We start from the raw sequence: 229,089 nt of genomic DNA, 5'->3' as shown, positions 1-229,089 counted from the left end.
TTGTTTCCTTTTCCTATTTGTCTAGTTTTCTTAATTACTTAGGCTTTTGTCTATAGGGATTCTTTAATACTTTTTATTTGATTCCTTTTCCTATGTAAGTTTGTTTTCTGGCTGACCTGATGTTCCCCTTCGGCTTTTCCTGTTTCTTTTTTTTGTGACACTACTGCCTTTGTGAAATTCCCTGTCCACATAAGTTACTGTCTCTCCTTGAAGCAGACCCTTCTAGACTCAATGTTAGTAATTTGTTCTTATATTGTCTAGGGGATGGCTCCTCGTATATCACTTCTCAGGTCTCCAATTTTTTTTAAGAGCTGTAACCAGCAGAGGAGAACGCTGTAACTCCCCTTAGTCAAGTTCTTGGTGACCAATTGTTCATGATTAATTTTCCCATGTTCTTCTTTTGTTGTACTTGTGTTTTGGTCTGTGACCGCAAATAAAGTATTATTATTATCTGAAAAATGCCAAGTTGCAAGAATGAAAGTTAATACCTCAGAGGTGGTATTCGGCAGGTTCAGCAGGTTCTGGAGAACTTGGTGATTATTAAATTAATTAAAAATGTTTTCCCTGTGCACCCAAAAGCATCAAGAAATGTCCTCTCATGTGTCATCTGTGTGACGTACATTGTGTCAATCTCGTAGTGTTGCAGGCAGGCCCCCTTACAAATGCCCCCTTGTGGAGTACTGTGAAGCCATTACCATGGCAACTCCACTGCGCTGTAGGATGTATCTTAACAGAACACATACCCAAAGGGATGTTATTGCCTTACTATTGGGATTTGTAGAGGCAAATCTTCTTAACGGTTTTTGTGCCTGAGGACTGTATCTGGTTTCTGAAGGGGATCCTTTAAAACGCCACAAGTGAAGTTACTGAAGCGTATAAAACCTGGAGATACAAATGGTGTTAAGAACCTTATGTTTTAATCCTTATGGGATATATAATTTTACACACAATTATTCAATATTTTTCTGCAATTTCTTACCAGTTTGCATTACACTGCAATACATTTTAAATTGGGGGTGGGTGGGTTGCAGTTTATTTTAAATAATCAACCTCCTTCAGCTTCCTGGAGCAATCCAAACTAAAAGGAATAACAGAACAACAAAAGGAATATCCAGTATGAAACAAACACTTGGCTTTCCTCAGAAAATCTCCTTAGCAGAACTATTTCCATTGCACTTTAACTTTCTTCAATTTTCTTGCATTATGACTAAAAATGTTGTCTGAATTCATTTTTCTCTTCCCTCCCTTTACCCCATTGTTTATGTTTTGTGTTTTCTTAGACTTAAAATTATCCAATGCATCTGAAAGAGGAATCTTGGGACAGACTTCATTTGCATAGGATGGGGTTATACTTCAGTGGCTGCTTCCCTTGGGTGTGGAAATGGCTAGCAACCCAAATAGCTTTGGAAGGAATTTGACAAGTGTATAGAGCTGTGGTGGCAAACCTAGGGCATGCATGCCGGAAGTGGCACGCAGAGCCATTACTGCTGGCAAGCGAGCACTCGCCCAGAAAAGGTCTACTGTGCATGCACACATACCGCCCACCTGCCAGCTGACTGTCAGGTATCTGGTGCGCATGCGCAGGGGCACAGTGGTGCTCAGGAGACACTTGCACATGTGCAAAAGTGTGTGGCGTGTGCAGGGGGTCACGTGCGCATGGGGAGAAGCATGCAGCACGGGTCACACAGGTTGCACACGCATGCACAGGAGGCATGGGAGGGCCCACGCACATTGCCTTCTGGGTGATGGCACGCGAGCACAAGCAGGCAAGCACGTGCACAATTATCGGCACATCAGCCCAGAAAGGTTAGCCACCACTGGTATAGAGGATAAAGTATTGAATTTTTATTATGGCTAAAACCTGCCATTTGAGATCACAAGTTACAGAGTGAATATAAGTTATATATTTAGTCCTCAACTGATAATCCTTCAAAGTTATGATGGAAAAAGTAACTTATGACCAATCATCACACAACCATCACAGCATCTGTGTGCTGGCTACTGGCATGTGTATGGCATATAACAGTTGCAATGTGCAAGAATCACATGATCCCCATTTGTGGCCTTCTCAGAGGGCTTCTGACAAGCAAAGTCAATGGGGGGGGGACCACATTTGCTTAACTCAGTGCGTGTAGAAGCCAAACTTAGGAGGTTTCCACATGGTTTACTTGGCTGCTCTGTGTCTGCAAAAATCATGAGCCATCTGATCATACTACATGTGCTTTTCTTCTCAGCCTAAAGACCTTTTTCTCCATTTTCTGTCATTTCTCTGTTCACCGATTAGAATAGAAAAATCATTCCAAACTACAGAGGGATTACCGCAAAGACTACAGTTGTTCTGACCAAGGCTTCCAAACCGTAATTACGCACACACATCTTTTCAAAACAAGACTTAGTTTATTGCAATGCTGGGAATTGTTTTCATTCCCAGCCAGAATTAATCTTTTTTTTTTTTTGAAAATTTTATTTGGGTTTTCACAAAAACATAATACAAATAAAACATCTTTTTTTGAAAATAGCACGGTCCCGGGTTACACTTCTTCATACAGACACATATTCAATTTCATGCTCATTCTTGTGTTCTATTCCATATCTTATTACCGTTTTATATTTTCTACATAGTTTTTCCCCTCTTTTAATTTTCTCAACTTTATTTTAATTATCTCATCTCAATTCAAATCATTATATTTATACTTTTGTCTGTCCTGGTTCAATTTCCTATTATCTTTTCTTATTAAACAAATTTTTCCCTGTAGTTACCAATTGGAGTATGACACCTTTATATCTTTTAATTTTATCCATTCAAACTCTTATTTAAGCTTCAATGTATACCTTTAAGATTATAGCATTCAATATAATACATAACTTCCAGTCGAATTCTGCTTGGTACATTCTTAAAATACACACTATATTCTTAAAAAGAAAAAATTATATATATATATATATGTAAATAAAGCACACATTCCATTCCAATTCAATTCTATCATAAATATGCATTAAAATCTTAACATCTTTAACATTTCTTTTCAATTATATATCATACTTCCTTGGGAACACTTATAAACTTTCCATAGTTAATTCTCCCCCCCCCCCCCATATTTCTCACTTATATTTTTATAAATCATTACTAATAATTTAAAATGTTCCCGTTTAATTCTTTCAATCATTTTAATTCATTTATTTATTACCAAACATTCAACTACCTTACAGTAAATATTTTATCCATCATTTTAATCATATTTTCTAAAATTATTTCTGTTTGTAATATAACAATGCTATCTTATTTACCTTTGCAGAATCCCTTTTGCAATTAAATTTTCACCCATTATCTCTAAACAAGCTTATGGTTACAATCCTTATATCTTTTTCCTGTTTCTCCATTTCTTGTTTCTGACTTTTACAACTTCTTTTCCTTGCCTTCTTCCCCCTCTTCTTCTCCCTCCCCTTTTTACCCCCTCGACTCTGTACTTCTAACTCTCTCATCTGTAATCCCCTCTTCTGTTGCTTTCTAATATTATACTTATCTTTCAAATTATTCTTCTTTTTGGTTGTTTTTTCTAGTCTTAAACCTTTCACTCTCTTTCCCCCCTTTTCCTTCCCCCCCAACTTAAAATTATTTGATCATTAAAGATGGCTTCTTCTTTGTCCCAATCTTCTTGTTCTGCAAGCGTTTCTTGTTGTTTCTCATAGTTCCAGATCTCCATTTCTAACAATTGAAATACGAAGCCAAAAGAACCTCTCCCTTCTTGTGCATCTTCTTTCCATTTTTTAAGTTCCATTTTCAGTTCTTCTAAGAGTGATACCATTTTAAAGACTTTTAAACAACCACCCGGTTAATTTTAGTCATCCGGATGCAAAAACTAAAAATCACCAAGTAATCGAAATAATCCAAGGCTGTTTCTTCTTGCTTCCTTTTTCCACTTTCTCTTCCTGGGGTTCTATTATTTTGTTACAAAGTTTCAGTTAAAATGTATCTTTGAGGAATCTTGTTAAAATTTCATTGTAAGTTCCTTTTAGTTACAGTTCCATTCCATAGTTCCAGGCAGTCTCCTCCATTTTTCCAGATCCTGCCCTTTTATTCTTTTTTTTTTCTCCTTTCCTGCTTTTTAAAAACTTTTAAATATCCAGAAATCTTTATTATCCCTTTGACTTTTATTTTCAGCTTAGATGCCTATTAATGTCAAAGTGGATTTTTTTCAATTTCTTGCTTAAGTCTCTTAGCTGTCAGTATCAGGAAGGGAAGAAAAAAAAAACCTAATCCTTTCCCTTCTCTCTCTCCTTCGCAGCTTCAAAATCTTCTTTGGGAACAATGTTATTAAATTTAAATTCCAGGGTACCTTATTTGTTGCTTTTGCTGTTTGACCCGGTCAACCAAAACTTTCTCTTCTTATCTTCCTCCTGCACATTCTTTTCCGGTCGAGTTCTTCTTTGTGGTGGCCATTTCTGACCACTGCTACAACCGCCTTCGGGAAAGGGAGTAATGGCCACCTGGGGAGGAGAGATGCGGCTCTCCTCAACCCTGCAGGCAGTCTCCCACTTCCTCACCACCTCTACGGGGTGGCTTAGTCCCGAAACCAGCTGGCTCGGGGCGCTCCAGCAGCGAGCACGGATCGAAGCCTTGCAGAGACGAGGTTTTGGTCTGTCACCGAAGAAGCTCAAACCGTAAGTCCCCCAGCCAGAATTAATCTTAAAGTGTCCCCCGAGATAAGCGCACACCTTTCAGTTCTGTGAAGCAGTGCCAAAAACAGAAGTATCAAATGAACTGGAAAAGAAACCAACCGAAGTATCAAATGAACTGGAAAAGAAACCAACCGAAGTACAAAGAGCTTTCAGAATGACTTTGAACCAATCGAACTACTTTGCTTCCTGAAAATATATTGTCATCTTGGTCTGACCTTTATACCTTATGGGAGGGGTAATCACCTTCCAGCCTTACTTCCAAGTTGCCCCTTTTGTTTCAGCTGCTCTTGCCTTCTAGCAGTTCTGCACACACACGCACTGGGAACAGGCTCCCCGGGGTCATCTGCCTCGCTGTTGCCAGACTTTAAAGGCTCCGAAGGCAGCACCCTACTCCCAGATGGTCCTGGCCCCATCTCTGCATTGGACACAGGACCTTCATCCGAGTCCTCTCCAGACTCCTTGACTGGTCTCTGTTCTTCCCCACTGTCCGATTCTGCTGCCATCTGCACCGGCTGCCCGCGAACCACAACAACAGTGAAGGAAATGATGTTAGGATAATTTTTAATATCTTTGGTTTTTTTATAATTCAAGAAAGAATTGATCTTGAACTATACCTTTCACATGACAGTCATCTGTCTTATAACTTTTAGGTGACATTTTGCTCATGTAGAACATACTGTATATTAGATCAGGTTTTGATTTCTACAAAACATGGATTAAATCTGGAAGCTACAATGGTTCAAAATGGAATAGCACAAGCAATAACCAGCACATCTCAATGTGCCTATATGTGACCACTGTTATGAGAGTTGCATTGGTTGCCAGTTGGCTTCTGGGTGCAATTCAGAGTATTCAGAGTATTCGTTATTCCCTTTAAACTCTTGCAAGGCATAGGACCTGGTTGCCTGAGGCACAGCCTTTCTTCCATTGTGTCTGTCCACCCACTATGTTCTGACAGAGTGGATCCTTTCTATTAAATGTTCTGCTCTAACAGTTACCTGGGAAGCATGACTTCTCTGTCATGGCCCCTTCCATCTGGAACAACATATGGGCCACTCAGGAACCATTGGAATAGAAAACTGTGATTGAATGTGTGGATGACCTTGTGGGATAATAAGAAGAGATGCTGCCTTCAAAAAATAAGTCAAGAGACAGGTGCCCCCAGTGGCTAAAAGTGGGAGGGAAATGCCAAATCCATTCTAAATATCTGGCCGACTGGGCAACAAATTATAATAAGAACACTTATATAAAAATACTTGAAAAGTGATGAAAAACGTGGTAAGATCTTGGTAAACATTTTGAAGTGAAAATAATGTTAAAGTGTTGCAGCCCTGAAAGATGGGAATAATGGCTTTCTAAAAGATATGTGTCTTCAAGTTTTAAATTTCACTAAGAGTCATATATCTATGATGAGAAAGGAAAGACTCTGTAGCAGCCAAATTAAGAATGGGTTTTGGACTAGTACAAACTCAACCACAGGCTGAAGATCACTGTCATATATGTTGTTTGCATGTGTCAACATTCCCCGGTGACACTCAAACTCCCACCATGATCTTCCAGCAAGCCCAATAGTTCCAAAGATGGTTGGACACTATGGTTGTCCTTTCCCCCTGGAATTATCATGCTTTCTTTATGTAATCACTTTTTACTGGAGATCTCAGTGAGTTCATTGCATTACAACAAGCGTAACATATTCCTACAACAGAGATTATGGTGATTTCACACTGGGGGGTGGTCCTTCACAAAGGTCAACATCAGTCCCAGACATATATTTTGAGAGCAGAGTTTGCCTGAACTGACCCATTCAACCATCCCTATTCTTCCTCTAGAGACAGAAGCCAGAAACTGCAATGACCTCCTGGAACATGGGGAGACCCTGAGTGGCTGGTACACAATCTACCCAACCAAGGGGAACCCAATGCAGGTTTTTTGTGACATGGAGACAGATGGAGGAGGCTGGTTGGTAAGCTGGAGCCCTCCAGAGGAGGAGGAGGAGGTGGTAGAAGAGATGATTATCTATTTGAATGTAACAGGAGAGCAAGAAGCCCAATATTTTTGAACAAGTTATCTCCATTCTGCCGTTTTTGTTACAAAATAATAACAACTGTTGAGGGGGGCTCCTGTCAAGAGACAAATGGTGGACAATTTGCTGCCTGGGGCTTAATAAAACCTTCTTGAGCCCAAGGCAGCAGAACACTTTCCTGTTATTGTGAGATTGAACAAACGGGAAGCCCTAAAATAGAGCTATCACAGCTCCAAATGCTGCCCATTTATGGGATGGATATTTCCCACTTTGTGGCCCTCATCTCTTATCATTGGGATCCCTCCCTCAGGAAGCCAACAAGGGAGAAGAGCAGCCAGGCCTATATGTGCTTGCACTTTCCCTTCTCTTGATAACAAGAAAATGTATAGAAGAGGCCATTATTGGTAGTTACAGGGTCATCCAGACACTGACCACCATCTCCATTCCTTGTAGGGGAAGTTCCTGTTCATCTATTATTCCAATCTGAGTAGGGAATCTTCGGGGAAGGACAAAAAGTTAAGTTGGTATCTTCCCCTGCAGACATCTCTGACTCTGATTTTTTTCATGTTGCTTGGAAATGTGTATATTTGCATCTCCTGCATTCCTCCAAAGGTCTGCCAGGATTCTCATCTCTAGCAATAAATTTATCACAGCATCTTTATAATAAATAAATTAGGCTGATTGGGTCATCTCTCTAAACCTTCATACTGAGTTTTATGGATCTATGAAGGATCTATCCATTTGTTCTTCGCCATAATTTGCTCTAATCCAAGGGTCTTCAAAGTTGACAGCTTTAAGACTTGTGGACTTCAACTCCCAGAATTCCTGGGCTAACATGACTGGAGAAGGAATTCTGGGAGTTGAAGTCCACAAGTCTTAAAGCTGTCAAGTTTGAAGACCCCTATGTCTAATAGCCACACCAAACTAGGCATGTTCTTCATGGGTCTTTCCAGCATGGGGGACAAACTTTGGATTTGTTTAGTGATTTGTTGATTTAAAACATTTAATTGAGAACACCTTTTCTTTAACACAATGGGAAGTAGGATTTTTTTCTCTATGGGTTTTTTTTGCCATTTTGCATTGAGATGATATAAAATATATTATACCAATTCCAAGACTTGAGAAATTAAAATAGCTTTTTAAGCAGCAAAATACAGTGACATCCAGTCTCAGTTGCTCCCTACTGTAATTATGACAGACTCAATCTTATTTCTTTTGCACAACAAGGCTGAAAGACAATGCTCCGCTTCAGAAATGACCTAAGATTAGGAAAGTAGCTTCTCCATCAAACAAATGTTGAGGTAGCATTCCCTCTCTTTCCACCAGCTCTTCCAGAGGCGGCAGGATGGGTCTATCGATTTCTACCATGACTGGAAATCATACAAGAAAGGATTTGGAAGTCAAGGATCAGAATTCTGTTTGGGCAACGATAAGATCCATCTTCTCACCAGTTCGGGTAAGCCCAAAATCTCCTCTTCTACTTGATACTCAGTTTGATATACATTAAGTCCATTTCCACAGATAATGCTTATTTTATCAGAATGAATTATGTAAGGAAAGATGAGGATCATTCCAGATTCAGCCTATAAATATTACCACAGGCTCTTTTTGCACCACAGGAACACAGTATGCAGAACAGAAACGCTGTGATCTGTTTGCGTTCATCCATAAGACTTAACTTCCATTTCTTTCCATAGAGATGAATGGTATATTCCAAATTTATAAATCAAATCTGGGAAAAACAGATGTTCTTTCCTATAATTTGGAAATTGTCTTACAGCTTTATGCAGCCTGATTCCCCAAGAGGGTTAATCATTAATCGAAGAAATAAAATGTTAGAATCAGGAAAAAAGTTGTCTTCTTTCTCTGGAGGACCATAAATTTTCCTGTTTTCAAAAAAGTATATGGAACCAGGACACCGGGCACCAATCTATACCCCTCCTTACTGCCTTACCCATCACGTGTAGATAGAAAGTTATTAAAAGATAAAAGTTCACTTTTGGATTATTGTGCACAAAGTCCAGAAATGTCTAATGCTTGTGATTCTGTCCTTCCATATTAGTTAATTAGCACTGCTTTTGAATAGACATGGCTCATAATCTCACATGTCTTTATGGAATGAAAGTCTACTACAATCATCAATATGCTTCCCTTATGGACTTCTGCATCTCTAGTATTCATTCTCTAATAACATCTATCCTTTGGGATTCAGGAACACAGCAGTTGCGGATTGATCTGGAAGATTTCAACAGTTCCACAACCTTTGCAACATATTCCAGTTTCAGAATTGCAAATGAATGTGAAAATTACAGACTAAGCGTGAGTTCCTATTTAGGTGGCAACATGCGTGAGTAATACAGAGAATGCCTCTTCATTTGAGTACCTTCTGACAACGAATGTAACAAATATAAATGTCACATGACCTGATGCAGAATGCAGAAACCTTTTAAGCCAGGATCTGCTTAATTCCTTTGTGGCCTATCACTGGGACAATGATTTGGCCACATATCCTCTGCAAACTGCAAATATGAACCAAGAACATCATTCCAACTCATTCCCTGAGTGGAATGTTGCGGAGGGATGAGTCCACAGGTTGTCCACCCCATTTTGACTTTAATAAGTTCAAAATATATGATCCAATTTTCATGGGGTATCTACCTAAGGCAGAAACCTTCAGAAGCTGTCAGGCAGCATATGAAGGTGTGAACCACTTTTGGTAGTTTGTTCCAACACCTGAGCATCACTGGGTTTGAATAAGGGTTTTACTGTAGCTGTCATTGCTGATGTTGTTTGAAGAGACTCACAAGTTTAATATGGCTGTATTTCACAATTGCCAGTGAAAATAATTTTCTATAGTTTGGTTTGGAGAGAAATATGTAAGAGGTTGTGCCCATTCTCCTTCCCACATTGTATAATGAATGCTGAGTACATTGTGATTTTGGTAAAGGAACATTTCTTCTACTCCTTCCAGAACAAACCCAAAGCTAATTTCATTAGGAAACCCCAAAATTCTCTTTCTAAAAGGTGGCAATTGACACATCATTTTATGATTTCACCTTGACTTTGATGAAGTCTGAATCATTTGGATGATACTTGGTTTAAAATGTGGGATAGAAATTGATTTATTAATGCATGTTCTTAACCCATATGATAAGAAAAATATTTTTACTTCCTTGGATTAGTGAATGGCTGGTGCACCACTGAAACTCAGCAGTAAATGCCATTTTTTCCAGTGACATTATTTCTTAAATATTCCCCAAAAATCAGAGTGAACAAAACTTCCATCCTGCTCCTTCTGGTTCTGATAGCATATCAAGGGAAAGCTTATAACCCTTCAATTGATCAAGGAAACAAAATGTGATCCTGGACTCAGCCAAGTTGTCCATATTTTGGCTTAATGTATTAACAGGTTTCAATCATTCTGGTTTATCAATCATGATCACAGTGGTATATTCAGCCACTCAGGTTAAGTTGACCATGACTTCAAGAAACATCAATCACTATACCACACATGGAATAATCTTGATTGGGCTGGCTAGTGATGCCAACATTCAAATCAAGGAGATAGTGCAAACAAACCACATTAATATTCAATCTCTTTCTAATTCTTGGTAGTGGAGGTGCATTTTTCATTTGTAAAACCTCCTGCAGGTTTGCATTCCTGGAATATATGAACTTAGTGCTTCCTCTGTGATTTCCTTCTTTTAGGTGATTCTTTCTCAAGGCACAATGACCATGCATTCTCTACCAAAAACAGAGACAATGATATCTATGATGGAAATTGTGCTGAAAGTTTCAAAGGAGGCTGGTAGTACATCAAATGCCACTCTTCCAACCTGAATGGCCTGTATCACAAAGGGGAACATACCTCTTATGCTGATGGCATCAACTGGGCTGCTGGAAAAGGGTATTATTATTCTTACAAGTATGCGGATATGAAAATTAGACCACAATAAATGAAACCCCAGCTGGTCAGATTCTTCAACAGACATCACCTCAAAAGTACTAGCAGATTAATATCCTCCTCTATTTTCTAGCTGAAAAAAGCAAATTAAATGCAATCAATTTTAAAACTGTTCCTTTGTGTGTTCACTGGATTGTACTCTCTTAAAGTACTCCCCTTTTTAGTTACATAGGGATAGCAATAGCACTTAGACTTATATACCTCTTCACATAGTGGTAAAATCAGAGGTGGTATTCAGCAGGTTCTGACCAGTTCTGGAGAACCGGTAGCGGAAATTTTGAGTTGTTTGGAAAACTGACAAATATCACCTCTGACTGGAAATTTTACAGTATCCTTCCCCTGCCCCGCCCACCAAGCCCCGCCCAGAGAACCGGTAGTAAAAAAAATTGAATCCCACCACTGAGTAAAATGCTACTGGTTAGGCCCGGTTCAGCCAAATCAGTAGTAAAAAGAAACCCTACCAGTTTGGCAGAACTGGTAGCTCTGATGATCAGCTGAGAGGATAAAGAAGAGAAAAGCTCAGGAGCGGCCCTCCCACCCTCCCCTGCGCTTTTCTTTATCCTCTCAGATGATCAGCACGGCAGAACCTCAGCTGGTGTTTGGAAAGCTGGGCACGCACGTTAGGTGCGCACACACACGCACAAAATGCGCAATCACCGAACCAGTAGGGAAACTAGTAGAATCCCACCACTGGCTCCCCAGTGTTTTTACAGCCCTCTTTAAGCGATTTACAGAGTCAACATATTGCCCCCAACAGTCTTGGTTCTCATTTTACCCACTTTGGAAGGATGAAAGGCTGAGTCAACCTTGAGCCTGATGAGATTCTATCTGTCAAATGCTGGCAGCCAGCAGTAAGCAGAAGTAGCCTGCAGTATTGCATTCAAACTACTGAGCCATGATGGCTCATGGGGATGGGGTTTAAAAGAATCTTTATTTTGCAAACTTTTTGGAAGAGAAAGAGAAAGGTGCTCCTGAAAATTGTGCAGCTGATATTTACCTATATTGATCTGTAATCTATAAGTAGGTAAAGTAACACAACAGTTCCTACTCATTTGTCTGTCTGTGCTTTATGAATCAACTTCAACATGATTCACTTGAACCTCTTAGTAAAGCACCCTTTAAAGCTTTTCATAAACCGATTGACTATATCTGAGAATGCCATGTCAGTGTTTTTCATAGTCAAGGAAATCTGAAGAATATAACTCAGGTCAAATCTTTAGAACCAACTTGTAAGGGGAAAAATTTGCTTCCTTTTAGCTACTGATTCAGCCACATAATTCACACTGAACAGGAAGTCTAACTCACTAAATAAATTGGTTTAATTGGTTTTTGGGACCTGGTGCTTTACAAAAGTTACAACCTTTGGGAAAGTGTTTTCAACACACACACAATGTAATTTACTACTGAGAGGAAATGCCTCCTAAAGGGAAACAAATCTGTCTCTCATCCCTAATCTGTCTGGCAACAGAGTCTTTGAATCTCCAAAGTATGACTATAATTCCTTGAAGGTTAGTCAGATGTGATGTTTTATCCTACACAATGAAGACCCCTTTCTCCATAATTGATCCTGAGATTACACAACCCCAGAGTGCTCTTTCTGTACCCCCTGTGTGAACTTCTGCAGAATTCTTCTTCAAGACTGTTTTGGAAGAGAGTTTGTTGGATACATAGGGTGAGCCAGGGAGGGGGCAGAGTGAAACAAAAGTAAATTGGAGATTAAATGGTCCAAGCCCAAAATGGCCATGCAGGATGATGCTGTATCAATTATCGAAAGATGCAGAGATGCTGGAGCACCTTGTTCCAAAATAGCATGAATAGGGCTTTCCTTGAGCAAGCTGAATAGATTTGTGTGGACTTGGCAGCTGGGTCAGGCTTGACTAACACTGCTGAGTTAAAGCAGAAAAACAAGCTACAAGGAACATCGATTTCTTGTGACTGGCTGTCCTGGTTGTTTGAACCTTCCCTTGACAGAGTCTGTGATGACCCAGAGCACAGTACAAAGATCACACAAACAGCTGGCAGTTCAAACTGCCCCTTTATTGCTCCAAAGATCCCCAAATGCTCCCATGTTTCTGGCAAGTCTCGAGCAGAATGATAACAAAACCCCACACAAACCTCAAGCAGTTTCTGACTGCAATTAGTCCAGTCCAGCTCTGTTTTCACCAAGGCTGCTCAGCAATAAATCCAAAGGTATTTGGCAAATCAAGGGCAAATCAAAGGAGTTCAAGAAACAAAAGATCCAGGTAATTAGTCCAGAATGCCCACAGAACTGCAAGGACTCTTGGCCAGTTCAAAAGTTGGCATGCACACTTCAGAAACTCAGCTTTTGTTCCCGACAAATGTGCCTCCCCACAGCATCTCCTTAAATCTCATCCCCCCCCCCCCCGTGCCTTGTGAAGATGGGCGGGGCACTCTCCTCGCATGTAGACTGCTCTGTTTGCCCTGATCATGCCTCTTCACTCCGCGGAGCCCTTGGATCAGGAAGGGGTGGTCCTAACTCCTCACCTAACCTCTTTCCCTCATGTTCCTCCTGCCTCTGTTCCTTCCTGCCTGCAAGCCTTACTACTTCAGAAAAACCTTGCCTGGACTGACTCTGCCCTTCCCCAGTTTCCTCCAGGGCCAACGGAGCTGCCCTCTCCGTGTCTGTCAATTCTTGTTCTAACTCATCTTCCCCTGTAGATTCAAACTCCAACGGGAGCATTGCAGAGTCTCTGGTACAGTAAGTTTTCACAGACTGGATCCTGGTTGCTGTCTTCCTTTGGGCTCTGTGTTGGTTTGGCTGTTCTCCTCTTCTGAGTTGAGTGTAGCTCATTTTTACTTCAAAGTCAGGCTGTCCAACAATCCCTGACCCAGACAAAACGGAACAAACCATTATTAATAAAATATTTGGCACATTTCAGTCTGTCCCATGTCCCCAATGGGGGATCAAAATGTCAACTTGGCAACTATGACTGCACAATAAAGGATTCTCTGACTATTAGAAATAGCTTCTTATAATCACATGCTCTTGTCCTCAGGAATAGGACCTTACCTTCCATTAGCCTCTTCTTTGACTTGTATTTTTTTCAAACTGCAAAGCCTTCTGCAGTGACTTTGGCCTGCGCATTATGTGTAAAAATGATGAGTTTCAGCTTCACTGTTAATAGTTTCAGTGAGTAATCTGATTTTACTTTACTATCATTGGATGATTGATTTCTCTTGCAATTCAAGATGCTATTAAAAATTTACTCCAATCTCCAGAGGCTAAGGGCATTGTTTTATGGCTGTTATTATTAACCCAGGAACCTAGCAAACTTGTAATTCTGTAATTATAATTACTGCAAGTGTGGCACACAAAAGATGCCTTTTTTCTTTTAGGAAAAAAATAATTGTATAAAATCAGTGATTTACTGTTGGTCAAGTAGGAATATGGTCAACTTATCATCAATGAGGGATCTCTTGCAGGATAAGATTGGCTCACAAGGTATGAATGTGCTGCTGTGTGCTTCAGAACCAACCCAAGAGCAAATATCTTACCCTTAAAACAACAGTATCAGTTGCTTAGTGAATGTGGGAACTTGTCCAATCAGGAAAAGTGTAAGGATTTATAGGATTATTGGTTAAGCCAATATGTTTTTTGGTTTGGTTTGATTTTTTCTGATACAATGGGGCTACAATATGTACATTGTTCAATATAAGGAAAGGTTGGGTAATATGACGAACATTGCAAAATTCAAGAGTACTCTTTTTTCTTAATAAACTCTGCTGAAGTTGCACAAACAGGCATTGCAAAACAGATATGGGCATATTTATCCTTATTCAAAAAATGTAAGCACTTCCTGATTTCTCTGTTGGTGCAATCATTAAAAGACATATATATATATCAGAGACAAGATACCACACATCTCTCACTCAGAGAGAAAGCTGGCAAGGCAAGATGAAGCCTTGGGCTGGTTTCCACCTGATTTTCCTGGTTGCTAGTTCAAATTATGGCACTGGAGGAGCCCAGGACACTGAAGCCACTTGCTGTGCACGTGAGTTCCAGCTGTCTGATCTTTCAGTTTGTTTCTTAGCCTCTGTGGGGGTCCCTATATGCAGGAGCTGAATGTTGATATTTGGTTTCCCAATGAAGCCAGTTCATAAGAAAAGGAATACTTGCCTCACATTCTACTGCCCGCAACTACTGGGAGCATGAGGACCCAGATTGTTGGAGGCAATATACTGACTATGTAAACTGCTTAGAGAGTTCTGTAAAGCACTATAAAGTGGTATATAAGTCTAAGTGCTGTCGCTATCTAGGCAATGCTGACTAGCAGTCTTGCAGGTAAAGAGATGGCTCAGGAACAGATGAGGGATGAATTCTGGCCACAGTGAAGTTCTGCCTTAAGATTGAGCATTTCCTGAGGGTCCTAAAGGCTGGAAAAAGTCCATGGGTTGTGATGCTCTTGAAGGGAAAGGACCTCCTTTCAAAGCACCAGCATCTTCAGAATATTTTTTAATGACCAATGTTACTTTTTAATAAATAAAAACAGAGAATTGATCTTGAGCTACAGGGTAATTTTGAGATGACATTTTGTATATGTTAGTTATGGGGTTTTGATAACTGTAAAACATGATTAAGATCTTTGCCTAAGTATTTGCCTGACCAGCTTTATGTATATACTTTGTATAGGTAAATATGAGAACAAGAAAGTTCAATCCTACATCTTCTAGATACAGACAGGGCCTCCTAATGAACTGTGCTTTATGTGGAAGTCCCTGGTTTCACACTGTGTATAAAGGGCGAAGATGAGGGCTGGGCTGGTGTGGCAGTTAAATAATCAGACTAGAAATTGGGGAACCATAAGCTCTTGTTCTGCTTCCAGAACAAAGTCATATAACCTTGGAACAGTTACTCTCTCTCAGCTCTAAGGGCAACTTCTGAGAAAGATTGCCAAGAAAGCCGCATTTGCCCAGCAGTTGCTAGCAGGAGTCCAGACTCATTTAAAAGGAAAAGAAGGGGAGGGAGAGGGGGGGGAAAGGGAGAGTCAAAACAAATCAAGGGTTTTTTAAAAAGAAGTATGCACTGTTGCCTTCGAGAAAAGTCCTTGGGGAATAAGCCCCCTAATTTCATTCTTGCATTCTCCAACAGTCCAGGAACAGAATGTGTATGGTGGAAAATATGAGTGGAAGAAATTTTGTGTCTCTTTTACACCCTAATCACCTTGCCTTCTTCTCCACCCTGATTTTCTAGCACCTCCCTCGTACTATTTTGGTTTAATGTGAACCTGTTGCTTCATAAGGAGACCATACTGCTTCTGTTCTATTTTTCATGTTGTGTCCTTTTTATGCTCTTTCTCCTATGCCAGAGCTGAAGGGCTTAACACAATGTGGAACGGACAAGATTGTTCTCCAAGGTCAGGCTGGGATACCTGGAATTCCAGGTGTGTCAGGAACAAATGGATCACCGGGGCTAAAGGGTGACTTGGGTCCTCGGGGGCCCCCAGGTGAGTAAATGCCCACTAAAGATGTCATTCCAGGTGTTTTGCACAGCTTATTTGCTGTCTTTCCTTGCAACAGTGGGAAGCAAACTTTGTATTAATAAAGTTGCTTGCCTAGAAAAGGAGAAGTTGCTGGCAGAGAGACAAAAGCAATTCTCTTTCTCCCAAATGCTAGATAGGAATTTTTTAAAGACAGGTGGATTGGACCGTTTTGTCCTTTCAGGAGAATCAGCAATGCTATCAAGGATTTGTTGGTCACTAACCTACTAACCCAACATAATTTCATACAAATCAAGACTCCCAACAGCCCTGAGCTAAAATTCGAAGCCATCATCTCAAATCCAAACATTTTTCCTCTTTGATTGTTTGCTCTCTATAAGCTGTAATATTCCCATCAGTCTGGCTTCAAAAGTCTTTTGAAGATGTATTTTGATGCTCCTAAGTTGGTCTTTCTCCTCTTCTTCTTTCTCTTCTTCAGGTGAAAGAGGATCTGCTGGGGTAACTGGAAAAGCTGGACCGAAAGGAGACAAAGGAGGCAGAGGTGACAAAGGTGACAAAGGTAATACACCTACTGATTGAAATCAGAGGTTGTGCAAGAGTTGGATCAAAGGGGAAGCACCAGCCTACCTTTATCTCACCGACCACACTTTATTTCATTTATTTTTTATTTATTTATTTGATTTGCCAATTGTTTACAAGATAATAAGTATAAGTGTATACATAGTTGTGAATACATGAAATGGGTACATATAAGAAAAATAAAAGAATAAGAGAAACAATAGGACAGGGACGGTAGGCACGATGGTGCGCTTATGCCGCCCCTACAGACCTCTTAGGAAAGGGTGAGGTCAATAGTAGACAGTCTAAGGTTAAAGTTTTTGGGGTTTGGGGAAGAGACTATAGAGTCGGGTAGAGTATTCCAGACATTGACCACTCTATTGCTGAAGTCGTATTTCCTGCAATCAAGTTTGGTGCGGTTTACTTTGAGTTTGTATCTCTTGTGTGCTCTTGTGTTGTTATGGTTGAAGCTGAAGTATTCATTGACAGGTAGGACATTGCAATGTATGATTTTATATACCATGCTTAAGTCAGACCGAAGGCGGCGTAATTCAAGGTTTTCTAGTTTTAGAATTTCAAGTCTGGTGGCATAAGGTATTCTACACGGTAGAGAGTGGAGAACTCTTCTTGTGAAATATTTCTGGACTTTCTCAATTGTGCTAATATCAGATACGTAATGAGGGTTCCAGACTGATGAACTGTATTCGAGTATTGGTCTAGCAAATGTTTTGTATACTCTGGTTAGTAGTGTGATATTACCAGAGAAAAACTACGGGGATTAGGTTAACAACTGGTTAATTCATGGTGTCCTTGGTTGAACTGTTTGTAATACAGAACCAAATGATGAGAGCAGTGCATCACTATGAAGAATGGATGATACACTGACATATAAGAGCATATAAGAGGTTATTCTGATGTATGGGCCTTAGGAACCTTTCTGTTTACCCCACTGCACATGAAAATTGCTTTTTTCCCCCTCTTTACAGGAGATGCCTGCAGCTTAGACAATTGTCAACTGAAAGGTATGCCTCTTCTTCTTTATCAATAGTTTTCTAGTTGGATTGCTTCAGGCTTTCACCCAGCTGGTAGCCGGATGATTCTGGGAGCTGAAGGCCAAGAAACCTGGAAGCATCAAATGCAGAAGCTTTTTAATTTTATTTGTTTGTTTGTTTTATTTTTTCAAGTGATTATTAGATAACAGGTATAAGTATTAATTATTAATTAATTAATAATTAGTTATTAATTAACAGATATAAGGTATAATTATTAGATAACAGGTATAAGTATATAGGTATAAGCTTGCTGGGCTAATGTCAGCCTTGCCAGGTTTCTATAACTAAGCCAACATACCTATAAATCTGCCAATCAACTAATCAACTTACTCTGACCTAGCACATTCCTATCTGTGCCAACTACAATCTCCATCACTCAATTCTCCCTATTCTTCCTCTAGAGACAGAAGCCAGAAACTGCAAGGACCTCCTGGAACGTGGGGAGACTCTGAGTGGCTGGTACATAATCTACCCAACCAAGGGGAACCCAATGCTGGTTTTCTGTGACATGGGGACAGATGGAGGAGGCTGGTTGGTAAGTAAAAGCCCAAGAAGGAGGAAGAAGAGATACTTGAATGCATCAGAAGAGCAAAAAAAATCCCATATTGCTATAATTAATCATTAAAACAAGTACACTCCATGCTATCATTTTTATTACAAAATAATAACAGCTATTCAGGGGCCCATCAGTCTTCTCTCATCTGAAGAGAAAAGTGGTGAACACATTGCAGCCCCAGAGCTGAATCAGACTCCCAAGTCACGTGTTGGGTTTTGAGCCAGGATAGCAGAGAACTGAAGGCACAAAGATGGTATCAAGGAGTAGCCCCCTAGCTATGACTTGGAAGAGGAGTCATAGTTCTATTCAAGGTCTTTTGCAAAACAGACTGAAAGGCAGTCCCCCCATTTCAGAAATGGCCTAAGATTAGGAAAGCAACTTCTCCATCAAACAGATGCTGTGGTAGCATTCTCTCTCTTTCCACCAGGTCTTCCAGAGGCGGCAGGATGGATCTGTGGATTTCTACCGTGACTGGGAATCATACAAGAAAGGATTTGGGATGCAAGAATCAGAATTCTGGCTGGGCAATGATAAGATCCATCTTCTCACCAGTTCTGGTAACCTCTTCTACCTGATGCTCACTTTGATACTTTAAATCGGTTTACACAGAATATATATATATATATATAATTTCTGAGGTTCTCGCGGGTATTTGTATGTGGATCTTTGGTTATTCGGGTTTTCTCCCGCATAAGATTGGAAGTATCTAGGCTGAAGTCTCATTCATCATCTTCAGGCTTCTGTCTTCAGCTCTGTGCTTCTCAGAGTAATGTGAGCTTGCAGCTGCTTCCAAACAGCAAGATCACAGCTCACCAGCTCAAATCCCCCAGTAACTAAGACCAACCTGAGCACAACCAAACCCCCACCTGAACAGAACACACCTCCAGCCAATCAGAACATGGCCAACCCCAACCAATCAGAACACAGCCAAACCCCCAACCAATGAGAACACACCCCACCCAATCAGAACACAGCCAAGCCCCCACCCAATCAAGTCACACCCCACTAGCAGTTAAAGGAAGAAGGGCTGCAAGCTCACATCACTCAGAAGCACAGAGCTGAAGACAGAAGCCTGAAGATGATGAATGAGACTTCATAAACGTGCCTAGATACTTCCAATCTTACGCGGAGAAACCGAATAACCAAAGATAGATAGATAGATAGATAGATAGAAGCTGAATGCCATATATATATATATATATATATATATATATATATATATATATATATATATATATATATATATATATATACACACACACACACAACACATGAATGCTACACTACACACACACACACACACACACACACACATACATACATATATATACATATACATACATACATCATCAGGCTTCTGTATAGTGTTCATCTGTGAGTCAGACTTATATAGTGGTTTCAGATTTAAATTTGGGGCAGCCTATTGCTGTGCTAGAATGGTTTTTTCTTCATCCTGATTGGTTGGGAGTCTTGGTCTGTGTTTATTGGTCTTGGAGTTTGCTGTGTTCTGCTTGATTGGTGTTGCTAATATCTTTTGTCTGTTTTGTGGCTCTTTTTGTATCTTGATTGGCTGGCAACATTGTGTCCCTTTATTGGAGGCCTTTAGTGCAGCTTGGCTCCGGGTAAATGGATGGCTATCAATTGTTAGGAAGCTAGGTTTCATCTGGGTGTAAGTACCCGCGAAAACTAAAGAAAACAAATATATATACATCAGAATTAATGTTTAAGGAAAGATGAATATCAGTCTTTCCAGATTCAGCCCTTTAATGCTAGCAGAGATTTATCTTTGCATCACAGGAACACCGTATGCATAAAGTATGCATAAAGGAAACACTCTGATCTGTTTGTATCAGTCCATAAGACTTAACTTCCATTTCCTTCTATAGAAATGAATGGTATATTCCAAATTCATAAATGGGGAAAACATGTGCTTTCCTGTAATTTGGAAATTGTTTGGAGCTTTATACAGCCCGATTACCTAAAAGCGTTGATCACTAGCTGGATAATAAAATTGTTAGAATCAGAGGAAAAGAAGAAAGTTGCCTTCTTTTTCTGGGGATCCATAAATTCTCCTCATTTAAAAAAGTGTGTGGAACCAGGACACCAAAAAACCATCAGTACCCGTCCTCACTGCCTTAGCCAAATGCATGTACATAGAAAATTATTAAAAGATTAACTTCATAGAGGTAAAGGAAGAAATGGCAGTTCAGAGGATTGCTGTCTAATTGTGCAAAAAGACTAGAAAAACTCAAGCGAAGCAGGAGTTTAATTTACCTAGGACACTCTTTGTGCTCCTGTGATTCTGTTCCTCTGTGTTGGCTATTCATCATTGCTTTTGGATGGACATGGATCATAATCCCACCATGATCATGTCCATGTGGAATGAATGTCTACTACAATGATTAGCAGGCTTCCCTTCAAGGACTTCTGCACCTCAAGTAGTTCTCTAATAGTACCTGTCTTTTGGTGTTCAGGAACACAGCAGTTGAGGATTGATCTGGAAGATTTCAGTGGTTCCAAAACCTTTGCAAAATATTCCAGTTTCAGAATCACAAATGAAAGTGAAAACTACAAATTAACGTTGGGTTCCTATTTGGATGGCAACATGGGTGAGTAATACAGAAAATGCCTCTTCATTTGAGTACCTTCTTACTGTGAATATAACAAACATAAATAGTTGCTTTGAATAGTGAGATGGGCAGCAAGTAAATTTAATCAAAGAAAAACTGGAGAAGATAAAAAAAATACAGAGACCTGCAAGCAGAAATAGAACATCTGTGCAAAGGTAGTACCAAAACTAATAAGTACTTCGGTACCTAGTCATGTAGCACTACTTGAACACCATTGGCATTGACAAAATCACCACCAATCAATTGTAAAGACATGTTTACTTGGAACAACTTACATGTTGCAACAATATTGTAATGCAATCCAACATCAATATCTGCCTATAATAGGTCCTTGGGAAGGACTCAATAGGTGGATAAAAATGCCAATTCCAGCCTAAACATCTGACTGCATAATAATATCAGATAACCTGATGCAGAATGCAGAAATAATTTAAGCCAGGGGGCTGCCTAATTCCTTTCTAGTTTATCAGGGGGACAATATGGAAGTGTGAATAGGAGGCAGTCCTTTGATCCAGGGAGCAAAACACAATCCCAGACTCAGGGAACTTATCCATTCTTTGGCTTATTAATGGGGTTCAGGCATTCTGGTTTATCAAAAAGATTTACAACATGGCCCGTTAGATGGATCTCATGGTGGTGTATTCAGAAAGTCAAGTTAAGCAAGCCATGGCTTCAGGAAACAGGTAAAGCCATTGAAAAACACGTATCTTCTTGACTGGGCTGGCTAGTGATGCCAATATTCAAATCTAGGAAATTGTGCATATAACCCAGATGCTCAATCATTTATATTTGATCCCTTTCTAATTCTTAGTGGTGTAGGAACATTTTTCATTGGTGAAATGCCCTGCAGGTTTGCATTCCTGGAAGACATGAACTTTGTGCTTCCCTCCTTTTAGGTGATTCTCTCTCAGGACACAATGACCATGCATTCTCTACCAAAGACAGAGACAATGATATCTATGATGGAAATTGTGCTGTAAGTTTCAAAGGAGCCTGGTGGTACACCAAATGCCACTCTTCCAACCTGAACGGCCTGTATCACAAAGGGGAACATACTTCTTATGCTGATGGCATCAATTGGCATTCTGGGAAGGGGCATTATTATTCTTACAAGTATACGGCTATGAAAATTAGACCACAATAAATGAAACTACAGTTTCACAGATTCATCAACATGACCCAAAATGATTATTCTTCTCTATTCTCTTCTGGAAAAAAATAAATAAATGCAGCAAATGTTTAAAACGTCTTCTTTGTGTGATTTTTCTCTCTTGTAATAATCCCTTTTTTATTTACAGTAGATGGGGATGGAGTTCAAACCCTTTTCCTTCTTACTTTTTCCAATTTTTTTCCTGAGGAGAGAGGTGTTCCTTCATTTGCTACAAAGCTGACGTTTATTGATCTATAAGCCATAAGTAGGTAAAGTAACACAATAGTTTCTACTCATTTGTGTATCTGTGCTTCATGAATTAAGTTCAGCAAAAGGATTTACTTGGACCTCTGTCTTGGGTAAAGCACCCTTGGAAAGTTTTCACAAACTGATTGCCTTAAAACAACTAAGTTGGCAGAAGCAATACCAGAGATAACTGTGTCAGTGTTTTTTATGCTCAAGGAAATTTGACAAAGCATGTAACTCAGATAAACCCGAGAATCAATTTATAAGGAGAAAAATTATCTTGCTTCCTTCCAGCTGCTGATTCAGTCACATCATTCACACTCAATACAAAGTCTAACTCACTAAATAAATAGCTCTGATTTATTGTTTCTGTGGCATTTTACCTTATCTGTATGATCATTACATGTTTTTCTGAAGGACCCGGTGTTTTACAAAAGTTGCAATCTTTGGGAAAGTGTTTTCAACACATACAATGCAATTTAGTACTGAGAGGAAATGCCTCCAGAAGAGAAATAATCTTATCACTCTCATCCCTAATCCGGCTGGCAACACAGTATTTTAATCTTCAAAGTAAGACTATAAGCTCTTGAAGGTTATTCAGAAGTGATGGTTCATCTTAGACCAGAGTTCTCCAACCTTTCTGGGTTGGCGGCCCAGAGCAGGGGGAGGGAGAAAGAGGGGATGATTTTGTGGGAGGGGCAAGTGTATGTACATGCGCGTATATGCATGAGCATCCACAACTTTCACATGATGTTGGTGTGAGTGGGGCCATGAGGGCCCACAATGAGGCCTGTGTGAATGGGGCTGGAAGCACCTGCAATGACACTCACTTGAGTGGGGCTGTGCGCACATGCAGATGCACACTCACATGGCCCAGTGGCGATTTAGCCTGCAGCCCAGTAATGGGCCATGCCCCACAGGTTGAGGCCCCCTATCATAGATAATGAAGATCCCCATCTCCATTATTGATCCTGAGATCACACAGCTCCAGGATGCTCTTTCCATATCCCATGTGTGAACTTCCACAAAATTATTTCTGGATGCAAAATTCTGGGATGGAGTTTTATAGCCAGTTCTTACAAATGTATACTAACTGTTTATTTTACTAAATAATAATTAAATTATCTGTATTCTTATGTTTTGGCACAGAAATTCAGTGTGCAATTGATTTTGTTTGCAACTTAATAAGAATCTACAGCCCCAGAGAAATAATACAATTACCTATGCCTGTCTGAGCACATATAATTGTTACACAGGACACTTGTTTATTGCAAATGTGTCCCTGTGTTTCTTTATAGCGGTGCGCCATTCAAACTAAGTTAAAATGTCTCCTATGAGGATGGATGTGAATTGTGTAGAATGTGTGGAAGTGGCCAGAAATTGTGCGTGGATAATTTGCAATTGGGCCATAATAGGGATGAATGCTTTTAGCTGTGTCATTTTATAGATATAAATCCCACATCATCTGTTTAAGATTAATTTAGGTTTTCTCTGGACTGAGATAAATTATCAGAATTGCCTGGGTCAAAAAACATAATAAGCTAGATCAGAATCAATTTTCCTCGTTAGGGAAGAAATAAACTTTTCAAAGAATGTAAGGTAAACCAGAGACTCATCCATAAAAGGTTTGTTTCAGCCAAAACCTGAGAAGCCAAAGTCTCAGGTGGGTCCCAAGAGAAATTCAGCCAAGCTCTAGCCAAACAATTCTAAGGAACTTAGACTGAGCAGTTTCTAGAGTAGAGACATTCTTATAAACACAAACTTTTGCACCATATAACAACAGACTCAGACTCTTTGCTTTATACAATTTTATTGCTACAGAGATGTTATCATTGCCAGGAAGACTTGCATACTTTAAGATTGTTTTAGCAACTTTATGAGCTCTAATAGAAAGCTCACTCACTTAGGTATTCCAATGGGTGAAGATAGACAAGTTACTTTAAGTCCTTAACTGATTCATTTGTTTTTTTAATTGATTTCCTATGTAATAGAGGAATTAAAGTGCATTCTAGAGAAAACCAGAACCTTCATTTTTGAGTAATTGATTTCAAGAAATTCCCTGGAATAATAAAACACTAAAGCATCTAGGCTCACTTAGGTTACAGATCGATAAGGTGCCCACTTAACAAGACGGTTTCAATCTTTACAAGACGATGGATATAGGATGGTGGGCAAGCATGATGGGTTAAATTCTAGTTTAGAAAGAACTATGTGTCATTTATATAGAGGTTGACTAATTAACAAGGATATAGCTCTGTCTAACTCCACTGAAGATGAGAATCGCTTAAATCATCATTACAAGTGCCTCTAAACCAGGTCTATCAAAGTCTCGGCTCACAGGTGGATGCGTTACCTGCTGGCCATGCCCACACCCAGTTTAGCGAATGGAGGAAAAGTCCTGGTACATCATGTGACGCTGCCATGATAACATGAGTTTGACACCCCTGGTCTAAATGTGATGTAAATTTGGATGTAACAGAAGGAAGCAAGAAAATGTATTTTTTTTCTCTTTGACTTTGATCAAGCAAGTAAATATATTTTGATTGTTAAGATTGGTGAAGTGAATTAAAGCAGCATCTTATCAGCTCATTTCAGTAGTATTATGACTAGATAGAATCACTGCCTGTTACAGAACAAAGAATTCAGAAGATAAAATGAATAACATGCATCACAGATTACAAACAGCAGAGTCTGATCTTTATAAACAGAATTTGAATTGTAGAGCATTTCAGAAGAGAACAATTCTGTGGGCATATGGAACAGCTGCTTAAAAATTTGCCTGATATTGCAGACATGAAGGAAACTGAGATGGAGTATGTCGTAAAACACAGGAAGTTCTGGAGGAAGTAAGTCAAGCAACACAGCAGTTTTTGTTTGATGGTGGACTATGTGTATGTGTGTTTGTGTGTGCACACACATGTGCCTGACTTTGTAAAGTAGCTTCAAAGAGGCTTCACTTAAAATTTCACCTTAGTAAAGCAACTCTTTTTTTTCAAATAATTTTACAAAGCAGAAACATTAAAAACAACATAAATCAATGATTTAAAAAATGATTGAGGGTAAAAAAAAAAGAACAGGGACAGAACTGTAATAAAAAAGTATAAAGAAAAAGAAAAAAAGCAGAAATGTATATAAAGAATGGCTTCTAACTTCTTCCAAGAGAATGCTTACTTTTGGCTCTTAGTTAAGACTATACTAAAGTGTCAATTCCCCCTCCAAAAAAAGGGAGAAATTAAAAAAAATTCTCCCCCCCCCCCCTTTTAAATTTTAACAATAATCAAATCCATATGTTAAATTTTCATGTTTCTCCATCTCCTGCAAAAAAAGTCCACAAAGAGCTTCCAATTACAGATAAATTTCTTCAGTGATTTTTCTCTCACGAGGACCATTAACTTAGCCACTGTTGCTAATTCTGCCATCTTTATTACTACTAATACCTACTATTGTGGCTATTGTAGGAGCTTTTCAATGCTGAGTGCATTTATCACATATAACAATAAAACACTGTGTGATTTTTTTCCATTGTTTTATCCATAAAGTTATGATAACATAGCATAATGTTATATAGGAATACCTGTACTGAACTGTTTTATGAGTGCATATAGAATTGATGAGGTTGATATCTTGTGGCCAACACTGCCATAGTGTGGATAATTTCTGCATCCACACCACATTATATTTTTCTTCAAGTTTATTGCATAGAAATAAAAAAATGATCCATTGACAATCATTTAATCCTTTAAGCATTATTGCACATTTTAAAAATCATTTTAGATATTTTATCGTGGACTCCCAACTTGCTCTCTGAGTTAGATCAGACAGAGTACTACTTGCACACAGCATACTTAAACATATGTGGGCAGTTAAAAATGAGATTCCGAAAGAAAAGGGGGTAATGACCAAAACCTTTAAATATAAAGAATATGAATGAGGTTCTAGAAAGCAGCATTTTCAATATTAAGCAAAAAAATCCAGAACATGGGGACATAGCCTCAAATTGACAGGAGGGAAGTTCAAAAGTAAATTTAGAAAGTATGACCTCACAGAAAGTGGATGCTATGAACCAACTTTCCAATTTTAGGTTGCCCATCAGTAACTGAGTTTAAATATGCTTGGGATAAACATATGTACATCATCCAATAAAAATATAAAAAAATAAAAGAAACATTAAAAAAACTCAAAGAACAAATTGGATGGACCACTAAATCCATTTCTGCCATCAGTTTTCTATATTTCTATGTTTCTATATAAGATTAATTTATTTTAACTAAAAATGATACTTATTCACAATGTGCCTAAATATGTTTGGGTTATTAAGATAAATGGTATGAATTGTCCGCTCTTCCTTAAGACTGACCTGGGAGAGAGATTGTTGAGTAAATGGGCTGAGGCAGGGAGGGGAGAGAGTGAAACAAAAGTACATTGGAAATTAAATGATCCAGGCTCAAAATGGCCATGCAGGGTGATGCTGGGTTGACTATCTAAAAACACAGAGGAGCTGAAGCTCTGAAGATAGCACAAATGGAGCTTTCCTTGAGCAAGGTCAATAGACTTGGGTGGACTTGGGAGCTGAGTCAGGCTTGACTAACACTGCTGAGTTCCCGAAGGCTGTCAGCGGGAAGGTATGTCAAGCATTCTCACTTTGCTTATTCAGTCACTTCAAACTCCCAGATAATTGGCACAAATGCCATCAACTTGGTTTTATCTTCATTTTCATCTTCCTTTATTTGACCTTTATGACTCAGGATAGTAAATGCAAAACTGCCTGAACAGGCTATGACGGATGTTTGGAATAGTACAAATTCTCTTATCACAGTTTAAGGATCGTTGTGATGCATTTCATCTGCACATATCAGCTTTCCCCGAGCTGAGTCTTCTAAGAATGTTAGACTCTAGCTCCCATAATCCCCCCTCCCTGATAATTAATGGCTCTAGTTAGGAGAAAGCTGCTACACATTTAAACGCTGCATGTTTCATTCAGGTCTTGAGGATCTATCTATACCTACATTGGATATGAAATGGATGGCATATATTTTTTTTACAAATAAGTAAATAAATGTTTCCTTTAATTTTTTAAATATTATTGCATACCAACGTGTATCCATTCTCCTACAATAGGCATTATGGTGATTGTTATGTTCGCCGATCGGGTCCAAGGAAGACGCGAGGCTCAGTGACTTTTAAAGCTCTTTTATTTCATGCTTAGGTCAGCTTGGCTTGGCTTCAGATCGGTGGCGGTTTATATTGAACTTTGCTCGGAGCCACAGCCAATGACATCGTTTTGAATCTCCCGCGATCGGTTTCCTCCAATCGCGGATGATTTGCAACGGGCCAATCACTGTGGCTTACTCAGCCAATCCGAGCGCCGTGCGCCCTGACCAATCAGGACGGAGGGTTACAAGAATGCTAATGTAGCAATACAGAACACCCCTCCCCTCTTGGTATGGTCCTACGTAATGTAGACCCGTAAGTAGGCGGGGCTCCGTATCTGTCTACTGGACCTGTGCAGGTTAGTTGGTGCTTGGTCTTCGAGCGGTTTGGTAGGACTCTGTGTTTCTCTCTGCCTCATCGATGGAACCGCCTGGAAGGGTGAGTCGGGCCTTTCACCGTAGCTCCCTCCCGGTCTACCCGGGCTGGTCGAGCTGCTGGCTTTGCTGCTCCCGCTTGGTCTTTCCGGGTTGGTTGAGCTGGCTTGGCTGCTCCTTCCAGGCGAGGCTTCGAGCTGGTCGTCTACCGGTACTTCGGCTGGTGAGTATTCTTGGTTTCTTTTCTGTTGGGGTTGTCTGTTTGGTTTTTCGGGGTTTTCCTTCTCTTGGCTGGTGTTTGGTTGCTCCCCCTCCCCTCCTGGATTTTTGTGTTTCTGTGTGTTTGCGTGTCGGTTGTATTTCCCGTGGTAGTTCTCGATCTTAGCTGATCGATGTGTCGTTTCCATGCTCGTCTGTCACTTGTTTGTAACCGGTACGAGCAGTACGAGCTGTTACCTGGGTTATCGTTGCCGGTACCCAGAGTGGGTCCCCTGTGAAGTTCTTTGCGTATACTGTGTCTCCTGCTGTGAACGTTCGGTGTTTGCTTGATGAGTTGGGGGAGTTTTCTGGGTTGTATGTGGGGTGCAGCCTATCTAGTGGGGATCTTAATTTTCTTCCCATTAATAGTTCTGCCGGGCCTTTGTTGGTTGTTGTGTTTGGCATTATGTGTTGTATGAATAGCATTTTATTTATTTTTTCTTGTATTTCCCCGGTTTCAATTTTTTGAATTGTCTTTTTTGTGAATTGAACCATTCGTTCTGCCCTCCCATTCGCCGCCGGATGTGCTGGCACTGTCAGGGCATGCCGTATTCCCCGTTCCGCTAGGAATCTCTTGAATGCCAGCCCGTTATCTGATACAATTACATCTGGGAGACCGTGGGTTGAGAATAGCTTGTTGAGTTCTTTGATGATGGCCTCCGTGGTGGTGGCTCTCATGTCGCTTACCTCCAACCAGTTGGAGTAAGCGTCTACCGTTATTAGGAACGTGTGTCCCTTTGTTGGCCCGGTGAAGTCTATGTGAATCCTGGACCATGGCCCTCTGGGGGTTTCCCATTCCAGGATTGGGGCGGCGGGAGGGCTTGGCCTGGATTCTTGGCATTGCCTGCAGGTTGCCACCCAGACTTCGATTTGCTTGTCCATCCCTGGCCACCAGGCGTAACTCCTGGCCAGGGCTTTTGTCTTAACGATGCCCGGGTGCCCCTCATGCAACAATTCTAGAACCTTTTTTTGTAATTTTTCTGGGATTACAACCCTGTCCCCCCACAGTAAATAACCTTTTTGTGTGAAAAGTTCTGTTTGTCGGCTTCGAAAGGTCCTGAATTGTTCGTCGTCGTCTTTTTCCGGCCACCCTTTCTCCACTCAATTTAAGACCCACGCCAGACGTTTGTCTTTATTAGTCTCGCGGGCAATGTCTGACACGGTCAGGGGGAGATTGGGTAAGGTCTCGATGCTCAGGGTGGACGTTGTGGGTGCTGGGTCGGCATCCAGGTCGGGCAACGGAGTGCAGCTCAAGGCGTCTGCATGTGAGATTGTCTTACCGGGTCGATGGGTTAGCAGGTAACTGTAGGCAGCAAGGAATTCGGACCACCTCGTCATTCTCAGGGATAGAATGTTCAGGGTGGCCTTGTTCCCTGCCAGAATTCCTAACAGCGGTTTGTGGTTGGTGATGATGGTAAATGTTCTGCCGTAGAGGTACTCGTGGGACCTCTTTACGGCAGCGATGATTGCCAGGGCTTCCTTGTCTAGCTGGCTGTAGTTCCTTTCCGGCTTTGATAGGGTTCTCGAAAAGAAGGCGATGGGTGCTTCTTTTCCATCCAGGAGTGTGTGGCTGAGGATAGCCCCGACGCCGAAGGGTGACGCGTTGCATGTTACTGTTAGCGGAAGGGTCTCGTTGTATTGAATGAGGACAGTGTCCGATGTGAGTAGGTTCTTTGTCCGGTTGAATGCGATTTCCTCTCGCCTTCCCAGTTCCAGGTGGCTGTTTTGTCCAACAGCCTATGCAATGGCTCCGCCGCGGTCGCCTTTTGGGGCAGGAAAACATTATAGAAGTTAATCAGTCCAAGAAATGCCTGCAGTTCTGTTTTATTTCTTGGTCTAGGGGCTTCCTTGATGGCCCTGATTTTCTTTTTCCATTGGGTGGATTCCGTGCTGGTCTAGGAGGTACCCTAGGAACTCAACCTTCTTGGTGCACAGCTGACATTTTTCTTTTTTGACTTTCAGCCCCGAGTCTTTGAATTTCTATAGTACCTCCCTCAGGCGGCCTTCCAACTGTTTTTGGTTGGCCGCTGACACCAGCACGTCGTCAAAATAGGGCACTATCCCCTTGATTCCTTGGAGTAGCCTTTCCATTAGGCTCTGGAAAATCCCTGGTGCTACGCTGACTCCGAACTGGAGTCTCTTGCAGCGAAAAGCCCCCTGGTGGGTTACTATGGTTTGCGCTTCGGCAGTGTCTGCATCGACCGGCAGTTGTTGGTAGGCTTGTGCCAGGTCGAGCTTCACGAAGACCTTGCCTCCCCCCAGTGAGTTGCAGAAGGTGCTTTACTACTGGGACGGGGTAAGCGCTTTGCTGTAAGACGTGGTTGAGGGTGGCCTTGTAGTCCCCACAGATTCTCACCGACCCATCTGGCTTGACCGGGGTGACTATAGGGGTTTTCCACCTGGCGTGGTTGGTCGGCTCTAGTACGCCCTGTTCGATGAGCTTGTCTAGCTGCTCATTGATCTTGGGCTTGAGTGCGAAAGGCACTCACCGCGGTTTAAGGCGGATTGGGGCAATGCTGGGGTTTAGGCTGAAGGAAATAGGGGGCCCTCGGTACTTGCCTAGGTTGCCGTCGAAAACCTCCTGGAAGTCCCTCGCAAGTTGCTCCTCCCAGTCTGCCTCGGCGACGTGGTCGATGCCCGTCACTTCGATCCCGAGCGGCGCGAACCATTGCAAACCCAGAAGGCTAGGGCGGTCTTTGTCTACGATCGTCAGGGGAAGTATCTCGGTGCGCCCTTTAAATGTGATTTAAAAGTGTCCTATTCCAACCACGGGGATGCGGTTCCCCTGGTAGTCCTTTAGGATTAGTTTCTGGCTTTCCAGCTCTCGCCTGTGGATGGTAGGCACCAGGCGCTTGATTTCCCGCCAAGCAACCATGGAGAGGTAGAATCCGGAATCCACCTCCATTTTGCATGGCCAGCCTTCGATGCCCACCTCCACATGTACCTTTCGGTTATCCCAGCTTGAAGAGTGGCCGATGATGACCGTCAGGTGGGATTCTTCTCTTTGTCGGTTCTCGCCGAGGCGTCGATTCCTCCCATCTTGGCTCCATCGGCTCTCGGGTTGTCGGTCCCTCGCCTTGGGGGGGGTGCCGTCTCATCTCCGGCCGCTGCCGTCGTGTCGCCGGGGGCTATAGGTTCGCTTGAACTGGCAGACCTTGGCGATGTGGCCCCGCTTGTCGCAGTGGCGGCAGATTGCATCGAAAAAACGGCATTCTGACCGAGGATGGTCACCCCCGCACCTGGTGCACAGGAACCCTGACTTACGACTCCGCCGCTCGCGCCAGTCTCGTTCCGCTTGGAGTCGGTGGATGTCCTCTTCTTCGTCTGCGGTGTCGGAGAGGGAGTCGAGGTCGCCATGATGGGTGGTGGTGGTCGCTCGGCGGCTGGTTTTGGAGTGTGCCTCAGGCATCGGGGTTGTCTCAGTGGTCGTGGGCCAGTCTGCTGTGCTCGCCCGCCACATCCGCGCCGCTGACTTTTTGGTTGCTTCGGCCGCCGTTGCTTCGGTGAGGCCATCAGTGAGGGAGATGTCGCCCCTCACCATTAGCCGGCTCTGCAGGACGGGGTCCTTGAGCCCAAGGACGACGCGGTCTCGCAGTGCCTCATCCATATCGGTGAAACCACACATGCCCCCCAGGTCCCGTAGATCAGCCACGAAATCGCTGATGCTCTCACCCTCTTTCTGGTCCCGCCAGTAGAAATTATGCCTTCTGATGAGGGTGGGCACGGCAGGGGCATAGTGGCTCCTCAACAACGGTTTGAGATCGGCACAGTCCATTGCCTTTACATCTTCGGGTTTCGTGAGGGCTTTTGCCATCTTGAACACTGCGGGCCCGCAGTGTGTCAGGAACATGGCCCTTTTTTTCTGTCCATTTGCGTCCTTGAGGTTGCTACTTTCCAGGAACATCAGGAATCGATCAATGTAGGATTCCCAGTCCTCAGTAGCCTGGTTGAAGGGAGCGGGTGGCGCGATGTTGCTGGCCATCTTGTCGGTCGCTTGCGCTTCGGTGCCACGTGCTTGGTGGGTCTCAATTCCGCGATCCCACCCTCGTCGCCAGTGTTATGTTCGCCGATCGGGTCCAAGGAAGATCCGAGGCTCAGTGACTTTTAAAGCTCTTTTATTTCATGCTTAGGTTGGCTTGGCTTGGCTTCGGATCGGTGGCGGTTTATATTGAACTTCGCTCGGACCCGCGGCCAATGACATCGTTTCGAATCTCCCACGATCGGTTTCCTCCAATCGCGGGTGATTCACAACGGGCCAATCACTGCGGCTTACTCAGCCAATCTGAGCGCCGTGCGCCCTGACCAATCAGGACGGAGGGTTACAAGAATGCTAATGTAGCAATACAGAACAGTGATTCCACTGGAGAAGTTCTTGCATAGAAACCTGTAATTGTCCCATCACATATATTTTCAGAACAGAGAGAATCTGAACTGATCCACATATCCCACCCCAAGCCCCCTATTCCTCTCTCAGAGGGAAGAGCCAGAAACTGCAAGGAGCTCCATGAACAAGGAGAGACTCTCACTGGCTGGTACACCATCTATCCAATCCCAGGAAAAGTGATTGTCATGCCCCTGGTGGAGACTGACTCTGAGGAAGAGGAGGAACAGCCAACAGGGAGTGGGAGTGTGGCTCCAGAGGTGGTGGAGAAGGCTGGGGAAGGGCAGAGGCCGGCTGAGCAGTCAGAGGAGGATCCAGGCCCATCCCCTATCCATCCTAGGTCATGCAGGGAGGAGAGGATCAGGGAAAAGCGAGGTCTACTCAAGATGAGATTACCATGATCCTCCTCGTAGCTTGCAGGTGGAAGCTATGCATATAAGTTTGCAACTGCGCAGTTAGAATTTCTGAAGTCAATTAGTGTTTACCTTGAAAGAGGTTTATCTTTGCTGGCATTCTTCCCATGGACTTTTCTCGGTTATATTCCTGGAGTTTATAATTAGTTATCTTGGCTTGCTTTGGAACTCTCATCAATGCGGTTTGTTTTGGTTTTTTGTTTGCCTCATTATTTACTTTTGTGACTTTAAACTGTGCCTAATAAAACAGTGAAGTTGAAGGCTTTACCGGATTTTAATATATGTTTTGGGTTTCGGGTTATTTTGAGAGACTACAGGTCATCACAGTGAAGGTGGTTTTCTGTGACTTGGAAGTAGATGGAGGGGGCTGGTTGGTAAGTAAGAGATCTTAGAGAGACGTTTGCTTGGTTATTGGCCAGAGGGAGGAATGGATGTTCAAGGAGCAAAGTTGTCAGACCCACAGAAGGAGATTTAGTGAAATCTAAAAACTAATTGGAGGATGGAGGATACCCAGCTACCTCTTGCATGAAAATTTAGCATTTTCAACTTGGGATGTAATACACTGTTATCTTTTGGAAGGTCACTAACCTAATCAATTTTGACTGAATGTCTAGAATTCTCACCCTTTTAAATGCAAAGCAGTTATTCTGATTACTGTATCATCCCTGGATGTATTGGTATTCCAGAAAGATCTTAAAACATTGATCTAACCATGTTAGTCTTTGCAAATTGAGGATGTCACTTTGAGCTAATTGGTCATTGTAGGAGAGGGAAAACATTGCATGGAAGAAACTGAACCTTGACAGAGTTTCTCCAAAGACAGATATCACCCAAGTGGTGCATTTTAATAGAAACAATTAAACCAAGGATATGTGAACGGATTCTTCTTCCTTTCTGAAGATTTTTCCGTATTACAGTTGGAAAGAGGAACACTAAAGGAAATATCCATAATTCTTGAAAATAGGTAAGATACATGGATCTTACTCTGCTAAAAAATATCAATCTGATTCTCAGTCTGAAAACAGTGAACAGATTTGTTCCCCTTTATTGCTCTGTCCTCAGATATTTTTATCAAATCCTCAGAAAGAGACCAGCGAACCATGACAGGATCCTAGTGCAATTATTAGTACCATCACCTCAACATTGCTTTGTGTGGTGCAGGGAGGAAAGGGAGACTTTAAGAGGATGCTGGAGCCAAATTCCCGCTGTGACCAATTTGAAGCACTCTTGTTTAGATTCCCTGTCATTGACACTACATTTTATTAAGCCACATCTACACATTAATATCACAGTAATGGGGAAGAGGAACAATTCATTTGTGAACCTAGAATGTACAGGTTATTATACATCATTTGAAAAGAAATGGCTACTGAGAAATTCCTAATGTTTGCATTCTGCTGTTTCTATACTACATAGGAATGTCATGAAATCGTAACATTCATGTTTGGATACCGTCATTCTGTATATTTTTTTGAACACTCCTCTCATGCATGTGTGTAATATCAAACCTGCACTGCAACTCCCTCTTAATTACCTTCCTACCAGCCTGGGACTTGCAACTTCTTGCTGGATTCCGCACTGACTTGAGTTATGGAAAGCTGGAAGGAAGTAGCTTGACCTTACAAATCAGTTAATGATGGCAGCTGGGACTACAAGGATTGCTATTGTTAAGCAATGTGGTCACACTTTATGATACCACTCAGTGACATAAATTCTGGTCCCAAGTACCATTGTCAGTTGAGGACTATCTATATATATTTAAGGCATGAGGCAAGCCCTTTGCCATCCTGATGAGCAAACAACATTGTATTGTTCATTAGGATGGGAGAGGGCTCGCCTCATGCCAAAACATTTACAGGTAGTGTCAACTCTGAAGCAAACGTGCGACATCGTGTGCATGCCCGACGTTGTTGAACTGCGTTCTCCCCCACCCAGTCACTTCTTAGGGTATTTCTTTTTTTCCCCTCCCAACGATCAGCTGTTTCAATGATCAGCTGTGCTGGGATCCCCCTTGCAGTCTTACTGCTTTGCCAGGAGCCTTCCCTGAGGGCCAGGAGGCAAAGGGGGGATCATGGGGGGGACTGTGCCCCCACTCCATTATTATTTTTTAAACAAATTTTATTAATTTTTAAAGACATACAAAACATAAATACACAAAAACACAAAACATAAAAGCATAAAAAATCTCTTTTCTGAAAGTTGCTTAGTCCCGGGTTATAACTCTTGGTACAGACACAAATTCAAATTCATATTCATTTTACATACCATTTCATATCTTATTAGCATTTTCAATTTTCTATATAACTTCTCCTCTCTTTTAAATTTTCTCAATTTTATTTTATTTATCTCCTCTCAATTCGAATCATAATATTTATTATTCTTTGTCTGTTCTATTTCCAGCCATCCATTTATTTTTCTTTTTTAAAAAAGAAGAAAAACTTCTCCTGTACACTAAATGGAGTATGATGCCTTTATCTCTTTTCCCTATATTTATAATACTTAATATAAAACACATAACTTACATTGGGATTCTGTCTGGTACATTCTAAAATTATACCATATTATCAAAAATAATACAAATCTATTCATTAATATTGATATTCATTTATATCTTAAACATCTAACACATTACTTTTCAGTTAAATCACATACTTTTATGGGAGCACCTATTTTCGATAGTTATCCCACACACACACATCACATATTATAGCTCATTATTTCATTACGATGTTCCTCCTTCTTCTACTTCAAATCTCTCATTTCACAAAATTTTTTGCTAATATACCATAATCTAATCATTAATATAAACAATCATTTATATCTTAAACATTTTATCCATTTCAATTAAATATCATGCCTTTGTGGGAACACTTATGCTTTCCAAAATTATTACCCCCCCACATCACATATCTTAAATCATATTTCATTACAATACTCCCTTTTTCTTAACAAAAATTTCACTAGTTTATATTAAATATTTTATCACATTTTAAATTACATATTATTTCCGATTTTCTATGGTTATTTCTAAATACAAATATAAAAATGCAATCTTATGTACCTTTCTAGAATCCCTTTTTCAGTAAGATTTATCCATTATCTCTAAAAAAACTTCTGCTTCTTGACATCTTGCTCCCCACCATTAAGGCTTCTCATCCCTTCCTTTCTCCCTTGCTTCTTCTTCTCCTTGTCCTCTTTAACCCCTTGTCTCTCCACCTCCCTTTTCTTCTGCTTTCCCTCTTTCTGTTGTTTCCTAACATAATGTCCCCTTTTCACCTTATTCTTCTCTTTTTGGGTTGTTTTACCAGATCTTAAAGTCTTCTTTTCCTTTTTCTCTTTCTTTTTCCCTTCTCCAACCAAAGTTATTTGTTCATCAAAGATGGCTTCTTCTTTGTCCCCATCATCCTGTTGCTCATTCTGCTTCACATAAGTATAAACCGCCATTTCTAAAAATTGAAAAAGAGTGCCAAGAACATCTTTCCCTTCTTGCTTTTCTTTTTCATATTTTTGATATACAAGTTTCAGTCCATCCACAAATGATGCCATTGTGTAGAGAAAAAGTTTTTCCAAACAACCACCCAGATGTTTTTGATCAGAAATAATTCTCAAAAGTTCCAAAATTACCAAACAATCCAAACAGGCTGTTTCTTTTAAATACCTTCTTCTTCTTCACTTTCTCTTTCTGGAGTTAAAGTTTAATCACAAAGTTCCCTTTAAAATATATATATATTAGAAGTCTTATTGATGTTTAGTAACTCTTTAAAATTCTAGGCAATCTTCTCCTTATTTTCAAATTTTGCTCCAATTTTTTTCCCCTCTCCCTTCCCACTCACAGCCAAAAGGGTTTTTTCCATCCGCTGTCACATTAGGAAGGAGAGTGGAACGAAAAAAAAAACTTTCCCTTTTAGAATATTCGCAGCTTGTAACTCTCACTAGAAACAATGTATACTTAGCAGCCTTCAAGGTTCCAGGTCACTTTCTCTTGCCTTGTCCCGGTTGAAAGCAACTTTCACAATTCTTCCAACTTTCTCCCTCCTGCACCTGCTTGTCCGGCTGCAGATTTCTTCGTGGCGGCCATTGCTGACCGCTGTTCCTCTGCCTCGGGAAAAGGGGTTTTTTGCCGGCTGAGGAGGGGGTCTGCGACACCCCCAAACCTCTTTCCGGATCCCCCCTGTCTTCAGCTGCCTCTACGGGGCAGCTATATCCCCCAGATCCAAACGGATCGGGGGAACCTTGGCGGCGAACGCAGCAGGGATCTCGCAGTGTCGCGAATCCCTGCCGCCGCCGAAACCTTGCAAACTGGAAGTTCCGCCCCCGCTCCATTTTTTGCCTTTCTGGCTCCCAGAGAAGCCTTCTGGGAGCAAAAATGCCCCCCCACCCCAGGAGGCTTCCCTGAGGCCCAGGAGACAAAAACTCATGGGGACTGCAAAAATAAGGCCACACCCACCCAGTCACAGGGCCACACCAACCTAGCCATGCCTTCCTAGCCATGCCCACAGAACCAGTTGTCAAAAAATTTGAATCCCACCCCTGCTTGCTCCTCCCCTCCAGCCACTCTTCCCTTCACATGGCCTCTCCTTGCTGGGATGCTCGACTCATACTTTGGCCAAGAATAAAGGACTATTGACAGCCTGCTTCCCCTTCCCTCCTTATGCTGCACCAAAGAAAGTCACCTTCTCACACTTTTCCATCTGCCCAGACTGAAGCCATTTCAGCATCTCGGTGATCCTCTAACTTCCGCTCCCTCCAATCAATCTAAAGCATCTAGACCCACTTAGGTTACGGATAAGGTGCCCACTTAACAAGATGATTTCAATCTTCTTTAGAAGAAGATGGACATACAACAGAGTGCAAGCATTATGGGGTAAAATTCTGGTTTATAAAGAACTTCAATAGGTATCATTTATATAGAAGCTGTGATGTAGATTTGGATGTAACAGAAGGAACCAAGGAAAATAGATTTTTTTTTTTGCTCTTTGACTTTGATAAAGCAAGTAAATATATTTTGATTTTTAGGATTATTGAAGTGAATTGAAGCAGCATCTTATCATCTCATTTCAGTAGTATTATGACTAGATAGAATCACTGCATATTATGGAACAAAGAATTCAGAAGATAAAATGAGTAACATGCGTCACAGATTACAAATAGCAGAATCTGATCTTTATAAACAGAAATGTAGAACATTTCAGAAGAGAGCAATTTTGTGGACATATGGAATAGCTGCTTGGAAATTTGCCTGATATTGCAGACATGGAGGAAGGTGAAGGTGGAGTACATGATCGAAAACAGAGGAAGCAAGACAAACAACGCAGTAGTTTCTGTTTGATGGTGGACATTATGTGATGGACAGATGATTTATGTGTGTGTGTTTGTGTGTTTGTCTGCGCACTTGTTCCTGACTTTGTAAGGCAGCTTTGAAGTTGGTTTCACTTGAACTTTCATATTAGCAAGGCAACTCTTTTTTTCTGAATAATTTTACAAACATAAACATTAAAAACAACATAAATGAATGATCAAAAGAAGTGATAAAGAGTAAAAAAAGAACAGGGACAGAAATGTAATAAAGAAAAAAATACAAAGAATGACTTCCATCTTCTTCTTCCAAGGTTAGAGATTGGCACTGGGTTGACTATCCAAACATGCAGAGATACTGAAGCTCTTTCATCCTGGATAGCACAAATGGGGCTTTCCTTGAACAAGCTCAATAGATTTGGGTAGACTTGGAAGCTGGGTCAGGCTTGATGAACACTGCTGAGTTTAAGCAGGGAGACTTGAGCTTCAGCAAAAAGAGCTACTAAGAAGGAGCTCCAAAGCTGGAAGGGACAGTGACTGACTGCCCTGGTTGCTTCAACCTTCCCTGTGACAGAATCCCTGGTAGAGCAAGTCATCACAGATTGGGCCCTGATTGCTTTCTTCCTTTGAGCACTGTATTGGTTTGCCAGTTCTTCTCTCCTGAGCTGGGTGTAGCTCATTCTGGCTTCAACATCAGGCTGTCCAGTGATACTTTTATCTCTCCCAATTCCCTAACCCAGACAAAACAGAACAAACCATTGTTAACATAACACTCAGTACATTGTCATTTTGTCCCCTGTCCCAATTGGGGGAGGGGATCAAAAGTCAACATGGCAACCATGACTTCACAATCAACGCTCCAGCCATTTTAAAGTATCCAATGATATTCTTGGAACATTTATTTATTTATCCATGCATTCAAAGTTGATATAGTTATCCATCTTCGACTGACTCTTTAAAAATTAAAAAGGTGTGGGGTTTCAATTGCATATTTCCTTCCCCCCCTCATCCTCAAGTATCAATTGCACAGAAATTGCAATTGAAGTGAGAAAAAGACTAATCATTACCTGAATGAAAAAAATTAAACTGGAGGTATGAAAAGAAGACTGTGGTCATAACTGACTGAGATAATGCAAGCTTCACCTTTCCACAGTAATAGCATAGGAAGGTAGCCCTCAGGTTCCAATGGCAACTGGGATCACAACTTCCATTGCTAAGTGGTGCGGTTATAAAGCATGATGTTGCAAAATGACAGTTCTCCCTCCCACCCATCTCCTTTACAAGAGAAAAACTATGGTGTGTCTCTTCTAAGCCTCTTTCCCTACCCACTCTCTAGCTGCAGCCTATGCTGTCCCTTAGTAACATCTCTTCACCTACTGTCTCAAGATCTTTCTCACATACCATTACAAGAGATTTTTTATTTTGCATTTGACCTGTTTTTATGGGAAGACTGGCTAGGCAAGCATACGTTCCTTGCTGACAAAGCCTAATAGATATTGATCTACTTTCTGGTTATTAATCTACTTTCTAACCTTTCTTTCACTCTACATATTTTTAAAAACAATTTAGTCTATACTCATGCTTGTCTAGGTGAAAAATACATTTATAATCCATAAGAACATATGAACATTGAAGAAGAGATTCAACGTAAAAAAAAAGGAAAATTTCCAATTTTGTCTGGAAATATATAAAAAAAAAAAAAAAAAAAAAAAAACAACAAAACCTTACCCCAAAGCACCCCCCCCCCCCTCCCCCCCCCCCCCCCCCAAAAAAAAAAAAAAAACCCCCCAATGCTCAAGGGAATACAAAGGGCAGAGAAAGTAATGCAATGCAGAGATTTCTGTTTTTTTTCTGGAGGCCAATCCCTCATCTGCAAATATTGGGAATGGTGCCAAGATTTGCCAAAGCTGGTGTTGCAAAAGAAGACTTTGAACATAGTTTCCTCCTGTACCTTTTCAAGGAAATTCGATGATTTCCTCACTTCTCTGTTTACAGTACTAATAGGCACTGCTATATATACAAGAACACCTAAACCCCCAGCCCAGCTCAAAGACATATTTAAAGGACAGCAAACTAGTTTCCCCGAGGCAAGATGACAACTTGGATGGGTTTTTGCTTCCTGTTCCTGATTGCTCTGTCTGCAGAGAGGGGACTATCCACACAGGAGGAGACAGAAACCAGCTGCTGTGCACGTGAGTCTCAATTGATCCTTTCTGGGGTGAGCCAGTTAATTAAGATAGATTGGTTTAGTGAGCTTCCTGCAGTAAAGTGCTGTTTGGCATCTTTGCTGCACCTTCAGGCTATGGTGAATTTTATTTTGTTTTGTTTTTCCTTATGCTGAAACCCAAACACAACAATGTGGGGAAAGCATTGTCTTGTAGCCATTTCCTGCTTGGTTATTGGCCAGAGGGAGGAATGGAAGTTCAAGGAGCAAAGTTGTCAGACCCACAGAAGGAGATTTAGTGAAATTACAGAGTTCTAGGAAAAGGGTTTAATGGACGGGGAAAGAAATAGACCAGTGGAGTTTGCCTTTGGCCAAAAAGTGTGTAAGGTAATCAATTAGAATATTTGAAAGCAAATTTGAACATGCCATTATTCTTCTGCCCATCTCACCCTTCCTCTTGCAGTTCAAAAAATGCAGGCTTTAAAAACTTGCAAAGGCTCAGTGAAAAAATAAGAGTGAGCTCACCCAGAATTCCCCACAATAGAAATCCAATATTATCTGCTGACTCATCCTTGTTTTCTAGTATCCAAACTAGGACCACTGTGTGACTTGTCTGACTGCGAGGAAAACCTTCTTGCTTTTGTTTAGTTTTTCACTCTGTTTATGCTCTTTCTTCTATTCCAGAGCTGAAAGGCTTAGCACAATGTGGGAGTGACAAGATTGTTCTCCAGGGCCAGGCAGGAATACCTGGAATTCCAGGTGTGCCAGGAACAAATGGTCTTCCTGGAGCCAGGGGTGAGCCAGGACCTCAAGGCCCCCCAGGTAAGTTGATGCCTACTTCTATAGGTGATTGATGTCGAGGAGTTATAGCAGCTTATTTGCTCTAGGAAACTAGGAAACTCATAGCCTGGACTATCTAGAAGAAAGAGTGTTGGAGAAAGCATTACCAAGGTTACTGGCAGAAGGATGAAAACCATGACCTGCCCCTCAAATTCCAGCTAAGAGGGGAGGATGCAAGTACTAGCAAAGTTGTATTTCAGGTCCGGAAGAAGGTTTTTAAAATGCTGATGATTGTGCATTAGTAGCAGTTGGGAACTTTTAGGGAGGATGGAATGGATCATTTTGTTAAAAGAACTATTCTTATGCCCACCAGCTTTCTTCCTTTCCAGGGATCAAACAGTTCTTTCCTAGTAAGGTGTTATTGTCTTCACAGTGCTTGAGAAAGATGAGGAAAACCTTGGAAAACAATGCAATTCTTCCATTATGTGGAAAGTATATAAGTAGCTCTCCTGTTTATCAAAGGGTTGTTGCCCCCTTTTTGCCAACTGAGAGATAGAAGACTCTGTGATGACCTTGTTTTTTTTACCAAGACAAGATTTGGAATCTCTTGGTATATTCCAGATGTTTTTTTTAAGGGACATTGTTCTGTTCTCCTTAGGTGAAAAGGGCTCTGCTGGGATACCTGGAAAAGCTGGACCAAAGGGAGACAAAGGAGACAAAGGAAACAATGGTAATGTATCTCCAGAGATCCATTTTTGAATGAGGGAGATTTATGGAAATCCCAAGCCACTGGGCATCCTAACAAATATTCTGACTCAAGCTTCTACTTTGATGATCACTCTGCAAGACAAGTTCTTTGCAAGTGTATTTTCTACATTTTTCTACATTTTCTACATTCTATTCCTCTATGCAAGAAAATAGATCACAAACTTGCATAAAAAAGGTGTGGTTATATAGATAGTTCTCAATGTATGACCACAATTGAGACCAACATTTTCATTGCTAAGATGATTGTTAAATAAGTTTGCCCCTTTTTTGCGACCTTTCTTGCCACAGTTGTTAAGTGAATGGCTGCAGTTGCTATAAGTTAGTAACATGACTGTTAAGCAAATCTGGTTTCCCCAGTGGCTTTGATTGTCAGAAAGTTGCCAAGGTGACCACAAGGCTCTGGGAAACTTCAGTCATTATAAGTATGGGCAAGTTGCCAAGCTTCCAAATTTTGATCATGTGAATAGAGAGATGCTGCAACAATTGTCATGTCATAAGTCACTTTTTTCTCTCTCTCTTTCCACAGGGGAACCCTGCCGCTTAGAAGGCTGTCAGCGGGAAGGTATGTCAAGCATTCTCCCTTTGCTTATTCAGTCACTTCAACCCCCCAGATAATTGGCCTAAATGCCATCAGTTTGGTTTTATCTTCGTTTTCATCTTCCTTTATTTGACCTTTATGACTCAGGATAATAAATGCAAAACTGTCTGAATAGGCTAGAATGGATGCTTGGCATAGTACAAATTCTCTGATCACAGATTAAGGATTGTTGTGATGCATTTCTGTTGAGGTAATTCCCCATTAGGAGAATGAGCGCACACAGGGAGACGTAGTGAGAGAAGTGTTTGAATAATACACACACAGCACACAGATACACTGTACAGTAAATGTAGGTTTTTACTTTCAGAAATGTTAAGCAAAGTTCAAACATAGTCCAAAGTCATTCACAGATAAGTCAGTCAGTTTTTAGTCCAGGGATAATCCAATAACAAAGTCCTATGTCAAAAACAGTTCAGTATCAGACTTACATCAAATCCAAGAATAACAGTCAATACAGGAACGGCAATACTCTCCAACAGAAGGAAACAAGAGATTCACTCACACTCTCTTCTGAGACTAAGACTAAACAACCCAGGTTTCTGGCTCCATCTTATGGCCGTTTGAGAAACTACACCCAATTACAATTTTAGGATTCTCTTAAAGATACAGTATTAAAATGTTTGTCCTGGTTTATATATTTTAAACCCAAATACCTGTTAGGTGACTTACATTCCTAACAACTTCATCTGGACATATCAGCTTTCCCCAACCTGTGTCTTCTAAGAATGTTAGACTCTAGCTCCCATTACCTCCCCTCCCCGATAATGAATGGCTGTAGTTGGGAGAAACCTGCTACATATTCAAATACTGTATGTTTTATTCAGGTCTTTAAGAATCTGTCTAAACCAGTGGTTCCCAAACATTTTCAGTCCCCCCCCCCTTGGTGCTACAAACTCATCCTCAGTGCCCCCCACCCAGGGGTGGTTCTGTGGGGTCGCCTAATTTGTGGGTGTGGCTTGGTGGTCATGTGACTGGCTGGGGCGTGGCTTGGTGGTCATGTGACTGGCAAATCAAATACAAGTGGTCCTCGCTTAATGGCCAGTTGCTTAGCAAGTGTTCTAATTTATGACTGACCTCCCCAGAGCTACTTGACCTGTTTTTGAGTTTTGACAGCCATGCACACACACACACATACACAAACTCTCCCTTCTAAACCTGGTGGAGCTGGTGGTTGGGCTAGATATCATGTTCACTTTCTCCTCCCTCCCTTTCTTTCTTTTTTCTTTCTTTCTTTCTTTCTTTCTGTCCCTTCCTTCTATCCCCCCTTCCTTCTTTATCTATCCCTTTTCTTTGTTTCTCTCTCCCTTTTTCTTTCCCTTTTCTTTCTTCTCTCTTCCTTCTCTTTCTCTCTCTCTCTTTTTTCAGAACAGAAAGCATCTGAACTGATCCACATATTTCCCCCAAAAAAAACCCCAATTCTTCTCTCAGAGGGAAGAGCCAGAAACTGCAAGGAGCTCCATGAACAAGGAGAGACTCTCACTGGCTGGTACACCATCTATCCAATCCCAGGGAAAGTGATGGTGGTTTTCTGTGACATGGAAGTAGATGGAGGGGGCTGGTTGGTAAGTAACAGATCTTAGAGAGATGTTTGCTTCCAACATAATGAAAGTGGGGAAACCTCTTTTAATTCATTAGTAATATTCAAAGGCTAACTCAGCTTTTTCCAACCTGGCTCCCACCCGATCTGTTGGGGTGACAGTATCTAGGATTCCCAGCTGTTGCCCTGCTGGTTGGGAATTTCAGGAGTTGCTGTCCAGCATACCTGGAGGGGGCCAGGTTAGAGAACACAGAATACAGAATAACAGAGTTGGAAGGGACCTTGGAGGGCTTCTTACCCAACTCCCTGCTCAAGCAGGAGACCCTATGCCATTCCAGACAAGAGGTGGTCCAGTCTCCTCTTTAAAATCTCCAGTGATGGAGCACCCACAACTTCTAGAAGCTGTTCCACTGATTAACTGTTCTCACTGACAGGAAATTTATCCTTAGTTCTAGGTGGGATCTCTCTTCAATAAGTTTCCATCTGTTACACCTTGTCTTGCTCTCAGGTGCTTTGGGGGAAATTATAGAAATCTTCCTTCTGCCTGCCTGAAGCAGAGATCAGGAGACCCTGGGTTTCCCCTTCCTCAACATCCATCCCCACAAGCTCTGCAAAGGAGAGAAGGCAATCAATATTCTAGAGGAAAATAGGCAATCCTGTTCCACCTCCGTTTTTCTTGATTCCTTCCTTTTGGTCCAGATGTGAGGGCAGGCAAAGGTGGCCTTTCATACTGCATTTTAGGTACACACAACATGGGTAGTAGTGCTTCCACACAGCTTTTTAATGATGCAGTCACCCTGCCACAATGCTTGACTTTTAAAGCAGTAGCCAAGTATGAACTTACTAAGCCAGTGTGAGAGACTCAAGTGGAAATGGCATAACATTAAGAAAGCAGATTCTCTCTCTCTCAACCAGGTCTTCCAGAGGCGGCAGGATGGGTCTGTCAATTTCTACCGTAACTGGGAATCATACAAGAAAGGATTTGGGAGGCAAGGATCAGAATTCTGGTTGGGCAATGATAAGATCCATCTTCTCAGCAGTTCTGGTAAGTCCAATATCTCCTCTTCTATCTGAGGCTCAGTTTGATAAATTAAATACTTTTACACGGATAATGCTCATCACTATCAGAATTAATTTACAAGGAACGATGAATCTTGGTCCTTTCAGATTCTGTCTCTAATATTACCAGAGACTCTCTTTGCATCACAGGGACACATGAATGCATAAAAGAAAGACTCTGATGTGTTCTTGTTGGTTCCAAAGACTTCATTTCCTTCTGTTGTGGTTTGCTGGCAGCTTGTGCAGATGGCAGTGGAATCGGACAGTGGGGAAGAACAGGGACCAGTCCGGGAGTCTGGGGAGGACTCAGACAAGGGTCCTGCGACCAATGCTGAGATGGGGCCAGGACCCTCTGGGAGTGGGGTGCTGGGTGTAGAGCGTCCCGAGTCTGGCAGCAGCAAGGCCGAGGAACAATGGGAGCTGCTCCCAGTGGGCGTGTGCACAGAGCTGCTAGAAGGCAAGAGCAGCTGGGACAAAAGGGGTGACTCAGGAGTAAGGCTTGGAGGTGATTGCACCTCCCATAAGGTATAAAGGACAGGCAAAGGTGAAGAAACCTTCGTATGAAGCAAAGTCGTTCGTTCTGTTTGGATTAGTCCTTGAAGCTCTATGCGGACTTTGTACTTCAGTTGGTTTTTATAGTTGTTGGCAACAATTCAAAGGAAAGAAAGATGGGTGCTTATCTCAAAGGGACTGTTTGGGACTCGTTACTGGCTGGGAATGAACATAATTCCCAGCATTGAAATAAAACAATAATTGCTTTAACTAAGCGTGTGCTTAATTACAGTCTCGGGAAGCTTTGGTAGAACACCTTCCATTTCCATCCATAAAGATTAATGGTACATTCCAAATTCATAAATGAAATCTGAGGAAAATAATGAATATATTAGACAGATATACAGTATATATGCATGGTGTCTGGCTAACATATTCATATATGCAACCAGGACACCCGAGCTGCAATCTGTATGCCGCCTCGCTGCCTTTACTCGCCATATATAGGTAGACAGCTATTTAAAATACTGACTTTGTGAAAGCAAAGGAAAAAGTGGCAACGCATGGATGACTTTCTGCCTAATTGTGCAAAACGATCAAAGTTTGTGATTTTGACAGTGGTTTAATTTTCCTGTTCCAACTCTCGTGCTCCTGAAATTCTGTTCCTCCATGTTGTTAGTTATCATTGCTTTTCGATAGACACAGCTTGCAATTCCACTGTGAGCCATGTCCATCGAAAAGTAATGATAACTAACCTTTTATGAATCGTGGGGGCCCTTTGGTTATGTCCTTGTGGAATGAAAGTCCACTGCAATGATCAGGATGCTTCCCTTCAAGGATTTCTGTATCTCTAGTATTCATTCTCTAACAACATTCACCCTTTGGTGTTTAGGAACACAGCAATTGCGAATTGATGTGGAAGATTTCAATGGTTCCACAACCTTTGCGACATATTCCAGTTTCAGAATCGCAAATGAAAGTGAAAACTATAAGCTAAGTTTGGGGTCCTACTTGGATGGCAACATGGGTGAGTAATACAGAGGCTGCTTCTTCATTTTAGTACCTTGATATAGATCAGAAAACACAATTATCTTCAGAGGATTGAAAATCTGTCATACAGCAGTTGATTTTCTGAAGGCTTTTAGCCAAGTCCCACATGCCTCAAGGAACCATATGAATATAAAAAACATTTCTTATGATTTTGCCTTCCACTTCTGTTTATAGGAAATGTATTATTTTTGATAGTAAATTTTAGAATCACTAGTATGGCTAATGGTGAAAGAAAAAGCATGATTTCGGTACCGTTGCATGTAATATTACATTTGATGGATTTCTGTCATTCTTTAAACAAGTGTCCTTCTCTTGAATATTGTCTGTGTTCACATGAAGCTATTAGAATATGTACATATAGTCCTCATTTAGCAATCATAATTGGGACCAGGAATTCAGTTGTTAAGCAAAGCAGTCGCTAAGTGAAACGATAACTGTGCTTATCATCTTACTTCAGCTTTCCTTTGCTTTAGAAGCCCTGCAAAATCATAATTGTGGGCATCTCTATTGTAACTGTGAATGATCACTGTATGAGACAATTGCTAAATGAACACTAATTGTATTGCCTATGTATTGCTGAGTGGTGGTTGGAATGCAGGCTAGTTTTGTTGACTGACTGCTGCCAGCAGTTTGGCAGTTCGATTCTAACTTGCTCAAGATTGACTCAACCTTCCATCATTCTGAGGTCAGTAAAATAAGGACCCAGATTGTTGGGGGCAATATGTTGACTCTGTAAACCCTTTAGAGAGGGCTGGGAAGCACTGTGAAGCGGCATATAAGTCTAAGTGCTATTGCTATGACAGGAGATGGTCCAGATCATGGATGTCAAACTCGTAGTGTCATGTTGCCATCATATGATGTTTCATGATGGTTTTCCCCTTCGCGTAGCTGGGGTGGGCTTGATCTGCATGTGAGGCATCTGGCCCACAGGCCGGCAGTTTGATACCCCTGCTCCAAATGAACAATTCCTTCCTTACTGTTTAGGTTGGCCCAAAGAACCAAAGAACTTTATGCTAATGAACCCATTTGGACTCCTGGCATCCATGTGGACAAGTCCCTGAAATTTTTGGGAAAGATTTCAGAAGTGGCTTGCCTGTGCCTGCTTTCTGGGGTGAGGGGGTGGGTGGGAGAGGGAGAGGGAGGGAGGGAGAGAGAGAGGGAGGGAGATAATAGTGTGTGGTAAACTTATTAAATTGTTCTATGTCAGTTGGTTTTTAGTCATGATATTATGAAGTCTAGCTGTGTTTGTAAACCATTGTTTATAGCTTGGCATGTGACATGATTCATTAATTAGGGTTTATTTAATAAACCATGGTTAAGCAAACAATAGTATAAGGAATTCCTACCTGGTAATGTGATAAACTGAGTTGGGAATTTCTGCATATAAGTTACGGATTCTATTATTTTTGATTTCCTGCTGAATTCTTCCTAGCAGAGAATGTGCATTTTTCACTGTTATAGCACTGTGACTGAAAGCAACAATACAGTAAATCACTGACTTTCTCCTCTGATTATCTTCACTCAGGGGATTCTTTCTCAGGACATAAAGGCCTGGCATTCTCTACAAAAGACAAAGACAACGATACCTATGAACCTGCAAGTTGTGCTGCAGCTTACAAGGGAGGTTGGTGGTATGGCGCCTGCCACTCTTCCAACCTGAATGGCCTATATCACAAAGGGGAACATAGCTCTTATGCTGATGGCATCAATTGGAGTGCTGGGAAGGGTCACCATTATTCTTACAAATATGTGGACATGAAAATTAGACCTCAATAGTTGAAATATCAGTATATTCGGAATAGTTTGACTCTGACTTGCTAAATGAACATATTAGCACATGAATATCCTCCTGAATTCTGTTCCTGAAAAAAAGACTAAAAAAGTGGCTATCCAAACAATTGCATACGTATTTATAAATACAAATATTTATAAATAATTCCCTTTATTTGGGAATTAAAGGTATCTGAAATGAAAAAACTATTTGGAGGATGGAGCTTATTATACATTAGTTGAAAATAAATAGCTACTGAGAAATTCCTAATGTTTGCATTATTCTGTTTCTTTGTTCTACTACATAGGAATGTCATGAAATCCTAACATTCACGTTTGGATATCCTCATTCTGTATATTTTTGTGAACATTCCTCTCATGCATGTGTGTAACATTAAACCTTATACTGCAGCACCCTCTTTATTACATCCCTTACAACTTGGAACTTTTATCTTCTTGCTGAATTCCGCACTGACTTTGGTTACGGGAAGCTGGCAGGAAGTAGCTTGATCTTAGGAATCAGTTAATGATGGCAGCTGGGACTACAAGGATTGCTATTGTTAAGCAATGTGGTCACGTTTTATGATACCACTCAGTGACATAATTTCTGCTCCCAACTGCCGTTGTCAGTCGAGGACTACCTATAGTAAATAATTTGACAGTGTTTTGGGAATTAGTTGTTTAGCAGAATGATGGCGTTTGGGGAAAAAACTGTCCTTGTGTCTAGTTGTTCTGGTGTGCAGTGCCCTATAGCATCATTTTGAGGGTAGAAGTTGAAACAATTTATATCCAGGATGTGAGGGGTCTGTAGATATTTTCACAGCCCCATTTTTGACTCATGCATAAAACAGGTCCTCAACTGAAAGGCAGGTTGTTTTTTCTGCAGTCCTAATTATCTGTTGAAGCTCGTGTCTGTCTTGTTTGGTTGCAGAGCCAAACCAGACAGTTATAGAGGTACAGATGACAGATTCAATATTTCCTCTGCTGAACTGAATCAGAAGCTCTTTGGGCAGTTTGAGCTTTCTTTTTCTAAATATTGTTCATTGTTTGATGGCAGGATGGGAGGGGGCTCGCCTCGTGGCAATACATGTATAGGTAGTTCTTCACTGACAACAGCATTTGGGGCTGGAATTTCTGTCACTGAGTAATATGGTCATAAAGCATGACCACACTGCTTAGCAACAGCACTCCCTGCAATCCTCTTTTTATAGATGGGGCTATTTCAAAGCACTTTCTCTTAGGCTGGCTTGCTCTCTATTGAAGGAAAGAAATATTTTTTTCATCCTGGGTAATGATTGGGCAATTTCTCTTCTCTTCTCTTTCTAGCATGAGTGCAGATGCAAAGAAGGGAACAGGACTATATATAGAGTTAAAACAATTAATCAGTAAGCCAATTTAGCTAATGGTTAAAGTACCAGGATGGAAACCAAGAGTTGTAGTCCCGCTTAGGCATGAAAATCAGCTATGTGGGCCAGTCATTCTTTCAGCCCAACTCACCTCACAGGGTTGTTGTTGTGGGGAAAATAGGAGGAAGGAGTATTAGATAACTCAAGACCAGCTTGCGTTATTTATAAAAAATAATAATAAATATGGGATAATAAACAAAAATAAAATCTTGTGGTGGGGTGCTGTGGACTCAGAAGAGCTAGGACATGGAAAAGCTGGTGATCTGGAAATGCTTGGAGACGATGCCATAGAGACAAGTCTTTTATTCTTTTTCACTAAAATTATCTTGCACTTATTTGAATTCTCCAATCTTCCCATTGAATGATTTCCTACTGTATTACAACATGCTTCTTGTGATGTATTTTATTGCTCGGAAAAGAAATATAATAAATTTCATTATGATGCAGAAAATGAGTCTGTGTCCCTATCAACAAGTGAAATAACTCATAAGATATGAGTTAAATTTTAACCAGCTGCTAAAAAGTAATCAAATATTAAAGGGAATCTAGCACACAATACGTCAAATTCACACTAATATATCTGGTTACCTTAAAACTCTTGTGTGTAATGCAGCCTCCACTTCCATCAGGGTCTGTATGCTACATACACCTTGAAGATATATAGAAATATAGCTATGCTATTACAGAAGTAGCGTTGATTGGACGATTAAATTGATTCATATGATCATCCATTTTGCAAATGTAACTCTGGGCAATTAACAATACACTTAAAACATACGATATATATTTTTATATATGTTATATACAAAACAGCAATATATAACATATATAAAACATATAACGGCTACCAAGAATGAATCCAATAAACACTCAATGGTAGCAATATCTCATAGATGGTGCCATGATAGCGAACTTATGGCATGCGTCCTCTCTGCGGGCATGCAAGCCATCGCACCAGTTCAGCTCCACCACGCATGAGCACATGCCTTCCACTGGCCAACTGATTTTCAGATCTTTGTGGGGCACATGTGGGAGATGTATACACATGCGTGGGGGTGGGGGAAGCACAGGGAGGTTGCAAATGCATCTGGAGGGCAGGGGTCAGGGGGCCCCCACGGCCTGCTTTTGTTCCCAGGAGGTGCAGGGAGGCCTACTAAGCACAAAACAAGGAGCGTGGGGGCCCACGCATGCGTGGGAGAGTGCGGGGGGCCTGTGCCAGCAGGAGATCATACGCGCATTGCATTATGGGTGCAGGCACGCGAGCACTTTCAGCATGCGATGACAAAAAGGTTAGCCATCACTGGAGTAGACCATCTAATCTCATGACCCCTATGCTGGTAAATTCCACCTTGGCACACAATTTCAGTTCTATAGGATCAACTAGGAGGGGAAGAAGAAAGGGAAAAGTCAAATATAAGAGTTAAACATTCCAAATTTTGCTTTTAAGAGATCAACTTCAAAAGACATTCTTCTGTTTATGTATCTCTGTATCTCAATCAGGCCGCAAACATAGTAACATGTTATATATTACCACAGATTGTTCCAAGGTTCAGGAAAGCAGCAGCACATATTGTGAAGGTGAATCGAGTAGCGGCAATGGTTAAGATCTAAAGATGTCACATTCTGCAAATACTATAAATTCTGTACAGTATTTCCTAAACTCAATGAATCATCCCTCACTGGCATTAGAAGTTGCTTACTGTATTATTGCATGGTTACACTGAAGTGGATCAGGTTGCAAATTGGTAAGATAATAAAACTGTCTAGGACTACTAAGCCATCTTATAATTTTGAGTTCAAAAATGAAGGAGCACCTACTGGTATATCAAGTCATCCTTATGCTGTTCAGATCACATCAGATTAGCTCATACAGTCATTTGTGTGTTCAAATGAAAGTTATGGGGAATATAAAAAGATATTGCTATTAACATTCTCTTTGAAGTGACATGGACTTTGCATCCTATTCCACTATTAAGTCAGAAGGAGAAAAAGCCGTCTGAGGAGGGATAAACCTGGCGTTTGCTACACAGATCATTCTAATTTCAGGATTTTCCAACAGACTGATCAAAAAAAGGAGCATTACAACTCAAATATTCAATTTATTAAGCCATGAGCACAACCTGTCTTAAATAACCTGTAAGAAAAAGAAGAAGAAAAACCCATGCAGAAGACAATTGTGCAGGTGCTGATTTCTCTCCGCGGGAAAGGACATTAAGACGATCTCCAGTGAATTCGTTCCTTTATTTTCCTAGAGGAAAGCACCACTTCTCGTCTTCGGAGGCTAAGTCAACCTCGAGTGGCTAAACTCTTAATTCCAAAATCCAAGCTTAAGGACGGATATCTAAGGATTACATTAAACCGGGCATCTGAATAGGCTCGTTTTCAGGAATGGATTAGTTATGGATTGATTAGGGATTCCGCCTTCCACTCTCTGGACTGATGATGTATTCGAGATAGGAAAGAACGCCGGAAACCTTTTCTTTTCTTTTCCTGCGCCCCGCCTCTCCTCCGAAAGCGCCGCCCCGCCTGCGCACTTTGCGTACTCTTCGACCCAGCCCCTCCTTTCCGGCTGAGCTGCTCCGCTCCCGCAGCGCGTACGCTTTCGTCACATCCGCTGCATTCCCAGCGAAGCACCTGCGAGCGGCGCTGCTCTCGCGGAGCCCGCGGCAACCTCTCTTCCCTCCCAGCGCCCCTTGCCGACCTTGCGCAAACCTTCCCAGCCTAGGCCGAGGCGCGGTTTCAGTGGGCTCCTGCTGCTGTGGGTTCAAGGGCGGAGGCCGCCCACGCGTTTCCCCACCCCCACCTCTCTCCTCAAAGGGTGAGCGGGCCGAGAGGCAGCTACCGGCGCAGCCATGCTGGCTTTCCAGAAGGGGCTGCGGTTGCTGAATGGGACCGTGAGGAGCCAGATCCTCCCAAGGGCAAAGATGTCCACCAAGTCAGGAAAGAACAGCTTCTTGGTGAGAGTTTCTTTTTTTTCCCCCTAAAAGCTTCCTCCACCACCACCCCAACTCCCAGTGATTCATGAATGTCAGTAGCGCTCGCCTTCAAGAGCAGGTTTCTGAAGGGCTCAATCGCACCTAGAACCACGTCCGAAAGAAACACGGGGTCAGAGGCTTTTATTTTAATGACTCCGAGGCCGTGTTATATTGTGCCTCTTTTTCCGGACGGAGTAACCTATGTGGTGGAAGAGGAAATGCTCCCAAGGACAGCGTCAAGGACCTTTATGTCTTCTTTTTAAAAGGAAATTTAAAAATGGTCGTTTAAATGCCTAATAAGTATTAGGCCAAGGGTCTTCAAACTTGGCAGCTTTATGAGTCAACATGACTTGGAGGAGGAATTCTGGGAGTTGAAGTCCACACGTCTTAAAACTGTCAAGTTTGAAGACTCCTGTATTAGGGCAGAGGACCTTCACCTCAGCCTCTATATAGTTAATGGATGCAGTATAGTTGCAGAACGCCTTATGGGGCATTAATGAAAACCAACAGATGTAAGCCTGAAATCCTGTCTGCACTCTTCCACTAACTTTGCTTACTAATTTTATATTAACTCTGTATTAAAGATCGCAATATGAAGCCAAGAGAGATTAACTCTCCTCTCACCAACACCACCAGTATTTCCCCCCTGAAATTCATTTAAACGAGTAATATAATAGACTTTTAATTGCTTGTCACTTGTAAGACAGTGTTTATACTGGACATCTTACAATTTGAAGCATTCGATCTTTTCCTCCTTGCCCAGTGTTGTAACAATATGTATTCCTGACAGATGAAACAGATGAAATCACAGTGAAGAATAGGATAAGAGGTTTCAGCTAGTTGCTTAAATCATTAAATAGCCCACTTGTGCTTGTTTCATAAAGAGTTTGATGAGATTAGGCTAGATAGTGGTCTTTTTCAGTTTTAATCTTTTGTACATTCCCATCTTTTTCATTTCATAAGAAACCGGTAAGAGGGGAGTCTTATTGTCAGGAATTCTTATTTTGTTTCAAGACTCTAAATTTTAATGGTTTCTTGCAGCAAACATGAATGCATTTTCATGTTGTCGAATATTTCCCTAGTTAAGCACCAGCTGCATACATTTTAAATAGGCTGCAATACACCTGAGATTTACATTGCCATTTTGTTGTTTGCTGCAAGAAATAAATATGACATAATAGATGGAATTTGAAAGTATTTCTAGGCTGTACTAGGTAAAATTACCTCAAGGAATCTGCAAGAATTTGAACTACTGAGAAAACTGAGGATTATTAAAATTACAATGAATATCATATATGCCATATATTTGCTATATTATAAATCACATGCAATTTATACAAGTTTGCACACAGTCCGTAAGATTTCATAAACTAAAAATAAAACTAGTCACAATTCTCCCCTAGCTTGAGCATCTGCTATCTCTCATATGCTGCAAATACATACTTAATACACTTATTTTTAATTTACAGGAAAATGCCATTGGATTCACAGTGATTATAGCTGGCGGCTTTTTCCCAATTTGTTGGGTTATGGGCAATCTGGACAGTTACAGCAAATGAGAAGAAAAGGCTTTGGGAACATGGTCACGAAGAAGAAAATGTCAATATTTGTTATTCCCAAAGGCTTTCATTATTAAAACTAAAATTTGAAAATTCACAACAGTAACTTCAGTTTTTATTTAGAAAAACCAGTGTTGTCCATGATAGAAGTAAATATTGGTGTTCTCTATATTAATTACAAAAATATTCAGACAAGCAAATTTCAGACACAAATTTTTTAAAAGCTTTCCAGGAACAGAAGGCAGAGCTGAAGAAAAAGTAGGGCCTCCTTATCTTGAAATTTATATTAGTAGGGAAAGATAATACGATATGAAGAATGGTTTTTGACATCAGTTATATTATTTAAAATAATTTTTATTTGCAGGACATCCAATCTTGAACCTAGCTACCCACATCTAGCCTAACATTGTACAATTCTAGTCTGTGCAGTTGGCTTATAATTCAGAAGGCCATGTGAGTGTCATGGAGTAAACCATGGCTAAGCTAGTATAAGTAAATACAGATAGCACTCAGTTAACAGCAGTTGGGACTGGAATTTTTGTCATTAAGCAACTTAACTGCTCTTAAAGTGTGGTGTCACATGACCATATCACTTATTCACATCAGTTCGAGCTTTTCCTAGTTGCCATTGTTAAGAGAATCCCATGTCATTAAGTGAGGACATTACTGCCATTTGTGACCTGCTGGTTCTCATTGACTTTGCTTGTAGGAAGCTGGCAAAGAAGGTTGCAGATGACAATGACTTTGGTTACTGCAATAGCTGGAACTTTGAGGATTAGTCATAAATAACACTCCTTCAATGCTGTTGTTAAAACTGTCACTGAACAAATCATTAAATGAGAACCATCTGTATTATAAATAACCAGCGTTAATCTGTAAACAAATATCAGAATCTTTTAAAACTATCATTAAACAACACCTTGGATCTCTTGAAAATAATTCAAAAATTAGCTTGTAAAAGAAAATCAACAGAAATGCACAAGAGGGATGGCAGAGACGTTTATTCCAGCAGTAGTTTTACTGCATTGTATTTCAGGATAAAATATTGTAAAAGACGAGAAAACCCAAAGAAAAAATATAAAAACAAATCCACAAAATTTATGACTTTATTCTGAGAAAACTCACAATGGGGCTGAGCAATTTCCTTTATTGCAAAATATGGGGAGGCAATGGGAAAAAGTTAGTTCCCAGTTTTGTTATCTTTGAGCTACCAGGAAAGTTCCAGGAAAAAGATCATACTTTCCTCCACCCATCAGAAATGCCTGACAATGGTTGAAGACAGCTTTACCTTCTTGCACAATAAGTGCAAAATGGAAGTCTTGCTGCTATCCTACTGTGGAGCTAATGACCTGCATCCCTTTAGTGTATGTAGCGCCTAGCCTTCTCCAGTGGAAACTCACAGCAAGACAAATTCACCATTATGGACTACCAAACCCCATTTTGGTGACAACAGGACAAATGCTCCCAAGGAATACACTACTCAAATGTTAGTGCATAGGAAGGAATTCCTGACTCCAAGCACCCAAGGGTCATGCAGCAAATGCCACTTAGATCTCTGTACAAGCATGACAAAAAAGTTTCCCCCAGCCCCTCCCCACCCTTCATAGCATTTAGTACAGAGTCAGTGGTCAGGGCACTGCCAGTTTCAGCAACAGTACAAGATATTTCTTTAGCCAGTGCAAAGTCCTCTATGTTAGAATATCATGGGCTTGGTGTTCCACCAACATTTCCATGTTCTTCACATCTGTGCACCAGAACTCCAGACGGTCTTTCATACCCTTTATCTAGAAAACAAATCAACAATCATATATTAGAAACAGACACAAATGAGACAGAAATACAACAATTGCCATATCAGAAAATTCCTAGCTTTCTAAATAGATCTGATGTGAAGAAGCTGTGGAATCAGTGCACAAGCTGTAAAGGCACTTGTGGAGCTGAGCCCCTGAATGTCTTGAGACTCCCAGATGACAACTGCCACACCTCCACCCATGCCCTGAAGTCCCAGCTGATGCCATACCCAAAACCCAGCTGGGCACATTTCAAAAAGAGCCAACCCATACCAACTCCTTTCCATGCCCAATTAGATTTTGGTAATATAAGCCATTACATATTTGAAACATTCCACCTGCTCAATATATTTTCCTTTATCAACCTAGTGAAGGGGTTGAAAATTTATTGAAAATACCAGGACACTTGTTTTAGGTAGTTTATTTTGAAGCATTCAAATATTGATAGTGCTCTACAACAGCTAGGTGCCCCAACTTTGGCTAGGGTGCTGCATTGGATGGCTGAATCATCCACATATAAAATGATATGTGGCAACTGATGAGGATGAGGTCCATGAGTGGAAAGCTATAGGTGAAAATAGCTGGTATAAGACCTCAAATAAGGGGACAGTAGATGTGGAATACAGGCAGCTTCAAAAAGTTCACTCTGAAAACCTCTAAATTCTAACATTCATTCAATCCAGACTGAAGATCCTGTGAGAAATTTATTTCTAATTCTAAACCAACAGGAACAAAAACTTCCAAAACACCCTGCATTACTGGAGAAAGCATATTTCTAGACAGATGTGATTTCTGCTGCTCATTACAAAAAATGTAAAACTTCTACATTCTAAAACTGATGTGTGTGTGTACATTTAAAATGTGAAGATTAAACAAATGAAACACTCTGCCAACAACCTATGCTAATTTCCACCATAAAACTTTCTAGTATAGTTCTAAAACAAAACCTCTGAGACTGCATGAGGTGACGCTACCTGTTGTAAATCCAACACGCGTGGTTGAACCCATGTCATGTGAACCTTTTTATCCACTTCATCAATACTGCCTTTCACCAAGCCTACTGAGAGTGCTTTCATCACTAGCAGCTCCACCTGTACAAGAAAAGAAAGCAGTGTCTTTATTGTCTTTCAAAGTAACATCCAATATGTCCCAGGTACAACTTACTGCTCTAAATGCATGGTACAACTAAAAGTGAAATAGTGAAAAATACAGAGTAACTCACCTCATTTATAGTGACTTTGGCACTTCTAGCAATTTCTTCAAAAGTAAGTTGCCTGTGATTAGCTGGTCTGGTGAAGGTCATCTGTAGCCAAGAAAAGCTAGAGGATTAAAACTAATATGGACTTTAAAAAATTCTAACATGCTCACTGCACAAATCTATTTTTATTTACCGTTTGCCGGCGTATAAGACGACTTTTTGCCCTGAAAAACATGCCTCCAAGTGGGGGGTCGCCTTATACGCCGGGAGGACTCCGACTCCCACTTCGAGCTTGAGTTGCAGCCGGGAGGGAGGCTGGGGGGAGCGGTGTGTGTGTGTGTGTGTGTGTGTGTGGGGTGTCACTCGCCACGCGCTGCAACCTTTCCCCTCTTCCTTCCTTAGCGGTGTGGGGAGGAGAGGATTCGAAGATCCTCACGTGCGGCGTACTTTTCTTTTTTTTTTTCTTTTTGCACGCAGGTTTTGCATGCGGGCGGCTGTAGGTTAAGGATGGGGAGCCCCGGGTGGGTTATCAGGTTTTACGGTGCTTCCAGCATGTGCGAACGGTGGGAGAGCGGAGAAGAGAGCGGCCGCTCCCGCTGTGAAATCCTGCCGTCAAAGCAACACTGGGGGAGGCAGGGTATAAATTTACCAGGTTAATGTAGCAATGGTGATTAATGCCCAGAACATTGTTTGCGGGTATTGGGTGTGTGTGTGTGTGTGGTGGTGGTGAGGAGAGGTTGTCCTTTGAATGCGGAAAAGTAGGTGTGACCTTGTGTAGGAAAATAAAGAGATCCTTTTAGCGTGTTTGGCTTCCTTGCCCCCCTCGCTCGTTTTGACGTGGAGATAATGGCCTTCGGGCGGGAGGGGAAGAAAACGGTAGCTGGATCATTTCAAATTTCACTTACTCTCCTGCCTCACTTCAATATGTCTGAGCGACTCCAGATACTGGAAGACTTTTTGAATGAAAGTGTTACCTCCATATTTTTTTTAAAGAGGGCCACTTGGGAAAAAAAAAGATTCTAAGGAATTCCTTGTTTCTTGATTAAAGAGAAGGCATTGAATATACTGTTCCTTGGCAGCCTTTTCAGTGTCCGGGTTTTGGTGTGTGTGTGTGTGTGTGTGTGTGTGTGTGTGTGTGTGTGTGTGAGAGAGAGAGAGAGAGAGAGAGAGAGAGAGAGAGAGAGAGAGAGAGAGAGAGAGAGATCAGCTGTATTGAGAAGAGAACGTTTCCTGTGTTCTCATTTTATTTACAACATATTTTACGCTTAATGGTAAGCAATGAAAAATATTTTTAAAACTCATTTCTAAACTCCATAGCTATTTGCATATTCTTGGTTCAAAATTGGATTAGCTCATTTCAAAATTGTCTAAAGCAGAAAAGTGCGTCAAAAAAAAAGTGCAAAAGTGGAAGGTGTGTGGAAGAGGGGGTAGTCTTATACGGCAGTATATAACAAACTCTATATTTTGAGGAAATGTTGGGGGTCGTCTTATACGCCCAGTCGTCTTATACGCCGGCAACACGGTATCCTTGCTGACCCCAGTACAAGATATTGACTGTAAAGCAGTCTAGATTTTTGATAGAATCTTTAAGAAAAAAAGTATATTTTATTATGAGAGCTATATAATTGGCATATAATCTCAAAAAGTGCACCCCCTCAAAGCAATATTTCAATTAAAAACTTAAATTAACTGATATTAAGCAGCTTGTGATTAACATTTAATACAGTATATATTTAAAAACAATCAATCCATATAAAAATATTTCATATAATGGCTTCCTTTATACTGTTTTGTGGTCTGTTTTGAACAACAATTAAGACTGATATACCAAATGATTTTTCCCCACTAGTATTAAATAGAAGTCAATACAGAATGTGATTCAATTGAATGACATACTGTATATGGTAGGATAGTAAGCATAATATAAGTATTACTAAGAAACTAACTGGTGTCCTTAAAATCCATTTATTTCAATCACCGTGAGAAACAGCCATTCTTTTTGCACCATAATTTAGTTTCACAAAAGTGGGGAAAAAAAGAAATTTCAGTGATAAGCAAAACAGTTTCCAAATAGTAATGTCAGTTAACAAAATAAATATATTTTTTTTCACCAAAAAGTTATTCAGATAACTAGCAATAGTACTATCTTTGTTGCAGGACCTACCTCCATTAAGCACAGTAGTTGGATTTTCTGCAACAGAAGTGTTTCATTTGCAGCCAAGTCTGGCTGTAAAATAAATCACAAAAAGTTAGCCTGCATTAACTTTACTTTTTTAAAATATCACCTGACAGGAAAATACCATTCATTTTGTGTTTTGCTTCTGTGATCAAAACTATTCTCAAGCACACTACAAAATCATTCTAAACTTCTAAATGCATCTATCAAGATTGATTAAAATAGATCTTTTGAAGGGATAGTGAAGACTAATAATAAAGAATTCCAACAGTCTTTGCAAATTATCTCTCTCTCATTTTATTGGAAATTCTTAGCTCTGGATGTTAGGTATGCAGTTTTGCAGAAGAGGTTCTGCAGAACTCTCTGGAGTGTAAATTCAACTCTTATCTGCAACCGATTAAAGCTGCATCTTTTTCCAGGAAGGCACAGCTGCTTTAGTGAGCCAAAAAGTGCTACACATTCCAAAGCATTGTAAACAAACTGTACAACAAAGTAGGCCTACACAACATGTAGAGAGCCAAGCAGATTGGTGCAGCCCATCAGCATTTTTTGAAAAACAACCACTCCACTGACACAAAACATCACTGCCACCAGGAAGGATCTGCTGTTATTGCCTAGGTTTTCAAGGCCTCTTCCATCCTGAAAGACATGCTGCCAAGCATCTAAAATGCTTCCAGGCCTCAGGGACACTGTTAACTCTATTCCTGCCAATGCACTGCTAGCAGCCAACAGCTGATCATCTCACAAGCTATTTAAATGTGATCTGCTATTATCTTTTAAGGTATAAGTTTGGCCCTTTTGCCTTTACAAACTATGTAAGTCTGATTCTAAGTCAATCCAACTTTGCAGTGTGTGTTCTGCTCACAGAACAGTCAACCATGGATTGTGTTCCACAAGATGCTTAACAACTCTTCCAATTTTGCAATCCTGGGCAGGCAGTAAAATCCTGGGGCCTCTTGTTAATCAGCTGAATAAATCTAACCTTGCATAAGAACTATTACAATGATCTATATCTGTCTGAATTCATATCTATACAGAAATAAATATTCATCCAAATATTGCTTTCCTAAAATGCTATCAGGTCATGCCAATCACTAACCTGTTGGCCCCATGATGATTTCAATGCTTGGAATTTTTCCACATTGCCACTATTGAAGGCATAGAGTGTATCAATCAGCCATTGTCTGTCAGTGTCCCTCAAAGATTCCAGTACAGGATGCATAAGCTATAGATGGAGAGTGAGATATATTACTAAGAGCAAACTTTTTTTAAAGTCAACTGTTAACACTCAGATACTGTAACTCTACTTACCAGTTCCCCGAAGTTATAGACTCCTTCACCCAAGAGTCCTGCCAACCCTAAAGTAAAAGCCCTTTCCTGCTGGTCTGCCACTGAAAAGAAAAATGTTCTACTTCAGTCACTATCCCATATTCATTCTCCTATTTCAGTAGCCGGGAGAATCCCCAACTTCATAAATGCTATTTTAAATTCAATTTATATCTATTATATTTAACCTGAAATTGAAACACTTTATAAGATAAACACATATTAGTGTGATGACCCAGGGTGGGATACAAAATAAACACAGTCACAAAAAAAAGGTGAAGCCCCTTTTATTCCTTCACTTTGCTTCCAAGCTCCAAATATCCTTGACTAGAGACAAAAAAAAACTCCCACACAAGGAGTTACAAGGAGGAAATGTCCTTTAAATTATAAAGAGTAAAAAACAACATAAACCAGGCAAGGGCTTGAAGATGTCCACAGATATCAGAACACACACTGGGAAGGACACCAAACTCAGAGAGGAACAATAAACTTGAGAAATGTTCACACTTTGTTTCCAGCATTCGCCTGTACACATGTCCATCCTCTTATCCAGTTGTCACAGCTGCAGCCCATGAAAAGGATCAAGGCCCTCTCCTCCCCAGTAGACCACATATCTCCCTTATCCTCTCCTCCCTGCGTGCCTTAGGATGGAGAGGGGATGGGCCTGGGTTCTCCTCTGACTGCCCAGCCGGCCTCTGTCCTTCCCTAGCCTCCTCCACAACCTCCAGAGCCACACTTCCACTCCGTCAGTTGTTCCTCCTCTCCCTCAGAGTCAGTCTCCACCAAGGGCATGACAATCAGTGTGCATTCCCCACCCTTTTGAAAAATAAGGCTGAGTGTCTCTGATCATTCTATTCATAGAAGTGCCTTGTTCTTTAAGATGTTTGATGTATATTTCTACATCCTTGTTAGTTTTTTTTTAAAACTAAATTCTTCATTGGAGTAGCTCCCTTTTAAGGCACATCTTTACTAGCACTACACTGCCAAACACATTCAGTGGGGAAAGAAAAGGGATCACTACCTGGCAGGTCTTTGACATCTATGCAGCCCAGGAACCTTAATGCATCCTTGTAGTAAGAGGCATGATTCCCAATTGTTTGATAATACTTGCTAGAGAGATCATAGAAGCGGCTGTGAACAGATGTCACTCCAGGAAGATTATTCAACATCTCCTCAACTTCTTCAATTGTCTCCTAAAGAAAACAAAATAGATGCCAAATCTTAATTGTATGTATGTATGTATGTATGTATGTATGTATGTACCGTATTTGCCGGCGTATAAGACGACTGGGCGTATAGACGACCCCCAACATTTCCACTCAAAATATAGAGTTTGTTATATACTCGTATAAGACTACCCCTCTTCCACACACTTCCACTTTTGCATTTTTTTTTTGATGCACTTTTCTGCTTTGGACAATTTTGAAATGAGCTAATATTTTGAACCAAGAATATGCCAATAGCTATGGAGTTTAGAAATGAGTTTTAAAATATTTTCATTGCTTACCATTAAGCGTAAAATATGTTGTAAATAAAATGAGAACACAGGAAACGTTCTCTTCTCAATACAGCTGATCTTCTCTCTCTCTCTCACACACACATACTTACACACACACACACACACACACACACCAAAAACCGGACACTGAAAAGGCTGCCAAGGAACAGTATATTCAATGCCTTCTCTTTAATCACCGTAAAACCTGATAACCCACCCGGGGCTCCCCATCCTTAACCTACAGCCGCCGCGCATGCAAAACCTGCGTGCAAAAAAAAAAAGAAAAAAGTACGCCGCACGTGAGGATCTTCGAATCCTCTCCTCCCCACACAGCTAAGGAAGGAAGAGGGGAAAGGTTGCGCAGCGCGTGGCGCAGTGACACCCGCCACACACACACACACACACACACACCCGCTCCCCCAGCCTCCCTCCCGGCTGCAACTCAAGCTCGAAGTGGGAGTCGGAGTCCTCCCGGCGTATAAGACGACCCCCCACTTGGAGGCATGTTTTCAGGGCAAAAAGAGTCGTCTTATACGCCGGCAAATACGGTATGTAGTATGTATGTATATGTTATTATGGAATATATATACTGGAAGAGTATAAGTTTGCTTTTAAAAATATATGCATATACTCAATCAGTACCAAACAAAATTCAGTATTGGAATCAATGAACATTAATAGATATAATCTGAGGTTACTCCATTTATTTTAGGAGAGTAGCAAATAAATAGGCATTTACATGTCTGTTGAGTAAGTATGGTTATCTAGATTGTCCTGAAGAAAGCCGGATATAATTAAGCAGGGAGTTTTGTCCGAATGAGTTAATATTTGAAGTCAACAAAGACTTCCTGGTTTCTAAAGAAGAATTAGGTCATAATACAGTATTTGTATATTTGTTGGCAGCAATTGCTTCAATTTCTCTGAAATATACTCTTTATATAAAGTAGAAATGTACAATCTAAACTCTCATGTAATTCCACATTTTAGAGGCATCCCCAGAATCATTTTTAAAAATTGTCACCAAGTAGTAATGTTTAATCAGAAACAATTTGTTCCATAACTTTGGTGATTTCTTCATCTTCTAATGCTTCATCCTTTGGAATTTCTGGGTCAGGGGTCATGTTTGATCGCTACCCAAGTATGTATTCATGACCACATTCAAAATTTTGTGAATTTTTTTATCGGAACCCAATTTGGTCGTGGTCAGAAACGTTCATGAGCAGAGGTTCTGTATATAGGAACAGCCACATTATTTCATTAATTTAATTAAATCAGATTTTAGCACTTTTCATGGAATTCAATAAGTACAGGCGTACTAGAAAGGAGAAATACTTAAAAATTGTGAGCAACTTAAAAATATAACTCTTTAATGCAACAGGGAAAACTGAGTCAGTGAATATAAAAATAAAATACTGCCTCACCTTTGTAACTTGCAGGTCACCAATGTTTAATTTTAGCGCACCAATGGCTGTTTTACATAGAATCACAGCTTCATCGCTGCTTTTCACCTACAATCAATATAAATGCCACATCATAAAATAGCTGTTCTATATTGATACATCTGTATTAAACAGTAAAAATATCAGATTAAAAATCCTAAATCTGACTATTGTCCTTGTCTACTTTCTTACTGAAGAAAGCATGCAAGTAGATCTCAGTGTGATTAATGAATCCTATAGTCACATTTTCAAATCTGCACTACTCAAAATATGTCTATGGAAAATAGGGTAATTGGTTCCAGTTGAAATAGGCAATTAAAATTTTTAAAGCTTTCGCTTATTACTGAAAGACAACTAATTCTCACTTTATCAACTGTTACTGTTGAAATTTACAAAGAGGCTGAATGAATGGTAGTTACAACTGCTCCTAAAGTTATGGTTGTTGCAACCTCTGCAGTCACATAATCAAAATTCAAGCACTTGGAAGCCTATCCACATTTACAACTGTAGCACATGCTTCCACTCCTCCAACCTCCCTCTCTCCCCTCCATCTATGTTTTTGGGATACCCTGCACCCTGCTGCCATCATCCATCATCTTCCTCCTGCTGCTGACAAATCGTGCCAGGCCTGGGCAGTTGCTGACCCATCACAAGGCCTTCACAATAGCCACCTATCTTCCCCTCACATCTCTGCCCTTTTGGCTGCCATGCATAACCTTCACAAAGGGCCAATAACTCCCTTGGCCAGATGTACCTCATCATGAAGAGGAGGAGGGTGAAGATCAGCTGGACCAATAGAGGTAGACTGTGAGTGCAGAGTGGCTAAAAGGGCAGAAATGGAGGGGTGGGAGGACAGATGAGGACTGAAGCAGAGGGGAGCTACCAGAAGGCTACCAGAACTTCTGTCACTAAAAACCTTGCAGAACTCATTATGTGGCACAGTCGTGTGATATTTTCCTAACAACCACTTCACTTAAATAAATTCTGTCCCCAATTAGGAAAGAAATCTACCTTTATTATATTAGTCAAAGGGGATAAACCTTTATCCAAAGCATAGCTGCTATATAAGTTATTCAAAATTAGTCTCTTGAGTTTTCCTCAAACAGAACTTTTCTTTTCTCCATGTTACACACAAGCAATTAACGTCTAAAACCCCAACAGCAACTTGCACTAACTGAAATGTGACCTTTTATCAATTTATATTTTGTACTAAATTGAGTATTGCACTATTTGCAACCTACCTGTACATTGGCTAGCTAGAATAGCAAATGTCAAAAACTAATTGAATTAATAAATTATATATAACTGTCTATTGAGTTATTTCCTTACCTTTTCACGGGTCTTTTCCAGAAAAGTAAGAGCAACATTAGGATCTAAAGAAATGCATACCCGAGGCAACATTAAGGATTAGTTTAAAAATATATGCCATGCCTATCACTTCAGCATTAATCCTTTAAAATTATATTATGTACAATGAAACATATTAATATAAAACATATGAAATATAAAATGCACTTCCATATTAATCTTTTAAAAATGAATTATATAAAATGAATATATTAGTGAAATATATTAATATAAAACATAAAATAAATATCAAAGAACTTCAGGCATACTTTTTGTATCTCTTAATTGGAATTCTCACAAATTAAAGGAGATTTATGGCATAAATAAAAGTGGGATCTCTTGCATATCATTTCATCCTATACTGAAAGAACTGTAAACATAAGACAAAAATCCTACAAGTAAATGAGCAATAAAATAATCTTTCAATCTGAATTGAATACTTTATTTGGCCAAGTGTGATTAAACACACAAGGAATTTGTTTCCAGTACAGAAAAGCAACAGAATAAAATACCAATAAATGCCAATAAAAGAGATGACTAAATAAGAATAAATAATACTACAGCCACACTACGTGAATAAATATAAACTTTACACAGCACTGTGAGAATTGGGTGTTCAGCAGAGTAATGGCATGAGGGGGAAAATGTCCATAAAAAACTGCTTTGAATCTGTACTTCCATAATTTAGCACTTAGCTTATTAATACCATCAGTGGGCAAAATACTCAGTTTGAAAAGTTTTTTTTTGAAAATGTTCAAATAATGTTTGTCATCTTGGAATACTTTTGAAATAATAAAAAGTTGCACTAAGGTCTAAACAGTTATTCCAGATTTGAAATGGTCTACATAACACAAATACTCCTTTGCCATACTTGACATAGGTATTTCAAAGTCAAGTAACAGTAAGTATCCATAAAAGGCTAAATATATAGATCAGGGGTGTCAAACTCACATCATCACAGCGGTGTCACGTGATCTATCAAGACTTTTTTTTTTTTTTGCTAAATTGGGTGTGGCCAGCACGAAACATATCTGGCCTGTGGGCTGGAAGTTTGATAGCCCTGATATAGATGTTTTCCACTCCCAACTGAGTTAAGGGGTCAGCTGCTATTAATTATTGAAAGTTACTGTATACCATTTCCAGCTTCAAAATTTCAACTTGAACCACTGTCTTTAAGAAAATAACTATGTGTAAAAGGAGTTTACCTGTCATTTGCCGTACCACATGAAGAATGATTTCTACCAGGGATAAAGGATTCACCCTGAAATAAAGAGGAATTACTATGAATCAATGAAAAATAATATAGGCTTTTTAAAAGTCTAACCATGTGAAAAAAAAATTACCTGTGTTCAAACTCACTGATAAAGTTCTCATAAAGCTGTAAGCCAAAAGAAAAAGATAATTTTAATAACGCAGATGCATACACGCTAAGTACCATATTTTTTGCATTATAAAATGCTCCAGACCACCTAGTTTTTGGGGAGGAAAACAAGAAAAAAATAATCTGCCTCCCAGAAATTTGCCTCCTTGCAGCAAACAACCTGGTCAGCTTCAACACAGCCTGATTTAGCATGAGCAGCTGATCGGCAGTTGGATCGGTCTTCCGGAATACCCCCAATCAGCTGTTGCAGGCTGCAGGGCTTGCCACCACCCATTGCCGCCTCCGCATGCCCCATTTTCAGCCTCCGCATGTCCTTTTTCCAGCCTCTGGCAGCAACTATATCCCCACCACCTGGAACAGGCCAAAAACAGGACTTGTGGAGGCCAAACAGTGGGGGCTGGCAGGTGGGCATGGTTTCAGCAACATTCACCCTAAGATGCACAGACATTCCCCCCTCCCTTTTTTGGGAGTGGGAGTGCATCTTATAGTGCGAAAAATACAGTAACTGCAAACATTGCTTCTGAGCACTTTCTTGACAATAGAAATAAATCTGAACAAAAAGGGAAGAAAAATGAGTTCTATGAACAGTAAAGAGACAATATAGTGGGTGGAAATCTTTTTCATCAACAGCTGAAACCTACAAAATTTAAGTGTCTCATCAAACTAAGGATAGTATCCCATGTGATTATCTAGCTTATTTTAAAAGTCATCCAAGTAAGAAAGTACACCCCCATCTCCAGGCATTCAACTGGTTTGCCCTTAATAGAAGATTCATTACATGCTGCATCCATACCTTTAATGAACTGAAACCTGTTAGATATTCTTCTAAGACAGGAACCTAGTTTTGTATCCCATTCTAAATGGTATCATTTCAAGAATTTGAGAGTATCAAGTTCTCCAATAGCAAGGGAAAATATATCCATTTGATTCTTCGCTGGATTTGTTTTGAAAATCACTACAAACTTTTTATTTTTGTTATGTAACTTCTGCAGGGCTATAGTTCATTACAGTGAAATTTCATGCCATTCTACAGCAATGTGACCTGTGTTATAACCCTAAAAAGTAAAATCAAATTACTAAAATGGGGTTCTTTTGGATGTATAAAATTACAGTACTGAAAACAACGTATTGCAAATAAATCGATAACTACTCTTTGCATTTGTTAGGGATGATTCTTAAACAAGCCATTCTAATTGACATGCATTTAATAATACTAGTACACATACCTTGATAAGACCATCTCCTTGAGCAAAGCAGGGATCTTGCACAAAATCCAAAACCTGCAAGGTTAGTTGGTGCCAGAGTCTGTAAGATAGACAAAAGAAATAGCAATTTTCAATATTGACAAAATTTATACATGAGCAAATCTAAACTGAAAATTAACTCTATTACCTATTATATATAGAATTATTCAAAATAATTGTTTGGATAATAATCAAACTTAAACTTAAAGAACACTGATTTTAAAATACCAACAAAATGTTGCTTAAAATAACCAAAATAATGTATCAGCAATACTTCCTATGAAAAGTCCATCATTAAGAAATATCAGGTGGCAGGTTTTCAGAGAGCTGTTGCCATCTAAATAATAAACAATATTGAGCAAAATAGACTGCCTCATTACAGAATAGCTTTAATAGTATATCCACAGTCAATATTTCACCACAATGTATGTAGGCCATCAAAACCTGGGTAGGTACATATATATGTATGTATTTGTGTCTTCAAGTCAATATTGACTCCTGGCAGTTGTCTGGACTGCAGTTTTGCAGCAAAAAAATTTCAGAAATTGTTTGCCATTTCTTTGGCAATACCTACATGTTGGTTGAATCCCCCAATGGAACAATATCCCCACCTGTTCTCTAATGTTTGAGAATTGGTAGTACGCGCAGAGCAGAGCAGTCCTGTATGAGGAACTAGAGGAAATGTTACATCAAATAGAAATCTGCTCTGAGAGAATGGAACCTTCTATGCCTGGAATGCATTTTAATGTTATTTTTTTAAAACCCCAAAACGTTTTGTTTGAAGCATAAACATTTGAATATGCTGCTTTGAGGGCAATGTTAAAAGATCAAACGCTATGCTGGCAATATTAACTGCAGGAAAAGCCGGGAAACTAGCAACCACCAGACACCTCACCCCAGTGTGTATTTCCAGAGTAGACCAGGTCAACAAGATCGGCCTGAAAGCAGCAGGACGTAACAGGACAGGGAATCTTGCCAAGACAAGTGAACCAGCAGGAAGAACGGGATGGGACAAGGAGGCAGGTTGAAAACGAAGCGCCCCGTCTTAGACACACACAGCCTGCTGCGAAAAGGGAGGGGGGTGTCTTCAGTCTCTCAATTACCTTAGCCATTCCTTCTTGTGCTTCGGCATCACCCGAGTAAGATCTAGCAAAGATCTCCCCACCCCCAACCTCCCCATCTCCAATGCACGTGTATCCCATTTGCTTCGCTCCTCTTCCCCCCTCCCCCCCCCCCACCAATCCTCACTCACTTTTTATTGTAAAGCTCCTCCAGCCGGTGCCAAACGGCAGCCTGACCAGGCCCCGAGCTCTGGCTCTGCTGTAGGAAAGCTGGGACGTCCTTCATGGTAGGACCGGGAGGGGACCAGCACGGAAAGAACCGCCGTTCACTCTGAAAAGCAACGGAGACCGGCCCTTTTCGGCGCCGGAAATGCACACTCACTTCCGGCACCTTCAACGCGGAGCATGCCGGGTACCGTATGGCCCTGCGTAGGGTAGCCTCGCTTCAACGTTCCGCCCCCGAAGAAAGATTGGTTGGTCTCTGTGTGGGAGGGTTCTGGAGCTGCCTTTTTTCGCTCGGGCGTCCCCTGCCGGCCAGCTTGCGAAGTGATAAGAAAGTGCAGTTGGTTAGCATTGGGCAGCTGCCAGGTGGGAACGCGCCGTCGTTTCATTCCTTTCTGTCGCGCGTCGTATCGCAAGGATAGCAAGACGTAGGAAGATTCATTATTGTTGCTGCCTAGGTGCGCTGACGTTACTACAGGCTCTCTTGTAGGGGCCCAGGACTCGCGGCCCTTGCTGGCCATAGATCTTAGGTTCACTCGTAGCGGAATCAGTAAATGGGCTGCCCTCCAATAAAGCGCTTTGCTGTTTCCTCTACATTCGGGCTTATCTTAGCATTGAGAAAATTAGAAAAAGTTAATGTTAGGAAAGACATTTATTTTATTTTTATTTATTTTATTTTGTCAAGCGATTATAGGATAACTGGTATAAGTATAAACATAATTATGAATACATGAAATTGATACGAATAAGAAGAAAAAAGAAACAATAGGACAGGGACGGTAGGCACGTTGGTGCACTTATGCACGCCCACTACAGACCTCTTAGGAAAGGGGTGAGGTCAATAGTAGATAGTCTAAGGTTAAAGTTTTTGGGGTTTGGGGAAGAAACCACAGAGTCAGGTAGAGTATTCCAGACATTGACCACTCTGTTGCTGAAATCGTATTTCCTGCAATCAAGTTTTTGCGGTTAACCTTGAGTTTGTATCTATTGTTTGCTCTAGTGTTGTTATGGTTGAAGCTGAAGTATCCATTGACAGGTAGGACATTACAGTGTATAATTTTATGCACGGATCAGACCGAAGGCGGCGTAGTTCTAGGTTGTCTAGGTCTAGAATTTCAAATCTGGTGGCATAAGGTATTCTGCAATGAGTAGAGGAGTGGAGAACTCTTGTGAAATATTTCTAGACTTCTATATTTCTGGACATTCCTATTCCTTTCTGTGTAGTTTTGGAAAAAGCAGGTGGCCCTTGCATTTTGAAATAGTTTTGGAAAGGATTTATGTTTTGCTTTTAAAAAAAATGCATGTGAGGAAAAGTAGGAGAGAGATTTTTAATTTTTTGTTGAAGTTTTTTTTGCAGAATAAAACAATGCAAATTTAAAGAAGGAAAAGTGGGGGGAAGTGATAAAGAAAAAAGGAAACAAAAGGATACAAAGAAGCCTCTTCTGCTCCTCACAGCAGTTATAAACTTATTTATATTTTTCTTTTCTATAGATATTGCTTCCTTCTTTCCATATTCTATCCTTTATAATCGTCAAACCCATAAATCACAAGTTCATTTTTGTTCTGTTTTCAGCTTAATGTCCTAACAGGATTCCAATCACTGACAAATGTAATTGTTGCCTTTTCCCTAATCAAACAACTCATTTTTTGCCATTTCTACAAATTCTGTCATCTTCACCAACCTATTCACCAACCTCTATTGTGTGTATTTCAGAGTGTTTCCATCTTTGTGCATGTAATGATGTTGCTGTAGATGAAAAGTAAGATGATTTTGACTGGCAGAGAGTATAGAGCATCAAGGCCCTCCAATTTGTTTTATTAGCCAATCTTATAGGTGCGCCCCTGTACCTAAGGCAGTGTTCTTCAAACTTGCAACTTTAAAATTGATGAACTTCAACTCCCAGAATTCCACAGCAGCATTTTAAAGTTGCCAAGTTTGGGGGGTGGGAATAACCCAAGGAATATTTATGACAATTTTGTTTATGCAACTGTGTTGATAATTTTATTAACATCTGCATTTGGGGGAGAAATTTTGTTTCCAGAGATTGGGCCTTCCACTTTACTGAGTTAGTGCTATCCATCCATCCTTAAGCTGGCAGAAAAATAAGCCTGCATGGAATTTGCTATCCCTATTGCCAATCCCAGTTTCTGCCAGTCACCTGTCTTGCTTCCAAACCTGTTTTAAATGCCTTGATGCTGCCTTTGGGTGGTATTGGAATAAGAAGAGAAATGTTCCTTTTGACAATGGAACAGTTTAGGAAATTTTAAAACTATGTCACGGTTTCTCCTAGTTTCGGTAGTTGAAAAAGGGGATATAGTTTTAGTCATGTAGGTTTCAGTGACTCTTGTCTAAGTAAAACTGATTAGAATTCATCCTGTATTTTTTTAATAGAAATGTAGCCACTTGTTAAATTATTTAAAATTTTGCTTTTAAGTTTGTGGTGCTTTGTCAAAAAATCTGATGGTTGCAGAATCATATAATGGCTAACACTGGAAATTTAACTTAAAGTTCCAACCAGCAATATATAGTTAATTATAACTATACTTAGAGATATTTCCTATTTTCCCTAGTGTTTGCTGTATTATATGTATTTGGTTGGTTTTCCATTTTTTTTCTTCCTTGTTCAAAATTAAATAGAAAAGATGACCATGAACTTTACTAAAGGAACAAATATACTCCTTTATATATGAAGAAGGAGATAATAGCCAATAACATTTTATATCATCTGAGCATTAGCAGAATATTTTATGTTTTGCCTCATAAGCTTCCATTTTCCTAACTATAGCAAGGTAGAACAATCCCAATTTTCTTGTGACTTAAGTCATGCTAAGACTTTTATTATTAAACGCTATTAACATGTATTTGTATAATGCAAACTATATGTATCATATTCCAGCAAATGGCAGAACATTTCAGTTACTAATTCCCTCAGATAACACAAACATCTGCTTAGTTTTTAACATTACATTTACCCCCTTTTGTAGCTGTGCTTTCATATTGTACAACTTCTACCATTTCTACTGAATGGTTGATTAGCATTGTCAGCTGTAATGAAAATGATTGGTAGCAAGTGACTGTTAGTAACACCAACAAAAGATGATTAGTAGTGAAGGCAGTGTTGATAACAGATAATACATGATTTAGCTGATTTTTTTACTCAATCACAATTTTTGGATTCTTATTATTAGTTAATCATGCATTCATTCTTATGTTTTATATCAGGGCTGTCAAACTTGTGGCCTGCAAGCTTGATGCGTCACACACTGCCCATGCCAAGTTTAGCGAAGAGGGGAAAAGTCCTGATACATCACGTGACACTGCTGTGGCGACACAAGTTTGACACCCCTGTTTTATATATATGTTTATCCTTTATGTAAGTTTTTAAAATATTTTTGTTTTCAAAATTATTAACTGTTTGTAGTTTAGTTTGTAGTCTACCCTTTCTATTAAGACTGTAATAAAGATTTGAAAAGAAAGCTGTAATCACATTAAGACTTAGCTTAGTGAGTATATTTAAACTAAAATTTTGAGGCTTATATAAGATCTTCTGGTTCAGAATCAAAATTAATTTCATATGTCACAAAAACAATGTTCTGCAATAAATCAACATTTAAAAGGAACCATACATGAGAAGCAGTGTTGTGTTTTCTTCCTCAGTTCTCATGTGGTGATGGGATTCAGCATGTGCCAAGTGATAAAGAGCTTTATAGGCGAAGACTAGCTCTTTAAATTTTATGTGGGAGCCTACTAAAGCCAATGCTGTTTTTATGCACTTTGCATTGTTCTTTGTTTTTAAATGTTTAACATTTATAAACTGCCCAGTCACTGGAATTTAGGTGACTTATAAACAATAAGTTATTATTTCATGCTTATAGCACTGCTGTTATATGGCACTGATGGCTCTCACCTACCAGCAAGTGAACTGTTGTGTTTTGAACTAACTTAGCTTGCTTGTATTTTTCATAGGTAGCTCCATGTAAAGTAAATGATTGAAGCAAGAGGTGTGCTTTGGGAGAAAAAGTGAAATCTCCTTTGGATTGAGCTCAATTCCTGGTGATTTCATGGGAAAAGTCGTGCAGTTTGTTTAGCAACATATAGATACGGACTGGCTGGATGCCATTTTTTTACATTCTCCCCTTGGTTAGATAAAGGAAACTGGCTGATTCATGTTAGTTTTTTAGCATGGCAAGATTGACTGCAGTGAGAAAAAAATAGGGGTGGATTTGAAGATTTTTCTGATGATTTGGGGAATGAAAGCAGGAGCCTTTTGAGAAAGCTTACATTCAGCAAGATCTACTTCAAAACGTATCTTCTACTCCAACCCTCACTATTGCTTTGCTTTACCTGTAGCAGGTCCTTCGCCTTGAAAGGAAAATGATGGGGCACAAGCAAAGCAGAGCAATGCCCATTCTGCAGGTTTTCACATTGGCAAGAAGGGAAGCTATAACTATGTCAGAGCTGTTTTTTGACATAGGTGCGTTTCATTCCTTTCTCATTTTTTCAGAGGTTTAGTAAGAGGATAGTAGTAGAATTAATCACATTATTACAATATACTCAAACACCGATAAAATAGTCTGTCATTGGTCCTATTAGGAACATTGTGGTAAAGGTCCTTCTGTTGTGCTTCCTGGCTCAAGATAATGGAAAGCAAATAGAGCAGTGCTGCTTTGCCCTATGTCCTAAATTAGTTTTTAGATCACAGTTGCTGGCTAAATAATACCAAGCTTTTATCAGCCCTTACAAAAGCAATACTTAAAAAAAAAATCACTTGTCTTGGTTTTTCTGATTTAGGACTTGGCCACTGAAGGGAAATGAACTGGAGGTTGCATTTCAGAGTCTCTGAAAGGAAAACCCTGCTTCAGATTGCCAGTTTACAGAGATTAATTGGTAAGTCTCGGTCTGTTTCAGGTAGCTTGCTTGATCTGAGAAAAGCATATCAGGGTTTTAAAAGTATGGAAATTTGTGACAGTAGGTGGACAAATATATGGGAGTTAATATATTATGAACAACAAAGGGAAAAGCTGAATATGGGAAACAGTGCTGTTGAGATCCTCATGTAGTCACTAGGAATAAAGCTCAATTTACTTATTTTAACATTTTATTGCATAAATTGTAAGCAAATGCAATATATGTAATAGCAATATATAATAAAGATAAAACTACTCCCACACAGGAAGTATTAACCATGTAAAATTTTGTTTTGCTGAGCTAAATTATTTGTCGTTCTTCTTCAAAATGATTCTTCACTTTCAATATTTTCTCCAAAAATGTTTTTTAATTATTTTTAGGATGGAAGTCTCTGGATTTCTGGATGTATGCCCAGCATCAGCATTTTAGAAATTCTTCCAGTCTGACAGCCTGCAAAAATCTTCCCTTAATTCCATTAAGATCTGTCCTCTGCTTTCCTCATGGAAAACATTTGCTGCAGAAGACTTCAGAAAGTAGCTTTAAAAATACAACAGACTTGTCTGGGATAAGGTATCCTTTATGTAAATATTCTTTAACTTGAAATTCTATTAAATCTTATTTAACAGTAAGGCTCATTAAAACTCAAGAGATTTTTGACTGTTTGTTGTGAGCCTATAATAAGCTACCTTTCAGGTTCAAAGTTCTCATTCTCATAATAGTTCTATTGCTGGCAGAAGGAAAGGATCCATCCAGAGGACACCGCGTCTGTTTGGTATTACATTAGAAAGCATATAAAAGGCTATTCTCTGCATAAAATGATATATATTTTAAAATGTCATTAACTTAATATAAAATATTTTTCAGTATTCCAATCCATAGGTTATAATACAACGTACAGTTATCAGGCATACAATTTAAAAAGAGTATTTAATAAAATTTAAAAAAAATTAAGCTAATATAAAAATATTTTTGTTACAAGGACAAAATCATCCCCATGTAATGCTACTGTGGAGGAAATGTTTATGATGTTGGGTTGCATTTAATCTATGGAGTATTTTTCAGAGCTGTCTGTGTTTTTCATAAGAATTCAGTTTTATGGGGATCAGGGTAGAATCCTTTTTCAGAACAGGTTCTGTTCTGTACTGTACATTTGCATTCTTGTAAATAACCGTTCTGATTGGCTAGAACGCACGGCGACCCGATTGGCCGAGCGAGCCGCACTAATTGGCCCACTGTGGATCACCCGCGATTGGAGGAATCCGATTGCGGGAGATTCAAGGCGATGCCATTGGCCGCGGCTCGGCCGGCAAGTTCAATATAAGCCGCCACACACCCTAGCCAAGCTAAGCCGATCTCGAACTGAATAAAGAGTTGAAAGTCACGAAGCCTTGCGTCCTCCTTTCCGATCGGCGAACTTAACACTGGCGACGAGGATGGGATCGCGAAACTGATCCCCACCGAGCACGTGGCACCAAGATAGAGGCATCCAGCAAGATGGCCAGCATCGCGCCACCCGCCCCCTTCAACCAAGCTACTGAGGACTGGGAATCATACATAGACCGATTCCTGATGTTCCTGGAAAGTAGCAACCTCAAGGACGCAAATGGGCAGAAAAAAAGAGCTGTTTTGCTGACACACTGCGGGCCCGCAGTGTTTAAAATGGCAAAAGCCCTTGCGAAACCCGAAGACGTTAAGGCAACGGACTGGGCCGACCTTGAGCCTCTGCTACGAAGCCACTATGCCCCCGCCGTACCCACCCTCATCAGGCGGCACAACTTCCTGCCGAGACCAGAGAGAGGGTGAGAGCATCGGCGATTTCGTAGCGGATCTACGGAACCTAGGGGGCATGTGCGGCTTCACGGACATGGACGAGGCACTACGAGACAGCGTTGTCTTCGGACTCAAGGACCCCGTCCTACAGAGCCGGCTGATGGCAAGGGGCGACATCTCCCTCGCAGACGCCCTTGCCGAGACAACCGCAGCTGAGGCAACCCGGAAGTCCGCAGCCCGAATGCGACGAACCGACGGGACAGATCGGCCCGTAACCACTGAGACGAACCAAACACCAGGAAACCCCCAGGAGACCACCCGCCGAGCGACCACCACCACCCATCATGGCGACCTCGACTCCCTCTCCGACACCACCGATGGAGAGGAAGATATCCACAGGCTCCAAGCAGAAAGGGACCGGCGCGAGCGACGGAGTCGTAAGTCGGGGCTACAATGCGCTGGGTGCGGGGGTGACCATCCTCGGGCAGACTGCTGTTTCTTTGACGCGATCTGCCGCCATTGCGACAAGAAGGGGCACATCGCTCGAGTCTGCCGTTTCAAGCGAAACTACAGCCCCCGACCACACAGCAGCAGCCAAAGGCAAGATCGCACACACACACACCCTGGACAAGAGACCGCCAGGCCAAGAGCTGGTGGAGCCGAGAGGAACGGAGCCGACGGAACGACGAGGACCGACAAAGAGAAGAGACCCATCAGACGGTCATCATCGGCCATTCGTCTAGCTGGGATGCCCGCAAGGTACACGTGGAGGTGGGCATCGAAGGCCAACCATGCAAAATGGAGGTGGACTCCAGGTCCTACCTCTCCATGGTTGCATGGCGGGAAATCAAGCGCCTGGTGCCCAGCATCCACAAAAAGGGACTAGAAAGCCAAAAGCTAATTCTAAAGGACTACTAAGGGAACCGCATCCCCATAGTCGGCACCAGACAATTTAAAATCACATTCAAAGGGCGAACAGCAACACTTCCCCTAACTATCGTGGTCTGAGACCGACCCAGACTTTTGGGACTACAGTGGTTCGCACCGCTTGGAATCGGGGTGACGGGCATCGATCACATCACCGAAGCAGACTGGGAGGAACAACTCGCGAAGGCCTTCCAGGAGGTTTTCGACAGCAGCCTGGGCAAGTACCGTGGGCCCCCTATTTCTTTCAGCCTAGATCCCAGCATTCCCCCGATCCGCCTTAAGCCACGGCGTGTGCCTTTCGCACTCAGACCTAAGATCAATGAGCAAATAGACAAGCTCATCAAACAGGGAGTGCTAGAACCGATCGACCACGCCAGATGGGAGACCCCCATAGTCACCCCGGTAAAGCCCGATGGGTCGGTGAGAATCTGCAGGGACTATAAGGCCACCCTAAACTGCGCCCTACAGCAAAGCGCCTACCCCGTCCCGGTAGTACAGCACCTTCTGCACTCACTGGGAGGGGGGGGCAAGGTCTTCGCGAAGCTCGACCTGGCACAAGCCTACCAGCAGCTGCCGGTCGACGCAGAAACCGCCGAGGCGTAAACCATAGTGACACACCGGGAGGCTTTCCGCTGCAAGAGACTCCAGTTCGGGGTCAGCGTGGCACCGGGAATTTTCCAGAGCCTAATGGAAAGGTTACTACAAGGCATCAAGGGGGTGGTGCCCTATTTTGATGACGTGCTGGTATCAGCGGCAAACACGAAACAATTAGAAAGCCGACTAAGGGAGGTATTACAAAAATTCAAAGACTCGGGGCTGAAAGTCAAAAAAGAAAAATGCCAGCTGTGCACCGAAAAAGTCGAATTCCTAGGGTACCTCCTAGACCAGCACGGAATCCACCCCACAGAGAAAAAAATCAGGGCCATCAAAGAAGCCCCCAGACCGAATAACAAAACCGAACTGCAGGCGTTTCTCGGGCTGATTAACTTCTATAATGTTTTCCTGCCCCAAAAGGCGACGGCGGCAGAGCCTTTGCATAGGCTACTCGACAAAACAGCCATTTGGAACTGGGGAAGGCGAGAGGAAAACGCATTCAACCGGACGAAAGACCTACTCACATCAGACGCTGTCCTCATTCAATACAGCGAGACCCTACCACTAGTGGTCACATGCGACGCATCACCTTTCGGCGTCGGAGCCGTCCTCAGCCACACTCTCCCGGACGGAAAAGAGGCACCCATCGCCTTCTTTTCAAGAACCCTCTCAAAACCAGAAAGGAATTACAGCCAGCTAGATAAGGAGGCCCTGGCAATCGTCGCCGCCGTAAAGAGGTTCCACGAGTACCTCTATGGCAGGACCTTCACCATCATCACCGATCACAACCCGCTGCTGGGAATCCTGGCAGGGAACAAGGCCACCCCGAACATTCTATCCCCAAGGATGACAAGGTGGTCCGAATTCCTCGCCGCCTACAGCTACCGGCTGACCCACCGACCCGGTAAGACTATTGCCCACGCAGACGCCTTGAGCCGCACGCCGCTACCCGACCTGGACACTGACCCAGCACCCACAACGTCCACCCTGAGCATAGAAACTCTACCTAATCTCCCTGTAACCGCGTCAGACATTGCCCGCGAAACCAATAAAGACAAACGTCTGGCGCGGGTTTTGTATTGGGTGGAGAAAGGGTGGCCGGAAACAGACGACGACGGACAATTCAGGTCATTTCGGAACCGGCAAACAGAACTGTCCATACAAAAGGGTTGTTTACTATGGGGGGATAGGGTTGTCATCCCGGAAAAATTACAAAAAAAGTGTCTTGGAGCTATTGCATGAGGGGCACCCGGGCATCGTTAAGACTAAAGCCCTGGCCAGGAGTTACGCCTGGTGGCCAGGGATGGACAAACAGATCGAGGCTTGGGTGGCAACATGCAGACCATGCCAAGAATCCAGGCCAAGCCCCCCCACCGTCCCAATCCGGGAATGGGAGACCCCCAGGGGGCCATGGTCCAGGATTCATATAGACTTCGCCGGACCTACGAAGGGACACACTTTCCTCATCATGGTAGATGCTTACTCCAACTGGTTGGAGGTAAGCAACATGAGAACCACCACCACGGAGGCCGTTACCAGAGAACTCAACAGACTATTTGCAACCCATGGCCTCCCCGACGTCATTGTATCCAATAATGGGCCCCAATTTACCTCGCTGGAATTCAAAAAATTCCTAGCGGAATGGGGGATACGGCATGCGCTGACAGCGCCAGCACATCCGGCGGCGAATGGGAGGGCGGAACGAATGGTACAATTTACAAAAAAAACAATCCAGAAAATAGAAACCGGAGAAATACAGGAAAAAATTAATAAAATGCTATTTATACAACACATAACGCCAAACACGACAACCAACAAAAGCCTGGCAGAACTACTAATGGGGAGAAAATTGAGGTTCCCACTAGACAGACTACACCCCACATACAACCCGGAAAAACCCCCCGACTCATCCAGCAAGCACCGGGCATTCATACCAGGTGACGCAGTATACGCAAAAAACCTCACAGGGGACCCACTCTGGGTACCAGCAACAATAACCCAGGTGACAGGTCCCCGCTTGTACCGACTGCAAACAACCGACGGACGAGCATGGAAAAGACACATCGATCAGTTAAGATCGAGAACCAACACGAGAAACCGACACGCAAGCATACACAGAAAAAGGTGCTACAGGGGGAAGGGAAAACCCCAACACCAACCAAGAGGGGAGGGAAAACCCCGGAAATCAAGACAAACAACCCCAACAGGAAAGAAACCAAGAATACTCACCAACCAGAACAGAAGCAGACAAACAACCCGAAGCCTCGCCAGGGAGAAACAGCCAAGCCAGCTCAACCAGCCCGGAAAGACCAGGCGGGAGCGACAAAGGCCGCAGCTCGACCAACCCGAGTAGACCGGGAGGGAGCTACAACGAAAGGCCCGGCTCACCCTTCCAGGCGGTTCCATCAATGAGGCAGGGAGCGACACAGAACCCGACCGAACCGTTCGAAGACCAGACAACAACTAACCTGCGCAGGTCCAGTAGGCAAGTACGGAGCCCCGCCTACTTACGGGACTACGTCACGTAGGACCATACCAAGAGGGGAGGAGTGTTCTGTACTGTACATTTGCATTCTTATAAATAACCGTTCTGATTGGCTGGAACGCGCGGCGACCCGATTGGCCGAGCGAGCCGCACTGATTGGCCTGCTGTGGATCACCCGCGATTGGAGGAATCCGATCGCGGGAGATTCAAGGCGATGCCATTGGCCGCGGCTCGGCCGGCAAGTTCAATATAAGCCGCCGCACACCCTAGCCAAGCTAAGCCAATCTCGAACTGAATAAAGAGTTGAAAGTCACGAAGCCTTGCGTCCTCCTTTCCGATCGGCGAACTTAACAGGTTCTAAATATTTGGCAAGTACAGCAAAACAAGTTGGAGTTGGTCAGGAGAAGTTTTAGGAGAATGGCTGTCATATTTGTCCAATACCACTTCTTGCATCTGAAATTGTGTTAATACTAATTGGAGGGAAGTTACAGTAATATATTTCAGATGTTGCCTCCATTCAACTAAGTATTTTCATACTGCATATCAAGACCCAATTTTGTTAGCAATTAAACTTTAATCAGCTTTAATCATGCAGATACAGTATATATAAAATACTCTGCTGTTGAAACATCCCCAAATGTAAAAAAAAATCTTGGTGAATACCACGTTTTACATAATATGTCAAAAGTGCTTCTTTGTGTAAAACATAGGAACTAGCAAACTTATACAAGAAACGATGCCATTCATGGTCTGTTTTGGCCTTAACTTTAAATGGAATTATCTAATATTCATTCTCCATTGAACCTAACTATAGTGAAAATATGCCCAATACGTTAATTTTTTTTCTACTATATCCCAATGGTGTTGCCTTCAGCTTGACTTAAGTCCATGAATGAGAAAGTCCTAAGTCATCCTTGGCTGAACTGGTATTGTTTTTCACTTTACCTGGGCATGGTCCGAGGACAATCTGTATAAAATTTCATCTTTTATCAAGGAAGTCAAGTGATTGCAATTATTTGAATGAGAGACAACAGGAACTGACAATGGGAACAGAAAGCTGTATGCTAGTAGAGTTTCTTTGTCTGCTAAAGGCTGGGTGGAGATTCTTCAATGCCACATCAAGGGAAAAGGAAAAGCTCACGCTGATCCTTTTCTGAATGTATTAGATAACAATCCATGGATGGGTATTTCCTGTAAATCATAGATTGGACTGGAATATTGGTTATTTTTTCCTTTATAAGTGTGATTCTTTATCATCTAAAGCATGCTTACTTATTACGTTGCCTGCAGGATCCAGGGAATAAGGTTATTGTCCCTATCCACATTCTCAAGAGTGTTTTTTGGAATTGGCCAAGGAGGAAATAACAGTGGAAATAAGAAGCTCAGCCTAAGAGATGTGATGGAACGCATCCAGAAGAAAGAATGCCATAGGATAGTAGTGATGGCTGGAGCAGGACTCAGTACCCCGAGTGGGATTCCAGATTTCAGGTACTGTGTGGAGCTACTCATATGCCTTTGCCAGCTTTAACCAAATAAGCATTCATGTCAGCAAAACACAAGAATGGTCATCCATGAAACCTGTTTGCAGTAGGTGTCACACTGTCACATAGCTTTTATCATGTGTTAAATAACAGCGGCTCAAATAGGGTATTTTGGGGGGGGGATGACTGTAGGGAAATGTCAGTGTTATTTTTCTGCTTCTCCCAACACAGAGCCTTGTTTCCTCTTTTAATTAGTAGTGCAACAACTCTTCACAAAAAAGGGCTACATGAACTGTCGTACCTTCAAGAGTTTTTTTGGAGGTCTTCAAGAACGATTGTATTGCCAACAATAATATTAGTATTATTGGCCAAGAGTCATTTGGCCTTTTACTTTCCTTTTTCTCATTTGATCTTGCTGTTCTAAGACATTAACACACTTCTTATTTATTTTAGCGTTCAATCAGATTTGATTCCTGGTTATGTGGTTATTTCAGGAACTTTTTCAGAACTGGTTTGGCATTGCCATTTTCTTAAGGTTGAGAGGAGTGACTGGCCCAAGGTTACCCAGCTGGCTTTCCATGCTTAGATCAAGACTAAAACTCATGTTTCCCTATTCGTGATCGAACACTTTATCCACCAGATCAAACTGATCTGAATTTATAAATTGGTTGCAAATGAAAAATCCACTTATTTTATAGTTGGTCCTCACCAATAGTAATTGGGACAGGAACTCGGTTGCTAAATGACATGGTTGTAAAGCGCAATGTCACATAATTGTGCTGATTTACAATGGCAGTTCCAGCAGTCATTGTCATTAGGTGAATCATACATGGTCTTAGCATCTGACGATAACGGCCTCTTGCTGGTTTCCTCAATGACTTTGCTTACGGAAGCCATCAGTGAAGGTTTCAAACTACAATTATTTGACCATGAGATGCTGCACTTATATGTGCAAGCTGGTTGCCAAGCACTTGAATTGCAACCGTGTGTAGGAATGTTGCAACAGCTGCAACTAAAGGACCCATCGTAAGTACCCCTTGTTCAGACTCACTGTAATTTTAAGCAATTGCTGAGCAAGTGGATGTTACACAAGGATTACCTGTATATGAATTCATTTTACTTGGTAGGTCAGTCATTTCTGTATTGTCTCAGGTGATTCTATTGGAATGTCGTGTTCCCTGTTGCACTTAGTAGTTTGTGGACAGCAGCAGAAACCAATTCAATATCTGCTGCCACTGTCTTAAAGTTGGGTGAAGTGGGTTCTTCCTTATCCAACCTATCCCATGCTCATTAAAACCCACATACATGCAAGGTAAATCATGTCTGGGAGAGGTAGATCTATTAGGTTCAACAGATGTTCTGTATTTTGTGGTGACTTCTTGGGATAATTGTTTTCCTTGTCAAAATACTTGTAACTTGGAACATTCTGGGTGTAATTGTTTTGTTTTGAGTGAAAAGTAAAATGCATTTACCACTTTCCTTTCCTTAGAATTCTAATCATGTTGATTTCTTGGATTAGATATTTCAGTACTGTACCTAGGGATTTCCTTTGTTAAGGCTTTCAACTGCCAATTTGTGGATCCCCCTCATACGTTCATTGGGTTGAACAATGACTAAGAAGTTAGGCAGACATTGCATGCATTGACAAATGTATGGGAGTAATTGCCTTTGATTAAATCAGTGATATCAACTGCAGTTAGTATCCAAATATAGATTTGGATTTCACATATAGAGAAAACAGTATACGTGAGCTCTTCTGGAACAATAATTGTTCCCACGCTGGGTACTTCCTCTTGTCCAGTTGGTAGTCCTGTAATGTATGATAGACTTTGTCCTGATACATCATCTTAAAAAACCAGCTTTCTAACTTGGGGGAAAGTGTTCCTAATCCAGTACTTGCCTTTATTTATGTGAGGCACTTTTTTAAAAAAAAAACGTATCCCATACAAATAGTGAACCATAAGATAGGGATCCCTTGAATGGATTTGGTTTCCCGGCCTGTCATTATTCTAATTTTACTCTACTATTCTTTTTGCAGGTCTCCTGGGAGTGGGCTATACAGTAACCTTCAGCAGTATAATATTCCGTACCCTGAAGCCATATTTGAACTTAGCTACTTTTTCCAGAATCCCAAGCCTTTCTTCAGGTTAGCTAAGGAGTTGTACCCTGGCAATTACAGACCAAACTATGCCCATTATTTTCTTCGACTTCTGTTTGACAAAGGGCTCCTTCTGCGCCTCTACACACAAAATATTGATGGGCTGGAGAGAGGTGAGCCTCTTGCCACTGGCTCTGAGAAGATAGATTGAAAGCAAATTATACAACAATAATATTTGTTGTGGTGATGGTGATGATGAGGGATCATCCATTTTAAATATCTTTGAGTTGGTGAAGAGTTTGACCAAATCTGATCTTTCAGTCTTGTGTGTTCTAGTTGCTGGGATTCCTCCAGATAAATTAGTTGAAGCTCACGGCACATTTGCTTCTGCTACATGTACTGTCTGTCGAAGATCATATTCAGGAGAGGATTTCAGGGTAAGCTACAGCGCAGCAGGAATAGTACAAGTATTTACATATATCATTTTTAATGCAAATGTACAGTCAGCCTGTTTCTGTTGATTCCAGGCTTCCAGAAAGGTAACATTCCAATCCTTGAAATCCTTGTCCTACTCGAACACCAGCCAGTTGAGATATCTATTCCTCATCTTTACTCTCACTTCACAGGCAGCATCTCTCTTACTCCACATCTCTCATGAGACAATCCAAGATCATTTCTCACGTAACAGTGAAGTCAGCAGAGTGATTTCTCCAAAATGCAAAGCAGGCATGAATAAGGATAGAGACAACCAGCCAGTAATGCTCCTCCTATTCTCAGCTTTTCCTGGCTGCTCCTATTCATAGGATAGGCCTCCTTCCACTGGCCGGGCTAAGAAATGACAGTAGCTGCCTACTCACTGGCTCCTCTTTTCAGATGGATCCACGTATTTCAACTGGATCCTAGATCTTTGCTTCAGCAAAGGATTGCCCTTGCTTTTATTGCAATTTTAGTGTGCGCTGTCCTCAGTTGTGATGTCAATCTTGTGGCTTATACTGCCTGATTAGGAACTTATATCCCTATTATCTGATTTCATTTCAGGGGGATGTGATGACTGACAAAATTCCCAAATGCCCTGTTTGCACTGGAGTGGTCAAGCCTGACATTATATTCTTTGGAGAAGAGCTCCCTCATCGCTTCTTCTTGCATTTGACAGACTTTCCTATGGCAGACCTGCTTTTTATCGTTGGAACCTCCCTTGAGGTCTGGCTATCATGAACATGGGAAGAGAATAAGAGATGGGTTTTTAAGACAAAGTGATTCAGAGACTCTGGAGAACAGAGAAAAAGTCATGAGAAGTCAGCGATCAACGAAAGAGATGGGCAGGGATTTCAGGGTTTTAAGTTCATTATATTGTAGAACAGGACTGTCCAATCTTGGCAAGTTTAAGACCTGTGGGCTTCAGCTCCCAGAATTCCCCAGCTGAACTCCACAAGTCTTAAAGTTGTCAAGGTTGGATACCCCTGCTGTAAAGCCAGGGGTGGGCTGCTGGGGATTTGCAGGGGTTCGGGAGATCCTAAGATTCTGCACACTTTGGAGAACCCCCAAATCCCATTCCTGGCTGGCCCCGCCTACCCCTCCCAGGAGTCCCCACGCGGCCTGTTTTCGATGCAGGTAAGTGCAGAGCTCATGCGGAGGCTCGGGGAGGGTGAAAAATGGGCCTCCCGGAAGTTTGGGAAACCCGAAAATGGGCCTGTTTCTGGCTTCCAGAGAGCCTCCAGAGCCCTTCCCGGAGGCTTGACAAAAGCCTCCGGAACCTGGGGAGGACAAAATTGCCCCCCCTCCCTGCCATGGTGCCAGAGGCAGACTAGGCCACACTCACCATGGCCACGCCCACCCAACAACCGGGCAGAGAACCCGTTGCTAACATTTTTGAAGCCCACCCCTGTATAAAGCCTTAAGAATTCATTATCTTCAGCTGTCTTCTCCCATAGGAATAATATTGCAGGCCTTGTTGCTAGAAGGTTTTGCTCAAATATCTTGTAAGGACTCTTAGAAAAATCAGCATATAAATCAAAGTACCATCTCATCATCTTAAATATTGACAGTACCATTTTTTGTATCCTGTGATTTGTGCACGGTTCATCTTAGCACATATGGAGTGGGCAAATGCAGGAGACATTTGGTGTAAGCTTTCAGTTTAACATTTGAAGATCTATAACTATTTTCTTCTTAGAAATAAAACCCCCAAAGTGCAGCGATCTTTAGTTTGCAAGAGAGATGACTCCCTCCACTCTCCTTTCTAATGCTTTATTTTAGGTGGAGCCCTTTGCTAGTCTGGCAGGAGCTGTCCGTGGTTCTGTGCCTCGTGTTCTGATTAATCGAGACCTGGTGGGGCCATTTGCATTCCGGTCACAGCACAATGATGTAGCTGAACTGGGAGATGTAATCAGTGGAGTGGAAAAAGTGGTAGAATTGTTAGGCTGGAAAGAGGAGCTACAGGAACTAATAAAAAAGGAAAAAGAAAAGGTATGTCATTTTTATTTGAAAACTTTGCCTCTCACGCTTTTTATTTTGCTGGTTGGAGTTATGAAAATGATACAATTAAGGATAAGACTTTAATTAATATAGACTACACAGTTGTTTTATCCATCAGACTATTTATCAATCATATAGATTTATTTTTCTTACATTTGTTATATCCACCCAATTCCATGGGATGCTATCACTTTCCATCTTGGTAACTAAAGGAAAATGTCTATGTAATCTGTCCCATGTGACAATTTGTTGCATTTTATGATTTATTTCAGTAACATTTTGCTTTCTCAGAGTGAAACTTAAGATTTGGAAACAATTCATAAAATTATAGTTTGGGTATTCCTTGCATTCAATGACCAAAGTTGCAATAGAAATGAATGGATGGTACTTATAGAACCATTCCTCTAATTTTCCTCTAATTTCCTGCCATCACAATGCCCTACAGCAGGGGTCTCCAACCTTGGCAACTTTAAGCCTGGCGGACTTCAACTCCCAGAATTCCCCAGCCAGCTTTGCTGGCTGGGGAATTCTGGGAGTTGAAGTCCGCCAGGCTTAAAGTTGCCAAGGTTGGAGACCCCTGCCCTACAGTCACACAATTTTTACTTGCTTGCTTGGCAACCAGCTCATACTCAACAAAAGTTGCAATATCCTGCAGACATATGACTGCCATTTGCAACCTTCCCTACTGGCTTCTCAGAAGCAAAGGCAATGGGAAGTTGGCAGGGAAGGTTCTGGTCAGTCTCCCACCTTCTGCTCACTTCATCACACCCTTCTTCTTCTTTTAATTTCCCTGCCCTTGTGTCAACCTGTACCTACCTTTTCCCTGTCCCTGTACTTATGTGAACCTGTGCCCCCTTCCCTTGGCCTCCCTGCACTCACAGGGTACCACAGCACACTCCTAATTCATGTGCAGCCTGTGCCAATTATGTAAAATGAGCATCATTCTGTTCTGAGAGCAGGCTGCGCAGATATATGTTAAACATATTTTGTCTGACAACCCAGAATGATACGATGCAAAACGTCAGTCCATTCTGCTCAGGTTCAAGTAAACATAAGTAAATATAAATGTGGTTAAAATTGGTTCTTCGTGTGTTTATTTGGCGGTAATGTTTTTGTTTAACTACAGTCTCTACTTTGTCATTTCTACTTTTGGGGATGGTATCTCAACAGTTGGTGTGGGTTGTAATAACCCATGTTTTTTGTGTTTTCAGCTGGATATAAAGGAGAAATAGAAGTGTATTCTCTACTTTTGAAAAGATTTAACTCCTCAAAAAGTAAAGTGTGCCTCAGCCAAAGGTTATAGTGATAAATTCACAGATTGGGGTGAAAAGTTTTTGTTCACCTAGTAGGTAACGGTAAGAACTATCTGGAAATAATAATTTAACTCCTTGGACATTTTTGATGCCTCAGAGAAAGGCATGTTCTCAAGCCTCTTGGGGAGATGAAAATAAAATAATTTGATGAAGACTAAACTTCTGGTCCTGGTGACCAACCCAGACTGGATCCTACAAATAATTTGAATTTAATTTTCCATGAAGATAAGCTGTAAACATTTTCAATGTAACTGCTATCTCCCTTTTAGAACGCATTAATTTTCTCCAATTTTTTTTCTTTTTCACCTTGAATTACTTCTGAGTCATTTTAAAAGTATTACGGATATGGGGTGTTTTAATCAGAGCCTCAACAAGAGTATTTCATTCATACTGAATCCACAATTTTCTACCCACTTGGAAGAAATCAAATTTGGAGTGCATTTTTTATCAAAAGTGAATTCCAGCTTTATTTATCAATGTATAAAGTAAAAGTTATGAAAATAATGTGTGTATTAATTCACAGATATCACTTACGTAACTTGAAAAGATAACTTGTTTATCCATCAATATTTCTAGTAAGAGCTAACATATACAGGAATGCTATACTGTAGGTGCTGGATGAATGTGTAGCATTTGCAACTACAGTTCAATTTAAAGCAAAATAAAATCTATTTTAACAATAGCTCAGTATTTTCATTTGATTAATTAAAGCTTTCATTCCCTACCTTGATTTTATTTAATACTTATATTTCAAAAAATCCTTATAATTTGGTTTCATCAATACATCAAACCATTGAAACATTGGTTGAATCCATTCAGCAGATTCAACCTCAGTTAACTAGTTTCCTGTTTATTATCTTCTTAAAAGAGATGGTGGTGTGCCTTTTTAGTTTTTGGTTTCATTTTATATTAATCATTCCAATAATAGTGAAGAGCTCTTCAGAAATGTGTTGATAGACTACAACTCTCAACAGCCTTAGCCAAAATAGGCTAAGGTAAAAAAAAAAAAAAGGTTTGAAATGTAATCCAGCAAAATCTGAGGAAAGTCACAAACTACCCTTTCTTGCTTATATTATCTTCAAAAACTGACAAAATCTTTTCTACTCCAAATTAGAAGTAGCTGAAAGAACAATAACCCAGGTTGGATCTTCCAATCACTACAGATTGAGTATATAATTAATGAGATTGATATTTTCTCCTTCCCTTATCAACTCAATATTGTCTTGATTGGAACATTTCTGTAAATTGAAATCATCCACATTGATTTTAGCTATGCTTTGCTTACATCTTTTATAAATATCCATCTGTTTTCAAGAATCACCACCCAAATAATTATAGACAAAAGTATACATGTTGGTATTGGAAGGGTTTGTTTATTCCAATGAAAATTTTTAATTTACATTTGTGCTAAGTTTTGAATTTCTAGTAAAATGAAAACAAGCTGGGAAATGGAATTCCTTTCTAAACTGGGAAGTTTAAAGGAAGAAAGCAATCTGTGAATATAAAATGCTATCAAAAATAGAGAAAATAAAGCAGGTAATTTCTGGAAATAAAGCAGTTTTTTTGTCTCAGCAGTACAAAGAGCAATGTTATTTCAGACAACTAAACATTTAGGAAGAGGAATACAAATGTAATATGACTGAAAAGATCAAAGTCCTACTGCAAATACTGTTTCTACATATACTTCATTGCGGACAAAATACATTTCTGTATTTCCCATATATTCCCATATTTTGTTGGTGATTTTATTAAATACCATAATTAAAAATTTAAATGATAATACAAACTAAGAAAAAAAATAAAAGAATGAACAGAAAAAAATAGTGCAGAAAACAAAAAACATACTAAGGAAATTGAATATCAAGAAATGACTCCACCCCTTCATCACAAACATAAACAATTTTAATATTTTTTATCGTGTCTTAAAATACAAATTTTCTTACTAGATCTCATATATAAGATCTATAAACAAATCCTTAAAACTTCATTAATCCTGATCAACAAAAGTCCATTACCAGAGATATTTAACTTGATCAAATAAATCAACTTATATTTCTACTTTTTACTTTTAATAAATTTGATTTTTAATCCCTTCAAATATTTTAGAATTTTTTTTCTTTCTCACATACAATGTATATCCAGTGTAGCATTTTTTTTTTCTATATCATTTGTATAGCCTGTCATTTTTAAATTACCTTTAGATAATCCCAGGCTTATCTAGGAAAACCTGTTCCTCTTCCATAACATCTTTTAAACACAGTCTATTTATAATGGCAGACATTCTGAAAATTAACTTTTCAACCATTGTTCACAAATATCCTTCAAAAAGTCCAATCTTACAGTATTTTGTTCCATTCTATACTAGTAAGTCAAGTTTAAGTGTCCTCTCCTTTCATTGTAATTTCAGTTCTCTCTGGCATCCAATTTTTATAATGTTTTGTTTAAAGAATTCAAAAGGACAGCATTTTCCCCTGGGAAGGATTCTTATAATTAATTTCAAAATTTTAGTTCAAATTTATCTGGAGCTTTACTCCATTTGTAACTTTCCAAAAATCAATGTTCCAATCACTTTTTTTTGCTATTTAATCAAAAAGTTTTTTTTAAAGTCCTTAAACTTAATTTAAAACTTCTTTTGCTAAGGATTGAACTAAACTTACCCACCGCTGTAAAATCTGTTGTTCCAAGGATTCTGAAAGCAGCTAGTAAGCAATTTCCAAGTGATTAAAAAAAAAGTATGCGAACCATGTGTCTGTAAAGACATGGGCTGCAGTTTGGAGGAAGATCGTGCTCTCTCTTTTCCCAAAGCCCTAAACATGCTGGGCACTACCATGAGGAGCAACTGTCTGGGCCATGTATGGGCAATCCCAAGTCCTCTCCTTGCCTGGAGAGGAATCCAAAAAAGCTGGTCCATTTTTCTGTCTCTTTATTCAACTGCAATTGTTGGGTCCCGTCTTTAGTTGTCCATTTCTTCCCTAGAAACCCTACATTTCCATATTTAATTAAACGTACTTCCTTGCACCTACACACACACACACACACTATCTGCACACAGTCATACTTTCAACAATGGCTCTTTCATGAATATTTCCAACCATCCTTAAGGTGTTCTAAAAAGGAATGGTGTGCAACTACACTGATTGTCACGCAATACATTCATAAAAATGCACACTTTGTTCACACATTTTTATCATATATTTCTAGACATGTATACTATACATAAACATTCATATTTGTCTACAGTTCCCATGTGTATCAACCATGACATACAGTTTTTAAATGTTGTGCTTGGCCCAGGGATTAACATAAGTCCCTAATTCATACACTTTTCTTCCTAAATAATTGACTACATGTATGTACGCTTAAGTGTTTCATGTGCTATAAGCTCACTTGAAACCACCCTCTCTTGCATCCTTGCCAATCTGCTGGAAAGTCTTTGGGATGCATCAGAGGATGAGACTCTTAAACAATGAGAAAAGATAGTCAGAAAAATAAAGCTGTAAAAAGCTTTCAACAGAAGAAGTGCTATAGGGCTGCTAAGCAGAATGGATGGATCTGGGTGGAGGAATCTAAGCCACCGAAAGTCTTTTTCCAGGTGTTTGTATCAGAAGATCAGTCCTGATATAAGAGACAATAGCAGGTCCATATATTTGTGAAAAATAGAGGAGGGTGACTCAGTCTATTTCCAAATCAGAATCAGATGATAACCTCTGCTCAGCTATCTGATGAACAGCTTCATCCAAGGAGGTTACGTTGATAGAGCTTAAATTGCCATCAGGATCCAGGCCCATTGGTCTGATGATTTGCTGCCTTCAAAGGAGGGAAAAAGAAGAAGAAATTACAGGGATGAAAAAAAGTGATTTCACCCTAGAGAAAAGCCTTACAGAAAACTGTCACAAAATGTTTTCTGACAAGTGAACATAATGAGTGTTCATCAATTAAGTCGTGAAGATCTTGTGTGAGGATCTGAGTCCTTTTGTTAAAACTGAAAGAAAATATAAAAATATTCTAGTAAAAATTATTTAAAAAATCATCATCATCATCATCCTAACATTTCCAGAGATTGATCCACAATGCATGTACTGGGACTGGTTTTGCTAACAGACATTTTTTGAAAAAGGTATGAAACTTCAAAAGATTCTAAACAGACACTTTGAAATGTAATTGCTATTTGTTTTATATTAAAAACTTAAGTGATTTGTAATTCATCTCGGCCCTAATCAGATGCCTTTTTCAGCTCAGTTTTTAAAAACCTTTATGGAAATCCATACTGGATTTAGAACTGATATATGGCAAACCTATTAAGATTCTTTTAATTACCAAAGGAACATGACCAAGTTTCCTGAGTCTCAGTTCTGTGGAGATCTTAGAAAGCAAACTCAATGAGTAAAAGACCAGCTTATTAAGAAGCTGTTTTCCAAATTTTTCAATAGTTCACACATGAAGGTTGTTCAGGAGATACTACTAAATAATATGGAATGCAAATTCTTCAGGTAGCCACCCTGCTTACTCTGCCGTTAGGATGTTACTTAAAGTAGTAAAATTATGCTTTCGTCATATGAGTCAAGCAGCATTTTAATAGAATCCAATCGGAATTTTGAAACCCAAACAAAATAATTTGTATAATTAAACTGTCAAGTCATATCCCCCTGCAAAACACATTAGCCATTTACTACGATGTGTGAACTCAGCCTAAGAACATGATTTTGCGATCCTTAATGTTCTGTAGTAAGGCCAAACCAACGTTAGAATTGCCACTGGTAATTTTGAAAGTAATAGCCCTAATATCCTTCTCTGTTGAGCTAACCAGAAAATTGCTCAGTCATTCTTTCTGATATCATTTCAGCCTTTGTCAGAGGCTTCTTATTCTCATCTCTTAAAACTTCCCACTTTTCACATAAAGCAAGATTTTTCAGCAAGACCAAACATGTTTTTAAAACCATAGTATGATAACAATTACGGACAATCTGTCCTGGACTCTGTTATTGAACTTTGAAGGCAGGGCACTACCTCAGTCTCTTTCAGTGCAGAGATTATAGTAATACAGGTAAATGAGGAAGAATAAACCTCTTCAACCATCCTCTGGGCTCACAGTTGTCTTCAGACATTTCTTCCAATGTTAACAGAACCATCAAACAGTTGCAAATTAGTCCAAAGAAAATTAAATAGGTTGAAATAACCTGCCTGAAACTGAATCCATTGTTAATTTTGTATCTTAGAGTTTTTGATTTAACCTATTGTTTTCTTCCTAATAACAATCCATTTCTGGATAATTATGCTGAATCCCTTAGTACCTGGAGAGTTTGTCAAACATGTTCACCAGTTTCATTGCTTCAAGCTCCTTCTGTTCATCTGTCATCCCTTCCATTGGATTGGGAAGCTTTTCTTCCACACGTCCAGTAATGGGATTAATGCTAAATAGTTGAATCACATAGTAACCCAAAGAAAAGAAGGTAGTATATATGAAAAACAATGAATCAACAAATCCAATTCTTCATATATATTTTCAGGAAAGTAACTATGAGCAGCTTTTCCAGTCATAAAAATCAAAGGGCACAGGGACTTGGAAGATATGATAAACATGCTATCAAAATTTATATCACATATTCCCTTCTTGGATGTTGTTTTTTAATGAAAAGAGTAAAAAAGGTTTGGCGAGTAGCCTAAAAATATACTCTAATATTCATTTGATTAACACAAACGCATGCTATTAAAATGAAGAGGAACTATATAGAATATGCAGGTGATGTTGTGTTTTTCTCCCCAAAACATGTCCATTCCATTATTCTTATTCAGTTTGTCCATTAATTTTCAGTTACTATTCTTACTTCTAAGGTTACAAGGAAATTCCCAGTTTAATACATCTTACATAGAGCAGTTGCTTTCCTACATGTTAAGTAAGTGTATGTAAATGTACAATAAATGTTTGCAGAAAAACTGGAGGAAGGTGAAGCAGGAGGGAAACATATTACATTGTGTGTTTCCCTCCTGCTTCACCTTCCTCCAATTTTAAAATAAGATGTAACTAAAAAGAAAATGGCAAAATACCTAGAGTACAACTTTGTGGGTATCTATTGGGCAATTGACTCTTGATAATTGTCACTGTCAATTAGGTCAAGAGCTGGAGGTAAAAGGAATTGTCTATTTGTGGAATAATTTGGCAAGAAGTGAACAAAGAAGCAAATAGAAAAGAAGAAATGTAAGAGAAATCAAATAATAAAATGAGCCAGGGGCAGTCAAAGACCAATAGGTCTTTTTAAAAAATTAAAAACTGAGATTGAATTGAGTGTCAGGAGGTATTTTTATGGTAAGAGCTCTTAAGCAGCAAAGCGGGCTTTGTATAAAACAGCTGTGATATTCATAGAGAGGCTGGTTGGTTTCATGGATTCCTGCAAATGACTTATAAGGTTCATTCCATCTCATCTATGCTAAGATTCTAGCATTCAGATATGACAGAGATTTGCGCCAAAGAAGCAGAAGCAAAGATCATATTTAAGGAAGCAAAGCATGAAATGCATCCCTACTTGGGTTTTGCTTCCTTGTATTCCTCTGTATCAGTATCTTCATCCTCAGAGTATTCTCCTTCTGATTGTCCCCCAGCCATGAGGCCTCGTGCTGCCAGAAGACCAGCAGCATTTCCATATCCCGTGTACTTCACAAACCGTGACACTGTGGAGACATAGAAGGTCAAACTTTCTCTTATTAGTGTAGAAGTAAATTAATTCAAATAGTAGCACCATATGTCTCATCTTTATCAGACTAACTTTTCAAGGAGGTAGATACTTGCAAACCCACAAATCACAGATAAGAAAGAAGCTGAGATGACTCTGTTCCTCTGTTACTGATACAGCTGGATGGAAGCATCACTCATTTGGACTGGAAAAAACTCTTTGATTGTCACCACTTATTTAGTATCATTCTTATATAGCATTAGAGTGAACCTGGTAAAAATTTAATTCTATTCTTCTTTAGGCCACTTCTTACCTTTTCCTCAAGTTAGTATAACTATATTAGGTAGATGTCACATATGTTAGAAGGTGGCATACTGTCAACAAAGCAAAGCATTTAAAAGAGGAATACCACTCTGAAAAAGGCATCTTTGCAAAGCTGCTTTTCCTGTTGTAATGTTCAAGAAATCCAACAGTAGCTTTGCTGTGAGGAAAAGTCTGATCAACAACTACAGTACAAAGAACTCACAAGTCTGGCAGCAACAAGTTTTATTCAAGTTTATTTATCTTCTTCCCTAATTTTAAAATTGGTCCAGTGAATGACATTTCCCTACATTTCCATGCAATGTAATTTAGCCCAATGATCTATGAGTTTCCAGTTTACCTGCATTCTTAATATTCAGCCCCCATCCAAATAACATCTCAGACGGATCAGCTTGTTCCTATTTACCGATTCAAATTGCCAGCATACACAGGCCCGAGATGAACAAGAGAGAGTAGGGATAATTACCACTTTCCTTGCAGAGTACAAACAGGAACTCCGCAGCACAGTGTTTCACATCCGTGTCAATGTGAGTCATGAGGCGTACAAGTTTATTTCTCAGCAGGTTTCCCACCTCAGGTCTATTCTTCACATCCCGTAATGGAGGAAGAACCTGTGAATCCATGGAAAGCCAAAAGTGATGCTTAGAGCCATATTAAACTTGGTTTCATCAAGGCCTGAAAGTACTGCATCAAAAGTGCCTCAATAAGAATAATCTCATCCTAACACTAAACACAGATGCCTTCTTGATGTACTGATATATTGATAACTCCTCCCATTTGTACTGTCATGGCTTCGTTGGACCCTGATTTGGAGAAGGAGAAAGAAACCGGGGAGGGCATGGTCCCCTCTGAATGAGTGGAAAGGCCAAGGGCTGAGGATGAGGTGGTTCTGGGGCCATCTGGCAGTGGGAGAGGGCAGCCGACCAGATGGAGAACCACCTGCAGGAGTGGAGCAGCCGCAGAGGCCCAATGGAGATGACAAGCTCCAGATTACCTCTGATGAAGAACAGTTACCTCCCCATCCCATCCGTAGGTGAGGAGAAGAGAACAGAGGGAGGCACAAAGGAGCTTTGCGAGGCTGCTTGCCAGGAGGCATCCCCATCTCATCTCACAAGGAACACCTGGGGAAGGGTTATTTAACCAGATGCCAGGAGAAGGTATGTTTGCCAGGAACACCTGTTTGCTTTCTGGCTTTCGTGAATACTGCCTTATGAATTTTGGATCATGTTGTACCTTTGTTTTAAGGAATTTCCTTGTCTGTCGATGGACCCGGGCACTTTCAGTCAGCAAGTTCAACACCGGGGTAAGACTCTCCTTGAGTTTATGACCCTGGGAAAGAGGCGTAAAAAGAAACAGATTTAACTGTTCTTTAAGTCTTCCATGCATGAAAATGGTTTGGCGGTATGGAATTTTTTTAGTGAAAATCAACCACATTAGTTGAAATTGCAGAATAACTGCAGGTCAGCAAAGAACCTGCAGTTATTCTGCAATTTCAACTAATGTGGTTGATTTTCACTAAAAAAAATCGCAATTCCCAAGACAAAAACTATTTTTTTAGGAAAGCCATCTAAGCTTTATTTTTACATAAAATTTCCTCCCCAATTTCCCTTTTAGCAAGTGCTACCACATATTTCATGTCCTGCCATTATTACGTTCAATGTTCACCTGTATAGCTTTTTTTTATAATGCATGACCTAGCAGGTAGCTGCATCTAGTCAAAGTTTAATTCCAAAAGCTCTGCAGGATCAAACCTGGTTAGTAATTAGATAGAAAACTATCAGGACATCCCATAATTATAGTCTAGACCAGGACATTAAAAAAAATCCCAGAAAAAAACAACTACAAATCACCTTTGTATTATTGCCAATAGCCCCAAAATATTTGTGCAATCACTAAAACGTCAGCTTGACTTGAGGGAGTCTTTTCTTTTTTTTACATAATGAATAATCCTAACATTAATGCATGCAAAAAGCAATATTCTTCTGCATTAATGTCTGAGTGAGAGTTGCTTCATGTTCAGGTAGTCTTTGACTTATCACCAGTCCCTTAGCGACCATTCAAAGTTATAATGGACTCCTCAAAAGGTACTTACGACCTGGTTCCAAAGTTCCAATAGCTGCTTCCCTCCCGCAGTCACATGACCACATTTTGGGCACTCAGCAACCAGCGCATTTATGACCATTTGCAACATCCTGCAGGCCATAATTGCCATTTATGATGTTTTTGTAGAAAACCAGAATTTACAGCCAAAAAAAAATGTTTTCAGCAAAAGCATCCCATAGTGTCCACTGGGTTTGCTTAATAACAGTCGCAAAACAGGTCATAAAATTGGGTGTTACATGGTGGGTGACTTGCTTTATCACTGTCACAACTTTTGACTATGGTGGGCAGATTCAATGATAGTCATAGTCAAGGATTACCTGTATTAATGAAACGCAGAAGCAGGGATCATTTGGACTAAGATATATCTTTCTGATTGGTGTAAGACAGATCTGACAGAACAGTATTAATTCCACCTCCTTTTAGCTATAAGGCAGAGAAGGCATAAGGCTATAAAGCTTCTCCTATCCTGTGGAGAAAATCCATATATATCTGGTGTAAAAATTCAGGACCAATCTTACTGCTCTACTCTGAGCAGCCTTACTAACTTGCAATATGGTATGCAGTCAGTTGTGCCCAATGCCCATATCCTTCAAGTACTTCACTGCCTTCTTCCTCCTAAAATGTTTCTCTTTCGTTTTTGGAAGATGGGAGATTGCAGAAGCTTGTGTTTTGACTTTGTTGTGATTTTTTAGCTTATCCTTATGAACTCTACTGGATATTGCCTTCAAGATTTCTACATTAGTATTCCTACTTGGGAAGTAATGGCACCATGCCAAGGGATGCTTACCTTGGCTATTCGATTCTCTGCCTAGCTACTGAAGGTCAATTTGGGCTGAATACTGTTCGCCATTTTGTCACATAACCACAAAGACATATATACTGTTAAACTAGAACAGCGTATAAACATATATCTTGTTAAACTTTTATTTTGGCAATGGGAAAACAGGGCAATGGAGCTATGATAACAATTAAACAGCAACATAGAGAAAAGGAGAAAGAAACGGTAATATTTCCTATTCCCAAAATTAAATCTGCCTCTCACTAAGCCGGTAAGAAGTTGTATTAACCCAATAACCAATGTGTTGTGGCCCATCAGCAGCCTGCGGAGACAGCAGCAGAGTCAGACAGTGGGGAGGAATATGGGCCAGTCTGGGGAGGACTCAGATGATACAGATATGGGGCCAGGTTCATCTGGGAGTTATGTGTTGACTCCGGAGCCTCCAGAATCTGACAGCAGTGAGGCAGGGGAACAAGGTGAGCCTGTTCCCAGTGTGCACATGCGCAGAGCTGTCAGAAGGCAAGAACAGTTAAGACAAAAGGGGCAACTTGGGAGTAAGGCTTGGAGGTGATTGCCCCCCCCCCCCATAAGACAAAGGAGGAGCAAAGGGACATGAACCTTTGCAGGAAGCAACTTTGTTCATACTGGTCAGTTTGAAATCTGAAACTGTGTTGAATTTGTGCTCCATTTGGCCTTGTATAACTAATTGGAAATTTAGTCATTGGCAGCATTTCAAGGAAGATAAAGGTGTGTGCTTATCAGACTTATCCTGAAGGACTTTGGCAGGCTTCCATGGAACTATTTACAAACTGTTTGAGACTCGTTACAAGCTGTGAATGAATAAAATTCACAGCCATTGCAATAAAGAAAAAAGGGTTCTGGGACTAACGTGTGTTTGTTAGTGCCTCAATAAGCCTTGGTCAGAACACAATGGGGCAATGCAATTCTGGAATATTCTCTATTCAACCTATTCACATGTCAGATAATAACCATTTATGCTGTTGCTACCTCTTTACTAAAAAGTAGTCCTTGACTTACGACCACAATTGAGCCCAAAATTTCTGTTGCTAAGTGAAACATTTGTTAAGTGAGTTCTGCCCCATTTTATGATCTTTCTTGCCACAGTTGTTGTGAACCACTGCAGTTATTAAGTTAGTAACATCGCTATTAAATGAAAGTGCCTTCCCCAGTGACTTTGCATGTCAGAAGGGGATCACATGACCCCGGGACACTCTAATTGTCATAAATATGAGTCAGGTGCCAAGCATCTGAATTTTTATCACATGTCCATGGGGATGCTGCAATGGTCCAAAGTGTGAAAAACAGTCATAAGTCACTTTTTCAGTATTGTTGTAACTTCGAATGCTCACTAAATGATTTTTTTAAGTCGAGGACTACCTGCCTGTATCAGGCTGATTGCTATTACGTAAGTTTTCTTAGAGAATGATAAATAATTGAGATTTCCATCTTCATGTGGTAGGATAAATGTCATATATTTAAACACAGGATAGACTCTCAGATGAATCCTAATCAAACATGAGTATCATCATAAATCAAAGTAGCTTGGGACAAGCATGGAAATTGTGAAAAGATTTCCCTTTACCTACCCTATCAAGACGTCGATCAAGGAAACTCAGGAGAACATTGACAGCATCCATATTGACTCCCATGTATTCAAGGGAGCCCCGGTGGACCTTGGGAGTCAGCAAAACATCTAAACACTTGAGAGGCAGATTGCCCAAAAGGTTGATTGTATGGCTGAAGGCAGGATACAAGGCAAAACAGGAAAAAATTAGCCACCAATATAAATGAAAGGCTGTTTCATTCTGAAAACTCTAGTATTTTCCAGGTTCTAGCAATAGAACAAATTTCAATTTGTGCCTTCTAAAACCTTCCTTTTTAGTAAGGATTTAGCAAATCCTTCCTTTTTAGTTCAAGCTTCCATTGTCTTTTCCATCTGCTGCTATATAACCATTTTTAGAAGTCCAGTAGAAGTCACAAATTTGCCAGATCTCATTCATAATGTGCAATGTGCCCATATACTATTATTTATTAAATGTACAGTACATCAATGTCTCCCCTTACACATCAATTAACATGGTTTACAATAGATCAAACACAAATGACAAAATACAAGAGTAATACTGATTATAATTAAATTCAAGGCAAAATTACAATTCACATCAATGAAATCAAAGTTAATTCAACTAATGAAAAGAGAGTTGCATTTTCACTATTTTTCCTAAATTCCTACCCTAAGATCACTAGGGAAGATTTTCTCCTGTGTACTAAATACAATAGGAAATTTTCAGCAGTAACAGCAAATATTTTCAGAAGAGCCTTTCCTGCTGATAATGTTTATCACTATCTAAAGTTGGCTGTGTCAAGGACATCAAGCAGAATACAAAAAATCCTCTACTTTTTAAATACACAACTTGCATAATTTTTCAACACTAAAGCAATCTCAGTCATAATATTCTCTTTTCACTACTAAGAATTACTGTATGCTGTATTGGGGTCCACATTTTTTCTTTTAATAGTTTCATTCAACTTATCAAAGTATAAAATACAAATGAAAATAATGGGAAGGGGGGGGAAAGGAAAAAAGAAAGAAAAGTGTTGACTTCTGAATGTTTTTAGCACAATAGAATAAGATAACATAGAACCTCAACTTTTTACTTAAACATAATAACATGTATTAAACATTTCTGTAACAACAAACTTATTTAATCAGCAAAACCCCAAGTCAATGTTTCATCTTTTTTCCATCTCAAAATCCAGAAGTGGTTTACAAGTAGATATTGGGGGGCACTTTAATACTACATTTATTTTACTATAAATGTAGGAGAAAGAGAAATCTATATCTAATCTGCAGTAATGAATTGGTGATACACGGTTTTTGTCAACAGTGAGGAAAATATTTTAAGCAACATAGCCCAAATTATTTAGCTGTTCTATAATTAGCTACTATATAATTTCCAGGCTTTCCCCGTTCCTCCCCTACTTTTATTACTAAACCTACCAATTTTATGGTTATTGATCATTTAATATTGTTATGTGTATTTTTTGTTTGTTTTATTGGCAATACAGTCACCTGTGAAATTCTTCAGTCCGATCATCACCATCTGCTGAAATCATCAGACAGTGACGGAGAAGGGCACCTAGACGTCGGTACAGAGCAGCATCTTCCTGGCCCGAAAACAAAATTAAAACTTTTTAGTATGAGAAAAGAGCGCAATTTTATTTTAGGCAGTCTGTTTATTGATACAGAATGTTCCAGCAATGCATTTTCAGAACCAAACATACATTTAAGTTCAAGGGGGAAATGTCATTCGTGGGATTTGAAAATCTACAAAGCAAATCAGCATACGTAAAACAAAGGATCTGTTAATTCCTGGTTCCCTAATTTGCAACAAATTGCAAAGCCATAGCAACAGATGAATTAGCATAACTGCCTTATCTAGCATTTATTTCTCTTTGCCCCTTCATGTATGTCAGTAGACATTATTCAGTAAAGAAGGGGGAAGAGCTGTAGGGTCAAATACAGTAATGCAAGTTTGCTCTGGAAGCTCATTCCTGGTGTATCCCAGATGTGGACATCCAGGAAGACTTGAAACATGTCCCTAACTATAGGAATCATAGGTGAAATGAAATGGTGAATACGGGCAGTCCTCAGCTTATGACCACAAATGGGATCATAATTTCTGTTGCTAAGCAAGACAGTTGCTAAATGAGTCATGAGCAATTTATGACCTTTTTTTGCTACAGTTGTTAAGAGGATCACTGCAGTTGTTAAGTGAGTCGTGTGGTCATTTAGCAAATCTAGCTTCTCCCTTTGACTTGTCAGAAGCCAGCCGGGAAGGTTACAAATCACATGATCTGGGGGGGGGGGCCCTGCAACCATTATTAATATATGCTGGATTTCAATCTATGGTTGTTAAGGGCGAGACCAGTTGTAAGTCACTTTGTTGAGTACTGTTGTAACTTTGAACAGTCACTAAACAAATGGTTGTAACTTAAGGACTACCTGTGAAGAATAAAAGCTAAGACGTCTATGAACAAACCATTCAGTGTCACCTCTGGCTTTCTTACCTCATCCACTTCCTTTTTGTTGGTATCAAAAGTGACATTAAAGAGGATCTTCAGGATCTCCATGGCACGTTCTGTCTCCTGCCGAGGTAATGGCAGGGAAGGATCCCCTTTGGCAGCTACCTCATGAGGATCGATCCATTTTACTGCCAATGTAAGTTCCAGGGTATCTGTCATTAAACCAATACCTCGAAGTTCTTGTGCAACCTGCTGCCGAACATCCACCCTTAGTGCCGTCAATAAAAAGAGAAGGCGCAGGTCAAAGAATTTTATGTCATGGGGGAAGTTTCTCTCATTGTAGAGTTTGATGCGATCTGTAAGGCCCACCACAAACCGAGCCTCAGCCATCAGTTCCTGAGCTCGGGGACTACTGAAGACAATATTACAGAGGCACTTAAGTGCCTCCAGAATTACATCCAGATCAGGAACCTCCAGGATTTGCTCTTCCCTGTAAACAATCCCAGCATGCCTGGCTAGTGTCTTCAAACTTTCCATGGTGGTGAAAGGGCCAAGGCATTTTTTATCCCGGGACAGAATTCGTATGCTTTCCAAGCATGTCACTTGGCAAGACGGCTGGAGAACTCTCTCCAAAAACTTGATCAGAAGCATGGCCAGTTTCTAAAATATCAGAAAGGAGATAAAATAACAGATTTAGTAGTATCAATGAACTTCTGCATAGGACAAGCAGGACTATCTATGTTTGCACTTGTACAATTTCAAAAGACCAATAAAATCTAATGTATTTTAAACTCATTCAATGCGTTCGGTTCCTCAGGCCCATTTCTATCTGCATATAACCAATGTCGCTACAACATCCACTTTATAATATCACAAGTTGACACACAGCAAATGTGCCTCTGCTTCTTAGGTTTAAGCTGCAAATGTCTTTTCTTATACAGACAAAACAGCAACATAAGGGCAGTACTAGCAGGCTTGGAGAAACTCTTGAGATTTACAAAAGGGAAATAAAAATCCAGAAATAATTTAATGATGACTGAGCATGCTTAGTGATTATTTAATGCAGATTGACACTTGAAGGGAGAAAGGTGGAAGGAGGAACGTCCCACAGCAAAGAGACTGAACACTAATTCTGCTCCCTGCAGTATGGCATTGACAGCATCACTGTTATGGTGAAAAAGATATACAAAATGGCAGCCAGCCAGCAATTCAGCCCTCCATCTTCACTCAACATGTTTGGCTTTCCAAAAGCAGGGGATTTTTTTTTTAAAGTAACTAGTGACTGAATAAGCAAATCAACAAAACCTCCTACAGATATCTGCAAGGCCATTGTATAAGGGGGTGGAGGGGATAGAGAAAGCAATATCACACTGTCATGCACTATTTGTGTATTATGACCTCACACACATATGCAGCTTTTTTATTATTTCACTTTTGATTCTGTGGATGCCCTTGAAGTTACCCCACATAATACCGTTAGTAGTTAGTTACCAAATATACTCTACCTTGGCTAAAGAAGGGAAACAAAACTCAGGATTCAGGAGGCAGAGTTACTCCAATGATAAATTATCTACTCACAGCTTATGACAATGTCATGAGGGCTTGGGGGGCCTTGGGGGGTTGGAAGGATGCTAGGGCATGCCTGTACTGCAGATAGATGTAAGTGGGGAAAGGGCCTTAGTCATAACACTGCTAGAAGCACAAAGCTTAGCAGTGCAAAGATTACTTAAACTGGTTACATGTTCAGCACAGAGTTGCACTATTCCAAAAGAGGAGAATGCATTCAGACTCAATTGATTTTACTAAACATACTTGACTTTGCTCTCTGTATGTCAACAATGCAGCAGTAGTTATTTGTTTTCCACAATAGCTTTTCAGACATCAAACATGAACATTTTTGTCACTTGGCAGGCAGCGTAGCCCCAGAAGCAGGAAAAGCAGTCAATTCCCAGGTGGGCAGAGGGAGGCAGACTAGGCATTCTCCATCTCTATATGGGACTGCCCTTGAAGAGTATCTGGAATCTTCAGCTGATGCAAAATGCAATGGCACAGGCAGTTATATGTGTTCCTCATAAAATACATTACCCCTCTGGTCCATGAGCTGCATTGGTTATCAGTTTGTTTCCAGGGTCCAATTCAAGATGCTGTTTTGGACCTTTAAATTCCTACATAGAATCGGGTGACTCCCTGGTTTTTACATTTTTCCATCCACCAGATCTAGTAAAAAGGAAATGCTACAGATTCCATCAGGGAGTTATATTTGGTGGGGGCTAGGTGGCAAGTCATTTTGTCTATGTGGAATATCTTCCCCCTCTACACACACACACACACACACACACACACACACACACACACACACACCTGAGGTTAGGCTGGCACCATGGCTTCTGACTTTCCCAAATCCCTCAAGACCTGGTTGTGCTATCAGATCTGGGATTTCAGGGAATTGGTGCAGTAGCTCCATTATTATTAACATACTTTTGCTCATTATTTTATTTTTAGCTACATTTTATTTAGTGCTTTTAATTAATAATATGTTTTTATTTATTTATTTCATTTGTCTATCGCTTACAAGATAACAGTCATAAGTATAAACATAGTTATGAATACATGAGATGGATACGAATAAGAAAAAGAAAGAAAGAAACAATAGGACAGGGACGGTAGGCACGTTGGTGCACTTATGCACAGGCCTCTTAGGAAAGGGGTGAGGTCAATAGTAGACAGTCTAAGGTTAAAGTTTTTGGGGTTTGGGGAAGAAACCACAGTGTCAGATAGAGTTATTCCAAACATTGACCACTCTGTTGCTGAAGTCGTATTTCCTGCAATCAAGTTTGGTGCAGTTAACCTTGAGTTTGTATCTATTGTGTGCTCTTGTATTGTTATGGTTGAAGCTGAAGTATTCATTTACAGGTAGGACATTAAAATGTATGACTTTATATACTGTATTTAGATCGGACCGAAGGCGGCGTAGTTCTAGGTTTTCTAGGTCTAGAGTTTCAAGTCTGGTGGCATAAGGTATTCTGCAATTGTAGAGGAGCAGAGAACTCTTCTTTTTTTTTTAAAAAAAATTGGGTTTTCACAAAAAAACAACATAATACAAATAAAACATCTTTTTTTGAAAATAGCACGGTCCCGGGTTACACTTCTTCATACAGACACATATTCAATTTCATGCTCATTCTTGTGTTCTATTCCATATCTTATTACTGTTTTACATTTTCTACATAGTTTTTCCCCTCTTTTAATTTTCTCAATTTAATTTTGATTATCTCAGCTCAATTCAAATCATTATATTTATACTTTTGTCTGTTCTGTTTCAATTTCATATTAACTTTTCTCATTAAACAGATTTTCTCCTGTAGTTACCAATTGGAGTATGACACCTTTATATCTTTTAACTACATCCATTCAACTCTTATTTAAACTTCAATATATACCTTAAGGTTATGACCTTCAATATAATACATAATACATAACTTCCAATCGAATTGTGCTTGGTACATTCTTATAATACACACTATATTCTTTTTTTAAAAAGGATTATAAATATATATAATTATAAACCCTCATTCCATTCCAATTCAATTCTATCATTAATATTCCTTAACATCTTAACATCTTTAGCATTTCTTTTCAATTAAATATCATACTTCCTTGGGAACACTTATAAACTTTCCATAATTACTTTTTCTTCCATATTTCTCTTCACTTATATTTTATAAATCATTAATAATAATTAAAATGTTTCCATCCTTTCCTAATTTAATTCTCTTTCACTTTATTTCATTTGTTTATTAACAAACATTCCACTAGATTACAGTAAATATTTTATCCATCTTTTTAAGAATATTTTCAAAGATTATTTCTATTTGTAATATAACAATACTATCTTATGTACCTTTGCAGAATCCCTTTTATAATTAAGTTTTCACCCATTATCTCTAAACAGGCTTATACTTTCAATTCTTATACCTTTGCCCTGTTTCTCTATATCTTGTTTCTGTCCTTTATAACTTCTTTTCCTTTCTTTCTTCCCTCTCTTCTTCTCCCTCCCCTTGTTACCCCCTTGTCTCTCTGCTTCTAATTCTCTCTTCTGTAATCCCCTCTTCTGTTGCTTTCTAATATTATACTTATTTTTCAAACTATTCTTCTTTTTTTTGGTTGCTTTTTCAAATCTTAAACTTTTCATTCTCTTTCCCCGCTTTCCTTTTTTCCCCCCACATAAAATTACTTGATCATTAAAGATGGCTTCTTCTTTGTCCCAATCTTCTTGTTCTACAAGCATTTCTTGTTGTTTCTCATAGTTCCAGATCTCCATTTCTAAGAGTTGAAATACGAAGCCAAAAGAACCTCTCCCTTCTTGTGCATCTTCTTTGTACTTTTTAAGCTCCATTTTCAATTCTTCTAAAAGTGGTGCCATTTTAAACACTTTTAAACAACCACCCAATTGATTTTAGTCATTTAAATGCAGTAACCAAAAATCCAGAGATCACCAAGTAATCCAAATAATCCCAAGCTGTTTCTTCTTGCTTCTTTTTTCAACTTTCTCTTCCTAGGGTTCTACTATTTTGTTGCCAAGTTTCAGTTAAAATATATCTTTTAGGAATCTTGTTGAGGTTTTAGTTCCAGGCAGTCTCCTCCATTTTTCCAGATCCTGCCCTTTTATTCTTTTTCTCTCCTTTCCTGCTTTTAAAAGCTTTTACGTATCCAGAAATCTTTATTATCCCTTTGACATTTTATTTTCAGCTTAAATGCCTGTTGATGTCAATTTCTTGCTTAAGTCTCTTAGCTGTCAGTATATAGAAGGGAAGAGAAAAAACAAACCAAATCCTTTCCCTTTTCTCTCTCCTTCGCTGCTTCAAAATCTTCTTTGGGAACAATGTTATTTTTTTATAGTTTAAATACCAGGGTACCTTGCGTTGTTGCTTTTGCAGTTTAACTCAGTCAACCAAGACTTTCACCTTATCTTCCTCCTGCACATTCTTTTCCAGTCGAGTTCTTCTTTGAGGTGGCCATTTCTGACCATCGCTGCAACCGCCTTTGGGAAAGGGAGTAATGGCCACCTGAGGAGAAGAGATGCGGCTTTTCTCAACCCTGCTGGCAGTCTCCCCCCTCTTCACCACCTCTACGGGATGGCTTAGCCCCGAAGCCAGCCGGCTCAAGGCGCTCCGGCGGCAAGCACAGATCAAAACTGCACACAATCGCGGTTTCGGTCTGTCAGCGAAGAAACTCAAACCGGAAGTCCAGAGAACTCTTCTTGTGAAATATTTCTGGACTTTCTCAACTGTGTTAATATCAGATACATGATGTGGGTTTCAGACTGATGAGCTGTATTCAAGCAAATGTATGCTCTAGTTAGTAGTGTGATATTACCAGAGAAAAAGCTACGTAGGATTAGGTTAACAACTCTTAATGCCTTTTTGGCGATGTAGTTACAGTGGGCTCTAGCACTTAGATCATTAGAGATGAGTACTCCAAGGACCTTGACAGAGTCTGGATCTTGACTATTAAGTTTGTTTATTATTATTATTATGTGTGTTATATATGTATTTTTTTAAACTTTGTTGTACGTTGCCCAGAGTAATTTGTTTTCTGACATGGTTGGCTATATAAATTTTAAAAATAAATAAATGAAATCTCAATATCTTGCTCCTGCCTTTTAGATATAGAAACAGTTTATTTAGTATCAGACCTTCCCATCTGCTCCGTCTTTGGATGGTGTTAAAGTATGCCATTATTGGCTCCTTTCCATTATGATAATGAGCTATTTATGCAGCCCATACCTATTACCATTTTAGGTTGGCATTTGCCTCTTGGGAAAGATCCACGATTGAGGAATTTGCTGTTGCCATGTGAAATCCTGTGATGGCACTTATAAGGCTCCAGCCAAGCATGGGAATTTGTGGGCTGCCCTGCTCTCAGGTGAAAGGATAAGCTTATGATCAGCTCACAGTAAGACAGAGAACAAACAGCTCTGCTCCCTCCCTATATAATCAGTTGGTAGACAAGAGCATGTTCAGCAGCAGGCAAGCAGGTCAAGAGAGGTTCGTGCTCTATGGTATACTAACTTCTTGCTGTAACAATACAGTTGAGGACTAATCTCAATAAAGTTTGTAAGCGTGCCCTTGATGCCCCCTGAATCTATTACCACAGTAGGTTTATGTTGGAGCATCATAGATAAATGCAGTGAGATTTAAATACCTCTAGGACTGATGTAATAAATTACTATCCATAAAAATGTTATGGATGAGGAAGCATCTGATATGTAGGAAGAGGAAAAAAAACAAATTGTACCAGCTTTATCCTCCAGTAATAAATGGAAGAAAGATATCTGCATGCAGATGATACCTTCATCTCTTACTGTTGAATAATAATAATCCAAGAAAGGAGAGAATTGTTGCTTTTGGTATGTGTTTCTGATCACAAATAAAGTTGTCTTGAATATAGGATTTTGTGTTTAATGAAGAATTTGTCTTCTTTTGAGCACCCTGTTACATACCCCACCCATCTTGCCTTCCAAGCTGACCAATAATACAATAAAAGTGAACAAACCATATAAAGCAATCCTGTTTATTGTGAATATATAAAAAGAGCAGTGCTTTTTAAAACAATAGGTCTTCAATAGTTATCTATTAAATAGTAATATTTAAAATAGATATAACAGCAGTATGATGTGCACAGATTGTAAATAGTATGCATCAGTGGTATGTAACGGTAAGAACAGTGAGATCACAAAAATTGCTGTCGGCTGATCAAAGTTAGACTGCATTATTAGAGTGCATTTAATGCAGCATCATATTTTTGCAATGAAGTGCATCTGACATGTAATTACTTGCTAGCTGCTACCAATTATAATTTCCTTTATAATTTGCTGGTATGTGCAAGAGATTTTGCATCATTTTCTGCATTTTACAAATGCCATATACAGTAGAGAATTACATCCGGATGTTAAGGTGTACAATGATATATAGTGAACAGAAATACTTATTACTACTACAGAAATATATATATAGCTGTTTGTATTTTTTTCCATTTAGACACAGCATGCACCTAGACAGACATACAATTGGAGGAGGAACCTGTGTTGGATATGCAATTTGAAAAATAATTGGAAATAAATAAATAAATAAATAAATAATAATAAAAAAAAAAAAAAAATAAATAAAAAAATAAAAAAAATAAATAAAATAAATAAAATTTAAAAAAATAAATAAAAAAATAAATAAAAGATAAATATAATAAATAAATAAATAAATAAATAAATAAAATGAAGCTACTTTATCAGACTCTTGGTCCATATAACTCAGTAGCATCTATTTCAATTGGTTGCAGCTCACCCAAGCTGTGCTTTCTCAAGATTTGGGGAATTGTTTTGGGGGATTTCTACGAGTAGTGCTTATGTATAGTCACTAATCATACTTGATACTTCTAATTGTTATATGTTCATAATTTCTAAGAAAGGAGGTTTATTTAAATAGGGAAATCTATTTAAACTGATAGCAGCATTTCCAGATCTTTATTTATGCTTGAAGGTTCTGCAGAACTAAGAAAGACGAGAGTCACTGCATTTTTGGCACTACTGCTCCAACAATATCTGTGCCCAGCTATGGAAGTTAAAATCTGGTCTGTACTGGCAAATGGGAAATGACGCTGGATTAAATTGGAACCTAAAAATAGAAACCTGTACAGCTAAAACTTCTGATATTTTGGGGCGCTATGTATTTGTATGTGTGTATGTGTAAATGAGTGAATTTTTCTTGTAGTATTTGCCTTAATCATTGTAATTGTATCAAGACTGATACTGAAGTATCAAGACTGATACCTGATCCACAAGCAGACACTCTCTTGGATAGCCTTATAAGCTCATACAAGATTCAGAACAAGATGTTCAGCTACCAAAGTATTCCAGAGTTTGGAGCCCTTCAGATATTGTTGGACAACAACTACCCACTTTGCTCATCATTAGCAATGCTGGCTGAGAGTACTGAAAGGTACAGTACATCTAAAAGGGCACAGAATGTTATATACCTTAACCATCCTTTTACCTTGAGGACTTCCGGTTTGAGCCTCTTCAGCGACAGACCGAAACCTCGTCTCTGCGAGGCTTCGATCCGTGCTCGCCGCTGGAGCGCCCCGAGCCGGCTGGTCTCAGGGCTAAGCCATCCCGTAGAGGTGGTGAAGAGGGGGGAGACTGCCAGCAGGATTGAGGAGAGCCGCATCTCTCCTCCCCAGCTGGCCATTACTCCCTTTCCCGAAGGTGGTTGCAGCGGTGGTCAGAAATGGTCACCACAAAGAAGAACTCAACCGGAAAAGAATGTGCAGGAGGAAGATAAGAAGAGAAAGTTTTGGTTGACCGGGTCAAACAGCAAAAGCAACAAATAAGGTACCCTGGAATTGAAACTGTTAAAAAACAATAACATTGTTCCCTAAGAAGATTTTTAAGTTGCGAAGGAGAGAGAAAAGGGAAAAGATTTGGTTTTCTCCTTTTCCTATACTGACAGCTAAGAGACTTAAGCAAGAAATTGGAAAAAAATCCACTTTGACATCAATAGGCATTTAATGCTGAAAATAAACAGTCAAAGGGATAATAAAGATTTCTGGATAATTAAAAGCTTTTGAAAACAGGAAAGGAGAGAGGAAGAATAAAAGGACAGGATCTGGAAGGGATGAGACTGCCTGGAATTAAAAAAGAACTTACAGCAAAATCTCAACAAGACTTCCAAAAGATACATTCTAACTGAAATATCACAACAAAAACCCCAGGAAGAGAAAGTCGAAAAAGAAATAAGAAGATATAACTCGGGACTATCTGGATTACTTGATGATTTCTGGATTCTTGGTTATTGTTTTGAATGACTAAAATCAATCAGGTGGTTGTTTAAAACTTTTTTAAATGGCTCCACTTTTAGAAGAACTGAAAATGGAACTTAAAAAGTACAAAGAAGATGCACAAGAAGGGAGAGATTATTTTGGCTTCATATTTCAATTTTTAGAAATGGAGATTTACAAGAAATGCCTGCAGAACAAGAAGATTGCAACAAAGAAGAAGCCATCTTTAATGAACAAGTAATCTTAGATGGGGGGAAGGAAAGGGGAGAAAGAGAATGGAAAGTTTAAGATTGGGAAAAACAACTCCAAAAAGATATAGAGTGAAAAATAAGTATAAAATCAGAAAGCAACAGAAGAGGGAAATGCAGAAGAGAGAATTAGAAGTAGAGAGACAAGGGGGTAAAAAGGGGAGGGAGAAGATGAGAGGGAAGAAAGGAAGGAAAAGAAGTTATAAAGGACAGAAGCAAAATATAGAGAAACAGGGTCTATTTAGAGATAATGGGTGAAAACTTAACGGAAAAAGGGATTCTGCAAAGGTACATAAGATAGTATTGTTATATTAGAAGCAGAAATAATTTTAGAAAATATCAAACAATGTATGATTAAAATGTGTGATAAAATAGCTATCGTAATTCAGTGGAATGCTTGTCAATAAATAAATGTAACAAAAGGTATATTTAATGATTTATAAAACATATGTGAAGAGAAATAATGGAAAAAATAATTATGGAGATTATATGTATTTTTAAGGAAGTATGATATTTAATTGAAAAGAAGTGTTAAAGATGTTATGGTTTTAATGATTATTAATGATAGAACTGAACTGGAATGGAATGAGGGTTTATAATTACATATATTTACAATCTTTCTTCCTTTTTTAAAGAATATAGTGTGTATTATAAGAATGTGCCAAGCAGAATTCGATTGGAAGTTATGTATTATGTATTATATTGAAGGTCATAAACTTAAGGTATATATTGAAGTTTAAATAAGAGTTGAATGGATGTAATTAAAAGATATAAAGGTGTCATACTCCAATTAGTAACTACAGGAGAAAATTTGTTTAATGAGAAAAGATAATATGAAATTGAAACAGAACAGACAAAAGTATAAATATAATGATTTGAACTGAGATGAGATAATCAAAATAAAATTGAGAAAATTAAAAGAGGGAAAAAACTATATAGAAAATGTAAAATAGTATAAGATATGGAATAGAATACAAAAAGGAGCATGAAATTGAGTTTTGTGTCTGTATAAAGAAGTTCAACCCGGGACCATGCTATTTTCAAAAAAGATGTTTTACTTGTATTTTGTGTGTGAAAACCCAAATAAAACTTTATTTTAAAAAAAAACACCATCCTTTCACCCAGATGGATTTAATTCTCACTGGACATTACCAGCGTTTCTCTTCTTCCTGTAGGCACCCCTAGTCTTCAAAAGCAAAACTGTATATTATGTTAAATATGCCTTATTATTTCTTACACCCAATATTCCTGGTGGACTACAAACAATGATATAACAACATACCTTTCTTTCTTCCTGTTCTTCATCATCAAAGGTGAAACAGTGAGAATTCTGAGAAAGCAAAAATGAAAATTCATTGAATGAATTAAAAAAATAATTTTCTCTAAACATAAGAGAATTTTTAAAGCAAATGACAATTAATTAATTTCTTCCAAATACCTACCTACTCAGATGCTAACCAATTAAATATTAAGCTAAGTAAAGAAGGAAAGAAAAGGAAACATAAGATGGAGTATTATTTTCTAAGTAGCTTTATTAATTGGGGCAGTTATTTTCAAACCTATCTTTTAAAAAATCTTTTTATGACTGCTTGTTTTTTGAAGTAAACTCTAGGCACTGTAAAATATTTTGAGGCATATTCTAAGGTAAATAGTCAGTTCAAACATGCACTGGCTTGACATTATAATTTAAACATAGACCACATGTTTACCAACTTTTTTCTACCACTGCACATTTCAGATGAAGATAATGAGCAAGACTTCATGCATAGGTTTGCCTCTCATTACCTTTTTTCTAACTGAGGCATTTCTCACTAGTTTGTAATGATCTCCCAGTTCATAAACTGGGATTTTGTCCAAATGTTCTCAAATGGCAAATACCTTCAGCTTAATAGAAGTTTCTTCCCAGTTGCCAATCATGTTCTGAAGAAGGAAATTTAAACAACTGTTTTAGTTGTTTTATTTATTTAAAGTGTATTCATATAACTATTATTCCATTTTGGAAATCCGTTAATAAGCTTCACTGTATTTGGCAATTGAAAGCAAAAGTTCAAAGCAGTTTATACCTGTGTGTCATTCTTGGTTACTGAAATCAGAGACATCAGCTCTAATATAATCCAAGAATTTTCACGTATCATAGCATATTTTACCCCATAATTTTTAAAAATATGACTATTAAAGGCAGTTCTCTCTTTCTCCACAAATGAAAATATCCAGCTTGCAATGTCCTGAAAAAGTATGCCTGACATTGTTCTCAACAGACTATTATAGGTTAGTTAGAAGCTATAAGCATATCTAGCAATCCATTCTCAGCTACTTTTGGGTGGTGACAGCTTAAAAGAGGAACATGAGCTACAACTGCTACTTTTAGAATTATATCAGGTCTTTTTGGAACAAGATATATTTCTATGTTATTATTAACTAGGAAAGGAATTGCCATATGTTTTGCTTTATCCATTATGCAGTACCTTCTGGAGTTATCTGGCACAAATTCTTAGAAAGCCTCAGCATTAGCCTTTTTCCATATTGAGAGGTACCCATGAATCATTCATGTGTTTTCTGAGAATGGCATCTACCCACCACACACTGAGACTGATGGAGAAATATGTTAACAAGGTTTCAACTTCTCTGTAGCGCAGCAATGGAACTACAATCACATTTTCTCTAAACAAAACTATAAAAAAACAATCACTATCTGAAAAGACAAGATAATCTGATATTTTATCCCCCAGAGTAAACATTATTTATATTATCATTACTAAAGTTAAAGTTTTCACCAAGATAAAACTTCCTGGTTGAACATTTTTTGGACAGGTCAAAATAGCAGAGCTCATTCTCTCACAACATTTCCAGTTGGGAAGGTTCTATGGTCAACTATATATAAAAAAGTCTGCTTGAAGTTTTAGAGACCTCCTCAATTGATGAACAATAGCCAAATATTGTATATAGTTCTTGATATACAACCATAATAGAGCCTGCCCATTATCGTCATATGTCATGACAGTCATATGACCAACCTGATCTTATTACCTTTTTGTCGTAGTTGTTAACCGGATCACTTAGGTTATTAAGTGAATCCATGATCATTGAGCGAATGCCACAGTTGTTAAGCTGCAATTGTTAAGCAAACCAATGGTTCACTATGGGCGCCATTTTGCCAAAAATCCAAAGTGAAAAATGTTTGGCAAAACATTGTCAAATACAGTCACTTGACTGTGGGATGCTACAAATGATTATAAATGTAGCTTTGTTACTGAGTGGTTCAGTCACAGGATTATTAAGGGGATATCATGCTCCTGTTGGAGACTGACTCCGAGGGAGAGGAGGAACAGCCGACAGGGAGTGGAAGTGTGGCTCCAGAGGTTGTGGAGGAGGCTGGGGAAGGGCAGAGACCAGCTGGGCAGTCAGAGGAAGACTCAGGCCCATCCCCTCTCCATCCTAGGGCACGCAGGGAGGAGAGGGTAAGGGAGAGACGTGAATGGCATGGTCTACAGGGGAGGAAAGGGACTTGATCCTCTTCATGGGCTGCAGCTGTGAGAACTGGTTAAAAGGACAGACATGCATATGGGCCAGTGCTGGAAACAAAGCGTGGAAATATCTCTAGTCTGTCGTTCCTCTCTGAGTTTGGTGTCCTTCCCAGTGTGTGTTCTGATATCTGTGGACATCATCAAGCCCTTATCTTGCCTGGTTCTCTTAATTGCTTCAGTGTGGTTTGTGTTGCTTTTACTCTTTATAATTTATAGGCATTTGTAGTTTAAACGGCATTTCCTCCTAAATGGAACTGCTTGTGGGGGAGTTTTTTTGTCTCCAGTCAATGTTTGGAGCTTTGAAGAAAAGTGAAGGAATAAAAGGAGCTTCAACTGTTTTGTGACTGTGTTTACTCTGTATCCCGCCCTGGGTCATCACAGGGGACCTGATTATTGGATCTTTGAATCCAGATCATAAATCCCCTTTATTGACTTAGATGTAAGTTGAGGACTACCTGTATAGCAGCTTCATAGATGTGTATGAAAAGAATGCAACCTACCAATTGATATTCATATTCCTTCTCATTCTCCTCTATGAAAATAACATTTGGAGTTACATGTATTACATGCAGCTATTCTGAAAATCTGTTGCAGAGAAAGTCACAGAGATGTATAGAGCAAAAAGTATCCATGATAAAATCAAATATAAATCAATTCCCAACTGCATATTTATTAGTTTGATTTCAAGTTCCTAGAAATGTTTAATACTGAAGGACATAGTTCAGGTTGTGTAACATTTTGAAGCAAGTCTACAGGTAACTAAGTATGAACACTTAGTCTCATCACAACCATTTATTTTATTTTATCAGTTGTTATATGAAAAGTTCCAAGGTTACGATAGATTTTATCTAAACTAGTAATAATCAACATAATTATTTACACACACTATTTCCTAGGACTGTGTATTTGTGGATTTTGTACACCTGCCTGTCAATTAGGTTTTGTTTTTTTTTCCTTTTTCATCTGAAATGTTCTCCCCACTATTTCTCTGGCATGATTCATTCTCTCACAAGAGCATATACTTTCACTGTTGTATCCCAGCTGCAGTTCATTTTTGATAAAGGAAAGGAGAAACCCAAATGGCTAGGTTAAAAGATTAACAACAAGGATATACTGCCCAATAATACAGGCAAATAAAACTGAAGGGAGCATCACAAGAACATCATTAAAACATGCAATGTGAATTCTTCAGCACTCCGTCAGGGTGCCACAATTCCCAATGAAAACTCACCTCCTGGTTGTAGGTCTGTAGCACCTTAAGGACAGTATCTTGCTTCCCATTTTCTACTGTCTCTAGCACAGCTTGGAGTGTCATGTCTGCCCAGAGGAACGGGGCCGACTGCAGTTAAATGTAGTAGAAGGCTTTGTGGCGTGGCTGGATATTTACTGATGCAAAGAGTCCTTGTTAAACAGCTGATGAGAAGAGGGAGGAACATTAGCGAGCCTAGCCACTCCAGGATGCCAAAGTACAAAGCAGATGGAAGCTCCTAGTAAAACCAGCCAGTAGCTTGCTATCTTGCTCACACACTAATCCTCTTCCTCTTTGGGCTTTTCAGCATTTAATAAATGTCCTTTGAACAAAGCATTACCTAGCTAGCCTCCCCTTCCGTCAGTCGAGGATTACCTTAAAACAGATAACTGCATGATGTAGCTCCTCAAATCACCTCCTCCACCCATTGTCCTAATTTCTCTCTGTAAATATAAAACAAAAGAAAAGAAATTCCCCTATGATAATAAAAGGATGCACTCCCAGCAAAGCCACCCATATCTCCTTGCTGGGTTCAGATGGCGATACATTTTCTGGTGAAAAAACATTGGAGGTCTGAAAGCATACTAAAGCTGTGCTCACCAATCAGAATATCTCTCACATTGACTCATCCCTCAGATTCAAATCTCTGATACTGCTTAGAAAACATGAGGTGGGGGTAACCTTTCCACCCTAAGGCCTTAACTCTTTGGTTGCCAAGTTCTCCACATCCCTAGGTCCAATATTCGGTCTATGTTGTCACAAAGACAGTAGCTGTTTAAGAATGCAGATATATGTCTGTATCCCTCCAGTAGTCATGCTAATCACAGTGCATGTCACAGTATGTGATGGTAACAACTGTGACAGAGGAAGGGGACAGGCACATTATCAAGGCAGATGTTAGAAGAGCTTGCCACAATCATAATGTTGAACCTTATGATTTAAATCAGGGCCCCTCAAACTCTTCAGCTTACGGATCCCTTTACGAAGTTCACCAATCCTCAAATATTTATTATATGAAAATAATTTAATGAACACCGCTTTAACTATTAGTACGATGGATAATAATAACAACAGACAGATATTTGGCCCATAACACACCTAACATCACTATTGTGGAAAAGAAAAATGTCTGGTACATTGATATTGCAATACCAGGTGATGCATAAATTGAAGAGAAACAGCTAGAAAAAAAACCCGAAATATTGTGATTTACAAATTAAAGTTGAGCAAATGTGGAGGAAGAAATCAATGGTTGTACCAATAGTATTAGGAGTCCCTGGAGCAATACCCAAAGGGCTGCTGCTTAGATACATGGAGATCTTGAACATTAGAACTGAATATTCTGACTTTGCCCCCAAAAAAAAAAAAAAAAAAACCACTCTACTCGGAACTGCTTGTATATGTAGATGTAACCTTAACAGGATCCTTGATTAGTGCCTGAATTGTTAAGTCTTTACCGGTCCCAGTCTGTGAATCAAATTGAAGATTAAATAATAACACCTTGGACAATTCCAATGTCTCTTGGGAATCAATATTGACCACTCTGGAATGCCTTCTTTTAAAACATTTAGATCATTCATTATATAGAAACTATTCTTTTATAGTGAGGGATATGAGGGATTGAACATGGTACATGTTTCATTTACTGATCTACCTGACTAACCAAGCTTCAGATGGCTTACAAAAACAGAATGCAGTGTCAGAAGAAAACTAACTCATAGCAATTAGAGGTCAAAATTTAAAATTATGCAGTTCTGACAAATGGTGCTGCTGTGTAACATTAATCCCTAGAGACCCTCTGGAAGAGCCATGTTTTAATCATCTAATGAGTTGCTTGTAGAATGGGACATCCATGTTCAGGAGGCAACTATTCCAAAGGACAGGAATTACAGAGGATCTGGTGGTTCTCCTCATGCTGTACCTCCTAGCAAGGGGCCTTTAGCAAGTGCTCCCTAGTTCTCTGTGTAGAGAGGCAGAAACTATTAAAAATTTTGTTGGCTACTAACCAGAACTGAAAATAACAGTTCCCAGAATATCATGAATGCTACTATTTCAGTCACTTCTCACTTTCTAAAGTGTTTGTCCTACACAGTTTACATATCTGTTAAGGAAAACACCAGGCAATTTAGTTGCCACAGAAATAATGAAGTGTCTTTAAAATAAGTAAACTGCTTGTTTTTAATGTGCAAATTTCAAGAATAGCATGGAATAACATTTAAATGAAGAGGAACAATGTGCCAAAATGTGTGTATCACTGAGCAACTGCCAGGATCAGCAGTTCTGGCAAAAGATTTCCCAAAGCTGATTGCAAATGCTTCATTTCGTTCCAGAGTTGTTTAAAAGAAACAACAACATTTGACTACTCCTCATACTATAAACATGCAGCAGAGAGATTGAAAACTTAAAAAAAACAAATCAGATTATTGTAGTCATTTTTTTCTGTGCAGAGAACATTATATAGAATACCTTCCCACCCGGCACAAGTAATTTCTACATACAGCCAATAATGTGTAACTGGAATTGGCTGTTGTAGCCCTGAAATCATATGAGGAAAGAACTTAATGGCATTTGTAACTAATTTAGCATATTTTTTTAAATGCTACAAAAAATATGATCACACAATTTCACTACAATTTTTCAAATCTACAGTTTTGATTTGATAACAAGTATAACTGATAAAAATTTCCAGTATGGTCCCAGGCATTATAATCAGCCAAGATAAGAAAAGTTATCCCTGTACATCGTCTTAAATGTTGGTGTTTCACTGCTCCGTTATTATTGTTTTCTTGAGTCATCCAAATCATTTCTGACCTACTTATCAGAAATTAGGGACAAGTTTGCCTTCTAAATCCTCTGAAATCAATTTAATAGCCTTTAGGAATTATGGTTGGGGTTTGAAAAGTCTCCACCACAATTATTAAACCAGATTAAAAGCATAAAAATAGGGAATTCTGTGGAGCAGTAATTCTCAATCTTTTCTTCACATGGACCAAAAGACCAAAAACTCCCATGATGAAATTCATACCCTTTAGTGGAATTGGGGAAACAGAGACCCAGTGTAGTCACCAGGAGGACAGCTGTCTTACTCTAGGGGAGGAGCAAAACACCAGGAGAACAGTGGTATAGGTAGTTCTTGACTTACAAACACAACTGAGCCCAACATTTCTGTTGTTAAGTAAGGTATTTGTTAAGTGAGCTTTGCCCCATTTTACCTTTCTTGCCATGGTTGTTAAGTGAATCACTGCAGTTTATAAGTTAGTAACCCAGTTGTTAAGTGAATCTGGTTTTCCCATTGACTTTGCTCGTCAGAAGGCCACAAAACATGACTCCAGGACACTGCAAGTGTCATAAGTATGAACCAAGCATCTGAATTTTGATCACATGATCAGGGGAAGCTGCAAAGGTTTGAAAAACAGTCATAAGTCACATTTTTCAACGCTGTTGTAACTTTGAATGGTCACTAAATGAACTGTTGTAAGTTGAGGACTACCTGTATTTTTTCTGGTTAATGAATTTTATTAAAAGACACAAGCTTCGTCTCATGGAAGTGAGATGATTCCTTTTTATAAATCCACTAGTAAGAAAACATGCTACTCAACTCCTTCTGATTTTTTTTCGCCAGGGTTTTTGTAGCTATTGTTATTGCTACAAAATAAGTCATTACATACCAATATATAAATTGTACTTCATTTATTTAGCCTTATCATTCATCAAAAACCAAAGCCATTCTATTTCTCTCTACATGTTTGACCCAGGTTTTTTTTATGCACATCAACAAATAGATTATAGATATGTTTATTTCTAGTACGAGTACCCCTGTGCTCAACTCATATCCTGAAAGTCGCAGAATTCATTATGAATTTCAGGATAACAGTTGTAATAGATGGTGAACCAAGGTCCTTCATCTTAAATGTTGGGAACCAAGACTGAGACACTCTGACAAAAAGTGCACTTGGCATATCTTACCACTAAATCTGTAACAGTCACCTGTAACTCTACCACTTTGGATTTTCTTTTGAAAAAAATATACATTTTGAAAAAAGCTGTTTTGGTTTTTTAAAATTTTGATTTGCAAACTGAATATAGCGGAATACTGCAAAACAGACAAGAACTTTACACAAAGATGAATTGACAAATTGGAAAACTGTAAGGTTAGAATCAGGTCTGTTTTAGATCCATTGAGCAGTATTACTGCTACCGACATAGTGAGACTCCTTCAAAATTCAATATCTAGATTCCTTTGAAAATATTCACACACTCCTCCATCACCCATTCATCCACTCTTCTCAGCATAATGGATAATTTATTTAAAATATATTGTGCAAATAGCCTCTTTATACACTCAGTATTTTTAACTAGCAAGAATAAAAGACAAAACACCTTTTCACTCTAAATTCCATTCTTGCCAGCACCAGTGTCCTGGATTAAAAACTGTAAATTTAAGAATAAAGCTAATTAGAAGCAAAAGGCAAAAGTTACCTTCTTTATAGCACTGCTGTTTTTGTGTACATAGTTATTTAGCAAGATTTTTGCTTCATTTTTTGAATGAAGCAACTATCCTGTCTTCCCTCAATCCTCCTAATGCAATTTTCGAGTGAGAAGACACTGGTATTGTTTTCTTTCTCCTGGATTATCTCACTAGCAGAAAAACAGACGGAGCAGTGGGGAATTGTAATGCAGGGTTACTGATCCAGAAATTATAGCAAAGAAAGAATTGACCTCTAGGGAGCTCCTCCCCTTTAACAAGCTTTCGTACAGCTGCAGCTACTCTACAGCTATCCAAGGGAAAGAATGCATACAAAACTACATAGAAATAAAATCTAAATCAGGGCACTGAACAGACTGTCAGTAGCTGTATCCAACTGGATCTTGATTCAGAGACAGCATTAAGTACACGAGAAGGCATCCAAAAGAATAAGAGTTCAGATAAAGACTTGAATGTTTAGCTTTAGAGACCAGACTATAATTCTTCAGAGTATCAACTAAAAAGATACTCCTTTTGGTCTTTTTAGCTGCCAGAAAAAGGGAGTGGGAGAAAACAAGGCATTCTTGAAATGCCTAGATATCAACTCAGCAACCCAAAGTTGTCGGAGCATAAGAAAGTTATTGGAGAGCATGATGGATGACTCTTGGAGACGGATGTGTCCTATTGGAGAAGTCACATCCAGGGGGTAGGGGAAAGACCAGGGTCAAGGGGGAAATGTATGGTGTGATTTAATACCGGCTGCACCCAGCTACGCGCCAACATGGCAATTTCTAATAAACCAATTTACTTTTTCTGAGATGCGGCAAGAGACTTTTCCTTTGAATGAGGGGGATTTGTTGGAACCCTGACACAGAGGATATGTGAGCATTGATTGTGTCAAAATCATGTCACAGAACATACAGGTAGTCCTTGACTTACGACCATAACTGAGCCCAAAATGTTTGTTGCTGAGACATTTGTTAATTTTTGCCCCATTTTATGAACGTTCTTGCCACAATTGTTAAGTGAATCACTGCAGTTGTTAAATTAATAAGTTAAGTGAATCTGGTTTTCCCATTGATTTTGCTTGTCAAAAGGTCACAAAAGGGGATCACATGACCCCGGGACACTGCAACCGTCATAAATATGAGTCAGTTGTTGCCGAGCATCTGAATATTGATCACGTGACTGCAGAGATGCTGCAATGGTCGTAAATGTGAAATACGGTTACAAATCACATTTTTTCAGCACCGTTGTAACTTTGAACAGTCACTAAATGAACTATTGTAAGTCAAGGATTGCCTGTGCATCTTGTAAAGACATGGATATAAATTCTTAGCAGAATGAGTCAAGAATCACTACTACCTTATGACTATGTAGTGCAGATGTACTTTGTGGCCCCTGGGCCACATCTGGCCCTTTGGCTGTTCATGTCCTGCCCACATGAAGTCAATCAGAAATTAGAAATCAAATGCAAATAAGTATAAGCGATGCACACAATATCACTGCATTGCTTTTATTTTGAAAGTGACTATTCTTTTTCAATTTAGTGGGTGTGCATGTGTTGGGTGCCTTCACACCTTCACAGCACTATTGGTTCGGTCCTGCACAACAGTCCCAGTTTTTCATGTGGCCCCTGGGGAAAATTAATTGCCGATGTAGTCTGATGTTGTGCAAGGCTTTTTTAAACTGATCCCTTTTTGATAAGTATGAACAGGAGAAAATCCATTTTATCATTATTTCACTTCCACCACCTTTCATCCACATTGCATGTTGGCTATAGGTCACACTAGGTTCAAATGTAATTACCCTACTACATAAAGGAATCCACTTACATATAGGAATGGAGCATTACAAACAAGAACATCCCCATTTCATATCATCTTCCTTATAACCCGTATCTAGTTATTGATGAAGAAATGCCCCCAAATCTAGCCACATCTCTGGGAATGTGAGATCTTTTTAAACAATGAATTATTTTAGGTGTTATTGCAACACTGCATCTCCATAACAATTCATCTGAATTTGGTAAGCCTTGTCTCTGCAAATTTTTATCCTTTTCAGGAAACTATCTCCTATCATTTCTCCTCTTTCTTTTGATCCTAACAGAATCATTTTCCTTCTACCTTAGATGCAAGTAAGACAAAAAGCTCCTTTCTGTGATTCTGTTAAAGTTTGAAAATAACTTTAATCAAGACAGGTTCAGAGTAACAGATTATGCGTTAAAAGTCACTTCAGGATTTTATTTGAAATAATTTATTTACATCTATGATGGAGGAGCAAAAGCTACATCTTATTAGCATTCCTTTTGTGACCTTCATATTCATTTTTGCATTTTTGGAATGGGGCAGAAGATGGATTTTTAAAAGGTAATATAAATACCGTATAAATACTTGCATCCATTTCACCCCTTAAAACTTGTGAACATTCCTTTCAAAACAGATTTAATCCTACCTAACATTTAGAATATGGGCCTCTTGAATATATTCATGTTTGAATAAGTGTTTGATCTTTTTGTTTTTTAAACCATTGATGATGCTTTTCGCATAATATACAAATCACTGTAATGAAATTGCCTCTGACAACAGTTATTTTCCCCTTCTGCTGAGCAACACACCTGCTACTGCTGTACTATGACATTTGCATGTGACACCTGGGCATTCTTGCTTGCTAGGCTAAAACATAATATTTATTGCCAGCACTTTCGCAAGTAGTTTTGTAAAAGAGCATCATTCAACCATCTAACTCTCAAGCAGCATTCCAACTAGAACAAAATATTGGGAACAGAGGTTAGGACTTCTGCAGGCCAACGTATTCCAAAAGAGATTTGCTTTACCAGTGAGAGAAGCAAATTGCATTTGATTTATATCATAATAATGCCTTAACATAGGTAAAGGTAAAGGTTTCCCCTGTCCAGTCATTTCTGACTCCAGGGGGCAGTGCTCATCTCTGTTTCTTAACCGAGGAGCTAGTGTTGTCTGAATACCTTTTCTGTGGTTATGTGGCCAAGGCACGCAGAATGCTGTTATTTCTCACTGAAATGGTACCTCTTTATCTATTTACATATGCATGCTTTCAAACTGCTAGGTGAGCAGGAGTTGAGTAAGTAACAGGAGGTCACCCTGTTGCATGGCGCTTGGATCTTGAACCCAAGCTGTCAACTTTCCAGTTGACAAGCTCAGGGTCTTTAATTGCTGAGCCACCATTCCTCCACCTTAAACATGTGAAACTACTCATCTTTTTTTTTAATGCATGTTTAGTAAACTAGGCTGTGACTTTTTTTATCAATTAGCTGTGTGCCATCAAAGTTACCGTCATCTCTAAGCAACCAAAAGATACTTTCTCCAGGATGACCATGACTATTTTCACCAATAATAAAAGCACAAAAAGAACATGTAAGGGCGAAGAAATGAGAAGGGAAGATAATTTTAGGAGTTGACCTATGGAGCTCTGTCAGGTCACTCAGTTTATGCTCAAAATTTTCCTAGATGGAACTAATTGGAGCAGTAGAATTGACTCTGCACTTCCACACCAAAGCAGTAGCTGACAGGTTTGGCATTCAAAGCTATATACCTGCACTTTCCTAAAGGAAATATCTCTTGATTTATCTGCATAATGCAGGACAAATGTGACTACAAGAAATATGCAAATATGGGACACTATTAGCTTGCAGTGTTCAAGGAAAGCAACAGAGAGGTTTTCCAGCTTTCCCTGAGCATGGAGTACACAGAGAGCCACTTCAAGTTTTCCCACTAATGGGAAATGGGACCTTTGCCAATTTACAACCCATAAAAAGATGCCCCACTGAAACTGCGACGTGTCCTCTTTTTTCCCCTCCCTCCACACCCCCACACACTAAACTCCAATGCAAATGTTTAATCAAGGGCCTTTTCCTCAATAAAAAAGCTGATACCAGAACAGTGTGTTCCTCTGCCATTAAATCATGAAAAGTAACCCTTGTTTATGTCTGGGTTTGCACGTTTTGCCAAAACTCCGGGAAGCTGAACCCTGGTTTACCCAACTAAGGCTTTTTAAACCAACACTGAACCGCAAACCAATTAATGCCAGGTTGAGTCGGCATCGTGCGCTCGGCTCTAATTGGTTGGTCAGCCACTGGGTCAGGGCGTCGTGGGTCATCGTTTCATATTTAGTCCACCGCTAACAATCCCAACGTCTGCTACTTATTCTTCTTGCCTGATGGCACCGACGCTGGGAAGGTGGTGGGGGAAGAGAAAGGGGGAGACTACACTTAAGCCTCCCTGTAGCCCCCAAGAGCAGAAATTACCTACATTGCGTAATAAAGAAGGTCGCCCGCACCATTTCTCTGCCTGGAGCGGAGACTCCAAAGGCGCTCCAGCAGGGAATTTCCCCTTTGGTTCCCGAGACGGACGGGCGTTCAGCGCGCTAGACTTGCCGTGTCGCTCTCAGCCTTGCTCGTCTGGGCGCTCGCGCCCGCTTCCTTATTACAAGCTAGCCCTCCCTTGGTTCACACGCAGCGGCAACGCGCAATACCCCGCCAGCGTCAGGCTCCCTAGGCCAAAGAGCCCGCCTTCCCTGAAAGACCTATCCACGGCTGCAGCCGAGCCCAGAGCCCTCCTCCTTCCCGCGCACCAAAACAAATCTCCGCTTCTCGCGGGGGCGGAGCAGGACACGAAGGGACACGGAGGCAGGAAGCGGCCATGGCGGACTGGGGCCGAGGTGAGTGCAGAAAAAGGAGGAGGAGACGCGGAGGTGGGGGAAATCGAAGAGCGAGTGAATGCCACGGCTCTCCTTTTCTTCATTGCCTTGACAGGTGTGCATTAGTTTTGGAAGAGGAGAGGGATGCAAAATAAGGAAGGGGTGTTTTCGGTCTCTCCATTCCTTTCGCATTAACTTCAACCTTTTGGGGATGGAGACGGGCACCGACGTTTGTGGAACATCTGGCAAGCAGCAGACAGGAGAGAATACTTCGTCGGGAACAGCTGCTTTCTCTGTTCTCTTCTCTCCGTGGCCCACCACGCCAGCTTTCCTGCTTTCACTTAAAGACCTTAGTTGGGGCTGAAGAAAGGCAATAGTAAAATACAGAATAACAGAGTTGGAAGGAACCTTGGAGGTTTTCTAGTCCCAACCTTTTGCCCAAGCAGGAGACCATATGAAATGGTGATAGGATACACTGGTATGTGGAACTGGGTAGGCTTTGTTGGCATAGCCATTTTTAATTGTTTTTGTCTTTATACAGATTATTTATTTTTGAACTCTGCCAGCTCAATAACATTTTGAACCTGGAATTTTATTTATTTATTTTATTTTATTTATTTGTCAAGCAAGTATTAGATATCAGGTATAAGTATAAGCATGGTTATGAATACATGAAATGGATATGAATAAAAAAGAAACAATAGGACAGGGACGGTAGGCATGTTGGTGCACTTATGCACGCCCTCTACAGACCTCTTAGGAAAGGGATGAGGTCAATAGTAGACAGTCTAAGGTTAAAGTTTTTGAGGTTTGGGGAAGACACCACAGAGTCAGGTAGAGCAGGGATCCCCAACCTTTTCGACGCGCGGCCCGGTTCCGACATCAGCTGGGCGCGCGCCCGGTGCATCGGCGTCAACTGGGCGCCGCCATCTTTTATGACGAAACAGCGCTTCCGGTGGCGTCACGGAAGCGCTGTTTGCGTCATAAAAGATGGCGGCGCCATGCTTCTGGTGAGCTTTTTCGGGTAGAAATGGCTTTCTACCCGGAAAAGCTCACCGAGCGCTGGCGCCGCCATCTTTTATGACGAAACAGCGCTCGGTGAGCTTTCCAAAAAAGATGGCGGCGCCCAGCAACCAGTGGCCCGGTAAGGCTTGTTCCGCTGTCCGGCACCGGTCCGCGGACCGGCGGTTGGGGACCCCTGAGGTAGAGTATTCCAGACATTGACCACTCTGTTGCTGAAATCGTATTTCCTGCAATCAAGTTTGGTGTGGTTTACCTTGAGTTTGCATCTATTGTGTGCTCTTATATTGTTGTGGTTGAAGCTGAAGTATTCACTGACAGGTAGGACATTGCAGTAGATACTTTTATGTACTATACTTAGATCGGACTGAAGGCGGCATAGTTCTAGGTTGTCTAGTCTAAAATTTCAATTTTAAAATTTCAAGTCTGGTGGCATAAGGTATTCTGCTACGAATTTGGGGGAAATGATCCCTGTGTGTGGGAAATTCTCTAGAGATCTGTAGGTAACCCACTAATTGTCCTTTTCTATGAACTCCTGCGTGTATTCTTAGCTGTTCTCAAGTTACAGCTCTTTTTTTTTTTTTTTTTGCAGGTCCAAATACAAATGCGGTGGATGATATGTTAGATGTGGAAAATAAGCGCATGACAGAAAATCTGGCCTCTAAAGTCACCCGGCTAAAATCGGTTGGTAGCTCACTTGCTGTTAGTTTGCACTGCTAATTTATTATAATGAGTTCTCTATGCCAGATTTTCTTCCTATATTGCTATTGAGGAAATGAAAATTGTAATATTGATCAATTCTTTTCAAATATATTATTACTAAAATATGTCAAAGATGAGAATGTTAAAAACAATAATTTCTTCTTTTTTTAATCTAGCTTGCATTGGACATTGACAAAGATGCTGAGGATGAAAACCAGTACCTGAATAATATGGTAAAGAACTATATGCGATTCATGTGGAATTATTAGTGAAACCTTCCATATACTTGTGCTTTCATCCTATGAGGGATGAGTTATGTAATACATTTGAGTTATATGAAAACATGATTTTGTGAGAAGATTATACCAATCACATTCAAAGAAGTTGTTACTACTAAACTTTCTTTCTTCTTGGCAACTTTCGTCATTTTGTCTTCATTCCAAAACAATGTATTTTATCCTGCCACGGAGTTTCCAGACACGTATGTTTGCGTGTGCTACATTTTCAAAAGAAATCAAATATGAACCTTTGGTCTCCTGGTATCAGCAATGGCTAATACAAATATTTTAAGGATCTGTTTTGTATAGTCAAATTGGTGAAGTCAATTTCAAAAGGATTTCCTATGTATGCAAGTACAAACCATATGTAGGCTATTGCATATTATAAAAATAACAAGTGGTCTGTAATGATGGCTTTCTTATGCTGGTAAATCACAACCAGTTATGGCAGCTGTGGCTTGCTATTTCATGCACGTTAGCTTTCACTTTATATTATCCTTTGTAATATTTTTGCATATGATATGTTCTGTTCATCACGCTGTTTGTTAGATATAAGTTTAATAGTTTTTCATTATTAATAAAAACTAATGATGGATCTCAGACACGTAATTCATTGGCAACATTCACATTGTGAATGTTGCCAATGTAAGAAGTATGCTTTGTATGTCTACAATTTAATTGATTTGATCTAAGAGCCGCTCAACTGAAGAATGACTAGGTTGCTCAAAATACAGTGAAGGAAATAAAAACACAATTCTAAAAAACAACCCGAAGAGTAAGAAAGAAAAAGAACAAGATGGTTGATAGATTTCCCTTTCAAATATTTAATAGTTTTAATTAATCTTTTCTTTAAATGGGAATGAAAAAATCTCTCAGATTGATTCTAGATTTTCTTGGCTATTTTAGAGCAATGGGATATCTATTCTATAATTACAGTTATCTTTTGTTTGTTTTAGGATTCTGATTTTATGAGTGTGACAGGTCTTCTCACAGGAAGCGTGAAGCGTTTCTCTACTATGACTCGGTCAGGAAGGGACAACCGCAAGCTTCTCTGTTATGTCTCTGGTGGACTGATTCTTGTCTTCTTCATCTTGTATTATTTGGTAACAAGAGCACGAACTTGAGGGAAATTAAAGTTTTGTACTGGATGTTAGTTGAAGTAAAAAAAGTGGTAATGGAAAACAGCTGTGGATGACCTTCAGATGTATATCTTGGGAAGGATTATTTAAATTTTCACAGTAACCCAGAAGCTCCTTTATGGATTACAGCATGATCTCTCCATTCGGAACTCATCTTTTTTCTTTAAAGGGGATATGATGTTGTCCCTCTCTGCTTGAAAGCTCAAATGCAACACAATTCACTGAAATGAAGCCTCTTTCCCTCTGCCCTTGTATTAGCTTGCTGTCTTTACTTGGTGAAAGAAGAAGCATATTGGTGATTTGCTTTCTGCAGTTTATGGTTCAGCAGGAAAATCCTGACAATGTTTAGTAAAAATGTTCTAATACCCATTTTAATTGGGGAAAAAAGTGTTGCTTAAAAGACTGATGTTGGAATATGTGCATTTTTGAGAAGTAGTCTTGTCACATTGGAATGTCTTTTAAAGCAAAATTACTTTATTGTTTTATTTTCAGATAAACCAGCAGCTATAAACAATGGTCCTTGCTTGTTAACTCTCAAAGAGGTGTGTAGAAGAACAGAGTTCAACTTAAAGCACTCACAAAATAGAAAACACCTTAAATATATGACCACATTATTTCTGCTTTTTTTCCTTTTCCATTCTAATTAATCCCTTAACTGATTTTCCAGTTTTGAGTTGTTCTAACCATGTAGTATGTTAATGTATCTTCATTTTTTAAACTTTATCCAAATCAACCTTAAGGTTCTTTTTTAATTTGATGTATTGTTCTAGATTAAAAATTCAAAATTTTATGCATATTTTCCTAGATTGTATTTTATTGAATTCAATAAGAGTTTTGAATAACGTGCATAGGATTTCATTGTAGTTATAGAGATGTTTTGACAACTAATGATTGCTTAGTGATTCTCATCTTGCTAGAATCAATATTTTGCTTCTGATGTTTATTATTAAAGCATTAGCAGCATTTAAGCCTAGATAGTATGGACAATTACAGGTACTGCTCGATTTATGGTCACAGTTGAGCTCCAAATTTCCATTGCTAAGCATGACAATTGTTAAGTGAGTTTTGCCCCATTTTATCATCTTTCTTTTTGTTAAGTGAATCACTGATGTTATTAAGTTAGTAACATGGTTTTAAAGTGTATCTGGCTTCACTATTGACTTTGCTTGTTAGAAGATGACAAAAACTGATCACATGACCCCAGGACACTGCAATTGTCATGAATACATATGTGTTGCCAAGCATCCAGGTTTTGATCATGTGACCATGGAGATATTGCAAGAATTGTAAGTGTGAAAAACAGTCATAAGTCACTTTTTTCAGTGCCATTGTAACTTTGAATCACTTTGAGTCACTAAATGAAAAGTTTTAAGTTGAGAACTACCTGTAACAAAGTCAATTGTGTATTTGTCTACTGAATAGAACTCTAGATGTACAACACAAGATTTTTATATCATATCTGATTCATTAATACTTTTGGTTTCCAAAATACAATTTGCCATCATATGTGGTTCCATAGGGTTTTTTTTTTTGTTTTTTTGGGGGGAGGGGGGAATAGAACAGGATATCCAGAGCTGATCCATTTTGAATCTTCCTGTACATGTATTTTTCACTTGAAGCAAATGAATATTCTTTTGTAGGTGAATCTGAATATAACTTATCTCACAATTGAAATAGTAACATTCACATTTAAATTTGAAAATAAGGTCAGTTTAATCATTTGACAACATTCCCAATTTTCCCAGAGCATTCATTAGGCCAGTTTTTCTCAACTTTGGCCATTTTAAAATGAGTGGACTTTCAACTCCCAGACTTCCCCAGCCAGCCATCCTCACTATTTTCCATATTGTGTACTATAAAAGGAGAATTAATTTTCATTGAAAAAAAGACAAAGTAAACACTGACTTTCCAATTTATTTATTCTAAATGAAGATAGTAAAGTGATATACAAAATATTTTTATGTGACTTACTACAAGAATAGCAAGTTCTGTGAAATAGTTCTGAAGCAGGAATCCAAGTAGGTTTTTACAAAAAATATAATATATAACATTTCTAATTCCGATTTCTGGAAAATGACACCATGGTCTCTTAATAGTGTCAGAATCTAGGCATATATTCAGCAGGGCAAAATTTGCAATGGGCTCTCTTCATCACAAGAGGTGGCTGTGGCACATTCTTTTTGTCAGAGAGATTAGAACGTCAGTCTCAAACAATAACTGGTTACTGAATATTTGTGATAGTCCTTCCAGGCAGGTGGTTATAAAACATGAAACAGTTGTTAGTTGGTTTTGAAGTTTTAAAAACAGGTAGCTTTGAAACGTGAGCAACATGATATAAAAACAAGATGAAAAACCAATGTGATTTCTGCAGAGAGGACAAAGTCAGTAAACGTCCACAATCACAGGGGTTGTATAATCGGAATGTCTGATTCCAAAACTGATTACAGGAGCACAAGATATCTAGAGATAGGAGGATGAAAACAGGTAAGGCAAAATAGGCACGTCTTCTGGCTATTGGTACATTTTAGTACAGTAAAATTAGTATATTTTAATAGCATTCATTTTCTTCGAATAAGAAAAATATACTAGTTTATAATAGCAAACCTAGTAGTAGTGGTAGACACCAAGGCCCATTTAGCAGATGGGGTCCCCAAGGGAGAGGTCTCAAATGCTATGACCTCTCAATCCTGACTTTTAACTGCTGAGTGCAGCCAAGAAAAGGATGCACAGCCAATTCTTTCCTGCTGATACAGCTGCTGTAGGTTTGAGCCTCATGAGGGACCTCACCTTCAGCCACCCATGACCCTCAACTTCTTGCCCCCACTTAGCCAAGTAAAAGTATCCCTCTTTTATGCCTAGGCTATGTCTCTTTGCTGCCATCTAGAGGACTTCTGAAACTTTGATAATGGAATCCCTGGAGGTATATTACGGCAGTGATCCCCAACCTTTCTTATGCCGCGCCCGGTATCCCCAACCTTTTTTATGGCGCGGCCCGGTACCGGCATTAGCTGGGCGCCGCCATCTTTTTGATGAAAAAGTGCTTTGGTGACCTCACCGGAAGCACTTTTCATCAAAAGATGGCGGCGCTAGCATTTCCGGTGAGCTTTTCCGGTAGAAATGGCTTTCTACCTGGAAAAGCTCACCGAAGCGCTGGCGCCGCCATCTTTTGATGAAAAGTGCTTCCGGTGAGCTTTCTACCCGGAAAGCTCACCGGAAGCACTTTTTCATCAAAAAGATGGCGGCGCCAGCAAACCAGCGGCCCGGTAGGACTTGTTCCACGGACGGTACTGGTCCGCGGACCGGTGGTTGGGGACCCCTGTATTACGGTACAGCAGACCTTTTCAGAATGCAAAAACTTTTAGTTGCCTTTTAAAAAAAAACTCAGAACCTCTGATTAAAAGGCACACATCTGATGATATACTATCTGAACAGAAACCAGAGCATTGTAAGGATAGAAAATTAGCTGCATTTGAGTGAAGAGGATTTGTTTGTTTTTATCTTTAGTCTCCTATGAAACCGCCATTAAGTCACATGGAAACTTAGGTTCTCCATTTGAGATTCCATGGATATAATTTGAAGAGGAATGTCATGTGGCATGCCTATTCTTTCTCCCTGCATCCCTTCAAAAGCTAGTAGAAGAAGAGCCAGAAGAAGAAAAGGAGCAATCAGCAGAAACAGTTGAAGAAGCTATTGGAGCCTCTAGGGATTCCAGCTCCAGCGCATACGCTAGTCAAAGGGCAATAGAAAAGAAGGGGAGAGCAATCCTTGTAATGTCAGTTCTTCCATTCTTTGCTTCCTTCTTCCTTCAATACCTTTCTTCCTCTATAGCTCCTCTTGAGGTCCTGGACTTGAGCTATCATGTCTGGATTATAAAAATCTAGGCTTTACAAAATTCACGGTCTAGATGAGCATTTCTCAACCTTGGCAACTTTTAAGATAGCTGGATTTCAACACCTAATTCTGGGCATTGAAGTCCACCTATCTTAAAAGTTGTCAAGGTTGAGAAACACTGGTCTATATTTTGACGCTTCAATATGATGGGCCTTCTTTACACGATCAGACTTGTTGACAGCATGGGGCAATGGGTGCGTGGCCAGAGAAAGCTTTTCAGCACTTTTCTTAGATTAGAACTAAAAGCTACAGATTTATATCTTAGTTTGTGGGAAGAGCTTACATTACAGTTGGAATTTTGAATATCACAGTCAACTGTAGTTTAAGAAAGCAGGAAGTTTCTTTTGGGGCAAGATAAAAGTTAGGAAGAATGAATGCCCAATTTCATTCCTAATGTAACAAGTTATTGGAATGTGATCATGGATTATACAAATGTTGCAGGGTAAAGGAAAAGATCATATTTATTGAATATTGGTGGGACGAAGGTAAGCACAGAGCTTTTGAATTCTTAAAAATGAAGTATATTGCACAACGTTCTCCTTGCTTCTTCTATTGTTCAAGAACAAATACAACGTTCTTCCCTCCATACATTTTAACCCTAATAAATGTCATTACCTTGTGAAAGTTAAGTAACACTTTTTCAGGTGGGAAGGTTTTTTTTCTTTTTTTTCTGGGGAAAAAAAATAATTTTCTCACCTTTCCCAGTTCGTATTCTGCAGGTCCAGGCATTTTATCAGTCTTGTGATCTTTGAGACGGCCTGCCATGGTATATTTTGGTGCACTCTTTTTGTAGATATCTGCACTGGGTTTGTGATATGCTGCTGGACCTGGGGTCTAGAAAGGAAAAACCACACAGTGCCCCAAGATGAAAAGGAACTTAGATAGCTCATATAGCATCTTCTAGAAATACTGGGCACCTCATTACACATTTCATGAATCATAGTTATATGCATAGTCAGGGATTATTTTGTTCCTTTTGCTTTTTATTAATTTAAATAATGTTCTTACCTAGCCTTCTTTGATTAAATACAGCTTCCCTACCAATCTGATAGTATTGGGGAAAGTTTCAGATAGCTGGAGACTACAGGCAAAGAAGTCTTCCCTCTTTCAGCTTCCCTGCACTCACAGGTATCCTGCTTAACAACCCACACATCTGAACGCAACTAGGACTGTCTCAATTTGCTGTTGCTAAGTGATGCAATCCATGACATTGTACTTTATGGCCACATCACTTAGCAACTGCAATCTTGGTCCCAATTGCCACTGTAACCTAAAGACTAGCTGTAGAGTCATTGTTAGGAGACACATTTATGTTCTGTTGGGGTTGGGTGGAGGAGTATGTGGATAAGAGAGAGAAAGACATAGCCAAGATATATGAAGTAGAACAGTACCGTATTCCGAATGCTTCAAGAAGCAAGTGGAGAGATAATGTTCCTGCCTGCAGAGCTTAGCTATGTATGTGAATCATGAGTTATGACTTAAATTGTACAAATTTTAAAAAGTTGTGGATTGTTCATCAAAAGACTCAAGTTATATATGATCCCCAAATGTCTTCCTTGTTGTCCAGGTGTCTTCAAGAGGGTCCCAAACACTTTCTTAAATGATTAAAATGCTGGGCAGCTGCAGTCCAGAATTTGGCTTAGAAATCTTACTGTCCCACACTCCCACACAGAAAAAGATAAGAAGATGCAAAAAGAAAAAGTATCCTGTAGGGAGTAGGAGATAGGATAGCTGGTAGCATTCTAGTAAATCTTGTCTGTAGGGCAGCCATTTTGTAACTGGACAAACTTTTCACCCAGCAGCTGTTTTTGCAAAAGTATCAGAATTCCAAATATGTTCACTAGTACAACACCCCTTCCCCCATTTTCATATTAATGATTTAATGAACAAAGTACAAATAAAAATAGGATTGAGCCAGTTTGTTATAATGATTAGGGCACCAGGCTGGAAACCAAGAGACCATGAATTCCAGTCCCACTTGAGGTATAAAGCCAGCTGGGTAACCTTGGCATAGTCACTTTCTCTCATCCCTAGGAAACAGGCAATCCAGTCAGTGAAACTGCACAAGGACTTGTCCAGTCAGTCGCCAGGCGTCAAGATTGACTCAAAGGTCAATACACATGCATACAGGAAAAAAATATATAAAATAAGCTGTGAATTACACAAACAACCACCAATATGCAGATAATTAAAGTACCAAATATTGAATATTAAAACAAATCATGTACAGCTAGATCAGTTCAGGATGTCTTTACTTTTGGCAGTATGGATAATCTTTTCAGGCTGTACTTCGAGTTCAGTATCTGGGTGAAGGATGCAAACTAGAGGCAGTTCTCCCCTTGTCCCATCTCCAGCTTGGAGAAAGGATGTTTTTATGGTTGCATTATAGACCCCTTTTCCATATATAAACTGAAATCAGTGATGTCCTAAGGCAGGGGTGTCAAACTCACATTGTCACGGCTGTGTCACATGACGTATTGGGACTTTTTCCCCCTTTGCTAAATTGGGCATGGGCGTGGCCAGTACGTGATGCATCTGGCCCGTGAGCCACATGTTGGATAGCCCTGTCCTAAGGCTTCCATGGGACTTCAGATGACAACCTAATTAATCACTTCTGCTTCTGTTTCAGGGGAAACGCTGTGAAAAGAGTTGGATACATAATGTTGGAAACTCCCTCACTGTCCTGCCCCAAGATCTTAGGATTTTGCTTCTTCTCTCAAGAAGCAAGGTTCTCTGGTATTTTGCCACCATACTCATGAACTTCTCTGTTGCAACAGAGCTTTTTATCACTCCTCTATTAGTCATCTGGATGGAGTTTTGACTCCATCAAGATAGAGACAATGTTAAGAGGTAAATGCAACTCAGCAGTGTAACTATTATGCTGCCCAACTGTAAGTAGCAGAAGATCACAAACATTGGGTTTAAAAGCCAAATGTGTTTCCAGGTTGTCCATTGTGGTAATGAAATTACAAAGTCTGATACAACAAAATAAGAATTGAGTCCACAGATTACCTTGTGAAGGTCTTCATCAAAACGTCCAAGCTTACTCTTTCCTGTCATAGAATAGGAAGGGCTGCCTGAGGTAGCCACTGAGTGTGGTCCAAGGACCTCTGGAATCATATAATTGTTAGGACCTGGAAAAATGTGAATATTACCAAAATGAAGAGTGAGAATTCTGGCAATCCTGGAGAAAGAGACTGGTAATCACTGATTTTCGAAGTGCTATTTTGAGTTTGTCTAGACTAGGATTTGGGTAGAACAGCCTTCCACTTTCTGGCATTTTCCAGACATGTTCCAGGATTTCAGTTCCCAGAATTGTCAGCGAAGAAACTTTCCTGTGGCATTGCTGATTGGAAATTCTCAAAATGGAACCCACAAATTACCCAGACTATGGAAGGTTGTTCAAGAGAATAGTTGGGTATTTTTCTTTGAATGTCAAATTATCACAAGACATCACAAATGATTTTTGAATACTTTCATGTCCAAAGGCAATGTCTGAATTTTATTATTTAAAGAGATATGAAGGGCTCTTTCCCAGCTATGTCCATTTTTGTTGTTGGTGTTCTTGTTTAAATCAATTTCCCACCAAGTTTACATTCTAACTGCACAATTGGTCCAATAAATTGTGGATAGACATAGTGCAATAGAGACAGGCACAACTGAAGCTTACCTCAATGAGAGAAAAAAAATCTTTTGTAGTGGGAAGAATCACAATTCTATGATCTTCTGTTCAATTATACATAATCAAATTCAGTTGGGCTTTCCTCCAAGGAAACCTGCATGGAACTGAGCTTCATCCCAGTTTATTAAATAATATTGCTCTGAATTGTGAATTAACAAGATCTGGGTATGATTCCTTCAAACAATAGCAAAGTCAAGCAACAAACAGAAGGAATCGGACTTACCTGGTGTGCTATCCACCTTTCCTCCATGAGTTCGATATCCCATGGAATGCATGGGGGCAGCTTTATAGATAACCTTTTTTGCCTTATCAGGTGAGTAACAGGCTAGGAAAAACAGACAACATTGCTGAAAACTAGATTTAAACTTCATTTTCATTGTGCCTTGCATGTCTTAAAGTAGGACTGAGCAATTTTGTTCAGGACCAGGTATTGTTCTTCCTTTTTGAGGTTAGATCAGAGACCACACTTTTAAAAAGTAGATAGGGTTGGCTCATGAAATTGAGGGGTGGGAATGGAGCAAAAAATTAATTTGATTTAATTTGATTTAATTTCAAATTTCTTGAAAATAAAGTAATTCAGGTATGATTAATTATTGAGTGTTCCCCCCCATTAAAAATATAGTGGCCATTTTTTTTTTTTGAATGGTTTTGGGAATTATACTTAAAGCATCAAGAAATCTCAGAGCTGTAAGCCAAACTGGGATACTGAAAAATAAACCATTCTGGAAGAAGCAATGGTAAACCACTTCTGTATTGTTGCTAGGACATGGACCTCTTCTTGGCCACCATGAGCCAAGGTAGTTACAGGATAAAATATAATCTTGATACCATTTATTCTGCTTGCAAATAGGAACAGGGTTAGAATTTTAGAAGTTGTACATAGGGCAAAAAAACATGCAAAGCAGTAAGCTAGAGAAAAAGGTATCTGTGCATGTGTGTACACAAAAAAGTTCTCATATAGTCAACGTGATTGATTTGTCAATCTGAACATTCACATTTTGAATAAATAGCAGGCTGTTCATGCCCATTCTTATAATCCAGGTATACTAGCTTGCTTATTTATTTGATTGATTGATTTGATCTGATCTAAAGATGACTATTGTCTGAAGGTTAAAGTCAGTTCTCAAAGCACCAAGATCTATTTTTTAACAACGCCTTCTTGTTAACTGAAAACAGTTCTGCATGATGAAACTGTGTAGGATAACATCAATTCCTTTTTTTGTACAGGTGACGACGGGCTTTTGCTTCTATCTAACCACACGGGATCTTTCAAACTCAAAGCTCTTGGAAGAGGCAATCCCCTTGATTTATATACTTGGGATAGAAGTCTGGTACTCACCAGGACCTGGGGTAGTCTCCACTTTCAATTCAGTTCGCCCACTTAATGAATAAGCAGGACCAGTCTTCTTTCCTCTATTAGTCACAGTCCCCTGCACATAGTAAGGACCTGGAACATTGTCCTTACTAGATGGAGGCATTGCACCATACATACTGTAGGCAGGCGCTTTCCTTTTGGTGGGAATGTGCGATACATAACCTGGGAGGGGGGGAAGAGTTGCATCATGTCACCTCCTAAAACCTCCTAAAATGATAAATATTTTCCCTTTGCAAGGAGATCCCAACCACAATCAAAGAAACCCTTAGATGAGAGATGTGTTAGGCTATAGTAGCAAAAAATGAGTCTGTTAACACCTTTCCTAACTATGAAATTTTATTAAAAGGCATAAGGCATGTGAGTTTCATCCAATGCTTTTATGTGCTGTAGTTCATGAAAGCTTATGCCTTTTAATAATAAATTTGTTAGAAAAGGTGTAATCAGATTCTTGACTTAGTCATCAGAAATTTCGCATTCAGTTGTATCATCCTAGCATCTTCTCTTCAGATGACAACTAACACAAACTTTGTAATCCCTGTCTCCTGATATCCTATAATCCAATACAGAAATGAGAGGCAAACCTAGGCTTCTGTTCTGAAAAACTAATTTTTTCACCAATTTAGCAACTGTCAGGATGTACTGACACTGCAACACCCAAAATTTCCTTCTGGCTGGGAATTGTGATTGAAATTCATCTGGAAAGTGCCAAGCCAAGAATGGTTGTGGCCTATAGCACCTCATGGCCAGTTAGAATGCAATATTTGTCTACAATGAAGTGAGGCACAACAGATAAACAGAGTAGCATGGCCAGTGCTGATATAAGTTGAATTTTTTTGATGTGGAGCACAAGATGGCTGAGGTTATCTTCCTGATGGCTAGGGTAGGGGGGCAGGGAAAGGATGGCCTCATTCATGGCTGCCCTTGAGAAACAGTTAGTAGTCTGAATTCATGCTGGCGCAACTTGGATGTGCAGATCTACCCTCAACAGCATCACCAATCTGGAACCAAGATTAAATGCTTCCAACTCAAAAGTTTGTCTTTTGCCAACTATTGTTGTGTTCACTGAGAATTCTCGGTGTTGCAATGTCATCACTTGTGGAGGTGGAGGTGGCTGATCTAAATTTTAAGAGTTATGATGTTCCTGACTTAATGTCAAAACCTGGAGTTTGAGAGGATGATTTTTCAGGAGATCTCCAAGCCCTGAAATTAAATTCTACTTGAATCGGGGGAAAACACCAATGTATTACATTTTTAAAAAGCCATAAAAATAATAAGTATAGAATATTAAATCAAATATCAGCATCAAGCAAGTAGTATAGTGACACATCAGGCACTAACTGGTAAGGATCACTCTGTACGAACACTGTTGAAATGTGCAGAAAATCATTACAGAAAACTATTTCCAAAAGAGAATACATGTGGGTATATTGTGATTTCTTTTCATGTTGAATTGGTTTTGTTTTAAAAAAAATCAGTTCTACTCATTGTTATTATTGGATGTTTTACATTGTTATCCAAGACATTTTTGAGTGGGGTCTGCTGTAAATGGCAATGATAAATAAATATATAAAAAACACTGACTGTATTTTAAAGTCCTAATTGATGGAACACTTTTATTTCTGTTTATTTACCTGTTGCTCCTTGTATGGAGTACTTGGGACCAGGACTGGTATACTGGGCCATGATTGGGCCTCTTGGACGATGAGGCCTCCATGTTCCTATCCAACCTCCTTGGCTCATGGTGGATACTTATTCCAAAACCTGAGAAATGAAGAACGGAGAACAAATGTTTAGCAGTCCCATATTGTAGATAGATTTCTCCATTACAATCTGTTGCCAAAAACTTTTTCAAGTCTTCCAATAGCGGGCAAAAATAAATTGTCACTAAATGTTGACTCCTAAACACTTTCCCCTGAAGAATGTATATTGATTTTTCTAGATTGAACTTACCTATATAAGTATTTAAGATTACACAATTTATTTATTTTCAGAATGTTGCTTGGTTATATTTCACAGGACTGACAGACATTTTAGGAGAAATGATGTGTTTGGGGGTATGGTAGCCAGAAATCAGGAGTCTAGTAGCATCTTTTCAGACTAACATATTTTATGAAAAAGCATAAGTTTTCATGAACTACACCTCACTTCATCAGATGGATGTCTGTTTGCTAAGATTTTCTGAATTAGCCTGACATCTTTTGAAGTACAGTCTCTCAATTCATACATCAAAAGGTTCAGGCTATCATAGAACATTTTAACGAAACTAACAGGTTTTTAACAAATTTCACTTGTTAAATTGGCAAAGTAGGTAACAAACAATTTTACAAGGACAGATCAGTTGGGTCCTAAATGTGAATTGGGCATATTAAGTTAAAACTGGTGATAAATTTATTACAAAGAATATCATTAAGAGGCTAAGCACTGAGGTGCATGATCAAACTAAGCAAATGGTCATAAACTGGCTCTTAACAAAAGGCCTTTAACCTAGAAATAAGATAGACAAGATAAGTTTGTCATTTTTTTTACTATACTGGCCCACATTAGAAATGAAATTCTGTTGCCTACTCTCAAAAGAAAGTATATATCTACCCAAACACATACATAATACATATATACACATGCTGTATACCTTCATAAATAGGTTGACATAATTATATAAGACTTGCTTCCAAATAAAGGACCTGAATGTTAACAATTAAAAGATACTGCGCAGCTTTTTTTAAAGCCAATCATTTGACTGCATTGATTTATCAGCTTTAAGGGGCACAGAGAGATGTATAATTACAGAAGATAACCAAAGACCAAGAGGACAATGCCAAGAAGAGTCTGAGCTGCCCTTCTTTTATTAGAAAGAAAGGGAAGCTTAAACCTAAACTTAAGTAAGGGATTAAAAAAAAGAAGACTGGTATGTGATTAATCTGAAGACAGTATTTAGGTTATTTTGAAATCTGCCTCCCTCTGTTCATATGGTAATTTATTTAGTTCATTATTTAAATTGATATATTCTGTAGTTCCTTATAGCCCATATCAAGCTTCCAGTTGGCATTAATTTCTAAGGACTCATAGAAACTAATTACAATATAAAAAGGAATAGAGAGAAATGAGGAATATAAGGATTTTCTTAAACAACTGAACTCTAATTCACCTTTCGCCTTAGGAAATTGGACGTATATGAGTAACCTTCTTGTCTGTTATATCTTTCCTTACTTCTGTTCAACAGGCTATAGATGGGTCAAAGAGAAGATGGAATGCTGGCCAGTCAGGACCCATCTCTATTTGCCAAGATTTGCCCTCCCCTCCATGAGGGCGTAAGAAGAATCTTCATGAAAGTGTCATGGAAACAAACAATTGCCTTTCATAGTGCTACTTAGTGTTCTAGAACCCAAAGAGCAAGTAGGAAAGTCTGGACTGTGTGTCAGGAATTAGCAATCTATATATGTGAAAGATCCATGATTAGGTCTCCTAATGTAATTTTCTATATTATAAAAGAAAGGCTAGGAGGGTCAGTGCTACATGGGAAGAGGGACACTTATTTTCCCATACACACACACACACACACACACACCTATATTTTCCTAGACAAATTTCTTCTGATACTATTTGCCTTGGAGGTGAAAATCTGTTAGCCCAACAAATTCTGAAAATACATGGCAATAATTCACATTAATAAATAAAATTGTTTGGAGTCTAAATATACTGTTTTTCATCTAGATTATTTCTGTGTTTCCTTACCATTTCTTTCTCCTAGAGAAAATCCATTAAGAAAGGAAAGTTGTGTAATGTCTTTTGACAGCTAATGCTACAACTCTTTCATTTGGCATCACTTCTGAATAAGTACATTTGTCCATTTGATTTTTTTAAAAAACAACAGAACTACAGAGTGAGGAAAATATGCTAGGGAGAACCAAATACATTCATACAAACTACTTTGAAGCTCAAAGGGCTTGGTTCACAAAATTTATAGTATTTATATCAGTAGGATGGCCTGCAATTCCAGACTTTAAAAAGGATGGACTCCATACATCTTTGGACATGTCTAGAATGCTACTTTAGATGAAGTCACAGTCACTTCTTTAAATTTCTACCCAAAAGATTACTATAGGACTTAGGGAATAGCCTGCCTAGGGAATAAAAAGACATTTTATATTCTCCTTCTGAATAATCATCGTGTTTATTTCAGTTAAAACTGATATTATTTATCCAGAGATTTTCAGAAGCCTAGAGGAAAACGGTCTTCACAAAACTATATTTAATATGCAGGTAATATTATGTTTAATCTCTTAGATTCGTAGGGTTCCCATATGGATTATAGTCTAAATATAGTTTTGGGAATGTGGTGATCATTAGTCAAGTATAACACAGAACAAAGAACCTTGGAAGCAATACTTCCCATACAAAATTACATATACTGAAACAGTTAATATTATCCCTTAAGGTGACCTTTCCCATATGCAAATAAAATATTAACAAATTTATGGTTCTCACAAAAATGAAACTCACTTGCATTTTTATACATTGTATGAATGGAAATGTATATTTTGATCAAAACAGAAGAATTATCTTTTCTTAGCCCTGACTAAGGTTACCAAAATTGCAACAATGCAAACCTGTATCTTACTGAATAAATGCAAGAAAAAGATACACATATTTTGTATATCTTCAGTTGTGTCTAATGTGGTGTATACATATAAGTATCTAAAGACACAGTCTCACATTTTCTACTGCAGTCATAATATGCCTTAGGTCAGGGGTCCCCAACCACCAGTCCCCGGACCGGTACCGGTCCGTGGATCATTTTTTACCGGGCCGCAAAGCTTGGGTGCTGCCATCTTGTTTCGACAGCGCTTCCGGGTTTTCGGTTGCTTCCGGGTTTTTGGTTGGAAAGTGCTTCCGGTTTTTCAGTTGGAAAGCGGCATTTGGGTGCTCGCGCCTTAGTTTCGTCGAAGGGGGGGGCGGCTTCGAACGAAGAGCCGTCCCGATGGTGGTGGAGTCTCACGTTACTCGGGTACCGGTCCGTGGAAGAATAAATAATCGTGAAACCGGTCCCTCGTTCGAAAAAGGTTGGGGGCCACTGCCTTAGGTTACTCATGCATTCCTATACATAGCTATTGGGAGAAAGCTTCTTTCTTAATACTTTGCCTCAGGCAACAGAGAAGAAAGGGAACATACATATCCTAGTTACACAATTGACCACAATTGTGACCACAATTGACCCCAACATTTCTGTTGCTAAACAAGACATTTGTTAACTTTTGCCTCATTTTACAACCTTTCTTCCCACATTTGTTAAGTGAATCACTCCAGTTGTTAAGTTAGTAACACAGTTGTCAAATGAATCTGGCTTCCCCATTGACTTTGTTTGTCAGAATATTGCAAAAAGTGCTCACATCACCCCAGGATACTGCATCTGTCATAAATATGAGTCAGTTGCCAAGCATCTGAATTTTGTTCATGTGACCACAGGGATTCTGCAATGGTCGTGTGAAAAACACTTGTTTCAGTGCCATTGTAACTTTTGTCACTAAATGAACTGTTGTAAGTTGAGGACTACCTGTATTTGCTCACCCAGGTTGGATTAAAAATGAGAGAACTTTATTCTTTTCCATGTTGACTTCAATATCAAAAGAATAATGAAAGTTTTAACTTTACGATGGTTTGGAGAAAGGCATTTATGGAAACACAAGTGCCTGAAGTAAGATTTACCAACCCATTTGACTCACAGAGTGTTGGATGAAGAAATGTCCAGATCTTTAATAGAAAGCACCAAAGACAAGAAATGGCTTCAGTACAATCAACAGCCTCCTCTCTTTGGAAGGTGAGCAGTTTGCAAGAATTATTGCTTACAGTCTTTAGTTTCAACTGTGTGAGAAAAGATGTGGTCCTGCAGACCACCAGACTTTCCATTGGCCAATTCTTCTCAGCTCAGTTTAAAACACTCTTGGTAGTGATTTGGGTGCTTTGGATTGTTTGAAGTTTATTTGGATATTAAGAATGCTATCTGCATCGACGGGACTACATCTTTATGAATCTAGAGTTTAAAAAGCACTGACAGACAATCAGCACTCACCCTTTCCAACCAATGGCTGATCAGAGAGAGAGAGAGAGAGAGAGAGAGAATTGTCATCCTATCAGTGCATAATTGGTCTCAGATCAAAATGTCCAAGTAGACTTGTCCCCTTAGTTTTCACTGAGCACTAATCTAAATAAACACCTCTTCCCCACTTCACAAAAAAAGAGGCTACTGCTGCATATTGGCCTTCTGTTCTGCAAAATATACCAGAGAAAATGTGAAGGGAATCTATACCACAGGAAGACCAGTTGTTTAAAAAAGTAAATGTTTATTGAAAATCCTCAAAAGCTTCCAGGTCAACATGATAACACAACTTTCTTGCCCTTCAATTTATAATGCTGCTATTCCAGCAACCCAACAGCTTTTTATAACTGTCCTAAGGCAATAAAAGAACAGGAGCAGAGAAGTTACAAGGTAAGATGGAGCAATACTTTTTCCAGGTGCATGCATAGGCCATTCCTTAAGCACCCAACATCAGTAGACTGTGAGTTGTAAAGCAGTATTCGTTGGACTGAAATGATATTTGAAATGATCTATTGCTGACTAATGTGGAGTTGGGACTTAATCAAGCCACTGCCAGTGAAACATCTTTATTTATGAGAGGTTTCCAAATAAAGAATGGATGACAGCATTGTCAATATGATGAGTCTTTTGATATAGACAAATGCTTGGCGAGATTGACTTTTGATATCAGACCCATCAAGAATTTTTCCCTTTCTTTCTGCTTTCCTTTTATTTCAGATTCACAAATAATCATAGAGCCCATTTGACCCTCCTACAGCAGGGGTGGGCAAACTTTTTGGCTCGGGGGCCGCATTGACTTTTAAAATTTGACAGATGGGCCGAGTCAGCACAAGATTTTTTGGGAATTGCCCCCTCTTTCCCCCCTTCTTCTCCTCCTTCCCCTCCCCTCGGAGGCCCCTGAGTCAGGAGTTGCTACCGCTGGTGCGGCTCGCGGCTCCAGTCCCGCGTTGCCTCGGGAAGGAAAGGCAAAAGGAAGAGCCGCGGCGGTGCTTTGCAACGGCAGCAGCGGCACCGGAGGCTCAGGCTCAGCGGCTCCTGGTTTTACCTTTCCCTTCCCAAGGCAACGCGGGACTGGAGCAGCGCAGAGCCGTGCCGGCGGTAGCAACTCCTGACAGCCCCAGCCAGACACATGAGCGGAGCCCGGGCGGAACTGCCTGTTGCTGCTGCGGGCACTGCTGCAGGCGTCTGGCTGCCCAAGTAAAGAACCGCACCAGCTCAGGGCAACTGTGAGGAGCAAGAGGGGAGAGGCAGAGAAGGAGGCAGAGAAGGAGAAGGGGAAACCCGGAGCGCCACCGGGTCGCCTCCTCCAAGCAGCCCTCCCGCCTGCCGGGCGGAACCCTTCCCGCTCCTCGGCGGGAAGACGCTCCCGCCTGCAAACTTTGCCTGTGCAAAGTTTAAGCCTGAAAGCCCCGGAAACCCAAGCAACTTCCCAGCAACTTTCGGCTTCCTTTTAACTCGCGGGCGCTCGTGCCTGGCCCCAAGCCGCGCGGCGGAGGGGAAACCCGGAGCGTCGCCGGGTCGCCTCCTCCAAGCAGCCCACCCGCCCGCCGGGCTTCCCTCCGCCGCGCGGCTTCGGGGCCAGGCGCGAGCACCCGCGAGGAAAAAGGAAGCCGCAAGTTACTGGGAAGTTGCTCGGGCCGGGCTTCAGGCTTAAACTTTGCACAGGCAAAGTTTGCAGGCGGAGCGTCTTCCCGCCGAGGAGCGGAGGGTTCCGCCCAGTGGGCGGGCGGGCTGCTTGGAGGAGGCGACCTGGCGGTGCTCTGGGTTTCCCTTCTGCCGCGCGGCTCGGGGCCAGGCGCGAGCGCCCACGAGTTAAAAGGAAGCCGAAAGTTGCTGGGAAGTTGCTCGGGTGCTGGGAGCAGGCTTTTAAAGTGCTGCCCGAGCAGGACCGCCGAGCCGGGAAACAGGGCACCAAGGCAGGGCAAGGCTCCACCAGCAGCGTCCTAGCTTTAGGTGGCTCCAAGCAGCCCGCTCCAAGCAGCCCGCCCGCTGGGCGGAACCCTTCCCACTCCTCAGCGGAAAGACTCTCCAGCCTGCAAACTTTGCCTTTGCAAAGTTTAAGCCTGGAAGCCCCGGAAAAAAAAGGGGGATCGGCAGGGACTCACCTTCGGAGAGGTCGCACTCAAAGGTGATTTTGAACTCCCAGCCGAGGCCTTTGCAAACTTCTTTTCTTTCCTACCCCGAGAGCGCTCTGCACTGTTTTGCAGCTTTGGGGGCCACGCGGCACAGGGCAATACGCCACGCCCAGAGATTTTTTTTCGGGGTGGGCCGGATTGGACAGACCAACGGGCCGGATGTGGCCCGTGGGCCGTAGTTTGCCCACCCCTGTCCTACAGCATGAATTAGGCTACTGCTTAGAAAGACAAGAGTTTTCTACATAATTGAAGTTAACAAAATTACAAGTTCCCAGAAATTCATGAGATGAACTGTTAAGACTTACCCTAACAGATGGAGATGCAATGAATATAGAAACAGATGACTCTGGACAGAAACTCAAAACTGACTTTGGAGGTCAGCTGTGAGTCAGGAGGTTGCATACTTTGTAAAAGAGAAAGTGCATTATTTGAGAGTATTAACTAAGAAAGCCAATGCTGATTATTGATCGTTGCTAGCTCATATTCTACAATAAGGTTAGCTCTGTCCAAGAGGATGGGTTTTACTTTGATTATCTTTTTTGATATCCTAATTATAATCCAGGCTAAATTGCTGGTCTTTTGTTTTTGCATAATTTGTTTTTAAAGGGGTTTGAATATGTCAGTTGGTATAAAATATAACTTCCTGAACACTCCAGGTTTAAAAGTGGCTAAAATATATAATGATGTTGCATTGTAGTGATAACTGTACTATTATAATGTATTTGCAATGTAAAGCACAAAATATTTTAATCCTTAAGAATAGGGAGATGAATGACTAAAGTTGGAGGTTTGTTGTTGAGTTCCATTTTGTTTGTGTATCCAGAAAACATCTGATTGGTGAATTCAAGAGAAAACTTTCCCCCCACCCACCCATGATAGTAGCACACTTGTGAAGCCTATTACCTGCCGGCATAAATTAAGATTTGTTTCTGGAGGTCTTTAAAACTGCTGCTTAAAACAATAATATTCACTAATATTTTTCCTGATATCTGTGTTCTGTGTTAAATTTGAATGTTTACATTAGGGTGGTTTTTATTCTATAGCGATTTCCATTTATGTAAGCTGTCGGTGTTATTAGGATTGAATCATATACAAATTTACTACACACATACATAATTAATAATATTGTTCTGAATAGGCTTTATTCATTTTTGTGAATGATATTTTATGAATTAGTAAGCCTTTATTCAGAGGCTCTTTTTTATCCTAATACAAATGTTATTGACATCCTTATAACTAAATAAAAGTAGGCACCAGCATGTGTCAGGTAATCATAAAACAGAACTTGAAAATTATCAAGGAGCTTAATTACTTCCTTGTCTATAGAAGCTCAAGGTGACAGGGTGCAATGTTCTTTCAGTATTTCTTGATTATTGCTGCTAGTAATTAAATTGTAGGCTTTTTAAATTTTTCTTTGAAAATTCAAATTCTTCAGATGATCAGCACTTCTTCCCCAATACCTTTATCTAAAAGGAAAGAAAATGGAACAAAAATCAGCTTAAGTGCAGAAGGCACTGTTATGACTCAATTAAAGTCTTATAAAAATAACAATTTATAAAAATTCTGCCAAAGTCTGCATTCTGTCCTCATGCTAATCTTTATCTAAGGTCATAGGAGCATCATGGCTCTTTGTGGTAATAAGGACGTCATGGACTTCTGGCTGTGCTTCCAGTGGAGTCAGAGGCAAGGACCACAAGCTCTGCAGCTCCGCTCCAAGCTCTCCCCATCGGAGGGCTCCAAATGAAGCCATAGCCACCCTGTAGGGGTGGTGAAGCAAAGGGGGAGCTTTGCAGGTTGAGGAGAGCAGCATCTCTCCTTCCTTACTTGGAAAATCCCCCTCATCCAAAGACAAGGAGTAGGGCTGCCATGAAGCTGGGGACAGCTGAAGCACCTAAGAAAGTGCAGGAGCGAAGAGAATGAACAATGATTATTTTCTGGGTAAGATGATTCTTTTTCTATTTAAAAATTAACCCCAAGAAAAATACAAAATCCATGATAAGAGACTTTAAAAGATATTAGTTTAAGCTGCGAAAATAAGCACTTTTTAGATTTCTATGGAAAAGTACGTCAAGCACGCCATCTACTGACAAAAGGAAAAGTGACTCCTAAACTCCTGGAAATTTACAGAGGAGGAAGGGAATACTTGATATCTGGTGGAGGGCTGTGACTTTTAACTGTTTATTGTTTTACACTTACCAGAGATAGAAATAAGAAAAACACTTTATAAAAGAAACTCTGGGAAACCAAAATAAAAGACTAAAATTATAGAGCAGATTTAAAGAATTTGGAAAATGGTTTGGACTATTAGATTATGTAAATGCTAGAACTGGCTCATCTAAATAAATGACTTTGTTTTGAAATAAATGGTTTTTGATTGAAATTAATATGCTGGAAAAAAGGCAGCATGGAAATTTGAGAGGAAAGTGCCATCTACTAATGATTGGTAACCTATAATCCTGAACCCTTCTTGAAATAGATTGAGACTTTTCCTTTGTAATGTACTTATTTTGCTAATATGACTGAAGTTGAAGGAACAGCTATGGAAATGAGAGGACTTTTTAATGAGATGACTTTGTTGCTCCAAAGTATTGAAATATCAATGGATGGTATAGATGAGTAAATGGAAAACATTCTGCAAAGACAATGAATGAAAACCAAACTGCCCATGAACTGGTGGAAACAACAGAAAGATTAGATGAAATGGACTACTCAAGCCAGCAAACTGACTATGAACAAGGAAAAATATGGATCAGAAAAATCAGCAAGTGAAGTAAAAGCTTGATGAAGAGGAAAACCAGAGAAATGGCAAGCAAACGGAGCAGAAAAAAAGGATGAATTGACTACATCAACATATAACTCTAGGACTGGAGCAAAAAATAGAATTGACAAACCAGCTGATAAAGGAAGAAAGATTGAAGAAACTAAAACAGATAAACCAATACTTAGATAGACAGAAAGATATATTTGATAAGGAGATGAGACATGGGCAAATATTTGGATGAATTGCCAGCATAAGATTTATACTGGGAGAAATGCTTAGATTGAACAAGAAAGATATAGATAAAGATGAGGAGTATGGGAGGCGAGTAAAAAAAATGGATAAAAATTGAAGCACTAAAGAGTAAAAGAGATTATGGATAGGATAGGAAGAATTGTCTTTTAAACATAAGATAGGTTGTTGTAAACTGATAGAAGCAGAAATAAGAAGTAGATAGGGGAAATATTAGAAAGTGCATTTTTATAGAATAAATAAGAATAGTAGATAGAAAGATTAGAGGTTTACAGATGCTAGGCATTTTTTCTTTGTTGTTTAAATAATATTATGAGGATTATTTAAGTTTGATAAATGTGATAAAGAATACCAATATTGTTATTGTAATTTGGATTACTATGAATGACACCCAGAATCAACACTGTTTATACACAATATGGATGTATAATAATACTTTTTTTTTAAAGGATGTTATTATAGACATACTAGTGATCGTGTTTTTCTTGCTGACCATAAAACATTATCCTGAGATGGATGTATTATTCCATTAACTTGACTACTGAATGGAATAAGTTTTCAAGCATCAGTAAATCAGCTTCAATATTTTCAAATGTATTGGTTGGGCTCTTGGGCTACATTGTGGTACATCACTTGGAATGTGTAAATACTGGGGCCCTTTCTCTTCACTACAGACTCTACTGCTCTTTCCTTTCTCCTCTTCAACTTGAATTCAAGCACAGCTGCCTAGAGAGATGCAGAGAGAGTTGTAAAGATGAATAGAGCCAACTGAAGCTTCTTCACTTTGCTGCCATCACTCCTCACTTTTTTTAAAAAAAGGTATGTGAACAGGGAGAAGAGCAAGAAGAGAAAGGGCCAATGAGCCAGGAGTCTCCTGAAATTGGCTAAGAGTGTCCCTTGTTAGGAAGTAGAGCCTACTGATGGTCACTCTTTAAGAAGATTTGGTAGTCCTGGATCCTACCTATTGGGCAAGAAGAGAAGGAATGCAAAGGAGGTAAATAGATAACTGTCATTTCAAGATGAGTGTGTGAAACATAAGGTGAATTTGCCATTTCTATGTGGAAAACATGGGGAAGGTGTGCTGGATTTGAATCTGAAAGATTTTGAGATGGGATGTCAGCTTTTACTGATACAAGATATTAACAGTTGAAAAGAGGTTCAGATCAGAGTTACGATATGGATTCAATCTTAGCCATACTTTGAGGGATTCTGGGAAGTGCCAGTGTAGTTCTAGCCCAGTTAGTGGAGTTCAGCAATTAAATTCTACCCCATACTCTAATTGATAGTCTTCACCTTTGTTTTGTATTTGTAAAAAAAAGCATGGAAGAGTTAATCATAGATCTACTTGTATGCATATGATATAACAATAGCATGAAGTAATCTAGGCCAAGGAAATCTATAGCTCACCAAGTGTTGTTGAATTTCAGTTGCTAACAACTCCAGCAAGTATACAATATTAGGTGATGCTAAATATTAGAGATCAGCTAGGTGAAACGGAAATCAATTTTGCTTTATCACCAACCATTTATTTTTTCTTGTTAAAAGAATTATTTAAAAGTGCCCCTTCCTTGAAAGAAGAAATTCTCTGAACTACACTGGATATATTTCTGAACCTTCTTCTATAATTCAGCGCTGTAATTCAACCACAAATGGAGGACTATAGCTTCCATTGGTGGAAGCTATAGTCAGAAAAAATGATTTTGGACCATTGGAAACAGTGGGATTCAAAAAAAATTTTTACTACCAGTTCTGTGGCCGTGGCTTGGTGGGCGTGGTGTGGCTTGGTGGGCATGGCTTGGGGAGCATGGCAGGGGAAGGATACTGTAAAGTACCCTTTCCCTCCCCACCCGACCAACCTGCTTTCCAGTTCCGTTCTCCTGTGCAGGGTAACAAAAGAAGATCCAGCCGATCAGCTGGGACTCTGGAGGCAGAGAATAGATGGGGGTGGGGTCAGTCAGAGGTGATATTTGCCGGTTCTTCAAACTACTCAAAATTTCTGCTACCAGTTCTCCAGAACTGGTCAGAACCTGCTGTATACCACCTCTGATTGGAAACCTGTGTGATTCTGTGTTTTTAGTTCAGTATGTGGTTGTTGGATTCCCAGAACACCTCATTGTCCTCATAAGAAATTTATGTATAGGTCATAAACATATCATAAGAACTTCTTAGTGCTGAGATTCAATTGCAAATTTAAAAAACCAAGCTTATAAGAATAACATAGCAATATAATTACCATGAGAGTCACAATGGCATATTTTTCGACAAGTGAAAACTTGGAGACATAGTTATTCATTTTAAACGCTGCATTGATGGCATTATCATCACTAGTGTACTTTAAAAATTCTTGTCTTGATTCAGCGTCCGAATAGAAGAGTCTTTTCAATACAATGGTCTCAATACTTGAACAGATCGAGAAAACTAACGTCGAAGGGAAAAAATAACAAATTACATGTGATTAAGGAAATGGTTTGACACTTTTTTCATATTGAATCTATTTCTAAAATTTATTGAACCCAGGATATTGAGTTAATTTATCAAAGGATTCCTAATAATTAACCATAGGTCTTCGCCTCTTATTCAGATATGATGTGTCCTATCCACAAGCAATTTTGGGAGATGAGAGGAGAGTAACCATGTACACCAGCCACATATATAATTTGGTGTTGAAGTATGCCTTTGAAATAAATACAATTGTACACAAACTGTAACTCACTTTAAAAGGTACATATTACATTTCCTTCTAATTGAGCTTGACTCCTGGAGATTTCATAGACACATTTATGAAGTTTCCTTGATGACGATTGGAAGTGGTTTTCTATTGTCATGTTCCAGGATATTTTAGTTTACAGCTCTGGGATTTCTTAATGGACTCTCTTACAAGCACTAACCAGGTCTGGCCCTACTTAACCTTTCAAGTTGAGACACAGTCAGCTAGAGACAGCTACTTATCTGGACAATTTACTATAAATGACTGGGAAATTGAATTTTGGAGAGTTAACTTTTGAATGCCAGTGAAGTAGAATAAGCATAACAATATTTATAAAACCCTTTCTATTTCATATTTAAATCACTGTCAGGCTATGGAGTTCCCAATAAAATTATCTGGACTTTGTGTATTCTGTAGAATTTAATAAATTCTATGAAAAATTCCAAATAAATCTAAATCTCATAATTTATATGTTTCAGAATTTTTTGAGGACATTCCAACATTCCAATTCTGCTATTAATTAATAGCATTAATTATTAATGCTATTAATTTTTAGCTTGACTACATTTATAAACATGGAATTCCAGTAACATTTATTATTAACATTTCAAGTTTAATTGCATTAGTCATAGTTGGCAATAATTATACTTACCTGAGCCACACCAACATGCCAAGATGAGGAACAAAAAGACATGATTTGACTTCATAGTTTCAAGGAAGGATACCTACTGGATGTAGTACAACTTGTTTTTAACCTCAGCAGCATCCATAATTTATGTAGGAACCAGGAGGAGTGACTTTCCTCCAGCACTGAATAGCAAATCAGCTGATGTTTTGGGTTTCATAGACTATTTTTACTGACAGAATCAAAGGTCAAACCCATCAAGCAACTTTTGCTTGTTCTGTTCAAAAGCTGTGGGGAAAAGATACCATCAATGGCTTTAGTTTGTCTTAGAAAATGGCATCATAATAATATGCATTGCAGAATTTATTAGAATTTTTATTACAAGCACAATTTTTGTCCTAAAAATGCTTTGGAATCAAGACTGAAAAAAATATGAATAGGGTACACCCTCAAGAGCCTGGTATTTTCTGATTTCTAGAATTTACAAAGATATATCTCTGCTCTTAGAAGAAATTATCTGGTCTCAGACTGGTTTTGGGCCAAAGATAATATGTTCTCATGATTTCTGAGTTTGCATGAACCAGAAATTAATCACATCTGTTGGATTAATTGAAATGCAAGACTAAAATAAGTTTGGATAGTTTGTGGTTTTGAACACAGCCTGCAAAAAACAGTTAATTTTTCACTAAATAAAATATATGAATTCCTCTTAAGGATAAGGGATAAGGGAGAGATGTGGTCTACTCAGGAGGAGAGAGCCTTGATCCTCTTCATGGGCTGCAGGTGTGAGAACTGCATAAGAGTTTGGACCTGCGTTCTTGCAAACGCTGGAGACAAAACGTGTTTTATTTTGGTCTGAAGTTATCTTGGTTGGCGTCCTTCCAACAGACTGTGCCTTGTTATCTCCTTGAATTTGGTAAATTCTTCTCCTGTTCCGTTGTGGAAATTTAATCATTGTAGTTTGGTTTTTATTTTCACCTCTATCTGCTCATTAACTTTGAACTGTATTGCTTTCTTTTGAAGACTATTTTTGAGTACGTTTTATCTCCAACTGAAAATTATTGAACAGTGGGACCAAGTTGGAGGCATTAAAGGACATTTATTTACGTTTTGGATTTTGTTACGTTTGTGTTACACTCTGGGTCATCACAGACTATATAAAACCAAAGTGCTACATAGGCCAGAAATAGTGCAGAAGGTTCTAGAAGGAAATATAGGTTGCTCAAGGTTGAACTATGGAGTCCTTGGTGCTGAGCTTTATTGTTTGCAATTATTAATTGACCAACTAGGTAATATCATCAGTGCAATGTTTTAAAAAAATCAGAACTAGACTTAGAACAGAGTTGTAAGGGACCTTGGAGGTCTTCTAGTCCAACCCCCTGCCCAGGCAGAAAACCCTTCCATTTCAAGCATATGGTTGTCCAATCTCTTCTTAAAATCTTCCAGTGTTGGAGCATTCACAACTTATGAAGGCAAGTTGTTCCACTGATTAATTGTTCTGTCAAGAAATTTCTCCTTAGTTCTAGGTTAGTTCTCTCCTTGATTAGTTTCCACCCATTGCTTTTTGTCCTGCCCTCAGGCGCTTTGGAGAATAGCTTGACTCCCTCTTCTTTGTGGCAGCCCCTAAGATATTGGAACACTGTTATCATGTCAACCCTAGTCCTTCTTTTCATTAAACTTGACATACCCAATTCCAGCAACTGTTCATGTTTTAGCCTCCACTCCCCTAATCATCTTTGTTGCTCTTCTCTGCACTCTTTCTAGTCTCAACATCATGTAGGTAATGAAGTGTCTCCATGCAAACAACCAAGCTCAGAGAGCACCAAGGTCTCCACTCAATAAATTTTAATTAATATTGTAAATAAGTCTACCAATATTCCATACAGAAAACATAATTTCTGAAAGTTCATTCTTCATATCCACTTTGCAGTAAAGGTACCATTTTGCATTCTTATCTCAACTGAAGGTTTGCAAATGTAGTAAAAGTAGTTAATACCATGCACTCTGATATCAACAAGAGGAAGGCAAGCTCTTCCATTTTCTTGAGTAATTTCATTTGTTCTTTCATTTATGACAACTTCTAATCAACTCTTAAGCAATTTATGACAATGATAAAATCAACAGTTGAATAATAACCAAACTTTAATATTACCTTCCAAATTGCATTACCTTTGAGAACACTAGTTCTGAGAAAAACTTTTAAAAAACCACGTATTTCTTTTAATCTCCTTTTCATTTTATTTCTTCTTAGCTTATAACCTGTGCAGCTCAGTTGAAAAATTCTTAATTTTAATATATGGAGGATCACAGACTGATCTGCTTCAAGAGCTGCAACTTTATAATCCATCATACTTGGAAACAAAGATTGTAAAGAAAATAAGAGTTCGCGGATGCTTATTCACTGCAGGAAAAAGCTTTACATAAACTGATGGTAATTGCACCTTTTTCGAACTAGACCCTTACAACAAGATGCAGAATTTCTATAACATTTTTTCCTAAGCAAAGTGATGTTGATCAATACATGCAATTGATCCAGCACCATAAAATTATCCATTGTATTTTTTAAATCTCCAACTCCATTTTCATCTTCTCTGGAAATAAGTGTTGTGTCAGATACTTCAAAGCTTTCATTAGATAGTTACATAGTTAAGATGTTGCACTGCGCCAATTATAGCATATAGTCAGTTTTCTTAGCAGTGCTACAGTTACTGTATAGTTGAGTTTGGAATTTGTTGTGACTTATCAATCTATCCAATGCCTTTTGAATTCCCCAATGGTTTCCCCCTTTCAAATACTAACCAAGACTGACACTGCTTAAATTCTGAGATCAGGCTAGGTAAATCAGGTTGAAGTCAAACAGGTTTATTTTGGAGTAGACAAATGTAGAGATTTTTATGATTTACAAATAATTTACTTACCTACGTACCTACTATATTTGTATGCCACCTATTCCTCAAGGCTCCAGGGCAGGTGATGAACAATATTTTTTTTTAAAAAAACCTAACCCTCTCATCCCCCCTCCCAATATTTATATAAGGCATCAGCCCTATGGAACCTAGTGGCATTTGCTTCTAAAACATGCCTGGAATTACAGTCAATTTTCTCTTTCTTTCCCCTTCAATATCCTGCATAATCTTTCTTTTATTACAGGAAGCAGTGCTGGCTGCATGCTGAACCTTTTGCAGAATTCTGGCTTTTGGAACAAGCTAATGCAAGATGCTGACTACGAACATCAGGAGTTGAAAAATAATCCATTTTAGAAATGTGAATCAGCAATTAATCAATTCATTTATGGAATCTGTGTGTGCTGCTATTGTTTCACACTGACTGGGTCTTGAACACTTCCTATTTTATTAAATCAATTGTCTAGTGTTTCTGCATTTTACTAATGAGTGACAAATGCCTGCCATTGGTACACTTAATTCTGAAATGGTTCTTGTGGATTGAAGGAACATGATCAATAACTCAGCATTTTCTCCATCATGGACTGAGCATCTATACTGCTGCACCAGACAGCATGCATATAAACCTGGCTCAAGTCTTTGGACCAGGTTCCAACGTCCCCTACACCTTTCTCCAATAGAAAACTGGAAAGGTATACCCAGCCCAGGACATAATAGGATGGAAAAGTTGTTTAAGTGAGGTACTGCTATTGGGGATCCCCCAAAGTTTATATATCTCAAACCTACTGGCTTGGGGCAAGGTACATAAGACTTGGCTCTTTTCATTGTCTCTAGACCAGGGGTGTCAAACATTGTCACGGCATCGTCACGTTGACATATCGGGACCTTTTCCCCTCTTCACTAAACCGGGCATGGCCAGCACGTGACACATCCGGCCTGCAGACTGGGAGTTTGACCGCCCTGCTCTAGACACTACAATTTTGCTAATCACTAGAGTTAAGGTTAATAGATCTGATTTAGGGTTTCTTCTGCTCAATTCCTTTCACATTTGGGTTTTATCAGTTTTAATGCCATTTAAGCCATCCTGTTTTTATAGAATGGGCAGTTTTAGAAGTCAACTAATTAATCTACAGTAGCGCTATGCACAATAGAGGTGGGAATATCAATTGAGTTCATGTAGATTTTTTGTTCTGATCAAGACTGCAATCCACTAGGGAAGAAAAGTCAGAAGCCATTCTAATTACAGAAATGGACAACAATGCAGTTTCAATCTAGGCTTTATATCCATTGTAGCAGGTACATTTCTGGACAATGTTGTAGGACTGTGTTTACTATTCAGACTGAACTCCAGTTGCTAGGGTGTACTACCCAATAGGGTTCTCGCATATTTTTTCTCTCAGCTGATAATTCTTCCAATTAGAGCCAAGGTACTGGAAAATTTACTATTTTATTATGTATTACATTTATTACGGTTGCCCATAAACTCCAAAAAACTTACATCTTTAATTTAAACAGTTTAAGTATCCTTAAATGTTTAAAGTTTACAAACCATGAAACAAGACATAACAGCCCGGACTAAAAGAGCAACCCCACCCTCCCCACCAAACCCTCACAATAGGGTCCCTGCAAACATTACTCCCCAGCCTCTCCCTCCCTAACAAATACTTCAACCTGCTTTGGGATGATTTTGGCTGCTGCCAGTTATCAGCACAGTTGTTAAACTGCATCAGTGCCATATATAACAAGCTTTTATCAAAAGTAATGAGAAATCACTATAACTCTGGATCAGATAAACCTGAATTTAGGTGGTTTCTGAGCGTATTTCTCCTGGATATTAAAAAAAATGGAACAAAATACATAAATCCAATTTTACACCAAGTTCCTACTATGTATAATCATGAGATATGACCATATATTTTCTATACAATAAAAAGGCTGATAAGTGTATTTGTTTCTAAAAACAAACTGCTTACTGTTTAGTGATATGTCATAACAGTGCAAAATATTGCTCTACTGGCTGATATTTTTTTCCTCAAAATTATCAGATGGTGTTTTGCAGAACCATTCCAGAACAATTCAAATGGCAGAATTCATGCATTGTGTTAGCCCATAATTGTATGGCCTAAAAATGAAACTTGTTGCATGAAACACATTTTTTATTTGTAACTATGGCTTGTGCCTTAGAATGAGGGTGGAAGAGGGGCAACTTTGCCGAGACAAATATATTATGGGATAAAGTAATCAAAAGACTGATGCAATTTATTAAGGATACTAGAGATTAATAGCAGCCAATCCTATGCACAGCTGTACTGAAAACTAAGCCCCTTTATCAGCAGTTGCATTATGTATCACAGAGGTCCCTACTGTTGCGGCTTGGCTGGAGGAGGGAACTGGGCCACATGAACGGTGGGCTGGTGTGCACGTGCCATAACGAGCGTGCCGGTCTTCCGCGCCCATGGCCTGGTTAATAGGTCATAGCCAAGTAGTGGGCCATAGCCTGAGGACCCCTACTCTTTCATGTTTAACAATAAAGATAAAAAAATATATAAGATAACCTTAGACCTGCTCCATGGTGCATTTCTATCTCCTCTACCCGCTTCAAGGACTTGATCTGTCCCAATTTATATTCAGAGTTATCTAATGATAGGTTAAAATGAGCAATTACCTAGTCATTCAATGCCAAGGGGAGACATGTCCTTATTCTTGGTCCTACATGTCAAACCTACTGGACAGAATAGACTAGAAAATAATATACTTTATTGAGGTAGGATATAGAAACAGAATCTTGCATGTCTGATTGTACTGTATCGCCCACCCTTCTTCTTATACCTCAGTTGAATCAAGCAAACATTTGACTCAGCTGCTTCTAAATATTATCTTGTTTTCCAGGACTTAAATAATGTTTAAACCCTCTTTGCCTAGGTAAAGGTTGTTATATTTCTATCAAGGTCAACTCCCTTACTCTGCACAAAGATTTCCAATAGCTGTCATATATAACAGTTGGATCATTACAATACTTTTGTTAATCCTAGGTCACTTAGGCACTATGAGTAGAGACAGCAACTTCATTATAGGAGTATAATATTTATTAAAATGGATAAAAGAAAGAGTGTACAACACTATTAAAAAGCAACTCATGTTCTCCTTTGACAAACATAACCAGAAACACATTAGACTGAACAGGCATCAGAACCTCTTGAAGGCAGAAGACAGAGATTTGCCCCCTTGGAAAGGTGGGGAATTCCACACTGCGGAGCTTGTGCGCTTGAAATAACGTGGCTTGCTCTTATCGAAGATTTCTTCCAACTTGGGACTCTTCACTACTCCAAAGAGTGCTTGGGTGTTTGGTGGGTTATAATATTGATGCATGATTGCTTGGCCTAGTTGATTTCCTAAGGGAGGGAAGAATCAACATATTGACTGCCATCGATGGTTTGTATTGTGAGGTTTCAGTTCTTAAAATGCACAGCAAGGATTCCCAAGATTCCCAGATACATTTCCCCCAATCTCACAGAGGAAATGGTCTTCTTTCCTCATAATTCAAATACATACAAAAGACAGTAGCAACAATTACGAACATTTTAAAATGAAAAAAAAAACAACAACAACCCTGAAATTAGAATTGATCTTGATTTTGTTAACAAAGCATTTCCTTCCTGAAATATTTTTGGACCATTATAGATTCCTGCTAGAAGCAGTGAAATCTACCTGTCAAAATATACTTAACAGATTTGGCCCATAAGAGAGATGAACATCCTATATAGAATGTAATTGTAAATTATTTGAAATATATTTATGCTATTTCTATAAAGTATTTTTTCTATATTAAAAATAAAAAGTCACCATTATTAAACCAGCAGGAAAAAGAAATTCTGCTTCCTAGCACATTTTTAAAATATATTCACAAAGTGTGCAAAAAGACCAACTGGTAAACCACCACATTTAAAAGACTATGTCAGGTTTTCAAATACATCATGAATACCACACTGTCACATTACACAGAATTTTCACATTTTTAGTAGCCCAGATCTTTAGAAAAAATACAGTTCCATGTTGCATTAAACTCTGATTTGTTTTTAAGCAAGCATGTTTAGAAGATGTTTGAAAATCTTATTAGACTACCGAAAGTTACAGTGGGTTATATCTAGCCCAGCATCTCATTCTCTCCCAAAGTACTAATGGCTTCTTACACAGCTTCTGAGCACAGATGTTCTGTTCAGCACTCAAAACTAATGCAGGATAAAGATGTTTTCTGTAAACCTGTCTCCCACTTTTAAATACAAAGGTGAACTACCATATTCTGTGATAACAGTTTCCATAAAATACTGGGAAACCTTCCACAACCTAGCACCCTCTTCGCATGTTACTATTTTGTCTCTGTGAATTCTTAGCAATTCTAGAAGCTGCACTTTCCACACATCTGAACACTGGATTAAGGCGATCTAAGCGAGTGCTTAGCTATAATGTGATTCAAAGAACACAGATGGGTTTCAACGTACCAGAAGCCCAAGCAGGGATGGTTTTGCGGGGCTGACTCTCATCATCCGTTGAATCATCACTGTTCAAATCCATTCCATAATCATTTAGATCAATCTTGGGTTGTTTGGGGCCTTGAGGTGTCATTGGATATGAATTATAGATAGGTGAGTTCTAGAAAAAAGAATGTCAGCAGCAAAATCAAGTCACTGGAACCTGGAATTACTAAAAGTTGCAGCACATGCTAGACGATATCTGCTAGTAGTTTCCCACTGTTTTGCAGAAGAGTAACCCACATAACTTACTCATCCTCATTCCCAAATAAACTCTCTAGTTCTTCCAACAATTACAGCAGTAAGTCCTAATTGTCTGAGCTGCATCCTCCCTTCCTTTTAAGCAGTTTTGGACATTTGTGGTAAAGCATAACCCAAAGATCTGAAGTCCCTTTCTATTTCAAGAAAAAAAAATTAAAATAGTCTAATTTCCCAACAATAAGCTCTAGGAAGCAGGATTTTTTTTTTAAAAAAAAACCAACGTATAGATCCATATATTTCTTTCTAGCAAGTTTATTTTCTTTCCTTAGATTTTAACTACTGATACTTTCAAGTTTCTCCAAATCTGTGAAAGGATGTCTCAGAGCGACAGACAGACAGACACACTAAAAAATCCCCCCCCCCAACACAACACATACACAGAGGGAGGAGTGATGGGAGAAGCAGATTTGATATTAAAATGACATAGAGCAATAAAATAGGCCAACATTTTTATTTGTTGTTTTTAGGACCAAGGCTATTTTATTCTGATTTATTCAGTGTCAGATTGTGTTTATTGTAGAATAATTAATTGGGAGCCACTCAGTTTGTTATAAGATGGGCAGCTATACCTTTTAAATACAAATACTAATAAAAAGTGACTGACTCCAGATGCCGCCAAGCTACAATTTCCAGCAGAAGGTGTATACAAAGAGATGTATCTATTCAACAACTGAAAAGTTGGAATTCTACTTTATTGGCATTACTAAAAATTGTTCTATATTTTAAATCCTAAGACTAGTAGAGGTAGCCTGTTTTCCAATATAATATTTAAGACCATATGTTTAGGGTTATTGTTACTTTTTGCTAATTATTCAGGGTAGTTCTGAGGTTACCTCAATATTCACGGTTCACAATATTCACAAATCTTAAGACTGGTAGAAGTAGCCTGCTTTCCAATATAATATTTAAGACCATATATTTAGGGTTATTGTTATTTTTTGCTAATTATTCAGGGTAGTTCTGAGGTTACCTCAATATTCATGGTTGCATTCAGTTGCTTATTAGCAACCTTTGCCTGAGCCTCTGAAGTTGTTTTCAATAGTTCCTCTTCTTGCTTCGGTTGTTCCTGCTAAAAAGATACCATACAACATTGAGAAAGGTCATTGCTGTTGCTCAACAGGATACAGATGAGATGGATGGAGGGCAAACATAACAGAAGACATTCAGAGAGGTGGAGTAGTCCCTTACCAACGTCCGCTCTTTTTCTTCCATTTCTTTCCCGAGCCTCTCTTTTTCTTTAGCTGCCTGTAAAACCTCTCTCTGCAAGCGGACAGCCTTTTCTTTTTCTTGCTGTTCATGCTTCCTGCAAGCAAACATGCTACATTTACCACCTGAAGAGAAAAGCAATCAATCTTTTCACCATTAACTCGAACCCTATGGCAGTCCTAGCTATGCTGTCGGGTACCTTAATCATATATTTGGGCATCTCAGAACCTTTCCCATGCCTACTTTTATGAGAATTCATGGAAGGATGCTCAGCTACTCTGTTCTTACCGCTGTGCCTGGATCTTTTCCTGCTCTTGCTTCTTCTCCAGTTCTCTCTTAGCAGACAGCTCTTTTTCTCTTTCCAGCTCAGCCTGGTGTTGTTCTGCAATCTTTCTTGCTCTTTCTTGTTCCTCCTCTCTTTTCTTCTGCATCAATTCCTTATGTCTACGTTCTTCCTCCTCCTAGGAAAAGATCTTGTTATTTTCCAACTGAAAGCCTGTCCATCTGAAAATCAGAGGAGTCAACGGGGGCAGGGGGAAGTCATACATGACACTAGCGACATCTCTTCCATAATCTCATATGAGATTGTGAACCTGAAGCATCCTGGGTTTTTTCCTACTCAATTCTCAATATGCAAGATTGTAAAGAAAAAAAAAGAAGCTAAAAAATTCTTCCAATTATACACAGTGACATTTTGAAGTTTATCTTTACTATGTGAACAGTTTCTCAGAAAAAAGTTCTATATAGGAAGAAAGTCTTAATTGAACTTGATCTTCCTAGTGCATTTTTGCAACCACTGTACTAATGTGGGTGCTATTGAGGCAAAAGCACTTATCCAAGTGCTTTCCCCATTGCTATGATTTTGGACTGATTCAAATCTGCATTGGATGAGATCTGTTTTATAACCCAGGTTTTCCTTGATGCTCATGATATAAACATATTTAATCTGGTTAATCTAAAGACCACCCAAAATCAGCAGAAATTAAAAGAATTGTATCAATAATAAATAGGAATGTATTCATTTCCCCTTCTTCAGTCTCCTAGGTCCACCACTGCCCTGCTTTTGCCCATCAAACCTCTACTTTACCAATTGCAGTGCTCTCTGTTTGCGGGCATCTTCCTCTTGCTTGCGCCGGGCTTCAAGTTCTTCCAGCTTCTTAGCCATTGCCCTTTTCTTAATTTTGCCTTCTGCAATTTTTTCCTCTCGGACCTAAAATACACAACTTGCCTGGTACATAGAACATATTCTGTTCAAAACATATAGTGAGCAGATAATACATTATGCCAACTGGGCAGGCAGTATTTCCATCAAGGAGGGCTGCAGTGTACACCTAGAAGGGAGTTTTGTTTCCAGCTTTGAGAAAAAATGGGGGAAGAGGATGCTTTGTTTTTCTACAGTTTTCATGTATTCCTCACCTCAGATTATTAGAAAATGATTCTAACACCTTGGTAGGAAAGTGTTGGAGTAAGTAGAGAAGTAAGAATCATAAAAAGGTCTTATGATCTATACATGGAAGAGAGATTCTAGAGTTCTACAGCAGCGGCTTAGAAAAGAACTAAGTCCAAAACATGAATGTGATGTAGAATTATATTCTGAAAAATTTGGAACTGAGTGAAGTATGAATAACATGAATCTATCCTACATGGGAACAGCAGTAGCTCAGATGTTCTGCTGTATCTGAGCTAAAAGTTTCTAGAGATCAAGGGTGCCAAACGCGATTTCATTGAGGGCCACATCAGGGTTGTTTGACCTTGGGAGGCCAGGGTAGACGTGGTCAGCATGATGTCACTCATGGTGGTGGTGGGGTTTGCCTGTGGTGGCCCAAGTGCTCTGCCAGAGAAAACGGGCTCTCGAGCTCTGTTTTTGGCTGGGACAGTCTCCTGCAACCCTGTGAGCCAGTCTTTCCCTATTTCCAGGGCGGCCCTGTGGGCCAGATCTAAGCACCTGCACTGTGCCAGATCCAGCCCCCGGGCCTTGAGTTTGACACTCCTGCTACAGAATTTACTTTCCATCAATGCTGTGAGAAATCTGATAAATATGGTTCTGGTGTGGCCAAGGTTCAATTTGTTATTTAAAAGTAGATTATGATCATATTTCATTGTTCTAATATGTATATGTTGTTTCTGTTTTTATTACTGTTTTCTTCTTTCTAAGGTTTAGTTTTATTCTTTTGGCTTTTTTGCATTATCATTTATTACCTTATTGGATTCTTTTCTTTTTCTCTTTTGTTACAGATTAAAAAACAAGTTTTTTTAAAAAGGAAATAAAAGTTATATGTGGTATATATATTTTTTGCACAAGTCTGAAAAATCTGGTATAAATAGTAATGTGGTACAAAGACTAGGACTAGTTCTGAGTTGAGAGCATGATTTTAACAATCTCACCTGGCTTTAGCAGAAGATACACTGGCAATATCCTATATGTAGAGATCCCGTCTTTCCCAAAAGCTATCTCACTGCATTTACCTTCTCATTCTTCTCTTCATGGTGAGCCAACTTTTGTTCAAGTCGTTTTTTCTTTTCCTCCTCTAACTGCTCTACTCGCTCCCGAGCCTGCAACACCTTTTGAAGGCGCTCTTCACGTTTACTGAGGGCACACAGGAGATCAGTTAGAAAAAAGTCAAAAAGATCAGGAGAATATAAAAGGAACAGCCAGAAGGACTCAAATCCACACCGTTTCATCTCCTCTAATCGCCGTTTCTTTTCCTCCTCCATTTTCCTTTTTCTTTGTCGCTCGGCCTCTTCTTTCTTCTTCAGATTCTCTAACCGCTGCCTCTCTTTTTCCTATATAGAATAGAGGGAAGAAGCTCATCTTAGGATCTTATGAAAAGCTGCATCCATTTTTATTGCGACTTAAAGTCCTCCCTGAGGTGAAAGGTCCAAAGCAGAATTGTGGTTTTAGCAACAACAAAAAAGTAACCCTTTCTCCACTGTAGCAAACACATTTCATGGTAAAACTGCAATGGATTCAGAAACTAAATAAACCACCCTATTTGGAAGATGGGAAATTTCTGAGGGCATCAAGATTTATTTATTTTTCTGGACCATCATGATCGAGCCCTTTATTCGGGTTGTTAAAAACTTTCTGAAATAGACTAGCAGAAATAGGTATTCTTAAATATTTTTGAGTCAACATCAAGACAACTGGATTGGTGAGGCCTGGGGAAAAAGGGGGGTGATATTCAAGAGTTCTACTCAACCTTACTTCAGGAACAAAATGTTTTATGTGTATGCAAAATAAGAGTGTCAATTACTCACAATTTTCAAAAGGGGGGGGAGGCAATGTAGGAGCTTAAATAGTTCTTTGCAAGCCCAGCTTTGCTCCTGTAAGTCATATTCACTGCCACTACAAATTCCTGAAATTTTCAAGCTGTTGGCATAAAAAAGAAACTATTTTGATAAAACCTGAAACATATGACATACTTAAGTTTTAGCACCCTTTACAGCAGGGCGGTCAAACTCATTTTTATTGAGGGACACATCAGGGTTGTGTTTGACCTGAGGGGACGGGGCAGTTCGACGTCACTCATGTCAGGGACACCTATGATGGCCCGAGCGCTCTGCCAGTGAAAATGGAGCTCAGGATGGCTGTGTGTGGGTTTTTGAGTTCCGTTTTTGCTGGCAGATGTACAATGGCCTGGTCCTTTGCTGCCTCCCCCCATAGGCAGCTCTTTTGCTTTTGGAAACAACTAGGCAGTTAGGTAAAGGGATTGCTAAGCAAAACCACAACTCTGCTTAATAAATCTGGTTATTTTACTTCAGTTTTCCTTTGCTTTGCGGACTTGCCAACGTTGTAAATGTGAAGACTGATCATAAAGTTATTTTTTAAACCACCATTTTAATTGCAGACAGTTGCTAAAGAAGGCAGTCGCTAAACAAGGACTTGTACAAAAATACTGAGCATGAATGTTGTATTTTATTTACATTTCACACTGCACACCTTAAAACAGCTGTATTATTAACAATATACATGAAGTGATCCAAAGGTAGCTTAAATAGTTTTTTTAGCTTGAAAAAATGAATCTAAGTTGAGACATGAATTAGATGAAATAATGTACAGTATTCTGAAATATTAAAGGCTATCACAATAAACAGTACAATTCTAATAATGTATGTGCACTATCTATTTCTCAGTAGAATTTATGCTAGGCTTCTCTTAAAAAGATCTCTATGCAAGTTAGGACAGCTTTGGACAACACACACTGGGTTAATTATGCACAAATGCACCTACTGTAAGAGCATTCTTGTTACTTACAACAAACCCTCCCTGTATAAAGAAAAGATTGAGAAATGGTTAATAAATATATTCAGGTTTTAGAAAATCTTTTCAATATTTTGCCTACCACAGGGTTGAAAAACAGCCTCATATAGGATCCTGCCCTATTACACATTTCATTAATTCAGAATTAGAATCAATAAGCGTAATCTGCTGGGATATTTAACCCAAGAAGCAGCAAAGGATTGAACTATCTGCCAGAAACTCATATGGGAAGAATATTGAACTCGATGCATGAGGCGAAATTATTGAGCTTTCAGGTATAACGAAGAGTTAAAATCTAAAAACATTGCTCAGAATGTTAAAACAATGCATCTCTCAAACCCCATGTTTGCCTTTCAGTCTCTTTGGCTCCATTGCCTATCAACTTGCTTGCTGCCACTGGTGAACAATTTCACCTGTTCAGAAGTTACCCTGGTCCTCCTTAAACCTTGTTTCTTCCATCAATTGTTCACATTCTTGCTTTTCAACCTTGCTCTCTTTTACTAACTCAACTCAGTTGAATATAATCATACAGTACTTCAAAGCTTTTCGCTATTTGAACCCAAAGAGCTCCAAGCAGGGACTTTCAAACTGAACATTTGTGTAAACTCGGTTAACAGCAGAATAAATGCAATGTGAGACTATGTTATTAGCTAAGCTTAGTAACAAGACTAGAACCTGAACCTTTTGATGTTTACAACTTTTGAGGAGGGGCAAGTTCCACCATCAATTCAGAAGCCCCTCCCCTCTTTTTTGTCATTAAATACAGAGTACTTTACATTACCTTGGGAGTGAAGCGGAGGGGAGTGTTCTGCCTAAGGAATGATTTTATTGTGCTGTTTCGATTTACAGAGACAGGAGTCATCAGCATCTGGTTCTTCTGCACTGTGTGCAAGAATGTTTTGAAAGGACGCACAACCTGAAAAACCCAGAACATTCTCAGTCCACAGAAGTCAATCCCTTGTCCTGGGTGTGCTTTCAGGGATATAATGCTTGTCTTACCTTGCTGGCAGGACACTGAGGAGATAGTGTCTTTTTTCTTGGTGGAGAGAGCTCATCTTCTGAGGGCTGTCCATTATCTCTATCATTAATTGCTCTCTTATAGCTTGGCTTTCTCCTGCAAGATTATAAAGAGCTCATTGGACTCATCCCTAACATTTCCTTGTTTCAGATACATGTGGGAAACATAAAATTTTATATCCTGTGGCTTTTAAACTCACAAATGATTCAGGGGCAAAAATAGCTGCTTGGCAACTATTTAATGAGGTAGAAGTCCAAGATCAGCTACTTAGGATTTAAGACTGCATCTAAAACCCCTTAACCTAAAATCTGAGGTACAGACAGGGGAATGGATACAGAGTCTTTGTAAGATTATTATCACTTTAGCAGCTGATCAGTAACTGCCTCCCATATATTACAGGAAAATTAAATGCTAAGGCTCTAGGGATTTTTTTTTCCTTTTTCCAAGAAAATTCTCTTGATGTTTCCAAAGAACAGAAAAGCCCCCTTTGGTTTTAACCATCTGCAAAGGTTGCACTTATTGTTCTTTTCTCCCACTGGTGGCTCCTGATAGTAGTTTCCACATGTCTGGGATGCAGAATAACCTGCAGAGTTTATTAAATACTAACTATCATCAGCATTAATCAAAGGTAACGCATACTGAGAGATGTGGAGCACCGACATCTGAAAAACTACATGAAGCCCACCTTGGCAGGGGGTACATAGAGGCACCACTGGATTATTTTGGCTGGAAGCTGGTAGAAGAGTCCATTGAATCCCCGGAGGGACTGCTCTGTGGGAGGCTTCTGCTGAGAATTTCTTAGTTAGTATTTGCGCAGATGGCTGGGAAGACTAGCAGCAGGAATTCCCTCAATAGCTTGGCCTGAAACCAATGACTCTTTTTTTGTCCTGTGACTTGGACCTGCTGAGCTTTCTTCTTTGTGGGTTTGCTACATCACATACTTCACTGGGGGATGCTGTGAGAAACAGAGGCAAGGAAAACAGAAAGAAACTGCGCAGCCTTTTTTCCTATCAAACTTAAGATTACAATGCTCTGAAAGCAGAGAAGTTTCAAAATCCTTGAAACAAGGTTTGGGGAAGAGGATTGCATCTGTTCTGAGCGCACAGAAGAACTGGGAAGGAATACAGCCTTTGATATTAAATCACACAATTCCCTGTAATTAGCTACAAAGATTTAAACCTTACCATGATTATCATCAAGTTGTTTTTAACTCCTAGCAACCAGTGATAGATTTTTCTTCATGACAATCTATCTCTAACCTGTCTTTTAGTTTTAGTTTACTTTATTGTCATTGCACCTCGTACAACGAAATCAAACACCATCTTCAGTGCACATCATGACCATGACCATGAGAATAAACACAAACACACATCCTCCACCCTTCACACATTGAACCGGAAACCCCCGACACCACACCACACTGCACTATACAGCAGAATTCAACAGAGCTACTGCCCTGGGATAGAAGCTGTTTTTCAGCCTATTTGTCCTTGTTTTTATTATTCTGTACTGTCTTCCAGATGGTAATAGTTCAAAAAGAGGGTGCCCAGGATGAGATGGATCTTTGAGAATGTTTTAAACTTTCTTAAGGCAGCGGGAGCTATAAAGCTCTTCCATAGAGGGGAGAGGGCAACCAATGATCTTCTGAACAATGACATTAACCCTCTGGAGTGCTTTCCTATCTGCCACTGTGCAATTGGCAAACCATACACAGGTGCAGTATATTAAAATGCTCTCTATGGTGCAACAGTAGGTCACCAGCAGTTTTTCATTCAGTTGTTGTTTTCTGAGAAGTCTCAGGTAGTATAATCTCTGCTGGGCCCTTTTGACCAGGGCTATAATGTGGGCACCCCAGGTCAGGTCCTCTTTTAGGGTAACACCCAGAAACTTAAAACTGGCCACTTGCTCCACTCGGTCTCCATTGATAAGCAAGGGCTGGATGTTTGATCTGTTCCTTCTATAATCCACTATAAGCTCCTTGGTCTTATTGGTGTTGAGGACCAAGTTATTGTCTCCACACCACGAAAGCAACCGGTCCACCTCATCTCGGTAGGCAGACTCATCCCCCCCAGAGATAAGTCCCACCACTGTTGTATCACCTGCAAATTTAGCAACAGTATTATTAGCGTGAGTGGGAATGCAGTCATGCACATAAGTAGTATAGAGTAAGGGACTCAACACGCAACCCTCTGGTGTACCAGTGTTAAGAATAAGGGCTGAAGAGGTATGATTACCTAATCTGACCCTCTGTGAGTGGAAATCCATAATCCAAAGGCAGATTGAATTAGAAAGACCTAGGTCCAGAAGTTTAGACACTAGTCTATTTGGAAGAATTGTGTTAAACACAGAACTAAAATCCACAAAAAACATCCTCCTATAGCCCCCTCTCCGCTGTTCTAGATGAGTCAATTTTTAATTTTCAAATGTCCCAATGGTGCACTCATCCCCATTGTAACTGAATCCATCCTTCTTGCTGCTGGTCATCCTATTTCACCATGTTTAGCACTACTTTTTTCCAGTGAGCTGATAACTCTGGTTTGATTTGTTCAATGATCCAACCATTTGTTTTACTTGGCTGTCCATGGTATTCTTGGAAGTCCAGCTTTGACTCCAGCTTTGATTTCCACAGAGTGTCACAGGGAATACCATGGCCTGCAGGATTTTGATCTTTATAGTATTGATATATATGGCATTTGAATATCTTTTTCAAAGTATTTATGGTTAAACTATCAAGTGCTAGTTTTCAATTTATTTCTTGATTGCTTGTGTCTTTACTGTTGAAGATTGATCCTGAAAGAAAAAAGCTACCCACTACTTCAGTATTTTCATTGCCAATTCTAAGGCTGGTTGCTGTACCTATTGTTAATTACTTTTGTCTTCTTTTTAAAAAATTTAATCCCATTTTTTTCCAGTTTACTTTTTGACTTTCAGGATTAAGATTTGCAGATCCTTTACATTTTCAGCAATCTTTACTTACACTGGCTACCTTCTATACTCAAAGAACATAGTAGAGAAGTTTCTTTTCTTATTTTCCTCCACCTCCCTAGATCAGTGTTTCATAGCTTTTGTCAAAAAGAGGTAAAGAAACATACCGGGCACTCAGAGGCAGCTTTTGTAATTCATCACTCATTTCAGAGCTGTCTTCTGCATAAAAAGAAAAATAGAGGATGAGCATTCAAGGGTTTGGCCAAGTTAGGCAGAAGCAAAATTGTTTTCATCAGAAAATAAATAAGCAGTCAATTATCAGGGCAGAATATTCATATGCGTAGTTTATTTTTATAGAAAATGCAAGTTTAATGTAAACTAAATGATGGCAAACCCATGACATGCCATCAAAGGTGACATGCTACCATGTTTGAGTGAGATACCAGCATTCACCAACACTCAACAACTATTCTCCAAAACATGCCCATCCTGCAGCACTCTGCCGGCCATTTGGCCAGCAGAGTGCTGCAGGCCATGGAGGGTGAAAACGAGGCACCGAGGGGCGCACACAGCCCATTTTAGCTGCAGAGGAACTGCGGCCTGGTCATTTGATATTTCCAGGCCAGTCCCACAAGTCAGATTCGGACCGCCGGCCTTGACGCCCCTGAAGTAAGGCATGAGTGACATTTTTAATTTTAATTTGTATTAGCTTTTTATAGTGTTCTGGCTTTAATTTTTTTTTAATTAGGCACTTTACTTCACAAAGCAAAAATGCAGTGTATAAATTAAATCTGACTACCAATGGAAAATGGCCGATTCTCCTCCCCTCTGAAAGAAAACCCTTATTAAAACTATTACTACTATTAAACTTGCCCTCAAATAATTGGATTAGTACTGAATAAATATGGTTAAGGTTTTGTATTCCTTAGTCATGTCCCATATGCTTCAAAGTTGGCTATTTTTGCTACTTAGTCAATATACTGACCTTCTTTGTCTCCTTTATGCTGTTTTTCTTTGGACTGGGGAGTCTCTGGCAAAACAGTCTTATTAGAATGAAGGGATTTGTTGAGATTTTCATCAACCTATGATAAAGGTAATCATATTTTGAACTGCTTTCCAAGCAAATCACATAGAATTATTAGTTGACTGAGTTAATGCTTTAATGGTTCAACCTAAATTTAAGATATTTCCAAACTGAATGTAGTAATATAATTTCTTTTATTGAAATTTATGCTTCACCCACTGAAATCAATGAGGCTTAAGTGGCAAGAGAATTCTTATTTTATAAGTTTTCACCATGTTCTGACCTAGGCTCCCCCCAAAAGCACCAACCAGACTCTTTGTCCCAGCAAAAACCCTTGTAATAAACAAAGGTGAATGTCTTGCATTCACTTTCAACCAAAGGCCTGGTAAACAGTCTTTCAAGGATGTAATTAGGAGCACAGACCTTATCTAGCTTGGAGAGCTGCCAAGTAAATATTTTCAAACACAGTGCTAACAAGGAAGGACTCGGCAGTCTCTGAGATGAAGACAGAACTTCACACTGCTGCAACAAACTAATTGTTTCCTGCAAAAGCCCCCTCCCCTTTTGCTCCTAACCCTAACCCTATGGGGGGCATTCACTGTCCACCTGTGGCTTTACTCCCACATCGACCCTAAGTTCGTAATTTTTCTTTTCTTTTGGCAGCTCTGCACATGCACAGCCTGGGAACTGTCTTCAGCTGTTCGCCTGCCTCACTGTTGTCTGATTCTGAAGGCAACTGATAACTGCCAGACTACCCTGGCCCCATCTCTGCCTCTGACACAGAGCCCTCGTCCGAGCCTTCCTCAGCCTCCAGGACTGGCCCATGTTTCTCCCCAACCTCTTCACTGTCCCACTATGCTGCCAGCTCCGCTAGCCACCGGCAAGCTACAGCACCGAAGGTTAACTTTGGCAGATTCAGAAATGTTTGTTTTCCAGATGATCTGACACTAGCAAGAATCATAAGGCTCCCATGATATAATTGATATATTCTTTGTGACAATAGAGATTAATAAACAAAGAGCTTTTTAATTAGATAGTCACAAATATAATGTTCATGTCACTTTAATATAAACTGCTTTAAAACAATAAAAAAAATAGTAAAATCACTTAGGAATGTAAAGCTCCAAACAGGAATAGTTATTTTTATTGTACGACAGCTCATATAAGAGATTATACAACTCTCTATTATTAGGTCAATGTAACCAATTATGAATACTACAATACACACTAAAGGTTCCTACTTCCGAGAACAAAATGTTCAAGGCTTGGCCACAAAAGCTGTATGCTCTTATCTACCTGACAGACTCTGCTATATAATGTCAGTCACATTATGCAAGGAAGTATTACATTTGGCCAAGAGTAAGTGGCTTATAAATTTTCTCATCCCATAATACAAGCTCACATGAATATATATTGTATGAATACACATTGTATGTGCATAAATTTAATAAGCAATTATATAGTACCAACCATAAAAAGGCAACCTTCTGCCATTTAACAATGAAGCAATTGTTTTCTTTGGAAACACTAAGAAAATACATTTATAACTGGCCACCTGAAATTTAACATGTGCTCTGATATGGGACACTGAATAGTCTCAGTAGTAGTATAGGTACTATACAATACAGATACTGACAATAAATTATTATTGTTGTTGTTGTTGTTATCATTATTATAGATGTAGATCCTAGGGACAGAAAATTTTATATAACTCTGAGAAGCACAGAGCCGAAGAAGCAAGCCTGAAGATGATGAATGAGACTTCATCGAAACGTTGCCTAGATACTTTGAATCTTACGCGGGAGAAAACCCGAACAACCAAAGATCCATATATATATATGGATGGAATTTGATCAGTTAGAAATTATCCAGGAAGTTCCAAAATGCAGTTCAGTAGACAGAAGGATAGAGCAAAGCATTCAAAAGTGATCCAATGTTTGTTAATGACAGCAAATCCCTTCCATTCAAAAGTCTTCTTTGGCAGGCTTATATAAATACACATACACAAAGTTAGAATGAGCCTTTGAAGTAGTTATACATTCTATCGAAGTGGCTGATTAATACTTTATGAAGGAGTGCTCTGCTTACATCAACATGCTTTTATAAACATCTATTTTAACTTACCTTCTGAGGATGAGACATAGAATCTAACGTTGCTCTATGGGAGAAAAAAAGAACAAAGATATATATATATATATATATGTATGTATATGTGTGTGTGTGTGTGTGTGTGTGTATACCGTGTTTCTCCAACAATATGGCCTCCACCAATAGGAAGACCCAGCATGTTTTCTAGGCATAAAATCAAATTAAGCCCCTCCCCCCAAATTTAGGCCTAGTTTAAAACATGCAAAATAGGGGGAAGGGTGGGGGGACTTGCCATTTGGAGTGCCGTTGGAGCTGCCACCGCCGTTTGGAGTGCCGCTGGAGCTGCTGTCGCCGTTTGGAGCTGCCGCCGCCGTTTGGAGTGCCGTTGGAGCTGCTGCCACCGTTTGGAGCTGCCTCTGCCCTCTGGAGCTGCCTTTGCTGTTTGGAGCCGCCGCCGCCGTTTGAAGCTGCCGCTTCCGCGTTTGGAGCACTGCCGCTGTTTGGAGCACCACCGCCACTCCAAACACGGCGGCAGCTCCAAACACGGAAGCGGCAGCTCCAAACGTGACGGCGGCACTCCAAACGGCGGCGGCGGCTCCAAACGGCAGAGGCAGCTCCAAACGGCGGCAGCAGCTCCAACGGCACTCCAAACGGCAGTGGAATGGGCAGAAGGGAAAGCAACAGCAGCAGGTGCCAAAGGTCTTGGGTCTGCAGCAAAGGTGTTTGGTGGGAGTAGGGAGCTCTCTGCGCTTCGCCATGATCGCCCGTTAGGAGCGGCTGGTGGCGAGGCTGCCCGCGGGGCGCTCTAGATGAGGATGAAAGGGGGGAAATTAAGTTACCCCCGAAAAGACGGCCTAGCCGTTTTTTCGGGGCTCAAAAAAAAATAAGGCCCGGCCTTATTATGTGAGAAACACGGTGTGTGTGTGTGTGTGTGTGTGTGTGTGTGTGTGTGTGTGTGTATGTATGTATGTGTGTATATATATATATATATGTGTGTGTGTGTGTGTGTGTGTGTGTGTGTAATATTGATTTACTACAGATTTCTTTTTAATAAGATTTTAATAAAGACTGTGCAAAGCTCACAGATTCTAGAAAAGTCTGTTACTCTTTAATCGGTGATAAAACTTTTCTCTATCTAGATTTTGTTTTTCAAAGGTTTGCAGTTTTTGGAATTAAGATTCCAAACCAGAAGTAGACCAAAGCAACCTATGTAGGGTGTTCCAGACCCCATTGACATACATCACTGTACATTAGGCTTCATGGAGAATAATTAAATTGCCACACAAGAATGAAGATATATCTATTTTGATAAGTAGCTTTGATTGTAGAAAAGCTAAGAAACTCTTGTGAACAAATTTGAAAGACTGCTGTGTGTGAAAAGCAAGCTCTAAGTACCACAGGCAGTATTCAAATGTCTTGTTCCTCTTTCAGTCACTCTACATAAGGAAAATAGAAGTGATTTGCTTTTGTGCGATATAGTTTCCACCAATTCTTTCTTTTGTTGTTTTATCCAGTATTTATTTTTATTTACTTTTGTTCATGCAAGAGCATCTCTTTGACGCCATATAATAAATGAATCAAAATGATTAAATAAAATTAACTGCTTATCAAAGACATTCCATATTAAACTACTGTCTTCAATCAAGAATTTATTACTTTCACAAAACCTCTTTGACTGAAATCAGCTTACCTGGATTCAGTACTTTCTTTATCAGGAAACTCTTCTGTAATAGCCTCGGCTGAAAGCACAAATAATGTTTTATCCACAACATAAGCTAGACCATTAAAATAAAACACAGTGACTACAAACATATCTTTTTTCTATTGCATTTTAGCAGCACCCAGGCCAAAAGGTAACTCAATTTCAATTTCAAACCTTTATTGTCAGTGCACATCATGTGTATTCTATCTGAGACCAGACTTTTTTTTTCAAACCAGAAATTTGAGCTATATATATTGAGTGCATTTTAATTTCCTTTATGAATGTTCTTTGATTTGTTAAAATATTCTTTTACTGGCTTTTTAAAGTTTTAAATACTTTTGCCAGTTAGCTTCTGATATTTTTTAAAGGATCAACTTTAAAGGTGGTCCTTGAATTACAACCATTTAACAATGGTTCAAAGTTATGATGGCCTTGGAGAAAATCACTTGCATTTATAACCATTGTACCAGCCTCACCATCACATGTTCACAATTCAGGCACTTGGCATCCGGCTCATATTTACATCTGTTGCAGCATTCTGCAGTCGCATGGTCACAGTTTGCAACTTTTTGGTTTGCTGTTTTCCAGCGAAAAACCCACCATTTGACAAACTGGATTAACTTAATAACCTTATAATTCACTTTACAACTGCTGTAAAAATTGTCCTAAAATCGGGTCAGATTCAATTTATGAGTACAATGATTTATGATACAAATTCTAGTTCCAATTGTAGTCTTAAGCTGAAGACTATGTGTATATTAAAAGAAAAGTGGTTTATAAGAATGAACTTTCTCCAGTTAAGATGCCTCTCCATTGAGAATATCAGCTATATTATGCTAACTCAGGTGTGCTTTTATTTATCTGTCCAATACATATAGCTATCCATCTCACAAACATGTGACTCTGGTGGCATACAAAATGATAAAACTATCAATAAATACTCAATACAATTATCATAATCAATAAAAGCGTTAAAAATTTAAAAACAAGACATTTTCAGAATGCTCACTTACTAGGCCCTCATGAAGGTCAGTACAGCAGAGAGATATTAGAATGAGGGACTTTTCTTTGGAGTAGCCCCAATCCCATTAAATCAGTTCCCTCTAGGGACATTTTAAGGGAGTTTTGAAAACACCTTAGACTTTAAATAAACCATGCTGTGTTAAACACTTTCACTCTTAAACTAGAACTGTTTTGGGAGGGATATGTGTCTTCGAGTTAGCCTTGACTCCAGACAACTGCCTGGGCTAGTCTGTCTGAAATAGCAGTATCCTTGGCAAGATTTCAGAAGTGACTTGCCATAGCCTACTTCCAAGGGCTGAGAGTTTGATTGGCCCAAATTACCCAGATAAGATGGAACTAGAACTCAGTCTCATAGTTTCTACCCATATGCCTTAACCACTACACCAAAGTAGCTCGTATCTAGTTTGAAACTGCATATAATTTTTTTAAAAAATTGAACTTCTTTAAAAGTAGTGTTTTTATAGTTTGATAGGGAAATTTATTTTGAATTATATCCTCTGAAAGAACCACACTTGGAATGATAGCCAGGAAACTTTTAAAAGTGAAAAGAAAAAAAAAACTTACTATTTACATGCATATGCACAGGTGACTGCTGGATAGATTCTTGTTTGGATACAGTCCTGCTACTGCGCCTCAAGACAATTTGTTCCCTTTTAGTGCTTAGCGAGTATCTGTTGGCCAGAGAGGCTCTAGAGCTTGTAGAGGCTCTGCCCATCAGGCTTCGGCGCACTGAGCGACGGCTTCCTTTAGAGACAGTAGGAGTTTGTGGACATTCATTTAAGTTCAAAGTGGCTTTGGGTTCAGAGAGTGGCTTATCTTCTTGTTGCTGTGGACGTAATTGTTCAGTGCGGGGCTCTTCATTTTCAATAGTTTTGGAGAGAGACACATTTGCTATCTTCAACTTACATGCTGTCCGTCCCACCTCTTTTTTTAGCTTTTCCTCAGGAGTGTCTTGGATTATAATCACAGACATTTCAGACAGGGTTTTTGATCTCTTAACAGGTGATGGAGACAAAGTATGGCTTACGGAAACCTTTGCTATTTGACGTGGTGTTTTTTCTATCTGCCCTTCTGCACTGCGCCTCTCGTTGGCACTAATTTCTACTAGAGGTATCCTCCCTTTGGCTAAATCGATAACTGGATTCTTAACAGCAGCAACTGAGAGAGACCTGAAAGACCTGGCAGCCTGTGCTCTAGTTACACGAACACAAGGAGAGGTGTTCTCTAGTTCAGCTTTCTGAATTTCTAATTCTTTTGTGTGCTGCACATTTTGGGAGATCCTCTTCGAAGCTCTTATTCGGGCACCGTTTCTTTTAGATGATCTGGTAAAAGAAACATATTGTTAAGTGCACAATGACAAAACCAGCACTTAATATGAGTGAGGCAGAATAAGTCTCCACTTACTTTTTCACACAATAAAAACAATTGAGAGTAGGCAGTTTGCTAAAATTAACTATGCAAAACATTTTGCTGATCTTTTGATCTGAGAGAGTGACCTTTGGTGGGATACAAATAAATAAATAAAAATAAAGCCAATCTTTAAAACATTTCCTCAAAATTATGGTGAACACTATTTTACTGAAGAGAAAACTCTAAAGAAATTGATCACATCATAAACATAAAAGCCATTTAGTATTACATAGTCTAGTAGGCAAACTCTACCTAATCAATGAGCTCTAAGAAACTGTTTTCCTTTAAAAGGGCTAATGGAAGTCAAAGCATTTTTGATGGAGTAGTGTTTGCAAATACCAAAATCTTCTCTTTTTGGCCAACAGCTGGGCTCAGAAGGCATTTCATTAGCCATTGTATGCTTTGTGATCAGAGATATTAGCTATCTTTCAGAATATGTAGATGGTCCCAATCTGAGCAACTCTAGGCAATGAACAGGAAGCAAATCAAAAACAGATCATCCCAAGCATTAAAAACAACTCAATAATATTTTACAATGAATAATAAGTAATGGCAAATCATCTGGGCATGAAGAGTATACTAAAAGACTTAAGAATCTTTCTGAACAAGAGAGCATGAGCCAAACATGTTGTCTTCCATAATGAGAGGGGGGGGAGGGAGGGAGGGAGGGGGAGAGAGAGAGAGAGAGAGAGAACCAAGTTCAAAAATTGGCTGGATCAGAATTTGAGATATGATGGGGTGGGGGGTGGGGTGGGGAGACTCTTAATATATCCCTATGAAAGTTGGGCATCAACTTTGAATAACAATTCCAAGCATCATTTTGAAATGCCTAATTGCCGAAAGCAAACTACTTTTCAAATGTGTTGCCTAAAGGAAACTGGCTATTGTACAATTGTAATGAAAACCACTTATCTGGGGGGGCTGAGTTTGATTTTTGTGAGTTAAGTGCAGCAGCAAATGAAATATTTTAAAAGCCCCTCTGTGACTGCTGAGTTCCCTAGAATCAGTTCATATTTCCTCCAAATAATTACATTTAAAATTAACCTATAATAAGCTATTATAAAGCAATTCTTGCTCATCAGGGTCGTTGTATTTCATATGCTTTTATTACAAAGAAATCAATGCAGCCTTCAATTATCATCTTATTTTGCATGTTTTAATGTATGGCCAGCTCCATTGACACTCAAGAAACAGTTCCATATAATTGAAACAGGACAACAGCAGACACATGAGTTGTGCTATTTATTTATTAGACTTATATGCCACTTATCTTGCCTAAGTAGCTGTGTTTCCCTGAAACTAAGACCTCTCAGGATAATAAACCCAATCGGGTTTTTGAACGCATGTGCTACAATAAGCCCCCCCCCCACAAATAAGTCTCCCCAAATATTAAACTGCATGTGCAGCCAGTCCTCTGTGCATCTCCCTTCTCCCCCGCCCCACCTGCCACCCCCAAATTGCATCCATAAAGGGGGTGGGTGGCTAAGCAAGGGGCAGGAAGCCCTGCCATGCCTGGCAATGGGGGGGGGGAGAAGATGGTCTTGCCATCTTACCTGACTTCCAGCTCCATCGCGTTTCTCACCGCAGGGAAACAAACTGTACCTTGTAATATTTGGGGAGAGGGCTTATTTTTTGGGGGGGCGGGGGCGGCGGCTTATTGTAGTGCATGCGTTCAAAAACCCAATTGGGCTTATTATCCTGAGAGGTCAGTTTCAGGGAAAGATGACTACCTAGGCAAGATAAGCAGCATACAAGTCTAATAAATAAATAGCACAACTCATGTATCTTTGCTGTTGTCCTGTTTCAATTATATATAAAAAACCTTCTCGTGAATTCAAGGAGTTAATTGATTGAACTCGCGAGGTGTTTTTTGTTTTTTTAATGGTACAACTTGTTTCCCTGCACACAGCGGTGAGAAGCACCGCCTCTTGGAGCAAGACTCTGCAAGGCTTGATGCGGCGGTGGCACGACAAGTCTCATTTCTGGCGGAGTATGGAGAGAAAGACTTCTACTGCCTTCCTTGCATGCAGCCAAAAGCAGAAGCAGAGTCCTGCTCCAAGGGGTGGGGGAGAGAAGAGTTGGCAAGAGGAGCCCTGTCTTGCTCCATGTGTCTCGCTTCTCCCTCGCCTCACCCCTCCCCACCTGCCACCCCCAAATTGCATCCATAAAGGAGGTGGGTGGCTAAACAAGGGGCAGGAAGCCCTGCCATACCCAGAGAGAGGGAGAGAAGATGTCTCTTGCCGTCTTACAGCTCCCTTGCGTTTCTCACCATTGTGTGCAAGGAAACAAGTTGTACCGAAAAAAAAACACCTTCTCACAAGTTCAATCAATTAACTCCTGGAACTCACTAAGGTTTTTTTAATGGTACAACTTTTTCTCTGCACACAATGGTGAGAAATGTGCCAGAGCTGGAAGTCAGGTAAGATGCATGTCTAGCTTCTCCCCTGCCCCACCTGCCACCCCCAAATTGCACCCCAAAATAATAAAATCTCCCCAAAATAAGGCCAAATGCCTTATTTTCAGAAAAATATAAGACAGGGTCTTATTTTTTGGGAAACCACAGTAGCTATGCCATCTTCTCAGATTTTTTTTCCCTTTTCAACACTACAGAGACTGCACATATTTCTGTACCAATGTAGGAGTGTATAGTTTCAAGTTCCTTACAAACAAAAGAAAATTCAGACATGCAACAACACAAGCTGAATTCCTAGGCTCAAAATTCCAAAGATCTGAACTAGCCTGCACAAGTTTGCTAAGTCTGTCTTCAGAGATTGTGGCAAGTTGTTTCTTATCCCCAAGCATTATATCTGTTTGGCTTATTGTCCCTATGATACACAAGCTCATTTCATTATGAATCTATAATCCATATAATTTTAAGTATCTTGATTTTCTCAACATGTCCACTTAAAAAAAATAGTGATCAAAATAAAGGACTGGTTGCTCTGCAAGATTTATAAAGAGGACAGGGAAAAAGAAACAAAACGCTGGATCTTCCAAACATCTTCTGGCTCATGAAAACACACCACAGATATTTTAGTACATCAGACAAGCATCTTTAAAATTGGTTACAACTGAATTCAATTGGTGTGTGTGTGTGTGTGTGTGTGTGTGTGTGTGCAAAACCTGTCAGTTCGAGGTTATCGTAGGCAGATTCCAATCTTGAAAACCCCCAAGTAACAGGGAGTCTTCAACTCAGTGGATCGAAGATCTCACTTAGAATACCATTATGCTGAATATTCACAACTGCAAATCAACAATAAATTTCTATCTATGGAGATTTCTACAGGTACACCAAGATTCTGCTCCTGTTCCCACTGTCCATTTAGACAGCATATCCTCGTATCAGATAGGAGAGTGATTTGAGAGCAAGGACTAATGAGATCATAATATACTTATTTACAGATGCAGATAGGTACTGTGTCTATGTCTTATAAGCCATAAACTGTCCCATTAAAAAGTATTTAAGTTTATAGCGTTTGTAAACTATTCCCAGATGATAAATTTATTCAGTTCACTCTAGGTATTCCTAATCCTAACATTTTCCACAATTATTTATTATGCAATTTGTTTGCTGCCAATCTCGTGTCCAATGACTCGGGGGAGAGGGTTACAACATAAAAACATTTTAAAAAATTTAAACCATCAATTATAAATAACATAGCTGATAAAATCATTAAGAAAAGATGGGCAAAAGAGGGAGCTGGACAGATGGGGAGGAGGTGGGATTAGATTTTAATTAGTCAACCATCTTCAGTGTGAAGCGCCCCCATTGATTCTCCAAGCCATCTGGCAGAGCCACGCTTTAAGCCTTGGAAGAGCGTGAGAATCAATCTTGCCTCAGGAGGTAAGATATTCCAGAGGGCAGGAGCCACGGCAGAGAAGGTTCTTCTCCTGGATCCCACCAGTCAAAATTCCTTGCCTGACGGGATGAGCAAGATGCCCTTTGATTGCTTATTGTACCCTATGACTATTATTAAGTGTTCTACCTTATGATTCTTGACTCTTGACAAACGTATCTTTTCTTTTATGTATACTGAGAGCATTTGCACCAAGACCACTTCCTTGTGTGTCCAATTACACTTGGCCAATAAAGGAATTCTAATTCTTTGCTGGCACAGGTGGGGCAGGCCAATCTCATTGGGGTGAGACAGTTCTTCAAGTATACCAGATCCAAATATCAACTGGAACTGTACATATAACGTAAACATCCACATATTTTCAAACATGAAACAGAAATCCTACCTTCTTGTGGCAAGTCGATCATTCTTAATAGAAGAGATACATTTCTTTCTACTACGATTTTTCTGAGATGGGGTTTTTGGCATCAGCTCTGGTTCTCCATCGAAGCTACTACTTTGACAAAGAAATACCAATTTAACCATATTTGATAGATGCCTTTATTAAATATCCCGTCAATTTTTCCTAGGATATTTGCTGACCACTAATTTAATTGTTCAGATTCAATTTTGTTCAGTATAGGATTGAACATTTTCTTAAAAAAGGAAAAACACCCAATTCATACTATAATGGTTGAACAAGAGAGCCATTTGGTGATCTGTTTCCACAAAGGCTGCTGGTTGGTGTGTTAGCACCTTTTTTGAAAATTAAAAGAAGCAATGACCAATAACTAGGAGTTAGAACAAAGGGTCAGGACCAAAACTACTTACTTTTATATATGTTTAATTTGAATATAGATAAAATCATTTCCTGTATTCAATGATTTTCTCCTCTTGTTTATAAAGATTTACATTAAGAATTTGAGATTGAAGAGTTTCTGGGAGCTATTATTGTTTGGATAGGTAGGTGGAAACACCACTACCCCATCACCTTTTTAGTACCATTTCTAGCAACTTGTTAGTTCTCTTACCTTTTAAACATCTTGATAGCTTCTTCAAGAATCTCATCCATCCATACACTATCTCTATTATGAACATTCTGGATAAATTCTTTGAGCTTTTTATTTGCCGCCTCTTCTAATGCCATAGGATTCAACATATTCAATATGTTTTAGCCTGCAAAACACAACAATAACAATTGCTGGATAAAGTCACAGAAAACATGCTGTAAATTTTAAGATGCTGTAAATTGCATTTTTCAATGTAAAGTTCCAAAAAGTAACCTCTTACAATTCTAATCATGTTGTTTAGTAACTTAATTTTGGTTAATGTTACATTCTTTCTTTTCCTTGTGTTCACTATCGGGAATCCCCTAGTCTTAGTTAAGCAGCCATTTAAATGCTTAAATAAATAAATAAACCCTAATAATTGTAAAATACTTAATCAAATTTGATATTTTTCCTCAGAATCACCCAAGCTTGAGTAACCTTAAAACTAAAATCTATCTACAAATACATTCATCAATTTTAAATGTACAGTGGTACCTTGGTACTGTTAATTCCTTGTGGGAGGTGTGAGGAGCATCAAAAATGATGAGTACCAAACAAATATTTTCCCATAAGCAATAATATAGTGAATCACAAGGCAGCCAACAACAAAAGTTCTAGCTTGGCAATGACAAGCTCTAGCTTGTGCATTGAGTACAAAACAAACAATGAGTATCAGGACAAAAATTTCATGTGTTGAGTACCAAATTCGATGAGTTTCAAAGCAGCTGAGTGTAATTTTATAATATTAATATTTAATATTAACATTTACTATAAAATATATACTGTATAATTTACAGGTTTTCAAATGCTGTAGAATTGCAACTTCTTAAAACATTAGAACAAATTGACTGCTTCCCCAACAAATGGGAAATATTTTAATTGATGTTATGACTGGCCAAAAAACAAATATTCTACTTTCCAGAATACATTTTGACAGCACTCCCTCTTGCTGCACATAGATGGTCTTTTCCCCCCTAAGTGTCCCTATCCCCTTTCTAAGTTGATTGTAACCCAAGGATACAACTCAACCTGCAGAGCTTAAAAATCTCGGCTGTAACTCATTGCATAATCTTGCTGCCAAAATTGGCTTACAGCAAGACACAAATATAACTAAAGATAAAATTAAGAGACATTAACAATTTACTTATACAATGTGGCATTTATTTGCTATATATTACAAATCAAACCAAACCCCAGAGCAAATCATGTGATTTATTACAAACAGCTCAAACAAGAACAGATTATCATCAAAAAACCTGGCCAAACAAAAGCCTTCAAAAACAGTACAAGTCAACTTCCGCAAGACAATATTTAAAACACAGATTTGAGGTTTCAGCAACTATTAGTTGATCATACAAGTGGTCCGAATGAAGCAAAATATGATTTAATTGGCTGAGCTGACAACTGATTGGTATGGAACCCTAATTACCAGGAGCTGAAATTTTAAAATACTGTGGTGTTCTGCAAGATGTCCATCTTGAAAAAACAACCTGGCCAAAAACTTAAAAGTGAAACCCATCAAAACATCCTTCAAGGGTAATCTCATCAGAAGCAGGTACTTCCTCATATTCTTTTCCATAGTTACAGACCATTTGGAAGGATATTTGGGTGGAATAACAACACCCTAGACTGTATTTGCACAAAAACAACCAAGATCTAGATCTAGATACAATATTTGCACGTGCAAACTTGGTTCGGTGTAACTTTGGTTATACAGCAGTATATCTACAATCCACGATAGGGTCCCAGGAGCCGTTGGCTTTTACGAAATTACGATTCAACGCATCATGCAAACCCAAAGGGATTTTTCGTCAACCAAGTCAAGCGCGCTGTGCAAATCCAGACTTCAGATATCAACCTTCTTTCAACACTCGCTTTTCAAACCCCCTAGCGATACCGGACTACAATTATTATTCCTAACCGAAACCATGTTGGAAGGGAATCGTGTTCCGGAGATGCACTCCACATTGACCGTTACTCGCCACTGAATCCACGAGAGCAAAATGAAGCCTTGAAAGCTGTAAAACCCACCACTGTCCCCACCGTCTGACGACCAAAGAGCCAGACAGACACCGACCGTCCTTCTTTCATGAAAGCTCGCTCGCTCGCTTATTTACCGCTCCCGCGGGGAGGGGGGGAGGGCAGCCCGTTTGCTCCAGACCCGGCACAGATGCGATGCGAGCGAACCTTTCTCTTTCTTTCTTCCAGCAACGGGCGCGGCAGGAACATCGGCATAACAGCCCCACTTGTGGCGCCCGCTACAAATTTCAAAGAGCGTCACTCTGCCAGACGTCCAATCAGAAGCGGAGTTTTTAAAAGGCGGGGATTGCTATTGGCCGAATAAAGGAAAGAAGACCGCCCCAGCGGCAGGTCCTGCTCGGTTCCGGGGGAGAGGCTTCCGGATCATCTGGAGGAAAAGGAATCGCGTGCAAGGGCGCCTGCTAGACGCAGGCGTGGAGGGGCGTGGGGGAGTGCGGAATGCACAGACAAGGCAACCTTAATTAATTAATTAATTAACCTCATTAATTACAATACAAAATCGTTGTAGGAAAGTCGTGCGGTGCCTTCGAGTCAGCGTTGACTCCTGCCGATTACCTGGACTACTTCCTACAGTTTTAATTGTTAGTATTCAGTTGCAAAAATAAAAATAAAAATAAATCAAGATTCTTGCAGCATCTTTTCCGACTAATCTTATTTAAAGGCAAACCTATTTTCGTGGAAAAAAATGGTATGTGTTACTCGGAAAAGATTTCTGTGTGTGTGACATGGTTGTAGCTGATAATGGAGAAATCAGAAAGTGAAGAAATCTTTTAATAGACTGATTTAAAAATGACATTTCTGATTTAGAAACAGGAAAGGCAAAGGCAGAAACAACTAAAGTTTTGTGCTATGGGTCAAGGAAGAAGTGCTATCCAATAGTCCCAGAGATGCTTTATCAAGAGGACTTTGTTTTTCTTCTCATCCAAGAAGCTTCTTCAGTTCTGAGTGGACGGTGGGGAATGGAAGGATTTTATATTCCTTGCAGACAGCTGGTCATTTGTATTATTTTAAAGAATCCTTGAGGCCCCTTGGAGGTTTATCTGTGTCCTCAGGGTCATCTGAGTAGTGCAAATATGTGTGGAGTCTTGAAACTGCTGAAAGGACCAGAGATAGATGATGTCTATCCCTCTCCCACAGTTGAGAGGGCTGTTTGCTGCCTGCAAGGAGTATAAATCCTTCCATTCCTCACACAGTCAGAGCGAAGAAGCTTCTTGGGTGAAAAGTGGAACATCTTCAAAAAAAAAAAAAAAAAAAAAGAAAATCCAATTGCCTCTTGAAAAAGCACCTTTGGGACAACCATGACCTGGATATCTGAGAATCTCCATTGACATTTTGCTATCCAATAGAAATCTATTTTGAAGTAAGTCTCATGAACACAATGGGCATTACTTTCAAGGTATTTTTAGGTAGTATATGGTGCTTCTGGACCTACTGTGCAAAGTGTCTACAAGTTCTTTCTCCCTCACCATGATTGCAATCAGGCTCTTATGGCCACATCAGTTTTTCCAGATTTGTTTTACATGTGGGATTTGATTCTCTTTTCAGCCATGTCTTTGCTTTGACTTCACTCTTCATCCTCAACAGGAGGAAGGCTCACAAGTGCTTTGCGTATAAGGGAAAATTACAGGTAGTCCGTGATTTAACAACCATTTGTTTAGTGCCATTCAAAGCTACAACAGCACTGAAAAATGTGACTTAGGACCATTCTTCATGCTTACAATGGTTGCAGCATCGCCACAGTCACTTGAGCAAAATTTGGACGCTTGGCAACTGGCATGTATTTATTATAGTTTGCAGTGTCTGAGGTCATGTGACCATCATTTGCACCTTTCTGACAAGCCAAGTCAATGGGGAGGCCAGATTCACTTGTGTTACTAACAACTGCAGTGAGTCACTTGACAACTGGCAAGAAAGGTTATAAAATGGGACAGAATTCACTTAACTGTCTCACTTAGCAACATAAATTTTGAGACTCTCTTATGATCACAAGTTGAGGACTACCTGTATTGCAAAAATTCAACTTGCAATACAGGTAATACAAATTCGACTTCTGTTGACTCTCTGGAGCAGTGGTTGCCAGCCAGTGGGCCGGGGACCACTGGTGCTCTGCGAGAAAGTTTTGGTGGTCCACAGAGAAATGTCACGCCCAAAGCAATTAATCCAGGCTGCGTGGGAACACAAGGCTGCACCACCCACATCATCCGTGGGAACACAAGGCTTGCATTGCTTGCATTGCAAACACTAGGTAGTGAGGGGAGGGGGGGAAAGGCGGAGCAGGAGAATTTGCCCCACTTGCCTCACATACCTCTCCTGGCTGCTTCTTTCCACTTCTGCTTTTGGCTGCATGCAAGGAAAGCAGCAAAGGTCTTTCTTTCTCTCCCCCAAACTCTGACAGAAATGAGTCTTTGGGATCCTGCAAGGCATCCTGCTCTAAGAGGCTGCACTGGTGTGACAAGTCTCACAAAGACTCATTTCTGGCAGAGTTTGGGGGAGAGAAAGAAAGACTTCTGCTGCTTCTGCTGCTTTTCCTTGTGTGGGAAGTGTATTCATTTTATGACTCAAAACTCAAGATGAAAAAGGGATGTTTCCTTTGAAGTAAGGAAATGCAGTATCAAACACTGATTAGAATGTTGACTGATCTTGGAATGTTTTTGAAGTGCTGGGAACTATCACACATTTTGGAATGCTTTTGAAATGCCAGATAAGTAAGGAAGTATCTGTTACAGCTAGGTACCATGAAAGATAATAAAATGTAACTTGTATCCTGAAAGATAGATTGTAAATCAAGCCATTTGTATACTGGGAGGGGGAGTAGTAGGGGGTAGTTTTGGGTATAAGAGTAGAGCCTTTAAGCTTTGCCTTTCGTTCCTCCTACCTGCCAGGGCAGGAACCCGTTTCTGCAGAAATGTTACAATAAAACCTTTTTCCTTGGATCAACTTTGAATCCTGGTGGTTTTTCTTAGCCACAATCTCACACTTGCATGAAGCCAAAAGTCTCTCCCCCCCCCCCCCTCCAGAACGGAGTTGGAAACTGTATCCTGCAATCCCAAATAAAGAATGATCGATTGGTAGGAAAACGGGATGGGGAATTTTCCTGCAGACTTTTTTTGGGATTTTCCCAGGGTATCTGGTCTGCGGGATTTAAAATTATGATTTTGGTGGTCCCTAAGATCCAAAAGGTTGGCGACCCCTGCTCTGGAGCTATTATTCCTGAGGCTCCCTTAGCAACAATAGGGAAGTCGCTTGTCCCTGCTTTTCACTACTTAAAAAAAAAATCCTGTCTAATTCGATCCTATAACTGAGAAATTTTTCTGGGGCTTCTCCAGCTAAATCAGGCCCCATTTACCTTTTTAGAGATCAGCCACGACCACCTACTTACTGCTGCCGCGACCCTTACAATAAGTACCGCCATCCCTAGCTCGCTTTTCAAGTCGTTTGCTCTCCTAGTTCAGCCCAAGAGAAACCATTTAATGAGGCAACTCCCTTCTCAAAATAACTTCGCCGTTTCCCCACCTAATTGAGAAAGCGCGCAGACAAAAAGGCGACAAAAGCCCCCTTTTCCCAGAAGGGATAGGGGTGCGAACGAAAAACAGGAATCCAGCAAAAGCAAGCGAAGTGTACCTTCTTCTGTTATGTGACGAGGGAGCGCAACGCCTCGAATGGGACCAGCGGGCAGCTTCCCTAAAGAAGTTGTAGAGAGTGGTCGCCAGTTGCAACTCCTTCCTGAACAGGTTCTATAACGTCTGTTGGTTTTCCTTCCTCCCCCGAGGCCAGTCGTTGATTTGATCTGACTTCAAAGCCCCCTCTAAGGCGGAGAGGGGGGGGGGTCCTCCAACTTTAAGACTCGTGGACTTCAACTCCCAGAATCCCTCAGCCAGCCATGTTGGCTAAGGAATTCTGGGAGTTGAAGACCACGAGTCTTAAAGTTGCCAAGTTTAAAGATACCACAACCCCGCTCCTAATGCACCTGAAACGAACCCGCGTCCCTTCCCCGTTCCTCTGCTACTGCAGCCTGACCGGACTAATTCAACGACTCTTCTTCCTTTCCTTTCCCTCTTTGGATTTAAACGTGCAGAGAACGGAGTTAGTCAGGGCGCTTTAATTTAGAGAGAGAGAGAGAGAGAGAGAGAGAGAGGTGGGGGGCGGGGGAAATCCAAGGAAACTATCGGAGATGCGACGCGGCCGGAGATGGTTTCCAGCGGCGCAGCAAGCGCACGCCCACATTTCGCAGGAAGCGCTTTGTGTGTTTGGCTCAGGTGTTGGCTGTTGTTCAAGCGGGGTATGCTGTTGCAAATGCGTTCTATCTCTTGCAGAGGAATTGTCTCTTTTTGTTGTTGTATCTGAAAACTGCCTTTATTGTTAATAATGGAAAGGGGAATATATTTATTTATAAATGGAAGGAGGACAAAGTTTTGTTTTTAAAGTTTGTAGGACACATTCGTTACTTCTTACTCAACTCTGCATTTGGTTCCTCTGGGGTTTTTTTCTGTTACGTTTTTCAGATAAGCTAGAAATTGTCAAGAAAATGAACATGCCCCCCACAAACAACTAGCTAGAATTTAACTAAGTCTTCTGGGGATAGTTATCTGTAAGTGTGATTGTGAACTTCTGCAAAATGGTGACACTGTTCAACTTGTGCTCATCTATAGAAAAATTGTAGTATTACTTACTTTGTTGCTTACTAACTGTAGAAATCAAATCAAGATAAGAAGCTAAAGAAAATAAGAAAAGGAAAAACAATGTTTGACTTCTTCACTAAAAATCTGAGCATGTGGCTGTGTAACTGCACAACTGTCTTTCCCATCTGAAAACAAAATATTTCTTTAACATTCTGTTGCATTCTGTTCTCCTTTTCCTTTGTTTTATGCAGCATCATGGCTGAAGCAAGACAACCCATTCATCTTCTAGATGTTTGCAATCAAAAATTCTCAGAATTCGTGTTCAATGCTGAACACAAGTGCTTGATGTGGTTGAGAGAAATCGAGGAAGAAGCCATGAAGATATTTGATAGGTATAGAATCTTGAATCTTACAAAATGGAAAGATGGTTAAATTTTTTACTCCCAAGGGCTGTAAATTGATTTGGGGGAGGGGGTCGTATTTTCACAGCAAAGTTTATTGCCTAGGGTGGGACTTTTTAAAATGACTTATAGAATCCTAGGGTTCCAGGAAAACAGTTGGGAGTTCTGAGAAAGGCAAAATAATAATAAATTACTCGAACCCAGCTACATTTCTATCATTAGAGCTTTGTCTCTTGATCAGTGATTTGGGTATTTCTAACCAGCAGGTTCTGCGACCTGAAAATGTTTGAAAACCTGTAGCATAAAGCAATGTTTCTACTACAGGTAGTCCTTGTCAAAATTTATGTTGCTAAGCGAGATAGTTGTTAAGTGAATTTTGCCTCATTTTACAACCTTTCTTGCCACAGTTGTTAAGTTAGTAGCATGGTTGTTAAGTGAATCTGGCTTCCCCATTGACTTTATTTTTCAGAAGATCACAAAGGGTGATCACATGAGCCAGGGACATTGTAATTGTCATATATATGAGTCAGTTGCCAAGTGTCTGAATTTTTGATCATGGGACTAGGGATGCAGCAACAGTTGTAAGTGTGTATTATGGTGATAAGTCACTTTTCAATGCCCTTGTAACTTCAAATGGTGACTAAACGAATTATTGTAAGTTGAAGGCTAGCTGTATTCTGCAAGAAAGGCAAAATACATAGCTTCCCACTTCTTGGGAAGGAAAGCAGAGTGTAAGAAAACACCAGTCACTGGGAGTCAGGTAACAAAATTTAATAATAATACTGTACTTCCTTTGTCCATCCTCTTCCAAAAAAGTCTTATTAATTAGGAGTTTATTAATTACCCTGAATTAATGGATTCCTTTCTTATCAATGTAAGGAATGAAGTTGGTCAGATAGTAAGTCAAGTTACATTTCAGCATGGGTCATGAAAGCAAGATACAGACTTCCTTTATTGTTGTTAATTGCAATTCTTCAGATCAATAGGTTGTTGTTATACACAAAAAAAAAAAAAAACAGTGTACACAGCAAACGAGATAACTATGTTGGATTTTGTATCACAAATCACTAGTCGAACACTTTCCAAGTGTTTAGGACTGCGTGATATATTGGTGGATTGTGCGAGCAGATCCCAATAAGGTGGCCTTCTGCAGCTGACCAATGGTGATTTTGTCAGCGCCAATTGTTTTCAAGTGCTTGCCTAGGTCTTTAGGCACAGCACCCAGTGTGCCAAGTACCACTGGAATCACCTGCACTGGTTTATGCCAGAGTCTCTGCAGTTCGATTTTCAAGTCCTGATATCTGGTGATTCTTTCAAGTTGTTTCTCATTGATTCTGCTGTCACCAGGTATGGTAATGTCAACGATCCACTCTTTTTTCTTCTCCACAATCATGATATCCGGGGTATTGTATTCCAAAACTTTATCAGTCTGTATTCGGAAGTCCCACAGTAGTTTTGCATGCTCATTTTCAACCACTTTTTCAGGCTTATGATCCCACCAGTTCTTTGCTACAGGCAGATGGTAGTTGTGTCACAGGTTCCAGTGGACCATCTGAGTGGCTGTGTTGTAATGTTGTTTGTAGTCAGTCTGAGCGATTGTCTTGCAACAGCTCAGTATGTGATCAATGGTTTTGTCCACTTTTTGCAGAGTCTGCATTTGTGGTCATCAGCAGATTTTTCTATTCTGGCTTTGATTGCATTTGTTCTGATGGCTTGTACTTGGGCTGCAAGAATCAGGCCTTCTGTCTCTTTCTTCAGTGTTCTGTTGGTCAGCCATAACCAGGTCTTTTCTTTATCTGCTTTTCCTTGGATCTTTTCAAGGAACTGTCCATGCAGTGCTTTGTTACACCAGCTGTCAGCCCGAGTTTGCATTTCTGTTTTCCTGTATTGATTCTTGGTTTGCTGTACTTTGAGCAGCTTCCTATTGTTGACCTCCATCAAAGCTGGGTTTTTAAAATTGTTGTTATTATTGTTATTATTATTGTTGTTGTTGTTGTTATTTTGGACCAGTAACAACTTTAGTACCGAACCTGAACTGATGCCCAAAACACCATCTCAGAAGAAGTATCGGAAAAAGAAGCGATCTTCATTGTTTAAGGATGAAAATAAAGAACTAATTAGAAAAAGGTAAAAAAAAATGGCTCACAATATTTAAGCTTTTGATTTTGGAATTGTACCCAATTCCAGGTTGTTCGGATTTTTCTTGTGCTATAAATTGCACAAGGTCTGCAGTCCCTCTGTGTATCTGTCCATGTAAAAATAACTTTTTGATGTTTGGCAATATAGATTGATAAACTAATGCAACTATCAGATTTCACCAAGATCATGTTCTTCTCTGTGCTAGTAATATCTTCCTACATACTACCATAATATAAATGCCCTCCCCTTTTTATTTTTCAATTAAGTCTTTAATCCTATTTTTCCATATTGACTGCTTTTAAAGAGCATTTATATATACTGATAGACTTAGTTGAAATCAATATGGTTAGACAGCTGTTGATGGAGTAACCTACGCTCATTGGTGACTAAAGAAAATTCACTGGAACATATTTTTAAATCTCCATTTGGACAAAAAAAAATAGCATGGTGGATGGAGTCACCAAGGATCTTCAATATCATTAATGTTGATGTTCATGGTCCTCTAAAATAAATAACTTGGTTTACCCAAAATAATGTTCTTTGATTTCTAAAGCAAACAACTTGCTTCTTCCTTTAGTTCTTTAACCTTTGATATGATTAAATGTTTTGATAATATTTACAAATCTTGGCATAACCTTATTAATATTAGGCCCAGATGTCTCACAATTGGAGATACAGGAAATGCATTGGTGTCTCCATATAATTTACTTTTAATAGATATTATTGTAAAAGCTTGCTATGTTACAAAACTTCATATATAAATGATAGTGCTTCATATATAAATTATATTTTCATCTCCTAAAACTTCTCTACAAAAGCTTCCTTTTTTCATACTTGTTGAATTTCCCTGCAAACTGCTTGATTTATTGCATGCCAGTCCATGAATTTTATTTAAAGTCAAAATATTACCTTTTACCTTTCTCTGGTGAAAATGAAATGATTGCAATACAGTTTAACACAAAGCAAAAGTTCCTTATATTCACTTATTTTCAAGGAAATTTCCTTCCAAATGCACATGGAGTGATTTAATCCTAGCTATTTTGTATTTTTAAGACAGATTTATGTGCTTATGCATTTGTCTAATGGTTACCACATTACTGCATTACTATTAATATTAATATTCTCATCTTTCCTATCACCCACCTCTTCCCACTTATGACTTATGCAGTGGTGCGATTCAATTTTTTTTACTACCGGTTCGGTGGGCATGGCTTGGTGGGCATGGCAGGGGAAGGATGCTGTAAAATCTCCAGTCAGGTGGTATTTGCCGGTTCTCTGAACTACTCAAAATTTCCGCTACCGGTTCTCCAGAACTGGTCAGAACCTGCTGAATACCACCTCTGGACTTTTGACTGTATGACTGTAACTTGATGTTTGTATCTTTATGATTTTTATTGATTGTTTCCTAGTATGACTTGATTGTTTATTTGTACCCTATGACTATCATTAAGTGTTGTACCTTATGATTCTTGACGAAATGTATATTTTCTTTTTATGTACTCTTGAGAGCATATGCACCAAGACAAATTCCTTGTGTGTCCAATCACACTTGGCCAATAAAGAATTCTGTTCTGTTCTATCTATTGAGAAAAATTGCTCTATATTTTATTAGGTGCCTAGTCAATCTAGTAAATACATAGTGATGTAGGAAATACAGAGAATTGTTTTAGTTTCTACCCGAACAATTTTATTGAAATTGTTTTAATTTTTGAATTGATCATTTGTTTCTTTTTTAAGATTATCTAAAGGACATGGCAGTGGAAAAACTGAATCCTTCCAGAAGCATTCTCCAAGAAGAGTACTGAATAACCTCAATGTGGGAGATACAATATCTTTGCCAGATATTATGACAAACTCTTCTAAGGGAAGTTCAAAAGTTCAGTCTGACAAGATAGCTATGGGTCCAGTAGGGGAACCACTTGTTACTGGCTGCTGTAAAAATGGTGTAGAAGAAAAAAGAAATGAGGTCATGAATGGAATTCCTGAACTTTTTATTGTGCATTCAGATGATCATTTAGCTGATATTTCAAGGATCACTGAGATTCCCACCATGTCAGAGAGTCCTGTAATGATAGTCCCAGACATCACTGATCCAATAAAGGCAGAAAAAAATGGGATTAAACCAAGATTACCAAGTACACCCACTCCAAAAGAATCTTTAAATGGGAAGCACACATCTGGAAAAGAGATTCCACCCCAAGAATTAGTTAATAATAATTTAGATCCAGAAGGAGAACTCTCCCAAGGCCTGAAAGAAAGTTCTGCTGCCTCCACGGGGCCTTTGTCGGCCCATCGTCATCTAAGTAGACCACACAAAACTCCAAGGATCTCACTGGTGGAGAAATACTCACTCAGCAATAAAAGAAAAAGCACAGTTCGAAAATCCATTAGCAGGACAATTGCCAGGAAGCAAGCATCTCAGGACTCATCATCTGCTTCAAGTCGAGTAAGCTGTAAGTAAAGGCAATTAACCATGTCAATGTGCAATTGTTATAAGTTGGAAGAGAGTTGATAGGTCCAACTGTTTTTTCCCCCATAAAAATATGATACAGGGCTTTCAAAGGGGGCATCTTGCAATGGTCAAGACACATTCAGAGTACTTTAAAGGTAGGCATTGCTTACATTTCCCACTGAAGTTAACATGCGGACCTAGAAAACAAGAGATGTGAGTTTGAGCATAAAAGCTGGGTGACTTTGGGCCAGTCGCTTTCTCTCAGCCCAACTCACCTCATGAGATGGTTGTTATGGGGAAAACAGGAGAAGGAAGGAGCATTATGCATGTTTGCTGCCTTGAATTACTTATAAAATAATAAAGGTGGACTAAAGATCCAAAAAATAAAATGCAAAATTACATCATTTGTCATGCATGGTGAAAGTGTAAATGGCTTGTAACTGGATCATCTGAGATAGCTGATTATTTCACATATGATATATTGTTCAGAGACCTCAGCATATTTAAGACTGTATCTACTACAATTATATATTATAATATATTAGATTAATATCTGGGCTTGCCTCTTTTCTAATTCAAATTTGGTATGGATCTGCAGAGCATTATTTGCTTTCAACTCTATGAAGTCAAACTTGAATCTTGAATTTATTCAGTTATTTTAAAGTGTTTCTAGCCTTTGTTGGTAACATGTTTCCTGAAAAAACTATGCTTTGTCAGCAGAATTTGCATGTTTATACTAAACATTATTACAGGTACTCCGGGGTGGGATTCCACTGGTTTGCAATGGTTTGGGCGAACCCCTTGTTCCGAAGATCAGCTGGCAGGGAACCGGTTCGCTACAACGATCATGTGGGCCTGCCCCCCCGCCCGTGCTCTTTCCTGTGCTTTATTTCCTTTTGTTAGCGCACAGCTGATTTGCGCGGCAGAGTGGTTTGCCACGCCTCAGCTGTTTTATTCACAGGGACTCCTGTAGAAGGTGCATTTTTTTAAACGTGGAGCGCACGGGCGGAGCTGAACCGGTTGTTATACCAGTGGAGTCCCACCCCTGCAGGTACTCATAACATACCTTTCTTGTAAATCCAAATGAATATAATTTTTGGAATGAATAACTAGCTCTCTTTCTACTGGGACTATACTGATCAAAACTAGGCTTTGTTTGACAACATAGGTCTATTTTGGTGGATGAATTTAAGGAAATTATTATTTTTTATTATATTTAAATATCTTTGCCAGTCACTTTCCAAAGACTCTGAGTGGTTTACAAATTATTTAAAAGATAAAAACAAGATAAAAACAAATGCTGGAAAGTGCTAGAATTCCTCCTGCATTGGATGTGCAGTTTCTCTTTTATTGAAAGCAATACTCATATGTACTCCTATACTTACTACATACTTACTATGCTTACTATATTTATTTAGTCTAACGTTTCCATTCTCCAGGCCATAGTTCCACTGAAGTAGTTTTGAATGATGAAAATCACAAACATGGGTAAGCAAACTTGAAAACCTTTAAAGGATTCTGATAATGTAAACCTTACTGAGTTTCATTTAGAATCAATGAACATTTTCTGAATCTGTTGTAAACCTTTTTTTAAAAAAAGATTTGATTAGAATCTTATGGTTCTATTTACATATTCAAAATTAACACTATGTTAAATGATTCAGAATCATGTAGCATTCAGACATCTGATTAAGAAGTTGTGTTTTTCTAGAACTGGAAAAGAGGTTATTCCTGGTGTTCATCTCTTCTCCATCAGTGTCACCAATTCATTTTTGAGGAATGGAACAAAGATTACCATAATATATCATTAGACTGTGTAAAATACCAAATTACAACAACATTTTCCTAAAGTTTGATTCAATGGGAAAAAAATAATCCAAGGTTTAAATGTGTGATGGAAGAGTGGGTGAACCAGATATGCAGATTTATACATCACTTCCAGTTTTTTGTTGTTTATTTACTTTGGTTTAATTATTGAGTGTAAGTATTTATATTTCTTTGGGACAAATATTTTCAAGGATTATTTTTTTCAATCGTGCATGTCTTTGGAGGTTATTGTTAAATGGTCTATACAACCCATTCCAGATATCTCCCATCTTTTTCTTTAAGAATCCATCTAATGAATAGTTCATTTGTCAACTAAGTTATCAATTATTGTAGTAAAATTCTTCTTTCCCAAGTTTTTTTCTTTCATTACAAGTTTTATACATATCAGATACCAGATTACGGGGGCACCTTCTAACAGGTTTTAATGTGCTTTGATTTAATTTGGTATACTTGGCACAAAGACTGGTCATTGCTTGTATTTTAGGAAATTGTACAATTCAAATAATTTGTACTGTGCTACTAAAGATCAGTGGTTCTTGTTGGGTACTTGGATCTGATACGATCATTTGTTTTCAAGTCCTTGGAGACAATAGCGTATTCACTTTATAGTTATGCCACATGCTGTATAAACAAGTGGATACTAGTTTTATAATATTTACCCATTAATAAGAATGTTTAAACAATGATATCCATATATATATATGGTATTCAGCTTTGTTCAGGTATTTTCCCACGTCATTATAGTTGTGCTTTTAAAGTTGTAGCAACGTTTCGGCAGAATCTCATCTGCCATCGTCAGGCTTCTGTATGGTGTTAGTCTGTGACTCAGACTTTCACAGCCATTTCTGTTTTAAATTTGGTGCTAGCCTACTGCTGTGTTAGGATGGTTTTTTCTTCATCCTGATTGGTTGGGAGTCTTAGTCTGTGTTTATTGTTCTTGGAGTTTGCTGTGTTCTGCTTGATTGGTGTTTCTAATATCTGTCTGTTTTGTAGCATTTTTTTGTCTTGATTGGCTCGCAACATTGTGTTTCCTGTATTGGAGGCTTTTAGTGCGGCTTGGCTTTGGGTAAACAGACGGCTATCATTTATTAGGAAGCTAGGTTTCATCTGGGTGCCTGATTGGGGTGTGTTTGAGCTGGAGGTATCGGGGGGGGGGGTCTGTTTGTCCCCAGGTGTTTGCTTGGCTTGTGTTGTGGAGATTTTTTTGTTTGTGAGTGCAGGCTTCCAGATAATTGACAGTCTGGTGGAGTCATCCCTCCTATTCATGGTGTCAGGTCTTTTTTCAATCTCTATGGCTTCTCTGATAATTCTGTAGCTGGGGTTTTCTATAGTGGCTAGGGTTTTGGTGCCATTGAAGTCGATGCTATGACCTGTGGCTTTCATGTATTGGACTTGTGAGGAAGTGTTCCAGCTTTTTTACTGCATTTTTATATTCATCCAGGTGGGTACTTATTCTTCTATTGGTCTGTCCAATGTATGTGGCAGGGCATGATGCGCAGGGGACTTCATATATGCCTTGGTTTTCCAGGTCCATTTTATCGTTGGGGTTTCTTAGGATGGCTGCTATTTTTCTGTCTGTTTTGAAGGCAGTCTTGATATGATGCCTGTGTAGTATCTTACTGATTTTGTCTGTAGTACCACTCCCGCGGGGGGGGGGGCGGGGGGGGGGGCCCCCCCCCCCCCCCCCAGGGGGGGTTCCCGCCCCCGCCCCCCCCCCCCCCGGGCCCCCCCCCCCGATGTAGGACAGGACAGCTATTCCATAGATCTGTTCATCTTCTAGGTCTCCATTATGTCTCAGTGTGATTTTGTGGATCAGGCCTGTGATTTTGCTTTTGTGGAAGCCGAACACAGCAAACTCCAAGACCAATAAATACAGACCAAGACTCCCAACCAATTAGGATGAAGAAAAAAGCATTCGAACACAGCACGAGGCTAGCACCAAATTTAAAACAGAAACGGCTGTGAAAACACACAGATGAACCCAATACACATGCCTGATGATGGCAGATGAGATTCTGCCGAAATGTCGCTACAACTTTAAAAGCAAAACTATAATGATGTGGGAAAATACCCGAACAAAGCTGAATAACATACATACATACATACATACAGACATACATACATACATACATACATATTGATTATATGATACATTGAACATTGATCATATTGAACATTAAGATATTGAAGATGACATAGATGATGAGGAAAATGGAGTGAATGATTGCAGGTTATACCTACAAAATAAAAATCAAAGCAAGAAATGAGTATGTGTACCTTAGTAAGTTTATTAAAGATGCAGAAATGAAAGGAAAAATAGAGTACATAGATACTGGTAAAATATAATGAATAGTATGTGGATTGTTGTGAGGATTGTTTGAAAAAATGCAAATAATTGTATTTAAGAGTGTGCTTCTGCCCACTGTCATGTGGAAATGAGAGGTGGATGTGTTAGAAGAAATGTGAATATAAGTTGGCTGCAGTGGGAATGAGTTGCATAAGAAATATTAGTAAAATAGAAAGAAGTACTAGTAGGACCAAGAATGAATTGGTGAATGAATGTTGTTTTAATATAGAAATGAAAAAGAAGTGCTACACATTGTTGATATGGCCACTCAGAGAGAATTAATGAGGATTAAATTACAAAGCTAATATATGAAGAAAAAAAATGAATAGATGAAGAATAGGAAGACATATGATAGAATGGAGTTGGCGAGGTTCTGAAAATGTCAAAGCTGGTAATTGGAAAGAAAAACAAGACCCAGTAATGAAATCATTAATGAATCAGTAATGGAAACAAATATGGCCTACAAATGTAGGAAATTATGGAGAGCACTATGAATGACTTTGTTGGAAACTAAAAACTAAAATAAAGTTTAGTTGGATTTCCTTTTTTCCCCTTTTATCTCCTACCTGTTTTTTAGTACATTTGACTTTTTCTTATATTTTGCATAACATTGAAAGGAAATAGTGTGTTGGGTATATAGTATATAGTGTGTTGCAGGAACTGGGCTTGGCTAGTCTAGTAAAGAGAAGACCAGGGGAGACATGATAGCGGTCTTCCAATATTTGAGGGGCTGCCACAGGGAGGAAGGGGTCAAGCTATTTTCTAAAGCTCCTGTAGGCCAGACAAGGAATAATGGATGGAAACTGAACAAGGAGAGATTTAACCTGGAAACAAGGAGAAACTTTCTGACAGTGAGAACAATCAACCAATGGAACAGCTTGCCCTCAGAAGTTGTGGGAGCTCCATCAGTTGAGACTTTCAAGAAGAGATTGGACTGCCATTTGTCAGAAATGGTGTAGGGTCTCCTGCTTGGGCGGGGGGTTGGACTAGATGACCTACAAGGTCCCTTCCAGCTCTGATTATCTGTATCTATATACACAGGTAAGCTTGATTCAGCAACCACACTTGAGACGAGGAAACAGTTGCTATATGAAGTTTTGACTATGCTTATGATCTTATTTCAACTTTGCTTTGCAGACCTGCAAAAGTCATAAATGCAAGGACTGATTGCAACAGTTGTAACTGTAAATCATCACTAAATGAGACAGTCGTGTGTGTGTGCGCGCACGCACATGCGTGTGTTTACACAGACATCCATTCTCACTGTTTTTTGCATTGTTATTTTGTCTTTAAATAATGTCTGTTGATCACAGTACATTTAAATAAAATAATGAAAACTGGAAAAAAGAATGGTTAATATTTGCCCAAATTTCTCTTTAGGCCTTTGACACAGAATGCTGAATTAGGAGAGGTAAGGTCTTGAAGATGTGGCTATTTGTGTTTACATGATTGCCTTTTGCCTTTAGTGCAGTTCACTGAACTCTGATCACAATTCTTAAGATAGCTCTAAAGTTATACGGTTGAATTTACCATTTCAGTTAATTATTTAGTCAAGGTTGTGGGTGACCAGTGCTTCAAATCATCTATTAGAATGCATGAATTTTAATTCTGTGGAGATGTGAGAATGTCCAGCCCTACTGAAATCAATGGATTTAGGTCCATAAACACATAGGATCTGCTGGCACAGAAAATAAATATGCTATTCAGCATAGTTTTCAACTTCAACACTACAGCTTAATACCCAATGTGATTTTGAGAAAGCGCTTTTATTTGACACTTGTTTTCCATTCATAGGTGTTTTTTTGAGAAGAATTAATGTTGTGCAATTATTTCATTTAAGGGGTTTTAACATTATATAATGGTGAACAATCAAGTAAAGGAAATAACTTGAAGTTACTACTTCAAAGTGTGGGGTATTCTTAATCTCTGTTGACCTAAATTTTTTTAAAGCAAGCTATTCCTTTTTATGGACTAGTTTATATGTCTGGGCTAAATTGCAGATGATAGTTTTATGGAGTGTCATTTCAATCTCAGTCCATGCAGATACATACATATTTCTCATAGTCTAGTCTTTCTAGACTGTGGAAAGTTTAGAAGTTTTATTTGATCTTCACATGTAACATATATTCAGACTCCCTGGTAAGTATTTTCATGGCTTTGACGGGGTCTCTCTTACTTGGTATTAACCGGAAATTTTGCTTTTCTTGAAGATGGAAAATAGAAAATTAACTGGATGTTATGACACCCCCCCCCTTTCCTTCATTGGACAATGTGAGAAATGATTGTTACTGTATTCATATGTAAGTAAAGGCTTCCTTTACTTACATATAGTGGAGATGAACACTTGATGAAACATGTTAATGTTGCTTTCTTAGTAACAATATGGAAATAGTTTGCTGTTGCCTATTACTGAATTCTTTTTTCCATTTCTCATTCCACCCAAACACTGCCCATCTTTTTAAGAACAGAAAAAGTCAGCTCAGAGCTGCCACATTCAACATGTGAAATGTTACTTATTTAACAAAAATGAAAAATAACCCCTCTTGCATTTGTTCCCATTGATAGCCCTGCTGCTTTAAACCCCCCCACCCCATTTTTCTAATCGTGGTACCTTGACACATATATTCATTTTAAAATGAGAGTCCAGAAATGGGAAAATATGATAAGAGCAATATTCTTCGATATATCTCTTTATCTAGAAAGTGTAAAAATAATATATTGTGTTTTTTTTCTTAGCCTCTGAACAGTCTGCAAAAAGAGTCCTGTGCTCTGGATGCACCTAGTCTAGTTAGCACCCCTAAGCGCAATCCAACACAATTTGAGAGGCACCAAGATAAGACTTGCAGTAAAGGTAAATAATGTCATGAATAGATAAGGAATTTTCATTAAATACTATTAAAACCCTCAATAAAATTATTCTGTTTTCCCTATATAATTTTTATGTCTATGATCTTTGTCTAGACTTTTGTTTTAAGTCATAACATGAACAGTTGTCATTATATTTGCTAGTATACAATATTTAGTATCTTGTCACTGTAATTAAAAGCATTTTATGAAGCAGTTTTGAATCTTGATATAGTTTTTCTACTTACGGTACATTAGTGCAACTAGGAACAAGTTCTGTCTACAATATATGCTTTATTTCAACTTAGCTGTTTTTATCAGGCAAAAAGATGGATTTTGTGACAAGATCTCTCTTATTAATTGTGCTTTTCTTGCAGACCGACTTGAGACTACAATTACTGACTCCCACATCAGTAATTCTGAAGATTTAGCCAGGAACAACAGTCCCCCTGAACAAATGCAGAACATCCGGTATTCCTTCCTTCCTTCCTTCCTTCCTTCCTTCCTTCCTTCCTTCCTTCCTTCCTTCCTTCCTTCCTTCCTTTCTTCCTTTCCTTCGGTTTCTTAGAATTCAGAACAGTAATCATTTGAGCACTTACCTAAAACTGCTTCATTTAGAAAGAGCTATCTTAAAAACTCTAGCTAGTCTTTATATTAAATATTTGTCTTTTAGGTTACAAGCATTTTTTAAATAAAAATTTCCTATAAATTTGTGCATTTTTCTGGCAGTCTGGCTGTTATAGGCATTATAGCCTAGATTGCTTCTGTAAGAACCTGCTGTATATATAATACTGCAATGCTGAGGTTATTTAGAGAAAAACTGAATTTAGAAAATTTACCTAAATGTTTCATTGAATTTAGAGAGAGTGAAGTGATTTAGTAGCATGGGCAACATATCTTTCAAATAATATCTGTGTTTTTACTGTGGTCACTGCTGACTTTCATCTCAAGTAGCATGTTGGAGAACTTGTTAACAATTACCGTAATACTTCAAGAATATAAATCATACTATTTTGATATACATTTACCTGTCAGTATTACATTTATGAAATTAAATATGAATGGTTTAATAGAATAGAATACTTTATTGGCCAAGTGTGACTGGACACACAAGGAATTTGTCTTGGTGTAAATACTCTCAGTATACATAAAAGAAAAGATATATTCATCAAGAGTAAAGAATCATAAGGTACGACACTTAATGATAGTCATAGGGTACAATAAGCAATCAATCATAACTAGAAAACAGTCAATATAAATTATAAGTATACAAGTGACAAAGTTACAGTCATACAGTCACAAGTGGGAGGGGATGGGTGATAAGGAGTGATGACAAGATTTGACAGTAATAGTAGTGCAGACTTTGTAATAGTTGAACAGGGTTGAGGGAATTATTTGTTCAGCAGAGTGATGGCTTTTGGGATAAAACTGTTTTAGTGTCTAGTTGTTCTGGTATGCAATGCTCTATAGCGTCATTTTGAGGGAAGGAGTTGAAACAGTTTATGTCCGGGATGTGAGGGATCTGTAATATTTTCACAGCCCTCTTTTTGACTCGTGCAGTATACAGGTCCTCGATTGAAGGCAGGTTGGTAGTAATTGTTTTTTCTGCAGGCCTAATTACTCTCTGAAGTCTGTGTCTGTCCTGTTGGGTTGCAGAACCAAACCAGACAGTTATAGAGGTGCAGATGACAGACTCAATGATTCCTCTGTAGAACTGGATCAGCAGCTCCTTGGGCAGTTGAGCTTTCTGAGTTGGTGCAGAAAGAACATTCTTTGTTGTGCTTTTTTGATTACATTTTTGATGTTAGGTGTCCATTTTAGGTCATGTGATATAGTAAAACCTAGAAATTTGAAGGTCTCTACTGTTGATACGATGTTGTCTAGTATTGTAAGACGTGGTAGTATGGGAGGGTTTCTTCTAAAGTCTACCACCATTTCTATGGTTTTGAGTGTGTTCAGTTCCAGATTGTTCCGGTTACACCACGAGGCAATTTGTATAACCTCCTGTGTGTATGTGGATTCGTTGTCGTCTCGAATGAGACCAATCACTGTTGTATCATCAGCAAACTTCAGTATTTTAACAGATGGATCGTTTGAGATACAGTCATTGGTATATAGGGAGAAGTGGAGAAAGCACACAGCCTTGGGGGGGCCCTGTGCTGATTGTACAGGTATCAGAAGTGATTCTGCCTAGCTTCATCTGCTGCTTCCTGTCTGTTAGGAAGCTTATGATCCACTTACAAGTGTGTTCAGGTACTGCTACCATGTTTCTCCAACAATACGGCCTCCACCAATAGGAAGCCCCAGCATGATTTATTGGCATAAAATCAAATTAAGCCCCTCCCCCCAAATTAAGGCCCATATTAAACATGCGAAATGGGGGGGGGGAATGGCGGGGGGGGGGCTTGCCGTTAGGAAGTACTTTGTTGCATGCCCGGATATGGTGCTGCCTGCGTTGGTGGAGCACTTCATATCGGGAGACCTTCCATCACCGTTAATTTCCCTTCTCCCTTGCTGCCGTAGTGTTACAGCAATGCCGCGGCGTTTGGCGCAGCCACGTGCAGCCAGTCAGGGCTCCTCCCTGCAACCGGAGCCCTGAGGAGACACTGCTTCAGGCGCTCCTGTGCCGCCTTCCCTTTGCCTTCGATGGTAAAGTGAATTATTTTAAAACCTCCGCTCATCCTATCAGGGCCGTGCGAGCTGAGCAGAGCCGGAAAGCAAGCCGCGGGTGTTTCCTGGTTCTGCCCAGCCCGTACGGCTCTGCGCGCCCTGGCGGGATGAGCGGAGGTTTTAAAATAATTCACTTTACCTTCGAAGGCAAAGGAAGGCGGCACAGGAGGCCTGAAGCCAAGTATACCAACAACAAAAGGCAAATCCTCAAGGTGGGCTGGAGGGAGGTGGCTACGTGCCCCCCGGGCTGCTTCAATGCAAGGTCCTGACTTGCAGCATCCTGCTTTTCACCGCCGCCTCCCTCTCCGACTGCGAAACTCGTGTGCTTCGCCAAACGCTCCGAGCGAGGCGAGCTCTTTCATACAGAGAGAGAGAGGGAAAGACGCCGGCGTGCTCCGAGAGGCTGGCTCTTTTCTCTAGCCGAGGCTGACATCTGACTGAATCTCTATCCCGCTCCTTTATCCTCACGACGGGGTCGGCAGTGATGCTCTCTGGTGTGGCCACCTCAGCTTGCCAGCCTTGCCCCGCTATGAGACGATACTGTGACAGCCGCTGCTGCCGCACTCCCTTCTCTTTCCTCGCCTCTCCTCCCTTCGCCGGCAGGAGTGTGCGCGCCTGCTGCCACTGCCGCCGCTCCTGAGGCCATCTGTGGTGGGCAGGTGGGAAAGCAAGCAAGGTGGCTGCGCTGTCTTCTTTTCCCTCAGCGAAGCGCCGCCGCTTGCCGCCGCCACCTGCGATGGGCGAGGAGGCGGCGGAGGCACCCGAAATGTCACCAAGGCAACGAGTGCCTCCCCGCCGGGCCCTCCGCTCATCCCGCCAGGGCCGTGGCAGAGCCGTGCGCTGGGCAGAACCAGGAAACACCCGCGGCTTGCCTGCCACGGCCCTGGAGGCACTTCCTGTCAGCCTCGGCTAGAGAAAAGAGCCAGCCTCTCGGAGCACGCCGGCGTCTTTCCCTCTCTCTCTATGTATGAAAGAGCTCGCCTCGCTCGGAGCATTTGGCGAAGCACACGAGTTTTGCAGTCGGAGAGGGAGGCGGCAGCGAAAAGGACGCGGCGGCAACGGCAGGATGCTGCAAGTCAGGACCTTGCATTGAAGCAGCCCGGGGGCACGTAGCCACCTCCCTCCAGCCCACCTTGAGGATTTGCCTTTTGTTGTTGGTATACTTGGCTTCAGGCGCTCCTGTGGCCGCCTTCCCTTTGCCTTCGAAGGTAAAGTGAATTATTTTAAAAACCTCCGCTCATCCCGCCAGGCGCGGCAGAGCCGCACGGGCTGGGCAGAACCAGGAAACACCCGCGGCTTGCTTTCCCGGCTCTGCTCAGCTCGCACGGCCCTGATAGGATGAGCGGAGGTTTTAAAATAATTCACTTTACCATCGAAGGCAAAGGGAAGGCGGCCACAGGAGCGCCTGAAGCCAAGTGTCTCTCAGGGCTCCGGTTGCAGGGAGGAGCCCTGACTGGCTGCACGTGGCTGCGCCAAATGCCGCGGCATTGCTGTAACGCTATGGCAGCAAGGGAGAAGGGAAATTAACGGTGGTGGAAGGTCTCCCGAACATCCAAGCTGTCGCTGCCCGCCCACCCGAGGATGCAAGGGGGGGGGAAATTAAGTCACCCCCGAAAAGACGGCCTAGCCGGTTTTTCAGGGGTCAAAAAAAAATAAGGCCCGGCCTTATTATGTGAGAAACACGATAGTTGGTTTAATTTACTTAGAAGAGTGTCTGGAATGATGGTATTGAATGCTGAACTGAAGTCTACAAAGAGGACCCTTGCGTAGGTATTGGGAGATTCAAGGTGTTGTAGGATGTAATGCAGAGCCATGTTAACAGCATCATCTGTCGATCTATTTGCTCATTATGCAAACTGCATGGGATCTAACAGCAGATTAGTTTTCAGATGGGACAGCACAAGCCTTTCAAAGATTTTCATAACTACAGATGTTAGAGCAACTGGTCTGTAGTCATTCAGTTCCTTAATGGAGGGCTTCTTTGGCACTGGGATGATAGTAGAACGTTTGAAGCAGGAAGGAACATAGCCCATCTCTAGTGATCTATTGAAGATTCGGGTGAAGATGGGGGCCAATTGGTCAGCACAGACTTTTAAGCAAGAAGGAGTGATCTTGTCTGGCCCTGGTGCTTTTCCTGGCTTTTGTCTGTGTAATAGATCTTGCACTTCTTTTTCTGTGATCACCAGAGGTTGTGAACCCAATGGATTGGGGCCGGTTGTAGGAGGCTTGGTTGTTGTTGTTGTGTTTGAGATGTGGGTTGTAGAGATAGGTGGCTGTAGCTTCCTTTCAAACCTGCAGTAAAACACATTCAGGTCATCTGCTAGTTGTTGATTTTCTTCTGCCTGGAAAGGAGGTTTGCTGAAGCCAGTGATGTTTTTAAGAGCTTTCCACATGTTTGCTGGTTCATTTGTTGAGAACTGATTCCTTAACTTTTCAGAGTAGCTTCTTTTTGCTGCTCTGATCTCTCTTGTTAATATGTTTCTGTCCTGGTTGTATATAGCATTCTGTCACCTTTTCTGTAGGCTTCCTCTTTGGAATGACATAGCTGCTTAAGTTTAGCTGTGAACCAAGGTTTATTGTTACTATATATTTGCAGGTTCCTTGTTGGTACACATAAGTCTTCACAGAAATTATGATGTTACAGTATCTGTGAGCTCATCTAGGTCTACAGAGGCATCTTCAAAAACATTCCAATCAGTGCAATCAAAGCAGGCCTGGAGTTTCAGCTTTGCCTCATCTGACCAAGTCCTCACTGATTTAATTGTTGGTTTCATGGTTTTAAGTCTTTGTCTGTAGGCAGGTACAAGGTTAATCATGCAGTGGTCAAAGTGTCCCACAGCTGCTCGTAGTAAAGACCTATAAGCATCTTTTACTGTTGTGTAGCAGTGGTCTAAAGTATTTTTGCCTCTGGTGGGACAATTTACATGCTGGAAATATTTTGGGAGCTCTTTCCTTAAATTTGCTTGATTGAAATCTATCAACTCTACCAATAAGAAATTATCTGGAATTACAATCATCTCATGAGTATTAGGGTATTGAATTTAGAAATTACTATTTGCCAGTTATCAACTTTTTCCTATAACAAATTTTGGAAGAGAGTGTATTGGTAAAAAATTAAAATAATGGAAGATTAACATTATGGTTTGAGTCTAGAAATAATAGCTACATATGCTAATTCTTTTTAGTCTAGTACTTATGGCATCAGGCTAGAAACCAGCAGACTGTGAGCCATGAAAGTCATCTGAGTGACTTTGGGCCAGTTACTCTCTCTCAGTCCAACTCCACTCATAGGATTGCTGTTGCGGGGAAAACAGAAGGCAGGAGTCTGAGGTACTCCTTCACCTCAGTATGTTCACCACCTATTCACAAAAATATTAAAGGCAGGATATAAATAAATAAATTTTGGCTATAAATGATGATACAATATTAAAATAAGATAAACTGCCATTATAAATGTGGTCCATAAGTAATGGGTTGAAATTATTAACACTTTTTTATGAAACAGAATCTTTTGAATGGTTGGACTCATAGCTCATGAAAATAGAACACTTTATTTTCGGTGCTTGATTAGGTACATACATCTCTCCTTCCCTCTTTCTATTTCTCTCTTTTCCCCAACTTTAAGACTTTTCCAAGATTTTCCATTTTGACTTTTGAAGAGGCTAGTTTTTGAAGGAAAACTCCCAAACTTTTTGGATATGCTGAATAGTAAAAGTCTTAAGTTAATCCACTAAGCAAGAATACGTACATTGTGTAACTGAGAAAACTTTGTGTATATTGAACCACGGTGGCACAGTGGTCAGAGTGCAATACTACAGGCTACTTCTGCTGACTGCCGACTGCAATTTGGCAGTTAGAATCTCACCAGGCTGACTCAGCCTTCACCTCATCCTTCTGAGGTGGGTAAAATGAGGACCCAAATTATTGGGGGCAATATGCTGACTCTGTAAACGTCTTAGAGAGGGCTGTAAAGCACTATAAAGCAGTATATAAGCCTAAGTGCTATTGCTATGGCTATTCTTTTTTTTCCAGGAAGCAAAGTTATAGACAAGCAGTGGAGGACCCACCTGCTCCTTCATGCATGGAAGATAAAAATTCTAGTCCTTTCAGTCATACAGCCACACCCATTTCTGCAAAGAAAATGCTGTCAACGTCTGGCCCGTCCAAGGTAGGTAAATATCATATTAATATACTATTGTGTGTAATGCCCAAGCAGTAAAAGCATGTATACTTTTCTGACAGATAATACGACCTTTCAAAAACTTCTTTCAAACCATGCAAAAGAATCATCTTCTCAAATCTCCTGGGTCTTCAGGGAACAAAGTCCCCAAACATAGTACTCCTTGTAGATCTGCCACCAAGGTAACAGATTTTTTCATTTAAGTTTAGAAGTAATAACAATCTCTATATCAGGAACTGCTAAAATTGGTTAGAGAAACCAGATCTTTGTGGCAGAGAAAATATTCTGCATGATGGAGTCTAAGTTCAGCTCCTGTTTCAGTCATGTTATAGGTCTAAGAGTGTGTGTGTGTGTGTGTGTGTGTGAGAGAGAGAGAGAGAGAAAGAGAGAGAGAAAGAGAGAGATATGAATGAGATAAATATCAGAAAACTAGCTACTAATGATATTAGTAAAGATACAAATGTATTATTATAACCCAATTCTATGCTGAAAGAGTTACAACTCCTTATACCACATTCTTGCACCACAGTGAACACATTGATTCTATTAAACAGGGGTGTCAAACTTGCAGCGTCACGATGGTGTCACGTGATGTATCAGGACATTTTTTTCCCTTCGCTAAACTGGGTAGGGGCGGGGACAGAATGTGATGCATCCAGCCCATGGGCCACAAATTTGACACTCCTGCTATAAAATATTAGAAAATGGCACTATGAGAATAGAGGGATGTCCATTGAGGAGATCAATGGAATAGAAGCTGAATGTAGTCAACTCTGTTTCTCCCCACACCTTCCCCCTTCTCTCCCATCCTCCCAGAGAAAACAAGTTGAAATAGACATCAAAGGGATAAAAAGTAAGTCAGCAAAGGAAGTCTCTTGTTTTGCTCAGACTCTTGACTTACTTGAAACGTATCTGAAATCTCTTCAAAATAGCAGTTGAGGTAATATACAGTACTTTCAGTGCTGAAGTCCTTGCCTGCTATGCATAGAGGATAATGAAGGCATTTATTCTGAGCCTGCTGCCATATTGCATTTTTCTATAGTCTTTTGCTTTACCGATGTACAGTAGATAGAGCTGTTATTCAATCACATGATAAATGAAATAGTCATTAGGCATTTATGTTCCTGGAAGTTGATTTGTATTTTCTTTCCATGTTCGTTCTACAAAGGGGGAGTTTGTTGTAAGTAACTATCTTCCTTATTTTCTGGATTGTCATCCTAGTGCTTCAAATTGTTTAAAAATACTTTAACTGCCCTAAAACCACTGTTCACTCTTATTTTGGAGATGGGTCATTCTGCATGTGCTGGTGTTTCATATTTGCACTGCCACATTTCCTTGGTGTGATTTAATCTGGATGGAAAAGATGGAAGAAAAACTAGTTGGCAATTGGGCAGCAAATGGTCACAGCAACTTCAGTTAATATAAACCTTCCTAAACGTCTTAGGAAAAGGAGCGCCAGCGTCTAGAGAGTCTTCGAAAAAAACAAGAAGCAGAGCAACAGAGAAAGCAGAAAGTGGAGGAAGAAAAGAGACGCCGGTTGGAAGAGACAAAACTGTTAAGTACCTGTTTATACCCCCCATGCAAATAGGGATTACGCTGACAAATTTCTTTTAGCAATGTTGTTGTTGTGTAATGCAACTTTTGTAGAATGTGGATACTACAGTAACAGATACATGTTTATAGAAATAATAGCAAAGTTACCAATGTAAACTATTTGTGATCAATACAAAGAATCTTCATCAGAATAAATGCTGTGCTTCCTACTTATTACACAGAAAGCGTGAAGAGCGACTGCGAAAGGCATTGCAAGCTCGAGAACGAGTAGAGCAGATGGAGGAAGAAAAAAAGAAGAGAATGGAACAGAAATTTTCTCAGCTTGATGAAAGAAATGACAAGGTAAAAAATGGCCTGACAACAGACTGTCTTCAAATTTTAACAATTGTCTTTTAGTATGGAATGCTGAAACATATTAAGCCAGAAATCTAACAAAGAAGCAGCTGGTACGTTTTGTTGGGTCATTCCACTTATGCTATACTTGAATGCATCCATGGACTGGAAACCCACCATTTGTTGGGATAATCAGTTCCAATGTCAGTTTGTTCTTACTGTTAGGATGTTTTTCTAATATTCAGGATTTTTTTCCCTATAATTTAAATCCATTGTTTTACATTCTGCACTCTGGATTGATAAAAAACAAATCATGACCTGAGACTCCTTTGCTATCAAGAAAATCACACGGGAGTGTCAATCACATGGGAGTGTCCATAAAATGACCTAAGTTGAATTCAATTTGAAGGAGATTTTATCTTAGCTTTTAATGCCTCTCTAGTCCTTAATCTAAGTTTATTATAGCAATAGCACGTAGATCATATACTGCCCCATCGTGCTTTACAGCACTCTCTGGGTGGTTTAAAGATTCAGCATTTTGCCCCCAACAATCTGGGTCTTCATTTTACCAATCTCAGAAGGATGGAAAGTTGAGTCAACCTTGAGCCTATTAGGATCGAACTCCAGGCTGTTTGCCTGCAATACTGTATTCCAACCACTGTGCCACCAGGACTTGTTCTGTAATGTAGCTCCCCAGTCTTTAGCACAAAATAAAATAGATAGAAATTTGATAAGTTCTTTGCGCAGATGCGAGAGGAGAAAACAGCAGAAGAAAAGACAAAGAAAAAAATATACATAAAGAAAACCGAAGCAGAAGTCCGAAAATCAAAACTGCCACAAATGGTAAGCACTATATTGACTTTCCAGTAAAATGGAATTATAGAGAAGGAGGCTCTATGCTTCAGTTTGAATAGGAGAACTCCAAGAGGCTTTAATCATGACTAAGAAATAATGTTTTTATTCCTATATGATCAAAAGTATGAAAGGCTTAATTGCTACAGGCTTGCTGTTAAACAATATCCAAACGGGATGAAGGATGAACATATTGTATAAATTAGTGTAGTTAACTTATTGTTAGTGTAGCTTTTTTAAATTCAGTAGAATTGCTTTGTATCTCACATTCATGGGCCCAAGCATTTCCATGTGTTTGGAGATAGGATAAATGTAGAATTTTCTAGTTGAGACACTACTTTCTTTGTGTCTTGAGGAATGGTGGAGTATTCTGTTCTTGATCTGACAATATATATTAGTAAGATTTGAAAAATAGTAGCCATACCATCTCATTTCTAAAATTAGTTTTTAACATACATATTACTGCAACAAAAACTGTTTTATATATTTTATGTTATATAAATACATGAGTGTAGACTTCTCATCAACGTAGTATTGTAAGTGTTCTTGTTTTTCCATATATATACTTCTCTGTGTGTGTGCGTGCATGCATGCACGCCCATGTATGTGCGTTGTATATATATGTATTTTTGCATGTATGAAAGACATTGATTCTCTATGCTTGTTTCAGGAAGAAGGGCCAAAACTTCAAGAACGTCCAGAAAAATGGAGAACAATTGGGGAGATTAAGAAAATGCTGGAAATCAATAGTACAAGACAGGAAAAGGGGTGAGAATTTTGTTTCCTTAATCTGTAAGCTGACCAGAGTTGTTTCAATACAAGATGGGTGGCAAATAAATAAATAAATAAATAAATAAACCTCTGAAGGTTGAAACTATAGGTAAGCCAACATTCGAGGAATTACAGGAGACACAAAAACAATCAAAATCAAAAATGATGAGCCAAATAACCAACTGAAATGGTGTTACTTCCTTTGAAGGTAACATTCAGCAAAGCTATTCACATTTGAGGAAAGTTTGCATTCTCAGCCCATTTTTTTGGCAAGGCTTTCACGGTGATCCCAGGGGAACTTACTTCCAAGCAATCAATGCACTGCAAGTATTTGTCTATTAACTCAGCTTTGTTTTTAGGCACCAAAGGCATCAAGATAAAGAGAAGCTAGTGAAAGTTCAGGAACTCACTGTAGTTAGGGAAGAGGAAGAAAATGTAAAGGTATGATCACTTATTGAAAAGTCAATATTGAGGAGGGGGGAGGAATAAGATCAAGCAAGCTTTTGCCAGCAAATAATATTTTTAGCTGCATTTCCAAAATGTATGCCTTCAGTTTCTCCCTGCCGCTTTGTTTCTGTCTGAAAGGAATGAAGCCTTTGCATGTCACTTACTATTCTAGATTTTTAAGGGAGACAACAGATTGTTAATCACACATTTCCTCATGTGATTTATGGAAACTGAAATTATATATACTTAAAAGCAGACTATACAACTGTAGTTGGTTTTGCCCTAGGACTAGGAAAAGGCAGTGGTTATAACTAGTCCTTCTGAGCATACAAACAATAATTATGATGGAAGAGCAAATGCTGGATTTCACAGTGTGTTTCTTCAGTCAGGTAGCAATTAAACCAAAAACAAATCTGAGGAGTCATTAATAGATCACTTCAATGGAGATCTAAGAAGAAAGTGTTCTAAAGACTAGACTGTCTTATGTGAAACCATTACTATAAAATTATTAAATTGGTTGGCCTGGTAACTAAGACTCTTCTTTGGTTAATAGGAAGAAAATCCTGCCTCATTGACTCAGCTGCCGCAGGTCAAGACAGCTGTGCAGGTGGAAAACGTCCCTGTTGCATGTGGGTGGCTGAATATAACTGCTCAGGTGAATAGGAAATATTTTGCAGGCTTCTGCAAGATGAGAAATGATTGAGGCCTTCTTCCCCCATTTGCAAATTGCTATGGCAGAATTATGATTTGACATCCTCTTTATCTCTTCCTGATATGTTCCTATGATACTGTCTTATCCCCAAGCTATGAAAAAGATTGATCTGGGTACAATACTCATAAGTGATTTGGTGGTGAAGTCACCTTATTCAAGCACTGCCTAGAGCAGTAGTGGCTAACCTTTTACAGCTCCTGTGCCGATAATTGCATGCGCACTCGCTTGTGTGCACTTGCATGCCAGCACCCAGAAGGCAATGCATGCTGGGGGGCCCCCCACGCATGCACACGCAACTCCCGTTGTGCACCACGCATCTGCATGTGTGTGCAATTCCCCCCTTGTGCGCTGCATGTCTTTGCGCATGCGTGCACAATTCCCCCTCGTGTGTTGTGCGTCTGTGCATGCACGTGAGATCCCCTCACATGCAGCATGTCCCTGTGCATGCGCGCACGTCTCCCGTGCATTTCCCTCCGCCCCCTGTGCATGCGCGCCAGATACCCGACAATCTGCTATTGGGCAGCGGCGCATGCACATGCTCAGGGCTCTTCCGGGCAACCTCTCACGTGCCGGGGGAAATGGCTCTGCATGCCACTTCCGGCACGCGTGGCATAGGTTCGCCAACACGGGTCCAGAGGAAGCTTCAAGGCATATTGAATCTATTAGGCTTTGCCGCTACTGTGACTACTTGAAAGGAAATCAGATGGCTGCAACAACTTGGAACAAAATAACAGACTTGGAAGGGATTTTGGAGGTCTTCTAGTCCAACCCCCTGCTGAATCAGGAGACCCTATACCATTTCAGACAAATGGCTGTCCAGTCTCTTCTTGAAAACCTCCAGTGATGGAACACCCACAACTTTTGAAGGCAAGGGAGAAAGCATTTTAACTCTTCTTACCAACCAAATTTACCAAACTTTGTTGTAGGAGAAGGAGGACAGAGTCTGAGGGTGGAGTCAAGAGAGGAATCAGCCTGGAGTCGTTATGTTCCCAAGATTAATGTCAGGCATGAAGATTCAAGACCACACCTTAGGGTCCAGATATGCTGATTAACTGCTCATATCTATACACAAGAATCTAGTCAACTAACGGTTAGCACTAAATTTGTGCTAGATAAGAGTTAATGAATTCAAGCATGGTTGGACTTCGACCACTTGTGGGAATGGAATGACTCCAGGCTGATTCCTTCTCTGACTCCACCTCCAGATTCTGTATGTTGTTCTATATCTGGTGCCTCTTTATGCTCTGGGATGCAGGTTGGGATTCCAGGGAATACATTCTAGCAACAAAATTGAGTCAGAATCAGAATCGAACTGGAAGGGACCTTAGAGATCCTCTGGTCCAACCCCCTGCTCAAGCAGGACAACCTATACCATTTCAGACAAATGGCTGCCCAGTCTTTTCTTAAAAACCTTCAGTGATGAAGCACATACAACTTCTGAAGGCAAGCTGTTCCACTGGTTAATTGTTCCCACTGTTAAAAAGTTTCTCCTTAATTCCAGTTGCTTCTCTCCTTGATTAGTTTCCATCCATTGTTTCTTGCCTTGCCTTCTGGTGCGTTAGAAAATAAGTTGACCCCCTGTTCTTTGTGGCAGCCTCTCAAATACTGGAATACTGCTATCATGTACCTCCTAGCCCTTTTTTCTCTAGACTAGCCAAACCCATTTCCTGCAACAGTTCTTCATACATTTTGGTCTCCAGGCCTTTAGTAGACTTAGTTGCTCTTCTCTGCACTTTTCCCCAGTCTCAACATCTTTTTTGTAATGTGATGACCAAAACTGGATGCAGTATTCCAGGTGTGTCTTACTAAGGATTTATAAAGCAGTATTAATACTTCACTAATACTTGATTCTATGCCTCTGTTTATTCAACCAAGAATTGTATTAGCTTTTTTGGTGGCGGCTGCACACTGCTGGCTCATGTTTAAGTGATCGTCCACTAGGACTCCAAGGTCCCTCCCACAATTACTGTTTTTGAGCCAGGTTTCGCCTAATCTGTACTTGTACCTTTGGTTTTTCCTGCCTAAATGTAAAACCTTGCCTTTCTACATACTAAATGTCATGTTGTTGGATATGGCACATTGTTAAGTCTGTCAAGATCTTTTTGGATCGATCCTGAGCTTGTCTTCTGGGATATAGGCTATACCTGCCAGCTTTGTGTCATCTGCAAATTTTATGAATTCCCCTTTTATTCCGTCATCCATGTCATTTATGAAGATACTGAAGAGTACTGGGCCTAACTAAGATGGAACCTTGTGTTACCCCACTGCTTACTTCCCTCCATGTAGATTTAGTACCATTAAGAACTGCTGATTGATATTGTTTTTCAGCCAGTTGCAAATACATCTGGTGGTGATGCTGCCTATCCCACATTTTTCTAGTTGACCAAGAAGTAGGTTGTGGTCTACTTTGTCAAAAGCCTTGCTGAAGTCTAAGTATACTATCAGGATCATGATTGTAAAAGGAAGACATAATGACGCATGCCCAAGAATGGGTGAAGAACATTTTTACTCAGCAGTGGAGACTGAAATGTAAAAAGTATTGACATTGTCCAAGGCCTGAAATAATTTTCTGCTTCTAAACTAGAGGGACACTTCTGTCCCTCTTCTTTCAGACAGACAAATATCATTGAAAGTTATCTTGTATAATTGCCTTCTTTCCACTGTATGTTCTGTCATTTTTCAGAAACTTTCTGACAAAAGGTGTTGCTTCTAGAATTCCATACATTCTTTCTCCCTGAAATGTCAGTACCTTTGCTGTTGAATGAATATTGAACATTTCAATCACAGTTAACTTAATATTTTTCAAAATATGTAGTCCCTCACACTTAATTTGGCCATCTTTGATATACTTTCTTTAATGACTTCTTTGATTTAAACCTTATATTAAGCACTTCCTGGACTACATGCCATCTGCAAAATGTTATCCACCTGAATGCAAGGGAGGAATTTCAGTGGTATAAGCAATTGTGGGTTCTGCAATATTTGTATATGATCACAAGAGGGCATAGGACCATGGTGGATGAAGTTCACTGATTGCTCTGTTGAAGGGAAAGGTTATTGTGCTCAGTATAGTTGCTCTGTGAGACACAATTCATACTTTCTAATGTGGTCCCATTTTAAGTAACCATATATGTTAATATAATTAAAATGAGATCCACAGGTATCTATGAAAGTATTTTTCTGATATTGCAGGTATCCACAGGTATCCACAGGTATCTATGAAAGTATTTTTCTGATATTGCTATTCTGAAATATCAAATAATTTTTAAAAGGCATTTTGTTTGGAGACTAAAATTCTGGGTTTAAGTTGCTCTGTAATAGTCATAGCTGGATTTATTTTAATGTGTTGTTATACAAAGGACTTCAGCATTTGTAAGCTAAACATTAATCTTCCAATTCTGTGGAAAGTGCAACAGAAGGTGAAGGGCTGAAAGTATTGAACATATAACAGAATTAGAGAATTAAAAGAAAAAAAAACCTTAGGGCTTAATGTTTCACACTCAAACATCTTCATTTTAGCTAAGCTATTGTTAATCAGTACAAGATAGAGCTAGAATGTTTGAAGTATATCATTAAATGTCCAAGATTGTAGACAAACTAAATATAAAATATTCCTTGACACAAGGTCTTATAGATTTTAGACACATGTCTATTAAGATTTTAGCAAAATAAAATACTGGAGTATATTAATGTAAAAATATGTTAGCATACTGTAGCATTGAGCGAATTAAATCACTGGCTCATTTTAGCAGAAATGCTTATAAAAATAATAGCTTGTCACAGCAATCTAACCCACAGAGCAGGAAATTTGTACTGTCCTTTTTTGATAAAGTTCAGCAAAGTTCTCTTTAAAATGATTATTTACTTCACTCTCATGTTTGGTCAGTTGTCATGAACAGATATCCCAAGATAACACTGTAATATTTTCAAAATTGTTAAATGTTTGTGTAATATTCTATTGATATTGTATATGCATCAAATTCCTTGAACTATTTGGAATGCTATTTGTTGTTGCATCAAAATTGTTATAAGATTTTGGAAAGAATTCCTACTGTACCACTTAAATTGATTAACAGTCGCTATCAGAGCCTTTGTTTGTAAGATATAAACTGGATACAATTGAAATAATTTTTTACCACTCATAGAAAATAGAAAAACAGCTTCTGTTTTGGAAGTAAAAGCTTCTTGTAAAGTTATAAATGTCCCAAATTCTGCCAGTGATCACATGATATATGAACATAGCTGCAAGCCTGAATGCTTGTGGAAGATTATTTAGCAGTTCAAATAATCTGTTACTTTTTGTTCTCCCACAGTTTGTCTATTCAAATTAGCATCCTTCTATAGAACTGACTTTATCAAAACCTTATGAAAATATCTCTTTCAAGAATGGTTGCAATAGAAACTTAGAGCACTTTATTTCTTAAAAATTAGAATATGCCCGCCAATATTTTGCAGCTTATACTAGTTTTAAAAGCAAGATGAGTTTTTAGACAGGCCTGTACATTGAACTGGAGTACTAAAGATTTTACAAATTTATCAACATAAGACAGTGGTTATAGCTTGGATATCTAAAAAGAGAGGTAGCAGATACTAGACTTTAAGAGGTGAGATAGTAATAATAACAGCTAGATTCAGTTCCTGTTCCCCAATGGATTCCATGTTTTTAGCATGGGCCAGTGAAAAATTTGATTAGAAATACCTATCAGGATTTTTGTAAGAAAACCTAGAGTTATTATTTCAGCCATTTAAGGAGGAAGAGACATTATTATGATGGGTTTCTGAGTTTGTGAAATGTGTTGAAGCAAAGTTAGTGCTGGTACATAAAACAGCCAAAATTATGTAGTCATTTGTTCTTTTTAAATGCAATTGTTTCCATTTGACATATTCAAATAGAAAATTTGCCTCTACCCACTGTCACCTCCTTACTTTATTTTTGGAAACTTGCAGAGCTGAATCACTTGGGTTCTGTGGTTCAGTCACCTGCCTCTTTCTACTTATTTATTTTTCAGACAGTAATCATTCACTATTGATTTTACTGTATATTGTTGGTGAAGAGCTTCAGATTCTGTTATTCATTTGTCTGTAAACACAACTGGAGAAGAACAGCAACCTTTCCATAATCTTTGTGTACATAAAGTCACAATATAACTTTTAGCTGCTGCTTCCATGAAAAAGTATATGCATAAATTTTGGAAAGGCAAGCAGGGTAGTCACAAAGAGCCACTGTTGATAACTGCTGAGTTTGTAACGTTGATTAAACCTTGCCTGTACTTTAGAAATCTTATAGTGGGACTTCCAACCGAGTGGATGCCCAAGATCTGAAAGATATGAAGTCACTCAAAGTCAATCTGAATGATTATGGAATGGATCTGAATAGCGATGACTCCACTGATGATGAAAGTCAGCCTCGCAAACCCATCCCCTTGTGGGCCAATGGTATATACGCATCTTTCAGAATTACATTTTACAGTATAGTATCTTACTATTATGATAAGAGTAAAAGAAGTAAAAAAAAGCGCCAGTCAAAATTCAGTAAATTATGATATGAAACAGTGATACTGATAATTGGAAACTGCATTTTTTTCCATAGTGCCGTCTTTTTTAGGCCACTAACAAATTTATGTCTTTATCTTTGAGTTGGAGTGGCAAGCTTTGTTTGTTTGCTGCAGACCAATTGATTATTATTAGAATTGCTGGAGGAACTTCACATTCTGGCCATTTTATACAGGTAGCCCTTGAATTAATGGCCACAATTGAGCCCAAAATTTCTGTTGCTAAGTGAGACAGTTAAGTTAATTATGTCCCATTTTATGACTTGCTTGCCACAGTTGTTAAGTGAAACACTGCAGTTTTTAAGTTAGTAACTAGGTTGTTAAGTGAAGTTGGCTTTCCCATTGACTTGGTTTGTCAAAAGGTTGCAAAAGGTCATGTGACCCCGAGATGATGCAACCCTGAGATGATGCAATAAATATGAGTTAGTTGTCAAGTATTCAAATTTTGATCACGTGACCATGGGGATGCTGTAATGGTCATAAATGTGAAAAACAGTCATAAGTCAGGTTTTTCCAGTGCACTTGTAATTTTGAATGGTTACTAAACAAAAGGTTATAGGCCAGGGGTGTCAAACTCACGTTGTCACGGTGAGGTCACGTGACATATCGGGACCTTTCTCCCTTTCACTAAACCGGGCATGGGTGTGGCCAGCACATGAAGCATGTGGCCTGTGGGCCAAGAACTACCTATACATTGTAGAAGTACTTTGGTTGGAGATGTGTTGCTGCCTGAAGAATTACTCATGTATGAAAATGGTTATTTCCTCAGGGGGTCAACTTAATGAAGCTGTTACATACCAGTACTACAATCCTCCAGATGTCAACAGGTTATTTGGTCTCATAATGAGCCCTAAGCTAGAGGATATCTTCTATAAAAGTAAGCCAAGGTATTTCAAGCGTACAAGTTCGGCTGTATGGCAATCGCCACCTCTTCCCGGTTCCAAACCAGCACTCCGGACATCCAACAGCATGAAAAAATACTGAAACTATTTCTTGTCTAACTATATTTATGTTGCATCTGTAAATCATTTTAGTATTTTATATGTTATATAATAAAGGTTGACATGTTATATCTATCTTTAGTATTTCAGGTAATTGTGATAATTTGCTTCATATTTTGTTCCAAGGGGTTCATCATGTTTCTAGCATTTGTACTAATGGGGAAAAATTAACAATAATCACAATCTGATATATTGCTGGTTGGTCTTCTCATGATGCTATGCAATACTTAAAGGATTCTTAACTTTGAGAACTGATTGTTACACTAATTGCAAGTGCTTCTACCAAGCCATCTTGGATGGTTTATTTCTGTTTTCTAATTCTGTTATGGCTTATGCATATTAAACCCAATATTTTATAATTAGATCAATGCATATAGATTCACTTCTCTAAAATGATACTTTTCTCTTATGTGACATAGAAAATTGCATAGATTCACAAATAACTAAAATATTTTATTTTGGTTATTTTAGAAATAAGTTCATGGATTTTACATTTCATGATTACAGTATTTGCCTTGTCAAAAAGATGTAGTATTGATATTTAGTTGAAATAACCTGTATCTACTATTTGATCATTAGTGTTTGCTGTATGTTTCAGTGTGCAAAGAGATTGAAGATTTTGCTGCTAGCATCTTGATTTGTAGAGATGTCTTATTTTCTTCTCTTTGTTTCAACAATGAAGAGTTTTGCATTCAATGTTTTAAATGTGGGGTAGCTTCTGCCCTCTGAGATTTTAATAATCATTCTGTTGATTTCATTTTTGAGGAAATACATTTTGGGGTTGTTTCACAATCAAGGAGAGAAAGGAACAATCCTTGTTACTTCAAAATGAAAAAGCATCCTACATCATGTAAAAGTCAACATACTTAATTAGTACCTTCTCAGCAATTATACATAAAAGACACTCGTGTGAGAGGTCCAATTCATGTAGTACTGTATAGGCTTAGTTCAAAAAAACATTGAACCAAGATATTATTACTTACTGTTCTATAGGAAAGTGAACCCTGGAGTTGATAGAATTAATGGGAGCAGATTTTCATTGTATTTTTTTGTTGTTGTTGCAGACAGGAACAATCTGTTTAATCAGACTATCTTCATTCTTTCTGTCTTTTAAACAGTTTTGAAATTAATGGATTAGAGGCATAAATAATATATATATATATGTCTGCATGATAAATATAAATGGCGTAAATAAAGATGGAGAAGATATGGAAGTCTTTAATTCCCTTCAGTTTGCATCCCTCTCTTATTTTGTTTTTCAACTATTCATACTAATCTTTATAACTTGGATTGGAATAGATTTCTTTGGTTTTCTCTGTTCCAATTTGGATATGCTTTAACAACAAAACAGAAGGAGGAAAAATCTGAATCTGCGTAATGACGGGAAGCTGTTTGGTAATTCTGGAAGGAAGGAAAGAGACCAAAAAACAACAACCCCAACCTTGTTCAAGACTGCTTACTAGGATTATGAGTCACCTCAAGCATCAGTTAAAAAAACCCATTACAACTCAGCATCTTTTGTTTGCACAAATTTGAGACTTTATGGCCATAATGTAATTTATACTTTAGTCTGTATTTAAGATTCCACGTGTTGATTCAGAACTAATGGATTGTGTTTCTTTATACTTTACCAATTGCATAATTGTGGTGGGGTGTTTGTTTTTGGTATCTGAGCAAAATGGACTTGGCATCTAGTATTGAATAATCATTTGATACAAAACACAGCAACCAGCTGATCTCTGGAAAAATTAAGAGAAGTCAGGTAATACCTATATTAAAAGCACTGCATTGCTATCAATTTGTTCCTGAACAAAGTTCCATGGCATTAGTTTTTAAATCTCCCGTGGCTTGGATTCTGGCTAATTGAGAAAATACATGTTTGCCTGTTCTTTGAGATTATCTATGGTTGCTATGGACTTGTCTCACACAATACAGTCAAACTTCCCTATAACCTGGCATCCTAATCTCTTTCCTACCTTACAAAATGGGGTCATCAAATCACATTTTTAAAAACTGGCCCAAGAATTTTAAATAAAGATTTTTATATCTCTTGGCCTTATGTTGTATAGGTAGCTTTACCTAATGACAGTAATTGAAACCAGTATTTCCACCGCTGAGAGGTGTGACCAGAAAGCATGATGTCACATAGTTGTATTGCTTAGCGATGGCAATCCCAACATGTCAATTAGTCATTAAATGAAACAAATGCCATAAAGCGCAATGTTGTGGTCACCATATGCATCCTCCTACTGGCTTCTCTGTTGACTTTGCTTGTTGGAACAGGCAGTGAAGGTTGCAAACGGTGACCAAGGGACACTGCAACATCATAGTTATGAATTGGGCACCGGGGACCCAGATCATGACTGCAGGGATTCTGTGACTGTACTAATTACTGTATGACACCCGTTGTATGTACCACTAGTTCAGCATTGTGAATTTGAATGGCTGCTGAGTAGTGGTCATTAAATGAGGATCACTTGTATTGTAAACTGCTGATAGATTGTCAATTCAGTCATCACAGAGGTTCCTGTAGCTGCCTGTAATTATGGTCTCTGCTACAATATCTTGTCATTCTCTCCATTAATAATTAAAGAGCCTTTATATTGCTACTGTCTCTTTAGGACTTGAATCTTCACGTTCTAGCATGATAGTAATTATGTTTGTCAGTTCAGTAATGTGGCAATGACTAACACTTACTGATAAAAATAAAACTCTGATACATAATGACATTAAACAATGCATGTAAAGGACGATCTGCCTCTGAAGATCCTAATCAAGGTCTTCAGCTGAATTATAAGTGTGATTTGAAATAACATGCTTTTCCAAAAGGCAATGTAAAATGCACATTTTCTTCAGAATGTACTAAAAAACAGAATAACTGACATGCTGACAAGGAAAAGCATACAGGATTATTTTCAAGTTTTATTCCAGAGCACTTTGGCATGCCTCTGAAGTTTTTCATGTATTATCTAATGAGGAAAACTGCATTTCTGAGAGAAAATATGGACAGCATTACATAATTGCCCTTACAATGCATAGTTATAAGGAAGAAAAACTAAAAACCATTTTGTTTAGAGTATATCTTGCCAGTATGTATCTTGTCAAACCCAAATCATTTCAGTGTGTTGAATTACTGGGAGTTACTTCAAAGAGCACACAACCTTCCTAGCTCTTTCTAAGTTCCAAGGGATCCACAGAAATCTATTTAGAAAAATGGCAGAAACCTAGAGATTTGCTTTGCTTTGCTTCTGACTAGGAGAAAACAACTAGATCCTTTTGCATTTCTTTCAGTAAGGAGGAAAATGTGCGAATAATACTGTGGATAGGCGGACATTATTTGGTACAGTGCGAATAGGAACAACATAACCCAATGGGCAGAGGAGGAAGTAGTATGAGTAAAAATAAAGCTGGGGAGGTGATGACAGCTGCAGAGAGCAGCAGAAAGGAATTAGAAAGACTGCAAGTTCACTGGGCCTCAGGAAGGGTGTGTGTAAGCCACTTTCTAGTTGAAACTTCTAAGGTTCATTTTCAACATACATGGAAGCCATTTGGTTCAGGAAAACAGCCTTGTATGTTACTGTAGTGCCATAATAAAGGGCCAGGCAGACATTTTGCAAGGGGAGAATGCTTATATAACAGGAAAAATAACTTGGGAGAAAAAAGAAATAATCAGGCATATAAAAGAAGCCCTTTGGTTTTATTAGCCTTTGTATATTGTATATTGATTTTTCTAATGTAATTTCCACAAAGGTTTTATTAATAATTTAGATAGTTCCACAAATGCCAAACATTTTCTTGTTTTCAAAAAGTACCACTCAGTGGCATGGAAAGAAAAGTATAAGATTAATTAGTATATATGTTTTACTGTTACAAAATTTGTATTAACTTGCAAAAAGATTTGTATTTAAATATGACTGTAATTTTTTAAAGTAAGGAATGTCACTAACTTTTTTTAATGGCAAAAAGCAACAAGCAATTACAACACCAGAAAAAAACACAATACTGGTTATATAATAAAATTTAAAACTACATGCATCAGAGCCATTAAAATAAACTGAACATAACAAAAGGAAAAACTAATACAAATAGACCCATATAGTATTAAATTTAATATCAATATGGAATTATTGTAATTCAGTCCTTAAGCTGGTCAATAAATCTAGCACATAGAAAACATTTCAATGTGGAAAATATGCATATTAGGTATGAATGGGTGATTTATGGCCACAAAGATACAGAGCATACCCCCATATCCTTGCTTACTCTGCTTACCTATCTCTCTCATAGATTTTGTAGGACAAAATGTTGTCCTTCGTCCAGGCAGAAAGTAGAAAAAGGAGTTGGACAGAGTAGAAAAACAGGAATAACCTCTTGGCATCAAGGAAGCTGTATCACATCAAGCATTGGTAAATACATTGGTAAATACAGCCTGATTATGAAAAATAAAATGACTGTTTTTTTTCTTTTTTAAAAACAAACTACTGGTGAATTATGATTGGGCTTATTCAGAATTAATTTAAGACCAGAAGTGCCAAAACATGTGTGGGCAGGAAAGCTCATGTTTGCCTGTAGGCAGCAAAGGAATAACAGACTTTTGAGCCAATAGCACAGGATGATATATTTGCACAAGTTCTGTTTTGTACTTATGCTATTTCAGCTATCTCAGTTTAAAATTCAAACACAACGTGTAATACAATACAGGTTAACACAGAGGTCTAGGGGGAAATTGCATCTAATAATATGGAGAAAATTACTGCTCAATAAGTTTAAGTGCAACTCATAAAATTCAAATAAAATATTGATCAAAATGTGATAATTAAAGAATAATTTAATGATTTAAATTATTGGATATGTTCTCCATCTTGAGTTATTTGTAAAAAGAATGTGGAATATAAATCTAAAGATAACAAATACTGCAGCACTATTTGAACCAGTTTCTTCTCCTTTTGCAGTAATTTTGAAATAACAAGTTGAAGTGAAACAGTTTGATTTTGAATTTCATTCTACCGTGTTTCTCACAAAATAAGGCCAGGCCTTTTTTTTTTTTTTGACCCCCGAAAAAACGGCTAGGCTGTCTTTTCGAGAGTGACTTAGTTCCCCCCCTTGCATCCTCGGGTAGGCGGGCGGCGACAGTTTGGATGTTCGGGAGACCTTCCGCCACCATTGCTTTCCCTTCTCCCTTGCTGCCGCGGCGTTTGGCACAGCCACGTGCGGCCAGTCAGGGCTCCTCCCTGCAACCGGAGCCCTGAGGAGACACTTGGCTTCAGGCGCTCCTGTCACCACCTTCCCTTTGCCTTCGAAGGTAAAGCGAATTATTTTAAAAAACATAGAACTATAGTGAGAATGAAAATGTTAAATTTAAAATTTAAGATTATAAAATTATAAAATATTCAAAATGCAAGAAAATATTCAAGAAGGCAATATAATCCTGTTAGAAATTGGATTGATGGCCAAGAGAAGGTTCTTATCATTTATTAATAACATTTAAGAGAGTGGTTGGATATTAATTAGCTGATTTCAGGGTATTATTCTTCTTAAATACTGACTGAGACTGTAGAAGAATAGTACAATCTTTGGACAATTGGATAAAAAGGTGGAGGTCAACAGGGCGTCCATCACTTTGCATTAGCTTTTACTGGAGAAAAAACAAATCTCTAACCAGTCGTCCTATTTTTTTTTTAAACAAATTTTATTAATTTTAAAGACAAACAAACCATCATTAACCATTAAATACATAAACCTCTTTCCATTAAAAAATTTACAAGTCAAAAAACATTATTTTATACAACATAATTCTATTTTAGACCATTTCCATATGAACATACAAATATCTCTTATCAAATTTATCCTTATTTCTCTTTACTCTTATTCAATTTCATTATTATTATTATTATTTTTCTCTATATTTATCCAATTTATAATTATCATCTATTTCTCTCTGACTTGGTTACCATTATTCTCATCCTACATTCCTGCAAGGTTTTATTAATTCTCCCACATACATAAACACACAAAACACAAAAATATAAGACATCTTTTAGGAAAGTAACTTGGGCCCAGATACCTCTCTCTATATGGACTTCAATTAAATTCATGCTCATCTTACATGCCATTACCTATTTTATTTACCATTCTATATCTTCTATATTAGCTTCTCCACCCATTTCACTCTTCTTAATTCTATCTTATTTAATTCATTTTAATTTAAGTCATTATATTTGTATCTTTTGTCCATTCTTTATTATCCATTTGTCTCATTCCCTATAGTAAAAAGAAAAAAGAATTTCTCCTGAAATCACTAATCAGAGTATGATGCCTTTCTATCATCCCCCTAAATTAACATTCAAAATAACACCCAATACCCAATCTGATTCTGCTTGGTACATTCTATCTACTAACTTTTAAAAAGAAAAATAATAAATCCAAAATGATTAAATACATAGTTAAATAATAAATCTAAATATTGAATCTTATAACATTCCAATTATATTTTCCAAAAACTTAGACTCTTTAATTAAACTCAATATTCTAAACATTCCCTTTAATATTTTATTAGGTTTTAAAATCAATCATTACTAAACATTTCAATATTTTAATCTCTTATTAATTCTTATAACATTCTAATTTTCTATTTCTAATACAAATGCTACAGTACCATCTTATGTACCTTGCACATTACCCTTTGTCCCTAAAAAAAATTCCTCTTTTCCCATCTTGTTTCAAAGCTTTATGGCTTTTTTCCGCCTTTTCCCTTCCTTTCTTCTCCCACCAGGCCTTCTTACCCCCCCCCCTCTCCTAGCCTCTGCCTTGCTAGCTTCCCTTCTCTGTTGTATTCCTTTTTTCTTTTGTTTTCTAACATTATATTGATTTTGCATCTTATTTTTCTCTTTCTTGGGTGTTTTTTTAAGTCTTAAGTCCTTCATTTTCCTTCCTCTCTTTCTCCTTTCTTTAATTAAATTTTGAGATTCATTAAAGATGGCATCTTCTTCTGCTGCTGCTGCCTCCATCTGTTGTGTTTGTTGATAGATAGCAAGCGCCATTTCTAAAAAGAGAAAAGCTTCTTTCACAGCGTCCTTGCCATCTTTTTTTATTTTTTCATATTCTTTTCTCAGTTCATCAACAGATAAAGCCATTATAAATCTTTTCTTTTCTTTTTTCCCTCTTTCTTCTTAAAACAACCAAGATGTTTCAAAAGTTAGAACAGTCCCAAAGTCCCAAAGTCATCAATCAATCCAAGCCAAAACAAAGTTCTCACTTTCTCTTCCTGGGGTAATATCAATCAAGAAAAAAAGAAAAACCAAATCTGTATTTTAAAGCCTTATTTCAATAAATTTAAGTCTTCAAATCCTTAAGGCATCTCCTCCAACAAGATCTTTTATATATATAGATATAAAATATAGATATAGGGAAGGAGAGTAAACTTTCCTTTTCAGCACCTCAAAATTGCCGCTTATAATTCTCTTCTGGAAAGTATCATTCAAAAAGCCATAATTTTCAGGATGTTAAATGTGTCTTAAAGTCCTGGGTCAGCCAAGAAAAACTTTCACTTTAAAAACTTTCTCCTCTTCCTCCTGCACATTCTTACCCAGCTGCCGGCTTCTTTGTGGCGGCCATTACAGACCGCCGCTGCACCGTCTTGAGAAAAGGGGGTTTTGCCGGCCAGGGAGGGGGTCTGCAACACCCCCAAACCCCTCTCCGGATCCCCCCTATCTTCAGCCGCCCCTGCAGGGCAGCCTTAGCCTCCAAACCCGTCCGGATCGGAGGCACCAAAACGGCTAGCGCCGCAGGGATCGCGCAGTATCGCGAATCCCTGCCACTAGCGAAGCTGACAAACCGGAAGTTCCCACCAGTCGTCCTATTTTTTGAGATGGGCCATATGTTTGGAAGTTTGCAGAACTGAAATTGGTGGCCAGGGATTTTATGGTTGCATTTTGGGAACAAATGATGGTAATATCCAAATAAAAATGTCAAATAAATTAATATGGTCACTTCCTAATTTTTTAGATCACCAGTAGCCTCTCAATTTAAACAGTCCTGACATAGTTTGAATTCTAAGCATAAATTCCTAAATAAATATCAAAAATGTATTGTCTCCATTCAATTTAATAGGCAAGTACTACTGTATATCCTTAGTCAAAATACTAAACTAAAATTCCATAAATGTTGATTTGATAGAGAATATATAAATGGCAACACTGAATTAGCCCCACTTCATAAGATCTATGCCTTAAGGCATCATCATCTTTGAACTAAATAAATTATTAGGTATTCAGCCCTCGCATTGGCTTAGTATGTAATAAAATAAGGATTTGAAAAATTATAGTCTTGATACATTTTTATTTTATTATTTATGTGTACTATACTTTTATTATCCACATGTCTTCCTCCTATTTTCCACATAACAACCCTGAGGTGAGTTGGGCTGATAAAGAATGACTGGCCCAAAGTCACCCAGCTGGCTTTCATGCCTAAGATAGGACTTGAACTCACAGTCTCCTGCTTTCTAGCCCACTAGACCAAACTGGCTCCTTCTTTACATCTTTTTCATCTGTGATAAGTTGTCCTCTATGGTGACCTGACATACGGTACTGTAATTCATATACAGGGACTAACAAAGTACCATAAATAATACAGGCTAAACAACAGCATGTATGAGCTTTCATTACATAACTGCTATGATCTCAGTACTTGGGTCAGACACCAGGATGCAAGTACGCAATGAAAGCACTTTGTGCAATGTCACAACATGAACTGGAATCAAAGTAGTTTGCTGAAATAACTTCCTATTTCCTGCCACAGCTGTAGCAAAAATTAACTTTCTTAGCCTTGGCCTACGTCAAGGGATTTGTACAATAACCCACATATAGTTATGAATATCTGTGTGTGTCATGCAAGATGAATAATTGACCAAATAAATATCTCAGCGCCATTAGCAATAGTGTGTGTTTCTCCAGTCTGATTCCTGCTCTGGGTAACTTCGTTTTACTGTTCAGTTCTCTAATTGGCTATAACAAGATGCTGCGTATTATTGTGGTTTAACTTACCTGAACACCTGTTTTAAGCACAGATTATGCTATCTTAAACCCTTAGTCATCTCATCTTGTGATGAATTTTGTATTGTTGTTTTTCTACATTGTTGAAAAGTCCCTCCATAGCTTAACACATAGTTTCAGTATCTACAGTCACTCCCTGTTGCAACTACACTAAACAGCCTGGCATTTGCTCAATAGACTCCCTACTACCTTAGTAACACATTCCCAGGCTCAAAACAAGTTGTTAAATATATAGTTAGAACATTTGTATTTATCCTAAAGGATTGCACCCTGATTTGCCTAGTTAATTTAATTATATCCCAAAGTGTTACTCAGAATGAATTTCTTATTCATCTTATCCACAACATCTACATTTCAAATTTTGGATTATCACTGCCTATCAGCCCATTGGCTCTTCTTTTACATTATGGGAGAGGAGGATCACAAGAGTTTCCTACTGCTAGCATGCAGTAGTTCATGGACTGACCACATCCCATCTTCTTCAGATATGAAGAGTTGAAACTAGTGAGGCTGTAACCAGCATTTCCCTGGCCAGAAGGACAACTATGAAATTGTCTCCCAATTACTTCTCAGGGCCATTGAGAGACCAGGCAAGGGTCATTGGCTCAGAAATGTGGGAGGAAAAAGCAAGGTGTTACACTGAGGCATAAATATATATGACCCTGAATTTTTATTCTGCTGTGAAGATGAATTGGCTTCATTCTGTTCTGCATACAATTTGAGGCTGCCAGAACTAGTTGAATCCTGAAGAAGGGATTAGACATCACTCGAGCCATGTAAAGGTAAAGGTTCCCCTCGCACATATGTGCTAGTAGTTTCTGACTCTAGGCGGTGGTGCTCATCTCTGTTTCAAAGCTGAAGAGCTAGCGCTGTCTGAAGACATCTCCATGGTTCATGGGGCTGACATGAATAAATGCCGAAGGCAGACAGGACGCTGTTACCTTTCCACCAAAGTGGTCCCTATTTTTCTACTTGCATTTTTACATGCTTTTGAACTGTTAGGTTGGCAGAAGCTGGGACAAGTAACGGGAGCTCCCTCGGTTACGCGGTGCTAGGGATTCAAACTGCCGAATTGCCAACCTTTCTGATTGACAAGCACAGTGTCTTAGCCACTGAGCCACTGCGTCCCTCCATGACATACTGCCAAACCCTAGTATAAGGCTGATAGAGACTTTGGTGTTTACTCATATAGTCAAGATTCTTCACATAAAATGTAATTAAGATGTTTTCCCACCACCACATTGCTGACATGCAAATATCAATTGAGGGGCATAGAGAACCCTTGGCTGGTAGGAAGCCTGATAGATGCAAGGGTGAAGTATAAAGGTGGAAGCTGAATAGTATAGAGTAAATCCCTTAAACATTCAAGGAGTTTAAGATACTACCTGACATTTTGCTTGATTATATTCCCATTCAAAACACTAAGATCAAAGCCAATTAGTGTGCATTCAGCATATAGCATCCTATATATTACTGACATATGTGTTGTATGCACAAAGAGAGTCTCACTAAAGCATTTCACTAATTTCTTGTTTCTTAACCTATTTTTTATAGTCTGGTTCCTGCAACTCTGACCCTCCACACACTTCATTCAGTTTATTCCACTGTGGTCCTGTAAATGTCAGCAAATTTATCTAACATTTCCAAATAATGTGGATGTTCAAAGCCTAATTACAAATAGCTTTACAGCCCAGAATATGTATCCGAAATCTTCAAAAGGATTGGTGCACTTACTTGAGAAATACTTGGGAGTACAAATTTTGGACATTTGCTCTATAAGACTTCATCTAAGAATTCTGAAATCATGGCTGAGATAATTCCAGACAGAAGTTCAAATGTTTGTAGACCATTTACCTAAATATTTGGAAATACCAGTATACAGATTTATATTTCACACTGTAGAGTACTATGTTTTGAAGTACATTTACTAGAGGCTTTAGAATTCAAGTGACATTTTGTTATTGTTCTAAGATTTTCTTCTTCCATAATGGTTTCATTCTTTCCTGAAAATACATATATACATTATATTTTTTGAGGCTTGAATATACTGAAACAGTCTCAGCAGTGTAGAAATTTGGATGGGGTTCATCATCTCCAAGGAGTAATAATTACATTTTCAGTACCTAAATCTCTTCTATTTGTCTCTGTTGCTATTCTAAATCCGTACCTTATGCATCTTTTTAATTGACTGAATCAATTCAACTGACATAGAACTAATTTCACAAACTTCATTCAAATGTTCTGCATTTCAAAATGCTCAAATTGTAGGGATATTGAGGATGATGTGCAATGCTTTTTTAAAAAAATAGAGCTTGATATACTTTAGAATTAAAATCTGTTTCTGTCTCTTATAAGGAAATATGGGAATGCATATTTTAGAAGAAAAAAAACTTGGTACGGCTTGTTCCAAAACTGGCTTCATTTATTTTGGCTTATGGTTTACCAGACATACAATGAGGACAGTGTTTGTAGTTTTCTTCTGCAGTGTAAAAAATCCTTTTAAAAAAAGCTTTCAACTTATTTTTTCACAAGCCCTTGCAATTTATTTGGAAGAATGTCAGTTCCCTTTTAAAAATAAACATTTCTAATAATTACTTGATTCAAAATGAATAAACTTTAATAGAATTGAATTCCTGAAAGGGATCACAAATCTGCAGAAACATGATGGAAAAATATTGCTAAACAAAAATAATTTTTAAATGGGTGCTTGTTGCAGTTTTGCAAAACATACATCTCAAAGTTGAGCAGCAAACTTTTACCAGGGGCTGTCAAAACATATGATTATAAATTGTTCACATAGTAGCAACAGTGAGTTGGTGCTCTGCTTTTAGGCCAACAAGATCCCTACCCAGTAGGACTCAAAACAGACTTGCTGTATAACCCAATTTGCTAAAGATCAACTAAAGATCAAATTATTTTATCAGTTCCTCTATTTTTACAGCCTTTGGCTCGGAGTTTTATTCCTCAGGTCGCTTATAGTTTGATCTGCTTTAGTGGAACACTTTATATATATTTAGGAAAATATTTCCATGACTTGTAGTAAAAGTATGGCACAGTGAATACTACTTAGAGTCAAGTTTAGCTCCCGATTGTCCATGTAGCTTTTTTTGAGAGCAGTTATTCCACTTTTCTTGAATATTTTTCCAACCGTAGCCTTGGGATTTCTCTTCACTAAGAGCTAGTAAATCTGACTTAGCTTTAGATTTCTGGAATCAATTTGTACAATTAGCTAGATTCTGTCGAATGCTGAACAGCAGTGTTAGACAACCTTTCCCCTGAAATTTCAAGCAACAGCGCTATCTTTTAAAACCAGATGAACATCGGATTCTTGTTTTCGCGTTTATAAAAACGGAGATCTGATCACCTGCATATGCACTATGGAAAAATATATGAGCTTTGTATCTTCCG

The 229,089-nt window shown here is 39.3% G+C and overlaps 10 protein-coding genes across 36 annotated transcripts; 6 read left to right on the top strand and 4 right to left on the bottom strand.

Moving 5' to 3' along the window:
• The first annotated feature begins 5,946 nt into the window (after positions 1-5,946).
• LOC113424564 (ryncolin-1-like) lies at positions 5,947-10,709 on the top strand. Its single transcript, XM_087958838.1, is given in 5 exon segments — positions 5,947-5,958; positions 6,464-6,643; positions 8,030-8,159; positions 8,916-9,050; positions 10,412-10,709. Coding segments are annotated over 5 exon segments (705 nt in total). The 3' UTR covers positions 10,660-10,709.
• Positions 10,710-14,424: 3,715 nt separating this feature from the next.
• LOC113424561 (ryncolin-3-like) lies at positions 14,425-22,167 on the top strand. Its single transcript, XM_026686327.2, has 8 exons — positions 14,425-14,680; positions 15,995-16,132; positions 16,605-16,685; positions 17,671-17,706; positions 18,138-18,271; positions 18,720-18,849; positions 20,767-20,901; positions 21,819-22,167. Exons 1-8 carry the CDS (start codon positions 14,584-14,586, stop codon positions 22,064-22,066), a joined length of 999 nt encoding a protein of 332 aa, XP_026542112.1. The 5' UTR covers positions 14,425-14,583; the 3' UTR covers positions 22,067-22,167.
• An 18,066-nt stretch (positions 22,168-40,233) lies between these two features.
• Positions 40,234-54,448, top strand: LOC113429902 (ryncolin-3-like). Its single transcript, XM_087950684.1, has 9 exons — positions 40,234-40,382; positions 41,039-41,176; positions 41,793-41,864; positions 42,429-42,464; positions 43,929-44,062; positions 44,953-45,082; positions 46,481-46,615; positions 48,164-52,771; positions 54,259-54,448. The coding sequence occupies exons 1-8, from the start codon at positions 40,283-40,285 to the stop codon at positions 48,412-48,414; spliced, it is 996 nt and encodes a 331-aa protein (XP_087806810.1). The 5' UTR covers positions 40,234-40,282; the 3' UTR covers positions 48,415-52,771; positions 54,259-54,448.
• An 883-nt stretch (positions 54,449-55,331) lies between these two features.
• On the bottom strand, positions 55,332-69,250 carry PSMD13 (proteasome 26S subunit, non-ATPase 13). The gene is made up of 13 exons (XM_087950683.1): positions 69,000-69,250; positions 67,730-67,808; positions 66,466-66,500; positions 66,328-66,383; positions 65,105-65,148; positions 63,758-63,844; positions 61,860-62,031; positions 60,824-60,903; positions 60,612-60,737; positions 59,501-59,563; positions 57,361-57,441; positions 57,113-57,229; positions 55,332-56,132 (listed from the first exon to the last, which is right to left on the bottom strand). Exons 1-13 carry the CDS (start codon positions 69,092-69,094, stop codon positions 56,037-56,039), a joined length of 1,131 nt encoding a protein of 376 aa, XP_087806809.1. The 5' UTR covers positions 69,095-69,250; the 3' UTR covers positions 55,332-56,036.
• Positions 69,251-69,359: 109 nt separating this feature from the next.
• On the top strand, positions 69,360-87,764 carry SIRT3 (sirtuin 3). 11 transcript variants are annotated; one of them, XM_087950675.1, is made up of 11 exons: positions 69,360-69,396; positions 72,254-72,404; positions 73,382-73,505; positions 73,823-73,918; positions 74,320-74,509; positions 81,006-81,203; positions 83,235-83,467; positions 83,631-83,731; positions 84,333-84,494; positions 85,551-85,760; positions 86,981-87,764. In XM_087950675.1, the coding sequence occupies exons 4-11, from the start codon at positions 73,843-73,845 to the stop codon at positions 86,999-87,001; spliced, it is 1,191 nt and encodes a 396-aa protein (XP_087806801.1). In that variant the 5' UTR covers positions 69,360-69,396; positions 72,254-72,404; positions 73,382-73,505; positions 73,823-73,842; the 3' UTR covers positions 87,002-87,764. The 11 variants fall into 11 exon arrangements, with proteins under 11 accessions (XP_087806801.1, XP_087806799.1, XP_087806807.1 ...); XM_087950673.1 differs by having other exon boundaries at positions 69,360-69,488; XM_087950681.1 differs by having other exon boundaries at positions 69,360-69,488; positions 74,320-74,520.
• Positions 87,765-88,433: 669 nt separating this feature from the next.
• RIC8A (RIC8 guanine nucleotide exchange factor A) lies at positions 88,434-123,757 on the bottom strand. Of its 7 annotated transcripts, XM_087950665.1 has the most exons (12): positions 123,607-123,743; positions 115,228-115,295; positions 114,835-115,016; positions 111,362-111,409; positions 101,045-101,659; positions 100,047-100,141; positions 98,560-98,710; positions 95,305-95,400; positions 94,538-94,682; positions 93,604-93,748; positions 92,374-92,493; positions 88,434-90,889 (listed from the first exon to the last, which is right to left on the bottom strand). In XM_087950665.1, the coding sequence occupies exons 3-12, from the start codon at positions 114,916-114,918 to the stop codon at positions 90,754-90,756; spliced, it is 1,635 nt and encodes a 544-aa protein (XP_087806791.1). In that variant the 5' UTR covers positions 114,919-115,016; positions 115,228-115,295; positions 123,607-123,743; the 3' UTR covers positions 88,434-90,753. The 7 variants fall into 7 exon arrangements, with proteins under 7 accessions (XP_087806791.1, XP_026542109.1, XP_087806793.1 ...); XM_026686324.2 differs by lacking the exon at positions 115,228-115,295 and having other exon boundaries at positions 123,607-123,757; XM_087950667.1 differs by lacking the exon at positions 115,228-115,295 and having other exon boundaries at positions 123,603-123,728.
• Positions 123,500-127,929, top strand: BET1L (Bet1 golgi vesicular membrane trafficking protein like). 3 transcript variants are annotated; one of them, XM_087950685.1, is made up of 4 exons: positions 123,500-124,109; positions 125,607-125,698; positions 125,893-125,949; positions 126,951-127,929. In XM_087950685.1, exons 1-4 carry the CDS (start codon positions 123,515-123,517, stop codon positions 127,116-127,118), a joined length of 912 nt encoding a protein of 303 aa, XP_087806811.1. In that variant the 5' UTR covers positions 123,500-123,514; the 3' UTR covers positions 127,119-127,929. The 3 variants fall into 3 exon arrangements, with proteins under 3 accessions (XP_087806811.1, XP_026542104.1, XP_026542105.1); XM_026686319.2 differs by having other exon boundaries at positions 123,963-124,015; XM_026686320.2 differs by having other exon boundaries at positions 123,963-124,472.
• A 1,456-nt stretch (positions 127,930-129,385) lies between these two features.
• Positions 129,386-137,835, bottom strand: CIMAP1A (ciliary microtubule associated protein 1A). The gene is made up of 6 exons (XM_026686316.2): positions 137,713-137,835; positions 136,046-136,243; positions 134,930-135,031; positions 134,037-134,158; positions 131,721-131,858; positions 129,386-129,593 (listed from the first exon to the last, which is right to left on the bottom strand). Exons 1-6 carry the CDS (start codon positions 137,819-137,821, stop codon positions 129,516-129,518), a joined length of 747 nt encoding a protein of 248 aa, XP_026542101.1. The 5' UTR covers positions 137,822-137,835; the 3' UTR covers positions 129,386-129,515.
• An 18,788-nt stretch (positions 137,836-156,623) lies between these two features.
• INCENP (inner centromere protein) lies at positions 156,624-186,029 on the bottom strand. Of its 7 annotated transcripts, none has more exons than XM_087950656.1 (18): positions 185,906-186,029; positions 179,870-180,014; positions 179,245-179,355; positions 174,157-174,914; positions 172,558-172,606; positions 170,904-170,937; positions 168,741-168,837; positions 167,923-167,974; positions 164,812-164,926; positions 164,594-164,728; positions 162,226-162,335; positions 162,018-162,138; positions 160,639-160,761; positions 159,840-160,012; positions 159,534-159,648; positions 159,316-159,414; positions 158,055-158,205; positions 156,624-156,947 (listed from the first exon to the last, which is right to left on the bottom strand). In XM_087950656.1, the coding sequence occupies exons 2-18, from the start codon at positions 179,995-179,997 to the stop codon at positions 156,742-156,744; spliced, it is 2,577 nt and encodes an 858-aa protein (XP_087806782.1). In that variant the 5' UTR covers positions 179,998-180,014; positions 185,906-186,029; the 3' UTR covers positions 156,624-156,741. The 7 variants fall into 7 exon arrangements, with proteins under 7 accessions (XP_087806782.1, XP_087806787.1, XP_087806784.1 ...); XM_087950661.1 differs by having other exon boundaries at positions 179,245-179,352; positions 185,906-186,000; XM_087950658.1 differs by having other exon boundaries at positions 185,945-185,964.
• Positions 186,030-186,055: 26 nt separating this feature from the next.
• LOC113424557 (inner centromere protein-like) lies at positions 186,056-216,703 on the top strand. 3 transcript variants are annotated; one of them, XM_026686318.2, is made up of 18 exons: positions 186,059-186,206; positions 186,798-186,938; positions 188,958-189,074; positions 190,824-191,539; positions 192,978-193,026; positions 197,093-197,123; positions 198,449-198,563; positions 198,934-199,027; positions 205,259-205,394; positions 205,469-205,588; positions 206,851-206,960; positions 207,182-207,302; positions 208,041-208,136; positions 208,816-208,913; positions 209,276-209,357; positions 209,917-210,018; positions 215,352-215,511; positions 216,397-216,703. In XM_026686318.2, the coding sequence occupies exons 2-18, from the start codon at positions 186,802-186,804 to the stop codon at positions 216,609-216,611; spliced, it is 2,499 nt and encodes an 832-aa protein (XP_026542103.1). In that variant the 5' UTR covers positions 186,059-186,206; positions 186,798-186,801; the 3' UTR covers positions 216,612-216,703. The 3 variants fall into 3 exon arrangements, with proteins under 3 accessions (XP_087806790.1, XP_026542103.1, XP_087806789.1); XM_087950663.1 differs by lacking the exon at positions 186,059-186,206 and adding an exon at positions 186,213-186,515; XM_087950664.1 differs by lacking the exons at positions 215,352-215,511; positions 216,397-216,703 and adding an exon at positions 210,742-215,345 and having other exon boundaries at positions 186,056-186,206.
• Positions 216,704-229,089: the final 12,386 nt, after the last annotated feature.

Source organism: Notechis scutatus, chromosome 1 (genome assembly GCF_049901735.1).
Source record: "Notechis scutatus isolate UNSWTSFEM ecotype Mainland chromosome 1, rNotScu1.2, whole genome shotgun sequence".
In the NCBI taxonomy this organism is placed as follows: domain Eukaryota; kingdom Metazoa; phylum Chordata; class Lepidosauria; order Squamata; family Elapidae; genus Notechis; species Notechis scutatus.
The sequence above is the reverse complement of the archived record's forward strand: the minus strand, read 5'-3'. Positions and strand labels throughout refer to the sequence as shown.

Excerpts from the sequence above, each read along its gene's own strand:
- LOC113424561 (XM_026686327.2), top strand. The coding sequence starts at position 14,584 with ATGAAGCCTTGGGCTGGTTTCCACCTGATTTTCCTGGTTGCTAGTTCA. Across the intron at positions 17,707-18,137 it reads AGACAATTGTCAACTGAAAG|AGACAGAAGCCAGAAACTGC; the intron begins GTATGCCTCTTC and ends TTCTTCCTCTAG. Across the intron at positions 20,902-21,818 it reads CTATTTGGATGGCAACATGG|GTGATTCTCTCTCAGGACAC; the intron begins GTGAGTAATACA and ends CCCTCCTTTTAG.
- LOC113429902 (XM_087950684.1), top strand. The coding sequence starts at position 40,283 with ATGACAACTTGGATGGGTTTTTGCTTCCTGTTCCTGATTGCTCTGTCT. Across the intron at positions 41,865-42,428 it reads AGGAGACAAAGGAAACAATG|GGGAACCCTGCCGCTTAGAA; the intron begins GTAATGTATCTC and ends CTCTTTCCACAG. Across the intron at positions 45,083-46,480 it reads CCATCTTCTCAGCAGTTCTG|GAACACAGCAATTGCGAATT; the intron begins GTAAGTCCAATA and ends TTTGGTGTTTAG.
- PSMD13 (XM_087950683.1), bottom strand. The coding sequence starts at position 69,094 with ATGAAGGACGTCCCAGCTTTCCTACAGCAGAGCCAGAGCTCGGGGCCT. Across the intron at positions 66,501-67,729 it reads AAGGAGATGGTCTTATCAAG|CTTTATGAGAACTTTATCAG; the intron begins GTATGTGTACTA and ends TTTGGCTTACAG. Across the intron at positions 65,149-66,327 it reads TGTGGTACGGCAAATGACAG|ATCCTAATGTTGCTCTTACT; the intron begins GTAAACTCCTTT and ends GCATTTCTTTAG.
- SIRT3 (XM_087950676.1), top strand. The coding sequence starts at position 73,843 with ATGAACTGGAGGTTGCATTTCAGAGTCTCTGAAAGGAAAACCCTGCTT. Across the intron at positions 74,510-81,005 it reads ACAGACTTGTCTGGGATAAG|GATCCAGGGAATAAGGTTAT; the intron begins GTATCCTTTATG and ends CGTTGCCTGCAG. Across the intron at positions 83,468-83,630 it reads TATTGATGGGCTGGAGAGAG|TTGCTGGGATTCCTCCAGAT; the intron begins GTGAGCCTCTTG and ends TGTGTGTTCTAG.
- RIC8A (XM_026686324.2), bottom strand. The coding sequence starts at position 114,918 with ATGACACTCCAAGCTGTGCTAGAGACAGTAGAAAATGGGAAGCAAGAT. Across the intron at positions 101,660-111,361 it reads AAGAACAGGAAGAAAGAAAG|AAACTGGCCATGCTTCTGAT; the intron begins GTATGTTGTTAT and ends CTGATATTTTAG. Across the intron at positions 90,890-92,373 it reads ATGTTTGACAAACTCTCCAG|GCAGCAAATCATCAGACCAA; the intron begins GTACTAAGGGAT and ends CCTCCTTTGAAG.
- BET1L (XM_087950685.1), top strand. The coding sequence starts at position 123,515 with ATGGCACCGACGCTGGGAAGGTGGTGGGGGAAGAGAAAGGGGGAGACT. Across the intron at positions 124,110-125,606 it reads TTTCTTCATTGCCTTGACAG|GTCCAAATACAAATGCGGTG; the intron begins GTGTGCATTAGT and ends TTTTTTTTGCAG. Across the intron at positions 125,950-126,950 it reads ACCAGTACCTGAATAATATG|GATTCTGATTTTATGAGTGT; the intron begins GTAAAGAACTAT and ends TGTTTGTTTTAG.
- CIMAP1A (XM_026686316.2), bottom strand. The coding sequence starts at position 137,821 with ATGAGCCAAGGAGGTTGGATAGGAACATGGAGGCCTCATCGTCCAAGA. Across the intron at positions 136,244-137,712 it reads CTCCATACAAGGAGCAACAG|GTTATGTATCGCACATTCCC; the intron begins GTAAATAAACAG and ends CCCCCCTCCCAG. Across the intron at positions 131,859-134,036 it reads TTGATGAAGACCTTCACAAG|ACCCCAGGTCCAGCAGCATA; the intron begins GTAATCTGTGGA and ends TTTCCTTTCTAG.
- INCENP (XM_087950656.1), bottom strand. The coding sequence starts at position 179,997 with ATGTTGAATCCTATGGCATTAGAAGAGGCGGCAAATAAAAAGCTCAAA. Across the intron at positions 168,838-170,903 it reads CTATGTCTCATCCTCAGAAG|GTTGATGAAAATCTCAACAA; the intron begins GTAAGTTAAAAT and ends CCTTTATCATAG. Across the intron at positions 162,139-162,225 it reads CGATTAGAGGAGATGAAACG|TAAACGTGAAGAGCGCCTTC; the intron begins GTGTGGATTTGA and ends GTGTGCCCTCAG.
- LOC113424557 (XM_026686318.2), top strand. The coding sequence starts at position 186,802 with ATGGCTGAAGCAAGACAACCCATTCATCTTCTAGATGTTTGCAATCAA. Across the intron at positions 186,939-188,957 it reads GCCATGAAGATATTTGATAG|TAACAACTTTAGTACCGAAC; the intron begins GTATAGAATCTT and ends ATTTTGGACCAG. Across the intron at positions 207,303-208,040 it reads TTGATGAAAGAAATGACAAG|ATGCGAGAGGAGAAAACAGC; the intron begins GTAAAAAATGGC and ends TTCTTTGCGCAG.